The sequence below is a fragment of the Eutrigla gurnardus genome (assembly GCF_963514095.1).
Source record: "Eutrigla gurnardus genome assembly, chromosome: 18".
Classification (NCBI taxonomy): Eukaryota; Metazoa; Chordata; class Actinopteri; order Perciformes; family Triglidae; genus Eutrigla; species Eutrigla gurnardus.
Window position 1 is genome coordinate 3,746,196 of NC_139929.1, and position 212,964 is coordinate 3,959,159.

Here is a 212,964-nt window from a genome sequence, read left to right on the forward strand (position 1 = left end):
TTCACGGCCATGTTGATCTCTGTGACTTTGCATTTCGGCGTGGTTGCGCATGCTGCTGCTGCTGGAGCCAGCTGAGTCGGGGGGGGTTGTTGTTGTTGTTGTTGTTGTTGTTGCTGCTGGAGATGGGGGGGGGGAGGTCAGACAAAGATGGCTGCAGGGGGGAAAAGAACAGCTGGGCGAACCGGGAGACGCCTGCAGCCGAAGAAGGGGGTCTCGGTCTGACTACAGAGTGAGCTTCGTCTGCGAGTGCACACGTGGTCGGGCCACGCTTCCTTCATGGGTGTTCGTCTCCGTTTATTCCATGGTAAAGCACAGTTTTAACCTCTGTTCAGCTGCTGGTTACAGGGAATCAAGGACTCAATAAGTCTCCAGGAGAAGCACTTTCCTTTCTTTTCTTTTTTTTTCTAAAGTGAACATTTTAAGCACAGAATTAACCCAAAAAAAAAGAGGAAACCATCGTCTTGCTGCGACTGAAGGAGAGCGAGTTTGTTAGCATTTAACAAGATTGCTTAATGAGATTGTTCTCGCGCTAGATGGGCTTTTTGTAACAGTGCACACACTCACTTCGTTTAGGCCGGGGATTGGGGAAATAATTGTGTGGAGTGGAAGTCATCTATTTGTGCTCATCGATTAAACATTCTTCCCCGGGGGGGGGGGGGGGTCTTTCAATCAGCAGATTTAATTAACAAGTTTCACGGGACTAACAGGCAGCAGGGGCCTGCAGCTGGGCGAGCGCTCGTGGATTACGTGGTACGGGAGAGCAGAATATGAAGGAAAGGGAAGGTGTGAGAAGCAGACGAGGCCTCGGGCGACAGAGAGGAAAGTTAAAGATGTGGATGCAGTAACATGGGGGGCGGAAATGTGCACAAATGATTGTGGGAGAGTGAATTAGTGCAGCATCAGGAATACTTCGACGTTTCTATAAATACGCTTATTCTCTTGCTGAGACTTTGATTGATTGATTTTATTTGGCTGTAAAAAATCATATATAACTGCTCTTCAATCATTATACATTAGAAAATTAATTCCACTCTCATGTTATGTGAATTCAGTCGTCCCAAGCAACAACGTTTTTACACTATAGTGGATCAAACGAACAAGATATATCTATTCTTTATTCATGTCTTAAATGTCTGCAGAATGCCATGATTTGTTTTCTGTTTCTATGTGTGAAGACTTTGACAGCTAACAAAAAAAAGAAAGAAAAAAAAAAGTATAAGGAAAAAAGGATTCCCAGAAAACCAAAGCAAAAAGTGCCAAGTTGCAGAAGAGGTTGCATGCATTTCCCTAAAATGGTCAACATGTCCTCTAACTCCAGTCCTGACTCCAGCCGCACGTAGACGGCTGAAGGAGAGGCGTGCAGCTACGGACCGATCGATATGTCCTGGTAACAACCACCTGTGCATCATCGCCCCGGACGATCAATACACGAGAGCCTGACGCACAATCAAAGCACACACATGCAAGCTGGAGATGGAACAATTAAGAAACACTGATGCAAGAAGCCAATGTAAGGGAGGAAATAACACCTGGTGTGGATCTCATCCAGCAGAGAGAGCAGGGGAACATTCCAGCTGACAGCCAGGAGGGGAGATAGCAGAGGTCTGCTAGGAAACAGTGTGTCCATCTGCTGATTAAAGTAACCACTTGCATCCAGATGCTTGTGGAGGTGTGATTAAAAAAAAGAAAAGAAAAAAAGTAAACACGCTAGAGGAAGTGGTAAACTTTGTTTTTTGTTATTTTATGTTCACCATAGCTTTCTGCTGGGTTTTTTATTGTCCATTGTATTGTTTTTATTCTCCTTGTCTTTCTGTAATGCATTTTATTTTATTTTAATTCTTCTATTTGTTCACTTTATGACGTGAAGCACTTTGGGTCTGCCTTCTGTATGAAAGCTGCTATACAAATAAAGTTGCCTTGCCTTTTGCATTCAGGTGAAATATTTTCTGTCAAAAGATGAGTGAACCGGACCACAGCCATGAATTGAAAGTGTGTAATTTGTAGTCACCGTGGGAGTTTGGGTATAAATGTGATATAATTATGCAATATTTGATGCTGCATGCATTTTGAAAAAAAATGTATAAAGACCCTTTACGTGACCATCATGCTCCGTATCTCCTTCCTTGCCTCACATGCAAGCGAGTACACATATTTCTCTCCCAAACCCGCTCGCACAGCAGACCGCTCCCCGTCATCCCTGCCAAGGTGGCGGGGAGGTCTCACTTTAATTGCTCGACAGATTGACAGAATAAGGGGAGCCCAGGTGCCGAGGGTCCGGAGTGAGAAAGGTGTAATATGCATTATGTATGCCGACTCCTGCTGCATTATTAAACGTACGCCTCGATTTAAAAGAGCACGGCTTATCGGCAACTAAGTGCAATTTTTCTGTAAAGATATGAAGATAGAGTACGTCCTTTCCCATTAAAATAATCATTTCCTCCAGAATTAAACTGTTTCTTGGGAAGAAGCCGTGCATCTTAATAAAAATGGAGAGTGTGTTGGTTGCCTCTATCTTTTCCTCCCTCTGCTTTCTCTCTGCTCATTAACTCCAAAAGTAGCTCCCTGGTCAAGACCCACGGCTTACTGATAATAATCATACAGCAGCATTGTGATGGTAATTCTCAGGGCAGCGGTGTTTGCCCTTTAATCTTTTCCACAGGAGAAGATCTAAAGAAACACTGATGCACTCGCCAGGTGGAGTACATCGGCTACTTTGCAGAGTGTGTGTGTGAGTGTGTGTGTGTGTGTGTGTGTGTGTGTGTGTGTGTGTGTGTGTGTGTGTGTGTGTGTTAGATTTGTGTGCATTTGAATGAGTTGCTGGAGTTGAAGGTTATCAGTCTTATCAGGTTGCAGGGTTCCCTGTATATAATGACCTATAGTTGGATTCATGCTGCATCTTGGAACTTTTTTTTTTTTAGCATAGAAATTACTTCTTTCATGTCCACATCTTTGATGGAAAAAGGCTTTCCTGAAGCATTTCACTTTCAAATGCCCCCCTTGTTTACAAACACTCTGCATCGCTAACCATCCAGAACAAATTATTTCTAATCACGCTAAATGGTTACCTCCAATACTCATTGCCACTCATGAATGCAAGTCACGAATCCCGCGATGAACATTCTTCTCTCGAGGCCTTCATTCCTCTGCTTGTTAAGTCCTTATCACAGGAGTGAGATAAGTGCAGCCGGGGATACATGAAGGCGATGCGCGGGGGCTCCACACCTTTGTAACGATCGTCTGCAGACGAGATTTCAGACATCGCCTGTGCAGGAGCGTGTAGAGATTTGCATGCTATCTGCGAGTGCCCAGACGAGATTAGAGAAACACAGAGTCCCGTCACGTTTAAACACTCAAACTGTGGCGAGTGAACCAGCGAAGCAATGTAAGGCCCCGCCCACACAGAAACCTTTTTTTGTGTCTAAACGCAGAAGTCTTGCGCATTTGGGCGACCGTCCACGCGGATTTGGTGTTTTCAGAGCCTGAAAATGCACTTTTTTGAAACCAGGTCCCAGGGTGAAAAAGAAAAAAACGGCGCCCCCTTCATTTCGTCTTCGTTTTCATGTAGATGGAAAAAATGCATACGATGATGTCATCCCCCCCACCAATGCAGGATTGGTTCACTCCTCACACATGACCCTTTACCTTAAAATATAAAAAAAAACACAGTAAAGGCAAGGTGGTGTAGTAGGTAGCACTGTCGCCTTACAGCGAGAGGGTACCGGGTTCGGGTTCCCTCTGTTTGCATGTTCTCCCCGTGTAAGCGTGGGTTCTCTCCGGGTTCTCAGGCTTCAGTCCAAAGACATGCAGGATGGGGATAGGTTCATTGATGACTCTAAATTGCTCGTAGGTGTGAATGTGAGCGTGAATGGTTGTCTGTCTGGCGTCCTGTCCAGGGTGTACCCTGCCTTCGCCCAATGTCAGCTGGGATCGTGCCAGCCCCCCCGTGACCCTGAATGCAGGATAAGCGGTAGACGATGGATGGAGAAAGGCAGCATGTGCATAAACGTCAGGGAGTGACAGAGAACAGAGGGTTATTATTGGGCTGCCTTGACATACTGGTGGGTGGAAACAAAGTGGCATGCATCGGTGGAAGAAGAGTGGAACAGACTGAACGACAGTCAAGGCATGTATCCACCCGTGTCTGTAATCAACATCTTTATCCATCATCATTAGCCGCTGCTAAAGAATGCAAGTGCCTATCACATCTGTTTGTCCACCCACAGAAACGCACAAAGCCTCTCATATCCACGAAGAAAAGAAGGAAACAAGCAGGAAGAGGTTTGTGTGAGAAATGGAGCGGTGGCACTTCAGTCATTGAGTTATTTCTGTTCTGTGTGTTTTTCCTCTTCACTCACAAACATGCAAAGAAGCAGATTTTAGAAAGTGTAAAAACACACGGCGTGACTACGTCGGCTTAATTAAACGACGTGCCGCCCGTCGCTCATGCAATAAAGTGAAACTCTCCCTCTGCCTTTCACTCACTTTGACCTATTTATACACGTTCTACCATGCACTCCTTTGTAAAAGAACCCAGACACAAAGCAAGGTAAGCACCTGTTCTGCTGTTGTGCTCACACACACCAGACTCACGCATGTCATTCAGCAATTAATGAAATCCCCAAAGCCATGCATTTATGCGTGGCAAAGAAGCGTGGCTTAAAAACCCTTTAAAATCAGTTTGCATGGTTGATATTAATATTCAGGCTCATAACTGCTTTGAGAGCAGAGATCATGTCTATTTCTAGCTTTGCTCCACTAGCAGCAGGAGTCTAATGATGGTCATGTGTTTGTTGGTGGCTCAGTCTGTCTATCACTTCTGTTCAGAGCAGGATATCTCAAGAATACTGGCCAGATCAGTGTTTCATGTCAGCAGAGAATGCCTTAGACCATTACCAATGTAGGACAAATAAACGACAAATTGTCATATTGGATGTTAATTATTGTTAATTATTGTTGTACAAAAATCCACGGCTCAGGCTGTCTGAGGGCCAGTGGTGAAAAAAAAGTCATGAAAAGATATAGTTTTTCGAAAAAATGCATTAGCCTATAGTTTTTTGAAAAAAATCAGTTTTTTTCTAAAAATTAAAAAAAAGGCATAAAAATCGCTCATATCGCTTGACGCGCCTAGTCTCAGTGTAGTGAGTCCAAAACAGCCATAAAAAGCCATGGTCAACTTTTTCAGGGAAAAAAAAAGTCATACTATAGCATGTCGAAAAAAAAGTGAAAAATCGACAAAATTCATAAAATGTTGTAAAAATGATGTAAAAGTCCTAACATATGCTTCTATAGCGCTTGTCAATCAAAATCTGAGTGTAGTGAGTCCAAAACAGTCATAAAAAGGCTTAGTCATATTCCCCCCCCCCCCCCCCAAAAAAGTCATACTATAGCACGTCGAAAATTCACGAAAAAGTCAGTCAGGATATATTCATAAAAAAATATTTAAAATTGTTAAAGAGTCATAAAAATCGCTCATCTCGCTTGACGTGCCTAGTCTCAGTGTAGTGAGTCCAAAACAGCCATAAAAAGCCATGGTCAACTTTTTCAGGGAAAAAAAAAGTCATACTATAGCATGTCGAAAAAAAAGTGAAAAATCGACAAAATTCATAAAATGTTGTAAAAATGATGTAAAAGTCCTAACATATGCTTCTATATCGCGTGTCAATAAAAATCTGAGTGTAGTGAGTCCAAAACAGTCATAAAAAGTCATGGCAGGCAGGTGGTTGAGTGGTTAGAGTGCATGCCATTTACCCATGTCTGCATATATGCAGCAGCCTCAGGTTCGAATCCCGGCTGGAGATCCTTTGATACATGTCACATCCCCCTCTCTCTCCCATGTTTCCTCTCTATCCACCGCTAAATACAAAGGTGTCTATGCAAGAAAATAATCTCTAAAAAAAAAAGCCTTGATCATATTGTTAAAAAAAGGTCATGCTATAGCATGTCGAAAATTCCCGAAAAAGTCAGTCAGGATATATTCATAAAAAAATATTTAAAATTGTTAAAGAGTCATAAAAATCGCTCATATCGCTTGATGCACCAAGTTTCAGTGTAGTGAGTCCAAAACAGCCATAAAAAGCCATGATCAATTTTTTCAGGAAAAAAAAAAGTCATACTATAGCATGTCGAAAAAAAAGTGAAAAATCGACAAAATTCATAAAATGTTGTAAAAATGATGTAAAAGTCCTAACATATGCTTCTATATCGCGTGTCAATCAAAATCTGAGTGTAGTGAGTGCAAAATAGTTATAAAAAGGCTTAGTCATATTCCCCCCCCCCCCCCAAAAAAGTCATACTATAGCACGTCGAAAATTCACGAAAAAGTCAGTCAGGATATATTCATAAAAAAATATTTAAAATTGTTAAAAAGGCATTCAAATCGCTCATATCGCTTGACGCACCTAGTCTCAGTGTAGTGAGTCCAAAACAGCCATAAAAAGCCATGATCAACTTTTTCAGGGAAAAAAAAAGTCATACTATAGCATGTCGGAAAAAAAGTGAAAAATCGACAAAATTCATAAAATGTTGTAAAAATGATGTAAAAGTCCTAACATATGCTTCTATATCGCGTGTCAATCAAAATCTGAGTGTAGTGAGTGCAAAATAGTTATAAAAAGGCTTATTCATGGCAGGCAGGTGGTTGAGTGGTTAGGGTGCATGCCATTTACCCATGTCTGCATATATGCAGCAGCCTCATGTTCGAATCCCGGCTGGAGATCCTTTGATACATGTCACATCCCCCTCTCTCTCCCATGTGAAAAGTGCGGAGTTCAACAGCAGCACCACGTCACGTCGTAACGGCATTCAGGCAGCTGCGATGACAACTGTCACTGATCTGGGTTCATTTACAGACTGTACTGTCCGTACGTAAACGTCACTCATGTGAGCCCGCTTTTAGTGTATGCTCGACACAGAGACAGCAGGCTACTAGTTTGTAAGCTACCTGGCTCTAGCAGTTCGCGTTAGCGGCTTATAGTCACTCACGTTAAGTTAACGTTAGTAAGCTGGTCAAAATTGATCATACATTTGTTTTTAAACGTCGTCGGACGGAACAACAGATGGCGTTGGCGGGCGTGTTGGATAAAACTACGGACGCACCGTTGACACCTGCAGGGGAAGATGACCACTCGGGTCCCGGCTGTTAACGGAACTATTCACGTTTCGCTGTCTCTGTCTCTCTCTCTCACTGTGTGCGTGATTATAGCTGCGGGAGGGTGTTGTCAGCGCCGCCGCCAGGATTCAATTTCAATGTACGCACAGAAACGGCAAATACAACAACAAATGGAAAAATACTTTTTTAAGACAAAATCTAATGTTTTCAGTATCAGTGAAATCAGTAGTGTATATCATGGTGATAGGCCCCGGTGCAAATAGTTTTTTGTGCCCTCCATCCCCGACCTAAACACAAGCGCACGCTTGTGAGCACTCCACGCACGCACACACACGCTTGGACACGCACGCACAGTACGGTATGATAACTCTGCCGGCCCGGGGAGAGAGACATGCATTGGCTCGGCCCACAGTGCTCAGCAGCAGAGAGGTGACGAGACTAGAGCCGAGCTGTATTGTGTAGTGGAGAGGGGCCAACACACGCTATGCGTAATTGCGCACACACGCGCGATCGTCCTCTTTTTTCCACCTTCAAAAAAAGTCCTCCCAGTGCGTACTGGATTCCGGCTGGCAGCGCCACTGGGTGTTGTTATATATTCACATTGAAATTCTGACATTGATTTGAGCCCCACCGTCGTATGAGTTAGCCCCACCGTAGTTGAACCATTGACTGAAAAAAGAACTGAAGAAACGTAGTCAAAGTCGGCCCACAGATGGCGCTTACACCAAAATAGTGATGTCACAGTCAACCACAGCCACCATGGTGATCTAACAAAACAATTAGCAACAAATAACACATTTCAAATTGGGTTTCATGATCAATCAGCACCATCTGCAACAAAATATTTATTTTTCATCACATATAAACTAAGCATAATGATTAGACGACTATTTTGTTTTGCTCTTGGTCACGACCAAAGCTTTATAAAGAAAACATCTAACAAGCATCTCTTTCTCATATTTTGTTGCAGATGTTGCTGATTGACCGTGAAACCCCATTTGAAATGTGTTATTAATTGTTTTGTTAGATCACTTTGCAGCTTTGTTTACAGTCTCGCCAGGTGGTTGACTTACGATCCAGACGGCAATGCGGCGTCTGTGCATATTTTTGGGGAATTAAATTACTACATTTGCGGCGTCTTTGGTTGAGGCAAAGAACAAGGTGAACAAGGTGAACAAGGTGAACAAGGCGCGTCATTTAAGACACTCAACAAACTCTCCATGCGCTTGCATCACCTTCAAAATAAAATGTTAGCTCACAAAATGACTTTCAATAATAATAAGCTGGTTGATTGCCATGAAATTGAATGAGCACCGACTCCCAAAGGCATGAACTCGATTTTAATGACCCTGCAACCTCTCGAAAGCATCTCAGGACAAACATGTAAATACTTTACTTTTCATGAAGATACAAAGCAACAACACGAGTATGTGTAATACACGGCGCTGCTTCATCTAAATGGATGTAATGAAGATTTAAGCGTCTGCGGATCCGTAGAGCAGCTCCCAGCCTTTGGGGGGATTTGGGCTCATGTGCGGTTCGTTTACAGTGAGAGGTTTATTATTATTGTCTCTGAACGACCGGATGTAATCTAGAGGCACAAGAGCACAGCTGTGCACTATTTACACCCTAATGCATCCTTAATTAAATGTATTCATGTTTCAAATTAAATTAAAGAACAGGAAAGGCAACCGCCATGGAGCCTCAACCTTGTTTGTTTATGATCCAAATACACCGTTAAGCCTTCTGGATTGATTTCAGCTGCATATCCACAGAGGTGGATAACTTAAATTAGCACTATGGCTTACCAGCGGCATGATTATCACAAACTGGAGGTTCCTCTCACATCGTGGTGTACACTCATAAATAGTCATGCACATGCACACACACACACCTGGTGCTTCATCATCATAAGTCTCAGTGGAACGAGGCCGAGTCGACGCCATGGCATCAAGGGAGCAGGTGTCAAAGCCACTGAGGGAAATGAGAGAGCTTCAGATTAAGGCTGATTCTCCTTTCCGTCTCTTCTGCAGGTCTCCTTGATCCATCATCCTTCCTGATTCTTCTTCTTCTTTCTTTCAATTAAATTCTCATCTTTTAGGTTTTACTCCTTCCCACTCCTCTCCACCATCATGCTGTTCCTATACCCTTCTCTAAATCTCCCGATATACTGTTCACTCTGCGTTCCTGTAGCGTTCCTTGCCAGAAACCAGCATCTGAAGCGTCTTCCGTCATCAGCAAGATTAAGACTCAAGAGACCTACAAATCCGTACATGAGCGGCGTAATACTCCTGGACAACATTTCAGCATTTCTTTTATTTACAACACACTGCAGTATAATAGCTGCCCAACCACACCGTTTACAATCCTGCTTGATTTCAACTCACAAATCTCCTGCTTTCATAAAGACCATCAGAACAGCACAGTTGCTTTAAAAAAAAAAAAAGAAAAACACTGTGCATTACATAAAAATCATCACATTTCTTTGTAATTCTAGTAAATCCACATCGAGCACAATGCTTCCACATCAATATATATGACAATCGTCTAAGATGAGTCTTGGCAGGGACCAATACAAATCCTTCCAGCACGAATTTAAGAACGCCCCTTTAAACTTGATGTGTGCATGCACTGGAGAGACACTGATGGTGATGACGCTGAATGGGAGAGGTGAGGAACATCGGTTTAATCCGTAGTGGGCTACTTCCATCAATTTATCGGCCTCAAAGCTTCATCTCGGGTCCAAAAAGCTTCCAAACTGAAAGTCCAGAGTTACTGTACAAGACATATCCACAAGAAGGTCCGCCCCTCATGCTATCAATAAGACTGTGTGCATGTGAGCCTCATCCAGGGGTAATACTGTTGAAGTGGAGTTCCAGAAAAAAAGGTCTGTTTCGATGCAAAAACGTCCTCTTTTGTTTGTATTTATTGCATACCAGAGCGTCTTGCTGCTACCGCGTATCTCCCATGGGACGGGTTTGATCATCTGAACCGCGACCGGCGTACATCTGTCGTCCGCATTCACCAAACGTGCCTCGCTACTAGTTGTAGCACTGTATTTTCCCATTTTGCATTTCCCTGGAGCGCTGTCCCTTCCTCAGCAGCTGAGGATCTTGATGAAGGCCCGTCTGAACTCGATGTTGAAGGTGGTGTAGATAATGGGGTTGAGGGCGCTGTTGACGTAACCCAGCCAGGTGAACGCGCTGTAAAGCCCGGGAGGAATGTAGCAAGTCCTGCAGTGGGTGTTCAGGATGTGAGTCACAAAGAAAGGCAGCCAGCAGATGAGGAACACCCCTGGAGCAGCCAGAGAGCCAGGAGGCACCGAGAGAGAGGATGAAACCACAAAAAAAAAAAACATGAGCATTTGTCCGCTGGAACACAAGCTGCAAACGTTAGCATGTTCGACGAACTAGCTTACTAGCAACAGTAACCAAGCATTACTTCCAAAGTTAGCTAACATTGTGTGATAATTAATGTGCATTGGCTAAATGTGTACATTTTTGGGGGGGTTAAAGGTAATATAAGAAAACATATAGTATTTTAAAATATCACCATGCCCAGCTAACTAACTTCCTACCTTCAGTAACCGTGGGTTACTTCCACAGCTGCAAACGTTAGCGTGCTCGGCTAACAAGCTTACTAGCAACAGTAACCAAGTGTTACTTCCAAAGTTAGCTAATACTTTATGATAATTCATGTGCATCGGCTAAATATGTTAATTTTGGGGGTTACAGGTGACATAAGAAAAAATATACTGCTACTATATCAGAGATTAGAGTAAGTGCAAATATCACCATGCTCAGCTAACGACTGTAACAGCGTGACAGCTCAGTTAGCCAATAATGCACAATAACAAATTTAATTGTTAGCGAACTACATAAATTCCGATGTGGAATTACATGTTAAACTTGAGAGTTTTTTGTGTGCAAGCTAAGAACTGCTGATACATTTCTGTTTACTTTTGTATAAAATCAAAGTATATTTAAAAAGTTACCACTTATTTCTAGGGGTAAATCTGCTGCGGGCGTTGAACTCGTGCTAGAATTTAAAAGCTTGAGTTCGCAAAAACACATTTGGTTCCCAATTAACCTGCACTTTGTGTGGTAATCACATGCAAAGAGCTACGACCTTAAACACATTAAATTCATGCACTTTAATTGGTGGGGGTCAGAGCACACAGTGGTCAGTTGGCTGGAAACACCTCTGATTACATATTTTTGAGGCGTGAGATCTATACTGCGCCAGAGCTAAGTGGACCAGGGTTTTAGCAACCTGGCGGATAATTGGAGCGTGTGGAAGCTAAGTGTCAGGAGCTAAGACCCGAAGCCAGCCAGACATTTATGACATTTGATTTCATGGCTCTGCAAAAAGTGCAGCAAAGGGACACCGAGTGAGAAAGTGTGCTGGAGGCGAGAGACAGGTGACTCGATACATATGGCAGAAAAGAGCCATCAGGAAAATGTTAAGCGGGTGGAAGCGGAATAAGCATTTATCCATAAAACTGCCTGCATAAAGTGTTACCATGACATTTACATTTTCACTCCCTCAGCTCAAACACGTCTGGTACAAGATTATGTTCCCATGCAACTAAAACTGCACGGCCAATTACGTTTCCACGGAAACCTATTTTCTACCAGACAGAATGGTCGCAGTGGTAAACAACATAAACTGCATAGTTGGGTCTTGGCAACAGAACTACTTGGTTAGGTTTAGTAAAAAACATTTGGCTTGGTTTACACGGGACATGAACAACAGTCTCCTGGGTGAAAGTCTTGTGTTTTTGGACCCAGCATCCTCCCTATATGGATTTCTGTGATGTAATCAACAAATCCCTTGAAATGTAATTCACAATGCAGCTTTGTTGTGTGGGAAAATATCATTTTTTATCCGACTTAAGTAAATCTCCACTCACCGAGCACAATGGCCAGCATCTGAGTGGCCTTTTTCTCCCGTGCGTGCATGCTCCTGAATCGTGGATTACTGATCTGGGAATGAGCCATCGATCGCAGCGAAGTGTGCGTTCGTCCGTTGGACAGATCCTTCACCTCGCAGCTCATCCTGACAGCAAGCCGTTCGTTCTGGTTCTTCTCCTCCGCCTCCTCGTCCCCTGGCTCCTGCTCCAGGTCCAGCTCGGTGCGACCGCAGGAGGCGTGGCTGATGCTACAGCAGTTGTGCGTGTCCACCGGGGGCACCGCGTAGCTCTCCACCGGTCCCGTCTTTGGCCGTTTGCGCCACAGGCATCCCGACAACAGATTGGGCTTGGAAGGGACTGAAGGCTCTACGCTCTGCTGACAAACGATGTGATCAAGAAATGACAAATGACACATGATTAAGAGATGCTGCACAATCAGCACACATATTCAATCACATGTATCATATCATGGTATGGTTATCATATTACCATATTTTTATGGTATGTTAAGTCATTAACGTGGCACTAATTCATATGTTTCTTATATATTAACAATATATCATGCAGAATTATCACCCAACTATTCAACACGATGGTTGAGCTGGATATATGGAGGGTTGGTGATGGACAAAATAGAGATAAAAGGACTCAATATTGTAAAAAATACATGGGTCAAAATAAAATATTGTTTGCTTACAACTTAAAAAGGTGATAATATGTCAATTTTGTATTTTCAGCTTATTCTGCTGCCTTTAATTGCCAAAAATAAATAACAATAACATTTTAAATTTAGGGTTGGTAATCTTGAGAAACCAGCAAAGAGTAAGTTTCCCAACCAAAAAATCCAGGCCAGTGTTGCAAACTCTTCTCAATCAAAGTAGCTCATTAGCTCTAAAAGCGTTTAATTAATTGACTGTGGTTTCTAACGAGAATATGAACAAATATAACAAAAATCAGTTTTTTCTTAAAGATTACCAGCCCTTAGCACAGTTCATTGCTCTGCCTTCTTTATTCTCCTACGCTTGTATATCTATTGCATTAATAACGTTCATCTTATCCTGCCTAGATGTCAAGTGGGAAATAAAAGCCTCTTCTCCAGCGAATCAATAAAGTGTGAAGTTAACTCAGCTCAGTTAACATTCAGCATGCATCTGCAAGAACAATATTTAAGTTTTTACAGCCTTGTACCAGCAAAAAAAACTTTGCAAAACACAAAAAATTCAGCAACTCCAATGAGGCGTTTCCCCCTCAGAGCAAAATGGAGCGTCGTTAAAGATTTAATTGTAAAGTGTAAAGAGAATAGCCAGAAACGTCTTCTCTTACTCATCACACATTTTTCCCTCAGGGGAAAATTACGGATCGTTATTACCTCCCGCCTTTGAGCCGTCTGTGTGTTATGCAGGTGCTGCAGTGCGTCACCTACACATTTTTACTGCTGACGTGTGACCAGGTGACGAAAAAGGCAACAAGCCACGCTTCACAATCACAAATCTGAGCTCCTCCTCAGGCAGAACGGAAAAAAAAACTTGTCACAATACGACAACAGGCGATATGAGAGTAAGTCACGCGTCAAACTAAAAAAAACAACAAAAAAAAACAATTCAAGAATGTGACGTTTGTGTTGCATGTCTAAAATAGCACCTACCACTTTAATCCTTATAGGCGACAGGTCTTGCTTTGCCTTGGGAGTCTCCTCTTGCAGACAGGTCTCCTAGGGGTTGAGAGGGAGAGAACATGCTTTCCAGATAAATGCTTATCTTATACCAACAATCTACGGATACAGATTTGATTTTTTCTTCACTTGGAAAGTCATTAATTCATCTCTCTGTACCTCGGAGGATGTTTTTTTTTATTAAACCCCTAAACCGCAGTCTCTTTGATTCTCCCAGACACCGATGTGAATCCTAACTCAATTAAAGCTCACTTCGTATTGACATCCTTCAGTTGACTGAGTCTTATTATGTTGATCGGAAACATGTTTCCATTACAGCTCACTCGGCCTGATCTCCTCCGAGGACTTTTTCCAGGAGATGAGATCACCAAAACCAGGGCTCAAACCACAACCAATCCTCTCTAACCCGCTGTTACAACAGACTGTGAATTAGTGTGCAGTGAAGGGGAAACGATGGCGTGAAACCACGTTACAACGGGAAGCTCCTGCGGTATGACAATGCTGCTCACGTCACAGGATTGAGCTGTACTGCATCTTTTTTTTAATACACCATATTTTTAAAAATAGTAGATACAGATGCACAGAACGTGACCCATCGTTCTTCAAGCCATCGCTTGTATGATAGATGTAACTAGGACAGATACTGATGTGATTAAAGAACTGACAGCTGGTGGAGATTTGATTCTTAAAATAAACACAAAACACTGTTACTGTAGCTCTCTTGGCGACACTCAAGTTGTGTCTTTCTTCCTTCGTTCTTTTTCCCCCTCAAACGCTGATACAGTGATGCATGAATGTAACTTTCCTCCTCATGTAATGATTTTTTTACTGATTTATTAAGCTCAATAGGCCATTTCAATTAAGATATACATTTCATCTTTGACTTGGGGTTGATCTGAGCGGCCTCCATGCACTACAAGATGGTTATATAGAAGATTGAATGGCTTTTCTCTCCTATTAGGGCAAAGTAATGTTCCGGAGATTCTTTCGTCATTTTCCTTCTGGACCCATTTTACCTGCACACATGGAAAGTCGTGCAAAATGAGCGTGAAAAACATATTTTACTTGGCAGTTTTACTGCCTTGCGGACACTAAAAACTGTAATGGAACCAGTTATGAGGCTGTGTAATATCTCTGTGGTTGTTACGTCATTAATAAAAGGTCAAACGTTTCCAATAAGTCAATAAATGTGCCAATATATGAATAGAAATTGTCACAATCTCTTATTTTGTAGTTTCTGTCTCTTGTGTTTGGTGTTATTGATTTCCTGTTTTATTTTGTTACTTCCCGTCGCCTGTACTAACCTCTCCTTTAGTTTCAGGTGGCTTGACTCGCCCGTCTGCACACCTGTCTGCTCACCTGTCTGCTCACCTGTCTGCACACCTGTCTGCTCACCTGTCTGCTCACCTGTCTGCTCACCTGTCTGCACACCTGTCTGCTCACCTGTCTGCACACCTGTCTGCACACCTGTCTGCTCACCTGTCTGCTCACCTGTCTGCTCACCTGTCTGTTCACCTGTGTCTCATTTGCCAATTAGCCCTCTGTGTGTTTAGTCTAAGTATTTCCAGCCTGTTTCCTGGTGTTCCTGCTACTTGTGGATTTTCTCCTGTAACCTGCCTTCATCATTAAATCTTATACCTCCTCACCTGTTTTCTGCAATCGGGTCCTATATCTGTGTTCCAAAAGGTAACACAAATGTCAACAATCATAAATAAATGATGATAAACCATCAAGTCTGCAGCCATCAATGTTAGTAAATCATTAATAAACAATAATGGATGATACCAACCATCTAGTCTGGTGGTAATGTTAATAATCATCATAAAGGATGATAAAGCATTCGGTCAAAGGAAGTACGATAACTACAGTCTCACCACAGACGGCGGGGTCGAGCCCGGCTGCACCTTTCCACTGGCCTGGCCGAAGATGATTCTCTTCCGCCGCATCCTGAGGAAGACGTAGATGCGGATGTAGACCAGCAGGGTGACGATGAAGGGCAGGTAGAAGGAAACCACCGAGGAGTAGATGACAAAGTCGGGGTTGGAGATGGAGCACACCAAGGGGTCATCTGTAAACAAAACATTGTGTATAAGAGGATGATAAAAGAGACAGCAGGCGAAAATTTACAACCGACATGTGACCTCGCCGCTGATCTCTCCGTGACCTCGATGACTTTGACTCGTTCATATTCTGCATACACACTCAATCATACGGCAATGACTGCAGGGTGGAGGCTTTGGCAATAATTGTGCCATTCATTCCGAATGAGAGCCTATTTGACAGAATAATAATAGGGTGTAGACCGATATTTCGATAAAAAAATCCAGAGTTAAATCAATCAAGTGAGCTAATAGTGCTGTAAATTGAAATTTGGAAAAAAAAAAAAAACCCCAAGCAAAACAAACAACACAGGCCACAGCCGTGAAATGCTTATTGCATGTCAGCAGCATGAACAAACCGAAGTGATTTGCCTCTCCCTGGATGTTTCCCCCGATCAATACCACATACCTCCATACACAGAGATGGAAATGAGTACGGACAGATACAATCTATTTCTGGCCACACACACCAAACCACCTTCAGTCTCTTGATTCATATTTGTGTGAGGCCCAGTATTTGTCTATTAGAGCTGCTCTTTAAAAAAAGAAATCTATTCATTTTGAAGGGCGATGAAGGACGCTGGACCTCGTGTGAACCCGGCGGCTCCTCCTTCCAACGCTGATGCGTGGCTGCGTGTACAATAAATGGGATTCCTGCAGCCATTGTTTGGAAATGATTGCAGGTGGACTGATGTTAGAGCTTTACATTGTGCCTGACTCTTAATTGTGTGTGCAGTCATGCATCGGTTCTGCTGGCCATTGAGATTAAAACAACTGCTGGTGAGATCTGTTGCATTTCTCTGTCCATGTTATTGCTCGGCGGTTCATTCTTCATCACACAAGACGCAATCTCATCAACATCCAGAGCGAGCTGTTGTTCAGTTATGCAGAACATGAATAATCCCCCAAAACATCCCTCAGCTACAGTTCACGTCCAGAAAAACAAATTAATTAAAAATAAATACATTTAATAAAAGAAATAAAAACGATTTACTCATCCATTATTTTTTTTATTTTTTTTAAATAATTTTATTGTATTAAATATTGTCCTTTATGACCATTAAATTATTATTATTATTGATTAATATTGTTGTTGTTTTTTAATATAAATGATTATAATCATCTACTACTATTATAATTTTTATCATCATTACTACTATAACTAATACTATTATTTCATATATTCTTTTATTGATCTGATTATCATTATTATTAAGAATGTTTTTGCTGTAATTATCATAATTGTTCTTTTATAATCATCCATCTTTTTTTAAATAAATCTTGATTCTATCTCTCTCTGAATGCGTCATTCTTTTATTTTTTTCTACTTGCGGTGGACTTGTTTAAAGGTTAATTCATTTGGTCAAGTAATTACCGCTACTCAATTTGTCAAAGATAACACATATCGGCTGAAATTAGCTTTGCGTGTGGTTTGTATGCGTTATGACAACGCTATTATTAGCAGGTCCTGCATGCACAGCTTACCTTAACGAGGGTGACGTCAGTCAGAACACGATCTACACCATCTTGAGGTCTCACAGCAAAAATAGCTTTTTTTTTTTTTTATGAATAGTCATGAAGGTTTATTTTCTCTCACATTATTTCAGATTCTAAACGAGAGACTCAACTTTGCGATCATATAAGCATTTCAAGCCAAACGTCCAGCTGCTTGAATGGAACGTTGAAAAAAAGCTCAGTTTTTGAGAATTGGAAGTGTCCACACTTTATTTTATTACCAGTGAATAAATCTGGTTACCTTGTAGTCAATGCATCTATATAGCCTGATATAGTGTAAACTCTCTATTTTTATTAACAAGTGAAAACACATGCAAACAAATGGTCGATAAGTCTTTTTAAATTAGCTGAATTTTTTGGAGATTATTTGGATGCAAGTTCAAGTAATGGTAGCTTTGCAGCAATTTTGCGACAGATGTGTCGATAAATAGTCCTCAGACATTAAGACACAGTTTCTTCCTCCAAATTCGGCCTGAATGATGTGACTTGAACAGTCTTTCATGAGCCAGGTTGCAAATTAAACTTTCTATTTAAAATTTGAACCCTCACATCTGATCATCGCTGGTTATTTTCGCAGCATTAACCAAAACATAGTCACAAAAAACATGTATAGAACATTTTCAAAGTCCGAGTAGGGAAGCCTGTGACAAGTAAATTGCCTGTGAGAGTCTAAAAATTGGAGTTCACCTTTGACTCCCATTTCTTGTCCCACCATTGACCCTAAACCGACTGAATTTTGACCCTGAATCTCGTATCAACACGGAGCCTTGCGCTCTACTTTGCACCCAGCAGAAGTCGAGCTGTCCCCCTGATATGCGTCTACCTGTGGTGTTGAAACCAAACAGCAGTGGACAGGAGACGGTGAAGGCCAGGACCCACACGGTGGCAATCATCATGAAAACTCTCTTCCTGGAGCGTTGGGTGGTGTTGTACAGGACGGGCATCACCACGGCCGTGTACCTGCAGACACACATTAGAGTCCATGCAAAAAGCTGTGTGCACAGGGGGATAGGTGGTGACATTTGAATGAGGACAAAAATGCTGATATGATTCAGTAAAAGGGAATAATTAAGAGTGAGAAACCTGAAAGCCCCTGAAAACAATTGGACTTTAGGGACGACTGAATATACTGGAGCAAGCAAAAAAAATAACAGGCATTTCTTGTATTCAGCAATAAACCAAGTGGAGCTTTGATTTAAGAGTTAATCGGCACACTGTACACCAAGAATGTATAATGAGCCGAGCCAAAGCAGGCTCAGAAGGAGCGGTAATTATGCTGGACCCCGACCCAAAATGGATGTGATGTTATGTTGTTTAGAGCCAGATAACTGCCACCACTGTTTATCCTCATCCGACTAATTACACTGGTTCTTCTTTGGGCAAAACGCAGGGCCGAAACCCCGAAGCACCGACGTTACACTAAAAATACCCTTCTCTCCTGCCACGTTGCTGTCTGGTTGAATAAAAGACCAAATTGTGTACGTGATTTATTGATTAAGGCTCTTCTGTACAAACATTACATCTCGAGGTCATCTTTCTTCTTGGTGTTTTTAGGCCGAATAGTCTGGTTCGACTCCATTTAAGAGGCGACAAATCCTCCCAGCTCTCACAGCAGCGATTGCTTTAAAAATGTATAAATAAACAATGCTGTCGCCGAGGCAACGCGGCTGTGTTGAACGCTATCATTGACACAGAATGCCACGCTTTAAGTAAACAATCAATCACAGAGGCCTCCGAGGGACTTCGTCTATCAGCAGGCATGAAATCGTGTCCAATTAAAGACACACAACATGATGGGGGGAAAAAAAGTTAGAGATTCATCCATCATGAAGCCCTCTGGCTTCTGCATTGTGGGTGTCATGATTCCTTTCAAGGTTTTTTTTTTGGGGGGGGGTGTTAATTCATTTGTAGTAATCTAAACCATTGGCCAACAGGGGGCAGCAGAATCACTTATTTTGTTGTATGGTTGCTATTTACACATCCAGCAGCTACAATACAACGTGATTAATTCGTTGTCTGGTTTTTGGCCACCTGACAAATGTAAGTACAGTAAAAACGATTTTTTGGTTCATCTGTCACTGTATTAAAACAATTTATAATCTAACATTATAGAGTGACATTTGTGTCAATAATCGTAAAGCAAAGGTGACTCCGTGGTGGTGGGAGGGGGGCCCCAAATCAAATCCTGCTGAGGGCCCCCAAAAGGCTTGGCCTGGCCCTGCCTGCTGACCTGACAACACTAGTATTTTAAGAAAGTATCACTAACTAACACAATACATCCCTAAGAAACCAAAATGTGGTCATTTATTCATTCTTCGTAGCCCGGTTGAACTCTTGATGCCTGCAGGTTGTACGTTCAAAGACCGTATAGCGAGCGATTAAATATTAACTGTGACGCAAGAAGAAAAACAAGCCAATCAATAATTAAAACACAAGATGCACGTTTACACTAAAGATTAGAACTCATGCTCGGCTCCACCTGCGTTAATGCAAACAAACGCACAGCAATCACATGTCAACGGACCCGCGTTTAAACCGAGAACATTAAAAACAATATAAAACTATAATCTCATCACTGTCCCTCACACACAGATATAAAGGATGACATCTATCAGGAGGATATGAACAGAATGGGAAATATTATCTTTCTCCGGGGAACATTTTTGAGGTGAGGTGAAGAAAAGGACAACCTCTTGAAATATGGAAATCTCATAAAGGATGACATTTACACGCTTGCACACTCACCTGTCGATGCTGATAGCACACAGGTTGAGGATGCTGGCGGTGCACATCATCACGTCTAGTGTGACGAAGACGTTACAGTAGAGCCGGCTGAAAAGCCAGGCGCCGCCGACCACCTGCACAGGACGGACAGGCAGATTATCAACGCACACGTTTCCCTTTTCTTTTACGTTTAACCCTCCGCACCGTGAAGGGTGACGCACACAGGAAGGAAGAGGAAGAGGGGGAATGCACACATGAAGGTGGTTTCACCGACGTCACGAGGAAGGGTAAAGAAAAACAAGCCACGACCATATTGACCTCGATATATTGGACTTAAGCATTTATGCAAATATGGATATTAATTAGGCTAATTTATGCATGAGTTTGATGTTTATGTCACTTGTTCTCAGACAAGCTGCGAGGGGGTGAATGTGGATTGTGATGATGCGCCATGATTGATGGATGTTTAAGGACCCTCAAGGAAAGTTTCCATTTCCAAAGGACATTGAACCCCTCCCAGCTGAACCAGTAACACTCTAACCCCCCCAGTAGAGTCCTGCTCTGACAAAGAGAAATGGGATGCAGGCTCCTGACTCCTGAATCTCCTCGAGTCCAAAGAATGGAATAAACGCCCACCTACACGGAGAGGCGGCGCACACACATGGGAATATACACACGCACAGAGATGGGAATAGACAGCAATCTCTCAGGTTTCACACATTCACAGACCTACATCTATAATACTAGTGTGGAAACATTCATGACCAAACCTAACGTACCCATTAACACTAATCCCAGTATTAACCCAAAGGCACGCCCATTTATAGTCATTACCATTTCCTTTTCAATGGACTTTACACATAAACAATCTAGTTACTTGACTGTGACTGAAACAGTCTCATAACGTCCTCCAACAAACCATGTGGCTATTCAATTGCATTATGGGATATGTAGGAACCAGCATTTTATTTGGGAAGGAGTGACAAAAACATGCATACTCAATAAAATTAATGTGCATACTAACTAAGTGCGTGCTGTTGATACACATTATAGTGATCCACAATGCATTGCACAAAGCAACGGCGCTTCTCACATCTGCAAGCAATTTAAATTAAATGCAGGAAGAAACGCAGAAAAACCTACAAGATTATAATGTATGCAACTGTTTTAACTGCAAAAATGCAAAAAAGACATTTCGTAATATATATATATATATATATATATTATACAATTAGTTTGCATGGAATTAGGGCACAGCATAGGGGAGATGGTATCTGGTATCCCAATATACATCGTTTTCATCTTTGCAGAGATATTTGATCTTCTTAACACACACACACACACGCACACACACACACACATACACACACACACACACACGCACACACACACACACATACACACACACACACACACACACACACACACACACACACACACACAGTACTTGTTTTTACTCAATCACAGCCTCACACAAAAAGACGTATTGAACAGTGGGTGCACAAGGCCTGATGGAGGTGACGGTGACTCAGTGGGGCTCGCAGACACCTCGCATTGACCCCGTTTGAGCCAAGTGTACCTGATCCATACTTTCACAGCAGTCCAGTTTGATAAATGTCTCGGTAAAAAAGACACAGCGGGAGCAGCGGTTGTTTAGACGCTGGGACAGGAGATCGGAAATGGAGGCGCCGCTGATGAATCAATTAATGTTGCATCAATTAATCGGATGTTTTCTGTCAGATCTGCCGTAATAAAACCTGATAAACTGATTAGATCTTGACCTGAAGGAGGATACGGAGCTGATACGGGGCTGCTGATGCCAAGCGGCATCATTCAGGATGGATTGTGGGAAATCATTGCTCAGTCGCTGATGCCAATACAACCACAAGACATACATCAACCGTACCATCCAGGGGTAAGGTGGCTTGCACATAATAAGCAGTGTGGAGACACTTTTCCTGCCGGGATGCAGCTGCAGAAGCAAACCAGCAACCCTCTGGTCACAACAAGCTAATCCCATATCCTTCAGATTAGAGCTGACGGGGTGAAGAGACTTGAAAGTCTTTGCCTTTGACGAGGTTTTCCTCCTTCAAGTCTTATCCAAGATATCACTGACTTTTACATTGAGGCAAATGAATTCATTTTGTACCTTCATACCATCTTTTAACATCTTATTCCTTATGGGATTGTAAATCTCCCTCTTTGAACGTGAAAGTGGGAAAAAAAATTGGCACACACTCGTACAGCATGACTGCTTGGAAGTGAAACTCATGACTGAATCCCGGCGAGGGTCTCAGCGACCTTAAATCGCCCTTTAATCGTGTTTAATTTGTCAGCTTCTTTCTTTTTATGGTTGACCTGCCGTTGAATCTTCTGCACGCTGTGAGAAACGGTGCTTTCTGCTGACAGTGAGCAAACTCTGGGCAGCAGGGTGGCCGCTTGTTAAATATAACTGGACTCCAAGCAGATGGTTTTAAGACCTCGTGGTTAAACCGCTGCCCTTGAGCAAAAACACTCAGAACCACCAACCCTCTGCTGTACATCAATGTGTAAAGTACTACTGAAGTGTGGATGTAGGAGTTACTGAACAGCACCACGAGGATGGAGGCTGAGAAAATCAACTATAAATAGCAGATTGCATCAGAGGGTTTGATTGAAATGAATGGTTCAAAATGCATTTATCAAGGTCTGAGTCCAAGTTTTCAAATATTCCAAACTGATAAACTTCTTGAGAAAAATACACATCCTTGTTCCATGATGTTAAAAAGGCAACTGTATTTGCAAATCCCAATAAAAAGGTTCAGAAAAACATGTTTTTCTGTTGCTTCTACGTTAATTTGAAACTCAGCCAATCAGCAATAATATTCAATATGTCCTTTAGCAATTAGGCATAATCTACATGAATGGTGAAGCACACTAACCAGCCTTTATCATCATTACTGTCTTCCTAACGCCCCCACATTTGTCGCTGCATAATAAGCTCCAAATGACCCTCATCCTCTCTCTCTCTTCCTCCGTCGCTCCTTTCTTTTGTTTCTCCTGCAACGCATCTGTAATTCAAATCTCTTCCTCCACTTCCCGACTCTTCTTTCCCATCAGAGCTGTAGAGCAGTGGAGCAGTACTTCTGCGGTTGCCAGGGGGGGAAAGGTGGGAAGACTGTGAGGTAGCTCGACTCATTTTTTACAAAATTATTCATGATTTTATATTAAAACGAAAAGTGTTTAGGGAAGAAAGTGAAACATCCAATTACAAATTGGTAATTTAGCACCATGCCATAACCAGTCAGCTTTGTCACATTAAACTATGATAAACTGTATGCACAATGCTGCAAACCTGAGAGGATTGCAGTAACATATTTGCAATAATAAAAGATTGCATGGAAATGAGTAAGCAAACAAGCGTAGAAGATGGAATAATTTGGGGAGTGACTAATGGAAAAGATATTTTTGGATATTGGAAATAGCGATGGAAAAAACTGGGATACATTGTTTATGTTCCAGCTTCTGGACAATTCAACTGCATGAAAAAAAAGAAGATATTGTAACAATAACCACCATTAAATGGTGTTATTTAACATCCACTTTGTAATAAATAAAATGAGGTGACATCAGACAGACACTCCTCCTTGCACGCCGACATGTCGGTAAATAACGACCTCCTCACCTCCAGGTACACCGCCCAGGGCATGACCAGCGAGGCCACCAGCAGGTCGGCGACCGCCAGGCTGACCACCAGGTAGTTGGTGGTGGTCTGCAGGGAACGCTCCCTCAGCACCGCCAGACACACCAGCACGTTCCCAAACACGATGGCCAGGATGAGAAGGGAGTACAGCATGGCGTAGTAGTTCCGGTCGTCCTGCCCCGACGCCTCCGAGCTCTCGTTCCTCTCCGAGTCCCACGCCAGGCGGTCCGTTTCATTCCAGACCCGCTCTTCACTGCTAAACGTCGCCATGGAGACGTCCCGGTGACATGGGAGACCAGATATTTGACAGACCTGCCAGAGGAAAAGAGCACAGGTTTGGTGTTTACCCAACTTCCCTTTGCTTTTGGATTGTCAAATCCAGATGGAACATTCCTCACATCTCAATAGTCAGATTAGAGTGAGGTCAGAGGCCGCGTGGTTGTTGCTCCCATAGCAACAGTCTGACGAACTGATGGATAAAAAGTTGAAAATCATCCCTGCATCCCTCGGTGTATACACTGACAGATGTGTTTTAATGTTCTCACATCTCGACGCCTCCTCCACCATCCAGACAATCAACTCAGCAAATCACGACTATCCCGGCTCCTCACATGAACCCTGCACTTCCTTTCTGTGCCTTGAATACAGTAACTCCAAAGCAGAGCTGGCATACTTTAATGAGGGGCTGGCAGCGTGCCTTTGAGCACCGTCAGCGAGGTTGGCTCATCAGGGAGGGGTAATAAGTCCGTGCTGCCACCCTGAGAGGTTCTGGGCTGGCTCTGGTCCCGGACTCTGCTCCTCGCACTCCATCCATCCTCTCATTCCTTCCCAACCCTCCCCGTCTGGCCTGGATCCAGATACAGCGCTGTGGTGGTGCTCACACCCGTGTCTACATGTTAGACAAACTGATCCACCCCCCCCCCCCCCCCTCTCTCTCTCTTTGTGACAGAAATAGAGAGAAAGACACCAAGAAATAGAGTCATTTTTAGACTTGGCTCAAACCCAGGAGGCTTTTAAAGATTTCCCCCAGATATAATTCCACTCTGTGCCTCCGTGGCTCCAGTAGGCTATCGTCTGATTGTCCACAAGAGGATCTAAGAAGCAAACAAAAAAATAAAAAATACAACCCTCCTCCATCCCAATCACCTTGGAGTCTCCTAATGGGAGTTTATTGCTAAATCAGGTAACAAGGAATGGAAATCTTAAAACCTTTTTTGAATTGCATTGGTTATGCAATACAAGATATTGTAAATCAAGTGCTAATTGAGTTTCCCTCTTCATTCCACTGTCTGTGTGCAGGACTGTGGTCTCATGTGGACCCCGACATTCACATCACATACACGGTGTTGCTGTCTGCTCTGAAGCCATTAGGCAGCGTGTAATGGAAGGGGGAGGAGGGGGTTTTAATAACTGCATTTATTGGAAGACCTAAAGGCAACATTACAACAATATTTACAGCACATTCATTCCGGGATCACTTGGTTATGCAGCCTCAGGCAATCGTTTTTTCTAATTACAAATGTATTATAGTTGCCAAAGAAGCTTAATTCGTGCAAGTAATCGAAAAATCCAATTACATCCAGTGATCGAGAACATTATCTGGATCCACAACCCTGCTTCGAGAAAGATTGAGGTTGAATATAGTCCGGTAATACATGAATATAGTCCAATCCATATACAATCACCTATCAGAGCGCACGCGCAATTAAACAATTAGCAAACAGACGCAGCCGAATTACATTTAAGACACTAACAGGAAATCCACAACAAAAAAAACTTCCAAAGGGCGTTGAATTATGCTTTTATTATTATGTTTTTTTTTTAAATAACCAAGGCAGAATAAGTAAACAGACTCACCTGCTACCGTTTCCCAGTAAAGAATTCATCAGATGCCATCGAGGAAAAGCATCATCCGTGCAGATTTAAAAGTTATCCGGTCATCGTGCCCACCACTGCGAGGCGAGCGGAGGGAGGAGGGGGGAGGAGGGGGGACGCGGGAGGTGCGCTCGGTTCCATTGCGCACAGGCGAATGTGAATGTGGGGAGCGCACAGAAGAAAAAAACACTCGCTTACTACATTTCCTCCAACGCTCTGTGGCTGTGACTAATTTTTTTTTTTTTTTTAAATGATGGTGACCAAGTATTAACCCCCCCCCCCCCTGCGAAAAATGTTTTAATTTTAGAATTAACCATTTTCCCCCTTCGCTGCTTGATTTAAATGAAATGCTGTATGATTATAATGATCATCGAGCCTAGAATCCGGTCCCTGTCCCGTGGCGGTCGTCCTCAGCGTGACCCTGAACCGGTCTGGGTCGAGCTTAGCTGGAGGTGACATTTGAGGAAAAATGAAAAAAACAGTAAAAAACCCGTGGCCTAATAAAAGCAGAGTGTAAATTGGGTCAAGCTGTGTCTGTGCATTTAAGAAAAATATAGGCTGACTGCTCTGGTTCCTATGGGTCCCTCACACAGGAAGGTGGGAATTTGTGTCTTATATCTCCCACAGTGTGCTTCATGTTGCCTCTGTTTTCCTCTGTGAACCAGTTCCACCTCACAAAGAGTCCAGTTTCACTGCAAAAACCAGAGAAAATCAAATAGACCTTTCTGTGGCCCCCTGAGTTATATTTGAATCCATAATTGTTTCTTTAATCATTACATTCATCAGTCATTTGGGAGCCAAATGAAGACCACGTAGCTCACATTTCCAGATATTTCTATATTTAACAAACGGCATCACATGCTCCCGCTGTAGATTTCATTACAGAGCCTCCTATGGAGCGCGTTGTTAAAAAAAAAAAAAGAAGAGGCAGTGAGCAGCAGGAGGTTGATGATCCGATCCGATGTAACCTCAGCGGCTGACAAACAGCCCCTCGCTGATCGTTTTTCAGTCAGTTTTTGTTTTAACTCACGTTAAAGTGTCACGACTGTCCTTGGGAATGTGAGCCATCCTTCTTCTGCAGCAGCAGGCTGGTCAACACGTCCACGTCCACAGCAGAGCTGACTCCCAACACACCCTGGATTTGAAACTTGACAAACCTTGATGACACCCCACAACACACGCTGACATGTGACATTAGAGGAGTGCACATTAAAAAAACATTCCCCGTATGAATCCAGATCTCCCATCTATTAACAACATTCAGGGAAGCAATCTCAGTCCCTTCCACGTGAATGACAGACACAGGACAGCGTTTTCTCCTATGGTTTTCTCCTATAGATTACACATGGGAAAAAAGGTGTTTTTTAAGAGACACACCTGCTGTACAGTCGACGTGATGCAATAGCCCCAATGAGAGACGACAGGATGGGGGCTGAAGGTGATGTGGGACCTGTTTTCTACTACGGAGCATCTATAATAGACCTTGTGAGGATCTGAGGGATCTTGACAGATGCTCACAGAGCGGTAACTCACAGGATTCATACCTGTCTAGACCAGGACCTGTGTGAAGGTCAGGCCTGAGAGGGCACCGCCGCTGCAGGACCGATAAAAGGACAGAGGTGGAAATAATGGCAATAAAAACAGCTTTCGGAGTTGGTTGGAATCCTGCTGCCATCTAGTGGACCAAAGATGAAATTGTTTTAATCTCAAAGTTTGTCCAAGAGCAGGTTATGAGTCTGTATGAGTGTATTAATACTGGAATAATGACTAATTAAAACAGTCTGTATGTAAATAAAAAAAGAAAGATCCAGCAGCATCTACAATAATTACTACAAAACTGTAAGAAAATAAATAAAACTAAATACAGGTGGAGTGGGGATTTGGTTCACACTGCTAAATATATTACAAATATACAAAAACATGTTGAAATTTGTCTATAATTTAATCAACATCAAGCACTTTCACATGAACCAGTCTGTCAACGCATCGATGATCTTCTTGCTCCGCCCTCTCTTCTTGCTCCGCCCACTCGCTGCACCCGCCTTTATAATGTCTCGCCCTGAGAAAAAGAAGCACAGAGAGAAGAGAGCTTCACCTCATTGCTTTGTTTTCCCTCAAACAAACCAAAGCAGCATCTGAGACCGTTTAACAATTAAAAAAACAGCACAAAAATGTGTAATTTGCTCTTCGGATGACGACGGTCACCTTTGACCTTTAACGGCTCACGTGATAATTGGACTACTGGATGTTTCAAGTGTGCATAGAGGTGCATCTGCCGTCACTTTACCGGCTGAATCCCAGCCGACGAGCGACATCCGGGGCTTTGGAGCTCGATGTCGGCGTCGTCTCTGGAATGTGTCCGGCTCCGTAGTCCTCAGGACTTCTCACATCAGACAGCTGAACGTCTCGGCTGGAGAGCATGCTCTTCAGCAGGTCACCACTGAAGCTGAGGGTGCATGAAAGATCACACTTTAGTATCAGGTTAAAAAGCCTGACCTTTTATTTTTCATCCATTATTTTTGACATATACTGTGTGTACGTTAGCTGCCTGCTCAATGCCTGGAAGATAAACCAGACTATTTCCCTGCAGACATACCATTGTTGTCCATTTGAAACAAAAAATGCCACTCAACCAAACTCTGTGTGAAACAATCGCATGAAAAAACACTACACACACAAACACACACTCTGAAGATCACTCTGGTAGGCAGCCTCTGATAAAAACGAGCTGCGAAATTAAACACTTTAAAGCACCATTTCATCGCTGTGAGACACGGGTAAGTATGTCTACTGGGTCATTACACGGATAATAAGGTCAACTCTGGAAGGACGGAATGAAGGAACTTCATTTTAATCCAGTTTTTAAAAGACTTCATCCTTCTGGTAGTGATGGATAACATGTGTCCTAACAGCAGGTTTCTATTTAATGATTCTTTTTGGGAGTATTTTTCCACTCAAAACATGTTTAAATACTATGAAAGATGATTAAGGCCACATGTGAATTTTATTTTTTTTATTAATTTTTTTTTGTTTTTGTTCTGAGCTCAAAGTATATATATATATATATATATATATATATATATATATATATATATATATATGACTGATTTATAGCCCGTCAAAGTTGTTGTTTCAAGAGAGGAACTCCCAGAAACTTGAATTAATCATCTGCCGTCACAAACCTGTTCAGTGGACGTATGGAAAGTTTTAACCATAACTAGACTACAGAGAATAGATTGTTCTCCTAAATCTTGTCACTTCCCACCAGTGTTTTTCTGTCACATTCAAAACAAACACAGCCAAGCCTCAGACTAAACCATCATCGTGCCTAAAGACAACCTATATTAAAATATATTCAAGAAGCTACTTCCCGGATTTAAACGATCAACACCAACATTCACGACTTATTTCCACATTTATATACAACTCATGTGAGTTAGCTATTATTGTAGTGGGTTTATTGACACAGTTTAGAAGTCGCACACCCCTACGCTGATGGTATAACCCGGAGTCATATGATTTCCTGACTCATCTTGAACGCCTCACCGCTGACACACAAGCCCACTGGATGTATAAAGGGAATAAAAACCCGGGTTCCGTTCCGTCTTTTCGCTGATTTTCACCACTAAAAACCGCCACCATGCCGATGCTCTGTGGAGGCGCCTCCGCGCCGCTTGATGCCAACGAAGAAATCCAGAAACTCTGTGACGACGTAAGTAGAAAATCTCAGGTTTACGCTCATTACTTTGTTATTAATGCAGACAGTAAACACGCCGACGTCGCGTCATTGTCCCGCAGGTGAAGGCCAACGCAGAGCAACAAGCGGGGAAGACTTATGATGTTTTCATCGCAAAGAGCTACACGAGTCAGGTGGTGTCCGGGACCAACTACTTCATCAAGGTAACTGTTATTATTATTTTTATTATTAGTAGTATTTAGAAGACAGTAACAAAACTACAAGCTCGCGCAAAGTGGTTAAAAAGACCCACCTTTCAATCTCTCGTCATGTGATACAAATAAACTGCAAGAGGAACAGAAATGCATGCTGGGAAGTGGACAGTTTCTACGTAAGGTGACGTCATGCGTTAAGTTGCCCAAACGATCAGGGACATATCCTTTCATATCACTCTCCTCTACAACAAAAATGTAAACATGCTATGAACAAAATGCTCTAATATCTCATAACTTTGCGTCATTGAATGATCATTTATTTGTCTGAATATGTGAGTAGATTAACATCATCTGCATGTTGGAAATCTAGTGTTGGAAACTGCTGGAAGATCATTTATCTATATAAGCAATAATAAGGGTACTAAAAGTGAAACCTGCTGTATCCGACAGTATCACAGCTCTCTTAGCCTGCAAACCTTTGATGTTAACGCTCTATTCTACAGACGTAGTTCCTAAACCACTTGAAGACACTGTATAAAACATAAGTTATTATGATATTGGACAGTGCAAAGGAGTCTTTTAAGTCGTAGCAACTTGTAATTTTTATTTGAGCCAATGAATATAAGTTGATGTTTTATTCAGTACGAACATAAATTCATAACGCTGCTTCCTTTTCTCCTGGATGTAAAATTAAGTAAACATTTTCTTGAATACCCACAACAGTGACATAGTGGAGCAGTGTTGTGTTCACAGCTCGTTTCTGCTGCCTCCTAGTGGCCGATATCTCCTAAAACTCTACTTTAACTTCCTCACAGGTCCACGTGGGAGGAGACGATCATGTTCACCTCCGTGTTTGGAAAAAACTGCCATGTAATGGAGGAGAACTAGAGCTGAGTAAGATGCAGCATTCCAAGACTCTCCAGGACCCCATTGAGTACTTCTAATGGGATCCTAAACCAGACGAAGCATCAGTGCCTGCATTGTAACCAGCCATGATCAAATTATCTTGGATCATTACATAAAACAATTACACAACATGGAACTATTTTGTACAAGAGTTGAGAATAAATATTTGCATAAATTGCAACAAATCTTCTTGTGATATCAAGTGTTGCTTCTCTTTCTGTGGAACTTTGTGAAATAGCTGCAGGAAAGGGTGTGCATCTTCAGCTGGCAGTCGTGTGTAGGAAAATAAATTAAATACTGCAATCCCTTCTCTATCGGTGCAATGTGAAGCAATATTTTTCAGGGTGGGGTCACTATACCTATTTTTAGGTTTCATACGTGGTGAAAAAAAGTTAAACTGTATCTTAAACAAAAGAACGTGAGCTGTGAAGCTCACCCAACCTTCTACACACAAGAGTGACATGCAGACACCTTTATAAATGCACATTGTGTAAACTAGGCACTCGTTTATGAATCACACCCACGACACTGGAGGTGAACCATGAGATTTATGACTTTATTATTATGGTATGAATATGAAACAAAAAGATTCTATTCAGCCGGACACATTTGGTATCTTTAGACACGCCTCTTTATTGTCACGTGGAGGTCGGGGACGATGCCTGCAGGGTGGCACACCAGGGTGGTGGGTCCCATTAAAAAAAAATATATATATTACACTGCTCAGCTTCAGACACCGGAGGAGCAACGTGGACCAGCTCTTTACCTTTGCAGGTCTGCTGGAGGGGTCATGGGAGTTTGCCAAATCTTCACACATGAAATTATCAAGCTTATCATCTTATGACCGGTCCAACAAGTCTGTGTTGGCAGGATTTGGTCTCTTCCCATCAGCGTTTGGAACCTGACAGTCAACCTTTGCATCCAATCACAACCACACCTTGGACAAAACCACGCTCCACGTAACGGGGGAGAATAAATATGAGATACCAAAATAAGATTTGAAAACCTTCCTTTCTGATGCTTTAAATAATTTAATCTAGAAACAGAAATATTCATTCTACAGTTACTTCCAGCTCAACGACTGAATTTGTTGTTTTAATCAGTTTGTGACATCTTCCAAAAACAACAACCCCTCCATGCTGATGGTGTAACTCATTATTTAGACTCTTATAACCCGTCTCGACTGACACCTCACTGACACAAACCCACAGTTCTGAGAACAAACCACATTGTTTTCTTTCGTCTTCTAATTTTACGACTAATTTAATCTCACAATGGCTTACGTGCCACCCGAGTTTGCGCCATGCGGACCGTGTGTGGCTGGAGGCCTTGCTGAGCCTCAGAGCGCAAACGACGAAATCAAGGAGATCTGCATTATCGTAAGTAGAACAACAAACAATTACTATTATTATACTTTGACTTTTTTTAATCAAAACTATTCACGCACAGCAGCATACACGGCCCATGTTTAGTTTTGACGTTTGACGTCTCGTTGTTTCTCAGCTGAAGGTCCAAGCAGAGAAAAATGCCGGGAAGTCTTACGACATGTTCGAACCCAAGAGCTTCGTGAGTCAGGTTGTGGCTGGGACCAACTACTTCATCAAGGTAATTATTATTTATGAAGCAAAAAGCACAATGGCAAAACTACAGAGTCTTTAAAGTCCTGAAAGATGGACTGGTTGCATTGTTTTATGGATGCATGAAAATAATGTAATGCATGCTGGGAAGTATATGGTAACAAGTTGACCATGTGGAGTTAAGGAGAAATCCGGTCATTTTTTACCCATTTTCGTTGTCCTCGGGGTCATTCCGACTTATTAGAAGCAAAAAAACAACAAAAATTGACTTGACCTAGCCTGAGATGTGTACCTCCCTGCCGGCCTTCCAGAAAAGCTCCAATGCTAACCCAAAGGGGCAAGTTTTATCTGCTTTTTTGGGCCTCAGAAAATAATTCCAAGGCCTATGCAACACAGGTTGGGTCCTTACTAGACACACCAGCGCTCGTTTAGCTCAAATAGTTTGTCGAAACAACATAAATATGTGTTTCTGCATGGGGTTACTCACCTCAAATCACCCTGTAGATATAAGCAGTAGATAGCCGAGCGCCTGTCGTCCCTCCCACTCACCGCAGAACGACTCCCACTTGTGCTGTCAACACAACTAGCCTACTGAGACTGCGCGAGATTTGTTGTCGCTGTAGCAGGTTCAACTGTCACAAAGGCTAAGCAATCTTACTATGTAGTTACACTGTCATATGGACATGACGGCACTGCTCGATAGAAAGAAGTTTGTCACTGTGTACTGGCTTGAAAACAGCTCCAGAGTGAGGACGTCAGACGGGAACTTGCGCGAGACCAGCATCGTTTCGGCTACGGGCTGCTGTTTAGCTGTAAGCAATCGTTGCTATGTTGTAACATAGTCATACATATGGACATAACAGCTTCATAGATTATGGACATGACAACTGCACTGCTCGATTGTTTCTTTATGGATACAAAATCAAAACTACGAGGAAAACATTTTCGTTTCTGCGGTGAGCTTGGAGGGACGAGCGCGCGCTCGGCTATCTACTGCTTACGTCTACAGGGGGATTTGCGTCGGGTAACTATGCAAAAACACATATTTATGTTGTTTCGCCACACTATTTGAGCTAAACGAGCACTGTCGTGTCTCGGAAGGACCCAACCTGTGTTGCATAGGCCTTTGAATTGTTTTCTGAGGCCCAGAAAAGCAGATAAAAATTGCCCCTATGGGTTAGCATTGGAGCTATTCTGGAAGGCTGGAAGGCAGGTAGTGGTACACATCTCGGGCTAGGTCAAGTCAATTTTTGTCGGGTTTTTTGCTTCTAATAAGTCGGGATGACCCTGGGGACAACGAAAATGGGGTCAAAAATGACCGGATTTCTCCTTTAAGGAGATGACCATTAGGACATTTTGTATAAACGCTCTGAAAGTGATAATGACAAACTTACACTGAGCTAATATACGTCTCGTTTCTGCTGCCTCCTAGTGGCCGATATCTCCTAAAAATCTACTTTTACTTTCTCGCAGGTCCACGTGGGAGGATGCGATTATGTTCACCTCCGTGTTTTCAAACCTCTATCATGTAATGGAGAGCTCCACCTGAGTAATATGCAGCATTCCAAGACTCTCCAAGACCCTATTGATTACTTCTAATGGGATCCTAAACCAGACGAAGTATCAGTGACTGCAGGATGCCGTTTCATTGTAAGCAGTCTTCATGAAATTATCTTATTAAATAAAACAATGATAACACACTGTGTCATACTAACAAGCGTGTTAAAATGGAACTAATTTGTACAAGAATAAATATTTGCATAAATTGCAACAAATCTTCTTGTGATATCAAGTGTTGCTTCTCTTTCTGTGGAACTTTGTTTGTGAAATAGCTGCAGGAAAGGGTGTGCATCTTCAGCTGGCAGTCGTGTGTCAGGAAAATAAATTCAATACTGCAATCACTTCTCTATCGGTGCAATGTGAAGCAACATTTTTCAGGGTGGGGTCACTATATCTCTTTTTAGGCTTCATACGTGGTGAAAAAAAGTTAAACTGTATCTTAAACAAAAGAACGTGAGCTGTGAAGCTCACCCAACCTTCTACACACAAGAGTGACATGCAGACACCTTTATAAATGCACATTGTGTAAACTAGGCACTCGTTTATGAATCACACCCACGACACTGGAGGTGAACCATGAGATTTACGACTTTATTATTATGGTATGAATATGAAACAAAAAGATTGTATTCAGCCAGACACATTTGGTATCTTTAGACACGCCTCTTCAGGGTCATGTGGAGGTCGGTGACGATGCCTGCAGGGTGGCAGACCAGGGTGGTGGGTCCCATTTAAAAAAAAAATATATATATTACACTGCTCAGCTTCAGACACCGGAGGAGCAACGTGGACCAGCTCTTTACCTTTGCAGGTCTGCTGGAGGGGTCATGGGAGTTTGGTGCACCTGTGTTCTGTTGACTTGGAGAAGGCTCCTCTTTAACCCCTCAAATCTTCACACATGAAATTATCAAGCTTATCATCTTATGACCGGTCCAACAAGTCTGTGTTGGCAAGATTTAGTCTCTTCCCATCAGCGTTTGGAACTTGACAGTCAACGTTGGATCCAATCACAACCACACCTTGGACAAAACCACGCTCCACATAACGGGGGAGAATAAATATGATGCACCAAAAAAAGATTTGAAAACCTTCCTTTCTGATGCTTTAAATAATTAAAACTAGAAACAAAAATGTACATTCTACAGTTACTTCCAGCTCAACAACTTAATTTGTTGTTTTAATCAGTTTGTGACATCTTCCAAAAACAACAACCCCTCCATGCTGATGGTGTAACTCATTATTTAGACTCTTATAACCCGCCTCGACTGACACCTCACTGACACAAACCCACAGTTCTGAGAACAAACCACATTGTTTTCTTTCGTCTTCTAATTTTTACGACTAATTCAATCTTACAATGGCTTACGTGCCACCCGAGTTTGCGCCATGCGGACCGTGTTGGGTCGGAGGCCTTGCTGAGCCTCAGAGTGCAAACGACGAAATCAAGGAGATCTGCGTTATCGTAAGTAGAACAACAAACAATTACTATTATTATACTTTGACTTTTTTTTATCAAAACTATTCACGCACAGCAGCACACACGGCCCATGTTTGGTTTTGACGTTTGACGTCTCGTTGTTTCTCAGGTGAAGGTCCAAGCAGAGGAAAATGCCGGGAAGTCTTATGACATGTTCGAACCCAAGAGCTTCGTGAGTCAGGTTGTGGCTGGGACCAACTACTTCATCAAGGTAATTATTATTTATGAAGCAAAAAGCACAATGCCAAAACTACAGAGTCTTTAAGTCCCGAAAGATGGACTGGTTGCATTGTTTTATGCATGCATGAAAATAATGTAATGCATGCTGGGAAGTATATGGTAACAAGTTGACCATGTGGAGTTAAGGAGAAATCCGGTCATTTTTGACCCATTTTCGTTGTCCTCTGGGTCATCCCGACTTATTAGAAGCAAAAAAACAACAAAAATTGACTTGACCTAGCCTGAGATGTGTACCTGCCTGCCGGCCTTCCAGAATAGCTCCAATGCTAACCCAAAGGGGCAAGTTTTATCTGCTTTTTTGGGCCTCAGAAAATGATTCCAAGGCATATGCAACACAGGTTGGGTCCTTACGAGACACAACAGCGCTCGTTTAGCTCAAATAGTTTGTCGAAACAACATAAATATGTGTTTCTGCATGGGGTTACTCACCTCAAATCACCCTGTAGATATAAGCAGTAGATAGCCGAGCGCCTGTCGTCCCTCCCACTCACCGCAGAACGACTCCCACTAGTGCTGTCAACACAACTAGCCTACTGAGACTGCGCGAGATTTGTTGTCGCTGTAGCAGGTTCAACTGTCACAAAGGCTAAGCAATCTTACTATGTAGTTGCACTGTCATATGGACATGATGGCACTGCTCGATAGAAAGAAGTTTGTCACTTTGTACTGGCTTGAAAACAGCTCCAGAGTGAGGACGTCAGACGGGAACTTGCGCAAGACTTGCATCGTTTCGGCTCCGGGCTGCTGTTTAGCTTTAAGCAATCGTTGCTATGTTGTAACATAGTCATACATATGGACATAACAGCTTCATAGATTACGGACATGACAACTACACTGCTCGATTGTTTCTTTATGGATACAAAATCAAAACTACGAGGAAAACATTTTTGTTATTGGTTATCTACTGCTAATGTCTACGGGGGGATTTGCGTCGAGTAACTATGCAAAAACACATATTTATGTTGTTTCGCCACACTATTTGAGCTAAACGAGCACTGTCGTGTCTCGGAAGGACCCAACCTGTGTTGCATAGGCCTTTGAATTGTTTTCTGAGGCCCAGAAAAGCAGATAAAAATTGCCCCTATGGGTTAGCATTGGAGCTATTCTGGAAGGCTGGAAGGCAGGTAGTGGTACACATCTCGGGCTAGGTCAAGTCAATTTTTGTCGGGTTTTTTGCTTCTAATAAGTCGGGATGACCCTGGGGACAACGAAAATGGGGTCAAAAATGACCGGATTTCTCCTTTAAGGAGATGACCGTTTGGACATTTTGTAGAAACGCTCTGAAAGTGATAATGACAAACTTACACTGAGTTAATGCTAATATACGTCTCATTTCTGCTGCCTCCTAGTGGCCGATATCTCCTAAAAATCTACTTTTACTTTCTCGCAGGTCCATGTGGGAGGATGCGATTATGTTCACCTCCGTGTTTTCAAACCTCTATCATGTAATGGAGAGCTCCAGCTTATGAATATCCAGCATTCCAAGACTCTCCAAGACCCTATTAATTACTTCTAATGGGATCCTAAACCAGACGAAGCATCAGTGACTGCAGGATGCCGTCTCATTGTAAGCAGTCTTGATGAAATTATCTTATTACATTAAACAATGATAACACACTGCGTCATACTAACAAGCGTGTTAAGATGGAACTAATTTGTACAAGAGTTAAGGATAAATATTTGCATGAATTGCAACAAATCTTCTTGTGATATCAAGTGTTGCTTCTCTTTCTGTGGAACTTTGTGAAATAGCTGCAGGAAAGGGTGTGCATCTTCAGCTGGCAGTCGTGTGTCGGGAAAATAAATTCAGTACTGCAATCCCTTCTCAATATCGGTGCAATGTGAAGCAACATTTTTCAGGGTGGGGTCACTATATCTCTTTTTAGGTTTCATACGTGGTGAAAAAAAGTTAAACTGTATCTTAAACAAAAGTACGTGAGCTGTGAAGCTCACCCAACCTTCTACACACATGTCACGAGTGACATGCAGACACCTTTATAAATGCACATTGTATAAACTAGGCACTCGTTTATGAATCACACCCACGACACTGGAGGTGAACCATGAGATTTACGACTTGATTATTTTGTTATGAATACGAAACAAAAAGATTCTATTCAGCCGGACACATTTGGTATCTTTAGACACGCCTCTTTATTGTCACGTGGAGGTCGGGGACGATGCCTGCAGGGTGGCACACCAGGATATGCTAATAAGTCGACAATGTGGAGTTCAGGAAATGACCATTTAGACATTTTCCACTCATTCTTCAGGTGCAAAACTTATATACGCTCTGAAAGTGATCTGACCGGTTACACTGAGTTAATGTGGGAGGATGCGATTATGTTAACCTCTGTGTTTGGCAAGCATAGTGCTGACTGATATGCAACATTCAAAGACTTCCAAAGACCCTATTGAGTACTTCTAATGGGATCCTATAATCACATTGTCTCAGCTCGTTATGAAAACACTGCTCTATACCGTTCCCATTCCTATCACGATATAACATACTGTGCCATACTATGGGTTACAATGCAAAGATGATGTCAAATTGGAATTTGGTACAAGATGACAAGCAATAAATCAGATGTGTTGTGTTATTGGGTGTTGCTTTTCTTTCTGTGGTACCTGATGTGTGAAATAGCTGCAGGCTAGGGCGTGAATCATCAGCTGGCAATGAAAAAAAAAAAAAGAAAAAGGTTGAACAAAGAAGCAATGAAGACAAACAGACGTCTATTCACAACTGTAAACAGGTAAATGACTGATCAATCATGGACATAGTCCCTTGTAACGTGCAGGTAAAAGTCACTATTATTCATCTTATTGGACCCCTCTGAGCTGCCAGTGTCTTTACAAACTCATGCTGTGCAGTAATTTAAACTCACAACTATTTTTCAAATTTAAGTGAAGATGCAAAAGTTTCTAAAGATACCAAATGCATCAGACTAATTTGGAAAAAATGTGTTTACAATTATGCGTATAATGATATGTAGAGATACTTTTTTTCATTGACATTTCTCTGAAAACGGTAAGCGTAACATCATTGTTGCTTACAAGTGAACTTGCTGTGATTTTATACAACACAAGCTTTCAGTACCAAAAAGTAAAAATCCCAATCCCAAATCCTGATATAAATGTTGAAATTGCACAAAATCACACTGCAGCTGTGCTGAGACACATTGGGTTGAGTGTCAGCAGTATTTCAGTCACATCCCTGTTAGTAACATCTTGTGACTACTGTTCCTCTTTATCAATCACATGCTTGACTTTTGTTCCCACTAACAAATTCAATAAATCATATTTAAGAATTGGCCTTGAAGTCTTTTGTAGCTATCGTAGTTACACGTTACACAGAAAACTCATATTATAAAGGCATTCTTGTGTTCACATATTTAGCCTACAAACACTCTCAAATGACTTATAGGAGGTAATAATGACTTTCATCTTATTTAAGGGGATTTGACTGAAAGTGAACAATAAAAAGGGAAAACATAATACAGACAGTTGGGCATCGCTTAATGCTCATTCACAAGATGCAAACAACATGTAACGTGCTGTGGAAAGAGCTGAATTCATCCAAGGTCCAAGGTGGAATAAGTCAAATCTGATCCATTCTGAAAGCTTGCATGGCTGCTAAAAAACCCTAAAATTGTAAATCCTTACCATGTCACACTATTTATTTAAAAGCATAAACACATAGCCTACAACAATGTTGCTTTAAACTTACTTACTTACTAAACTTACTGTAAGTAACAGTAGATTCTCTTGCACCGCACCCAAGTCATGAATCAAAACTTCGGATTTTAACTGACAATCCCTCCCACAGACTGTGGTTTTTGCTGATGTCCCAAACCGTGTGATAACATCAACTATTTCAGTGGCATTGTGAGGGAGTGTTGAGCCTTTCCAGAGCAAATCATACAGAAATGACACTGTGAGAGCCGTGTGGAGGAGCTCAGAAACTTACCAGGAGACATTGCACTCATTGCAAATATGACAATATTCTGCATTTGATACGGGTCATGTAAACATCATATTCGGTTTGGATATTCTGAAATAGGACTTATTCCGAATGGAGCCTTTTCCAATTAAGACACGGTATAAAAGCCGATATTACGCAGGTTTTAAGAACACTCTTTAGACATGTATGCAGCACTTTTGGAATATGCTTCTCAATTGGGAGTTCTGTGCGTTGTACACAAACCAACTAGCCAACAGTTTGTAAAGCTGGAGTAGTGACACATGGCCCACACTATACACAAGCTAACATTGCAATACAAACACTAAAATTAGTAGTTGCATTTTAATATTATTTATTTACTTAATATCCTATTTGTTTCACAGAGAGTAACCAAAGATCCCACTTTAATGTCTAGGAACAAAATACATTTTTATTCTCATCCGCTCCAAGGTTTGAATAACCTTTGGCTGTGGCTCTCTCTGGTGTTTAAAACAGGAATTACACTAGTCCATCATGGTGTGAAATGGCCCATACTGGGATGATGCCATTAGTTAATTTAATGTTGGATTAAAACTAGCATAACCACGTTAACCTAACCAGCAGATCCCAGGACAGCTTCTACGTACAGTTTCTTCCCGCAGGCTGTCACTATGTTGAACGGATATTTATACCAATACCAACCTGTTGATTTATAAATTCATATTTATTCTAGCACCCTTTGCACTCTACAAATTTGCATGTCAGACTGTTTACAATGTCATCATCCTGTGCTTGTATATATACTTATATTAATATCCGTTCATAGTAGTTGTTTACCTTTATTCAGTTTGTTATCTATGTTTTATTTGTCTATTTCTGTGTTTAGCATAGAGCGACAACAAGCCGGAGTCAAATTGCTCGTATTTGTTTACACTTACTTGGCTAATAAAGCTGATACTGATTCTGACGTAGCATAAACCAGACTTAGCTGGACAAAGCTCAAACTAAGCTAGAGTTAGCTGGCGTCAGCTAGCATTTAGCATACTAGCATTGTAGTAATTTCCCTTTATTAATTGGATAATAGTAGACAGACAGGACGGAGCCATGGTCAACATTTTCCACGTACCTTTCTGTGTGTCTTTCTTCGTCGCCCGGGAATATATCTTGTCAATTTCCGGAAGTTCCTTTCCGAACACGTACTACGCAGCAGCGACGTCCAAACTGTCGCGGCGCGTGCATCAGGACCGTTTGTAAACAATGATGACGTGAGTAAGTGTGCGCACGCAGCCTGGCAACGGAAGGACGGTGGAGTGGAAAAGCTTGGATCAGGGATCATTCTGTCATTGTGCAACACAGGGATGGTTATGGATCATAACGATAATTTATGGTAGTACTGTATTAATCCCTAATCTCTGCTATCATAATGAAACAAGAAAATAAACAAAAGAAGAAAAAAACGGCAATGTAATAAAGTAAACAATAAAATTCAAAATATTTTTTAAATTTTTTATTTGGTTCCCCCAATGTACACTTCATGGCAAAATTTCTTTTCTGGAAATGTATGAGAATTAGCACATATTTAATGTCTCATTTGCATATTTAAACAAACAATTTCAGAAAGCTTGTAATACCAAAAAAAAAAAAAAAATCAATTAATGTTAGTGAGCAGAGGGAGAAGTTTCACGGCGATATCTATTAAAAATTAAAAGGTCTGTGTAAGTTGTTTTCACGGGAATCTGATTAATGAACAACGGTTGTGTTTGTGTTCACTTGAACATCACCTCCAAACTTTCAATGGCTTCTTCCTTACTGTGGTTTCTCCAATCGCTGGGAATTTCACCGCTGGCCACAAATTTTTTTCTATAGTGATTTTCCAGGTCCTTCTCAAATCGACACACAAACCACTTCCAGTATGCCAGCTTTGACACATCGGCGGTTATCTCCCAGCAAGCATACTCAAGGCCAGCGGTTCGATACTTTTTATAGGGAAATAACACTTCTGAATCGTGAGTAGGGTAAAAACGCCTATCACTTGCAACACTTGTTGTGCAGAACTCGATACACAGTTCCACTGAGTTTCTTATGTGCCAACCTTTGACTGCAGCGGATCGATGAAAAGGCACACTGTGGTCCCCATCATGACCTTCCACTGTGTTGGTACAAACAGCTGCACAGAACGGACAAGACACCCAGCAGCAGCTACACAGGTGCTCGATGAGTATTTCATCCGCCTTCATCCTGTATTCCTTTATTTTTTCCAGTGGGAGGCGGCTCACATTCCCAATGACAGTCCTGAGGCCTTTCTCTACCTCGTCTTTAAGAAAGTCTAAATGCTCGATGTCACCGAAGTCTTCACAACAAGTTGTGTCGAATGTTAGCTTGTCTTCTAGCAAACTGGAGAATTCCTCCACCCACATGCCTAGGTAGTCTCTTTTGACTACCTCGTTTTCCACTTCACTTTTCTTTTCTTCATTTTCAGCTTCCTTTTTCTCTCCATTTTCCATTTCCCTTTTCTCTTCCTTTTCCTCTTTTTTGTCTTCCTTTTTGTCTTCCTTTTCCTCTTTTTTGTCTTCCTTTTCCTCTTTTTTGTCTTCCTTTTTGTCTTCCTTTTCCTCTTTTTTGTCTTCCCTTTTCTCTTCCTTTTCCTCTTTTTTGTCTTCCTTTTTCTCTTCCTTTTCTTCTTTGACTTTCTTCGTTGCGGTAAATAAAGCTTGCTCCAGAAGCATATTGATGTCTGCAGCATTTTTATTGAGTACATCAAGCGCTTCAGCTCTGTGTTCTTTGAAGATGTATTCCTGTACTTCATCTCTTATAAAAGTCTCTACTTGGCGCCTTGGGTGTCGAATGTAGTTGATGAAGCCATTAAAGTCCTCTTTCCCTGCGAGTGACCTCAACACGTGTTTCTCCAAGTTCAGTCTGTTCCCACTGAACGGTGGGTAATTGCACTTCATCGTATCTGCGAGATCCTTGGCGGTCTTGTTACAGGCGGCCTCCTCAATGGAACTCTGCAGTTTGTTACAGATCATTTCCCCGAGCACAACAGCAGACGAGTTCCCTTTGCAGAGGCTGATGAAAATGTTACAGAATAGCATTTTCTTGCTTTCCACATAAATGTGGGCATCATTGTTCGATTTGAACTTCTTGTGCGACTCTGAAAGCCATCCCCCTGCTCTGTGAAACACATACAGCAAGAGATCAACTGTAAACTCCTTCTTCAGAGCGTATATTCTCTGGGATTCAAATTCGTAGACCTTTTGTTTGACACTCTGGGCCACTTCTTGCAAGTAAGCTGGACTGTAGCCTCTTGTAGCGACAGGTCTTTCCTTAATTGCCTTAAGGGACTCGATTTCGACAAAGTCAATGAGGGAACTGATCAGTTGCTGTTCTTCATTGTCAAAATAGCCCCTCATTTTGTATCCCATTTTTGTAGTGTTTTCTGAAACGTAATTACAGAATTTGTCTACGGATTTAGAACTTTTTTTCTGTCCCCTTCTGTCCTTTCCTGTGTTGCTAGGATCTCGGTCCTTGGAGAGAGAGATGTAGTGGGTGTAGTGACCGATGTCTGATATTGTCTTGTATCTGCCACTGCTTTTGGATTCAAGTATCAGAGACCATTCAATACCGAGCTCCTGAAGGACAGTTGACTGATCTTCTTCATAGTCCATGTCCGCGATAGGTTTAGTATTCCCAGTGAGCTCATTCACCAAGTCACTCCAAAAATAGTCGAACTGCCTTTTTAGTTCCTCTTCATCTTTCGCCTTGTGCTTTAACTTAAGAGCGAGCTCTTTGCTCTTTTGGATCAGCTTCTTCTCAAACTCCGCCTTCATGTTGTCAACCTTTTTGCAAGCACTCTTCTGCTGAATGACTTCATCCAGTTTTCTTTTAACTCCCTTCACTTGTTCGTCACAAAACTCCTTGATTTTGTTTTCGAATACGCCTCGCCACTGAACCAACATTTCCTTGTCCCTGTCGTCATCAAAATATGACGTCATTTTCTTTTGGATTCCTCCGTAGGTTGGGTTTATTTCGGTTCGAAGGTAACTGAGCTCGACCTTGTCAATTGAGCCATTTTCAATTTTGGTATGAAGCCCGTTCTCAATGTTCAACATCTCACTCCTCAGGGTCCAGGTCCAATTCCCATACTGGACCTCAAGTTTTCTGTACACTGCAATTTCAAGTGTGTTTTTGAAACTGAAGACAAAGTGTTCATTCATCAGGGCATTCCACAGGTCCTCAATTTTGCTTTTGAACTGTGTGAGAGTAATCCCAGCAGACTGTGAGGCTTTAGAGAGGATGATGGTCTTCAGCTCTTGGACACTCTCACTATAACCTGGATTTGGAGGGGCCATAGGCGGACTGCCCTCCCATAGTTGGGCAAAGTATTTTACATCTTTCTGCACGTTGAATGCAATGATGTCACTGAAGCACTCTGCATCGCACTCTTCCTCCTTGGCTGCTAGTTGGGCCATCTTGTCCAGTTTTTCTTGCAGTCGTCTCTTTCCATCCATGGTTTTCTCCGCAGCCGAAATGTCTGTAACATTCTGGTGAACAAACACACAACTTGGAGCCAGTTTGACTTTCTTCATCCTCATGAAAGCCTGAACGACAATCTGCAGCACGTCTTGCATCTCGGCTGGATTCTCCCCAAAGATGTTGATCAGTGTCATGTTTCCCAGACCAACAACAAATGTTGCCAGCTCATTGTCGTGGTGAAGGGTGGCGTCGCCTTCCAACTCAAGAGCACGCAGTCCTTCGGTGTCCACCACCAGAATGTAGTCAAAATTAAAGTCTTTCCTGATCTCCTCTGACACCTTGACCAGCTGCATGAAGGCACCCTTGGTGCACCTGCCAGCACTCACTGCAAACTGTAGTCCAAACATGGCATTCAGCATGGTTGATTTACCACTGCTTTGTACGCCCAACACTGACATGACAAAAAGCCTCTTGTCACCCAGTTTCTTTATGACTTCATCTAAAAGTCTAGAGATCCATGTTAAAGGCACGTGACCTGCATCGCCATCCATCAGCTCCATTGGGTGCCCCAATATCATCAGCTCTGCAGCCAGCTCGGGGTATCTGGACCAGTCGGTCTGCAGACTACTTGGTTGTTTCTGCAGAGATGCGTGGGCTTCATAGATCTGTCCCATTTCTCGAAAGATGTGCTCCAAGCCAAATGTTGCCGACTGCAGTTTTGTGGATATTTGATCAAGCTCAGTTTGCTTCCTTTTCAGCAGATCGGATTTGTCGTGCTTCTTCTTCATATCCAAGACCTCAGCCCACTTTTTATCGTATCTTTGGAGGATTGAAGACAGGTCGTCCGTGGAGAGGGCATCTATTAAGATCTGAGTCCATTTCAGAAAATACGCTTTGTCTGACCACGGCAAAGATGAGAGGCATTCAGTGAACAACTGCATCGGTTTACTACCGGCAGCAGTATGTTGTTTTTGTCGTATTTGCATCAATTCCTGTTGCTTTTGACATTTCTCATTCTCAATGTTTCCTTTTAGGTTATACAGTTCTTTGTTTATTTTGCACCAATCATACCACAGTTGGCCCTGACAAGGGAGAAACTTATCTTTGATCTTCAAGACATCCATCCCATCAAGCAAGCTCACAACTCTCATTGCAGCAGCTTTTCCTTTTTGGCAGACTTTGTCGTCTTCGTCCACTTTGATTCCAGGAACTTTGGCCATGGTTTCAAGCTGGAAGGATGCATGTGGTCTGGACAAAACCTTTCCAATGATTTTTTTCAGTTCTTCAGAAACAACTGACTGACTTCTGTCCTTCAGACCCATTTTGTATTTTCTCTCTCCAATCTCAATGGGATCACAATCATTGTCAGCGATGAGAATAATGTGGGGCTTTGGAGACTTTGAGAGGGCCAAGATAACCTCAGTGCTTCTTCCACCTTTTTCCAGAGTTGGCACGAGTACAACATTGATTGAGGACTTGTCGGTCAGAATGTCGCGCTGTTTTACAATCGACAGAGCGTCTCCATGAAGATTGCAGAAGGCTATGCATTCGGTGAAGGCATCGTTGGGTTTTCCGGCAGGGAAGTACCAGGCGATCTCTGCCACACCGTCCATCAGATGGCGAGACTTGGTGCTACCTTCACAGTTTCTGTCGAAGAAGGTGCTGTGGCGGTTGTTGATCAAAGCATTCATCAGCTGAGATTTGGACAGGGGGAGTGAACCCAGGCGGAGAAATGACACCATGGGTGTCTCTGCTTTGCAGATGGGCATACTCTTCATGGTGACAACGCAGGACTTATCTTTGATCTGAGTAATTTTCCATGTTTTTCTTATTTGTCTGAATGTCCACAGAGGACAGTCGATGTCCATTGTGACCGGGTCAGGAACGAGCAGCGGTAAGGCGTACTGACACTGTGACAGTTTTGTGATCATGTTCTGCTTTAAGAAGCTGTCGGAGCAGTGAAATACGGCCATTTGAACATCCATCGGATGCACGTGACTCTTGAGTTTCACTTGTTCAGAGTCTACCCTGTTGCTAAAAAGAGCATCGAAGTAATCATAACAATCTGCAGGCTCTGATTTGCTCACTTCTTGACTGTCCTGTTTGACAGGAATATATCTGGCGCTGTAGTCTAACATCATCAACCTCTGAAGGAAAGTATAAGCGAGATCTTTTTCAGTGTCATGCTCCTGTTTCACAGGAGGACCGACTTTAAGAAAATCTGCTGGTGTCAACTTGTGTTGACGTTTGTCTTGAAGCTGAAGTCGGCAAAGCAGAGTTTCAATGTCTCTTTGATATTGTTTCTTCTTGTTGATCTCCTCCGACTCCTGCAAATAAGTAAAGTAACATTTGCAGTATGTAGAAAATGATAATGTTGTTTAGTGAGGTATGTCGTAAATGGACTTTCTTACCTGATCCATGTCCATTTCCATATCCACGTCCATATCCATATCTAAGGTATCTGTAGGACAACAATGAACCAGATCAACCAATATATTTTCTTATGTTTTTTGCAAACTTGTATATTGTTAAATTTTTTGGTAATTGTGCACTTCAAGTTTTCATTAAAATGTTACCTTTCTTCTTGGTTGTCGATGATACAGACTTGATTTCGGACTCTCCTCCTGTGTTGTGATCGGTCTTCTCTGAGTGTTCAGGTTCATCCACTGGATCCCACAAAGAAAACATTGTTTTTTTATATAAACTTTACAGTTTGCCTGGTGTACAAAAAAAAATACAGGCAGGGTAAAACAATATTCCCAGTTCCAATCTGCAACTAATTATATACAGTTTTTAGGAAACTCAGTTCTATAATGATTGTTACATGTTACAATGATGATTAAAAAAAGGATCTTACTTTTTCAGATGCTCAGGCTCTTCTACTGCAACATTATGAGAGAGAAAAAATACACGTCTTTTTTTTTAAAAAATCACTCAATTCACTTGCCAACAGTCATTATATTTGCAGATTCTTTGTTTTGAATCCATTGATTTCTGAAAATTATTTCATCAGGGTACTGTCATCCCCCAAAATAATTTTGTTGTTCTTTTTAAGTTGTTTGTTTTCTTTTTGCATATCGGGTTATATTAATTCATATATACTTAACTAGATGTTTGTCAGATGGACGTGTAGTTTATGCGATGTGATTTTAGTTGTGCCATGCAAAGGTTTTAAGTTTAGGGTATTGTTCTGGAGAGGGTGTGGTTTGACTTTTAACCACAGTGGTTAAGGATAGGCTTCGGGTCCAGGTAATGGGTTATGTCACTGAGGGTCCTCACGAGAACACCAAATCCACTAGCATTGCACACATGTTCACAATGCCGCAAAAAGTGGGTATGCACTATATGCATGGGGGGGCCGCACCAAGGGGGGGCACCAAAGCGATGGTAAAAAAAATATTTTTTTGGTATTTTCTATATTAAGCTGCTGCATTTCTAAATCATTTCTGCACTCGCTTAATGTCACAGTGTTGTTAGTGGGAGGGGCAGGGTGCACTACTGTGGCTGATACACTTTAAAATAAACCTTTATTATTCAAAGCCCATACATGATGATGTCTGGGGCACCAAAATTGTCCTGCATACCCCTCTGACACTGGGTAGTTGTGCACCTGCACGTTCATGTATGTGTGAGTGCTTTAAAAAAAAACAAAAAAAACAACATTCTTTTACATTCTTTTACATTCATACAATGGAGAAACATAAGATAGCTTTACTTGTAGTGACGGCATGAGGGAAAAGTTCAAGTAAGAGAGCTAAATGAGTCGTAACAAAGCTAAAAGTGAAAGTCAGAGCGCTCTATTTACATTAAACCAAGTGGCTTAGAGGAAAGCAAAGCAGGAAAAGACTCATCGAGAAACATGACAAAACCAAACTGTGAAGGTCAGCTGCGCATGCAGATTCAAAATTTACACACAGAGAAAAAGAAAATCAGTGCATCGTTTCAACTCACCATGTCTGCTTGTCGCTGTCTGCTCTGTGAAGCTGCGGGCTTTCAGAACGTCTCCTCGTCCTCTGACCTCTTTATACAGTTCACAGCAGCCTGTACAACTCCGGGACTGCCCCTCACTAAGCCCCTCCCACATCAACTCTGCAGCGATGTGATAGGTCAAGCCGACCAATCACAGCAAACCGAGGACCTCAATGCGCACGCATTACTTGTAAATCAGTGACGAAACGAGGGAAAGTGAGCTCGAGTTCCAGTAAATCATGTGACTTAGAGGATCAACGCGTTCACTTGCATGATTCAAATTAAATAATTTATATAACTTACATCATTTATTGACAATGCATAAAATGAAACAAAGTCATGGCTCGGCCAGATGAAATCGAGCTTTGTCCACCAACACAAACGTTCTAAAAAATTAACACTTGGCTCCCACAATAGGTGACATAGAAAACTGTTGGACATGTGTGACACTGCATAGAATGCTGCCAACGTTGTAATGTTGTCAGTCTTTGACAGTTGATTTGTAATAAATAATAATTGTGATATTCTTTTTAAAGGACATCCACTGCCTAAAGATGATAAGACGGCCACATGCACAGCCCGACCGACAGCCAACACTCACCTGTTCTGATACCAAACTGTTCTTCCTCTTTTGTTTATATTGTGTATGGTAATATTATAATATATGTGTGTTTGTGTGTGTGTACATATATGTTGTATTTTATGGTGTTCCAAAAACAATAAACGGGTGACATGACACATTTGGTTCTTATTATTTGTGCAGCTTGTATGAGAAAGTGCTCAAATCAGTGTTGTGACTTGAGTCTTTAAAGGGTTCAGGAGATAATGCGTGACTGACAGTTAATCTTCGTTTAGAACCAGACATCCTGACTGCCAGGCCTCTGATAACATCTAGTCACTTTTAGATAAAGCTTAGGGTTTAAGGGTCAGCAGTGGGGATACTAAAGTCATAAACAGTTCAACACATAAAGCTGTAACCTGAACAAAGAAAACGTTAAGACATGAGGTTATACAAAATTATTATAACAGAAGGTGCATCTAAATTACCTACTCTGCCTTATATGTCTTGGAATAAAATACATTTTTACTCTCATCGCTTCAATTTTGAATAACCTTTAGCTTTGGCTCCCTCTGGTGTTTATAATAGGAATTAGTCCATCATTGTGTGAAATGGCCTGAAATGGGTGACGCTATTGTTTCCCCTTCAGGCGAGCATCACCATGTTATCCTAACCAGCAGATCCCAGGACAGTTTCTAGGAACATTTTCTTCTCGCATGCTGTCTGTTAAGATGAACAAATATTTATAGTGCACCCATACCAACCTGTTAAATTATAAGTTCATATTTATTATTCTAGCATCCTTTGCACTCCATTGCATGTCAGACTGTTTACAATGTCATCATCCTGTGCTTGTATATATACTTATATTAATATCTGTTCATAGTAGTTGTTTACCTTTATTCAGTTTGCTATCCTTGTTTTAGTTGTATTTCTGTGTATGTTTAACATAGAGCGACAACAAGCCGGAGTCAAATTCTTTGTATTTGTTTAATAAAAATTACCTTATGAGCAAAAAATCGGCATACTGCAATTATTCCCTTATCATTTTGGGGTATTTAAAATGACTATCTGTGCATTTACTTCAGAATAAAGGTCCAGTGGACAGTGTGTTGTCATGGATACCGTCGGCCACTGAAGACAGTCTAATATGTTTTCACCTCAATAGCAAATTTCAGTTCTGGATGCTTGTTTATGGCCACATGGCTCCACCTGACACCAGCAGACAGAATACAACTCCCTAATTCAATGTAACATTTACCAAATCTCTGTGCAAGGCTTCCTTTATCCCAGGAAATGGAACAAATAAAGCATGTTTTTTGATATGTACAGGATCTAACGATACCATGAAATTAATTACTCGTAGTGGTATTGCTTGTGGCCACGGCCGTCGCTTGTGAACATTGAGAAACCTGGTCTTTCAGTAGATATGGAGAAGTTCATTTTATTAAGACAGGAGAGGTTTTTGAATCTCAACAGATTTCTTCTCAAGGACTCATGTTGTTTACATCACCTTTGGATGTCTAAATAGTAAGGACACAGTAAGCTTCTAAATAAAATATAGAACAAAAATTCACACTCATGTGGATACAACAACAGATATGTGGAAATGAGATAAAACAGAATACAGAAACACAAAGAATCCTTCAAAAGAAAAATCGTCTTAACATTAACATAATTTCATGGTGGGTGAAATGAAGAGCAATTCACTATTCAAATACAATATCTGTTTTTGTCTCTTATTCCTAAGGATTACATATCGATCGACAACAAGAGCCTCCATGTACGCCTGGCTGAGACGTACATAAGACCCATGAAGACAAACTAGTTACATTGCAACTTGTACTTGAATATCATTCTTTGTTACAAACAGAAGCCTAATAGTTGTGTAGGTGTTTACAGTTTCACACAGTCACAGGCAGGTTATACTGCATTATGCATGTCCTTCATTATGTTTGGCAGCTACAAGAACATGAGCATCTTAACATAATATTCATAACAAGAATACACAAAAATACACATGGGAAACTACTTTTTTGACTTGATTTCTTTTATATTTTTGAGAAATTAATTATATGTGCTGTCGTGCAACTCTTTTGTTTTTAACAAGTCATTTTGAATAAAGTAATCACATTTCTGTGTGCCAGTCTATCTGATTAATGAACAACGGTTGTGTTTGTGTTCACTTGAACATCACCTCCAAACTTTCAATGGCTTCTCCCTTACTGTGGTTTCTCCAATCGCTGGGAATTTCACCATTATTCTGGAATTTTAATCCATAGTGGTTTTCCAGGTCCTTCTCAAATCGACACACAAACCACTTCCAGTATGCCAGTTTCGATGCATCGGCAGTAATGCCCCAGCAAGCATACTTAGGGCCAGCAGTTCGATACTTTTTATAGGGAAAGGACACTTTTGAATCTGGAGTAGGGTAAAAACGTCTATCACTTGCAACCTTTGTCGTGCAGAACTCGATAGCCAGTTCCACTGAGTTTCTTATGTGCCAACCTTCAACAGCAGCGGATCGATGAAAAGGCACACTGTGGTCCCCACCATGATCTGCCACTGTGTTGGTACAAACAGCTGCACAGAACGGACAAGTCACCCAGCAGCAGTTACACAGGTGCTCGATGAGTATTTCATCCGCCTTCATCCTGTATTCCTTTATTTTTTCCAGTGGGAGGCGGCTCACGTTCACGATGACAGTCCTGAGGCCTTTCTCTACCTCATCTTTAAGAAAGTCAAAATGCTCGATGTCACCGAAGTCTTCACAACAAGTTGTGTCGAATGTTAGCTTGTCTTCTAGCAAACTGGAGAATTCCTTCACCCACATGGCTAGGTAGTCTGTTTTGAATACCTTGTTTTCCACTTCACTTTTCTTTTCTTCTTTCTTTTTCTTTTCAGCTTCCTTTTTGTCTCCATTTTCCATTTTCCTTTTCTCTTCCTTTTCCTTTTCCTCTTGGACTTTCTTCGTTGCGGTAAATAAAGCTTTCTCCAGAAGCATATTGATGTCCGCAGCATTTTTATTGAGTACATCAAGCGCTTCAGCTCTGTGTTCTTTGAAGATGTATTTCTGTACTTCCTCTCTTATAAAAGTCTCTACTTGGCGCCTCGGGTGTCGGATGTAGTTGATGAAGCCATTAAAGTCCTCTTTCTCTGCGAGTGACTTTAACACGTGTTTCTCCAAGTTCAGTCTGTTCCCACTGAATGGTGGGTAATTGCACTTCATCATATCGGCGAGATCCTTGGCGGTCTTGTTACAGGCGGCCTCCTCGATGGAACTCTGCAGTTTGTTACAGATCATTTCCCCGAGCACAACAGCAGACGAGTTCCCTTTGCAGAGGCTGATGAAAATGTTGCAGTATAGCATTTTCTTGCTTTCCACATAATTGTGGGCATCATTGTTCGATTTGAACTTCTTGTGCGACTCTGAAAGCCATCCCCCTGCTCTGTGAAACACATACAACAAGAGATCAACCATAAACTCCTTCTTCAGAGCGTATTTCCCCTGTGATTCAAATTCAGAGACCTTTTGTTTGACCATCTGGGCCACTTCTTGCAAGTAAGCTGGACTGTAGCCTCTTGTAGCGACAGGTCTTTTCTTAATTGCCTTAAGGGACTCGATTTCGACAAAGTCAATGAGGGATCTGATCAGTTGCTGTTCTTCCTTTGCAAAATAGCCCTTCCTTTTCCCCATTATTTTTTTACAGAAATTTTTTTTCTGTCCCCTTGTGTCCTTTCCTGTGTTGCTAGGATCTCGGTCCTTGGAGAGAGAGATGTAGTTGGTGTAGTCACCGATGTCTGATATTGTCTTGAATTTACCACTGCATTTGGATTCATCTATCAGAGACCATTCAATACCGAGCTCCCGAAAGACAGTTGACTGATCTTCTTCATAGTTGATGTCCGCGATAGGTTTAGTGTTCCCAGTGAGCTCATACACCCAGTGACTCCAAACATGGTCAAACTGCCTTTTTAGTTCCTCTTCATCTTTCGCCCTGTGCTTTAACTTAAGAGCGAGCTCTTTGCTCTTTTGGATCAGCTTCTTCTCAAAGTCTGCCTTCATGCCATCGACCTTTTTGCAAGCACTCTTCTGCTGAATGACTTCATCCAGTTTTCTTTTAACTACATTCACTTGTTCGTCACGAAACTCCTTGATTTTGCTTTCAAATATGCCTCGCCACTGAACCAACATTTCCTTGTCCCTGTCGTCATCAAAATATGACGTAATTTTCTTTTGGATTCCTCCGTAGGTTGGGTTTATTTCGGTTTGAAGGTAATTGAGCTCGACCTTGTCAAGTGAGCCATTTTCAATTTTGGTATGAAGCCCGTTCTCAATGTTCAACATCTCACTCCTCAGGGTCCAGGTCCAGTTCCCATACTGGACCTCAAGTTTTCTGTACACTGCAATTTCAAGTGTGTTTTTGAAACCAAAGACAAAGTGTTCATTCATCAGGGCATTCCACAGGTCCTCAATTTTGCTTTTGAACTGTGTGAGAGTAATCCCAGCAGACTGTGAGGCTTTAGAGAGGATGATGGTCTTCAGCTCTTGGACACTCTCACTATAACCTGGATTTGGAGGGGCCATAGGCGGACTGCCCTCCCATAGTTGGGCAAAGTATTTTACATCTTTCTGCACGTCAAATGCAATGATGTCACTGAAGCACTCTGCATCACACTCTTCCTCCTTGGCTGCTAGTTGGGCCATCTTGTCCAGTTTTTCTTGCAGTCGTCTCTTTCCATCCATGGTTTTCTCCGCAGCCGAAATGTCTGTAACATTCTGGTGAACAAACACACAACTTGGAGCCAGTTTGATTTTCTTCATCCTCATGAAAGCCTGAACGACAATCTGCAGCACGTCTTGCATCTCGGCTGGGTTCTCCCCAAAGATGTTGATCAGTGTCATGTTTCCCAGACCAACAACAAATGTTGCCAGCTCATTGTCATGGTGAAGGGTGGCGTCGCCTTCCAACTCAAGAGCATGCAGTCCTTCGGTGTCCACCACCAGAATGTAGTCAAAATTAAAGTCTTTCCTGATCTCCTCTGACACCTTGACCAGCTGCATGAAGGCACCCTTGGTGCACCTGCCAGCACTCACTGCAAACTGTAGTCCAAACATGGCATTCAGCATGGTTGATTTACCACTGCTTTGTACGCCCAACACTGACATGACAAAAAGCCTCTTGTCACCCAGTTTCTTTATGACTTCATCTAAAAGTCTAGAGATCCAAGTTAAAGGCACGTGACCTGTATCGCCATCCATCAGCTCCATTGGGTGTCCCGATATCATCAGCTCTGCAGCCAGCTCTGGGTATCTGGACCAGTCGGTCTGCAGACTACTTGGTTGTTTCTGCAGAGATGCGTGGGCTTCATAGATCTGTCCCATTTCTCGAAAGATGTGCTCCAAGCCAAATGTTGCCGACTGCAGTTTTGTTGATATTTGATCAAGCTCAGTTCGCTTCCTTTTCAGCAGATCAGATTTGTTGTGCTTCTTCTTCATATCCAAGACCTCAGCCCACTTTTCATCGTATCTTTGGAGGATTGAAGACAGGTCGTCCGTGGAGAGGGCATCTATTAAGATCTGAGTCCATTTCAGAAAATACGCTTTGTCTGACCACGGCAAAGACGAGATGCATTCAATGAACAACTGCATCGGTTTACTACCGGCAGCAGTGTGTTGTTTTTGGCGTATTTGCATCAATTCCTGTTGCTTTTGACATTTCACCTTCTCAATGTTTCCTTTCAGGTTATACAGTTCTCTGTTTATTCTGCACCAATCATACCACAGTTGGCCCTGGCAAGGGAGAAACTTATCTTTAATCTTCGAGACATCCATCCCATCAAGCAAGCTCACAACTTTCATTGCAGCAGCTTTTCCTTTTTGGCAGACTTTGTCGTCTTCGTCCACTTTGATTCCAGGGACCTTGGCCATGGTTTCAAGTTGGAAAGATGCATGTGGTCTGGACAAAACCTTTCCAATGATTTTTTTCAGTTCTTCAGAAACATCTGACTGGCTTCTGTCCTTCAGACCCATTTTGTATTTTCTCTCTCCAATCTCAATGGCATCACAATCATTGTCAGCGATGAGAATAATGTGGGGCTTTGGAGACTTTGAGAGGGCCAAGATAACCTCAGTACTACTTACACCTTTTTCCAGAGTTGGCACGAGTACAACATTGATTGAGGACTTGTCGGTCAGAATGTCGCGCTGTTTTACAATCGACAGAGCGTCGCCATGAAGATTGCAGAAGGCTATGCAGTTGGTGAAGGCATCGTTGGGTTTTCCGGCAGGGAAGTACCAGGCGATCTCTGCCACACCGTCCATCAGATGGCGAGACTTGGTGCTACCTGCACAGTTTCTGTCGAAGAAGGTGCTGTGGCGGTTGTTGATCAATGCATTCATCAGCTGAGATTTGGACAGGGGGAGTGAACCCAGGCGGAGAAATGACACCATGGGTGTTTCGGCTTTGCAGATGGGCATACTCTTCATGGTGACAACGCTCGACTTATCTTTGATCTGAGTAATTTTCCACGTTTTTCTTATTTGTCTGAATGTCCACAGAGGACAGTCGATGTCCATTGTGACCGGGTCAGGAACGAGCAGCGGTAAGGCGTACTGACACTGTGACAGTTTTGTGATCATGTTCTGCTTTAAGAAGCTGTCGGAGCAGTGAAATACTGCCATTTGAACATCCATCGGATGCACGTGAGTCTTGAGTTTCACTGGTTCAGAGTCTACCCTGTTGCTAAAAAGAGCATTGAAGTAATCATTACAATCTGCAGGCTCTGATTGGCTCACTTCTTGACTGTCCTGTTGGACAGGAATATTTCTGGCGCTGTAGTCTAACATCATCAACCTCTGAAGGAAAGTATTAGGGAGATCTTTTTCAGGGACATGCTCCTGTTTCACAGGAGGACCTACTTTAAGAAAATCTGCTGGTGTCAGCTTGTGTTGACGCTTGTCTTGAAGCTGAAGTCGGCAAAGCAGAGTTTCAATGTCTCTTTGATATTGTTTATTCTCGTCGATCTCTGACTCCTGCAAATAAGTAAAGTAACGTGCAGTATGTAGAAAATGATAATGTCGTTCAGTGAGGTATGTCGTAAATGGACTTTCTTACCTGATCCATGTCCATATCCATGTCCATATCCAAATCTAAGGTATCTGTAGGACAACAATGAACCAGATCAACCAATATATTTTCTTATGTTTTTTGCCCCTTAACTTGTATATTGTAAATTTTTTTGGTAATTGTGCACTTATGTGTGTTACCTTTCTTTGTGGTTGTCGATGATACAGACTTGATTTCGGACTCTCCTCCTGTGTTGTGATCGGTCTTCTCTGAGTGTTCAGGTTCATCCACTGGATCCCACAAAGAAAACATTGTTTTTTTATATAAAATTTACAGTTTGCCTGGTGTACAAAACACAGGCAGGGTAAAACAATATTCCCAGTTCCAATCTGCAACTAATTATAGGCAGTTTTTAGGAAACTCAGTTCTATAATGATTGTTACACGTTACAATGATGATTAAAAAAGGATCTTACTTTTTCAGATGCTCAGACTCTTCTACTGCAGCATTATGAGAGAGAAAAAATAAACATCTTAAAAAAAAAAAATCACTCAATTCACTTGCCAACAGTCATTATATTTGCAGATTCTTTGTATCTGTAACAAAATAATTTTGTTGTTCTTTTTAAGTTGTTTGTTTTCTTTTTGCATATCAGGTTAAATTAATTCATATATACTTAACTAGATGTTTGTCAGATGGACGTGTAGTTTATGTGATGTGAGTTTAGTTGTGCCATGCAAAGGTTTTAAGTTTAGGGTATTGTTCTGGAGAGGGTGTGGTTTGACTTTTAACCACAGTGGGGTCATTCCGTGTCATTTCATCAAATGCCTCCCACCTGACCATCTCAGAATGTCCTGAAAAAATTCAAGTACAAAGACACACTTGTTAATAGGACAAATCCAAAATATTACGTCTCTACTGTCAACAGTTTTCTCATGAAACATCATTGAATGAAGGGTAGTTTAGATGTTTTTTGGCATCATACTCTGAAAAGCTATTGTTAAACGGCATTATCTGGAAAACTATCTCATCTGTGGCCTTCAAAATTTCTAGAGTGTATATCTGTTACTAATAGCCTCCAGACCTGGAATATTGGGGGTGTAGCTCAATGATAACCTAGTATGGTAGGTACTTAAAATGTGGCTTGTTGAAATAAAGTAGTACATTTGAAGAGTGGCTGAGCTCCCATTTTTACAGATAAAAGACTTCTATCACTTCTGCCTCTATCTCTGGTGTTAGCTTAAACATTCTACAAAATATGGTTTCTCTTAGATTATTAGTTTCACAGATATTAAGGCTCAAAAATGGAAGTTAACACATCTTTGCCCAACTTCAGAGTCATATTCCAAAAAACTGACACTAACACATATCAGGTCCAAACTTACTTTTTTTGAAAGATCCTATTCTTGTTAAAATCATATAAAAAAATCAGGAGGATGTTTTGCCTCATTTTGTCGCAGTGATTTTTTAAAATCCTGATATTGGTGGGGTTTTGTGGCTGGTTTTGGTACTGCATGTCCTAACAGCCTACCAGTAAACATCACAGGAGGGCAATTCAAATGTGTTTTGTACCATTTACCAAAGACTTACATGTGCCTAAATGCTACTGATAAATTTAGCCTCACGAAAACATTAAAATGTAGCACAGTTGTAGTTACAGAGGCAATAAGTCCTTGAATGTGAGTTAAACATGGTGAAAGCAGCAAACCATGAACAAACATATCATAATATTGAAGAGTGTACATTTTGTCATGCTTTAAGTATACAAAAAATTACACAACCAAATCAAATAATAATCTTAATTTGAGCATAAAGATTTTATATTAGAGTAGAAAAGTCTCCAAAGTTTGATATTGAATAACAGTTTGTCTCTATGCTCACTGTGAGGGATCACATTTTTCATCTTTTAGATCCAATTCCTTCGTCACCTTCATTAATTTGGCAGTGACTTTACAAATTGTCTAATGTAAATCTCTGCTCATCTTTTTTGATGGCATACATGCACCCAGATTCTGTAGAGGGAACATCAATCCTTGCAATGCTAGCCTGCTGTGCACGTTGCACGTCTTCTCTTCTTGGCCAGTAGAAACTCTTGGCAGGGCCATGTGGGTGCATGAACTGAACCAGTACATCTTCATCTGAAACATCTCTGATACTTCCTATCCACCATTTCTGATCATACACACAACACACATCTCATAGTGAGCATAGAGACAAACTGTTATTCAATATCAAACTTTGGAGACTTTTCTCCTGTAATGTAAAATCTTATGCACAAATTAAGATTATTATTTGATTTGGTTGTGTAATTTATTTACTTAAAATATGACAAAAAGTACAGTCTTCAATATTATGCTATTTTTGTTCATGGTTTAAGACATTAAAAGCTGCTTTCACCATGTTTAACTCACATCTAAGGACTTATTGCCTCTGTAACTACAACTGTGCTACATTTTAATGTTTTAAGGAGGCTAAATTTACCAGTAGCATTTAGTCACATGTAAGTCTTTGGGAAATGGTAAAAAACACAATTGAACTGCCCTGCTGTGATGTTTACTTGTAGGATAATAAGACATGCAGTACCAACTCGGCCACAAAAACCCCACCAATATCAGGATTTTAAAAAATCACTGCGACAAATTGAGGCAAAACACCCTCCAAATGATTTTAACAAGAATATGATCTTTCAAAAAAAGTAGGTTTGGACCTGATACTTGTCAGTTTTTTGGAATATGACTCTGAAGTTGGGCAAAGATGTGTTAACTTCCATTTTTGAGCCTTAATATCTGTGAAACTAATAATCTAAGAGAAACCATATTTTGTAGAATGTTTAAGCTAACACCAGAGATAGAGGCAGAAGTGATAGAAGTCTTTTATCTGCAAAAATGGGAGCTCAGCCACTCTTCAAATATGCTACTTTATTTCAACAAGCCACATTTTAAGTACCTACCATACTAGGTTATCATTGAGCTACACCCCTGATATTTCATGTCTGGAGGCGTTTAGTAACAGATATACACTCTAGAAATTTTGAAGGCCACAGGTGAGATAGTTTTCCAGATATTGCTGTTTAAAAATGGCTTTTCAGAGCATGATGCCAAAAACCGTCTAAACTACCCTTCATTCAATGATGTTTCATGAGAAAACTGTTGACAGTAGAGACGTAATACTTTGGATTTGTCCTTTGTACTTGAATTTTTTCAGGACATTCTGAGATGGTCAGGTGGGAAGATTTTCAAAAATTTGATGAAATGACATGGAATGACCCAGTAGTTAAGGATAGGCTTCGGGTCCAGGTAATGGGTTATGTCACTGAGGATCCTCACGAGAACACCAAATCCACTAGCGTTGCACACATGTTCACAATGCCGCAAAAAGTGGGCATGCACTATATGCGGTGCATAGTGGGGCCGCACAAGCCGGGGCGCCGAAGTGATGGTATAATTTTTTTTTTTCTTCTAGTTGCCGAGTTTGCTTGTGCTATGGCTAGCGCAAGTCAATCGTTCTAGCTAGTATGGCATTAAAAACACTCATACCGACTCCACAGTGCACCCGAGGCAAATCAATTAAAACACTAGACTGTCGATGACTTGCGCTAACCATAGCATAAGCGAACTCAGCAACTAGAAGAACTGAATGAAATTTCTTGAAAACGTCTCCAGACGTCTCGAACACACAGGCTCACTTGGAAAATAATTCTTATGTCCAAAATTCCGAACTATCCCTTTAAGCTGCTGCATTTCTAAATAATTTCTGTTTCTGCACTACAGTGGCTGATATACTTTAAAATAAACCTTTATTATTCAAAGCCCATACATGATGATGTCTGGGGCGCCAAAATTGTCCTGCATACCCCTCTGACACTGGGTAGTTGCGCACCTGCACGTTCATGTATGTGCGAGCACTTTAAAAAACACACACACAAAAAACATCTTTCACATTCATACAATGGAGAAACATAAGATAGCTTGTTAGACCTATCACACGGTCTACCTAGCTGAGAACCTCTGCATGCTCATTACTTGTAAATCAGTGACGGCATGAGGGAAAAGTTCAAGTGAGAGAGCTAAATGAGTCGTAACAAAGCTAAAAGTGAAAGTTAGCTGTAATTAAACCAAGTGGCTTGGAGGAAAGCAAAGCAGCAAAAGACTCATCGAGAAGCATGACAATATCAAACTGTGAAGGTCAGCTGCGCATGCTCAGATATAAAATGTGCACACAGAGAAAAAGAAAATCAGTTTCAACTCACCGTGTCTGCTTGTCGCTGTCTGCTCTGTGAAGCTGCGGGCTTTCAGAACGTCTCCTCCTCCTCCGACCTCTTTATACAGACCACAGCAGCCTGTTGAATACCGGGACTGCCCCTGACTAAGCCCCTCCCACATCAACTCTGCAGCGATGTGATAGGTCAAGCCGACCAATCACAGCAAGCCGAGGACCTCAATGCGCACGCATTGTTTGTAAACCAGTGAAACGAGGGAAAGTGAAAGTAGAGCTCGAGTTCCAGTAAATCATGTGACTTAGAGGATCAACGCGTTCACTTGCATGATTAAAATTAAATCATTTAAATAACTTACATCATTTATTGACAATGCATAAAATGAAACAAAGTCATGGCTCGGCCAGATGAAAACGTAGCTTTGTCCACAAACACAAATGTTCTAAAAAATTAACACTTGGCTCCCACAAAAGGTGACATAGAAAACTGTTGTACATGTGTGACACTGCATAGAATGCTGCCAAAGTTGTAATGTTGTCAGTCTTTGACAGTTGATTTGTAATAAATAATAATTCTGATATTCTTTCTAAAGGACATCCACTGCCTAAAGATGATAAGACGGACACATGCACAGCCCGACCGACAGCCAACACTCACCTGTTCTGATACCAAACAGTTCAACTGTTCTTCCTCTTTTGTTTATATTGTGTATGGTAATATTATAATATATGTGTGTTTGTGTGTGTGTACATATATGTTATATTTTATGGTGTTCCAAAAACAATAAACGTGTGACATGACACATTTGGTTCTTATTATTTGTGCAGCTTGTATGAGAAAGTGCTCAAATCAGTGTTGTGACTTGAGACTTTAAAGGAGTCATCACCTGGAAATCGCAATTTCTCTTGTTAAAACATGCATATCTGTGTTTGACCTCAGTTGAAACTTGCCTGAAAGGCTGGAGTTTGAAAGTGGCGCCGTTTTTTCGCTTCTGCTCTTTTTCCGAACAGGAATAGCACACAAGGGTGTGCATTCCTAAAGCACGAGATTTTGATTCTGCGCCTTCGGTGACGTCACCGTGGCGGCTACTTGCATAAGCCCACCCCTCTTTCACCACCCAACCCCGCCCCGTCCGCTACCTGAAATCGCCGAAGCGCCGCCATTATGTTTTGGAGTCTGCATGCAGGCTCTGTCCTTCCTGCGGCGAATCAACGCGCGCCTCATTACATATTATACAATGCACATCCGGACCAGTCAAAACCTCGCGCGTAATCTCGCGTGATAAAATCGCGGTACGAAAAAGGGTCAGAACAAGCTCAATGTTTTTTTTCTAATAAGTTTTACGAATTGATCCAAAGCGATCCAAGGGGGGCTGGATACGTATAAAACCAGGTGATGACTCCTTTAAAGGGTTCAGGAGATAATGCGTGACTGACAGTTAATCTTCGTTTAGAACCAGACATCCTGACTGCCAGGCCTCTGATAACATCTAGTCACTTTTAGATAAAGCTTAGGGTTTTTAGGTCAGCAGTGGGGATACTAAAGTCATAAACAGTTCAACACATAAAGCTGTAACCTGAACAAAGAAAACGTTAAGACATGAGGTTATACAAAATTCTTATAACAGAAGGTGTATCTAAATTACCTACTCTGCCTTATATGTCCAGGAATAAAATACATTTTTACTCTCATCGCTTCAAGTTTGAATAACCTTTGGCTTTGGCTCCCTCTGGTGTTAATAATAGGAATTAGTCCATCATTGTGTGAAATGGCCTGAAATGGGCGACGCTATTGTTTCCCCTTCAGGCGAGCATCACCATGTTATCCTAACCAGCAGATCCCAGGACAGTTTCTAGGAACATTTTCTTCTCGCATGCTGTCTGTTAAGATGAACAAATATTTATAGTGCACCCATACCAACCTGTTGAATTATAAGTTCATATTTATTATTCTAGCATCCTTTGCACTCCATTGCATGTCAGACTGTTTACAATGTCATCATCCTGTGCTTGTATATATACTTATATTAATATCTGTTCATAGTAGTTGTTAACCTTTATTCAGTTTGCTATCCTTGTTTTAGTTGTATTTCTGTGTATGTTTAGCATAGAGCGCCAACAAGCCAGAGTCAAATTCTTTGTATTTGGGGTATTTAAAATGACTATCTGTGCATTTACTTTAGAATAAAGGTCCAGTGGACAGTGTGTTGTCATGGATACCATTTGCCACTGACGACTGTCTAATATGTTTTCACCTCAATAGCAAATTTCAGTACTGGATGCTTGTTTATGGCCACATGGCTCTGCCTGCCACCGGCAGACAGAATACAACTCCCTAATTCAATGTAACATTTACCAAATCTCTGTGCAAGGCTTCCTTTATCCCAGGAAATGGAACAAATATAGCACGTTTTCTGATATGTACAGGATCTAACGATACCATGAAATTAATTACTCGTAGTGGTATTGCTTGTGGCCACGGCCGTCGCTTGTGAACATTGAGAAACCTGGTCTTTCAGTAGATATGGAGAAGTTCATTTTATTATGACAGGAGAGGTTTTTACATCTCAACAGATTTCTTCTCAACAACTCATGTTGTTTACATCACCTTTGGATATCTAAATAGTAAGGACACAGTAAGCTTCTAAATGAAAAAATAATAATTCACACTCATGTGGATACAACAACAGATTGGTGGAAATGAGATAAAACAGAATACAGAAACACAAAGCATCCTTCAAAAGAAAAATCGTCTTAACAGTAACATCATTTCATGGTGGGTAAAATGAAGAGCAATTCACTATTCAACTAATAATTGTCTCTTATTCCTAAGGATTACATATCGCTCGCCAACAAGAGCCTCCATGTACGCCTGGCTGAGACGTACATAAGACCGATGAAGACAAATTAGTTCCATTGCAACTTGTACTTGAATATCATTCTTTGTTACAAACGGCAGCCTAATAGTTGTGTAGGTGTTTACAGTTTCACAGTCACAGGCAGGTTATACTGCATTATGCATGTCCTTCATTATGTTTTGGCAGCTACAAGAACATGAGCATCTTAACATAGTATTCATAACAAGAATACACAAAAATACACATGGGAAACTACTTTTTTGACTTGATTTCTTTTAGATTTCTGAGAAATTGATTATATGTGCTGTCGTGCAACTCTTGCTTTTAACAAGTCATTTTGAATAAAGTAATCACATTTCTGTGTGCCAGTCTATCTGATTAATGAACAACGGTTGTGTTTGTGTTCACTTGAACATCACCTCCAAACTTTCAATGGCTTCTCCCTTACTGTGCTTTCTCCAATTGCTGGGAATTTTACCATTATTCTGGAATTTTAATCCATAGTGGTTTTCCAGGTCCTTCTTAAATCGACACACAAACCACTTCCAGTATGCCAGTTTCGATGCATCGGCGGTAATCCGCCAGCAAGCATAATAAGGGCCAGCAGTTCGGTACTCTTTATAGGGAATGAGCACTTCTGAATCTCTAGTAGGGTAAAAACACCCATCACTTGCAACACTTGTCGTGCAGAACTCGATAACCAGTTCCACTGTGTTTCTTATGTGCCAACCATTGACTGCAACGGATCGATGAAAAGGCACACTGTGGTCCCCATCATGACCTTCCACTGTGTTGGTACAAACAGCTGCACAGAATGGACAAGTCACCCAGCAGCAGTTACACAGGTGCTCGATGAGTATTTCATCCGCCTTCATCCTGTATTCCTTTATTTTTTCCAGTGGGAGGCGGCTCACGTTCACGATGACAGTCCTGAGGCCTTTCTCTACCTCGTCTTTAAGGAAGTCAAAATGCTCAATGTCACCGAAGTCTTCACAACAAGTTGTGTCGAATGTTAGCTTGTCTTCTAGCAAACTGGAGAATTCCTCCACCCACATGGCTAGGTAGTCTCTTTTGACTACCTCCGTTTCCTTTTCCTCTTGGACTTTCTTCGTTGCAGTAAATAAAGCTTGACTCAGAAGCATATTGATGTCTGCAGCATTTTTATTGAGTACATGAAGTGCTTCAGCTCTGTGTTCTTTGAAGATGTATTTCTGTACTTCATCTCTTATAAAAGTCTCTACTTGGCCCCTTGGGTGTTGGATGTAGTTGATAAAGCCATCAAAGTCCTCTTTCTTTGCGAGTGACCTCAACACGTGTTTCTCCAAGTTCAGTCTGTTGCCACTGAACGGTGGGTAATTGCACTTCATCGTGTCGGTGAGATCCTTGGCGGTCTTGTTACAGGCGGCCTCCTCAATGGAACTCTGCAGTTTGTTACAGATCATTTCCCCGAGCACAACAGCAGACGAGTTCCCTTTGCAGAGGCTGATGAAAATGTTACAGAATAGCATTTTCTTGCTTTCCACATAAATGTGGGCATCATTGTTCGATTTGAACTTCTTGTGCGACTCTGAAAGCCATCCCCCTGCTCTGTGAAACACATACAACAAGAGATCAACTGTAAACTCCTTCTTCAGAGCGTATTTCCCCTGTGATTCAAAATCAGAGACCTTTCGTTTGACCATCTGGGCCACTTCTTGCAAGTAAGCTGGACTGTAGCCTCTTGTAGCGACAGGTCTTTTCTTAATAGCCTTAAGGGACTCGATTTCGACCAATTCAATGAGGGATCTGATCAGTTGCTGTTCTTCATGGTGCAAATAGCCCTTCTTTTGGTATCCTATTTCTGTAGTTTTTCCTGAAAAATAATTACAGAATTTACCTACAGTGCCAGAAATTTTTTTCTGTCCCCTTGTGTCCTTTTCTGTGTTGCTAGGATCTCGGTCCTTGGAGAGAGAGATATAGTTGGTGTAGTCACCGATGTCTGATATTCTCTTGTATCTGCCACTGCTTTTGGATTCATGTATCAGAGACCATTCAATACCGAGCTCCTGAAGGACAGTTGACTGATCTTCTTCATAGTTGAAGTCCGCGATAGGTTTAGTGTTCCCAGTGAGCTCATACACCAAGTCACTCCAAACATGGTCGAACTGCTTTTGTAGTTCCTCTTCATCTTTCGGCTTGTCCTGTAACTGAAGAGCGAGCTCTTTGCTCTTTTGGATCAGCTTCTTCTCAAAGTCTGCCTTCATGTCATCAAGCTTTTTGCAAGCACTCTTCTGCTGAATGACTTCATCCAGTTTTCTTTTAACTACATTCACTTGTTCGTCACGAAACTCCTTGATTTTGTTTTCGAATACGCCTCGCCACTGAACCAACATTTCCTTGTCCCTGTCGTCATCAAAATATGACGTCATTTTCTTTTGGATTCCTCCGTAGGTTGGGTTTATTTCGGTTTGAAGGTAACTGAGCTTGACCTTGTCAAGTGAGCCATTTTCAATTTTGGTATGAAGCCCATTCTCAATGTTTAACATCTCACTCCTCAGGGTCCAGGTCCAGTTCCCATACTGGACCTCAAGTTTTCTGTACACTGCAATTTCAAGTGTGTTTTTGAAACTGAAGACAAAGTGTTCATTCATCAGGGCATTCCACAGGTCCTCGATTTTGCTTTTGAACTGTGTGAGAGTAATCCCAGCAGACTGTGAGGCTTTAGAGAGGATGATGGTCTTCAGCTCTTGGACACTCTCACTATAACCTGGATTTGGAGGGGCCATAGGCGGACTGCCCTCCCATAGTTGGGCAAAGTATTTTACATCTTTCTGCACGTCAAATGCAATGATGTCACTGAAGCACTCTGCATTACATACTTCCTCCTTGGCTGCTAGTTGGGCCATCTTGTCCAGTTTTTCTTGCAGTCGTCTCTTTCCATCCATGTTTTTCTCTGCAGCCGAAATGTCTGTAACATTCTGGTGAACAAACACACAACTTGGAGCCAGTTTGATTTTCTTCATCCTCATGAAAGCCTGAACGACAATCTGCAGCACGTCTTGCATCTCGGCTGGATTCTCCCCAAAGATGTTGATCAGTGTCATGTTTCCCAGACCAACAACAAATGTTGCCAGCTCATTGTCATGGTGAAGAGTGACATTGCCTTCTAACTCGAGAGCACGCAGTCCTTCGGTGTCCACCACCAGAATGTAGTCAAATTTAAAGTCTTTCCTGATCTCCTCTGACACCTTGACCAGCTGCATGAAGGCACCCTTGGTGCACCTGCCAGCACTCACTGCAAACTGTAGTCCAAACATGGCATTCAGCATGGTTGATTTACCACTGCTTTGTACGCCCAACACTGACATGACAAAAAGCCTCTTGTCACCCAGTTTCTTTATGACTTCATCTAAAAGTCTAGAGATCCATGTTAAAGGCACGTGACCTGCATCGCCATCCATCAGCTCCATTGGGTGTCCCGATATCATCAGCTCTGCAGCCAACTCAGGGTATCTGGACCAGTCGGTCTGCAGACTACTTGGTTGTTTCTGCAGAGATGCGTGGGCTTCATAGATCTGTCCCATTTCTCGAAAGATGTGCTCCAAGCCAAATGTTGCCGACTGCAGTTTTGTGGATATTTGATCAAGCTCAGTTTGCTTCCTTTTCAGCAGATCGGATTTGTCGTGCTTCTTCTTCATATCCAAGACCTCAGCCCACTTTTCATTGTATCTTTGGAGGATTGAAGACAGGTCGTCTGTGGAGAGGGCATCTATTAAGATCTGAGTCCATTTCAGAAAATACGCTTTGTCTGACCACGGCAAAGACGAGAGGCATTCAATGAACAACTGCATCGGTTTACTACCGGCAGCAGTGTGTTGTTTTTGTCGTATTTGCATCAATTCCTGTTGCTTTTGACATTTCACCTTCTCAATGTTTCCTTTCAGGTTATACAGGTCTTTGTTTATTTTGCACCAATCATACCACAGCTGGCCCTGACAAGGGAGAAACTTATCTTTGATCTTCGAGACATCCATCCCATCAAGCAAGCTCACAACTCTCATTGCAGCAGCTTTTCCTTTTTGGCAGACTTTGTCGTCTTCGTCCACTTTGATTCCAGGGACCTTGGCCATGGTTTCAAGCTGGAAGGATGCATGTGGTCCGGACAAAACCTTTCCAATGATTTTTTTCAGTTCTTCAGAAACAACTGACTGGCTTCTGTCCTTCAGACCCATTTTGTATTTTCTCTCTCCAATCTCAATGGCATCACAATCATTGTCAGCGATGAGAATAACAAGGGGCTTCGGAGACTTGTAAAGGGCCGAGATAACTGCAGTGCTACTGCCACCTTTTTCCAGAGTTGGCACGAGTACAACATAGATTGAGGACTTGTCGGTCAGAATGTCGCGCTGTTTTACAATCGACAGAGCGTCGCCATGAAGATTGCAGAAGGCTATGCAGTTGGTGAAGGCGTCGTTGGGTTTTCCAGCGGGGAAGTACCAGGCGATCTCTGCCACACCATCCATCAGATGGCGAGACTTGGTGCTACCTGCACAGTTTCTGTGGAAGAAGGTACTGTGGCGGTTGTTGATCAAAGCGTTTAACAGCTGAGATTTGGACAGGGGGAGTGAACCCAGGCGGAGAAATGACACCATGGGTGTCTCGGCTTTGCAGATGGGCATACTCTTCATGGTGACAACGCTGGACTTATCTTTGATCTGAGTAATTTTCCATGTTTTTCTTATTTGTCTGAATGTCCACAGAGGACAGTCGATGTCCATTGTGACCGGGTCAGGAACGAGCAGCGGTAAGGCGTACTGACACTGTGACAGTTTTGTGATCATGTTCTGCTTTAAGAAGCTGTCGGAGCAGTGAAATACTGCCATTTGAACATCCATCGGATGCACGTGACTCTTTTTTGCTTCATCAGAGTCTGCGTTGTTGCTAAAAAGAGCATCGAAGGAATTATAATCTGCAGGCTCTGATTTGCTCACTTCTTGACTGTCCTGTTTGACAGGAATATATCTGGCTCTGTAGTCTAACATCATCAACCTCTGAAGGAAAGTATTAGCGAGATCTTTCTCAGTGTCATGCTCCTGTTTCACAGGAGGACCTACTTTAAGAAAATCTGCTGGTGTCAACTTGTGTTGACGCTTGTCTTGAAGCTGAAGTCGGCAAAGTAGAGTTTCAATGTCTCTTTGATATTGTTTCTTCTTGTCGATCTCTGACTCCTGCAAATAAGTAAAGTAACATGTGCAGTATGTAGAAAATCATAATGTCGTTCAGTGAGGTATGTCGTAAATGGACTTTCTTACCTGATCCATGTCCATTTCCATATCTAAGGTATCTGTAGGACACCAATGAACCAGATCAACCAATATATTTTCTTATGTTTTTTTGCCTTTAACTTGTATATTGTTAAATGTTTAGGTAATTGTGCACTTCAAGTTTTCATTACAATGTTACCTTTCTTCTTGGTTGTCGATGATACAGACTTGATTTCGGACTCTCCTCCTGTGTTGTGATCGGTCTTCTCTGAGTGTTCAGGTTCAATCACTGGATCCCACAAAGAAAACATGTTTTTTATATAAATTGTACAGTAGTTCGCCTGGTTACAGCATTTGAGACCAAAGTATTATTCCCAGTCATAACTAGGCCAAGAAAACAGCACCAACATGCATCACAAAGTAAAGGAATAAAAAAAATACAGGCAGGGTAAAACAATATTCACAGTTCTAATCTTCAGATAATTATAGGCAGTTTTAGGAAACAGTTTTACAATGATGATTATAAAAGGATCTTACTTTCATCTTGATTTCAGATGCTCAGTCTCTTCTACTGCAACATAATGAGAGAAAAAAAATGTGATGAATTTTTAAAATAACACTCGATTAGCTTGCCATACATTCATTATATTTGCTAATTATTGGTGTTGAATTATATTTACTTCTGCAAATTATTTTATCGGACAAACGTCTTTCACATTCATACAATTCAGAGCAGCAAAAGACTTATGGAAAAACATAAGACAAGCTGACACACGGTCTAACAAGCTGAGAACCTCTGCATGCTCATTACTTGTAAATCAGTGACAGCATAAGGAAAAGTATGGGGTCAGTTCAGTCTCATTATTAATCAATGCACAGAGAAGGATTCACAAATGTATTTTGTGATTTATATATAAATGACTCTCTTCTCACAAATAGATTTCAAACACACACAATTGTAAAATAAATCCAAAAATATATGAATAATTTTTTTTGCAATTTTCATAAAAAATATATTTGTATGTTGTTACACGTACAATTCAATTCAATTCTTCATTTATCACAGACACTAGTACAAGGTCCATAGCAAATTGTTCAACTTGAATTTACAAGACACTTTGCATTTGTTTGTGAACTGGTTTGTATTTGTTTGTGGGTTATTGAGAGTCTCCTGGATTCACAAATGCATTTTTTTCAAGAAGGAACTCTCTGTAGCCAATCAGATGCCTCCCTCGTTTTCAGCCAATCACATGACGGCATTCACTGCATGAAAAGTCGGATTTTCGTCCCTGTAAACGCCCGGAACTCTCCCTAATTTTCGGGAGTTAACGACAATTTACAGGCTGCGAACGCCGCGTTCGTCTGTGCCGAAAATTGTCGAAAACGAACCACAGCGAAGGCTCTAATTAGCATATGAATAGCAGCGAAACCGCGCCTGGCCAGAGATGGCTTGAATATCCTCACTCAGGATTGGATGAAACCACTAGTTTTAAACAAGTATAATCGCTCGTGATTGGTTAGCAGATCTGGTCATTATAAATGTAAAGCCAACCCACGTTTGCAGATCTGTCCCTATTGGTCAACCTGATGAGTCATTATAAAAGTAAACCCCACCCCCGTTGGCAGATGTGTTACTATTGGTCACACTGGGTCTTTTAAACAAGAATAATCACTAGTGATTGGTTAGCAGATCTATCACTATATATATATACATATATATATGTATATATATATATATATATATATATATATATATATATATACACACATATATATATACATATATGTTTATATATATATATATATATATATATATATATATATATATATATGTATATTTATACATATATATACACACATATATTTATTTTTATTTATATAAATATGAATGAATTCATTGAGGAAAGGAAAAATTGCCAGGAGGAAGTATTCAAAGAAAGAGCTTTATTGACAACACAACACACAACTGTACAAATTTGCCCACACAACAAACAAATGAACTGGCGACATTCTGTCCGAATTTGGTCAATTTTACAGCCGCCTGCTGTGCGTGGCCCTGTACTTGGGAGTCTTCTCTAATCGCGACTGTAGAGTCGCACAGAGCTCGGTGAGCTCCTGGCTACGAGAGGATGGAGGTCGCACAATCCATCCAGACACCCCGCCAACGACGCCGTCCTCCTCATCAGACATCATGTCTGTGGTGGCGGACTTCCAACGGTCCACCTCATCGCCAGCAAGCACACTCCGTCTCGCTTCCAGCAGCTGTAAAACAATCAATAAAGACAATCAGTACTGCGCGATGCACTGCGCATGGACACAACACATCTATTAATGCACCTGAAAAATAGGTTTAGGTAGGTTTGGTCACATTGACCAAAAACGGATCTAATAAATCTAATAAGTCTTACCCTCTTTCTCCTGGAACGACTCCGAGCTGACCTCTTCACAGCTTCCGCCTGCGATGCGAGATCAGGCTGTGTGTGTCTGAAGCTCCTGCGTACCGTTTCATAGTATGTCTTACAGGCAGCTGGAAAACAATTAAATGAGTGGTATGAATAAGAAAACTTAAGTCACAGTAAAATTAAAACAAGGAAGAAGAAAACAGTAAAAGTTACTTACACACAATGGCGTCACTATCAGCGTCATAGAAATCCTGAATTGCGGACAAAGCTCCGAGCAAGTAAGAGGTCACAGCTTCGTTATGAGGCGAGGTTCGTCTGTGAAAACAAAATGAACAGTTAAGATCGGTATCTACTGTTAACGCATCTATTTCCTTATACAGCAGAATGAAAGCATATTCTTTAAATCGTACCCTTGCTCCGGTTCGTAGCGCCTACAATTCGTCTCCGAGTTGTGAAGACGGCGTACTGCTTCCTGTAAAAGACCAACAACATACACTTAACAAAGCAACTTAACGTTACACTGGTTCCTCTCTCTTGTTCTTTTACAAGGCTACTATATGCTCCTTTTAGCTTGGACTATTAGCTTTTAAGCTACTTTTAGCTTGGGCTTGCTTTGCTAATTTTAGCTTAGCTAGCAGTCACCGAACATATTCTTACCGCAATCATCCTGAGAGTCTCCAGCAGTCCTGGATATAAGAATTATAACATTTAAACCACATTTTCTTAAGTGAAGCCTCTCAGAGCAGCATCCCTCCTGCCGGTGAACGTGAACGTCTCCGCATCGTTCCCCCCACTGAATGAGGCCCCCGGTGTCTGCATCCGTCCGACAACGGTGCACGGCGTTATTAATCACCGTTAGTAAATATATAACCACGGTTTAACATAAGCACTATATTATTAGTTAACGTCGGTAAAAACGGCACATTTTCCGCTTCGCTTGCGCTCGCTAACCTCTATAGTAAATTACCGTCAGTAGGCTAGCCGGCTAGCAGGACCTTCAATTCGTAACGTTAACGTACAATGCCAACAACAATAAAGTAACGTTCATTATCAATACGATTTGAAAGTCAGCTGGAAACATAACAATCATGTTACAGTATACTTACATGTGTACGCGGTTTGTGTCGGGCTCCTCGCCAGAATCACCGCAGTCGTCCGCCATTATCCAAAACTTGTGAAGTCAGACGAGCCGCAATGCATTTTGGGAAGTTGAGTAGATTTAGCAAGGTCCGCTGTATACTCTGAAATTCTTGCCAATGCAGTATACATCCGGGCATTTCTCGCGTACACAAATTCACATACTATTGTATGTGAACGCACTACGTACTTTACGTCACAATTAAGTACGAGTAGGACGTTAGTATGGCATTTCTAACACAGCCGAGATCTATGATCTATGAACCCATCCTTGACCCTCTAGCAGAACTACAACCAGCCATTATAAAGCAGTTTATATTTGTTAATGTTGTGTCAAAAGGTACTGCATTTAAACATGTTATTGCGCAAGTTTCCTGGCTTCATCCCTATCCGGACAGACATTTTTATGGAAAGCCAATAGAAGTTTGGAGCTTGCAGGGAACAGACACGTCATACCCAGCATAATTTCTGCCTGTTGAGCGCATTGCTGGGAGATGTGTGGTTAACACATCCACTGTGCATTTAAGCACAGAAAGGGTCACTGTAGTCATGCCACTATGCACAGTGGTTGAGCTCTAGGAGACTGTGATGTTGTTTGCATGAATGTACATTTTACCTTTGTGGCAAAGCCTGATTAAAAGTAATTGTTGAAGCAAATTGTTTTGTGTATCTTTGAATGAAGATGAAATGAAGTTATATCTTTGAATGAAGATGAAATGAAGTTAACACCTTTCAGAAAAATGTCGCCTGGGGGAAAACTCCCCCTGCTACCCTGATTTGCATTTGTATAGCTCACAGCATTCTCATTTACATGTTAAAGCCTCCCCTAGGATTACGGGGAGGGGGGTCATGGGGGGACAACTGCCAAGCAAGGCCCACGTCAATTCCCGGCAATTTACGTCAGTTTTCGGTGTTTCCTGCAAATTGCCGTTTGCAGTCGTAAACCTGAACTTCCACGGGAATTTACAGGGCCGCTAACTGACGAAAATCCCACTTTTCATGCAGTGATTCCCACGAGGGGTACCTCACCATGGCCAGAGCACAGCTTTTTCTCTGCGCATCGTGCGTTGCTTTACGGTAAAAGAAATAAGAACAAAAAGTATTTTAAAAAAGTGATTTTATTCTCTCTCTAGCCAACGTTAGCTTGTTTGTAGCTAGCTAAATCCATTAGCTAGCTAACGTTAGCTAGCTCTTATAGTCAGCACTTTGAAACCAATGTAGTAAGCAATTTACTTATTAGTTATTATGGTTTGCTTGTAACTTATTTTTGCATGCATTAACAACAGGTAAGCTTTAGCAAGCAAATGACTGATACGGTTATGTTTTCTGATGTTAGTAGGATCATATTATGCTAGCTAAGTTACCTTATGATCCGTTGTCTAAAAGCATTATATGGCTTACTAGTTAGCTAACGCAAATGCGCAAAATGCGCAGAAAAAGCTGTGCTCTGGCCATGGTGAGGTACCCCTCGTGGGAATGCCGTCATGTGATTGGCTGAAAACGAGGGAGGCATCTGATTGGCTACAGAGAGTTCCTTCTTGAAAAAAATGCATTTGTGAATCCAGGAGAGTCTCAATAACCCACAAACAAATACAAACCAGTTCACAAACAAATGCAAACAAGTTCACAAATGAAAAGCGTCTTGTAAATTCAAGTTGAACAGTTTGTATATAAATGTAACAACATACAAATATATTTTTGATGAAAATTGCAAACAAAAATAATTTATATATTTTGGGATTTATTTTACATTTGTGTGTGTTTGAAATCTATTTGTGAGAAGAGAGTCATTTATATATAAATCACAAAATACATTTGTGAATCCTTCTCTGTGCATTCATTAATAATGAGACTGAACTGACCCCATAGAAAAGGTTCAAGTAAGAGCGCTAAATGAGTCGTACCAAAGCTAAAAGTGAAAGTAGGAGAGCTCTATTTCCTTTAAACCAAGTGACTTAGACGAAAGCAAACGAGCCTTAAAAGGTCACACTCAAACACCACCAACCGCATCCTGTCAACACTGAACACAAGTTATTTGCAGAGCTGCAGCTGTTTCCCCCCCACAAAGGCAAAATAGGCTTTCCTTTTGCATGTCGGGTTATATGAATTAATATACGCTTAACTGGATCTCTGTTGGCAACTTGACAGTTGCAGGATGATGCATATCGTTTGTATAAGGGTCTTCATACCCCCCAACGAATTAGACCACCTGAACCTATTTTGCTAAATAAAAATCAATCAATCAATCAATCAATCAATCAATCAATCAATCAACCAATCAACCAATCAATCAATCAATCAATCAATCAATCAATCAATCGCTTTTCATAAAAGATTGTGTCAAACATTCAATGACAACAAATTCAAGGTCCTCACAGCTTCAAAAGAAGTGGAATGAAGGTTAAGAATTTTAACTGCGGTGGTTCAGGATCTAGGTTCGGGTCTAGATCATGTGTTTAGTCAACGAGGGTCCTCACGAGTGCAGACAGACAAACTATCGTGTGCATAAGAGACAGAGCAGGAAAGAACTCATCGAGAAGCATGATAATATCAAACTGTGAAGGTCAGCTACGCATGCTCAGATTTAAAATTTACACACAGAGAAAAAAAAAATCTGTTTCAACTCACCATGTCTGCTTTTCGCTGTCTGCTCTGTGAAGCTGCGGGCTTTCAGGAAGTTTCCTCGTCCTCCGACCTCTTTATACAGATCACAGCAGATAGGTCAAGCCGACCAATCACAACAAGCCGAGGACCTCAATGGGCGCAAATCAGTGACGAAACGAGGGAAGGTGAAAGTAAGAGGGTGCAGTCGAATAGTAAAAAAATTCCTATCCCTATTCCCTATTCCTTGACCTTTGGAGAAAACGTCACGGGGTTAAGGAAAGGCGATAGGAGAACTCAAAAGGATTTAGGAAAAGACGACCGCGTTGCTCAGAGAATCCGACCGGACTTCCACTAAGCTACGTCATTATAATGCTGCTGATGATTGCTCTCGCAAAGAATTGTGGATCAGCGTGATCTCCTTTCCTTTCGCATAGGAAGGTCTGTTGCATCCTATGCTAAAGGAGCTCTGAAAGGAAGCATTGGAGTTCCTTTCCTTTGCATTTAGAGAATCCGAACGGCTCTTATCATGGCGGCCACTTGTTTACTTCCGGGTCACTTCTTCAGTTAGGAACCTTCCTAAGCAAAATAGACTATTCTGCGCAGCCTAAGAGAGCTTGAGTTCCAGTAAACCACGTGACTTAGAGGAAACCAGGTCAACGCGTTCACTTGCAGAGCTTCAGCAGTTTTTTCCCCCACAAAGGCATAAAGGAGCCTGAGACAGGAAGAGGTTTGTTCTTTGATTCAGTCTCAAGCTTTCAGTTTCAATTAAAACTGCTTCAGATGAAGTAAAACCAGAAGTTTGAGATTAAATCAATGAATTAGTCTTTTATTGCAGGGACCTACAGTATGCTCATAATTTACTAAGTGCTACAGTACGAACACCACAGAAAGGGACGTTAGGCCGATGATTCTGGGTTTTTAAAGCCTTTTCCTAGATATTAGATTTATTTTTGTTAAACTCTAGCACTTTACAAAACCACAATGTGGTTTTCGTCATGGATCAGAATCAGAATACTTGATTAACCCCTCAGGAAGGTGTAGAGCTGCAGCTGCTCCATGAGAGTCGGGAACGAAAGAAAGAATCATGTGCTCATGAATAGATAAAGGGCCTATAGACACATTTAATGTTGGGTTAAAACAAGCATAAACACATTAACCTAACCAGCAGATCCCAGGACAGTTTCTACGTAGTTTCTAGGAACAGTTTCTTCCCGCAGGCTGTCACTATGATGAACGAATAATATTTATACCTATACCAATCTGTTGAATTATAAATTCATATTTATTCTAGCACCCTTTCCACTCTACAAAATTGCATGTCAGACTGTTTACAGTGTCGTTGTTTTCATACTTATATTAATATCCGTTCATAGTAGTTGTTTACCTTTATTCAGTTTGTTATCCTTGTTTTATTTGTCTATTTCTGTGTCTATTTCTATGTTTAGCATAGAGAGACAATAAGCCGGAGTCAAATTCCTTGTATTTGTTTACACTTACTTGGATAATAAAGCTGATACTGATTCTGACGTAGCATAAACCAGACTTAGCTGGACAAAGCCTAAACTAGGCTAGAGTTAGCTGGCGTCAGCTAGCCTTTAGCATACTAGCATTGTAGTAATTTCCCTTTATTAATTGGATAATAGTAGACAGACAGGACAGAGCCATGTACAACATTTTCCACATATCTTTCCGTGTATCTCTCCCCCATATCTCGTCAATCCCCGGAAGTTTCTTTCCGAACACACTACGCAGCCGCGCGTCCAAACCGCCGCGTCGCGTGCATCAGGACCGTTTGTAAACAATGGTGACGTACGTTAGTGTGCGCACGCAGCCTGGAAACGGTAGAATGGCGGAGTGCAAAAGCTTGAAACGGGGATCATTAGTTCTGTCATTGTGCAACACAGGGAGGGTTATGGTTGTACTGTATTAATCCCTAATCTCTGTCATTACAATGAAACAAGAATATGTACAAAAGAAGAATGAAACAGCAATGTTATAAAATACACAATACAATTCAAAATATTTTTTTATTTATATTTGTATTTGCCCTCCATGTACATGTCCATTCCCTGTTATGTGCACGTTATTTGGTGTTGCTGCTGTACTTTAGGTACCCTTGTTGATTAGTTACTACTTTACTCAGACGAGGACCTAACACTTGTTTCTACTTTTTCACTCTTACTTTATCGGCAAAGATATGTTGTGGTTTCTTTCTTTTAAAAAATCTACTCATTTTAAATAGCTTTGGACGAAAGCATCTGCTAAATGCCCCAAATGTTAATGTTTCATGGCGATATCTATTACAAATGACCTTATTAGCAACAAATAGGCAAACAGCAATTATTCCCTTATAATTTTGGGGTATTTAAAATGACTATGAGGTACATCTGTATGTTTACTTCAGAATAAAGGTCCAGTGGACAGTGTGTTGTCATGGAGCTCACTAGCAAATATCAGTTCTGGATGCTTGTTTATGGCCACATGGCTCCACCTGCCACCGGCAGACAGAATACAACTCCCTAATTCAATGTAACATTTACCAAATCTCTGTGCAAGGCTTCCTTTATCCCAGGAAATGGAACAAATATAGCACGTTTTCTGATATGTACAGGATCTAACGATACCATGAAATTAATTCCTCATAGTGGTATTGCTTGTAGCCATGGCCGTCGCTTGTGAACATTGAGAAACCTGGTCTTTCAGTAGATATGGAGAAGTTCATTTTATTACAACAGGAGAGGTTTTTGCATCTCAACAGATTTCTTCTCAACAACTCATGTTGTTTACATCACCTTTGGATATCTAAATAGTAAGGACAAAGTAAGCTTCTAAATAAAAAAAGAATAATTCACACTCATGTGGATACAACAACAGATATGTGAAAATGAGATAAAACAGAATACAGAAACACAAAGCATCCTTCAAAAGAAATGTTGAAAATAGTCTTAACATTAACATAATTTCATGGTGGGTGAAATGAAGAGCAATTCACTATTCAAATACAATATCTGTTTTTGTCTCTTATTCCTAAGGATTACATATCGATCGACAACAAGAGCCTCCATGTACGCCTGGCTGAGACGTACATAAGACCGATGAAGACAAATTAGTTACATTGCAACTTGTACTTGAATATCATTCTTTGTTACAAACAGAAGCCTAATAGTTGTGTCGGTGTTAACAGTTTCACACAATCACAGGCAGGTTATACTGCATTATGCATGTCCTTCATTATGTTTGGCAGCTACAAGCACATGAGCATCTTAACATAATATTCAAAACAAGAATACACAAAAATACACATGGGAAACTACTTTTTTGACTTGATTTCTTTTAGATTTTTTAGAAATTAATTATACGTGCTGTCGTGCAACTCTTTTGTTTTTAACAAGTCATTTTGAATAAAGTAATCACATTTCTGTGTGCCGGTCTATCTGATTAATGAACAACGGTTGTGTTTGTGTTCACTTGAACATCACCTCCAAACTTTCAATGGCTTCTCCCTTACTGTGGTTTCTCCAATCGCTGGGAATGTCACCATTATTCTGGAATTTTAATCCATAGTGGTTTTCCAGGTCCTTCTCAAATCGACACACAAACCACTTCCAGTATGCCAGTTTCGATGCATCGGCGGTAATCCCCCAGCGAGCAAAATTAGGGCCAGCAGTTCGGTACTCTTTATAGGGAATGAGCACTTCTGAATCTCCAGTAGGGTAAAAACTCCCATCACTTGCAACACTTGTCGTACAGAACTCGATAGCCAGTTCCACTGAGTTTTTTACGTGCATACCATTGACTGCAACGGATCGATGAAAAGGCACACTGTGGTCCCCATCATGATCTGCCACTGTGTTGGTACAAACAGCTGCACAGAACGGACAAGTCACCCAGCAGCAGCTACACAGGTGCTCGATGAGTATTTCATCCGCCTTCATCCTGTATTCCTTTATTTTTTCCAGTGGGAGGCGGCTCACGTTCACGATGACAGTCCTGAGGCCTTTCTCTACCTCGTCTTTAAGAAAGTCAAAATGCTCGATGTCACCGAAGTCTGCACAACAAGTTGTGTCGAATGTTAGCTTGTCTTCTAGCAAACTGGAGAATTCCTCCACCCACATGCCTAGGTAGTCTCTTTTGACTACCTCCGTTTCCTTTTCCTCTTGGACTTTCTTCGTTGCGGTAAATAAAGCTTGACTCAGAAGCATATTGATGTCCGCAGCATTTTTATTGAGTACATCAAGCGCTTCAGCTCTGTGTTCTTTGAAGACGTATTGCTGTACCTCCTCTCTTATAAAAGTCTCTACTTGGCCCCTTGGGTGTCGGATGTAGTTGATGAAGCCATGAAAGTCCTCTTTCTCTGCGAGTGACCTCAACACGTGTTTCTCCAAGTTCAGTCTGTTCCCACTGAACGGTGGGTAATTGCACTGCATCGTATCCGCGAGATCCTTGGCGGTCTTGTTACAGGCGGCCTCCTCGATGGAACTCTGCAGTTTGTCACAGATCATTTCCCCGAGCACAACAGCAGACGAGTTCCCTTTGCAGAGGCTGATGAAAATGTTACAGAATAGCATTTTCTTGCTTTCCACATAAATGTGGGCATCATTGTTCGATTTGAACTTTTTGTGCGACTCTGAAAGCCATCCCCCTGCTCTGTGAAACACATACAGCAAGAGATCAACTGTAAACTCCTTCTTCAGAGCGTATTTCCCCTGTGATTCAAAATCAGAGACCTTTCGTTTGACCATCTGGGCCACTTCTTGCAAGTAAGCTGGACTGTAGCCTCTTGTGGCGACAGGTCTTTTCTTAATTGCCTTAAGGGACTCGATTTCGACAAAGTCAATGAGGGATCTGATCAGTTGCTGTTCTTCATAGTCAAAATAGCCCTTCATTTGGTATCCGATTTTTGTAGTAGTTTCTGAAACATAATTACGGACTTTATCTACAGTGCTAGAACTTTTTTTCTGTCCCCTTGTGTCCTTTCCTGTGTTGCTAGGATCTCGGTCCTTGGAGAGAGAGATATAGTGGGTGTAGTCACCGATGTCTGATATTCTCTTGTATCTGCCACTGCTTTTGGATTCATGTATCAGAGACCATTCAATACCGAGCTCCTGAAGGACAGTTGACTGATCTTCTTCATAGTTGATGTCCGCGATAGGTTTAGTGTTCCCAGTGAGCTCATACACCCAGCGACTCCAAACATGGTTGAACTGCTTTTTAAGTTCCTCTTCATCTTTCGCCTTGTCCTGTAACTGAAGAGCGAGCTCTTTGCTCTTTTGGATCAGCTTCTTCTCAAAGTCTGCCTTCATGTCATCAAGCTTTTTGCAAGCACTCTTCTGCTGAATGACTTCATCCAGTTTTCTTTTAACTCTCTTCACTTGTTCAGCCAGAAACTCCTTGATTTTGCTTTCAAATACGCCTCGCCACTGAACCAACATTTCCTTGTCCCTGTCGTCATCAAAATATGACGTCATTTTCTTTTGGATTCCTCCGTAGGTTGGGTTTATTTCGGTTTGAAGGTAACTCAGCTCGACCTTGTTAATTGAGCCATTTTCAATTTTGGTATGAAGCCCGTTCTCAATGTTCAACATCTCACTCCTCAGGGTCCAGGTCCAGTTCCCATACTGGACCTCAAGTTTTCTGTACACTGCAATTTCAAGTGTGTTTTTGAAACTGAAGACAAAGTGTTCATTCATCAGGGCATTCCACAGGTCCTCAATTTTGCTTTTGAACTGTGTGAGAGTAATCCCAGCAGACTGTGAGGCTTTAGAGAGGATGATGGTCTTCAGCTCTTGGACACTCTCACTATAACCTGGATTTGGAGGGGCCATAGGCGGACTGCCCTCCCATAGTTGGGCAAAGTATTTTACATCTTTCTGCACGTCAAATGCAATGACGTCACTGAAGCACTCTGCATCACATACTTCCTCCTTGGCTGCTAGTTGGGCCATCTTGTCCAGTTTTTCTTGCAGTCGTCTCTTTCCATCCATGTTTTTCTCTGCAGCCGAAATGTCTGTAACATTCTGGTGAACAAACACACAACTTGGAGCCAGTTTGATTTTCTTCATCCTCATGAAAGCCTGAACGACAATCTGCAGCACGTCTTGCATCTCAGCTGGGTTCTCCCCAAAGATGTTGATCAGTGTCATGTTTCCCAGACCAACAACAAATGTTGCCAGCTCATTGTCGTGGTGAAGAGTGACATTGCCTTCTAACTCGAGAGCACGCAGTCCTTCGGTGTCCACAACCAGAATGTAGTCAAAATTAAAGTCTTTCCTGATCTCCTCTGACACCTTGACCAGCTGCATGAAGGCACCCTTGGTGCACCTGCCAGCACTCACTGCAAACTGTAGTCCAAACATGGCATTCAGCATGGTTGATTTACCACTGCTTTGTACGCCCAACACTGACATGACAAAAAGCCTCTTGTCACCCAGTTTCTTTATGACTTCATCTAAAAGTTTGGAGATCCATGTTAAAGGCACGTGACCTGCATCGCCATCCATCAGCTCCATTGGGTGTCCCGATATCATCAGCTCTGCAGCCAGCTCGGGGTATCTGGACCAGTCGCTCTGCAGACTACTTGGTTGTTTCTCCAAAGATGCGTGGGCTTCATAGATCTGTCCCATTTCTCGAAAGATGTGCTCCAAGCCAAATGTTGCCGACTGCAGTTTTGTGGATATTTGATCAAGCTCAGTTTGCTTCCTTTTCAGAAGATCGGATTTGTCGTGCTTCTTCTTCATATCCAAGACCTCAGCCCACTTTTCATCGTATCTTTGGAGGATTGAAGACAGGTCGTCTGTAGAGAGGGCATCTATTAAGATCTGAGTCCATTTCAGAAAATATGCTTTGTCTGACCACGGCAAGGACGAGAGGCATTCAGTGAACAACTGCATCGGTTTACTACCGGCAGCAGTGTGTTGTTTTTGGCGTATTTGCATCAATTCCTGTTGCTTTTGACATTTCACCTTCTCAATGTTTCCTTTCAGGTTATACAGTTCTTTGTTTATTCTGCACCAATCATACCACAGTTGGCCCTGACAAGGGAGAAACTTATCTTTGATCTTCGAGACATCCATCCCATCAAGCAAGCTCACAACTCTCATTGCAGCAGCTTTTCCTTTTTGGCAGACTTTGTCGTCTTCGTCCACTTTGATTCCAGGAACTTTAGCCATGGTTTCAAGCTGGAAGGATGCATGTGGTCCAGACAAAACCTTTCCAATGATTTTTTTCAGTTCTTCAGAAACATCTGACTGACTTCTGTCCTTCAGACCCATCTTATATTTCCCCTCTTTCATCTGAGTGGCACCACAATCATTGTCAGCGATGAGAATAACAAGGGGCTTCGGAGACTTGTAAAGGGCCGAGATAACTGCAGTGCTACTGCCACCTTTTTCCAGAGTTGGCACGAGTACAACATTGATTGAGGACTTGTCGGTCAGAATGTCGCGCTGTTTTACAATCGACAGAGCGTCGCCATGAAGATTGCAGAAGGCTATGCAGTTGGTGAAGGCGTCGTTGGGTTTTCCGGCAGGGAAGTACCAGGCGATCTCTGCCACACCGTCCATCAGATGGCGAGACTTGGTGCTACCTGCACAGTTTCTGTGGAAGAAGGTGCTGTGGCGGTCGTTGATCAATGCATTCATCAGCTGAGATTTGGACAGGGGGAGTGAACCCAGGCGGAGAAATGACACCATGGGTGTCTCGGCTTTGCAGATGGGCATACTCTTCATGGTGACAACGCTGGACTTATCTTTGATCTGAGTAATTTTCCACGTTTTTCTTATTTGTCTGAATGTCCACAGAGGACAGTCGATGTCCATTGTGACCGGGTCAGGAACGAGCAGCGGTAAGGCGTACTGACACTGTGACAGTTTTGTGATTGTGTTCTGCTTTAAGAAGCTGTCGGAGCAGTGAAATACGGCCATTTGAACATCCATCGGATGCACGTGACTCTTGAGTTTCGCTTCATCCGAGTCTGCGTTGTTGCTAAAAAGAGCATCGAATTCATCATCAAACTCTTCAGCAGACTCTGATATGCTCACTTCGTCTTGTTTGACAGGAATATATCTGGCTCTGTAGTCTAACATCATCAACCTCTGAAGGAAAGTATTAGCGAGATCTTTCTCAGTGTCATGCTCCTGTTTCACAGGAGGACCGACTCTAAGAAAATCTGCTGGTGTCAACTTGTGTTGACGTTTGTCTTGAAGCTGAAGTCGGCAAAGTAGAGTTTCAATGTCTCTTTGATATTGTTTCTTCTTGTTGATCTCCTCCGACTCCTGCAAATAAATAAAGTAACATGTACAGTATGTTAAAAATGATAATGTCATTCAGTGGGGTATGAAGTAGAGTTGGGCCGTTTTCTAGTTTCACCGGTCCGGTTCGGTGTACAGGGCTAAACCGGTTGAATTGGCATTTGTCTTTATGATACGTTCTGGAAAATGAAAAACCCTTGCCACAACACTAAATCCAAATTGTATTGCAATAGTAATAAGCAGCAATAATGACATGTTATTAACATAATATTGTGTTTATTTATAAACGGACTAACGGAGCCGCCGTGAGTTTCTGAGGCGGCTGGTGTGCAAAGTGTGGTAGCCATACTCCCGGGCGAGCCAAGGCCGGCATGACAGACATCAAATTTCAGTCGAGGTCGGAGACGCACACGGCGTACTTTGTGTTTGTTTTCTTACTTAGGCGACGTGCGGCCGGATCATTTAACAAACTGAGAACGTTAATCCAAAGAAGAATAAAAGCTGGTAGTTGCTCGTACGAGGCTGCCGTTCCATGCATCAACCTGTATGATGCACAGCAAATTCGCTTGCGAGTCATGTAAATATGCGAGACCTGCAAAGGTTCACCTGTCATAGTTGTTTTGAAGCCTTGAGCTAATCAGATTTAAAGAGAGACTCCGTTGCAACGTAGCAAAGTTCTTTATAAACGGTACGATCGCGGCATATTTTTGACTCTCCGTGATTATGGCAGAATCTTCTGCATAAAAAGGCCAAATATTTAACTCAGGAGGGGCTGCTGTGGCAAGTGCGGCATCTAGTGGTTAAGGTCGGTAATGCGGTCTGGTCCGGTGTTTGGCTGAATATCATACCGGTTTCAAAATGTTTAAACCGGCCCAAGCCTAGCACAAAGTAAATAGACTTCCTTACCTGATACATATCCACGTCCATATCCACGTCCATATCCATATCTAAGGTATCTGTAGGACAACAATGAACCAGATCAACCAATATATTTTCTGATGTTTTTTGCAAACTTGTATATTGTTAAATTTTTTGGTAATTGTGCACTTCAAGTTTTCATTAAAATGTTACCTTTCTTCTTGGTTGTCGATGATACAGACTTGATTTCGGACTCTCCTCCTGTGTTGTGATCAGTTTTTTCAGAGTGTTCAGGTTCAATCACTGGATCCCACAAAGAAAACTTTTTTTTTTAATATAAATTGTACAGTAGTTCGCCTGGTTACAGCATTTGAGACCAAAGTATTATTCCCAGCCATAACTAAGCCAAGAAAACAGCACCAACATGCATCACAAAGTAAAGGAATTAAAAAATACAGGCAGGGTAAAACAATATTCCCAGTTCTAATCTTCAGATAATTATAGGCAGTTTTAGGAAACAGTTTTACAATGATGATTATAAAAGGATCTTACTTTCATCTTGATTTCAGATGCTCAGTCTTTTCTACTGCAACATAATGAGAGAAAAAAATGTGATGAGTTTTTAAAATAACACTCGATTAGCTTGCCATAAATTCATTATATTTCTGTTGAATTATATTTATTTCTGCAAATTATATTATCAGGGAAGCAGGGTTTTACTCAAAACCTATTTAGACATTTTCCTTTTTGCATGTCGGGTTATATGTAGTTGATGTGATTGTAGGTGTGCAAAGGTTTTAAGTTAAGGGTATTGTTCTGGAGAGTGTGCTGTTTGAATTTTTACCACGGTGGTTAAGGATAGGCTTCAGGTTTAGGTAATGGGTTACGTCAACAATGGTCCTCACGAGTACAGAAAGACAAACGTCTTTCACATTCATACAATTCAGAGCAGCAAAAGACTTATGGAATACCATAAGACAAGGTGACACATGGTCTGGAGCTCTATTTACATTAAACCAAGTGACATAGAGGAAAGCAATGAGCCTTAAAAGGTCACACTCAAACATCATCAACCGCATCCTGTAAACACTGAACACGAGTTACTTGCAGAGCTTCAGCTGCTGGATTTTATGTTGCCCCCCCCCCCCTCCACAAAGGCAAACTAGGCTTTCCTTTTACATCTGGGGTTATATTAATTTATATATGCTTTACTGGATCTCTGCTGGTTGTCATTATGTTATGTGATTTGATATTGGTTGTGCTGTGCCTTTAACCCTCGTGTTGTCCTGGGGTCACCCCAAATGAAATCTTTTGCTGTCAAAATAGGTTTTTTGTTCATCAAATGGTCTGAAAATAATGGTTTTTTTTTCGATACTATGCTCTTCATGATTAAAATAAATTAGAAATAATTTGATTGAAATATGGTTGTTTTATTGAATTGAATAACTTCTGTTGTCCTCTGGGGTCAAAAAGACCACCTCCAAAAAGAGGCACCTCCTCTTCACTCACTCTCCACTCCTGTCTTCCTCTCCTCTTCCTCCCTTCTTCTCCTCCTCATTCACTCTCCACTCCTGTCATCCTCTCCTCTTCCTCCTTCTCCTCCTCACTCACTCTCCACTCCTGTCGTCCTCTCCTCTTCCTCCCTTCTTCTCCTCCTCACTCACTCCCCACTCCTGTCTTCCTCTCCTCTAAACTCCTCCTCCTCACTCCCCACTCCTGTCTTCCTCTCCTCTTCCTCCCTACTTGTCCTCTAAACTCTGCTTCACTCGCTCTCCAATGCTGTCTTTCTCTCTTCTCCTCTCCCCTCCTCCTCATTTCTGTTCTCCTCACCTACTACCGCCCCTTCGTCATCCTCGCTTTCATCCTCATCACTCCTGCGTCCGTAAATCACCACCACCATCGTCCACTCTTATTCGCTTTTTGGCTTTCACAAATCGGTCCATTTCGCTCTGTCCACAATCGCTAACTAGCCGCTATGCATCAACCACCGCTAACATGAACGTCAAATTCAGCCTGCCGTCTGCGTGCAAACCAGCCAATCAAATTGCACGACACAGGAAAGAAAAAAAAAACAATCACCATAGGAACGTTAAAAACAATATTTCTTCAGATGATTGATTGTTAATGTCTCAGTGTCTTAATTTGTTCTATATTTGTTATAGTTTTTAATCCATAAATATTTTGAGGGGAGGGGGGGCAAAAGGGGGGGGCGCAGCCTTTGACAGGAGGGTCTTGAGACCCTGCTTGTGTTATTGCGTTTGAATGAAGTTGGCATTAAAGGTGTAACACAGAATTGGGTGAAGTTTCCACTTTATATTCTTTAAATAACAGTCAAACCAGACTGGGTCAATTTTGACCCCAGAGGACAACAGGTGTGATTATGTGCTGCCATTAAAAAAAATTCAAATTATTCAAAAACAGCATCCTCCCTAAACTTTGACATATAGCACTCTGTGATAAGTCAAATAGTAAAAATAATATTTACACACAATAATTAATTGTTTCATTTTATTTTAAGTTAAAAACAGGGCATACTTTTATGTAAACAAGGTATATTGGCCCTAAATTCCAAAACGAAGGGAAAAATTTGTGGTAATGGGTTGGACTGAAGTAATACTAAAGGTTTCACACAGAATTGATTGACAATTAATACTATATGCTTTAAATAACAGTCAAAACCAGGTGGACAAAAGGTGCATGGCAATCGGGAGGACAACACGAGGGTTAAGAGACTTGACAGTTGCAGGATGATGCATATCATTTGTATAAGGGGTTGTGTGCATAAGAGTCAGAGCAGTAAAAGACTCATCGAGAAGCATGACAATATCAAACTGTGAAGGTCAGCTGCGCATGCTCAGATTTAAAACGTGCACACAGAAAAAGAAAATCAGTTTCAACTCACCGTGTCTGCTTGTCGCTGTCTGCTCTGTGAAGCTGCGGGCTTCCAGAACGTCTCCTCGTCCTCCGACCTCTTTATACAGACCACAGCAGTCTGTTGAATACCGGGACTGCCCCTCACTAAGCCCCTCCCACATCAGCTCTGCAGCGATGTGGATAGGTCAAGCCGGCCAATCACAGCAAGCCGAGGACCTCAATGCGCGCGCATTGCTTGTAAATCAGTGACGAAACGAGGGAAAGTGAAAGTAAAGAGCTCGAGTTCCAGTAAACCACGTGACTTAGAGAAAACCAGGTCAACGCGTTCACTTGCAGAGCTTCAGCAGTTTGTTTCCCCACACAGAGGCATAAAGGAGCCTGAGACAGGAAGAGGTTTGGTTTTTAGAGCCTTTTCCTAAAAATATGAGATTTATTTTTGTTGAACTCTAGCACTTTACAAAAACACAATGTGGTTGGATAAGAATCAGAATACTTGATTAACCCCTCAGGAAGGTGTAGAGCTGCAGCTGCTCCATGAGAGTCAGGAACGAAAGAAAGAATCATGTGCTCATGAATAGATAAAGGGCCTGTAGATGTGAAGTCCTTTACACATAAGTAAAGTCAAATTAGTATAAAAGTATCAACCAAATTGACCAAAATGTGTAGTTTCACTTTTTTCGACATAATGAGCAGACATGAGACCCACAGGGCCGCTGTAAAGGAAGCTGTAATAATTAATAAATTGGCTGTTCATCACGTTTTATTCTCACCTACAAACAACTGGCTATGAAGCTAGAAGCACAAGTAGCACGACATGAATTTAACTTTAATGAGCTGTATGTATCCGATCCTGCCGATCATTTCAGAAGTGAACACATTGTTCAGAGGTCTATTGAGTGATTTATCATCCTCTCGCATTCAATTGTACCTCGCTGGCCTCTGGTCCACTGCCTCCTCTCTCACCCTGCTCTTTCTATCGTGGCAATAAAGATTAAAAAATATGTGGAAAGCAACATTTTGAGATAGAATTAGGAATACACTAGTAGTAGTGAAATTGTTGTAGAATTTAACCTCAAATAAAATGTCTCCTCACCTGCTGTGAAGACCCCCCCCTGTTCATTCCTGCTGCTGCTGGCCTCTGGTCCACTTCCTCCTCCCTGACCTGCTCTTTCTATTATATAACGATTTTAAAAATATGTGCTAAACAATAGTGAGTACAAGTTCTGTGCAGAAATTAAGGAGGAGTGGGTTTATGTCTAGGTAGTAGAGTAGCCATAGATTGTAGTCGAGTATTGTTACGTTAGAATAATATTGCTCAAGTAAAAGTAAAAAGTATTTTGCAGTAAAACAACTCTTAAAGAGTACAATTTATTCAAAAAGTTACTCAAGGAAATGTAAAGGAGTAAATGTAACTAGTAACTGTCTACCACCTCTGCACCTAGCAAGCATTCAACATAGCTAACAGCTAACAATTGTTAACTAGCTTAACAGCTAGCCTTGATATATTGACATGTATTAATTAGTCATCGTTTAGCTAAACATTATCTACATGCAACAGCAATACTCAACTTACATGGTTTGTTTGGAACAAACACAGTAAAGTTTTTTTGCCTCTTGGCTGCTGGTTTGCTGAAAATGGTGAACAAGAATCTGAGTGATTGAAATCACAACACGACAGCGGTGTTTGCCGCCTGGCTCCGCCTGCTCATGATGCGTTCAAAGGCGGCTCAGACAAACGCGTTTCCACTTGTTAAGGGCACAGATATGGGAAGTGGTCGTCCGCTATGCCCATGGATCCTGGTTATGCTATGCCACCAGGGTAAGTCGTTAAACATAGGCCAGTTGGTTTTATGCGTCCCACATAATAAAAAACCCAAGTAGTGTATAGAGTTATAAAGGTTGATTATTAATGTGGTTTATGTCCTGCTGCCTCCCCTGTACATTTTGTCACTGCCCTGTTGTTCAGTGCCCTGGAGGAGGAGAGTGCATACCTCTGAGATTACAGAATGAGTGGGGAGTGTCCCGATCTTGGAAGTACACCAACACCAACTGAAGGCCTGTTTATGTTCTGAAGTCCTGTTTATGTTATGCAGAGAAGGAGGAATGTGAAAGCTTTATTTAGAGCAGGGATATCTGAAAGCAACAGGAAATTATGTCATGTGTTGCTTTTCCTCTTTGATCTTCACATTAACAGATTTCTGAACCTCAATACATGTTGCAGTTTTTAATTACATGGACAATGAACGCCTAAAAGACACCTGGAGATTGTTTAAAGCGTGTGTGAGATTGACTAAACCCTGTCTGGATGAGGTTGGTGCCCTGCTTAGATGTGCATCCTGTGGAATCAACACACTTATGATCTTTGAATTGTGTTATATAGAATTGGGGAAAGATTCAAGGTGGAACAAAAGGATAGACGCTCCACCCACATGAGCCACCTGGCAGATGTATCCAGGGCTGGGTTGCTTCGTAGGCTATTAAAGCTGAAACACCGGAGACGCCTACAAGCAGACAGTTGACTCCTCCGTTCACTTCAACGCACACGATGGAAACGATCTGTTTGGGAGGATGGAGCAACATGTCGGACGCCACTGAGGAGACTCAGAAGATCTGTGATGAGGTGAGCTTCATTCTTCGTTTCTTCCGGTCAGCATCTTCGGTCCGTGCGGTGCATGCATCACATTTTACTTCATTCATATGCAGCTGAAGCGCCAGGTGGAGGAACAGGCCAACAATAAGTATGCAGACTTCAAAGCAGTTAAATACAAGAAACAGACAGTGAATGGATACAAGTTCCTCATCAAGGTAACGGATATTTGTAAGAAAAAATATACAGGTTGAATTAATATTATATTATTATATTCAACCTATATTATATATATATATATATATATATATATATATATCTTTCTGTGAACTTTGAGGGAATGTTAATGACTTCAGAGTAAATAACACAGCCCTTTGTCACCGCAACGCTCAGTCAATTCTCCATCAGAACTCGACAAACCAGGTCGCTTCTAAAGACAGACGTTGTCTTGGCTGAAAGAAACGGATACAAATTAATTTTAAGAAAGTTTTGGTTCGATCCCCGGCTCCTCCTAGCTGAGTGCCTGGTGTCCCTGAGCAAGACACCTAACCGTAATTGCTCCTGACAAGCTGGCTGTCGCCCTGCGTGGTTGACTCCGCCGTCGGTGTGTGAATGTGTGAGTGAATGGGTGAGTGAATGGGTGAATGTCAGTCATTGCTGTAAAGCACTTTGGACAAAAGCGCTTTATAAATGAGGCCATTTACCTTCTCACATTGTGAGTTCAGATTACACAAACCAGGATTTACTACACCTACTCGGTTACAGAACCGGTGTCTCGGAGGAGGAAGAATATGCTTGCATTCTTCCGAGATTAAGAAAAGACACATGACAGAGTTGGTCAGCTGACAGGACAGAAAGACAGAAACATATGGGTTAATTAACATATAGCTGCTACAAGATGCAATTTAAGGTAAAAAAAAAAATGAAAGCCTCAGCTGTGTGTTTGTATAATACTCAGGTTCAATTTATAATATTGTGCTCTCCGGTTGAAGCTAGTGTTATGTCAACTTCATGGGTAAAGACCCATTAGAACATCCCTGAAGGCAGAAGATCCTCACTGTTCAGCAACACAAGACATGGCTCGGCCAGATGAAAACGTAGCTTTGTCCACCAACACAAATGTTCTAAAACACTTGGCTCCCACAATAGGTGACATAGAAAACTGTTGTACATGTGTGACACTGCATAAAATGCTGACAACGTTGTAAAGTTGTCAGTCTTTGACAGTTGATTTGTAATAAATAATAATTGTGATATTCTTTCTAAAGGACATCCACTGCCTAAAGATGATAAGACAGCCACATGCACAGCCCGACCGATAGCCAACACTCACCTGTTCTGATACCAAACTGTTCTTCCTCTTTTGTTTATATTGTGTATGGTAATATTATAATATATGTGTGTTTGTGTACATACAGTACTCTGCCTTATATGTCCAGGAATAAAATACATTTTTACTCTCATCACTTCAAGTTTGAATAACCTTTGGCTTTGGCTCCCTCTGGTGTTAATAATAGGAATTAGTCCATCATTGTGTGAAATGGCCTGAAATGGGTGATACTATTGTTTCCCCTTCAGGCGAGCATCACCATGTTATCCTAACCAGCAGATCCCAGGACAGTCTCTAGGAACATTTTCTTCTCGCATGCTGTCTGTTAAGATGAACAAATATTTATAGTGCACCCATACCAACCTGTTGAATTGTAAGTTCATATTTATTATTCTAGCATCCTTTGCACTCCATTGCATGTCAGACTGTTTACAATGTCATCGTCCTGTGCTTGTATATATACTTATATTAATATCTGTTCATAGTAGTTGTTTACCTTTATTCAGTTTGCTATCCTTGTTTTAGTTGTATTTCTGTGTATGTTTAACATAGAGCGACAACAATCCGGAGTCAAATTCTTTGTATTTGTTTCATAAAAATCACCTTATGAGCAAAAAATCGGCATACTGCAATTATTCCCTTATAATTTTGGGGTATTTAAAATGACTATCTGTGCATTTACTTCAGAATAAAGGTCCAGTGGACAGTGTGTTGTCATGGATACCGTCGGCCACTGAAGACAGTCTTATATGTTTCCACCTCGCTAGCAAATTTCAGTACTGGATGCTTGTTTATGGCCACATGGCTCTGCCTGACACCAGCAGACAGAATACAACTCCCTAATTCAATGTAACATTTACCAAATCTCTGTGCAAGGCTTCCTTTATCCCAGGAAATGGAACAAATATAGCACAAGTATTCCGATGTGTTCAGGATCTAACGATACCATGAAATTAATTCCTCATAGTGGTATTGCTTGTGGCCACGGCCGTCGTTTGTGAACATTAAGAAACCTGGTCTTTCAGTAGATATGGAGAAGTTCATTTTATTATGACAGGAGAGGTTTTAGCATCTCAACAGATTTCTTCTCAACAACTCATGTTGTTAACATCACCTTTGGATGTCTAAATAGTAAGGACACAGTAAGCTTCTAAATGAAATAAGAATAATTCACACTCATGTGGATACAACAACAGATTGGTGAAAATGAGATAAAACAGAATACAGAAACACAAAGAATCCTTCAAAAGAAAAATCGTCTTAACATTAACATAATTTCACGGCAGGTGAAATGAAGAGCAATTCACTATTCAAATACAATATCTGTTTTTTTCTCTTATTCATAAGGATTACATATCGATCGACAACAAGAGCCTCCACGTACGCCTGGCTGAGACGTACATAAGACCGATGAAGACAAATTAGTTCCATTGCAACTTGTACTTGAATATCATTCTTTGTTACAAACAGAAGCCTAATAGTTGTGTAGGTGTTTACAGTTTCACACAGTCACAGGCAGGTTATACTGCATTATGCATGTCCTTCATTATGTTTTGGCAGCTACAAGCACATGAGCATCTTAACATAATATTCATAACAAGAATACACAAAAATACACATGGGAAACTACTTTTTTGACTTGATTTCTTTTAGATTTCTGAGAAATTGATTATATGTGCTGTCGTGCAACTCTTTTGTTTTTAACAAGTCATTTTGAATAAAGTAATCACATTTCTGTGTGCCAGTCTATCTGATTAATGAACAACGGTTGTGTTTGTGTTCACTTGAACATCACCTCCAAACTTTCAATGGCTTCTTCCTTACTGTGCTTTCTCCAATCGCTGGGAATTTCACCATTATTTTGGAATTTTTTTCCATAGTGGTTTTCCAGGTCCTTCTCAAATCGACACACAAACCACTTCCAGTATGCCAGTTTCGATGCATCGGCAAAAATGCCCCAGCAAGCATACTTAGGGCCAGCAGTTCGATACTTTTTAAAGGGAAAGAACACTTCTGAATCTGCAATAGGGTAAAAAACCCAATCACTTGCAACACTTGTTGTGCAGAACTTGATAAACAGTTCCACTGTGTTTTTTACGTACCAACCATTGACTGCAGCAGATCGATGAAAAGGCACACTGTGGTCCCCATCATGATCTGCCACTGTGTTGGTACAAACAGCTGCACAGAACGGACAAGTCACCCAGCAGCAGTTACACAGGTGCTCGATGAGTATTTCATCCGCCTTCATCCTGTATTCCTTTATTTTTTCCAGTGGGAGGCGGCTCACGTTCACGATGACAGTCCTGAGGCCTTTCTCTACCTCGTCTTTAAGAAAGTCAAAATGCTCGATGTCACCGAAGTCTTCACAACAAGTTGTGTCGAATGTTAGCTTGTCTTCTAGGAAACTGGAGAATTCCTCCACCCACATGCCTAGGTAGTCTGTTTTGACTACCTCCGTTTCCTTTTCCTCTTGGACTTTCTTCGTTGCGGTAAATAAAGCTTGCTCCAGAAGCTTTTTGATGTCCACAGCATTTTTATCGAGTACGTCAAGCGCTTCAGCTCTGTGTTCTTTGAAGATGTATTTCTGTACTTCATCTCTTATAAAAGTCTCTACTTGGCCCCTTGGGTGTCGGATGTAGTTGATAAAGTCTTTAAAGTCCTCTTTCTCTGCGAGTGACCTCAACACGTGTTTCTCCAAGTTCAGTCTGTTCCCACTGAACGGTGGGTGATTGCACTGCATCGTATCTGCAAGATCCTTGGCGGTCTTGTTACAGGCGGCCTCCTCGATGGAACTCTGCAGTTTGTTACAGATCATTTCCCCGAGCACAACAGCAGACGAGTTCCCTTTGCAGAGGCTGATGAAAATGTTACAGAATAGCATTTTCTTGCTTTCCACATAAATGTGGGCATCATTGTTCGATTTGAACTTTTTGTGCGACTCTGAAAGCCATCCCCCTGCTCTGTGAAACACATACAACAAGAGATCAACTGTAAACTCCTTCTTCAGAGCGTATTTCCCCTGTGATTCAAAATCAGAGACCTTTCGTTTGACCATCTGGGCCACTTCTTGCAAGTAAGCTGGACTGTAGCCTCTTGTAGCGACAGGTCTTTTCTTAATTGCCTTAAGGGACTCGATTTCGACAAAGTCAATGAGGGATCTGATCAGTTGCTGTTCTTCATAGTCAAAATAGCCCTTCCAGTGGTATCCGATTTTTGTAGTTTTTTCTGAAACGTAATTACAGACTTTATCTACAGTGCTAGAACTTTTTTTCTGTCCCCTTCTGTCCTTTCCTGTGTTGCTAGGATCTCGGTCCTTGGAGAGAGAGATATAGTGGGTGTAGTCACCGATGTCTGATATTCTCTTGTATCTGCCACTGCTTTTGGATTCATGTATCAGAGACCATTCAATACCGAGCTCCTGAAGGACAGTTGACTGATCTTCTTCATAGTTGATGTCTGCGATAGGTTTAGTTTTCCCAGTGAGCTCATACACCCAGTGACTCCAAACATGGTTGAACTGCTTTTTAAGTTCCTCTTCATCTTTCGCCTTGTCCTGTAACTGAAGAGCGAGCTCTTTGCTCTTTTGGATCAGCTTCTTCTCAAAGTCTGCCTTCATGTCATCAAGCTTTTTGCAAGCACTCTTCTGCTGAATGACTTCATCCAGTTTTCTTTTAACTCTCTTCACTTGTTCAGCCAGAAACTCCTTGATTTTGTTTTCGAATACGCCTCGCCACTGAACCAACATTTCCTTGTCCCTGTCGTCATCAAAATATGACGTCATTTTCTTTTGGATTCCTCCGTAGGTTGGGTTTATTTCGGTTTGAAGGTAACTGAGCTCGACCTTGTCAATTGAGCCATTTTCAATTTTGGTATGAAGCCCGTTCTCAATGTTCAACATCTCACTCCTCAGGGTCCAGGTCCAGTTCCCATACTGGACCTCAAGTTTTCTGTACACTGCAATTTCAAGTGTGTTTTTGAAACTGAAGACAAAGTGTTCATTCATCAGGGCATTCCACAGGTCCTCAATTTTGCTTTTGAACTGTGTGAGAGTAATCCCAGCAGACTGTGAGGCTTTAGAGAGGATGATGGTCTTCAGCTCTTGGACACTCTCACTATAACCTGGATTTGGAGGGGCCATAGGCGGACTGCCCTCCCATAATTGGGCAAAGTATTTTACATCTTTCTGCACGTCAAATGCAATGATGTCACTGAAGCACTCTGCATCACATACTTCCTCCTTGGCTGCTAGTTGGGCCATCTTGTCCAGTTTTTCTTGCAGTCGTCTCTTTCCATCCATGTTTTTCTCCGCAGCCGAAATGTCTGTAACATTCTGGTGAACAAACACACAACTTGGAGCCAGTTTGATTTTCTTCATCCTCATGAAAGCCTGAACGACAATCTGCAGCACGTCTTGCATCTCGGCTGGGTTCTCCCCAAAGATGTTGATCAGTGTCATGTTTCCCAGACCAACAACAAATGTTGCCAGCTCATTGTCGTGGTGAAGAGTGACATTGCCTTCTAACTCGAGAGCACGCAGTCCTTCGGTGTCCACCACCAGAATGTAGTCAAAATTAAAGTCTTTCCTGATCTCCTCTGACACCTTGACCAGCTGCATGAAGGCACCCTTGGTGCACCTGCCAGCACTCACTGCAAACTGTAGTCCAAACATGGCATTCAGCATGGTTGATTTACCACTGCTTTGTACGCCCAACACTGACATGACAAAAAGCCTCTTGTCACCCAGTTTCTTTATAACTTCATCTAAAAGTTTGGAGATCCATGTTAAAGGCACGTGACCTGCATCGCCATCCATCAGCTCCATTGGGTGTCCCGATATCATCAGCTCTGCAGCCAGCTCTGGGTATCTGGACCAGTCGGTCTGCAGACTACTTGGTTGTTTCTCCAAAAATGCGTGGGCTTCATAGATCTGTCCCATTTCTCGAAAGATGTGCTCCAAGCCAAATGTTGCCGACTGCAGTTTTGTGGATATTTGATCAAGCTCAGTTTGCTTCCTTTTGAGCAGATTGGATTTGTCGTGCTTCTTCTTCATATCCAAGACCTCAGCCCACTTTTCATCATATCTTTGGAGGATTGAAGACAGGTCGTCCGTGGAGAGGGCATCTATTAAGATCTGAGTCCATTTCAGAAAATATGCTTTGTCTGACCATGGCAAAGACGAGAGGCATTCAGTGAACAACTGCATCGGTTTACTACCGGCAGCAGTGTGTTGTTTTTGTCGTATTTGCATCAATTCCTGTTGCTTTTGACATTTCACCTTCTCAATGTTTCCTTTCAGGTTATACAGTTCTTTGTTTATTTTGCACCAATCATACCACAGTTGGCCCTGGCAAGGGAGAAACTTATCTTTGATCTTCGAGACATCCATCCCATCAAGCAAGCTCACAACTCTCATTGCAGCAGCTTTTCCTTTTTGGCAGACTTTGTCGTCTTCGTCCACTTTGATTCCAGGGACCTTGGCCATGGTTTCAAGCTGGAAGGATGCATGTGGTCTGGACAAAACCTTTCCAATGATTTTTTTCAGTTCTTCAGAAACATCTGACTGACTTCTGTCCTTCAGACCCATCTTATATTTCCCCTCTTTCATCTGAGTGGCACCACAATCATTGTCAGCGATGAGAATAACAAGGGGCTTCGGAGACTTGTAAAGGGCCGAGATAATTGCAGTGCTACTGCCACCTTTTTCCAGAGTTGGCACGAGTACAACATTGATTGAGGACTTGTCGGTCAGAATGTTGCGCTGTTTTACAATCGACAGAGCGTCGCCATGAAGATTGCAGAAGGCTATGCAGTTGGTGAAGGCGTCGTTGGGTTTTCCGGCAGGGAAGTACCAGGCGATCTCTGCCACACCGTCCATCAGATGGCGAGACTTGGTGCTACCTGCACAGTTTCTGTGGAAGAAGGTGCTGTGGCGGTCGTTGATCAAAGCATTCATCAGCTGAGATTTGGACAGGGGGAGTGAACCCAGGCGGAGAAATGACACCATGGGTGTCTCGGCTTTGCAGATGGGCATACTCTTCATGGTGACAACGCTGGACTTATCTTTGATCTGAGTAATTTTCCATGTTTTTCTTATTTGTCTGAATGTCCACAGAGGACAGTCGATGTCCATTGTGACCGGGTCAGGAACGAGCAGCGGTAAGGCGTACTGACACTGTGACAGTTTTGTGATCATGTTCTGCTTTAAGAAGCTGTCGGAGCAGTGAAATACTGCCATTTGAACATCCATCGGATGCACGTGACTCTTGAGTTTCGCTTCATCAGAGTTTGCGTTGTTGCTAAAAAGAGCATCGAATTCATCATCAAACTCTTCAGCAGACTCTGATATGCTCACTTCGTCTTGTTTGACAGGAATATATCTGGCTCTGTAGTCTAACATCATCAACCTCTGAAGGAAAGTATTAGCAAGATATTTCTCAGTGTCATGCTCCTGTTTCACAGGAGGACCTACTTTAAGAAAATCTGCTGGTGTCAACTTGTGTTGACGTTTGTCTTGAAGCTGAAGTCGGCAAAGTAGAGTTTCAATGTCTCTCTGATATTGTTTCTTCTTGTTGATCTCCTCCGACTCCTGCAAATAAGTAAAGTAACATGTACAGTATGTTAAAAATGATAATGTCATTCAGTGGGGTATGAAGTAGAGTTGGGCCGTTTTCTAGTTTCACCGGTCCGGTTCGGTGTACAGGGCTAAACCGGTTGAATTGGCATTTGTCTTTATGATACGTTCTGGAAAATGAAAAACCCTTGCCACAACACTAAATCCAAATTGTATTGCAATAGTAATAAGCAGCAATAATGACAAGTTATTAACATAATATTGTGTCTATTTATAAACGGACTAACGGAGCCGCCGTGAGTTTCTGAGGCGGCTGGTGTGCAAAGTGTGGTAGCCATACTCCCGGGCGAGCCAAGGCCGGCATGACAGACATCAAATTTCAGTCGAGGTCGGAGACGCACACGGCGTACTTTGTGTTGGTTTTCTTATGTAGGCGACGTGCGGCCAGATCATTTAACAAACTGAGAACGTTAATCCAAAGAAGATTAAAAGCTGGTAGTTGCTCGTACGAGGCTGCCGTTCCATGCATCGACATGTATGATGCACAGCAAATTCGCTTGCGAGTCGTGTAAATATGCGAGACCCGCAAAGGTTCACCTGTCATAGTTGTTTTGAAGCCTTGAGCTAATCAGATTTAAAGAGAGACTCCGTTGCAACGTTACGCCGCAAAGCAAAGTTCTTTATAAACGGTACGATTGCGGCATATTTTTGACTCTCCGTGATTATGGCAGAATCTTCTGTGTAGAAAGGCCAAATATTTCACTCAGGAGGGGCTGCTGTGGCAAGTGGTTAAGGTCGGTAATGCGGTCTGGTCCGGTGTTTGGCTGAATATCATACCGGTTTCAAAATGTTTAAACCGGCCCAAGCCTAGCACAAAGTAAATGGACTTCCTTACCTGATACATATCCACGTCCATATCCACGTCCATATCCATATCTAAGGTATCTGTAGGACAACAATGAACCAGATCAACCAATATGTTTTCTGATGTTTTTTGCAAAATTGTATATTGTTACATTTTTTGGTAATTGTGCACTTCAAGTTTCCATTAAAATGTTACCTTTCTTCTTGGTTGTCGATGAGACAGACTTGATTTCGGACTCTCCTCCTGTGTTGTGATCAGTTTTCTCAGAGTGTTCAGGTTCAATCACTGGATCCCACAAAGAAAACATTTTTTTTATATAAATTGTACAGTAGTTTGCCTGGTTACAGCATTTGAGACCAAAGTATTATTCCCAGTCATAACTAGGCCAAGAAAACAGCACCAACATGCATCACAAAGTAAAGGAATTAAAAAATACAGGCAGGGTAAAACAATATTCCCAGTTCTAATCTTCAGATAATTATAGGCAGTTTTAGGAAACAGTTTTACAATGATGATTATAAAAGGATCTTACTTTCATCTTGATTTCAGATGCTCAGTCTCTTCTACTGCAACATAATGAGAGAAAAAAATGTGATGAGTTTTTAAAATAACACTCGATTAGCTTGCCATAAATTCATTATATTTCTGTTGAATTATATTTATTTCTGCAAATTATATTATCAGGGAAGCAGGGTTTTACTCAAAACCTATTTCGACATTTTCCTTTTTGCATGTCGGGTTATATGTAGTTGATGTGATTGTAGGTGTGCAAAGGTTTTAAGTTAAGGGTATTGTTCTGGAGAGTGTGCTGTTTGAATTTTTACCACGGTGGTTAAGGATAGGCTTCAGGTTTAGGTAATGGGTTACGTCAACAATGGTCCTCACGAGTACAGAAAGACAAACGTCTTTCACATTCATACAATTCAGAGCAGCAAAAGACTTATGGAATACCATAAGACAAGGTGACACATGGTCTGGAGCTCTATTTACATTAAACCAAGTGACATAGAGGAAAGCAATGAGCCTTAAAAGGTCACACTCAAACATCATCAACCGCATCCTGTCAACACTGAACACAAGTTACTTGCAGAGCTTCAGCTGCTGGATTTTATGTTGCCCCTCCACAAAGGCAAACTAGGCTTTCCTTTTACATCTGGGGTTATATTAATTTATATATGCTTTACTGGATCTCTGCTGGTTGTCATTATGTTATGTGATTTGATATTGGTTGTGCTGTGCCTTTAACCCTCGTGTTGTCCTGGGGTCACCCCAAATGAAATCTTTTGCTGTCAAAATAGGTTTTTTGTTCATCAAATGGTCTGAAAATAATGGGTTTTTTTTCGATACTATGCTCTTCATGATTAAAATAAATTAGAAATAATTTGATTGAAATATGGTTGTTTTATTGAATTGAATAACTTCTGTTGTCCTCTGGGGTCAAAAAGACCCCGAAGCACAAAGTAGTGCAATGGGGCAAATTGTCACACCATACTGCTTTCCAACAGATGAACACACCCCCTCCTCATGGTACACACACACACACACGTACACATGCACATGCGCGCACACACACAAACACACGCACACGCACGCACAGAGAGGCACCTCCTCTTCACTCACTCTCCACTCCTGTCTTCCTCTCCTCTTCCTCCCTTCTTCTCCTCCTCACTCACTCTCCACTCCTGTCTTCCTCTCCTCTTCCTCCCTTCTTCTCCTCCTCACTCACTCCCCACTCCTGTCTTCCTCTCCTCTTCCTCCCTACTTGTCCTCTAAACTCTGCTTCACTCGCTCTCCAATGCTGTCTTTCTCTCTTCTCCTCTCCCCTCCTCCTCATTTCTGTTCTCCTCACCTACTACCGCCCCTTCGTCATCCTCGCTTTCATCCTCATCCTCCAAGTCCGTCATCACTCCTGCGTCCGTAAATCACCACCACCATCGTCCACTCTTATTTGCTTTTTGGCTTTCACAAATCGGTCCATTTCGCTCTGTTGACACAATCGCTAACTAGCCGCTATGCATGAACCACCGCTAACGTGAACGTCAAATTCAGCCTGCTGTCTGCGTGCAAACTAGCCAATCAAATCGCACGACACAGGAAAGAAAAAAAAAACAATCACCATAGGAACGTTATAAACAATATTTCTTCAGATGATTGATTGTTAATGTCTCAGTGTCTTAATTTGTTCTATATTTGTTATAGTTTTTAATCCATAAATATTTTGAGGGGAGGGGGGGCAAAAGGGGGGGGCGCAGCCTTTGACAGGAGGGTCTTGAGACCCTGCTTGTGTTATTGCGTTTGAATGAAGTTGGCATTAAAGGTGTAACACAGAATTGGGTGAAGTTTCCACTTTATATTCTTTAAATAACAGTCAAACCAGACTGGGTCAATTTTGACCCCAGAGGACAACAGGTGTGATTATGTGCTGCCATTAAAAAAAATTCAAATTATTCAAAAACAGCATCCTCCCTAAACTTTGACATATAGCACTCTGTGATAAGTCAAATAGTAAAAATAATATTTACACACAATAATTAATTGTTTCATTTTATTTTAAGTTAAAAACAGGGCATACTTTTATGTAAACAAGGTATATTGGCCCTAAATTCCAAAACGAAGGGAAAAATTTGTGGTAATGGGTTGGACTGAAGTAATACTAAAGGTGTCACACAGAATTGATTGACAATTAATACTATATGCTTTAAATAACAGTCAAAACCAGGTGGACAAAAGGTGCATGGCAATCGGGAGGACAACACGAGGGTTAAGAGACTTGACAGTTGCAGGATGATGCATATCATTTGTATAAGGGGTTGTGTGCATAAGAGTCAGAGCAGTAAAAGACTCATCGAGAAGCATGACAATATCAAACTGTGAAGGTCAGCTGCGCATGCTCCGATTTAAAACGTGCACACAGAAAAAGAAAATCAGTTTCAACTCACCGTGTCTGCTTGTCGCTGTCTGCTCTGTGAAGCTGCGGGCTTTCAGAACGTCTCCTCGTCCTCCGACCTCTTTATACAGACCACAGCAGCCTGTTGAATACCGGGACTGCCCCTCACTAAGCCCCTCCCACATCAGCTCTGCAGCGATGTGGATAGGTCAAGCCGGCCAATCACAGCAAGCCGAGGACCTCAATGCGCGCGCATTGCTTGTAAATCAGTGACGAAACGAGGGAAAGTGAAAGTAAAGAGCTCGAGTTCCAGTAAACCACGTGACTTAGAGAAAACCAGGTCAACGCGTTCACTTGCAGAGCTTCAGCAGTTTGTTTCCCCACACAGAGGCATAAAGGAGCCTGAGACAGGAAGAGGTTTGGTTTTTAGAGCCTTTTCCTAAAAATATGAGATTTATTTTTGTTGAACTCTAGCACTTTACAAAAACACAATGTGGTTGGATAAGAATCAGAATACTTGATTAACCCCTCAGGAAGGTGTAGAGCTGCAGCTGCTCCATGAGAGTCAGGAACGAAAGAAAGAATCATGTGCTCATGAATAGATAAAGGGCCTGTAGATGTGAAGTCCTTTACACATAAGTAAAGTCAAATTAGTATAAAAGTATCAACCAAATTGACCAAAATGTTTAGTTTAACTTTTTTCGACATAATGAGCAGACATGAGACCCACAGGGCCGCTGTGAAGGAAGCTGTAATAATTAATAAATTGGCTGTTCATCACGTTTTATTCTCACCTACAAACAACTGGCTATGAAGCTAGAAGCACAAGTAGCACGACATGAATTTAACTTTAATGAGCTGTATGTATCCGATCCTGCCGATCATTTCAGAAGTGAACACATTGTTCAGAGGTCTATTGAGTGATTTATCATCCTCTCGCATTCAATTGTACCTCGCTGGCCTCTGGTTCACTGCCTCCTCTCTCACCCTGCTCTTTCTATCGTGGCAATAAAGATTAAAAAATATGTGGAAAGCAACATTTTGTAATACAATTAGGAATACACTAGTAGTAGTGAAATTGTTGTAGAATTTAACCTCAAATAAAATGTCTCCTCACCTGCTGTGAAGACCCCCCCCTGTTCATTCCTGCTGCTGCTGGCCTCTGGTCCACTTCCTCCTCCCTGACCTGCTCTTTCTATTATATAACGATTTTAAAAATATGTGCAAAACAATAGTGAGTACAAGTTCTGTGCAGAAATTAAGGAGGAGTGGGTTTACGTCTAGGTAGTAGAGTAGCCATAGATTGTAGTCGAGTATTGTTACGTTAGAATAATATTGCTCAAGTAAAAGTAAAAAGTATTTTGCAGTAAAACAACTCTTAAAGAGTACAATTTATCCAAAAAGTTACTCAAGGAAATGTAAAGGAGTAAATGTAACTAGTAACTGTCTACCACCTCTGCACCTAGCAAGCATTCAACATAGCTAACAGCTAACAATTGTTAACTAGCTTAACAGCTAGCCTTGATATATTGACATGTATTAATTAGTCATCGTTTAGCTAAACATTATCTACATGCAACAGCAATACTCAACTTACATGGTTTGTTTGGAACAAACACAGTAAAGTTTTTTGCCTCTTGGCTGCTGGTTTGCTGAAAATGGTGAACAAGAATCTGAGTGATTGAAATCACAACACGACAGCGGTGTTTGCCGCCTGGCTCCGCCTACTCATGATGCGTTCAAAGGCGGCTCAGTAAAACGCGATTCCACATGTTCAGGGCACAGATATGGGAAGTGCGGTGGACACGTCTCCGTCGTACCCCGCGTCCGCTATGCCCATGTTTCCTGGTTATGCTATGCCACCAGGGTAAGTCGTTAAACATAGGCCAGTTGGTTTTATGCGTCCCACATAATAAAAAACCCAAGTAGTGTATAGAGTTATAAAGGTTGATTATTAATGTGGTTTATGTCCTGCTGCCTCCCCTGTACATTTTGTTCAGTGCCCTGTTGTTCAGTGCCCTGGAGGAGGAGAGTGCATACCTCTGAGATTACAGAATGAGTGGGGAGTGTCCCGATCTTGGAAGTACAACAACACCAACTGAAGGCCTGTTTATGTTCTGAAGTCCTGTTTATGTTGAAGGAGGAATGTGAAAGCTTTATTTAGAGCAGGGATATCTGAAAGCAACAGGAAATGATGTCTTGTGTTGCTTTTCCTGTTTGATGTTCACATTAACAGATTTCTGAACCTCAATACATGTTGCAGTTTTTAATTACATGGACAATGAACGCCTAAAAGACACCTGGAGATTGTTTAAAGCGTGTGTGAGATTGACTAAACCCTGTCTGGATGAGATTGCTGCCCTGCTTAGATGTGCATCCTGTGGAATCAACACACTTATGATCTTTGAATTGTGTTATATAGAATTGGGGAAAGATTCAAGGTGGAACAAAAGGATAGACGCTCCACCCACATGAGCCACCTGGCAGATGTATCCAGGGGTGGGTTGCTTCGTAGGCTATTAAAGCTGAAACACCGGAGACGCCTACAAGCAGACAGTTGACTCCTCCGTTCACTTCAACGCACACGATGGAAACGATCTGTTTGGGAGGATGGAGCAACATGTCGGACGCCACTGAGGAGACTCAGAAGATCTGTGATGAGGTGAGCTTCATTCTTCATTTCTTCCGGTCTGCATCTTCGGTCCGTGCGGTGCATGCATCACATTTTACTTCATTCATATGCAGCTGAAGCGCCAGGTGGAGGAACAGGCCAACAATAAGTATGCAGACTTCAAAGCAGTTAAATACAAGAAACAGACAGTGAATGGATACAAGTTCCTCATCAAGGTAAAGGATATTTGTAAGAAAAAATATACAGGTTGAATTAATATTATATTATTATATTCAACCTATATTATATATATATATATATATATATATATATATATATATATATATATATATATATATATATAATATAGGTTGAATATAATAATATGATATTAATTCTTTCTGTGAACTTTGAGGGAATGTCACCGCAACGCTCAGTCAATTCTCCATCAGAGTTAGACAAACAAGGTCGCTTCTAAAGACAGACGTTGTCTTGGCTGAAAGAAACGGATACAAATGAATTTTAAGAAAGTTGCTGGTTCGATCCCCGGCTCCTCCTAGCTGAGTGCCTGGTGTCCCTGAGCAAGACACCTCACCGTAATTGCTCCTGACGAGCTGGCTGTCGCCCTGCGTGGTTGACTCCGCCGTCGGTGTGTGAATGTGTGAGTGAATGGGTGAATGTCAGTCATTGCTGTAAAGCACTTTGGACAAAAGCGCTTTATAAATGAGGCCATTTACCTTCTCACATTGTGAGTTCAGATTACACAAACCAGGATTTACTACACCTACTCGGTTACAGAACCGGTGTCTCGGAGGAGGAAGAATATGCTTGCATTCTTCCGAGATTAAGAAAAGACACATGACAGAGTTGGTCAGCTGACAGGACAGAAAGACAGAAACATATGGGTTAATTAACATATAGCTGCTGCAAGATGCAATTTAAGGTAAAAAATGAAAGCCTCACCTGTGTGTTTGTATAATACTCAGGTTCAATTTATAATATTGTGCTCTCCGGTTGAAGCTAGTGTTATGTCAACTTCATGGGTAAAGACCCATTAGAACATCCCTGAAGGTAGAAGATCCTCACTGTTCAGCAACACAAGACATGGCTCGGCCAGATGAAAACGTAGCTTTGTCCACCAACACAAATGTTCTAAAACACTTGGCTCCCACAATAGGTGACATAGAAAACTGTTGTACATGTGTGACACTGCATAAAATGCTGCCAACGTTGTAATGTTGTCAGTCTTTGACAGTTGATTTGTAATAAATAATAATTGTGATATTCTTTTTAAAGGACATCCACTGCCTAAAGATGATAAGACGGCCACATGCACAGCCCGACCGACAGCCAACACTCACCTGTTCTGATACCAAACTGTTCTTCCTCTTTTGTTTATATTGTGTATGGTAATATTATAATATATGTGTGTGTGTGTACATACAGTACTCTGCCTTATATGTCCAGGAATAAAATACATTTTTACTCTCATCACTTCAAGTTTGAATAACCTTTGGCTTTGGCTCCCTCTGGTGTTAATAATAGGAATTAGTCCATCATTGTGTGAAATGGCCTGAAATGGGTGACGCTATTGTTTCCCCTTCAGGCGAGCATCACCACGTTATCCTAACCAGCAGATCCCAGGACAGTCTCTAGGAACATTTTCTTCTCGCATGCTGTCTGTTAAGATGAACAAATATTTATAGTGTACCCATACCAACCTGTTGAATTGTAAGTTCATATTTATTATTCTAGCATCCTTTGCACTCCATTGCATGTCAGACTGTTTACAATGTCATCGTCCTGTGCTTGTATATATACTTATATTAATATCTGTTCATAGTAGTTGTTTACCTTTATTCAGTTTGCTATCCTTGTTTTAGTTGTATTTCTGTGTATGTTTAACATAGAGCGACAACAATCCGGAATCAAATTCTTTGTATTTGTTTCATAAAAATCACCTTATGAGCAAAAAATCGGCATACTGCAATTATTCCCTTATAATTTTGGGGTATTTAAAATGACTATCTGTGCATTTACTTCAGAATAAAGGTCCAGTGGACAGTGTGTTGTCATGGATACCGTCGGCCACTGAAGACAGTCTTATATGTTTTCACCTCGCTAGCAAATTTCAGTACTGGATGCTTGTTTATGGCCACATGGCTCCGCCTGCCACCGGCAGACAGAATACAACTCCCTAATTCAATGTAACATTTACCAAATCTCTGTGCAAGGCTTCCTTTATCCCAGGAAATGGAACAAATATAGCACGTTTTCTGATATGTACAGGATCTAACGATACCATGAAATTAATTCCTCATAGTGGTATTGCTTGTGGCCATGGCCGTCGCTTGTGAACATTGAGAAACCTGGTCTTTCAGTAGATATGGAGAAGTTCATTTTATTAAGACAGGAGAGGTTTTTGCATCTCAACAGATTTCTTCTCAACAACTCATGTTGTTTACATCACCTTTGGATATCTAAATAGTAAGGACACAGTAAGCTTCTAAATAAAAAAAGAATAATTCACACTCATGTGGATACAACAACAGATATGTGGAAATGAGATAAAACAGAATACAGAAACACAAAGAATCCTTCAAAAGAAAAATCGTCTTAACATTAACATAATTTCATGGTGGGTGAAATGAAGAGCAATTCACTATTCAAATACAATATCTGTTTTTGTCTCTTATTCCTAAGGATTACATATCGATCGACAACAAGAGCCTCTACGTACGCCTGGCTGAGACGTACATAAGACCCATGAAGACAAATTAGTTACATTGCAACTTGTACTTGAATATCATCCTTTGTTACAAACAGAAGCCTAATACTTGTGTAGGTGTTTACAGTTTCACACAGTCACAGGCAGGTTATACTGCATTATGCATGTCCTTCATTATGTTTTGGCAGCTACAAGCACATGAGCATCTTAACATAATATTCAAAACAAGAATACACAAAAATACACATGGGAAACTACTTTTTTGACTTGATTTCTTTTAGATTTTTTAGAAATTAATTATACGTGCTGTCGTGCAACTCTTTTGTTTTTAACAAGTCATTTTGAATAAAGTAATCACATTTCTGTGTGCCGGTCTATCTGATTAATGAACAACGGTTGTGTTTGTGTTCACTTGAACATCACCTCCAAACTTTCAATGGCTTCTCCCTTACTGTGGTTTCTCCAATCGCTGGGAATGTCACCATTATTCTGGAATTTTAATCCATAGTGGTTTTCCAGGTCCTTCTCAAATCGACACACAAACCACTTCCAGTATGCCAGTTTCGATGCATCGGCGGTAATCCCCCAGCGAGCAAAATTAGGGCCAGCAGTTCGGTACTCTTTATAGGGAATGAGCACTTCTGAATCTCCAGGGTAAAAACTCCCATCACTTGCAACACTTGTCGTACAGAACTCGATAGCCAGTTCCACTGAGTTTTTTACGTGCATACCATTGACTGCAACGGATCGATGAAAAGGCACACTGTGGTCCCCATCATGATCTGCCACTGTGTTGGTACAAACAGCTGCACAGAACGGACAAGTCACCCAGCAGCAGCTACACAGGTGCTCGATGAGTATTTCATCCGCCTTCATCCTGTATTCCTTTATTTTTTCCAGTGGGAGGCGGCTCACGTTCACGATGACAGTCCTGAGGCCTTTCTCTACCTCGTCTTTAAGAAAGTCAAAATGCTCGATGTCACCGAAGTCTGCACAACAAGTTGTGTCGAATGTTAGCTTGTCTTCTAGCAAACTGGAGAATTCCTCCACCCACATGCCTAGGTAGTCTCTTTTGACTACCTCCGTTTCCTTTTCCTCTTGGACTTTCTTCGTTGCGGTAAATAAAGCTTGACACAGAAGCATATTGATGTCCGCAGCATTTTTATTGAGTACATCAAGCGCTTCAGCTCTGTGTTCTTTGAAGACGTATTGCTGTACCTCCTCTCTTATAAAAGTCTCTACTTGGCCCCTTGGGTGTCGGATGTAGTTGATGAAGCCATGAAAGTCCTCTTTCTCTGCGAGTGACCTCAACACGTGTTTCTCCAAGTTCAGTCTGTTCCCACTGAACGGTGGGTAATTGCACTGCATCGTATCTGCGAGATCCTTGGCGGTCTTGTTACAGGCGGCCTCCTCGATGGAACTCTGCAGTTTGTCACAGATCATTTCCCCGAGCACAACAGCAGACGAGTTCCCTTTGCAGAGGCTGATGAAAATGTTACAGAATAGCATTTTCTTGCTTTCCACATAAATGTGGGCATCATTGTTCGATTTGAACTTTTTGTGCGACTCTGAAAGCCATCCCCCTGCTCTGTGAAACACATACAGCAAGAGATCAACTGTAAACTCCTTCTTCAGAGCGTATTTCCCCTGTGATTCAAAATCAGAGACCTTTCGTTTGACCATCTGGGCCACTTCTTGCAAGTAAGCTGGACTGTAGCCTCTTGTGGCGACAGGTCTTTTCTTAATTGCCTTAAGGGACTCGATTTCGACAAAGTCAATGAGGGATCTGATCAGTTGCTGTTCTTCATAGTCAAAATAGCCCTTCATTTGGTATCCGATTTTTGTAGTAGTTTCTGAAACATAATTACAGACTTTATCTACAGTGCTAGAACTTTTTTTCTGTCCCCTTGTGTCCTTTCCTGTGTTGCTAGGATCTCGGTCCTTGGAGAGAGAGATATAGTGGGTGTAGTCACCGATGTCTGATATTCTCTTGTATCTGCCACTGCTTTTGGATTCATGTATCAGAGACCATTCAATACCGAGCTCCTGAAGGACAGTTGACTGATCTTCTTCATAGTTGATGTCCGCGATAGGTTTAGTGTTCCCAGTGAGCTCATACACCCAGTGACTCCAAACATGGTTGAACTGCTTTTTAAGTTCCTCTTCATCTTTCGCCTTGTCCTGTAACTGAAGAGCGAGCTCTTTGCTCTTTTGGATCAGCTTCTTCTCAAAGTCTGCCTTCATGTCATCAAGCTTTTTGCAAGCACTCTTCTGCTGAATGACTTCATCCAGTTTTCTTTTAACTCTCTTCACTTGTTCAGCCAGAAACTCCTTGATTTTGCTTTCAAATACGCCTCGCCACTGAACCAACATTTCCTTGTCCCTGTCGTCATCAAAATATGACGTCATTTTCTTTTGGATTCCTCCGTAGGTTGGGTTTATTTCGGTTTGAAGGTAACTCAGCTCGACCTTGTCAATTGAGCCATTTTCAATTTTGGTATGAAGCCCGTTCTCAATGTTCAACATCTCACTCCTCAGGGTCCAGGTCCAGTTCCCATACTGGACCTCAAGTTTTCTGTACACTGCAATTTCAAGTGTGTTTTTGAAACTGAAGACAAAGTGTTCATTCATCAGGGCATTCCACAGGTCCTCAATTTTGCTTTTGAACTGTGTGAGAGTAATCCCAGCAGACTGTGAGGCTTTAGAGAGGATGATGGTCTTCAGCTCTTGGACACTCTCACTATAACCTGGATTTGGAGGGGCCATAGGCGGACTGCCCTCCCATAGTTGGGCAAAGTATTTTACATCTTTCTGCACGTCAAATGCAATGACGTCACTGAAGCACTCTGCATCACATACTTCCTCCTTGGCTGCTAGTTGGGCCATCTTGTCCAGTTTTTCTTGCAGTCGTCTCTTTCCATCCATGTTTTTCTCCGCAGCCGAAATGTCTGTAACATTCTGGTGAACAAACACACAACTTGGAGCCAGTTTGATTTTCTTCATCCTCATGAAAGCCTGAACGACAATCTGCAGCACGTCTTGCATCTCGGCTGGGTTCTCCCCAAAGATGTTGATCAGTGTCATGTTTCCCAGACCAACAACAAATGTTGCCAGCTCATTGTCGTGGTGAAGAGTGACATTGCCTTCTAACTCGAGAGCACGCAGTCCTTCGGTGTCCACCACCAGAATGTAGTCAAAATTAAAGTCTTTCCTGATCTCCTCTGACACCTTGACCAGCTGCATGAAGGCACCCTTGGTGCACCTGCCAGCACTCACTGCAAACTGTAGTCCAAACATGGCATTCAGCATGGTTGATTTACCACTGCTTTGTACGCCCAACACTGACATGACAAAAAGCCTCTTGTCACCCAGTTTCTTTATGACTTCATCTAAAAGTCTAGAGATCCATGTTAAAGGCACGTGACCTGCATCGCCATCCATCAGCTCCATTGGGTGTCCCGATATCATCAGCTCTGCAGCCAGCTCTGGGTATCTGGACCAGTCGGTCTGCAGACTACTTGGTTGTTTCTCCAAAGATGCGTGGGCTTCATAGATCTGTCCCATTTCTCGAAAGATGTGCTCCAAGCCAAATGTTGCCGACTGCAGTTTTGTGGATATTTGATCAAGCTCAGTTTGCTTCCTTTTCAGCAGATTGGATTTGTCGTGCTTCTTCTTCATATCCAAGACCTCAGCCCACTTTTCATCGTATCTTTGGAGGATTGAAGACAGGTCGTCCGTGGAGAGGGCATCTATTAAGATCTGAGTCCATTTCAGAAAATATGCTTTGTCTGACCATGGCAAAGACGAGAGGCATTCAGTGAACAACTGCATCGGTTTACTACCGGCAGCAGTGTGTTGTTTTTGTCGTATTTGCATCAATTCCTGTTGCTTTTGACATTTCACCTTCTCAATGTTTCCTTTCAGGTTATACAGTTCTTTGTTTATTTTGCACCAATCATACCACAGTTGGCCCTGGCAAGGGAGAAACTTATCTTTGATCTTCGAGACATCCATCCCATCAAGCAAGCTCACAACTCTCATTGCAGCAGCTTTTCCTTTTTGGCAGACCTTGTCGTCTTCGTCCACTTTGATTCCAGGGACCTTGGCCATGGTTTCAAGCTGGAAGGATGCATGTGGTCCGGACAAAACCTTTCCAATGATTTTTTTCAGTTCTTCAGAAACATCTGACTGACTTCTGTCCTTCAGACCCATCTTATATTTCCCCTCTTTCATCTGAGTGGCACCACAATCATTGTCAGCGATGAGAATAACAAGGGGCTTCGGAGACTTGTAAAGGGCCGAGATAATTGCAGTGCTACTGCCACCTTTTTCCAGAGTTGGCACGAGTACAACATTGATTGAGGACTTGTCGGTCAGAATGTCGCGCTGTTTTACAATCGACAGAGCGTTGCCATGAAGATTGCAGAAGGCTATGCAGTTGGTGAAGGCGTCGTTGGGTTTTCCGGCAGGGAAGTACCAGGCGATCTCTGCCACACCGTCCATCAGATGGCGAGACTTGGTGCTACCTGCACAGTTTCTGTGGAAGAAGGTGCTGTGGCGGTCGTTGATCAAAGCATTCATCAGCTGAGATTTGGACAGGGGGAGTGAACCCAGGCGGAGAAATGACACCATGGGTGTCTCGGCTTTGCAGATGGGCATACTCTTCATGGTGACAACGCTGGACTTATCTTTGATCTGAGTAATTTTCCATGTTTTTCTTATTTGTCTGAATGTCCACAGAGGACAGTCGATGTCCATTGTGACCGGGTCAGGAACGAGCAGCGGTAAGGCGTACTGACACTGTGACAGTTTTGTGATCATGTTCTGCTTTAAGAAGCTGTCGGAGCAGTGAAATACTGCCATTTGAACATCCATCGGATGCACGTGACTCTTGAGTTTCGCGTCATCAGAGTTTGCGTTGTTGCTAAAAAGAGCATCGAATTCATCATCAAACTCTTCAGCAGACTCTGATATGCTCACTTCGTCTTGTTTGACAGGAATATATCTGGCTCTGTAGTCTAACATCATCAATCTCTGAAGGAAAGTATTAGCAAGATATTTCTCAGTGTCATGCTCCTGTTTCACAGGAGGACCGACTCTAAGAAAATCTGCTGGTGTCAAACGTTTGTCTTGAAGCTGAAGTCGGCAAAGTAGAGTTTCAATGTCTCTTTGATATTGTTTCTTCTTGTTGATCTCCTCCGACTCCTGCAAATAAGTAAAGTAACATGTACAGTATGTTAAAAAATGATATTGTCATTCAGTGGGATATGAAGTAGAGTTGGGCTGTTTCACCGGTCCGGTTCGCTGTACAGGGTTGAATTGGCATTTGTCTTTATGATACGTTCTGGAAAATGAAAAACCCTTGCCACAACACTAAATCCAAATTGTATTGCAATAGTAATAAGCAGCAATAATGACAAGTTATTAACATAATATTGTGTTTATTTATAAACGGACTAACGGAGCCGCCGTGAGTTTCTGAGGTGGCTGGTGTGCAAAGTGTGGTAGCCATACTCCCGGGCGAGCCAAGGCCGGCATGACAGACATCAAATATTTTTGACTCTCCGTAATTATGGCAGAATCTTCTGCATAAAAAGGCCAAATGTTTCACTCAGGAGGGGCTGCTGTGACAAGTGCATCTAGTGGTTAAGGTCGGTAATGCGGTCTGGTCCGGTGTTTGGCTGAATATCATACCGGTTTCAAAATGTTTAAACCGGCCCAAGCCTAGCACAAAGTAAATGGACTTCCTTACCTGATACATATCCACGTCCATATCCACGTCCATATCCATATCTAAGGTATCTGTAGGACAACAATGAACCAGATCAACCAATATATTTTCTGATGTTTTTTGCAAACTTGTATATTGTTAATTTTTTTGGTAATTGTGCACTTCAAGTTTTCATTAAAATGTTACCTTTCTTCTTGGTTGTCGATGATACAGACTTGATTTCGGACTCTCCTCCTGTGTTGTGATCAGTTTTCTCAGAGGGTTCAGGTTCAATCACTGGATCCCACAAAGAAAACATTTTTTTAATATAAATTGTACAATAGTTCGCCTGGTTACAGCATTTGAGACCAAAGTATTATTCCCAGTCATAACTAAGCCAAGAAAACAGCACCAACATGCATCACAAAGTAAAGGAATTAAAAAATACAGGCAGGGTAAAACAATATTCCCCGTTCTAATCTTCAGCTAATTATAGGCAGTTTTAGGAAACACAGTTCTACAATGATGATTATAAAAGGATCTTACTTTCATCTTGATTTCAGATGCTCAGTCTCTTCTACTGCAACCTAATGAGAGAAAAAAATGTGATGAGTTTTTAAAATAACACTCGATTAGCTTGCCATAAATTAATTATATTTGTGTTGAATTATATTTATTTCTGCAAATTATATTATCAGGGAAGCAGGGTTTTACTAAAAACCTATTTAGACATTTTCCTTTTTGCATGTCGGGTTATATGTAGTTGATGTGATTGTAGGTGTGCAAAGGTTTTAAGTTAAGGGTATTGTTCTGGAGAGTGTGCTGTTTGAATTTTTACCACGGTGGTTAAGGATAGGCTTCAGGTTTAGGTAATAGGTTATGTCAACAATGGTCCTCACGAGTACAGAAAGACGAACGTCTTTCACATTCATACAAATCAGAGCAGCAAAAGACTTATGGAATACCATAAGACAAGGTGACACATGGTCTGGAGCTCTATTTACATTAAACCAAGTGACGTAGAGGAAAGCAATGAGCCTTAAAAGGTCACACTCAAACATCATCAACCGCATCCTGTCAACATTGAACACAAGTTACTTGCACAGCTGGATCTTATGTTGCCCCCCCCCCCACAAAGGCAAAATAGGCTTTCCTTTTACATGTGGGGTTATATGAATTTATATACACTTCACTGGATCTCTGCTGGTTGTCATTATGTTATGTGATTTGATATTGGTTGTGCTGTGCCTTTAACCCTCGTGTTGTCCTGGGGTCACCCCAAATGAAATCTTTTGCTGTCAAAATAGGTTTTTTGTTCATCAAATGGTCTGAAAATAATGGGGTTTTTTCGATACTATGCTCTTCATTATTAAAATAAATTAGAAATAATTTGATTGAAATATGGTTGTTTTATTGAATTGAATAACTTCTGTTGTCCTCTGGGGTCAAAAAGACCCCGAAGCACAAAGTAGTGCAATGGGGCAAATTGTCACATCATACTGCTTTCCAACAGATGAACACACCCCCTCCTCATGGCACACACACACACACACGTACACATGCGCGCGCACACAAACAAACACACACACACACACGCACGCACGCACGCACGCACACACACACACACACACAGAGAGGCACCTCCTCCTCACTCACTCTCCACTCCTGTCTTCCTCCCTTCTTCTCCTCCTCACTCACTCTCCACTGTCTTCCTCTCCTCTAAACTCCTCCTCCTCACTCTCCACTCCTGTCTTCCTTTCCTCTTCCTCCCTTCTTCTCCTCCTCCTCACTCACTCCCCACTCCTGTCTTCGTCGCCTCCTCCTCCTTTCTGTTCTCCTCACCTACTACCGCCCCTTCGTCATCTTCGCTTTCATCCTCATCCTCCAAGTCCGTCATCACTCCTGTGTCCGTAAAACACCACCACCATCGTCCACTCTTATTCGCTTTTTGACTTTCATAAATCGGTCCATTTCGCTCTGTTGACACAATCGCTAACTAGCCGCTATGCATCAACCACCGCTAACGTGAACGTCAAATTCAGCCTGCCGTCTGCGTGCAAACCAGCCAATCAAATCGCACGTCACAGGAAAAAAAACAAAAAAACAATCACCATAGGAACGTTATAAACAATATTCCTTCAGATGATTGATTGTTAATGTCTCAGTGTCTTAATTTGTTCTATATTTGTTATAGTTTTTAATCCATAAATATTTCGAGGGGAGGGGGGGGGCGCAGCCTTTGACAGGAGGGTCTTGAGACCCTGCTTGTGTTATTGCGTTGGAATGAAGTTGGCATTAAAGGTGTAACACAGAATTGGGTGAAGTTTCCACTTTATATTCTTTAAATAACAGTCAAACCAGACCGGGTCAATTTTGACCCCAGAGGACAACAGGTGCATGGCAATCGGGAGGACAACACGAGGGTTAAGAGACTTGACAGTTGCAGGATGATGCATATCATTTGTATAAGGGGTTGTGTGCATAAGAGTCAGAGCAGTAAAAGACTCATCGAGAAGCATGACAATACCAAACTGTGAAGGTCAGCTGCGCATGCTCAGATTTAAAACGTGCACACAGAAAAAGAAAATCAGTTTTACTCACCGTGTCTGCTTGTTGCTGTCTGCTCTGTGAAGCTGCGGGCTTCCAGAACGTCTCCTCGTCCTCCGACCTCTTTATACAGACCACAGCAGTCTGTTGAATACCGGGACTGCCCCTCACTAAGCCCCTCCCACATCAGCTCTGCAGCGATGTGGATAGGTCAAGCCGGCCAATCACAGCAAGCCGAGGACCTCAATGCGCGCGCATTGCTTGTAAATCAGTGACGAAACGATGGAAAGTGAAAGTAAAGAGCTCGAGTTCCAGTAAACCACGTGACTTAGAGAAAACCAGGTCAACGCGTTCACTTGCAGAGCTTCAGCAGTTTGTTTCCCCACACAGAGCCTGAGACAGGAAGAGGTTTGTTCTTTGTTTCAGTCTTTCAGTTTCAATTAAAACTGCTTCACATGAAAGTAAAACCAGAAGCTTGAGATTAAATCAATGAATTAGTCTTTTATTGCAGCGACCTACAGTATGCTCATAATTAAGTGCTACAGTACGAGCACTACAGAAAGGGATGTTAGGCCGATGATTCTGGGTTTTTAGAGCCTTTTCCTAAAAATATGAGATTTATTTTTGTTGAACTCTAGCACTTTACAAAAACACAATGTGGTTTTCGTCATGGATCAGAATCAGAATACTTGATTAACCCCCCAGGAAAGTGTAGAGCTGCAGCTGCTCCATGAGAGTCAGGAACGAAAGAAAGAATCATGTGCTCATGAATAGATAAAGGGCCTGTAGATGTGAAGTCCTTTACACATAAGTAAAGTCAAATTAGTATAAAAGTATCAACCAAATTGACCAAAATGTGTAGTTTAACTTTTTTCGACATAATGAGCAGACATGAGACCCACAGGGCCGCTGTGAAGGAAGCTGTAATAATGAATAAATTGGCTGTTCATCACTTTTTATTCTCACCTACAAACAACTGGCTATGAAGCTAGAAGCACATGTAGCACGACATTAATTTAACTTTAATGAGCTGTATGTATCCGATCCTGCCGATCATTTCAGAAGTGAGGGGGACACATTGTTCAGAGGTCTATTGAGTGATTTATCATCCTCTCGCATTCAATTGTACCTCATAGCTGTGGAAATTAATCGCAAAAGTCATTTTTATGCTATTTTTTTTCAGTTAGTTATATTCTCTTCTCATCTGTGACCCTGCATGATCATCCTTGCTGGCCTCTGGTCCACTGTCTCCTCTCTCACCCTGCTCTTTCTATCGTGGCAATAAAGATGAAAAAATATGTGGAAAGCAACATTTTGAGATAGAATTAGGAATACACTAGTAGTAGTGAAATTGTTGTAGAATTTAACCTCAAATAAAATGTCCCCTCACCTGCTGTGAAGACCCCCCCCTGTTCATTCCTGCTGCTGCTGGCCTCTGGTCCACTTCCTCCTCCCTGACCTGCTCTTTCTATTATATAACGACTTTAAAAATATGTGCAAAACAATAGTGAGTACAAGTTCTGTGCAGAAATTAAGGAGGAGTGGGTTTATGTCTAGGTAGTAGAGTAGCCATAGATTGTAGTCAAGTATTGTTACGTTAGAATAATATTGCTCAAGTAAAAGTAAAAAGTATTTTGCAGTAAAACAACTCTTAAGGAGTACAATTTATCCAAAAAGTTACTCAAGTAAATGTAAAGGAGTAACTGTCTACCACCTCTGCACCTAGCAAGCATTCAACATAGCTAACAGCTAACAATTGTTAACTAGCTTAACAGCTAGCCTTGATATATTGACATGTATTAATTAGTCATCGTTTAGCTAAACATTATCTACATGCGACAGCAATACTCAACTTACATGGTTTGTTTGGAACAAACACAGTAAAGTTTTTTTGCCTCTTGGCTGCTGGTTTGCTGAAAATGGTGAACAAGAATCTGAGTGATTGAAATCACAACACGACAGCGGTGTTTGCCGCCTGGCTCCGCCTACTCATGATGCGTTCAAAGGCGGCTCAGTAAAACGCGATTCCACATGTTCAGGGCACAGATATGGGAAGTGCGGTGGACACGTCTCCGTCGTACCCCGCGTCCGCTATGCCCATGGATCCTGGTTATGCTATGCCACCAGGGTAAGTCGTTAAACATAGGCCAGTTGGTTTTATGCGTCCCACATAATAAAAAACCCAAGTAGTGTATAGAGTTATAAAGGTTGATTATTAATGTGGTTTATGTCCTGCTGCCTCCCCTGTACATTTTGTTCAGTGCCCTGTTGTTCAGTGCCCTGGAGGAGGAGAGTGCATACCTCTGAGATTACAGAATGAGTGGGGAGTGTCCCGATCTTGGAAGTACAACAACACCAACTGAAGGCCTGTTTATGTTCTGAAGTCCTGTTTATGTTGAAGGAGGAATGTGAAAGCTTTATTTAGAGCAGGGATATCTGAAAGCAACAGGAAATGATGTCTTGTGTTGCTTTTCCTGTTTGATGTTCACATTAACAGATTTCTGAACCTCAATACATGTTGCAGTTTTTAATTACATGGACAATGAACGCCTAAAAGACACCTGGAGATTGTTTAAAGCGTGTGTGAGATTGACTAAACCCTGTCTGGATGAGATTGCTGCCCTGCTTAGATGTGCATCCTGTGGAATCAACACACTTATGATCTTTGAATTGTGTTATATAGAATTGGGGAAAGATTCAAGGTGGAACAAAAGGATAGACGCTCCACCCACATGAGCCACCTGGCAGATGTATCCAGGGGTGGGTTGCTTCGTAGGCTATTAAAGCTGAAACACCGGAGACGCCTACAAGCAGACAGTTGACTCCTCCGTTCACTTCAACGCACACGATGGAAACGATCTGTTTGGGAGGATGGAGCAACATGTCGGACGCCACTGAGGAGACTCAGAAGATCTGTGATGAGGTGAGCTTCATTCTTCATTTCTTCCGGTCTGCATCTTCGGTCCGTGCGGTGCATGCATCACATTTTACTTCATTCATATGCAGCTGAAGCGCCAGGTGGAGGAACAGGCCAACAATAAGTATGCAGACTTCAAAGCAGTTAAATACAAGAAACAGACAGTGAATGGATACAAGTTCCTCATCAAGGTAAAGGATATTTGTAAGAAAAAATATACAGGTTGAATTAATATTATATTATTATATTCAACCTATATTATATATATATATATATATATATATATATATATATATATATATATATATATATATAATATAGGTTGAATATAATAATATGATATTAATTCTTTCTGTGAACTTTGAGGGAATGTCACCGCAACGCTCAGTCAATTCTCCATCAGAGTTAGACAAACAAGGTCGCTTCTAAAGACAGACGTTGTCTTGGCTGAAAGAAACGGATACAAATGAATTTTAAGAAAGTTGCTGGTTCGATCCCCGGCTCCTCCTAGCTGAGTGCCTGGTGTCCCTGAGCAAGACACCTCACCGTAATTGCTCCTGACGAGCTGGCTGTCGCCCTGCGTGGTTGACTCCGCCGTCGGTGTGTGAATGTGTGAGTGAATGGGTGAATGTCAGTCATTGCTGTAAAGCACTTTGGACAAAAGCGCTTTATAAATGAGGCCATTTACCTTCTCACATTGTGAGTTCAGATTACACAAACCAGGATTTACTACACCTACTCGGTTACAGAACCGGTGTCTCGGAGGAGGAAGAATATGCTTGCATTCTTCCGAGATTAAGAAAAGACACATGACAGAGTTGGTCAGCTGACAGGACAGAAAGACAGAAACATATGGGTTAATTAACATATAGCTGCTGCAAGATGCAATTTAAGGTAAAAAATGAAAGCCTCACCTGTGTGTTTGTATAATACTCAGGTTCAATTTATAATATTGTGCTCTCCGGTTGAAGCTAGTGTTATGTCAACTTCATGGGTAAAGACCCATTAGAACATCCCTGAAGGTAGAAGATCCTCACTGTTCAGCAACACAAGACATGGCTCGGCCAGATGAAAACGTAGCTTTGTCCACCAACACAAATGTTCTAAAACACTTGGCTCCCACAATAGGTGACATAGAAAACTGTTGTACATGTGTGACACTGCATAAAATGCTGCCAACGTTGTAATGTTGTCAGTCTTTGACAGTTGATTTGTAATAAATAATAATTGTGATATTCTTTTTAAAGGACATCCACTGCCTAAAGATGATAAGACGGCCACATGCACAGCCCGACCGACAGCCAACACTCACCTGTTCTGATACTAAACTGTTCTTCCTCTTTTGTTTATATTGTGTATGGTAATATTATAATATGTGTGTGTGTGTGTACATACAGTACTCTGCCTTATATGTCCAGGAATAAAATACATTTTTACTCTCATCACTTCAAGTTTGAATAACCTTTGGCTTTGGCTCCCTCTGGTGTTAATAATAGGAATTAGTCCATCATTGTGTGAAATGGCCTGAAATGGGTGATGCTATTGTTTCCCCTTCAGGCGAGCATCACCATGTTATCCTAACCAGCAGATCCCAGGACAGTTTCTAGGAACATTTTCTTCTCGCATGCTGTCTGTTAAGATGAACAAATATTTATAGTGCACCCATACCAACCTGTTGAATTGTAAGTTCATATTTATTATTCTAGCATCCTTTGCACTCCATTGCATGTCAGACTGTTTACAATGTCATCGTCCTGTGCTTGTATATATACTTATATTAATATCTGTTCATAGTAGTTGTTTACCTTTATTCAGTTTGCTATCCTTGTTTTAGTTGTATTTCTGTGTATGTTTAACATAGAGCGACAACAATCCGGAGTCAAATTCTTTGTATTTGTTTCATAAAAATCACCTTATGAGCAAAAAATCGGCATACTGCAATTATTCCCTTATCATTTTGGGGTATTTAAAATGACTATCTGTGCATTTACTTCAGAATAAAGGTCCAGTGGACAGTGTGTTGTCATGGATACCGTCGGCCACTGAAGACAGTCTTATATGTTTTCACCTCAATAGCAAATTTCAGTACTGGATGCTTGTTTATGGCCACATGGCTCCACCTGCCACCGGCAGACAGAATACAACTCCCTAATTCAATGTAACATTTACCAAATCTCTGTGCAAGGCTTCCTTTATCCCAGGAAATGGAACAAATATAGCACGTTTTCTGATATGTACAGGATCTAACGATACCATGAAATTAATTACTCGTAGTGGTATTGCTTGTGGCCACGGCCGTCGCTTGTGAACATTGAGAAACCTGGTCTTTCAGTAGATATGGAGAAGTTCATTTTATTATGACAGGAGAGGTTTTTGCATCTCAACAGATTTCTTCTCAACAACTCATGTTGTTTACATCACCTTTGGATATCTAAATAGTAAGGACACAGTAAGCTTCTAAATGAAAAAATAATAATTCACACTCATGTGGATACAACAACAGATTGGTGAAAATGAGATAAAACAGAATACAGAAACACAAAGAATCCTTCAAAAGAAATGTTGAAAATCATCTAAACATTAACATAATTTCACGGCAGGTGAAATGAAGAGCAATTCACTATTCAAATACAATATCTGTTTTTGTCTCTTATTCCTAAGGATTACATATTGATCGACAACAAGAGCCTCCATGTACGCCTGGCTGAGACGTACATAAGACCGATGAAGACAAATTAGTTACATTGCAACTTGTACTTGAATATCATTCTTTGTTACAAACAGAAGCCTAATAGTTGTGTAGGTGTTTACAGTTTCACAGTCACAGGCAGGTTATACTGCATTATGCATGTCCTTCATTATGTTTTGGCAGCTACAAGCACATGAGCATCTTAACATAGTATTCATAACAAGAATACACAAAAATACACAAGGAAACTACTTTTTTGACTTGATTTCTTTTAGATTTTTGAGAAATTAATTATACGTGCTGTCGTGCAACTCTTTTGTTTTTAACAAGTCATTTTTAATAAAGTAATCAGATTTCTGTGTGCCAGTCTATCTGATTAATGAACAACGGTTGTGTTTGTGTTCACTTGAACATCACCTCCAAACTTTCAATGGCTTCTCCCTTACTGTGGTTTCTCCAATCGCTGGGAATGTCACCATTATTCTGGAATTTTAATCCATAGTGGTTTTCTAGGTCCTTCTCAAATCGACACACAAACCACTTCCAGTATGCCAGTTTCGATGCATCGGCGGTAATCCCCCAGCAAGCAAAATTAGGGCCAGCAGTTCGGTACTCTTTATAGGGAATGAGCACTTCTGAATCTTGAGTAGGGTAAAAACACCCATCACTTGCAACACTTGTCGTGCAGAACTCGATACACAGTTCCACTGAGTTTTTTACGTGCACACCATTGACTGCAACGGATCGATGAAAAGGCACACTGTGGTCCCCATCATGATCTGCCACTGTGTTGGTACAAACAGCTGCACAGAATGGACAAGTCACCCAGCAGCAGTTACACAGGTGCTCGATGAGTATTTCATCCGCCTTCATCCTGTATTCCTTTATTTTTTCCAGTGGGAGGCGGCTCACATTCCCAATGATAGTCCTGAGGCCTTTCTCTACCTCGTCTTTAAGAAAGTCAAAATGCTCGATGTCACCAAAGTCTTGACAACAAGTTGTGTCGAATGTTAGCTTGTCTTCTAGCAAACAGGAGAATTCCTCCACCCACATGCCTAGGTAGTCTCTTTTGACTACCTCTGTTTCCTTTTCCTCTTGGACTTTCTTCGTTGCAGTAAATAAAGCTTGACTCAGAAGCATATTGATGTCCGCAGCATTTTTATTGAGTACATCAAGCGCTTCAGCTCTGTGTTCTTCGAAGACGTATTGCTGTACCTCCTCTCTTATAAAAGTCTCTACTTGGCCCCTTGGGTGTCGGATGTAGTTGATGAAGCCATGAAAGTCCTCTTTCTCTGCGAGTGACCTCAACACGTGTTTCTCCAAGTTCAGTCTGTTCCCACTGAACGGTGGGTAATTGCACTGCATCGTATCTGCGAGATCCTTGGCGGTCTTGTTACAGGCGGCCTCCTCAATGGAACTCTGCAGTTTGTTACAGATCATTTCCCCGAGCACAACAGCAGACGAGTTCCCTTTGCAGAGGCTGATGAAAATGCTACAGAATAGCATTTTCTTGCTTTCCACATAAATGTGGGCATCATTGTTCGATTTGAACTTCTTGTGCGACTCTGAAAGCCATCCCCCTGCTCTGTGAAACACATACAACAAGAGATCAACTGTAAACTCCTTCTTCAGAGCGTATTTCCCCTGTGATTCAAAATCAGAGACCTTTCGTTTGACCATCTGGGCCACTTCTTGCAAGTAAGTTGGACTGTAGCCTCTTGTGGCGACAGGTCTTTTCTTAATTGCCTTAAGGGACTCGATTTCGACAAAGTCAATGAGGGATCTGATCAGTTGCTGTTCTTCATAGTCAAAATAGCCCTTCATTTGGTATCCGATTTTTGTGGTAGTTTCTGAAACATAATTACGGACTTTATCTACAGTGCTAGAACTTTTTTTCTGTCCCCTTGTGTCCTTTCCTGTGTTGCTAGGATCTCGGTCCTTGGAGAGAGAGATATAGTGGGTGTAGTCACCGATGTCTGATATTCTCTTGTATCTGCCACTGCTTTTGGATTCATGTATCAGAGACCATTCAATACCGAGCTCCTGAAGGACAGTTGACTGATCTTCTTCATAGTTGATGTCCGCGATAGGTTTAGTGTTCCCAGTGAGCTCATACACCCAGCGACTCCAAACATGGTTGAACTGCTTTTTAAGTTCCTCTTCATCTTTCGCCTTGTCCTGTAACTGAAGAGCGAGCTCTTTGCTCTTTTGGATCAGCTTCTTCTCAAACTCTGCCTTCATGTCATCAAGCTTTTTGCAAGCACTCTTCTGCTGAATGACTTCATCCAGTTTTCTTTTAACTCTCTTCACTTGTTCAGCCAGAAACTCCTTGATTTTGCTTTCAAATACGCCTCGCCACTGAACCAACATTTCCTTGTCCCTGTCGTCATCAAAATATGACGTCATTTTCTTTTGGATTCCTCCGTAGGTTGGGTTTATTTCGGTTTGAAGGTAACTCAGCTCGACCTTGTCAATTGAGCCATTTTCAATTTTGGTATGAAGCCCGTTCTCAATGTTCAACATCTCACTCCTCAGGGTCCAGGTCCAGTTCCCATACTGGACCTCAAGTTTTCTGTACACTGCAATTTCAAGTGTGTTTTTGAAACTGAAGACAAAGTGTTCATTCATCAGGGCATTCCACAGGTCCTCAATTTTGCTTTTGAACTGTGTGAGAGTAATCCCAGCAGACTGTGAGGCTTTAGAGAGGATGATGGTCTTCAGCTCTTGGACACTCTCACTATAACCTGGATTTGGGGGGGCCATAGGCGGACTGCCCTCCCATAGTTGGGCAAAGTATTTTACATCTTTCTGCACGTCAAATGCAATGACGTCACTGAAGCACTCTGCATCACATACTTCCTCCTTGGCTGCTAGTTGGGCCATCTTGTCCAGTTTTTCTTGCAGTCGTCTCTTTCCATCCATGTTTTTCTCTGCAGCCGAAATGTCTGTAACATTCTGGTGAACAAACACACAACTTGGAGCTAGTTTGATTTTCTTCATCCTCATGAAAGCCTGAACGACAATCTGCAGCACGTCTTGCATCTCGGCTGGATTCTCCCCAAAGATGTTGATCAGTGTCATGTTTCCCAGACCAACAACAAATGTTGCCAGCTCATTGTCGTGGTGAAGAGTGACATTGCCTTCTAACTCGAGAGCACGCAGTCCTTCGGTGTCCACCACCAGAATGTAGTCAAAATTAAAGTCTTTCCTGATCTCCTCTGACACCTTGACCAGCTGCATGAAGGCACCCTTGGTGCACCTGCCAGCACTCACTGCAAACTGTAGTCCAAACATGGCATTCAGCATGGTTGATTTACCACTGCTTTGTACGCCCAACACTGACATGACAAAAAGCCTCTTGTCACCCAGTTTCTTTATGACTTCATCTAAAAGTTTGGAGATCCATGTTAAAGGCACGTGACCTGCATCACCATCCATCAGCTCCATTGGGTGTCCCGATATCATCAGCTCTGCAGCCAGCTCTGGGTATCTGGACCAGTCACTCTGCAGACTACTTGGTTGTTTCTCCAAAGATGCGTGGGCTTCATAGATCTGTCCCATTTCTCGAAAGATGTGCTCCAAGCCAAATGTTGCCGACTGCAGTTTTGTGGATATTTGATCAAGCTCAGTTTGCTTCCTTTTCAGAAGATCGGATTTGTCGTGCTTCTTCTTCATATCCAAGACCTCAGCCCACTTTTCATCGTATCTTTGGAGGATTGAAGACAGGTCGTCTGTGGAGAGGGCATCTATTAAGATCTGAGTCCATTTCAGAAAATACGCTTTGTCTGACCACGGCAAAGACGAGAGGCATTCAGTGAACAACTGCATCGGTTTACTACCGGCAGCAGTGTGTTGTTTTTGGCGTATTTGCATCAATTCCTGTTGCTTTTGACATTTCACCTTCTCAATGTTTCCTTTCAGGTTATACAGTTCTTTGTTTATTGTGCACCAATCATACCACAGTTGGCCCTGACAAGGGAGAAACTTATCTTTGATCTTCGAGACATCCATCCCATCAAGCAAGCTCACAACTCTCATTGCAGCAGCTTTTCCTTTTTGGCAGACTTTGTCGTCTTCGTCCACTTTGATTCCAGGAACTTTAGCCATGGTTTCAAGCTGGAAGGATGCATGTGGTCCGGACAAAACCTTTCCAATGATTTTTTTCAGTTCTTCAGAAACATCTGACTGACTTCTGTCCTTCAGACCCATCTTATATTTCCCCTCTTTCATCTGAGTGGCACCACAATCATTGTCAGCGATGAGAATAACAAGGGGCTTCGGAGACTTGTAAAGGGCCGAGATAATTGCAGTGCTACTGCCACCTTTTTCCAGAGTTGGCACGAGTACAACATTGATTGAGGACTTGTCGGTCAGAATGTCGCGCTGTTTTACAATCGACAGAGCGTCGCCATGAAGATTGCAGAAGGCTATGCAGTTGGTGAAGGCGTCGTTGGGTTTTCCGGCAGGGAAGTACCAGGCGATCTCTGCCACACCGTCCATCAGATGGCGAGACTTGGTGCTACCTGCACAGTTTCTGTGGAAGAAGGTGCTGTGGCGGTCGTTGATCAATGCATTCATCAGCTGAGATTTGGACAGGGGGAGTGAACCCAGGCGGAGAAATGACACCATGGGTGTCTCGGCTTTGCAGATGGGCATACTCTTCATGGTGACAACGCTGGACTTATCTTTGATCTGAGTAATTTTCCACGTTTTTCTTATTTGTCTGAATGTCCACAGAGGACAGTCGATGTCCATTGTGACCGGGTCAGGAACGAGCAGCGGTAAGGCGTACTGACACTGTGACAGTTTTGTGATTGTGTTCTGCTTTAAGAAGCTGTCGGAGCAGTGAAATACGGCCATTTGAACATCCATCGGATGCACGTGACTCTTGAGTTTCGCTTCATCCGAGTCTGCGTTGTTGCTAAAAAGAGCATCGAATTCATCATCAAACTCTTCAGCAGACTCTGATATGCTCACTTCGTCTTGTTTGACAGGAATATATCTGGCTCTGTAGTCTAACATCATCAACCTCTGAAGGAAAGTATTAGCGAGATCTTTCTCAGTGTCATGCTCCTGTTTCACAGGAGGACCGACTCTAAGAAAATCTGCTGGTGTCAACTTGTGTTGACGTTTGTCTTGAAGCTGAAGTCGGCAAAGTAGAGTTTCAATGTCTCTTTGATATTGTTTCTTCTTGTTGATCTCCTCCGACTCCTGCAAATAAATAAAGTAACATGTACAGTATGTTAAAAATGATAATGTCATTCAGTGGGGTATGAAGTAGAGTTGGGCCGTTTTCTAGTTTCACCGGTCCGGTTCGGTGTACAGGGCTAAACCGGTTGAATTGGCATTTGTCTTTATGATACGTTCTGGAAAATGAAAAACCCTTGCCACAACACTAAATCCAAATTGTATTGCAATAGTAATAAGCAGCAATAATGACATGTTATTAACATAATATTGTGTTTATTTATAAACGGACTAACGGAGCCGCCGTGAGTTTCTGAGGCGGCTGGTGTGCAAAGTGTGGTAGCCATACTCCCGGGCGAGCCAAGGCCGGCATGACAGACATCAAATTTCAGTCGAGGTCGGAGACGCACACGGCGTACTTTGTGTTTGTTTTCTTACTTAGGCGACGTGCGGCCGGATCATTTAACAAACTGAGAACGTTAATCCAAAGAAGAATAAAAGCTGGTAGTTGCTCGTACGAGGCTGCCGTTCCATGCATCAACCTGTATGATGCACAGCAAATTTGCTTGCAAGTCATGTAAATATGCGAGACCCGCAAAGGTTCACCTGTCATAGTTGTTTTGAAGCCTTGAGCTAATCAGATTTAAAGAGAGACTCCGTTGCGACGTAGCAAAGTTCTTTATAAACGGTACGATCGCGGCATATTTTTGACTCTCCGTGATTATGGCAGAATCTTCTGCATAAAAAGGCCAAATATTTAACTCAGGAGGGGCTGCTGTGGCAAGTGCGGCATCTAGTGGTTAAGGTCGGTAATGCGGTCTGGTCCGGTGTTTGGCTGAATATCATACCGGTTTCAAAATGTTTAAACCGGCCCAAGCCTAGCACAAAGTAAATAGACTTCCTTACCTGATACATATCCACGTCCATATCCACGTCCATATCCATATCTAAGGTATCTGTAGGACAACAATGAACCAGATCAACCAATATATTTTCTGATGTTTTTTGCAAACTTGTATATTGTTAAATTTTTTGGTAATTGTGCACTTCAAGTTTTCATTAAAATGTTACCTTTCTTCTTGGTTGTCGATGAGACAGACTTGATTTCGGACTCTCCTCCTGTGTTGTGATCAGTTTTCTCAGAGGGTTCAGGTTCAGTCACTGGATCCCACAAAGAAAACTTTTTTTTTTAATATAAATTGTACAGTAGTTCGCCTGGTTACAGCATTTGAGACCAAAGTATTATTCCCAGCCATAACTAAGCCAAGAAAACAGCACCAACATGCATCACAAAGTAAAGGAATTAAAAAATACAGGCAGGGTAAAACAATATTCCCAGTTCTAATCTTCAGCTAATTATAGGCAGTTTTAGGAAACACAGTTCTACAATGATGATTATAAAAGGATCTTACTTTCATCTTGATTTCAGATGCTCAGTCTCTTCTACTGCAACATAATGAGAGAAAAAAATGTGATGAGTTTTTAAAATAACACTCGATTAGCTTGCCATTAATTCATTATATTTGTGTTGAATTATATTTATTTCTGCAAATTATATTATCAGGGAAGCAGGGTTTTACTAAAAACCTATTTAGACATTTTCCTTTTTGCATGTCGGGTTATATGTAGTTGATGTGATGTGATTGTAGGTGTGCAAAGGTTTTAAGTTAAGGGTATTGTTCTGGAGAGTGTGCTGTTTGAATTTTTACCACGGTGGTTAAGGATAGGCTTCAGGTCTAGGTAATGGGTTATGTCAACAATGGTCCTCACGAGTACAGAAAGACAAACGTCTTTCACATTCATACAAATCAGAGCAGCAAAAGACTTTGCATAACATAAGACAAGGTGACACATGGTCTGGAGCTCTATTTACATTAAACCAAGTGACGTAGAGGAAAGCAATGAGCCTTAAAAGGTCACACTCAAACATCATCAACCGCATCCTGTCAACACTGAACACGAGTTACTTGCAGAGCTTCAGCTGCTGGATTTTATGTTGCCCCCCCACAAAGGCAAAATAGGCTTTCCTTTTACATCTGGGGTTATATGAATTTATATACACTTCACTGGATCTCTGCTGGTTGTCATTATGTTATGTGATTTGATATTGGTTGTGCTGTGCCTTTAACCGTCGTGTTGTCCTGGGGTCACCCCAAATTAAATCTTTTGCTGTCAAAATAGGTTTTTTGTTCATCAAATGGTCTGAAAATAATGGGTTTTTTTTTCGATACTATGCTCTTCATGATTAAAATAAATTAGAAATAATTTGATTGAAATATGGGTGTTTTATTGAAGGACAGGGCTCGGTTCTCATCGAAGTTTGCCTTCACTGAGACCCATGCTCTGGTGTCCTATTACCCCAAAAAACAGAAAAATGTTCTTCTGATGAGCACTCGGCTTCGGGATACTGCTTTTTTGATTAGTTTCTTTTGTTTCAGGTTACCAGTATGCAGCGGCGGCACCAGAAAATTATTATTGGGGGGGCAATGAGGGGGTCTGATTGTTTATAGGAGGTGCTAGTGAATTCTGACACCAACAAATAATACTATAATAGATGTACTGTTCCCGTGGCCGTGCTGATACACTACATATTGTCGAATGCATGTTACTAAACGTTTATCATAAAACAAACACAAGCATATTTAACTACTTTTAATGAAATGAAGTGCCAAACAACAAGCACAAAAACAATACAAATCCACCACAGAGAACATCTGTGGGTTTACAAGAGTGTAACTGAGAATTGTAGCACAGTGTATAGTTGTATACAGTATACTCTTACAACTGTCTCTGAACTCACTAAATATGTTTTCTCTCTCCTTCTGTTCTCCTCTCCTTCACTTTCCACTCCTGTCTTCCTCTCCTCTAAACTCCTCCTCCTCACTCTCCACTCCTGTCTTCCTCTCCTCTTCCTCTCCTCTAAACTCCTCCTCCTCACTCTCCACCCCTGTCTTCCTCTCATCTTCCTCCCTTCTTCTCCTCCTCACTCACTCCCCACACCTGTCTTCCTCTTCCTCCATTCTTCTCCTCCTCACTCACTCCCCACTCCTGTCTTCCTCTTCCTCCCTTCTTCTCCTCCTCACTCACTCTCCACTCCTGTCTTCCTCTCCTCTAAACTCCTCCTCCTCACTCTCCACTCCTGTCTTCCTCTCCTCTAAACTCCTCCTCCTCAATCTCCACCCCTGTCTTCCTCTCATCTTCCTCCCTTCTTCTCCTCCTCACTCACTCCCCACACCTGTCTTCCTCTTCCTCCATTCTTCTCCTCCTCACTCACTCCCCACTCCTGTCTTCCTCTTCCTCCCTTCTTCTCCTCCTCACTCACTCCCCACTCCTGTCTTCCTCTCCTCTAAACTCCTCCTCCTCACTCTCCACCCCTGTCTTCCTCTCATCTTCCTCCCTTCTTCTCCTCCTCACTCACTCCCCACTCCTGTCTTCCTCTCCTCTTCCTCCCTTCTTGTCCTCTAAACTCTGCTTCACTCGCTCTCCAATGCTGTCTTTCTCTCTTCTCCTCTGCCCTCCTCCTCCTTTCTGTTCTCCTCACCTACTACCACCCCTTCGTCATCCTCGCTTTCATCCTCATCCTCCGAGTCCGTCATCACTCCTGCGTCCGTAAATCACCACCACCATCGTCCACTCTTATTCGCTTTTTGGCTTTCACAAATCGGTCCATTTCGCTCTGTCCACAATCGCTAACTAGCCGCTATGCATCAACCACCGCTAACGTGAACGTCAAATTCAGCCTACCGTCTGCGTGCAAACCAGCCAATCAAATCGCACGACACAGGAAAAAAAAAAAAAAACAATCACCATAGGAACGTTATAAACAATATTTCTTCAGATGATTGATTGTTAATGTCTCAGTGTCTTAATTTGTTCTATATTTGTTATAGTTTTTAATCCATAAATATTTTGAGGGGAGGGGGGGCAAAAGGGGGGGGCGCAGCCTTTGACAGGAGGGTCTTGAGACCCTGCTTGTGTTATTGCGTTTGAATGAAGTTGGCATTAAAGGTGTAACACAGAATTGGGTGAAGTTTCCACTTTATATTCTTTAAATAACAGTCAAACCAGACCGGGTCAATTTTGACCCCAGAGGACAACAGGTGTGATTATGTGCTGCCATTAAAAAAAATTCAAATTATTCAAAAACAGCATCCTCCCTAAACTTTGACATATAGCACTCTGTGATAAGTCAAATAGTAAAAATAATATTTACACACAATAATTAATTGTTTCATTTTATTTTAAGTTAAAAACAGGGCATACTTTTATGTAAACAAGGTATATTGGCCCTAAATTCCAAAACGAAGGGAAAAATTTGTGGTAATGGGTTGGACTGAAGTAATACTAAAGGTGTCACACAGAATTGATTGACAATTAATACTATATGCTTTAAATAACAGTCAAAACCAGGTGGACAAAAGGTGCATGGCAATCGGGAGGACAACACGAGGGTTAAGAGACTTGACAGTTGCAGGATGATGCATATCATTTGTATAAGGGGTTGTGTGCATAAGAGTCAGAGCAGTAAAAGACTCATCGAGAAGCATGACAATATCAAACTGTGAAGGTCAGCTGCGCATGCTCAGATTTAAAACGTGCACACAGAAAAAGAAAATCAGTTTCAACTCACCGTGTCTGCTTGTCGCTGTCTGCTCTGTGAAGCTGCGGGCTTTCAGGAAGTTTCCTCGTCCTCCGACCTCTTTATACAGACCACAGCAGTCTGTTGAATACCGGGACTGCCCCTCACTAAGCCCCTCCCACATCAGCTCTGCAGCGATGTGGATAGGTCAAGCCGGCCAATCACAGCAAGCCGAGGACCTCAATGCGCGCGCATTGCTTGTAAATCAGTGACGAAACGAGGGAAAGTGAAAGTAAAGAGCTCGAGTTCCAGTAAACCACGTGACTTAGAGAAAACCAGGTCAACGCGTTCACTTGCAGAGCTTAAGCAGTTTGTTTCCCCACACAAAGGCATAAAGGAGCCTGAGACAGGAAGAGGTTTGGTTTTTAGAGCCTTTTCCTAAAAATATGAGATTTATTTTTGTTGAACTCTAGCACTTTACAAAAACACAATGTGGTTGGATAAGAATCAGAATACTTGATTAACCCCTCAGGAAGGTGTAGAGCTGCAGCTGCTCCATGAGAGTCAGGAACGAAAGAAAGAATCATGTGCTCATGAATAGATAAAGGGCCTGTAGATGTGAAGTCCTTTACACATAAGTAAAGTCAAATTAGTATAAAAGTATCAACCAAATTGACCAAAATGTGTAGTTTCACTTTTTTCACATAATGAGCAGACATCAGACCCACAGGGCCGCTGTAAAGGAAGCTGTAATAATTAATAAATTGGCTGTTCATCACGTTTTATTCTCACCTACAAACAACTGGCTATGAAGCTAGAAGCACAAGTAGCACGACATGAATTTAACTTTAATGAGCTGTATGTATCCGATCCTGCCGATCATTTCAGAAGTGAACACATTGTTCAGAGGTCTATTGAGTGATTTATCATCCTCTCGCATTCAATTGTACCTCGCTGGCCTCTGGTCCACTGCCTCCTCTCTCACCCTGCTCTTTCTATCGTGGCAATAAAGATTAAAAAATATGTGGAAAGCAACATTTTGAGATAGAATTAGGAATACACTAGTAGTAGTGAAATTGTTGTAGAATTTAACCTCAAATAAAATGTCTCCTCACCTGCTGTGAAGACCCCCCCCTGTTCATTCCTGCTGCTGCTGGCCTCTGGTCCACTTCCTCCTCCCTGACCTGCTCTTTCTATTATATAACGATTTTAAAAATATGTGCTAAACAATAGTGAGTACAAGTTCTGTGCAGAAATTAAGGAGGAGTGGGTTTATGTCTAGGTAGTAGAGTAGCCATAGATTGTAGTCGAGTATTGTTACGTTAGAATAATATTGCTCAAGTAAAAGTAAAAAGTATTTTGCAGTAAAACAACTCTTAAAGAGTACAATTTATTCAAAAAGTTACTCAAGTAAATGTAAAGGAGTAAATGTAACTAGTAACTGTCTACCACCTCTGCACCTAGCAAGCATTCAACATAGCTAACAGCTAACAATTATTAACTAGCTTAACAGCTAGCCTTGATATATTGACATGTATTAATTAGTCATCGTTTAGCTAAACATTATCTACATGCAACAGCAATACTCAACTTACATGGTTTGTTTGGAACAAACACAGTAAAGTTTTTTGCCTCTTGGCTGCTGGTTTGCTGAAAATGGTGAACAAGAATCTGAGTGATTGAAATCACAACACGACAGCGGTGTTTGCCGCCTGGCTCCGCCTGCTCATGATGCGTTCAAAGGCGGCTCAGAAAAACGCGTTTCCACATGTTAAGGGCACAGATATTGGAAGTGGTCATACCCCGCGTCCGCTATGGATCCTGGTTATGCTATGCCACCAGGGTAAGTCGTTAAACATAGGCCAGTTGGTTTTATGCGTCCCACATAATAAAAAACCCAAGTAGTGTATAGAGTTATAAAGGTTGATTATTAATGTGGTTTATGTCCTGCTGCCTCCCCTGTACATTTTGTCACTGCCCTGTTGTTCAGTGCCCTGGAGGAGGAGAGTGCATACCTCTGAGATTACAGAATGAGTGGGGAGTGTCCCGATCTTGGAAGTACACCAACACCAACTGAAGGCCTGTTTATGTTCTGAAGTCCTGTTTATGTTCTGCAGAGAAGGAGGAATGTGAAAGCTTTATTTAGAGCAGGGATATCTGAAAGCAACAGGAAATTATGTCTTGTGTTGCTTTTCCTCTTTGATGTTCACATTAACAGATTTCTGAAGCTCCACTCATGTTGGAGTTTTTAATTACATGGACAATGAACGCCTAAAGGACACCTGGAGATTGTTTAAAGCGTGTGGGAGATTGACTAGACCCTGTCTGGATGAGATTGGTGCCCTGCTTAGATGTGCATCCTGTGGAATCAAGACAGTTATGATCTTTGAATTTTGTTATATAGCATTGGGGAAGGATTCAAAGTGGAACAAAAGGATAGACGCTCCACCCACATGAGCCACCTGGCAGATGTATCCAGGGGTGGGTTGCTTCGTAGGCTATTAAAGCTGAAACACCGGAGACGCCGACAAGCAGACAGTTGACTCCTCGGTTCACTTCAACGCACACGATGGAAACGATCTGTTTGGGAGGATGGAGCAACATGTCGGACGCCACTGAGGAGACTCAGAAGATTTGTGATGAGGTGAGCTTCATTCTTTGTTTCTTCCGGTCTGCATCTTCGGTCCGTGCGGTGCATGCATCACATTTTACTTCATTCATATGCAGCTGAAGCGCCAGGTGGAGGAACAGGCCAACAATAAGTATGCAGACTTCAAAGCAGTTAAATACAAGAAACAGACGGTGAATGGATACAAGTTCCTCATCAAGGTAACGGATATTTGTAAGAAAAAATATACAGGTTGAACTAATAATAATTGTGACATCCAGTCCACATCCATATATTGAATCTAACATTTTCCTGCAGGTTCATGTCGGAGGAGAGGACTACGTTCACCTGAGTGTGTTCGAGGCAGTCAGAGACGAGCCGGGTCTACACCTGCGAGGTGTTCACCTGAACAAAACCGTAGATGACCTCCTCTGAACCCGTTTCAACCGTGGGACACCTACAGGCTGCATAGAAACGGCTGTTATTCTATATCTCACATGTCTCACACTGTGTATAACAGTATACGCTGTTTCATGAAAAGAACCACGATTAAAACAAAGCTTTTCCTTTCCGTCTTCGTAATCAGGCTGCAGGCGTGTCGTATCAGCTTCCAGGCATTGTGAAGAAAACGGGTTGAGCAAAGACATGTTCCCACAGACACAACATATCTTATTTCTCAGAGCGGCTAAATGGCCCCTTTTAATAATCAGGTTCCCGATTGATTTATGATCCAGCAGAGCCTCAACACCCACTTTTAAAAGTGGCTGCCAGGCTGGCAAGCAGGCATCTGCTTTTGGATGCCAAAACTCAAAAGATGGTTGCCATGGTCACCTAATACTTTGAGTAATTTTATATATATATATATATATATATATATATATATATATATATATATATATATATATACAGTGGTGTGAAAAAGTATTTGCCCCCTTCCTGCTTTCTTCTTTTTTTGCATGTTTGTCACACTTAAATGTTTCAGATCATCAAACAAATTTTAATATAAGGCCAGGACAACACAATTAAACACGAAATGCAGTTTTTAAATGAAGGTTTCTTTTATTAAGGGGGGAAAAAATCCAAATGTACATTGCCCTATGTGAAAAAGTATTTGCCCCCTAAACCTAATAACTGGTTTGGCGTTTGCGATAACTTGCAATGAGTCTTTGACAGCGCTGTGGAGGAATTTTGGCCCACTCCTCTTTGCACAGTCGTTGTAATTCAACCTTATTGGAGGGTTTTCGAGCATGAACCGCCTTTTTGAGGTCATGCCACAGCATCTTAATAGGATTCAGGTCAGGACTTTGACTAGGCCACTCCAAAGTCTTGATTTTGTTCTTCTTCAGCCATTCAGAGGTGGACTTGCTGGTGTGTTTTGGATCATTATCCTGCTGCAGAACCCAAGTTCGCTTCAGCTTGAGGTCTCGAACAGATGGACAGACATTCTCCTTCAGGATTAGTTGGTAGACAGCAGAATTCATGGCTCCATTTATCACAGCAAGTCTTCCAGGCCCTGAAGCAGCAAAACAGCCCCAGACCATCACACTACCACCACCATATTTTACTGTTGGTATGATGTTCTTTTTCTGAAAAGCGGTGTTACTTTTACGCCAGATGTATTGGGACACACACCTTCCATAAAGTTCAGCTTTTGTCTCGTCAGTCCACAAAGTATTCTCCCAAAAGTGTTGGGGATCAGCAAGATGTTTCCTGGCAAACATGAGACGAGCTTTAATATTTTTTTGGCTCAGCAGTGGTTTTCGTCTTGGAACTCGTCCATGTAGGCCATTTTTGCCCAGTGTCTTTCTTATGGTAGAGTCATGAACATTGACCTTAATTGATGCAAGCGAGGCCTGCAGTTCTTTTGATGTTGTTCTGGGGTCTTTTGTGACCTCTTGGATGAGTCGTCGCTGCACTCTTGGCGTCATTTTGGTTGGCCGGCCACTCCTGGGAAGGCTCATCACGGTGTTATGTATTCACCATTTGTGGATTATGGCTCTCACTGTGGTTCTCTTGAGTCTCAAAGCTTTAGAAATGGCTTTATAACCTTTTCCAGACTGATAGATCTCAATTGCTTTCTTTCTCATTTGTTCCTGAATTTCTTTGGTTTTCACCATGATGTCTTGCTATTGAGGAGCTTCACTTTGTCAGGCAGGTCCTATTTAAGTGAATTCTTGATTGGGAAGTGGTGTGGCAGTAATCAGGCCTGGGTTTGGCTAGAGAAATTGAACTCAGGTGTGATAAACCTTAGTTAAGTTATGTTTTAACTGGAGGGGCAAATACTTTTTCACACAGGGCCATGTAGGTTTGGAATTTTTTCTCCCTTTATAATACAAACCTTCATTTAAAAACTGCATTTTGTGTTTACTTGAGTTAAAATTTGTTTGATGATCTGAAACATTTAAGTGTGACAAACATGCAAAAAAAGAAGAAAGCAGGAAGGGGGCAAATACTTTTTCACACCACTGTATATATATATATATATATATATATATATATATATATATATATATATATATATATATATATATCACTAATCCAACTAAATTCTAAGGTGCACCCCAAAATCTATATTTTTTCATATTTGGATTGTGATTTTGTATTCTTTATGTCCAAAGCAAAGTCTACTAATTAGGTGCCAATTTCTCAAACTAGTGGATAAGATAAGATACAAGATAAAGTAAGATACTCCTTTATTAGTCCCACCCCGAGACTATCATTGAAATTAGTGCATGATCAGATTTGGCATCTGCCCCGTTTGTCATTTGATGTGAATCTTTGTCTGAAACCATCTTGCTGTGTCATTGTGGGAATCTTTCCGTGAACTTTGAGGGAATGTTGATGACTTCAGAGTTAATAACACAGACAGCCCTTTGTCACCCCGACGCTCAGTCAATTCTCCATCAGAGCTCGACAAACAAGGTCGTTTCTAAAGACAGCAGTGTCTTGGCTGGAAGAAACGGATATAAATTCATTTTAAAAAAGGTAAATAAATCTCTGTAAGTTCACAGAAACTTTAACACAGACACAGATTGTTGACCTTCTCACATTGTGAGTTCAGATTACACAAACCAGGATTTACAACACCTACTCGGTTACAGGACCGGTGTCTCGGAGGAAGAAGAATATGCTCGCATTCTTCCGGGATTAAGAAACGACACGACAGAAATTAAAAATATGGCTGCTGCATTTTTTACAAGACAAAAAAAGTTTGAAATGTTGCAGCTGACTATTAAAATCATTAACAAACCAACATCAAGTGGAGGAAAGGATCAAATCGAATTCAGAGCAAATCCACTACAGGAATCAGATCGTAGACGGAGAAAACGTCCTCATCAAGATAATATTTTATTGTGGTAAAAAAAAAAATATGAAAGCCTCAGCTGTGATTGTGTAATACGCAGGTTGTATTTATAATGTTGTGCCCTCCGGTTGAATCTAGTGTCATTAAAACATCCCTGGAGGTAGAAGATCCTCACTGTTCAGCAACACAAGATCCAGGTTCATATATATTTTTTCAGATATCCAATCTTTTTCCCAGCAGGTTCATATTGGAGGAGCCGACCTCATTCACCCAAGTGTCAAAGACGACGGCCTTACTGTGAGTTCAGACTAAACCAGGACACGTTTTCTCACCGTCTGTAACTTGACAGGTGTGTTGGAGGAGGAAAAACATGCGATACATTCCTCAGAGATTAAAACACGAGTAAGGAGCCAACACTAACAAGTGTTGTCTGTCAACGCTCATGAATAAAGTGAAAAAACAAAAGGAGGCTTAACAATGAAAGCTCTGTGAGGCTGTCCTTAGGCACCGTGGGGCTCACATTGGCTGGGATTCACAGTCTAGGATCCACGACTCTCCGAACACGATTTGATGTTGAGGCATTTAAATCCGTACAGCAAGTGGATTAAACTGCATCACTCCACTGCATGTAGAAAAGGCAGCTCCTCAAGAGACTCATGATTTAAAATCACAGACAACACGTCACTTGAAAACATTTGATTGTATTTTTTTAAAAAAAACTTCTTTTTTTTGTACAATGTTTCTCAGAAGCACACAGATGACTGTTTTACAGCTTTGGTAATGAGATGTGACGACGGAATATACGTGTTGGAGAAGAGGTCAGAGTGGTCTGGATGATCTGCAGTCTGGTCTCAGCAGTGGGGGGGTCACAGTCTGGGCTCCAGTCAGGATTCAAACCTCGAATGAAGCGGGTCCCCATCTTCAGACAGAGTACTTCACCTTCGGAGGCGTGTAGTGGATTCTGCACCTTTCGCTGAAAACCTGCAGCAAATCAGGGACGAGCAACAGATAAGATAAAGCCGGAGCATGCAGGTGTGATTGCAGAACATTGGTGAAAATAGTGAAGCACACCTTCAGACTTCGGTCGTTGACGACTTCCTCAACATTCAGCTCTGATTGCATGAGCTTTAGCTGGAGACAAGGAAGGGAAAAGGCATTTCTGTCACCACCGTTGCACAATGGAGGAGAAAAGAATTTTGTTTGTGGTGCTTTGAAATAAAGACTTTCTGTTTTTAAAATGTTTTGATCTTGTGTCATTGCATCTGAAGGATTGGTCATAGAAATTATGCATTAATGAGTTTTTTTTATGAATGTGAAGTCTGCACATTTCGATTTTTGTAAATTAACATCTTTTTTTAATTTAATGGAACAATATGGTAGTGCCTCTGCAGCCCAGCAGATGGCGCCCTGAGGCCCACCGGTTGGCCATGCCCAGTGGTTGAGAAAATGGCTATTTTAGGCAACAATGTCCCTCAGGATAACACAGAGCTCATTAAAACCACTTTCTACTGGAGAAAAGGTCCGTATGAAATCTGTCTACAGTGAGTAAAGGCCGATTATGCTGAGTCATATGATTTCTGTCATTAAATAAAAATGAATATAAAATGGTAAAATGTCTTTTTGTGTGTGGTTTGGGTGCCTAATCCTGAGGATGAGTGTGTTTCAGTGACTCTTCCGGCTGCAGGACGGCTCACATCTCACAGCTCTGTGGTGTTAGAAGCCATCTAGTGTTACAAACGGGAACCTACTTTGGTCTGCTCCTTCCTGAGCTCTTTAATGAGTGCCAGGTTGCCGCTGTCTTTTGCTCTTTGTCCACGCAGCTGTGCCACCTCCTCAGATGTTTGGGCTATACAGGCCTTGATAGCTTTGTCTCTGGTCAGATGGGCCTCCATCATCTGTGGACAAGCACGGCAATTATCGGAACTGCTAACAGCACGATAGGAACTTTGACACGGACGTATTCTTTTTGGTCATGACCGTCACTCACAGATTCATAGAGTTGTTTGCATGTTTGCGTGGCGTCCACTTTGCCTGAGAAGGAGACTGTGGGCACGGTGGTGTTCAGGGCGTGGACGATGCGGTCGTCAATGGTGCGCATGACCTTCAGGACCTCCTGAGAAAAGAGACGGTTCAATCAACACATCTGTGCGCAGTATCAGAATACCAGCGCATTACATTTTCAGGGGAGTGTTATTCAGTACACGGAAACAGTGGGAAATTTGACTCTCTGAGCGGTGCAAAGGTTATAAAATATCTTAAATAGGCATAACCTTTGCACAACCATAGGTGATACAACTGCACCTTTTTCAAAGTCAAATTCAAGCACTTTTTCACGCATTTCAAGGTGCATTTCCATGCTTTTCCAGCACCTTCCAGCTGTGGTAAACTCCATATTTGTATCAATCCAATGGTCAGTATTCAGTCTACTTATTCTGTCACTTGTTCATCACATTAAATGAGATGTTATTGTCCTCTAAACAACCAACATGATGTTTGGAGACAGCTTTTTACAGAAGGACCACAAATGAAAGGAGAACTAATTCCACTAACAGATCCACAGAAATATAATCACCAACTATTTTCATCATAAAAAGTCATTTTTCATAAAGAAATGTCAGAAAATGCTTTGGTTCAATGGTTCAAGCACATAAACAATTTATACTGTATTCATATCTTTGCAGAGTTGTGGAGATGAAGAGATGATAGTATGCTAATCCATTGGAATTCACAATTTTTACACCATCCTTTAATAAAATGCATCTTGAATGAAAGTTAGACAGTCTAGTCGGAATGGAAGCAAGTTTGAGGCGTTTTAAACCCTCGAAGACACTTAAAGACTCAAACAGGTTGTCCGGTTTAGTTAATCTGGAGACCCGTGACAGTGATTCAAAAATCCAAAACAACATGCTGCCTGTCTTCAGTCCTGCTGATCCCGACTGTGGACACCAGTGATCATGAGGGTCACTCCGTCGCTGGTTCAACGTAAACACGGGGAATAAACAACATGGCGCCTGGACCTTCGAGAGGTTAGGACTCGGGTCGCTGCCGAACCGTGACTCGGCGAAATCCGTCGTTCGAGTTACCTGAAACATTGAAAAGTCCTCACAGTTTAAAGTTCCACCGGGCGCCGCCATGTTTGGACTGTAAGGACCTCCTCTGTGGACACGGGGGGGTGGGACTGTTCAAGATATTGCCTGAATTAAACCCGCAATATGTAACCGACCGAGTATTTTTTTTTTTCTTTTAATAGATTTACATCTAATAGATGCTGGTCTAATTATATTTTTAATTTGGGGAAATGGCCCAATTTATATTTATATAGTTATGTTTCATGTTCAAGTACTTCTTTGTAAAACATGAAGTAAAAATGTTTGATGAAAATGCTCTATCTGTTGCATTTATTGACACAAAGGTGCCTATTTTTTTTGTATACCTTTTATTATTATTTCTTGTAGGTTTAACTTGCTTGAGTCAACTTGAGATGTTTAATTGGAATTTGAGAGAGGGTTTTCACAAATATATGCTGTTTTCCTCTTAAAGTGTAACAGATTAATGCATCTCCACAGATCATCTTAATTTTGTAGTTTGAAACAAGATTAAGATTTAACTCCAGTCAATGAGTGTACGTACTAATCGAGGAGGGGAACATTAACGAAAGAACTGTATTTTTTTTACATTTTTGATCAGGCATACAACACAGGCTCCTACGATTATGAGACGGGGGTCCTGTTCGGCAGTTGGCGAGAGCCGATGGTGAAAGGAAGCGCAGTGAGTTGACTTTCAGCCCACAGCTGACCGGAGACCAGGTGTTACGACCCAGTTTAATGGCGTGATTGACACCCTGGACCTTTTAAACATGAGTTTCGTCAGATCTCGCTTTTCCAACTTTATCGGTTCGTATTCTTAACTTTAATCCGCGCGTTGCTTTTGCTTTTAACTGACCGGAATGTCTCTTCAACTACTCGGTGTTTGTTTATTTGTTACTTAATGATTAGCTGTAGCATAGCTAGTTTAATATAATATAATATGCATTGCCATGTGTTCTTTGAATGTCATACCGAGGTTGGATTAAATGTGTTGAGAAAATGCGTAGTTCGTGTTCATGTTTAGCTAATCGCCCCATAAAAAAAGCCTTACTTTAATACGTTGACCTAGCAAACCTTTTATTGTGTAGTTTTTTTGACACACCTTCATCGTATTGTAAAAGTGGGCTGTGCCTTTTATGATGGTCCCTTCATATTTTAATTTATCGTGTATGTAACAATGAGTTGTGATATTTTGTCTGTTGATTAGTAAATTTACAAACAAATGTGACATTTCTCAGTTCCAGTCCCTCAGTTGTGATGACATGCTGCTTTTATTTATCTTATGCGATAGTAAACTGAATTGTTTGTTGGGTTAATTCAGGAAGTCACCTTAGGGAACTGACATTTTTATATACTGAATGATTGAGAAAAATAATACTAGTTTTAGCCCTTGTTAAGATTCCACCTAGATCCAACACACTCATGTTGTTTTTGTTTTTTTTAATATCTCATCAGGTCAGAGGGGCCGAACGGTCACTGAAGCATGGAGCCACAGAGGGATGTGCAATAAACCACAGGAGGTCAAAGAACCTCTTCCACCTGCAACTCCAGCAAAAGGTACAATTAGATTCTTAATTTAAAATATTGTCAAAAATTCTTCAAATAGTAAAAGTTATATTTCTCACACCAAGATGAAGATGAAACCTCCCCATATTGATTGCCCTGGGGATTTTAAACATCACAGGTCTCTTGTTGCCATAGCGACTGTGTGAAAGTTATCTTTTGTCCCAGAGGGAGGAGGGACACAGGAAGCGGGGTTACAATCAGGGGTGATGGAGCTAACAACTGGGGCTTGTGAAACTGAACTACTCTGCATTTTTTCCCCTAGATTTGTGGACTTAAACTCTTGTTTGTTTGTTTGTTCCCGTCTAAAGCATGCTTTCTTTCTTCCAGCACCTCGGGCCGGGTTCAGACTCCCAGGCTACAGACCCTCAAATATGGACAAGAAGTTTCTGGTCTGGTCGGGACGCTTTAAGGCAGCAGACCAGATACCAGAGCTTGTGTCGTGAGTAGCGTCTTCCTGTTTATGCCAGAACCTCCCATTACACTTGCATCCGATTAGCTTTATGCGTGATTTAGTTAAGATACATCACAAGAACAGAGCTAACAATCTGGATGACCAGCCGTAGGTAGCTGCTATTCCAAGACGACTGAAGTTCAAACAAGGCGTCTGTTTTTGGCTGGAGGTAATTACTGCTGCTCCTAAAATCAGGGTGGAGATCATATGTGATCTGCTGCAGTGATAAGACCCGACTGTCACGCAAACAAACTGCAGACCTCCCACCTCCTGCACTCGCAATGAACAGAAATGTTTAAATTATGCTGTAATTAATGTTGACATAAGAGAGAGGAAGCATGGGTAGCTAGCGGCTATAGTCGATGCATTGTATGAAAGAAGACGTTTAAAACAGCACATTGTTTTTTTTGATTAGGATATTGTTTTTGAATGCATTCAAACATCTGGCTACACTGACATTTGTTTGTGCACCTGCCTGTGCCACAGGTTCGAGATGATTGATGCAGCCAGAAACAAAGTCAGGGTGAAAGCCTGCTATGTGATGATGGCGACCACAATAGTGGCCTGTCTGGTGACGGTGTTCCTGGGCAAACGGGTGAGTGACAATAGATGGTGATTGCATGCATTGTGTTTCTCCAGCATTTGTCCTTGTGAAAAAAATCTAAATGTTACAGATTTCATGGCAAATACACATTGTGGGGTGAATATTTAACGCTTTCGGTCTTATGTTGTCGCAGGCTGCAGGTAGACATGAGTCCCTAACGGGTCAAAACATGGAGAAGAAAGCTAGATGGAGGGAGGAACTGCAAAGAGAGAAGGAAGCTGCTGTGGTCCTGTCTGAGAAGGCCCAGTGATGGAAGACGAGTCCCTGCACAGTCCTCGCCCCTAATACTGGACCAGGAGTGTCCCCCCTTCTTGCTGTATTTGTCCCAACCTCAGAGCTCTCTACCTCCATCCTAGAGTGTCAAAAAGATAGCAGTTGGTACTTAATAGATTTGAAACTTGAAGGTTGACCTTTAACACACTTATGGATTATTCGCTAATTTTTGAAAGCCAATGAAATTGGATTTCAGTGACTATATTGAGGAATAATCTGGCACTCGTTTTTGAGGAAACGGCACAAACAATTATTGGAGTCGGGATTTGTTTGTATCGAAGTGGAAACATGAGCATGACTTAACCCGATACTGTGATAGAGGGTTTAGTTTGTTTATAATGAACTCTTGGCATTTACTACACAGCAAAGTAATTATTCTTAGACAATAAATCAGGTGAACAAATATCACTATCAATGCTTCTAGTAAACTTTCAACACCTCTAAAGCCACCCAACATGGATACTATATTTTTTAATTTAGCAGGTCAGTCCTTAAGGGTTTCAAACTGTCTTCTGTTCTCCATAAGAGAATGTTTAGAGTGGATCAGGCAAGATGGTTTGTTGTGTCCTGGTAGGCTGGTTTGTTCATGACTGTTTTTTCATAACACCAAAAAAACATACATTTAATAAAGTATTGTTTCTCGAGAATTCCCTCCATCTGATAAAATTATGTTATGTTTATTTATAAACTGCAACTCTGAAGCCAAAGTTCTTACATTTCACTATTTATGGATCAAATAAATAAGTGAGAAAATAATCGGCCATTAAAAGAATGAAAATAAGACCAACAGACGTACTACATTTCTTCAGCTGTATGGCAGAAATTTGATCAAATAAAATGCTTCCCACAAACATTAACCCTGTACACAAACTGCAATGAAACCGATTCACTCGCAATGTGGTTCATGAAACAGCTTTTATGCAAATGGCATAACAGGGGACAGTTGCACAAACTCAATACAACAAACAAGTAATTAACAAGTAGAGCTGGTCATCTCCTGGAGAGATAAAAGTAAGCAATGTTAAGAGGACTTGGTAAACAGTTTGCTAACTAAGATGAACACCAGTGTATTCAAGTTTTTAATCTGGATTTTTTGTTGAAATTATCTGGAAGTAGAATAGAATATTCCTGTAGAATAAAGTTTATGGCACCATCAGCAACATGGCAGATGCTAACCCCAACTAAAAACAGTTTAAAAAACAAACAGCTGTAGACCCAATAGCTGATATATGCCTCGATTTGACATGATCCAATTGGAAAATACTACCTGAACATGTGTTGTCATTTTCCCAAAAGACTTGATTTACTTTTTTGATTGATTGTAATTAGTGTGCTAACAGTTCCAGTCCACAATCTGATTTGAATCCCTTTGTGGGAAGGGTAAACAGTGAAGTACATAGTAATCCTTGTCAAACCAGAAGGGGGGGGGAGGATTCAGACCACACCACTCTACACCTCGCTTCCTGAGGAGGGAAGAGCCATGTTATCAATCGATTAAATAGTTAATGCAAAAACTATGGTATATTCTCAAAGAGCAGGCATCAGTCCTGAACTAAAGTGCTGCAAATGAAATGAAATTATGGTAAGATAATAAAAATTCCCGCTGGACTGCTGCTGGACAGATTCCAGGGTTAAATAGTCTGTTTTGTCTCGTCCAAGTCTGTCAAGTTGTCTCAGTGCGAGGGAAGACTCCAATTCCCATGGTTCCATGGGGTTATTCACGTCACACCAGAGGCAGTCAAAACTCTTCAGGATGAAGCCAATGCGGGTGGATAGTCCCATTACCGGATAAAGGAATGCATGATATGAGATCCAGGAGGGAATGCAAGCAGCCTGGTTCGTCACTGACAAGCTCCACCCCTCAGCAACACAGTCAAGTTCCTAATTTGTCCATCTGTGGTAACGTATCCAATGGCCGGAGAGAGGAGATGAATGAAATTCAACCTTCATTTTTGAGTTGTTTAAGTGCCTTTAGTAGAGGTCAGTTGAGTCCTTGGGTTCGGGACTGGCCACGTGGCCCCAGTGTGGGCAGTTCAGTCCAAAGACCACAGTCAAACGTGGTCAACGTCTCACGGTCAGTCCAGTGTTAAGGTTAGATCATTCTTCTCACTGTGGCTGTGTGTGTGTGTGTTTGGAGGAGGGCAGGGATAAAAATCAAGTCCATGTTTGTCTGTCTTGTGAGTCATTAATGCTTCTATCAGACAAGCAATGCAGTCCTACAAACTCCCACTTCATCAGACGGGGGTCGCCAATCCTACGGGAACACAGAAGTGCTTTTCATCTGGGAGCTGAGGAAATCCAGAAAAGTAGGGGGTGGTGTTACGGGAGCAAACTGCTAGTAGGAGACCCCAGGGCCTGAGCAGGTCGGTGGGGTTCAGGCGCAGAGGTGAGCTCAGCGCAAGACAGAATGATGCGTGAAACCTTCACAAACTGGCTGACAAGACTGCAGAACTTGACCCACGTTTGACGTATGCACACACGTGCTCCTGTAATGTTACATTTTTCATAATCATGATAATGATTAAATCAATCTCTCTGACGATGAGGAGGAAAGGAGGAAGGGAGCCGAGGGTTGTCGCAACCCTTGATCATGGCAGTGGACAGAGAGTGAGAGACGTGAGCAGAGGTGCGGATGAAGGTGGAGCACATGGGGAGGGCGGATTTCGCATTATAGCTGGAAGCCTTCCATCGGGGCCTCGCACTGCTGGAAGAGGAACTGCTGCTGCTGCAGGTCGACAGCTGGAGCCAGAGACGGGTCCTCGTCTTCAGTGTTAAAGTAGCGCTCGATCAGGTCGAAGGCTTTCTGGTAGATTTCCTGGTTCTCGTGTCCCTGCAGGAACTCCAATTTGTCCAGACCTGAGAAGAAGTGAGGTAGTGCTGGGTCAATTAACTGCCAGCAATTCAAATAGTTGATAAAACAGTGCATTGATTGGGTTAAAAAACACTTGTTCTACTGATATCATATCTATAAATTGAACATTTCTTACTAGTGTCACCTTGGCCTCTGGGAAACATTTACTTGTTTTCATAATCAGTCAAGTGAGAAAAGAATTGGCTAATAATTAATGAAGATGTCAACTGTGTGCGTGTGCACTAACCATAGGCCTCTTCAATGAGTGCACAGTAAGGGTTGATGCCTCCTCCCCTCTTGGCCTCCAGTTCTCCCAGTCGCAGGATGTTCTCCAGGCCATTTAGAGCCACCTGAACTATTTTGGAGTCCATAAGTGTGAGCAGGTCACACAGAGGTTTTATACAGCCGAGATCCACAAGATGCCTGCAGGGGGCAGTAGACACGCAGATACAGGGTCAAACTTGTCTTACTCATGAAGCAAATCATTGTCTTGGCTCAACAAAGGACACAAAGCATGATTGGTAAACCACTGCATTGAAAGATTATACCAGCTGAATGGTTAGGGTGTCTCCCTATTTCCTTAAAAGTGCCTTGTGTAGTTGAAAATATTAGCTCATTTCCTAGATCACAATTTCACCCATCATTTTGCAAAGCCTGCTGTATATAGTTTTATGGGTTTTTAAAATAAATCAGTCTTAAAATACAAACTTAAAGCCTTAAGGCCACCTTAAAATTAACTAACTTTTGGAAGCCAATGAAAGAAAATATTTGAATGAGAATTAATTGTGATCAGAAAAGTCAAACGCATCATATTGTTTATTTATCTGTAGTGTGAGTTAGTTACTAGCTCTTCAAATATCATCCATTTGAATGGAACAAACCACAGTTCAATGCATGTGAGACCATAGACACATTGGTGCATGTATACTCCATCAGTGGTCTTACCTAATTTGCTCTGCAGAGCCCCCCGAGGTGGCATTGGTAATGGCCCAGGCTGCCTCCTTCCTTGTGCGAAACTCTGCTACCTGCAGGATATTGATGAGAGGAGGCAGCAGGCCCGCATCGATCACCATCTAAAGAAAAAAATTACAGACTTGATTAGTTGATGAAATGCTCATGTCAACTTTGCAACCTACACGTTTGAAGAACACACACCTGTATTTGTGCTCGGTTCCCTGCGGTGATGTTGGAGATCGTCCAGCAGGCTTCCTTCTTGATGGACTCCTTGGGGCTACTCAGGAGGTGAAGTAGGGACTGCAGCGCTGAGCAGTTCAAAATCACCTGGGCAATCACATAAATGAAACGCAAAGTCAGAAAACCGTCTCCAAGAAGTAGCATGGTGTGTGTGTGTGTGGTGCGGTTACCTGTGTCTGCAGATCATCTCCAGTGACTATGTTCCCAACGGCTCGCAGTGCAGGCGATACTACCTTATAATCAGAGTGCCTGGAACCAAACAGAATTGTAATGTATGATCAGATGTTGTTTTGCAACAATGTATGGTTCTTTTGGAACACGGAAATACTGTATAATGTGTCCTCTCCTGACTGTTGCAGTTTGCCACAGCTAGTAATAGCTTAGTCATACTGAAATACTCTCTGGAAACATTCATTACACACCCAGATCTGGATTGTCAGACCCAATATAGTGGGGACTGTCCGAGTGAGAGTGCTCTTGTCCAACAATAGATATCCAAGTTTTCTAATCTTTGAGAATTCTAAGTACACATCCGTTTAAAGCCTTACATCAGTAACTCCACCAGCCGGCGACACACTCCTGAGTCAATAACTGCTTGTATTTTGTCATTTGGGCCATCGGATAGGTAGGAGAGTGCCCAGCATGCATCAGCCAGGATGTCCGTGTCATTGACGAAAAGCAGCCAAGACAGCACACTGAGACACGGGGACACCTGGATAAAAATAAAAAAAGAGAATATGTTTGCATTAAGTCTATGGCCTGTGACCTTGAAAAGTGAGATATGATGGACTAGCAATGTGAGAGGTGTGCTGTTGCCATAGCAATATATTTATCTTGGCAAATTACCTTAGTGAAGTCTGGAGGTGGGTTCTTTCCTCGGCACAGGTTTGAGAGCGCCCACACTGCATTCCTCATCATGGTTAGACGATTCTGTTTAGCCAATAACCTGGCAAAGGAGCAAGTTTTTACCGAGGATACAGGATCGAAGTTATTCTTCATTTTCTAGTGTAATAACAAGGTTCAGGTGAAGACAAATAAACACTGAGGTTCTACTTACTGCACCAGGGAAGGCAGAATGTTGCAGTCTATGACAAAGTCTCTGCATTCTGTGCTATCTCCAGCTATGTTTCCCAAGGCCCACACTGCCTGAGGGGCAAAGCAAAAAACAAACAGTTCAGTCAATAAGCTACATTAAAATGAATGCTAGATGACAGGATAGTTTTATCCAACCATGCAGGTTAAATAAATGTGTTTTTATTTATATTAGAAGGATATAACGGAAAAATAGAATAAGAGAAGTTTAAGTGACTGTCAATGAGAAGTGATCACAAGAATACACACTGGTATGTCTGAACCCTCTCTACCTGTTCCTGTACGTCTTCAAAATCCGAGCTGAGCATCTCTATGAAAATGGGCACAGCTCCTGCCTGGATTACCACCCGAGTCTGGTGGGATGTTCCTGACGCAATGTTGGTCAACACCCAGGCAGCCTCAAACTGAAACAATAGTCAAAATATATTATATTCATAACAAATTGATCACTTGGTTTGGATTTGAACTTCTTAATATGTTAAATGTTTTCCACCTGCATAATAAACAAAACACAGTATTTGACATCTTGTCAATGCAGAAAGAAACAAACAAGGGGTGAAATAAAGCAGCTTGTACACTGGCACTGACACATACTGAGCAAATGTACCTGCAATGTGCAGTTTTCTCTCCTCTTAAGGAACTCAACAAAGCGCTCCACCACACCTGAAGTGGCAATGACTTCATCGATGGGTGGGTTGGGTTCTGTGTGAGATTAAGTAGAGGTTGATACAGCAATACAACAATACTTATCATAGCAATATCTCTATATCAACAAATGACTCAAGTATTAAACATTTTATCATACATGAATGTTGCTTTCATAGTCAAAATTAAATGTAGTAGTTTTACTGATTTACAGTTTTTAAATCATGTATGCATAAAAGAATATGATCTCCCATGTTGAAGGTATTAAATTGCCACAGTCTTGTAAAAATCCAAAGTATTCATAAGGAATTATGGCCATCAGGGCACCCTTACCTTTAGAAAGGAGCTTCCTAAAGCGCTGAGTGCCTATGAGCTGATGCTCAGGAGTACTGGAGAAGATCATTTGAGTCATGTCTTCAGAGATGACCGCACCCTGTACGGCAAAGATGGACATTTGATAAAACACAAACGAAAGGCTGTCATACAACATACGTGCAGTGAATGACGGTATCTCATGTAGATTGACAGCTGGATTATTTTTTTTGTTTCTCTTCTTACCGAGAGTGGGTCCATGTTGTTAGCCTGGGACTCCAGGTAGCCACTATCGGCCATCCCATCGTCCTCCGGGAGCCCGTCATCCTCCACTGTGGCAACATTCCTCCTCTTAAAGAGCTACGACATAATAGGATTTAAATATATTATTTTTGTCTTTGTAAGTATTTTTCTCTTCACCATTACACTGCTAGGAACACAGCATGGGTTCAAGATTACAACCTGACATTAGCAACACTGGCAGGACATCATTTCACTCATTATAAATCATCAGTAAGGTTGCCCAAGTTCAATCTAGCTGGAGGGCAATACTACCGCCACAATAATGCATATTAAAACATCCCCTGCTGAGGAGGTTTAAATGTCTTCACGCAGTTTGCTCACCTGTTCGTCCTTCTTCTGTTTGCGAAGCTGTAGGCCTTCCTCTTCCCTCCTTCTTCTCATTTCATCTGTGTTGAGGGACTTGTTTTTGTAGCTCTTGAGTCGTGCATTGTCCTTTCCTTGACTCATTGTTTAGCCTAGAGAGATGCAGAAATATGTAACATAAACAGATTTAGAGAATTAGTAGGGTTTTTTAAGTTCACAATCTGGAACTGAATATTGTACTGATAGATGGCAAAACATGTTTGAACCACCAATTGTATAACTTTGTATGTAGGTAGGTAGGTAGGTAGGTAGGTAGGTATGTATGTATATCTCGAGCCAAATTATTATTGGAGTAACCCTCCAGTTTTCTACACAATCACTAACTAATAAAGAAAACTACCGTATGGAAACATCAACTCTAGTTTAGACAGTTGAAATAGGACATCGTCCTCACAGCAAAGTGTCCCTACAAATTGGGGCATCTAAGGATACAAGCTAGCTAGCTTGTTAGCTCTATGCGTCTTTACACTGCGTGATTAATAAGTAAACCAAACACATAATTCTCCAATCTTCGGTGCGCTGCTTCCCCTTTTCGACACATAAAACCAGCAAACGCACAAGACAACATTAAAGTATTAGAGCACACAGTGTACACACAAGAGGGCTTACACTTCCGTCGGTTGGCTAATGTCATAGCCGTTGTTAGCACAAGCCCTACTGCCGAAAGCTAGCTGGCTAGCAGCGGCTAGCTGAAGTAGCTAACGTTAGCTCTGGAGTGTAACGTTAGCTCGTGCGACAGCCCAATGTTTTCCGACTGTCGTCGAGCGAAGACTTGATTTAGCTTCGCATTACGACGCGCTATCGTACATATACACACAAATACACGTAATTATTGTTGACTGACCTGTCAAATTGGGGCTCTGTAATCCCTTTATTATTCGCTAGGCCACCGTCTGTACAGCCGTCGCCGGTATGATACTGCGCATGCGTGATGTCAAACGTCTCTCTCTCTCCCCCCCCTCCCCCTCCTGAACAATTCCCCCGCACTTATTTACACTCCGCCCCTCCCACGCGACGCTTCCACTTAGTAAACAGCGTCCACCTTTACAATAAAACACGCTGCAGGCTTTCTTTACATGTTTAAAAGAATGGATTTATTTAGACACACGCACAGCACGCAACATTACACGACTTGTGTGCGTGTGTGGTGTGTGTGTGCGTGTGTGTGTGTGCGCGAGGGATATCTTTCCTACTTTACAAACAAAAAGTAGGACAAAAGCAAAACTTCAAGGAGTGTGGGGGTGGGCTTCCGGCGGCCCCTCAGTTGTATGCATGGGGCAGGCCGACGGCAGTGCAGGTGTTGTGAAAGTTGCACGCACCTTTCAACAACAACAGGGTTTTTGAAGTGCAACAGAACAGACACGCGCTCTGGCGCCAGCGGTCATCAGGCGGAGGTGTGGCTCGTCTTCTGACAGATAAACCCAGTAAACAACATCACACGCGCGCAGGCACGAGCCATACATAATAATAGTAACAACAATAACAATAATAATACTCATAATAATCATAATAATAAAGTTATTATTCTCTCCATGACATTCCACCCTTCTTTATCATCATCGTAGGCCAAACTTCACAACAGACACATAATAGAGATATTATTTCAAGTAAGGAAATAATTTAATAATAATAGTGTTATTATTGATAATCATCTCATCTTCTCCGTTTTCACATCGCATCATGATTTCATAATGACCTATGCTATAGGGAGAGATTTATCGATCAATCAATATATTTTGTTTCAATCGTCCCACAGGTTATGTCTCTGTTTGTTTATATTGTATATATTATAGTCCCTGTTTGTTTATTGTTGTATGTGTATGTACAATGTGTGCACCTTATTCACCAAGACAAATTCCTCATTGGTGTGAAATCCTTCTTGGTAATATCATGTGCAATATAACGTGCTATATAACATGTGTATCATTATTATTATTATTATTATTAGGCTATTACTAGGCTACTGCTACTCTTATTATTATCATGTATCAGTTTTATTTCTGCATACTTTAAATTAGGACACTTAAATTCACTCATAGGTGACCTTTGCTGACAAGCAGGGTCAAAATGTATTAACTCTGTCTGACCCTTCACAGCAGGTGCACTATCTTCATGGCACAGTGTTTGTCTTGTTTTACAACCAACTGGTACTATTGTTTATATTTTCTGATCGTTTTCCAGGTGGGTCATAATAATGCCTCGCGACAAACCAAAACAACCTGACGCACGTGTTTCTGAGATGAAACAAAACCATTCAAACTCGCACATCAAGAGGGTTTTTTTTTTATTTTTCTCTCCCCAGACACCTGCCATCGATGTGTCTCCAGCCTTTTGGGTCGAAACATTTGTTGCACTTTAAAGAAACCCACGTCTACAAATATGAGATGCTGCAACACACGCGCAAAAAAAACAACAACACACCTTTCTCCAAGAATGACAACGACGCAAAGACAGATCCGGGCCCGGAGCTCGCTCCTCTCTGAGGGGGGCTTCTTCGATATGTGGCACGACTACATGAACCTGGGCGGAGTGCTGGAGAGGCTCTACGACAAGCGCGAGCGGAGCCACGCCGGGGATCCCGGGAAGGAAGCGGCGCCCTGGAGCCACGTCCAAACGCGCTGGGAGAAGTGTCCAAACTCCGCGGAGACGAGCTCCGTGGGCAGCCTGTCGGACTCCAGCTGCAGCGGGGGGACCTCCTCGGACTGCTGCCGCTTCTGCAAGCAGAACGGAGAGTCTGCGAGGGTGTACCGGTCGCACCGGCTGAAATACGACGACGGGAAAGTCGCCTGCCCCATCCTCCGGAACTACGTGTGTCCCACCTGCGGAGCCACCGGGGACCACGCGCACACACGCCGCTACTGCCCGCAGGCGCAGCGGTAAGAGGCTGCGAGGATGCTGCCGCCGGGCTCCCGGTTCTAAGGAGCCGCAGACGGACACCGAAAAGACTGTAAATAATTAACAACAACGTAAAACAAGTTTTGGCTGCGTGTTCGTGATTAGACTGTTGTAAGGTTCCCACATAGTTTGAAGTGAAAATGTTTCATGTTTTATTGTTTTTGCATTCATGTGGGTTTACTGTCATTCTGCTCTGCTGTGGTGAGCCTGCATAGTTAGTCACCGCCAATAAAAAAAATAAATAAATATGGGGAAAGTCAGAAATGCTTTGTTGTGAAATTATTTTTCATGTTGAAATCGGGAAACTGATGGATTACAAATAATCTATATATTCTAATGTAAATGTGCAAATGCAGGATGTAGCTTTGGTAATTTCAGAGATAAATGAAGAGATAACTTTTCTCATAGCAAAAAACAGCATTTCATAACTTCATTCATAATTAAGAGCCAACTGCTGCTTTCGATGGTGATAAACTGCTTTTTAAACACCAGAGGTGTCAAAAGTATGTGTTCTAGAAGTACAGATACTTGTTCAAAAACTGCTTTACTCAAATAAAAGTGAAAAAAGTAGATATTAGTCATAAAAGCATTAAAACTAAAGTAACGAGCCTGTTAAACCACCAGTTGTACAGCCATGTGAGGAGTAGAAAGTTCAGATATTTGTTTTAAAGTGTAGGGAGTAAAAGTTGTCAGAAAAACAAATACTCAGGTCAACCTTGTGACGATTCATGGTTTGTTTTTTTCATAGAAGAGCAGCAGCGTGGTCTCAGCTGCAGCCACAAACAGATGTGATTGGGCGACAAAGATGTCTTATGAATACTGGGACAAAGTCCAGCTTTCATAAATGTTTATAATTCAGTTATTATCTTTTCACTCACACATTCGGTCCATTCTTTGAAATCTCAAAGGACACAGAGGAAGTCTGCAAACACATGGTACACGTGCAGAGGGGCCATAAAAGCCTCGCTGTTACAAAACCGGCTGCCCTTAACAAAGTAAAAGCCCGTCCTCGACAGACATCTTAGGCACATTAGACGGCATGTCCAAAGCCTTTTTATCCAACAGATTTTAAGAAAGAAGCACAGAATGTCTAATGTGTGTTTTTAATTCACAAAGATCTTTTTTTTTCAACAACTTTCCCACAAACAACATTAGCCTTGGGGTTCCCCTAACGCTGGCACTGCTCTTCTTCATCATCACCATTGTGTTCACTGGTCTGTCAAGTTTTCACGCCCTATTGTATGCAGTATTTTTGTGATATAATATTTCATACAACCAATGAGCCGGCAGATTATATTTTTGTCAATTGTGTTTACAGCCTTTTGTCAACTTTCAGCTTTTTGTTGTTTTAAAGAAGAGGACGTGGTTAGTTGATAGATGATATCATGTTTTTAAATCTAACCATTTTCATGGGAAAATAAGAGAGATAAAACCTCAGCAGCACACCGTCATCCACCGTCACAGCGCCCCAAGAGGAGAGCCGCTGGTACTGCAGGTAAATCCACCCTCTGGATCTTCTCTTGTGTAAGTAAAACAGATGAGCAGGCGTTACCTGTGACATATTTACCTAAACTCCCCTTGATCACCTGGCTCCTCCTTCAGTGTTTGACGTTACATCACTCACATCTTCCCCTTTTTCTCCCGACCAGCGTGTAAGAACCACGGCATTCATTCTGGGGGTCGAATGGGGGTAAGAATGCATTTCATAATAATTACGGGGGGAAGTTATTCCTTTATTACTCACTGCACTGTGGCAGAAATGTATACAAGATAAGAGGTGCACGTGATGGTCATAAACCTGGCTCTTACACAACTAGCAATTCTATAAGGTGTGCAGTCCCCCCCTCCTCTGCACAGTTGGTTCTTCAGCTCACAAAGAGAGAGGCAAAGAAAAAGGTACGTCTTCTTTGACTTTTATTGTGTATTTATCACGTTGGGAGCCTTTTTGTTTCGCTACCAACGCTTGAATAACCCAGAGGAAGCTTGGAGCGCGGCAGCAGCAGCACATGGATATTTCTGAAGTTACACAAGTTGTTTTGAAACTTGTTTTTGTTCATTTCAGTCCTTGAAATTAGATTTTTTTTTTAATGTAAATTTCTTGACACTTAAAGTGTTTTTTTATGATGACGACTGTCAAAAAATGTGCGAGAATTATATAACTTGCTGTAATGTTTGTGATGTAATGTTTACTGTCTATTGTTTAACTTCTGCTAAGAGTTTATAGTTTACTTTGTATATTTAGTTATGTAAGCTGCTGGAAATCCAATTTCCTTGCGGGAGTCATCCCAAAGGGATCAATAAAAAGAAGTCTAAGTCTAATTGTCCGAACGGCCTTTGCATAAGGAGACTAGTTATTATCACTTGTCAAGGTCAGAGGTCAAGTTCAAAAAGCAGGTTATCATTATGTAGTTGAAAGGGATCCCATATCTTCCTCACAGACACGCATCTCTTTGCTCATTTGGTATAAAACACTGCGATGGTCCGAATGAGCTTTATGTTATGAGTTTTAACCATTTCTTTTTGAATCATTTTCACCACAGGAAACCACGATGGCAAAACATAATCCGGGACGTCTTGCTGCCATACTGCTGTCTGTCATCGTCTATGTCATAAGTCTAGTGTTCAACGGGCTGTCTGTCGTTGGAATTGGTAAGGCAAACTTTTGTTAACATTTAACTTTTCAGATTGTTGAGAAATCCCAAATATTAGTTTAACAAATTCCTTTCTTTTCTCACCGATTATTTGCATTTTGCTCCCTATAGGTCCGTTTGATACCACAACTGGAAATGTGTCCGCAGTGTTTGACACCCAGATCACACCTTCGGGATGGACCTTTAGCATCTGGAGCGTCATCTACACCTGGCTAACAGCTATGGTGATCTACATCGTCACAGGAATTTGCAGAAAGTAGGGGCCAACTTTTTATTCCTTCTCTTATTTGAAACTCGGACGACTATAGAAAGCCCAGATAGCAATCTGTGTCTTTGTGATTCAGTTATTGTGGGAAAAATAGGAAGTATCCATCACTAATCCGTGGACATTTCCTCCGACTATCAGACTGAGAGATCAACTGTGGTTCTTTATGTTTCTTGTAGGAATGGTTACGGCTACGTTTACTGCAGCCCTGCAGTGTTACCTTATGGATTCTTCATTAGCTGGTGCTGCAATCTGTGTTTCAATATCGGCTGGCTGGTCGTTTGGGATAAAGGGTAAGCGTCTCCAATCACTCGTTTGTTAATTAAGCAACATCATTTTAACTAAATTTGAACTCATAATCACGTCTTTTTCTTTATTTAAAGATTAATGTGGCTCGCACTGCTATTACTCTGCATGGTCATCGGCACAAACTACTACATGATATGCTTCACATGCCATGGACTTCATGTTTACGGAGCCTGGCTTAGGAAATACCACAACACAGAACTGTGGCTCCTCCGTGTGCTGGTAAGTGTGACATGTGTTTTAATCTTTCATACGCCTGGTTTTCAGAGTCCGTTTTGTTCACAAGCAGCTAAAATAACGTGGTTTAAGTGTATAATGAGTGAAGCACTGGTATGTGAAATTAAAACAACTCTTTAATACCACTTTTGCAGGTCCAGAATGGTGTGATGATATACACAACGTGGACCACCATTGCAACGTTAATCAACCTGTGCATTGTACTGACTTATAATGCAAGTATGGATCCGACGGACGCTGCGACCATCTCGTACTCTATTTTGGCCGGCGTGCTGCTTGTGTGGTAATTGATCTTCACGTGGAAAGTGCTTATTGGAGAAGGAATCATCAATGAGATTCTGTAGCGAATGTGCTTTTGCTTGCGTGTCACTCAGGTTTGTGATGGAAAACTTTGTCCTTGACAAACACGTGCGGTACATCCTCATCTCATACCCGGTTGTGATCTGGGCGCTTTGTGGAAACCTGGACAAGAATTATGATCCCGAATCCCCCAACCGTAACGGCATCTTCATTGGTAAGACACTGAAGAAACATATTTACAATAAAGCAAATTTGATTAAAGCACATTTTAAACTGTAAGAGGAAATGCTAAGAATGCTAACTTTGTACCCAACTGTACAAAAAAGCATCTGATCACAAAGAGCATGCTTGATAAAATGTACTAACTACATTTTCTTCTCTTAGTTGTGCTGCTGGCGTTGGCCTCTGTGCTGTTCGTCATTCGGATTGTTTTGGTGATTTGGAGACACATCACTCAGCCGCTCTACACAGACGTCAACCCCGAAGCCATGGAACCGATGGAGATTGCTAAGAAGCAGAAAAAGTTGTTTCAATAAGCATTTTTACGATACAACACACTGACACTTGATGCCATGTATAATATATATAAAAAATGTGCCATTATTTAGCATTACTTTGTTTATAATCATAGAACAAATGTTTTATATTGAAAATGTGAATAAATGTTGTAAAATTCTGATTGCATGGATTCAAAAAGCACTCAGTTGCACAGTTTGCATAACTAATTAAATTAAGAATATTCTTTTCAACTTTGGCTGACTGATCTTTGAACATTTTATTACTCTTTCTTACATATTTATTGCTTACACAACACATTAGGCTCTGATAAGGAAACTACAACATTACACAAGTTATGAAACTGGGGGTGTGTGGCTCTTTTATCATAATGTGTCAGATAAACACAATAATATCACACTTCAAGTAGATATAGGTTGCTACTCCAAAAGCCAAACATAATGAACATTATAAAATGTCATTAGAATGAATTATTATTCTGTATTGTCTTTAGGCTTAATATATTTTTTTCAAAATATAAGTGACACAGTCATAGACGTCATGTAATGGCTGGATAACTCATCAAGGGTGATGGTACACATGAAATCAATCAGGGTAAGATTTAACCATGACTAACCTGTAGGGGGCAGCACCGTGAACCATCAACCGTAGGTTCAGTCTGCAGGAAGATAAGATGTAGAAGAAGAAGAGATTTCGTTGGTATTATTCCCTGAGTAAGGTCTGTTAGGCAGCATTGTCTTTGTCATTGGTCTTCGTACACCAGCAAAACACGTTATACACTAATAAATAGTTACGTTTAAGTTGTAATTTTACTTTACAAGTCCATGTTTTAGTTTGAAAGCACATACAGCGTTATTGCGTCCGCTAAATTAACGATAGTGCTGCCTGAGAGGCCAAACTCAGGGCAACAGTTGATCCACGCCTCTCATAGTGCGCGGGTTATATACAAATTGTCAACAGCGCCATTGTTTTGCTAAAGCTAGCTTTGTTATCAAATGGGCGACACGGCGGCATAGCTGGCGTACCAGCTTTTTACATCATTATATTAGTCGGTCCTCACTTTGATTTTAAGAGAACTTGTTCAAATAAATGCATTCCTGGGGGGCGAACCGAGTAAGCGCTGCAATTTAAACAAAACGTATGGCTACCGTTAGCTAAGTTACCGTTAGCATAAGTTACGTTTTGCTGTTGGAAACAGACCTCTGACGTCGCCGTTAAAATATAGACATAGCTGGCGTCAGCTAACACAAATGGAGACATCGTATCCCACCTTGGTGAGTTCAGGCCTTTTTGTGTTTCTGTTACGCTGTTGAGGAGATGGGGAGGACAGACGTGTAACGGCAACGGAGCGGAGGCGGATGTACACTCCGTTGCTGCCACTTCGCAGAGTATAAATAATGTTGTGGCGTTGAGTTACTTCCGAATGTATGTGCTGAAGATTGTAGTTAATGTTCAGGGTTTAAAAAAATATTTGTCCAGCCTATGTAACTTATTTATAAGAACAACGAGCGTTGCATTACATATTCGTACATTGTTTTAACTTGGTGCACCTCATAAACTGAATGTGGTATTCAAGTCATGGTTAGCAACATCTGTTTTTCACGATATACAAAGTAAGCACACTGCAGTAGTCGACGGTAACTTCATCTAACCACTTTCCCTACATCATCTTGTTTGTTGACAGAGGAGGCCAAAGAGGAAACTCTGCTACCTTACAAACAAGGAAAGGTACGTGTCAAAAGTATTCATGTGCTTATTTTTTTTTCTTCTCAAAGCCAGAAACGAGAGCTTTAACTTTTCACATCTGCAGTAGTTGCATGCTAAGTTATGCACATTTAATATATCATAGTTTTATGTTTTTGATTATTATTATTATTGGTGTAGTTAAATTTTTTCGTACCTACATGAATTCCAGTGTGTTATTATTGTTATTGTATTATTCTTATTCTTATATTCATTAAATTTCCTGGGTGTAATCTCATTAATCATCACCATTTGTGCTCACGTTGTTCTATGTCTTTGTCAGACATTGGCCTTTTGGGAGTTTTAAATATTACATTTTGTGTGCATGCAGATTTAATGGAGTTTCTCAGTAGTTGAATAGGAATTGTTAGTCTTTCAGCTGTCATATTAACCTGACCTTATGTTTTCAGTCCATCTAAACAATGCACAGGACCGCTGACATTGGGAGATGTTGAGAAGATGTTTGATGACATGGGTGAGTTGAATGTGTATCTGTTTTTGCTTCACTATTTACCTATTTGTTTTGTATTTTCATATAAAATCAATCTATATTTAACCATTCTTTTCAGATTCCCCCTCACCTGATAATAAGGACCCATTATCCCAATCTCCTCTGCTCCAGACCTTTGAGACTCGGACATCACAGTGTGAAAGAGGGGCTTCACCAGTCCCACAGAAAGGTCACCAAACAACACAACCTCAAAAACGCCAAATGGTAATGTAAAGTTTATCACTACAATTACTTCTGATATTACAAATATATTACAAAGGTAAAATATATTCAATATCTAAGAGGCAGTTGATGCATCTTTTGAGTGTAGCAGGTGCTTAGTTTTGTCACAGATGGGTAGATGTCCACTGCTGTTATTTTTTCACATGGGAGATGGCTGATGAGCCTTTAGTTATGCAACTTAATTTTTCCGTAATGCTGCAGCTTAATAATAATAATACATTTTGTTTGTAGTACACTTTTCATTCAATGAATCTCAGCCATTCTATCTGTTCATGGACTTTGTGTACTTTTCTTGAATTAAACAAGCTTTGATTTCCTTTCGTGTGTTGAGCCTTTAAATGTCTAATTTTTTATATATGTGTAACTCTTTAGGGTCCGAAGAAAGATGCACTGCATCCTGCAACAACGTCATCCAGTCCTAAATTAGCAATTGGTAAGAGACTTGAACTTCTATGACTGAAAAAAAACATAGTCTTCTAAATTCACACATTAAATATTCAGACACTTGTCCTTTGCACTTTTACTTTTTGGAAATGTAGAAAATTGTGTTAGAAATGTTCTTGCTAAAGGGTGCTTCTTGCTGCTGTTGCAGATTTGGACATCCCATTCAAAGCACATATGCCAGTGAAGACATCCAGCCCCATTGGAGAAAATATGGGTGTTGAAGAGCTGGACAATGAAAAAGACCAAGTTGTTTCCCCAATTCTCTTTGCCTGTGAAGGTGAGGATGAAGGAAATGAAGAGGCAAAGACGGAGCCTCTGCTCATCCAGAATCCTGTGTGCAATGGACAAGTCACAGAGGGGTAAGTAATTATTAATACATTTCATGTAGGAGTTTGTATAAGTGTTGGATTTTTGTTTCCACATATAGGCTCTCTAACACTGAGACCCAATATATTTTCCCTCATTAATCTACAGAACACTGCTTTCAATAATTGTGCTTTCCTCTAGATGTGATGACTCTGAGTTGGAGTGTCCTCCAAGCAAGATTGTTTTTAACAAACCCAAGATGTCAAGTCACAAAACCAAGGAGGATGGACCACAGTAAGGGCCTTTTTTCATTCTCAACGTAATGATTTATTTGCTGTAAGCACCCCAACGTTCCATCAGTACCTGATGGAGTTTTTCATTTAACTGAAAAACATAATTCAGTCATTAATGTGTTTTTTTTTTCTTGTTGTTTTTATCCCAGTCAAAAAAATGCAGACCAACCTGTGTCGGCAGTGAGACAGGAGCCGGAGCTCGTGACTCCGAAGACAAAATCTGAAAATGTCCACAGGCAGCAATCGGTCAAGTCTACGTGTCGGGGAAAAGACATGACTGCTTTTCTGAAGATGCTTCGAGATGTTGGACAGCCCAAACCTACATGGTTAGTTGAGCTAAGAGTACACAGTAATCATTTGTTGCTATGGTGCCTTCCTATTGAAAGGTGGGAACAACCAAAACATGTTTACAAAGTGATGTCTCTCAAACTTCAACACTAAAAAAACTAATAATCTGTTTATTTGTTGTTGTTTTTTAAGTTCTAGGAAGTCTCTGTCACCAGTGAAAGTACCATCTCCTCCTCCTCCTGAACCAGACGATAATTTCCATATTCTAGAGGATGATGCACCTCTTTGGTTTTCCATCCCAAGTAAAGCTACCACCAGTAAGAAACAGAAACAGAGCAGAAGTTCCACATCTGACAAAGACAGCTCAACAGACAAGGGCAAGAAGGATAGCCCACAAGAGACTGCACAAGAACAGCAGGAATCTGAACAGACAATAAGCAAACTGGGAACTCAGCCTGTCAATGAGGAAATGAAGAAGACGAAATGGAAAGAGAAGACAAATAAGGTGATTGAGCCTGGAAATAATGCTGAATTTTCCAGTCCAGAGGATCTCCCTGCAGGCGGCTTAATGGGAGAAGAGAAACCAAACAAGAAGAAAAAAACACGAAGGAAGGTGCCATCTATAGAAAGTGACAAGGAAGAGGAGCGAGCGGAAGACGAAGCCATCCCCACTCCGAAAACGGAAACGAAAGCTCAGAAGTCTTCTGGCATTAAGAGGCCGAAGCCTTTAAAAGATGGGAATGAAAAGACCAAGATAAGCAGGGTGAAGCCATTCAAGGGGGGCAGAAAAGGGGCACAAGCGTGTGATGCAGTAAAGCAGACGGTGGATGTTGAGGCTGGCAAGGAACAAAGTCAGAGCAGGGGGGAGCCTGCAGATGCTGAAGACCTGGGTTCTCTTCCAGGTAAGGATACTAGTTATTGTCATGGATCAATTTAAATGTCTCTAAATGTATGTGCTGCTCCCATAGCCCCCAAATATTAACAGATTATAGTAACTTGTTTTCTATTTGTGAATAGAAAACATGCCAATATTTAAAGTTACTGATATTAAGATAGAAAATGAGTTGGTATATATTTGACAATATGGTTTTAAAATATATAAATATAACCTTTATTTGCCCCCACAGACAAAGAAATTGTGAATTCTGAGACACAAACAGAAAAGGATTTAGCCGTTGAAGAGGACAAACCCAACAAACTACCGGTTGTGTCTGAAGGGAGTTCATCTGAAGACGGTAAGATTTTACGGAAAAGGAAAAGCAAGCAGCCTGGACAGTGGTGGTTGGGCCATCAGATTAAGGAAGAAATGAATTCTACAGACAACGAGCCTATACTAAAGAAGTCAAAGCTGTACAGCCAAGAGCCCATCGCAGCAGTACCTTCACCTGTAAAGGCCAAGAAGGGCAAGGTTACAGACAACCTGCCGTCACCCAAGAAGTCAAAGCAGGACTGCCAAGAGCCCAGCGCAGCAGGACCTTCACCTGTAAAGACCAAGAAGGGCAAGGTTACAGACAACCTGCCGTCACCCAAGAAGTCAAAGCAGAGAAGCCAAGAGCCCAGCGCAGCAGGACCTTCACCTGTAAAGACCAAGGACAGAGTTTTAAAGAAAAGAAATCAGACACAAGCTGCACTATCATCCAGGCAGAACACAAATAAGACTGAAGGAAAGAAAACCAAAGGGAACAAAACCAAACGCACACGAGCAGACCCAGGACCAGACGAAGTATGTGACGTGATCAAGGCAGATCAATTTGAAGAGCAGGAGCAGCAGGATGTCCCAGACCAGGACCAGGATTTACAGTCTAGTCCTTTGGATCTCTCAAACAGAGACCACAGCCCCAACTCAGGTAAGATCACAGGGAACCAACAAACTGTAACTTACTAAGATGTAATGTTTTACAGGGGAGCAGGTATTTCAAAGGGTCTCTATCTCTAATGAAACTTTGTATGTCACACCAGCGGCCGTCTCTCCCAGAGGACATGAGGAGCAGCTCAGGGCAGCAGAATCGGCGAGACGGAGGAGGAAACCACCCGGGAACTGGTGGAAGGTTGATGACATGTGTGAGGACGTGGAGAGCATCTCTTTGCAGCAGCAGGAACCCACATCTCAAAAGGGAAGAAAAAAGCTGTTTAATAAGAGAAGAACTCGACTTGGGACTCCTACAAATGGCAACGTGGCGGTCTCATCAACACCCCTAGGGGGAGCTCCCGCATCTCTTCTGGGAGTGAAGCCGCTTTCAGCTCCAAAGACCGTGAAACGTTCTCTGGCCACATTTAAAGACATTTTCACTTCAGTCACAGAGACCCCGGCAGTGGTCGGCAGGAGAGCAGCAGGACGGAGGAGCAGACGGAAAATCACTAGCCGTCCTGCTGAGGAAGACGCTGTCCGTACCACATTCAGTAAGACTAATGGAGAGATTCTCAGTATGGAAGCTTATGAACCGGAGGGCACACAGAACAGCCCTCCCAGCCATGAGACCTCACAGGATGGCAAGTGTCAGTCAGAGGACAGGTAAGCAAAAGTAAAAGTTACTCTGAACAGCTCTCTGATTTTTTTTCTTTCTTTAATACATTTTTATTCATCTATATTTTGGCAGGTTAAATATCCTCAGAAGTGGTCCGTCCTCCATGATTGATCTGGAACAGCATGAGGAGAATGACAACTTGAGTATGTTATTATAATATTACAAATTATGTATATCCTCTATAATTTGACCAGATGTTGTATTTACTCCACTAACATCTTTTAATAAGTGTTTTCCCCCCAATGTCTTTTTTTAATTTGATGGTTTAACAACTTATTTTAAGTGAAAGAGTAATGAGCACCACTCCCTACTCCTATTAACAATATCCATTTGTCTAGTTTATGACGGGAGAACGCTATTATTGTTAATGAATTGTCAAGAATGAGAAGTGATGATGCTTGTACGATTGCAGGCTTCGACGCTGGCTTTTCTTCGTACTTTTCATCAGAAAACAAAACATGACCATACATAACCATAAAGATGCATGCAGCCCAATGCATGCAATCAAAGAACGTGGTTGTAACTCACCAGTGGAAAGCCTAAATATAACGGTCATTGTAGACGCAGTAGGGAGAAATGCTTGACTCATGTCCCCAGCGTCGTTTTTAAATCATTTTAATTTCTTCTCTTATCTTGACTTTGTTCCAGGTCCGATGCCACCCAACGTCCACAGCGCCCTCTCCGTATCAGATCTGTGTGCCCCTCCTCTCAAACCGCTGGTCCTGCAGCGAAAGGATAAGGCCAACCTGAGAGAGTGGTTTAAGAGTCTCTGGTCCATCCCCGCCAACAGTAAGAGAATACGACAGTCTGATTTTAAAAAGCTGCTGTGATTAATCATTTTTAGAGGTATTTGCAGTGGATTTATAGAAACACGTATAAGAAACGTTAATGATCTGGAATTTGAATGATCCGGTTGTTTATTCCCCTGGTGTTTGCATTGTTTATGCAGCTGATTGGCTTAAAAGTTACTTCAAGAAACATGTTGCAAACTAATCTTAATTCCACTCAGTGCATTAAAATTATTATTAATACCTATAATTAATAACTCACTTTAAGGATTCTACATAATTTCCTATCTGCATTTCAACGTTTAATCGGTGTTTGTGTTTGTTTTGTATTATCATCAAACGATTCTTATGAAAGTGTATAAAACATAGACCTAAATCCCTTTCTATCTGTGTGTTGTTGTTGCAGAAGGTGCTGAGGTCTCTCCAGACCAGTTTGACTGGTACTTCTATCAAGGCAGAGCCATTGGCTTCCTGTTGGATCTGCACTGTGACTCCTTCTGTAATGGGAAAATGCTGTTGGGCTCCTACATGAAGAAGCCTCTGTGGGTGGATCACAGCGCCACGACAGTCAGTACACTTGTTCTCCCGTGATTGTTTTCTACTCCTGTGTTGTTTCACATAATCACATTGTCTCTCTCTCCTCTTGTACATCAAATATCACTGTAATAATGTCCCTCATTGTTTTGATTTTACAGGTTTTTAACTTGTTAACAAGCTCTTTGAGCGTAACCATTGACGGCAAAGAAACCCGCTACAATCCTGGACAATCCTTTATGGTGCCATGTGGTAAGAATAAGATTTATATATGAAGTTATCTTTATTATATTTATATCCTCTGAGTGGTATTTGTACAGATTTGAGATGTATAACTTAAAGTCTTACTGCTCTGTTCACTCAGGACATGCTTACAACATCCAAAACGTCACTGCACAGCCCGCCGTTCTGTACTTCACCAGGATATTAGCAGAAAGTTCAGATTGAAGATAACCAGCCGCATGTTTCTTAGAAGTGACCAAACAACCTGAATATGTAAACATTTAAAAAAAAAAGACTGGATGTGTGACATTATTTCTGTATTTAAACTGAATGACTTTTTTTTGTATTGGAATTTAAGATGTAAATAGTGTAACTTTGGTTAGCTTTGAATGAACTGATTTGATTATTTTCTTGCAATGATTACATTCTGTTAAGACAAGTAAAATGATTTGTAAATAAGGTTTTGTGCTTGTTTTATTTGGTTATTTCCTATGATTGTGCATTGTGATCCAGCCTCTGAGGGGCAGTGTACAGCTGTAGTCCAGTGCAACAACTACAATTGATGCAACACCAAGTCTGAAACGTCTTTTTACAACCAAGTATACAGTGCGGAAAGTGTATCCTTAAACCCAAGGAAATACAGGGTAGTAGTACTATGGTGTGAAAGAGGTAAAGCAATTTTTAACGACTTTATTTCCTGTTTAATCTCTATATATATGTATCATTTCACAAGATGATTATATATTATACTTTTTCATACTGTAAAATACATGCAGTGGGGTAAAAAGCACAGTATTTCCCTGTGAACTGTAGTGGAGTAGAAGTGCAAAGTAGCTACTATTATAGTACTAGTACAACTACTAGTAATACATGGCTGAAAATGGAAAAAACGTGTATTGGTTATAGGGTGTCTACATTAGTTTGTTTGAAATGCTGTTCTGAAGCTATTTCCAGAATATCCACAGACTTCTCTGTTCCGTAATCAAAACAATATTCTTATCCCTTGTAGGAATTGGGGTTTTTATTGTGAAGTAAAGAAAAATCTTTGAGGATTTGGGGTTTTAAACCACCTTTTTTTGATGGTTACCTCTGCTATGTGATCCCAATATCCTCTTGTGTGAGACGCTCAAACACTACTAGACACAAGAAACCTTGGGCGTACTCTTGTGATATTTGAATTAACCCCAACACATTACACAGTTGTTTAGCTCACAGAGGCGACGTGGTTCTTATGTAATGACGGTCCTTCTATTTAAAATGCTCAGTCTATTTCTGCAGGCCATGAAGTGGCCATCAGACGCCCCAAACGAGCCACTCAAATTAAACTAATCGACATTCCTGACTTGTATACAAACCAAAGGAAGCAAGCGTCCTCGCCGAAGTCGAGTCAACAGCCTGCCAGTTTGATAATCCATCACTTTTGAATGTCTAGTTTCAGCTGGCGGTCTGACTCCGGATCTCCTTCAGGGCAGCGGGTGCTGCTTCCGCCACCAGAGTACACACTGGGACGGCCTCCCGTGGTCTTTAATTATGAACCAGCATCTGTGACTAAATATGCTGCCTGTAACATAGCATTTGTGTGGCGGGGATCTAGTGGATTTAGTGTTCAGAGTGAGCGTTTTATGATATTAAAGGTGTTTATGTTTTTGGGGGATGCTTGATGCATGACTCCTGGTGAGTGAGTTATCTGTGGCCCCTTTACTGTTGCAGGGCTGTAAAAAAAACTGTTTTGGAGCTAAATGCTAACATCCTCACCATGACGATAAACACGGTGCTTTTTTTTTCTATTTCATGATATTTGTCAAAGAAAAGAAAGAAAAATATAAGCTAATAGTCGACTATAATGTGAATTTCAATTACAAACTGGTCATTTCCACAGTAATTTTAATTAGCTCTGTACATGTGCTAAATACTAGTGCTAAATCCCCACTAAAGCTAGCGTACTAGCATAACGTTAACTCGCAATGGCAAAGCTAACGTGCAGATGTTAGGCAGGTATGTTCGCCATCTTTGATTAGGTCGCTAATCATTGCTAATACACATTTAACCCTAAACAGGAAGGTTAGCACTATAAGTGTTGACCTCAAGGTGGTGCTGAAGGAAAAGCAAGAACAGACCAACAAAATAAATGTATTCATTTAAAAAAAAAAGACTAATTAGCTCTGTACATGTAGTGCTAAATCTCCTGCTAACGCTAGCGTACTAGCTATGCTCATGTTAGGCAGGTATGTTCACCTTCTTTGTTTAGCACGCTAACATTTCCTTATACACACTAAACCTTAAACACTAACTTTCAACCTCAAGGTGACACAAAAGGTCAAGAGGGTTAATCTTTTCAGGAACAAGTGTGTATCAGCGCCACATTGCGAATCATCGAGTAGTTGTTGAGATATTTCAGCGTGGTGGACCAAGCAGCTTAAACTCCCCCCAATAATCAGCCATATCATATTAAGTGAAATAAAGGGGCTTCATATTAGTGTTTGCAACCAAACTTGAAACCAAAATGCAGAATCCCAACCTCGGATAAGTTTAAGTGGGGAGACAGCCACTGAATAATTTATTCATGAGAGTCTGCTTCATGGAGCTTAATCTCAGCTCTCACCAACAAAACGCACCTTCTTACTCACCGCTTTCCCACATAATTCATCGGATTTAAGTGAATTTGACACAGTAATGACCCATTTAACCACCGGAGCCACCGCCACTGTAAAATACCATTACATGCGGCGATAATAGTTTTACTCTCCAGAGATATCTTGATGTAAGGTTACAGAGTCGTGAATGAAGCGCTCTGATGGAACCGGTGTGCATATTTTGACATATTTCCCATCCGCTAATATTTAGCCTCTTTAACTCAGCAAATATTTACATTTCAGAACAGCAAATCTGACTCACTGCATTGTAAGCCCGGAAAAAGCAGGAAGAAACAGTCTCAGACGGGGAACCCTGGCAGCTGGAGAACGCATTCAATAATCAGAGACGGAGTATATTAATTACACGGTATTTAACATCATGCAGCTTTGGCATGCCATGACTTCATTTGTCCCCACAAAGGCTATAGAAGTTTTCTGCAATTAGTCTCAGTCTCTTGTTCTTGGAACAGTCTAAGCTTTGAGTATGATTTCCTTCCTTTGTTCGGGTCGGCTCTGAACATTTGTTTAGGGGTCGACGGGCACAAGGGGCAAGAATAATAAACTGTCTTACAGTGGAGGTGTTGCATGTTGCTCCATGAATCTAACGATCTAGGAATTCTTTCAGGTTGAGGCAAATAACAGGAAATATATTTTTCCTCACAAAGACACATTTATAAAAAAATGTTGATGCAAATTCTACACCCGGATTCAAATAGCAGACAGAGCTGCGTAACCCAGAGTAAACTCTGCTGTTGCTTTAGCTTACATCCATGGTTACACCCTTGTTGACAGAAGATACTGCGAGAATTTAATTGGTTAATCGTACTGAAGAAGACGTTCTCGTAAACAGCCGATGCTCAAGTCGGTAAGACGATACCAGATATACACAGACCGTTACAGACTATTTATGTGTTGTAATATTGTTGACGTGAGTTTGTTTAGCATTTAAACATCTCTAACGTGTTGCAGATGTAGGTTTGTGTTTGGAGCAGGCGGTTGAGTTTTCTCAACAGAACAGCTTGTGAGACGACAGGATGATTATATTTTATATTATTTTACATTATTTGTAGTTTCACCTGTTCTGGAGGAAAGAGGCAAAATTAGCAACAAAGACATAACCAAAATTAATGAACATCACGTAACCTTCAAATAAGTTTTCTGTCTGTGTAGTTTTTTTAATGTCCAATTAGAAAGGAGGAACAGTTCCAGATTCGCAAGACCAGAAGTTCCAGAAGACAGTTATGCTTGTGAATTCTACAGAACCCTAATTTCTGACAAAACGATGCAAACTTTTCTCAAACAATATGCAAATTAATTGAATTATTCAAAGACTGAAAATGAAAGGAACTCATTATTTGATACTGTGAAAATTCATGTTTGACTTAAATATAACATTAAAGAAGCTACATAAACCTTGTGCAAAAATAGCTCCATTTATTTTAAATGAAACTCCAGTTACTGTCAAAATGTAAACGTCATGTCTCAGGTGCAGCATTAACCTGTATCTATATGGAGAGATCATCCTGATACACTGATCTCTACATTGACATCGATGTTGACATTTCACCCCGATGACCTCCACCTGTCACCCAATCCCACCGCGCCCACCCACCATCTCCCCCGTTAATTGAGTCCTGCTGGTCCTCTGATCCTTCGTTGAACTTATGATCACACAACAGAAGGAGGGACTCAAAGGAAAAAGCACACAGGAATGATGAACGTTGGACCCGGGTTTCTTTTGAGAATGAAAGAAAAATGAATTACACAAGTTATTGTAGTGCAAATGTTCAGCGTTGCAGTCTTGATGAGTCTTCTGGGAGTTTAAAGCCGCCTTTGAATCTAAAATTCCAATTATCTTTCTGACAGCTGCTTGAACCAGGCATGTTCCTTTTCCAACTTAATACGCTTGTTAAGAATTGTTGCTTGAAAGGAAATCAATGAGGTGCCTGTGGGCTTCCTGGGCTCTGAAAGTTAGGAGGGGGGAATATAAATACAGATATAATGCCTATGCATTATATTGGAATTCAAAGAATGGTTATAATTGCTATTTCTCTCGAATAGTTTTCCTACGTGTCATAGCCTTCAAATAAAAAAAAAAGCAGGTCTGTAGCATTTCTGAAATTATGCCAAGATCAAATTACATTACTGATAAATAAAAGATCAACCCCAACCCTTACCCAAAACCTTAACACAACCCTAACCCAACCCTTAACCCAACCCTAAACACAACCCTAACCCAACCCTTAACCCAACCCTAAACACAACCCTAACCAACCCTAACCCAACCCTAAACACAACCCTAACCCAACCCTAACCCAACCCTAACCCCAACCCTAAACACAACCCTAACCCAACCCTAACGCCAATGTTGACCTTTTTGCTTATATCTCATGAACACAGGGTCGTAGAGACTCTGGAGAGGGTGGCATCGTACCTAATGAACAACCCAGTCTTTAGCCCGCGTCTGTAAGACTTACCGTTCCGGAGATACAGCCAACCGTAATGCCAATTTTGACATTTTTGCTTATATCTCATGAACACAGGGTGATAGAGACTCTGGAGTGGGTGGTGTCCTGACACATCCAAACATGCCAGTCCTTAGCCCTCGTCTCTACAACTTACCGTTCTAGAGATAGAGCCAAAATAAAAAAAGGAATTAACCCTAACCCCAACCCTAACCCCAATTTTCTTGAAAATTGGCTGTTGATTTCCATTAGCTCAGGTAACCTTACGACCTCGCACTGTGACTGTGTTGTGTTTCCGCCAGAACAACCTTAAATCTCTGTCTGGACTTTTCTGTTTTGGTGACTGCCAGGAGGATATAGCCTCCCACAAAAAATATTTAAATCTCCAGATTTGAGAGGGACAGCTTCAGAGCTTTAGTCACAGAGAAATGGAAGCAAAGAGAAAGCGAAAACAGCTGAATTGGTGACCAAAAACCGTCTGATGGGGTGTCTAATGGTTTAGAAAAAGACGGGGAGTCTGGAGTGTCTATTTCTTAGACTTGATTTAATCAAAGCGACATGTAGCCTTGACCTGTCAGGTTCACTTTAGCCTCAGAGCATTGTTGTGAGTCATCTTGCTCACATTCAGTGTTCCTCTTTGCTATCGTGAGCCAGGAAAGCATTAATACCCCAAAGTCATCTTTTTAAAAGTTACGTTTCTCCTTCATGCTGTTAGACCTGTAAAGAAGTAATACTTGGTGACCGAAGTTGACAAAAACTACTACTAATTTGTCCCTGAAAATGCATTTAGAAACACTTTGATGTCATCAAACATACATATACTCTATAATGCAATCTGATATATCTCTGCAACGATTTTAATTGAGTTTAACTGTAGGTGTTGATTCAATGGCCATGCCAATTTCTAAATTCTGAATCTGTCTTGCCATTAATTTTCAAAATTTGACTCTATTATAAGCTGCTCGGCTATTTTCTGTGAGTAAAACTTCTGTGGAATACAACATTTGTGTTGCTTTTCTTAAAAATGAAAGCACACAAAGGTCAAAGACTGAGATCGGAGAGAGAGATGTTCTGCTCCACCGAATGAAAAGCTTTTTCTATTTCAGTTCCTATTGATGCAAAAGAACATTCCATGGACCAACCGTCCGCCTTTCAATTAGCCCTGCTTTTCAATCTCATTTATGAGCCACATCCAAGGTTAAATTATTATTATTATGCTTTGAGTGGAAAGGGCCACAGGTCAGACTGGAACCTGGGACGCTCAGTAAGGACTCAGCCTGAGTATCATTGAGTTACAGAGTTGCACTAGATGAAATGTTATTTAAATACCATTAACATCATATAATCATACATTTTAGGTGCCCATACATACCGGTAGTACCTTGTTGACATGTGCTGATGTTCTAGAAAGCAGTTTTTTTTTTAAATATTGGCATTTGACATAAAACAATAACATAATTCTGCCATTGAACTTCCTCTGGTGTCGATGGATGGATGGATGGATGGATGGATGGATGGATGGATGGATAGATAGATAGATAGATAGATAGATAGATAGATAGATAGATAGATAGATAGATAGATAGATAGATAGATAGATAGATCAGGGTCATAAAGTGCGGTTGTCTTTTCATGAATAATTTCTAGAGAGAAACATATGATCACCAGCCTTATACCATAATCAAATCCTTTTTTTTTTAATTAATTGAAAAAAAAAAATCTCCCAGCCTCCTCAGCTCCCCTCAGTGTGTCTACAGATGTTCTTGATAGGAAAAGCTGAGGACATCATAGTCACCGCCGGGTCTATTTCTGGCCATAATCAAAGTGAGGCGGCCGGCGCCCCGCGGAGGGATGTTGTCGTCAGGAGGCCCACTCACTCCGCCGCACTCACAGAGCCACCAATTAGTGTAAAAGCTCGGAGGATCTTCCCTCTATTTCACCTTTCAGCACTGGATATAATGTTGTTGAAACGCAGCCAGCATCTGAAATCAATCTGATGTACTAAATGAATCTATGGCTGCTGCTGAGTCAGCAATCCTGATTCAGAAGCACATTTCTTTTTTTATATAGGCCTATAATGATTTGTGTTGCTGAAGAGCAGACCACATCTTTTAGTGGTTTATGAAGGAGACCGAGAGGTTAAATTAAATACACATTTAAGGTGGACTGGTGTGAAGTTGTCGGCTGTGTGTCTGAGACTGAGGGAAGGAGAGTGAGGCGTGCGTCACGGGGAGTATGACGTCAGCAGTGATGCTGCAGCTGTGAATGTGGCACAATAAATGCTACACACAACCAAATTACTCGTGTCTTCAGACAGTCGATGATTAAATACACAATTGGATTTGCACATTACCGTTCTCGATCATCAATCTTATGATCGTGGAGGTTTTCTTCAGTTTTCTTTATTTTTTTCATGATATAACGTTTCAACGTATTCCCTGTTTTTCTCTCAGGCCTTCATTCTTTATCTACAACCTCCAGTGAAGGACATCAGCTTTTTGCCTTCAGTTGTCAGTTGACAGTCGGTCGATGAAGCAGAGGAGACGCTTTGATTTGGACTTACAGAAACACCTGCGTTTTAGAAAGCTGAAAACGCAACAAATTGATTAAAAATATGAGTAACAAACTGATAAAACACTGTTTTTCAAACTGTGTTTCTTTATCAAACAATGTGGAAGTTTTCATCTAAAATGATGTTTACTTCAAATACTTCTGCCATTGATTCTGCTGTCTGTGTAGTTTACTTTATTATTTACTTTTTTTTAATCTCCGATAAGAAAGGAGGAACAGTTCCAGATAGTTACGGCGGAAATTGTGTTGTTTATGTGACATGTGTGACATTTTCAAAATTAGACTTGGAGACAGCAGTTTGGATATTCAGTCTAATTTCCTGGTAGACATCATCACCATTCCAGACACAGTATAATATTTTGTGGCACCTCAAAGCATGTTTCCTGCTTCAGAAGGTCATTCAACTTTCTTGTAATCTGCAGTTCCGTAACTGTTTGCAAAGTTGCCATGGCATTCATTTGGACACACGTTTCTTTGTCATTCCCTCTCCTTTCAGCTCCGTTTTTGGTCTCCACCAACTCCTGGGGGAAATATGTGATTTCTAGCTGCTACATGCTCCACTCTCCTCCCTGGATAGTCTCTAATTTTGTCTGTCTGCAATTTGGTGCCAGGCAGGTCAGGTTCTTTGAGTTTATTTTTTTTTTGCCGCCTGCTGCTGGGACCGATGAGATCGATGAGTCTCCTGAGACCGACACACACACACACACACACACACACACACACACAAACAACAATAAAATACTGGGCTCGTAAAACCAAATCAACGAGACGAAAAGACGCTAAAACACTTAGAGTACAGTTAAGGGGAATTGTTGCAATAACTCTCCGTGGGCTGGTCACCACGAGCAACACCGTCCACATTACATGTAGGCATTTAATCTTTTTATGTAACAATATTGATTGTGTGAAGTTTAAGTTTATGGGGCACAAAACGAATGAGGGAGGTTTCAGTGAAAGACTGCTGTAAATTCTGTCAGAAATGTATTTTGTATTTATTGCCTAAACAGGTTCTGAACTGCACGACCTTGCATGAAAATTCCCATTTTAGTAGATTTTGCATGAGGATACCTTGGATTAAATGAAATCCCTGTAACTGCAATTAAGCAATATGGAATTATAGGGTTCTTTGTAGAACCTGTACATTCCCATCAAATTTGATTTTCACCCTGTAAAAAAAAAAAATAATAAATAAAACTGCCAACATATACAGCTGTAAATTCAGTTGAGTGCACATCTTCTTTTCTGCCCACAATCCAAGTGACAGGTAGCTCGGGCAATCTGCTGCTGTCATGGTGTGTGTGTGTTTGTGTGTGTGTGTGTGTGTGTACGGCAGATGGTGATGGTGATGGTGATAATGGGTGTAGAGTGGTCGCCGTGTGCTAATTCGACAGCCTGGTCCGTGACTGTCTGCACAAGGATAAATGTCTTTAAACCCAAGTATATCTCCATGTGCTCTGGTGGTCGGCGGACACCTGTTGTGTAAGCAAGCCAGGTTGTAAGAAGTAAATTCATCTCACCGTCTTCTCGGTGCTGAGCAGGAAGTGTACATGAGTTTTCTATCACTTCTGGTCGCGTTGGTGGACAGCGGTTTCATTCAGAGCCGACAACAAAAGGCCGGGCGAGTTAATATTCTGTCCGACTGTGTGGGCGAAACGGAACTAGATGAAGGATGGAGGAGAGGGAGGCGGTGTCATAAATTACAAAAGGTATGTATGTATTCACATGGAATCATAAAAGGTGCACACATATCTCATGTGTAATTTCGACTGTAAAGGCTGGGCATGCTTATGCTTGTTATTCAGATGCCGTCGCCGTGGCGATGGGGCCTTAAATGAAATCCAGAGCCGGATGGACTGACACCTCTGAATTCAATTAAATTAATCTGCTTTGCCGAGGGTTTTTTGGAAAGTTAAAGGTCTGTTGGATCGAAAGCAGGAAGTGGAAGTCGTGCCTTAGAGTCATTTAAATCGAGTCACAGTAAAATATATATATTAAAACACTCAATTGAAGATAATGAATAAAGGTTGTGACACATGTGGAGAGGAAAAGACCTGTTTGTGTGGACGTGCAGGTCCAGGTGGAGGTTTTTAAGAAACGGTCCGTTCTCTGGCACTGAAACATTATTGATCCAGGATGTAATCAGTCTCATAGAATTGGTGTGAAGGTGAAAAACGAGGATCGGAGCACCAAACAGTGGGGATACTGATGTCAGACCACCACTGGCAGTTTGACATTTACCAATAAAACAACATTCTTCTACAATTTTAATGATTTAACTTCACTTGTCAACCTGCTCTGAACTTTTCATACAAGTGTTTACACGGTAAAAACATAATGGCAAGTGCCCTAATTAAGAAATCGATTTTTAAATATAGATTTTCTCTGCTGGAGTTGGAGAGATGAGGGGAGATGTGCTGCTCTCTAGTTGGAATAATTTAGAGGCGAGTTTATTCGTTGGGATCAGATGAACCCATTAATCCAGTCTTCTCTAATTAACCTTAACATTAACATGCTGTCGACGTCTTAATCAACAGCCTTGCAGACACAAATCCAATAACACTTGACTGGCCTTAATATGGTGAAATCTTGACGTTATGAACATGTATTTATTCATGCAATTAGTTCACTTTTGCTTTTGGATGCAGCAAACAGACTCAGCTGAATACATTTCAAATTTATGTATAGCAATGTGTTATTTTGGAAAAAAGTTTAAGGACTTTTTAAGCACAAATATTCGCTGGATTCAACTTCTCAAATGTGACTTTTTCTTTTTGAGAATGAAAATAAGACGCCTTGCACTTTCTAATCAAGAAAGTAAGCAATGATTAAGTTATTTGTAGTGTTTGGCCTGTTTTAAATATGAATCTCACATTTTTTAAATGTGAAATATGACATTTTGCAAATTATGTTAAATGTGAAATAGGGATTGTTATATTTAATATCTGAAATATATAAAAGAACATGCGAAAATAAAGTGTTTGCCATGTTTGCCTTTATGTGAAAGGATGTCCCACATGTCATTATATTTCTAGTCTGAAAAGTAGAACTTGCATAAACAATATAATGTTCAAAGATAATCAATAAGTTTGATAAAGTACATATTTACCTATATATCACTAAATTAACCACATGGAAAATGGTGCATCCCTAGTCTTATGTGTAAATAAAGTTGCAGATCTACAAAAACACACACAATAATGATGTTGTTTATGTATATTTTAATACAACCAATGCATAAAAATCTCTCTCCTTCTGTCTTTATAACTTAGTTGAACTCTGTAGACCTTCAATAACTCATTATACTTCAACACGTTGAAAGGAAAGCATGACTAAGCCCTTTAAACACACTGCCTCGTTGCGGTGTGGCCTCTCCCAGCATGCACCGGGGCGAGGAACCATGCTGGACACGTTGCTGGTGTACGTCGGCTTTAGTTTGATATTTATCCTGCATGGTAATTGATTGTAAATAGATTTTTTTTTTCCTTTTGAAATCAGTGAGCTACTGCAGGCGAGGTTCATTTTCAGTTCAGAGACTACAAAACGCATCTCTCTGTAAATCCACGGAGCCTTTAGCTCGCACCAGCTGTCTGCGGCTCCACATGCCCGCAGTCGAAACTGTGACTGTGTCTTTTATTTATTTATTTACGTATTTATTTATTTATTAATTGTTTGTTTTCCCTGCGGTGGCCTCCCAGCAGTGATGTAACCACACCAGACAATCCCATACGAGCATATTATCATCTCTGCTCGGAACAGAAAAAAATGATGGAATATCGATGGACTGAATATATATATATATATATGTACACATATATATATATATATATATGTACATACATACATTGGAGGTAATTCCCTCCGCTGGGTTTTGCCACTGAAGAGGCAGCGAAACAATCATGTCCCGTCTTCACATTTCTTTAAGCTGCACAATAATGCCTCCACTTATTCTCCCACAATGCTTTGTGTTTCTGTGACTGGAAGCCGTCGCTCCATGAACAAATCGCTTCATGTGGATGATTCGCTTCCGGAGGCTGTTGCGTGACTGACGATCGGGCTGCCAAGAGCCGGAGAAAAAACACCCACATCAGACCATCTTATCTCTTATTTCAACTTGTCTAGAAGGGAAATGACCTCCTGACCCCGACCCACAGTCACATCCAGCAGGATTATGTCTTCAGCCATGCCACCGAGGCACAATGGTGCTTTCAGCTAAATGCTAACCATAGCATTAATACATTACGTTGTCCATTATTTTTGTATTTTTTTTGTATATTTTGTATTTTTCTCTATCCTCTTTGCTGCTGCACATTTCCACTAATAAAGGTTTATCTCACTTTATCTTATAGCATGCAAAGAGATACCCACACTGACAATGCTAAGCTGCTCAGCTCGTGAGCGTGCTAGCATTCGCTAATTAGCACTATAACACAAAGTACAGCAAAGTGGATGGGAACGTCTTAAATTTAGCTGGTATTCGACCTGATGGTGTGAAAGTGATCATAATTAATCCAAAAGGGGGGCACGGATGTGTGACCTCATTTAAATAAGATCAAGAGAAGTTCTTCAGTGAACTCAAACAGACCAACGCTGACGGATGGAGATGGTCTCAAAATGTCAATACGGCGTCTCGGGTGGCTCAACCCAGGAAAACGTCACGGCGTGGATCTAGATTTATCGCTTCAGTCCAAAAAGCCTCTCTATTTTCTGAACCCCCCCCCCATCAACTCTCTGGTTGCCCGCTGCTCCTCGACAGCTCCGTTGACTCCCCGCTGTTTAAAAAAATGTTGCCCAGCGGTGGAGTTGACCCACAGCGAGCGAGTGTCACAATTCATATCAATACTTGAGAGATTGTTACTGTGAGATATTCACTTCATTTCTCACACCTGGACATAAAAGAAATCGGTGTAATTCTGCCAGTATTTCATTATGTGCTAAAGGGTTATGAGGGTGATTGGGACCATGAAAAGCTGCTTTAGCAGATGTGATATTACCAGCCTTTACGGAGCTCCGTCGGTCAAACAAAGACTTTCAGCACATCGACTCTTCTTCTATTCAGCGGAGTACCGAGGTTTAGAAATGGACCAATTTTCCTTTTGATTGCAGCTCCTCAGGTGTCCTTGCACGGTGTTCTGTACGGATCCACGAGCATGAACGCCTATCGAATACGCCGATAATAGATTATTATCAGGTCATTCAAAGAAAAAAAGCAGTACGTAAAATGAAAACATAAATGCAACCACGATGTGCTGAATTTTACTACAGACGAAAAATTCAAACGTAAACACATAAATCCATGGATTGAGACTCAGCCAGTTTGCAATTCAACAGCGTTCTCTACACAGGTCAGGAATGTGACATAAACACACTTGTTTGCCCTTTTGAAACCGATGCCAATCAAAAAGGCCACAGACCAGTTGAGCCCGATACTCATACCACCTGGACAAACACCTGATTGTTTAAATGTCGACTCAGCAATCAGGAGACGAGCACTAAGTAAAGACCAGGTGAGGACCTGTTTACAACAACAATGGAAGCCAACATCGCAGCCAAACGTGGAATTCATGCTTTTGTTGCTCCTCTTCTACTTCCTCCTCCACCTTTTTCCCTTCTTCTACTTCCTTCTCTTTTCTCTCCTCTTCTCCTTCCTCCTCCTCCTTTCTCTCCTCTTCTACTTCCTCCTCTTTTCTCTCTTCTTCCGCTTATACTTCCTCCTCTTTTCTCTCCTCTTCTACTTCCTCCTCTTTTCTCTCTTCTTCTACTTCCTCCTCTTTTCTCTCCTCTTCTACTTCCTCCTCCACCTTTTTCCTTCTTCTACTTCCTCCTCTTTTCTCTCTTCTTCTCCTTCCTCAGCCTCCCCCTTTCTCTCCTCTTCTACTTCCTCTTCCTTTCTCTCCTGTTGTGGAAAAATGAATCTGCCCAATAAAGATCAACAACCAGGATCTGCTTTTTCTCCGAGGTTTATTCCACTAAGTATTCTCATCTGCAGAGGAGGATCACCCCTGCCTTCTGAAGCAAAGGTTCAGACTCAGCAGGAACGACCCTGAGTCCAACAACAGTCTCCCTTTTAAGGAGGAGGAACCAAAGGACGGATCATGTCCTATCTTACAAAGACAAGATGTACAGGCAAGGTCAAGATTTACAGAACACAGGCGTCATAGTCCTGAAAGTATCTTATGTCAATGTGGCACTCATGTTCATATCATCTACAAACAGACATTCATTTTCGTCATAGCACAACAGTCAGATGAGGAGATGCGGATGGCGTCAGCCTGACAAATATTCTGATTATAAAGTACAAACATCCAAAATTCCCATTACACTCCTCTTCTGCTTCCTCCTCTTTTCTCTCTTCTTCTACTTCTACTTCCTCCTCTTTTCTCTCTTCTTCTATTCCTCCTCTTTTCTCTCCTCTTCTACTTCCTCCTCTTTTCTCTCTTCTTCTCCTTCTTCCTCCCCCTTTCTCTCCTCTTCTATTTCCTCTTCCTTTCTCTCCTCTTCTACTTCCTCCTCTTTTCTCTCCTCTTCTACTTCCTCCTCTTTTCTCTCCTCTTCTACTTCCTCCTCTTTTCTCTCTTCTTCTACTTCCTCCTCTTTTCTCTCCTCTTCTACTTCCTCCTTTTTTCTCTCTTCTTCTCCTTCTTCCTCCCCCTTTCCCTCCTCTTCTATTTCCTCTTCCTTTCTCTCCTCTTCTACTTCCTCCTCTTTTCTCTCCTCTTCTACTTCCTCCTCCTCCTTTTCTCTCCTCCTTTACTTCCTCCTTTCTCTCCTCTTCTACTTCCTCCTCTTTTCTCTCTTCTTCTACTTCCTCCTACTTTCTCTCCTCTTCTACTTCCTTCTCCTTTCTCTCCTCTTCTACGTCCTTCTCCTTTCTCTCCTCTTCTACTTCCTTCTCCTTTCTATCCTCCTTTACTTGCTCCTTTCTCTCCTCTTCTACTTCCTCCTCCACCTTTTTCTCCTTGACTTCCTCCTCCTCCTTTCTCTCCTCTTCTACTTCCTCCTCCTCCTTGACTTCCTCCTCCACCTTTTTCTCCTTGACTTCCTCCTCCTCCTTTCTCTCCTCTTCTCCTTCCTCTCACTCCCTGCCTCCATGCTAGTAAAGAAGTGAACTCATGAGTTTCCCTGATGTCCACTGGTGGTGCTGAAGCTGAGACTGATTGCTGTTGATTCAGTGTGTAAGTGCCTTCAGGTGTGTTTAGCATTTTGATTACAAGTGATTCCCCAATGATTGCAGGCAGAGGTGGGAAGTAACAAAGTACAAATACTAAGTCAATAAGTAGAGTTGTCAGCTATCTGTACTTTACTTGAGTATTGATTTTTCTGCCCATTTTTTACTTGTACTCCCTATACATTTTAAAACACATATGTGTACTTTCTACTCCTGACATGTTCAAAACAGGCTCGTTACTTTAGTTTTAATGCATTTGAGGGGAATTATCGATAATATTATAGTAGAAATGTATTTTATTTACTTACTCTGAGTACATTTCAGAGCCCTTTTCACTTTTACTTGAGTAAAGAAGTTGAATGAGTACGTCTTTTTGAAGTATCTGTACTACTACTTGAGTAGAGAATATCTGTACTTTTTACACATCTGATTGCAGGAAATTTCATCCTTGAATGTGCATCTAATGTCATTTTTATTTCTTTTTTGCAAGGCATGTGTTGCAGAATCACGAACAAATACAAAGCAGAAAACGTATTTGTACTTTTGCTGCCACAGACACATAAGTTAAGGTTTTGATGCTTTTGTCTGAGTGTTAACTTCCATAGTGGAGGCATGTAATGTAATTAAGATCTAAATTCCAGAATTAAAAAGGAGTATGCTTTAATCAAAGACCATGCAGAAGAGTTGGATGTAAGGATCAAATATGAGACTTTCACACAGGAGACCAGTGGTTGTGTCCCCTGTGAAACCAACAACTTAGAATGCTATTTATGAGCTATTTAACCCAAACCATGATCTTTTCTCATGTAGACACAATATTTTTTAGTTTGCCTGAATCTAACTTGTGTCCTCTGGTGGCTATGAAGCTTCATGAGCATTGCTAATATTTTTTTCTCCCCCGCACCACATTTTTTCTCCAGACATCGTGAAACCGCCGGTGCTCCAATTACGTTTGGAGGTCAGGGCCATTTAACACTCCAGAAACACAACGATCACATCGGAGGGAAACGAAGGCGAGGGGGAAATGGCGTTTTCTTCTGCCCAACTAATTTCCTCCTGCGGGATGTGTGAGCGAGGAGCGGCTCTCTGTCGAGGACAGACTCAGCAGTAACTGATGGGTTTCAGTGGTTTCAGGATACAGTGACTCTGACTTTGGTGCATTCACTTCACTCCCTCGACGTAGACATCATTTTCAAATCACTCCACCGAGTGACGGATACTTTTCATCTTATCGGGACAGTCGTCGGGTATTTAAGAGCACTTACTAGTGATGTCAGCTGCACCTCAGCGATAAAAAATACCCATAAAGCTCATCTTTTCTTCCCTCACGCCTCAGCAGCCTGATGCTTTCACGCTTGCCAAGTACAGTCTGAGAGTAAACAACCGGGCGAAAGGATGCTCCGTGTTTGTCCTTGAGGAGACGTCTCCGTCATCCCATCATTCAGGCTCAGATCGCTTATCACGTCAGTGCGGATGGCGTTGTCACGTTATCCGTCACACCGAGTCATCTCTATTTGTTCAGATCCTTTAGTTCAATAAGAGTTAAACAGGAAAGAAAACAGAATGAGAGCAGCATCTTTTTTAAAACGGTGTATTTTAAAAATATGGAAACAGACTCTCCCTTTTATGTATTTTGAGTGTAAATGATTTGCCAATTAAACGAGGTTAGATGAATTTGACTGATAGCATAATTTTGTTTTCAAACTGTATCTGAGATAAATATAATGCAGAAATAACGCATCTCAGAATTGTACTTAAAGGCAGAGTAGATAATTCGAAGACTAACCCAAAAAGTCCCGCCCCCTTTCATTCAGACTGCTGTTCAAAGCCCCGCCCCCTTTCATTTCAAAGCCCCGCCCCCCCAGAAAGCCAAACAAGTGCTTGATATCGGCAGAGCGCAATCAGGAAATCAGCATTGACAGACCGTCAAATTATTTTCTCCAGCCCGACTTCTTTTGATTGGACAGTTTTTAAAACATTTTTTTATGTCAGAGTATTTAATTTATTCATTGCCATCGGTACGTTACGACAGAAAGTGTTTCTGAATAGAATCACCTACTCAACCTTTAAGTACAATATACAATACGGCAGCTGAGGGCAGGCTCCTCCAAATCGGCCACCGCGGAGGAAGTAAAGTTGGCCGTCAATGTGGTCGTTTCACCGCGCTGTACCTTCATCATGATAGAGTACCTCTCCGCTGCAGAAGAGAGCTTATCCAAAGTCTCCAGACTACATGCTGAACGCTGGATTCAAAGCGGTTTTGCTACTCAAACATGCACCCCCATTACTGAAATCCATCAACTCAACAAAAGCTAAGATATGAAATCCACATACAGCAGGGAGGGAAAAAAAGCCTTTTTAATGTAATGTATTCCCCTCACAGACATCTTAGCCTGTGCACCACCAGGCTGTTCGTTTTGGCCGCGAGCATCACCCGAGGGCCGGCCCCGGAGCGAGTGCTTTAATTGCGTAAGAGTGCAGGAAGTGTCTCTTCAGTTTTACCCACTGATTGCAGCAGCTCAGATAAAAAAAACCAAAAAAAAAACCCTCATTGATTCAACAATTTGGCCCAAAAAGTCTGGAGTATTTCTCTGATCTTCGGGCTGCGAGCCTCCACATGATTTGTATTCCCTCTTCTTTTCTGTCCTGAAATGCGACTGACAGTTGTTTACAATCAGTCGTCACACAGAGAAGCATGCTTGATTTATTTCGAAAGATCTTTAAACAGCAGGATTTTCTTCCCTGATGCATATTTGAATCTCATCTATCGCTGCCTTCCGTTGTGTCTCTGCTGAACAACATTAATGAAAAGCAGGCTGCATACTTGATTATTTATTGTCCACAGATAACAAAGGGATTTATCAAGGTTCAACTTTATTGTCTATTATACAATACAGAGCTGCAAAATACCACATGTTGACACACACACACACACACACACACACACACACACACACACACACACACACACACACACACACATACACACACACACACAAATATGTACATATGTTTCTAATGTAAAATGTATGTGCGTTGCCAAAAAGGCGCAGGTGTGGAGCCTCACTTCCAATTTCCTCTCTGTCTATTCACTCTGACCCGGCTTGGTTGGCCAACGTCCTGCCTGCACATGTGTTCGAATCTCAAGCTGACAATGGCACACAAACACACACACACACACACACACACACACACACACACACACACACACACACACACACACACACACACACACACACTAATGCTCTCACCTTCACCCTGGGTTAAGGCTTTTATTCTGTATTAATGGAGGCAGAGAAGCGGTGCACATTGTGAGGACATAATAACAGACTTCACAATGATGACGGACGCATTGCTACTAACAAATTGTCCTGCTTTTTTTGTTGTTGTTTTGTATGAAACACAAATACGTGAAATGTGGATCCGCTTTGAATAGCAAAATAAAAAAAAAAACCCTGACACATTTATTGTTTTGCATTACATTTGGTTTATTATATCACACATTAACATGGATGACAGTACCTGGCAGGCAAAGAAGAGATATGCAGCACAAAGACAAGGTTTAATATTTGAAGAAGTTCGCTGATAATCATCAAAATTGAAAGAGATGGAATTGAGATTATCATGCAAAGGATTTACATAAATCCCACTGGCTCTAACTTTCTAGTAGACCCGGCTAGACTCTTTAAAACCTGGTTCCATATGCAACCATTGCAGGTTCAGGTCTGCCCCCCCCCCAAAAAAAATGAATAAATACAAAACACATGGGCTTCTTTATGAGCTTTGAAAAGTAATTTTAGCTCACGCAAAGAGTTAAAAACATAATGATACTAATTAAAGCAGCAATATACGGGATTTGGGGGGATTTCTACTGTCTCAACAGGGCGATGGCTGAGCCGGCGGCTAGCAGCTAACAGTGCTACTGGTGCCAGCCCCAGCAGTACAAAAGGGCTGACAGAGCTAACGGTGTTAGGGTTAAGATAGTGTCCTGTTTAAAAACAAAAATAATGTTCTTATTCTGACCCAAATCATGATCTTTTACTCATTTTTACCAATTATTTTTTGTTGCTTTAACCTAAACGTACAAGAACAAAAAAGCACCACTAGCAGTTAAAACTCTATAACATTAATTAATTACAGAAATATAAACTTTTTGGTTATTCTAAAAATAATAACCTTACTGTGGACTGGCTGCTTGCTAAGTTACATTTTGTTTTTGTATTTTTATAAATACAGAGGATTTGCATCAAGATTATTAAAGGGCAAGATAAATGTCTAAATTTAAGTGTGCTCATGCCGAGAGCAGCTTCTGCTACTTGTAAATAATATGGTATTAAAGTTCGTTAATTCATCATTTTCATCCACATTCTGACACAGCTGCTCCACATGAACTCAGCAGCGAATATTCTTGATTTTATTAAGATAGAAATCCGTCGTGGGGGTCCTTGAGTTTTCCATCATTGTCTGTCTCCATCTAAAGGTCAAATAAAAATGCAATCATTTCAATTTTTAATGCGACTTGAGAAATTGTCTCTTTCATCACAAAAGGCTTATCTTTATATGAAAGGATGATGTTGTCAAATAGACATTTAACAGCAATCTATATACAGGAACTCACAAGATTATTTGATTCATATATTATATTATTTCTCCACATGTACATTGTGTACTTTATACATTTCACTTGTTACCTTCCATGAACACGCTAAAGGAAACAATCTTACTTTATAATAACATACAGGGTGCACAGATACATGGGAATAAAACATATTATAGGAAATAATACTTGGACCATGAACCGAGGCCACACACTATATATATATATTTAGAGGTGGATCAGCAGGGATGCTGACAGCGTTTATGAGCGTGGGACTGATGCTGAAGGAGATGGAGGAGGATGGTGCTGATGCTGATGTGATGCAGGGGACGGATTCATTGTGACAGATTGAAGATCATCTTCCATCCCTTCTTTCTGACCCAATAAAGTAACAAATACCTTTCTCAACTTTTCTTTCACAGTTGAACAAAAACGGCGGGATGTACGTCTTGTCTTCGTTGATGCCTGATATGGATTGGCGTGGCATCTCGTTCGTTGATTACACCTTTCTCATCTTTATGCAGTAGCAGTTTCAAGAGGATGCACCAGTGCAATTTGGGTAATGGACTTTTTATTATGCAAAGCGAGCATCTGTTTTTGCAGAGGCCGCTACGTGTTTCTGACTCCTTGCCTCACAAATCACGGAGCTTTATTCCCCCCAACTCCCACATTATGGTAAAGAGCTGCTGGACGCCCTCTTACTGTCATTGTTATCCACGTTTCTGACTTCACATCTCCCAGCTGTCCAATTGATGAACTCAGGATGGGTTTTTTTTTTTTTTTTTTGGAATATCTAATTTGTTTGATTGTTTCGTTTATCCAAAGATTTCTCACAGGAGCCGCGGTGATAAATGTTGCCAGAAGAGCTTGGAAATATCAGGACACCATTGCACTACTGGAATTATTGAAAGTGATTATAAATGCTTACAATTTATAACTGAGGATACTGAGGTCATGTTTTTTTATATTCTTTGTACAAAATTGCAGATGCATTTCATATTACTTCATATTGTATTTATTTCCACCTGTTTCTGTTTAATTATTTAAATGATAAAGTATTAAAAAAAGCTAATTTAAAGTGGAAACAGACTTACTAAAATGAGTAAACGTCCAAGAAGAAAAACAAATGAATAAATTCCTTATTGACATCCTGTTAAAAAATATCTTAATTTTTAAAAACTTGACAAAAGTGCTGCAGGGATGATGAATGTTTTTGATGAATCGCATCGCATTAACAGGAGAGAAATAATCTCTGTGGCAAACCGACGTTTCTGATACTGATGTTTTGTTCATTTGTTTTCACAAATGAAAAACACTTTTAGGATTTCTGAAGCGTGAAGCCAATTGCCAGGAGTAAAAAAAAAAAATGAGCTAAACAACGGCGTGAATGCATGAATGAGTCTAAACGGGGCTGTGAAGGCAGACTCGGCGGCGTGAAAATAATGTTTTTTAGTCATGTTTAGCAACTTGTTCACAAATCTCTTCTTCAAGATGTAAAAGTTTCAGAAGTCATGAGGATTATTACCTCTGTGTGAAAAGACTGACCCCAACTTCAACAATGTGTTTTATTAATTCCATCCGGGCTTTCAGTTTATTTGAACATCATCCATTCAGCTATAAATGACACAAGCTTGTCTGGTGTTTTATGGATACATCGGATCTTTGTTGTCGAGGTCGATCTGTTAACAGGGTTTCCTCATTATGTCCTTTCACCAGAGGGAAGTGGGGCAGGAAGATAATTTTGCAGTAAATTATGCATTTTGTGCCCCAAAATTTTGAATCACAAGTCAGTCACCTAAACCAAGTCAAGCTTCCTGCATCACCTGTCACTCAATGAGTTGGCCACGCCCCCCAAGGCTATATAGGTTGGCCCTTCAGGCATGTGGCTTCCTTGTTGTCTCCATGAACACCAGCAAGAACAAAGGAAGCACATGGATGTGAGTTTTTGGACATTTTCCATTGAATAATATGGATATCCTTATCCTCTGTTTAGACTAAATCATCTGCAAATCATCCGTCAAATAAAAGAGTGAAAAGCAACCTGGATCCTGTGTTAAAATACACCACATCAGATGTTCCCTGATCCACACAGTTCTTCAATAGATCTTGTAACGGTGTTTGTGTGTAATTTGGATGCTTGCTCCGTTGAGCTCCCCCTGTACTTACCTTGGTTGAGGCAGAGAAGGTAAAATCCCGTTGTCTGGGAGGCTGCAGCCTGTTTGAATTGGTTTTCTTTGAATTTTTCTTTCTTTGAGTTTTCCATTAAAGTTTTTGTTATTAAATGTCACCACTCCTGCTCATCAACCTCTTTCTTTAACATCACTTGTTGAAGATTTCCAGCTTAGCTGCTCATTATTTGGGATGACGGCACTGCATTGATTATTTTATATCGTAGAAACAAAATGTTAAAATCTTTCCAGCTCGTTTCAAGCATCTAACCGAAAACACACTGACTTTGAGACTTGAGACTTGTCCGAAATAACTCACTACTCACTAAATGGTGAACTCACTATTTAGTCCACTATATAGTGAGTTTGACATGTTGTAGTGCTGTCCGAATGTATAGTAAGAACACTTGTATTCCCTAAACACTGGACTCAAAATATCCCACAATTCATCTTTAAAGCTATGGTCTACGTTATTATTGAGCCTTCCGGAGCAATGGCTCCCATTTATTTCAAATCGTAGACTATATAACTTTAAGTAGTGTACAACTACCGATCAATAACGGAGCAGAATTTTTAAAAAATGAGAGTATTGTACTGAATAAAAGTATATTGTGCATCATTGTGTATAATTACAAATTCCCTGGCAGTCTCGGCCTGTAGCCTAACTAAGAGCCGGTTCAGAGCAAATCTGAGCCAGCCCTACCTACAAGCATTACTTCAAAGCTGTCTTTTTCTGCACCACCTACTACTTATAATGAAACATGCATTTTATTTTTGCATAATTTCGATTTTTTTTTACTATGTTTTACTACAAGGAAACTGGATACACAACATTTCACACCGTTCCCCTTTGACCACATTATACCTGATAACCAACCGCCTCCCGGGACACGCGGCGTGGGTAGGCGGGGTGGGAGGAGGGGAAGGGGGGGTCCAGTCGGACGCACGCAGCTCTCCTGCTGGAGGAGCGCGCAGACAGAAGAGCGCAGACCGATGGAGCGGCAGCAGCTCTGTCTGACCTCACACACACGAACACGGCGACGCTGCTTTCTTGTTTTTTGCGCGCATATCGAGGAGTCTTAAACCAGAAAACTCCCCAACACCGACGGACAGGATGGGTTCTTCACAGCTGCTCTGTCTGCTGCTGCTCTACGGACATCTGACCAAAGTAAGCGGGCTTTTCCTTCACTTTGACTGATGTTGCTCCTTTTATTTATTATTTATTAATGTGGCGAAGGGTCGGTTAAAGTTGGTGGTTTTAATAGACATAAAAGGGACTTCTAACAGTGAGACACAGCTTTGTTGCAGCCACATTTATGAGTTTGGGAATCCTGATTGTTTTATGACATGACATATTTTGCCTGCTGCAAAATCGATCATGCATATCTATTTATGCAGATTAAACCATGTCAGAGTTCACCCCCTATAGTGATGCATGTTATCCTATTTTAACCCTTTCACGCTTGATTCTGTGATCACATTTCATGATGATGTGAATTTAGAAACATATTTAATAATCAGAATTAAATGCACATTGCCATTCAATACCAGATAATTCATATCTGAAGTAAATCCCTTTTTATATGATAGTTTGACTTCCTGTGGTCTTCTAGTTGGTGAATAAAGAAACAGAATTTAATTTAATTCAAACGCTTGTAAAGCAGTATCTAATGAGAGCATCTAACCAATGTGATGCTCCATTACTCACAAGCTTGCCTCCCTTTCTTATAGACCGCAGCAAAACTGAACTAAATTCTCCATCAGTTTAAATTATTGGTAAAATCTTACCACATGGTGATAAATCACCTTTCAGTGCTTCGCTGCAAAGGGATTTCGTGTGGTTGCAGGTTTTGTACGCATCTTGGCAAATAATCAGACAATCTTTTTAAAGACTTAACAAGTTTAAAGTGACATCACCTGTCAGGTGGCATGATGAGCAAACCCGGTGGCAACCACCAAAGATGCCTCAGGACTTTTTTTTGGTCTTTTCATTAAGGCTCGTTAAAACCCATCTGCAGTCACTTCTTGTTTTCCGGAGGTGCTTTTATCTCCACTAAGAAACGTCGGAGCTGCTCTGCTGCGACTCCTTGCAGGGATTTTTAGCTTTGCATCTGATCTCTGACAGGTGTCAGGGGGATCTGGTGTGACAGCTGATGCTCGTTGCAACTTCAGGAGTAGCCCAATGAGACAGAAGATTGGAATATTCTAAGGAGCTTAAACATTTCTGTGGTTGGTTTGAAGAATGGACGATACACACCCGAGGGTCTGTGTGAACATATCTTCCCTTCCCCACCAACTCTCTCTGTCTGGCCCAACCAGGTGGGAGGGCTTTAAAAGATCAACCAGATAGGCCACGTCATGTGTTGACATATTTGAGTTGCTCTCATAGGCACCAGTGTAGGAAAAACCTTCTGCTCCTGGTGTGCTGCTTCCCTGTGCTCTTCACGGGTTCCCGGCTGCTTTACAATAACATCATCTGACATGTTTCGTCAATACGTCTGGTGAGGAAATGTGATGTCGGAGGGGAGCGCAGAAAATCCCATAAGTGGTCAAAAAGTGCACGTTATCCAGTATCTGTTTAACACAGAGGAGAGGATGTTATTCACATTTGAAGGGATGCATTTTTTCTTTTTAGAAATATGATTATTCACTTTTTTGTTCTGCGATTGGATTTGCCTGTTTTTGCGTTGAAATGATTCCCTTCTGTGTGTGTTTCCCTGGAAAGTATAGTTTAAATCTTAATTTTGAAATCGTGTCCACTTCACACATGATGCAGATGTTGCTCTCCGGGGAAGTCGGGGATAAACACTAGTGTGGCCACACACAGACGTGTGCTTCTCCCTTCTTTTCCTTGTTTTATTCGATCGTTATCGTGAACTCAAACAAAGCGGGGCACGGCCGGGCCAATCGAAATGACAACAATCACTTAAAACTCCCCTCGAGATGAGCTCTGTGCTAACAAACTATCAAAGCTGGCAGGTATTTATGTGATGTTTGGCTCACGGAGTGTGTGTGTGTGTGTGTCTTGCCAAGGCTTGGCAGAGGTCCACTTATCATCTGCATAGTCTGGGGTTTGACATTTGGATCCATTACTCCACACTACTGTCTAAAGAATAGATATCAGCACCTGTAACTGGCAGGTATTTTGCATTTTGAGCTCAAGCCTAAATCACGAGGACAGGGACTCTTCTTCAACCCGTCATCATATTCTCTCAACTGCGCTGATTATTTTATTATCGTTGTTTCCCCTCTCTTGTGTATTCTGGCTCCGTTCACAACACACAGGCTTAGTATATATGAACCAATAAACTATCTCCATGCGACCAAGAGAGCTTGATCCCAGCAGCCTACAGTACAAGTCCGTGCACACATTCCAGTGCCATGTCTACTTCCTCCCCCCTGATGAGCGACTCTTATACTGTTTATGCAGCATTACTAGTTTTTTGGGAAACCTTTCAGGTTTGTTGCCACATGGTTTTGCGTTTCCCAACATATCAAATTAAACTGTAAATCTGGGTTGCAGCCTGTGCCTTCATTTTAAGATTCCCACTAGAAACACAAGCAGCATTTTTAGACCTTTCCCACGGCAGACATGTCGTCATAGGAAACCTACAGGTGTAATGCTTATTAATAATTAATATAATATGAACTGTGGCAGCATATTCATTGTGAACGTGAGTCAGCACCCACAATAGTAGGAAGCCATCGTTCATTTTATTATTTACACCTGCTCTTTTCCCAGTGTGACAAAATCTGCTGCTGTTCTTGGCCACTAGGGGGCAGCGGAACAAGCCGACAGTTGACATGGCTAGCATGTTAGCAAATGAGTGCCTCGTTTCACATTCAGTAGACGAAGGGAAAACATTAGCATTTATTTGGAGACGTGTTTCTCGCCGCCTCAGAAAGTAAGTTCAACATTCACTCAACTTTTAATCTGGTTTTTGTTTTTATCGTGAGGGAAGTCTATTTAGTAGCTAACTCAGTAGCTAGTAGCTAACTCAGTAGCTAGTTGCTAACGTTGTCTTGATATTAGCATGTAGCACGCAGCTGGTTTATCACAGCATTTTGGGCTCAAAACAGCTGCCCACTATTTAAAAGTGCTGCAGGAATTGCACTTGCTGTGCCTAAGAAATGTTAAAGTTTTGTTCTCCCAACTCGTATTTCGAAGCTTTTACGTGCCTTTAGCTCAGTGATGGCCAAGCGAAGGTCATGTGACTGGCGTAGTTTGTTTATAGCTTTTCACTTCCGGAAATAGTATTCAGAAATCATGAACACGTGAAAATGATCTCCCTGAACAAAACCACAGTTTATTTTCTGGAATAATCCAAAATCCAATGTAAAAATCCTGCCTGCTCTCCGTTGTTACGCTGACTAAAGCTTTGGCCTTGAAAATACATCATCTCTGCAGAACTCTATGAGAGAACACACTTATTCTGTCAAGGCCTATTAACAGTGTGACATTTAAATTAGCTTAACTCCGAAAATAAACAATAGAGATCTTAAAAATGACACCTTACACAGTGCCTGTCGAGATGAGGTGATCATTTTAAAGTGCAAATTTTCAATCAATCAAATTACCCCAAAAAACCTTGAGCTCGCGTGGCACCTGGAGCTTTTTGTCCTCCATTATATTATCATTTTGTCATTCTGGAACAAAAATTGTGTTGAGAGTTGAGTGACATTTAGTGCTTAATGGTGGCACACAGTCCAATTTCCAATTTTTAATATCATGAATAATTTAAATGAAGTAGCTCTGCTTGATATCAGGAGTACAGAGCTGATGTTAAATCATGTTCCACAGAGTTCACTGTGAAATTAAGTATTAGCTCCCTCTCTGAGGGGCCTTTTGGACTTGAATCCTCTCTTGAGCATCGCTCGACAATCACTTTCACGCTCATCAAAAATAAGGTTACCAAAGGGTCTGACCAACATGAACCCCCCTCCTCCGTCCACGTTGCACCGGTCATGTCGGCAGATTGATCTCCTGCCTCTAGTGCTCCTTGTATTACTTTCAGGATGTTGGATTCACCGGCTGCAGGCGAAGACTCCTGCGAGCGAGGTTCTGAGGATTGTGAAAATGTCAAGACGACCTCGGAGAGTGAGCGAGCCGATGGCTGAGGCTCGGAAACGTTGTGTGGAGACGTGATAACGCGGAGTTATATGACAGAGTTTGTAAATGTGTGTCATGCTGTTGGTTTTTCCTATTTCCTGTGAATGTAAGTGAAGGTAACTGTTGCCCTTGATGCAGCGGATGCCTTGATTGTGCTGCTCATGTTATTTTCTACATTTCTATACATATATACAGTCCTGCACATTGTGGGCGTAAACCTTGTTTTCTGCATCTTTGATTTGATCAGATGTTCACCTGAGTCACTCATTGATGTTTTCTTTTTTAACAAAGACCGGGTTGGTAAGGGTGCTGGAAATCCTTGAAAACACTTGCATTTTAGTGTGGTGTTTTCAAGGTTAGAAAAGTCCTTGGATTTAAAATAAAGTGCTTGAAACTCCTTAAAATGTATGTTCTATGTGATGACTTATATAATATAACACAGAGAAAAGAAGATCTCCATATTTGGGGGACAGAAAACAGTGTGGTTCACGGTGTAATAGATGGCGTATTAGACCGAGTGGTAGACGACGGCGTGGCAGATGGTGTGATGGTAGACGGCGTGGTAGACGGCATGGTAGAAGGTAGACGGCATGTTAGACGGCGTGGAAGATGGTAGACGGCGTGTTAGACAGCATGTTAGAAGGTAGACGGCGTGGTAGACGACGTGGAAGATGGTAGACGCCGTGGTAGACAGCATGGTAGAAGGTAGACGGCGTGGCGTAGACAGTGTGGTAGTGTGGTTGATGGCGTGGTAGACGGTGTGGTAGACGGCGTGGTAGACGGTGTGGTGGTAGATGGCGTGGTAAGAGGCGTGATAGACAGTGTGGTAGTGTGGTTGATGGCGTGGTAGACGGTGTGGTAGACGGCGTGGTCGACGGCGTGGAGACAGTGTTGTAGACGGCTCTCTGTTGTAAACCCCATCAAAGCGTACCTCTGCTACATTGAGCCGTGGTGCGACCGTGCATATGCTCAACGGAGGAGCATTAAGAACAACAGCGCTGCTGCTCTCAGAAGTGTTGTTTCACTTTAATGACTGTTTCACTCAAACTAGACATGTCCGAGGTGAGCTGTGAGCCACAGATTGCTGTTCTGGGAGCTGAACTCGGGACTGAACGGGCTAAAACAAGACAAATAAGGACCAATTAGCAGCACACAAGATGACTTCGATTCATATATTACGTGCTTTTATTTTGGCTGCAGCGCTCTTCTCGCCGTGACCTTTACCGCCTCGATTCTTGTACGTAGCTTTGGGAGTTCACGGGTACACTCCCCCTTCATCTCCACTGACCTTCTCAGGCTCCTCGCCGCTCCTCTTACTCCTTTTCACTGACCCGCCGGCTCTCCGCCGGCGGCTGTCAGCCCGCATTTCTCAGCCTCCTGTTGACACAGATGAACAATCGCTGTCGATTACTTAGTGGCTCCCTTCTCCACGTCCCAATCCATTTCCATCAGGGTTTCTTATTTTCCAGGCAAGAGGGATTTCAGGCATGGAGAACATCTCTGTGTTGTAAAAGCACGTTCTAATAGGAAAACCTGGCATGAAAGGCCACGGCTGCAGGAATGCGATAAAGGGAGATGCTAACTAAAATATTTACATGCACATATTCACTGGAATGCAACCTGTGTGCCGGCCTCGACCTCGCTAAATACGGGTGGGTTATTTTTCCACACCTCCATAGCACGTTTCGATTCCTGGCACCTAAATGTCCTCTCTCGGCCTCTTCGCAGGTTTCGTCGGTGCAGATGTGTGACGTGGTGAACGAGATCGAGCTGGAGAGAGAGCGCTGTGAGAATACCACCTTTGGGAACGTCACTTCAGGTAATTAAAAATGTGAAAAAAGCACATTTTCTTCTTTGTTTCAAGTGTGCAGGTTATTTAAACAAGGTGTGAAGCGTGGCTGTTTGAGCACTACTAGAAGGCAGAAATACAGAGCAGAGGCATACCTGGATTATAGTGACTTTATCAGACTAATCTTACAATCATAATAATCCCTAATAATTCAGCCTGTAGCAGAGGATTTCAACCTGTGCCTCCCCCGGGGATGTGTGCAGGGAGAGACCTCTCAGATATGCTAAAAGTCGATTTAAATCCCTACTGCATGAACATTTCTCATCATTCTGGAGGCATAAGTCTGAACACGGACATGATACACATATTTTTGGATTCACACTTACAGAGGATGTCGTTTTCCGTGATGTCCGTCACAAAGAAACGCCCACAAATCCACTTAATCGAGCAATACATTGTAGAATTACACAATAAATGTGCACAGAAAATGTGTTTCCCATCATGCACTGGGTGTTGCAGTGGACAGAGAGGCTCTAAAAGCTGACGTCATGACGTCAAAGCGATCACAAATCTAACCAGGATGCAACTGTGCAGCGATTGCCCGGTGATGGATTCTGGCGTACGACCTGGCTCTTCTCAAACCTTTTCACATCTGTAAAAGGTGGAGCATTGCATTATGGGGCCTGAATGGAGGTCTAATCAGCCGCAATGTGCCATTAAAGCCAGCGAGGGAAGCGACTATTTCCTGATGGACGTGACATTATACGGTTAAAGCGTATAAATAACCTTGAATGAAGTTACGAAGAGGGTTTTAGGTCATGAAAGTATTTTTAATGACATCGCTGTCTTGTCGTGATTGAAGTCCGACCTCTAAACTGTAAACAGGCATCGTTAATGCAGAACATCTCTGCGTTAAGTGAATATACAGAAATGGCGTGCGTGGAAACGACTCTCCTCCTTATCTCTTCAATGACCCTCATTTCTCCACTTCCCTATCTGCTTCCCCGACAGGAAGGAAGCTGCTCTCACAGGTCACATCCCTAATAAATGAGGTCGCAGAGAAACAAAAGTCAAGTATGAAATACGGAGATTGTCCCGCAATTCCTTTGCTTCCAGAACGGGAATGAGAATGAATATTTCTTGACAGTTTGTGTATTCTGGAGTCCAGCGCTACACACACACACACACACACACACACACACACACACACACACACACACACACACACACACACACACACAGACTTAAAGATGTCCTGACAGAAATGCTTTCTGGCTGCGCTTTCCTTTGATTTTTCAACCTCAGAAATCAATCTCGGTCTCAAAAATGTTTTCGTCGTTGTAAACTTTAATTTCAAATATAGAAAACATATCAAAGACATGATAACAATAAACTGAAAAACGTGTGTGTGGTTGTAAATCCTAGAGTTTATGTCTGAGGAGACAACACAACCAGTGATAATGGTGGTGCAGGTTCTTCTGGGCTATTTTATTTTTTCATTTATTTATTGATTTGGTGGAAATACATAAGTCACCAGTGCAATATATTTAGGAGTTTCATACGACTAACTATGGATTTGGATTTAAAGCGGATGAATGTAAGCCTGAGAGATTTATTAAATATTTAAAGAATTGTATTTGACGGATAAACTCAGAATTTTGTCCCACATTCGTAACATAAACAAAGATTTATTCTAACCTCTCTGTCTCTGAATGTCATGTAAGCACACGTGCACACAAGCATGTGTGTGAGTGATGCCATGTTAATGGTGTCGTCTCCTGGCAGGTTGCCAAGGCATGTGGGATATCATCGCCTGTTGGCCGTCGGCCAGAGTCGGAGAGGTGGTGACGATAAGCTGCCCCAATTACTTCAGCTACTTCAGCAACGAGCACAAAGGTAAACACGCTTTCCTTCACTTTCTGTTCAACACGCATAAGAAGCATGTTTCTCTCTCGTGTTTCGTTTATAGACTCAGCTTGAGCAAGAATATGACAATATTCTTCATGTAAATGTCTGTAATTAAATTGTTTTTACTTTTGAGGCACACAAAACTGGACCCTGTGCTGTTATTGTGTTATTAGCTCAGGGCTGGTCAACACATTTTGATATGAAGCGTATTTGCATACAATCAAGCCTTTGGGTAAATCCTGATTCTAATGTGTTGTTTGAAATGGACATTTTAAAGTCATCAAACTGGTGTTTTTTTCCCCATCGCCTCCTGTGGACATCAGGAAATGAATAGAAACTGTACAGAAAGCCTCGAGCGAAGGATATTAATTCATAAAGAGCATCGTTTAATCATCGGTATAATCTGGAGAACACTGTGCATTTGTGTTGAATCAGATCAAATAGTGAGAAGAACAGCCCGGCACATTCCACGTCTCTACAAACGTTTACCATATCAACTCATCACTTAAAAAAAAAAAGATATATCTCACATAGGTATTGTGAGTTTTCCCCAAACCCAAGATAACAGCTAATCCAGGTTCCCGTAAACAGTATGTAGCATTTACCTGAGCCAGATTCCAGTCAGGGTCTAAGAAAACAAGGAGGAATCCAGCTTCAACCTTTTTAATTTGGAGGCACAGACGGCGAGGAGGAGCGATGACTCACTGACCTCAGATCTGCTTCTGAAGACCAAACACTAAAACGATTGTTTCCTTGAATCACCCTTTGTCTCTCTAGCGGCTTTATTTTCTCCCTGCCCCATTTTAAGATCACCAATAATATTTAATAAATGCCAGAGCTGAATGTTCCTCTCAAATAGCTGAACTATCAAAACTGCAGCAATCTGATTTATACTTATTTGTCTTGTTCATTCCAACACAACAGCGTCCGTCCTCGACTAAAGCCTTTGTTAATGAAAGCATATATTTGTATAAATGTTGATTGCTTTCTTCTGTACTTACATTTTATAGGATGAGGCATCCTTCAAAACACGTGGGCCAATTTAAGAGCCAGACTTATATACTTAAATAAATTCCTATCTGATCCATTTTTCTTGAAGATGTGACTGGCCTTCCTCCGATCAACACAACGTTTTTAGAAAATTGTCGTAAGTGTCACTTTCACGGGAAAGTGACCAATGTCCTGTTCTTGTTCTCACCTGATTGGCATTTAGGTGGTTTATGTCAGGAACAGTGTTGCTGTAGATCTTCCCTTCTACAATATTGCATTTTAGTGTGTGTGTGTATCAGGGCTGGACTGGGACCAAAAATCGGCCCGGGCATTTTTTTAGCCGAGACCGGCCCACCAGGTATCGATGGAAAGACAATGAAGCCTATGAATGAAAACAATTTTTTTTGTGACAATGCTTGTACACTGTCGGGCATCGCCCCTCGGCTGTAATTGGTCCAGCCCAGAATCAATCATGACTAAGGGGCCGATCTACCAGTTTTGTGTACCAATAGCAGTGTTTCCCACAGGATTCTATCGTGGGGGGCTTGTGATCTTGTAGGGGGGTCCGGGGGCATGCCCCCCCTGGGGAAAATTTTTAATAGATTTAATTTTAATGCATCAATTTGGTGAATTTTGAGAACCAAAATATGACATCAATTACTGACCAACTGCTGGTACTAATACAAAATGTTGACATACTAAATGGGGTTGAGGAGTTTAAGCATTCAAGAAAAGATGAAAAGAAAAATTACTAAAACACAGTGCTGAGCCTTCCAGGGTTCCCCAATTAGTTTTCACTGAGGGCCAAATTATGTCCAGGTTGGTTGTAGTAGCAGATAGTAGTAGTAGTCATAGCCTGTGTTGAGGGACAGATAAAAATGTAGGCTTGAAAGAAAATAAGTCCAATATCAATGATTTATTTATTTGAATGCCCCTGGAGAATATTTTGATCAACAACAAAAAACAACAGCACTTCAGCAAGTGGGGCACAAGAGGAAAACAATATTGTATAACAGTAGCGTTAATGGTTTTTGTTTGCAGCATCTTGCTTTTGTCTTGTAATTTGCAGACGGTCCCTGCGCACTCGCCCGGCTGTCACTGCGCATATAGATCAATGTTCTCCGTTCAGCTCAGAGGACAGCTGATTTTTGTAAAAAATCTGTGTTTTGGTGCTTGTAGCTCGTAGTCTTTGATATTACGGTGGGAAAGAGGCATCATTTGTGTTTGAAAACGTTTCACTTCAGATGTATTGATCCCGAATCTGTGAATATATTTTCAACTTTACCGACTCTTTATTTCACCTTATGGCAGGTTATTAGTAAGTCACTGGGTCCGCATGGGCTGGATTTGCTCTTGCGGGCCGGATTTGGCCCGCGGGCCGCTAATTGGGGATGGCTGCTTTATACTATTAGTTTATTATGACTATTATTATTATTAATATAAGTGGGTGACTATTCCTCAGCCTTCCTTGGTGCTTTGGTTTTGACATACGCGCACGCACTGTCAAACTCGCGCAGCTAAGGGGGGTCGGCGGGGGGGACGCCTTGCCATGGCGACGGGGGAAAACAGAACGTTGATGAACCAAACCAGCCGCGAGGATTTCCCCTTATAATAAGCGCTGCTGCCCTCCTGTTTAGGCCTATTATTAGAGCCGCTAGTTAAGTCCATTCAATGTGTGGGAAACACTGAATATGTATCATGACTAATACCAAATAACACGAATACCATTAGTTAAAAAAAAAAAAAAAAAAAAAAAAAGGCTCGGCCCAAAATCACCATCGGCCCTTCGGGCAAATGCCCGGTATGCCCGATGGCCAGTCCAGCCCTGGTGTGTATATATATATATATATATATATACATATATACACCAATTAGAGGAAGTTCTAGCAACAGCAATCCAATACTAGGCCAGAACTTCCTATAATCTGATCAGAAGCCCAAACCGCACTTTCATCAAATGAAGCTGTTTTTTTGTTGTTTTAATGAGGCTGAATCCACAATAAGACTGGGAACTTGACTTGAATTCGATATCCGGTTTGTTTCTTTTTTTTGGCGATGCAATCAGACCTTTTCCCCTCCTCATCTCTGCTGATGAATATCTATTTCAACGCAGCTATTTCCCTCCAGCTTCTTCCCTCCTCGATGACTATAATACAGCTACTCATGACTAATGGAGATGGGGCTGATGGGTTTTTTCTTTGTCACTACAATTTATATTTTCCTCCTCGTTTCACTTTAATTTCTTAAAAATGAAGATTCGGTGTAAATCTTTTGTGTACCCTGGAATGTCCCTGAACCCGAGCTGCTGTCGCATATTTAACTTTTCACATTTAGTTGGTGTGGGGGGGAAAAAAAAGCAAATCCATCAACTCTCGAAGAGTCGGTAGAATTTGACTCTCCGAAGCAGATGGATGTAAGCCTGAGCCATTTGTGCATCCTAACATAACCCCCCCCCCCCCCCCCCCCCCCCCATTGGGAGTGTTGCTGCACTCAAACAGGAATTAGCATCTCAAAGAGTCAACCTGGAAATTAGACTCACGGGGAAATGTGACACTTCAAAGTTGGAGGATGCACTTTAAACCCCACGTGCACCGATAGCAGCATGGATTAGTTAAGAGCTGATGGCAAAAACCTGAAAGAAAATCATGCTTTGAATGGATTTGTGAGATGAAAATAAACCAGTATCGCTGTTAAATATAAAATGAAAATGGCCAACAGGATCTCCGCCTTTCTCTTTAATATGTCGCTTCTTGCATGAAGTTCTGTTTTGTACATTTCAGTATCAACACATCATCATTATTATATTTATATCTCAGTATAACAAGCAATCTCAGCTTAATGAAACCTATTTCTTCATGAAGTGGAGACACATTTTCATCTAATGGGCAACTCAATGTTCCCTCCCATCGGCGTTGAAGCACTTTGTTGTTTGATTCCTCTTAACCCCAAGAATGAACACATAAAATGCCTTTTATTTCCTTCTTTACTGAAAAGATGGATGACAACTGTCTAGACTGCCATATATCATTGACTTACATAATGTGTAGAGTGGATACTCCCACGACATGTTTGTTTATTTTGTATCTTTGGTAAGATTTGGAGTTCTGACAGTGATTAATGGTCTGGGCGGTGAGTTACATTTGCATTTATAGTGCAATGTGCGATGAGCGATGATGGTTTGTATAGAATCTAAGCAAATCCACATTTTTTAAATCCTTTTCTTGCTAAATCATGGAAAAGTAATAGTAAGTAATAATTAGCTTTTCATTCAATCTAAGGTTCAGTAAAACATAACATAATAAAATGATAATATAATAATAAATGACAGTTAAAACCATTAAAACCATCTTTTAGCTCACTAGTGAGCCTACAAAGCTAACATGCTAACACACTTTTACAATCACATGTATTTTCTTTCCTTCCATTCACTGAGAGTGTATGACATTTATTTCTTCCAGACTTAAAACTCAGCAAACGTGATTTTAAAGTTGCATTTCTGATTACAAAGGGAGAATCCGGTACACAATCAAATGCATGGAATTTGTCAAATAGATACGTTTTCATGTGCATCCAGGAAGAAAATCAACTATTGATTATTTCTGGGCCGTTTTACAACTAAAGTGGAGGCTTTCCTCGGCGGTCCCACTTAGTGATAGATTGCTATATGCAGACATCACGGCGATCAATCAGGTATTGTGAGAGCAGACTATGGCTGAATGTGACATACGCTTTCCGCTTTACCGCCACAACAACTTTTTGTGTTCCAACTTTAATATTCGAAGCAACTGAAAGACAAAGAAGTTTCTGTATTTTTTTTTTAAACGTCTTCATTAAAGCTGAACAATGGAAAACGGGGCTCAGTGGAGGTTTGATTAACTGCTCTGAAGGTGGCTCTGCAAACACCTCAGGACTTTACCTTTTAAACTCCAGGCAAATATAATGAGAAGAAAACAGCTTGACAAACACTCTGGAGATATAAACAGACTGCAGGTCAGATAACGCGCTCCGAATATAACAACTAAAATACTAAATTGTAACTCGTTTCAGTTAGTTTAACTCCTTTTGTTGGTTTCTTTCTGACCCTTGTGACTCTTCCCAGTCTTGGTCTGAGTTTTTGAAGGTCTCGTCTAGACAAAGAGGACTCTCAGGTAACTAAGTTTTCAGTTTCCTGAGGATTGTCTAAATTATTTAACATCATTATTGTCATAGAAAACAAAGGAACATTCCCAACCATGACATCATCCTCACCAATATGTTTTTATTATTATATCAAGACAAAGAAGAGGTGATAAGTGATACGTTTGATAAGTGCCGTATATGGATTCCATATTTTTATGCATATGTTATGCATTGAGGGACTCGCACAGGTCTGGTCTTGTCTCATGACGTGGTCTTAGTTTTGAGCTGGTCTTGGTCTACAATACTGACTTTTATCCTTTTTAATTTAGTTAAGAGGACACCCAAAGTCTTGTCTTTACAAAAATTAAGTAAATTCACTCCTTGTTTTGAATGACAAGTCGCGTTTATTTTTTCATTATCTTTTTTATTTTTTACAGATTTACTACTTGCAGGTAGATCAAGTAGAAGCTGACATATATCGGCACCAGACAATATTATGGACTGATTTCACGCTATTAGTGTCCGTGTTTGTTACCATGTAAGAAAAGAACAAAAAGTTTTGAGGTCAGTTTGTTAAATACGGAAAGTGTTCAGGCTCTACTCTTACAGACTGGAAGTTCCTTAAACGTGCATTCTTTCTAATAACGCGTGAATCCAAAGCTGTGAAAGGATGGTCATGTGTAAACGTCGTTACAATAATCTGCCTGTGGAACGGCCTTGAGTTCAGGTGAAGTGCCGTTCTGCAATGCAGCAGCAAATCTGTAGAAAAGCCTGAAGCTTCCGCACCAGAATACAAACGATGACTTCAAAATCCACTTCAGTCGGTGTTTTCATTCAGGATCTGGACTCGGGGCCCTGCCTTCCGTCAGTAGATAGTGTGTATGTGTGTGTGTGTGTGTGTGTGTGGGCCAAACCTACACATCCATGAAAGTGGATAATAAAGGAACGGCTAGTGGAGAAAATAAAAAGGGAAGATGAGGGGAGGAATTCACAAACATCCCAGCATGCCATTTGAACACAGCCACAGCAGCGACCGCATGAAAACATGACATTTCATCCCCATGACCTTTCCCTGACTGAGCAGCGTCTTCCACACACCGACCTCCCGCCGGCTTCCCTCCACATCTCAGCGCCTGCACATAACATTTGATCCTAATTTGGTACTTTTCGGTCACATCGGGTTTAAGGTCTCCCGGGTTAAGCTGTTTTTCACGAACCCCCTGATCCCCCACACAAATAACGAATTACCTCTCTCGGACCGGTTTGCCGACAATTGAGTAGAAAAAAAGGTCTTTGGTAGAGAAATGGCAGGTTATTTCTCATGCATGGGTGAAGATATGATCTTATAGAAATGCATTAGAGAGATACCTTTTTTGAATCGAACAGGAAACAAACCCAGAAGCTACTCAGCTCGTCCTCGTTATCCCTTTCTGCAGGCTGATGCACAAGTCGGTAATGGATCGCATTAGCAGGAGAGAGTCATACAGCGGTTTGATGTTTTTGTCTGTGTTTTTTTTGCCGTGACCCAACCAACCAGCTTATGAGGTCATTGACAATATCGCAGTGTGTCTCGCAGCAGTTCACGTCTGTAAGGAGGTCGAAAGAGGAGGAAAATCTCTCTTGAGTTACTTCTTCATGTCGTCTCCGTCCGCAGGCAACCTCTCCAAAACCTGCACGGCGGACGGCTGGACCGAGATGCATCCCATCGACATCGCCATGAACTGCGGATACAATCTCAACAGCACCAGCGATGACGTGAGTGAACACACATGAGGAAGCGGCCCGGCAACACACGATGCATACGCCATTGTGAGTCACAGCGGGGACGCCGCCTGGAGAAACCCGGTGGGCGGGGAACACGGAGTTAGAACATCTTCTCTCCGTGGGTGGGAGTTGTTGGAGGGGCTATCAGGGAAAACTGCTGCTGATTTATTGATTTCAGGCTCCCGTGTTTGCCTTTCACTATGAATTGCCACAGCAAAACACACAGGTGTTTGTAGCGTACGTCCAGGATTTGGAAAGTATAATTTTATTGTTAAACTATTGTTGGAATAAACGGCAGATTTTTAGAAAGAGGGAAGTTTGCTCATTTGAGTTATAGAGCCACATGAAAACATCGATGATGACTTTTGTGTTGAGTATGGAGCCGCTATCTGGCAATTAGCTTAACTTAGCTTAGCCCAGCTTGACTGTATTCAAAGCTCAAAATATGTTCAACAGAAACTGTAAAGCTCACTAATCAAGAATCCTTGAATATCTGATGACAAACAGAAATGTAAGATGGCAATTTTAGCATCAAGTAAACTTGTGAGTTGCAGCAACATTAGCATTCCTGCGGAGCCGCGTTTCTTGCCATCTGATAAATGTGCGGAGTCGGGTTGATAATCTCAGCTACTGTGGGAGTAATTATAAAAGTATTGATTATAGCCACTCAAGACGAAGAGAGTGATAGTGAACATTTTTTTGAAGTATCTCTTTAAGATCTCATATAAAGATTTCACGTAATATTCTGACTCTTAAATGAGTGCACCATTAACGTCCTTCATTGTTTGCTGAAGGAGCAGGCCGACGTCTCTGGAGTCAGTTTGTGATTCCTGCCTGTGATATGTGCATTATGAGTCATTACATGTAATCCGTGTTGCCCTCAGAGCTACAAATCCATACATCAAATCATTTAGTTTCGGTGCAGAGAGAGCCGATCTGGTCTGCATCGCGGGGGGAAGAGTGGATGTACGCTACAGGTGGTAAAAGCTCCCCGAGTCACCGAGGCGGCCTCATCAGTATGCCACACAGGAAGTCAGCAGGGACCCGGGCTGCTGGAGTACACTAAAAGGGATTCGATGTCCGTCTATCTGCATACTTCAGTTTGCCACGAGCTCTTAAACTCATCACATCGAGTAGGAGACATAAAGAGCCATGGCAGCAACATGGCTATTCTGAAAGGCTCCACATTATTCCAGCGTGTTAGAAGAAAAGGTCCATCTGCATCGTACAGACTCCACACTGAGAGAACATCGATGTGTGGGCCGCAGTTCACTCATTTGTACATCATTCCTGGCCTCACTTTAATTAAATCCCACATTTAGATGTATTTGTGCACATGAGATGGTAATTTGTAGCTTCCCTTTTTAATTAAAGGGTTAATTGGTTTTGGTTAATTCATGCTTTGGAGATAAGTGTATAAACAGTGCTTCCTGCCCCATAATGCACAGCAGATCTGCTGGTTTTTGTTCAACCAGCATCAAAAAATCACATTCATGAAACATGTCGCTCTGCTCATAACCTCGGTCTTCCACCGCCGACATGTCTGGAGCTCTAAAACTTTAATTAGTTACAGCCAACAGGTAGATGTTTGGGTTCAAAAGTGTCCGTGAGTCATGACGGGGGACCGCTCTGGGATTAAAGGGGGGGGTGCAGGGATTTGAAAGTCTCCAATGCACCCACCTATATCATCGCCTTCTCTCTGATCCCACCTCGTCCCCCGAGCTGAAGACACATCAAGTGAGCCTGTAAAGGAAATGACCAAAATTGCGTTTGGCAGTGACCTGGCCGCTCGCTGGCACACCTGAAAGAGGAGGAACTAAAAAGCCTCTGCAGGTGGATGCATGCTGCCTTCAGACGGCAAAGAGTTTCCAGTGTAAAGGAACGACCTTCAGTGTAGAACTAAGAAACAGACCAAACGTTTCGGGGATCCTGCGGAGCGTTTACCTCAGAGAAAACTAATTGTTGTCTGGGAATGGAAAGTATTTTTAAACTTTAGTTTTGAACCTATCACATCATGTTGCTCACCACATCCACACCTCCACCTGTTCATCATTTCAAAGGTGAAGCTCCTAACAAGAAAGTTGCATAAAATTCAACCAGCAACTTTGTCATACATAAAACATAAACACAAACTCCATTTTTGGGGGGTATGTGACTATGTTTTTTCTTCTTCAGGGCAAGTTTTTCTGGCAGGTGAAGATCGGCTACACCATCGGTCACAGTGTTTCCCTCATATCTCTGACCACAGCTATTGTCATCCTCTGCATCTTCAGGTAGGACGTTTATTTTGTTGCTCAAGAATTCACACTATTTTATCATAAACCTTCCCAAAATGCTTCGGAGGATATAAAGCATAACTTGCTTACTAATTTTTTCTGTTTTAGCATATAATGTGTGTGCATTTTTGGCATATTACCAGCATTAAAATGAAATGCCAAATAATCTTTTAGCATTTCCTATTTGCATTTTTCTCATGGATGTCCAGAAAACTGTAACTGGATCACTTACACTGAAGAAGAGTTTGAGACTTTCCTCTATAAAAGACTTCCGTTACATTCAAGTATACTGGAGTTTTGGTGTTTGGTGTCTGTGGCAACATTTCCACGTTTAAAGTCGCATCATATCTAAAAAAAAAAAAAAAAAAATGTGTATCAAAGCTGCTCAGTGTTCAGATTCGACTTGAGTTAAGAGAATTTTAAAGGGTTTGAAATGGCACCGAACACAGTATGTAGAGAAAGTTTTGTTTGTTTGTAATTCCTGATAGATAAACCTGCTTCTTTGTGTCATTTGTTTAGAAGAAGGATAGATTAGAGAAAAAGAAGAAAACCCAGTCAGGACGCTGCAGGGAGAGCATTAGTACGAGCAATTCACCATAAAGAGCACTGGCGCTGACGTTGTGCCTGCTGGGCGTTTGGACAACATGACATATTTATACATTTTAGCGTGGCACATCAAACACTTTGAACTGGGATTTGGTTTTATCTGATCCGTGGCAGCTCCGAGGCTTACGTTAAACTGAAAGTCATACAAAACCCGATGATTCTTTCATGCATCTTCGATCTTCTGATGGCACGTGTCTGCAGCGATTTGGAGATTAAAGTATAGCGAGACGAAAGAGATGTTTGATATTTCACAAGTCCGGAGTTGATTGTAAGCTCCTCAAAGAGTCTGGGGCAAGTGGGAGGATGATACGAGGAGATTCAAAGGAGCATTCATGTCTTAATAGTAATGGATGGTCAACATTTGTGCACATTAGGGGTGGGTTAAAATATCGATACGACAATATATCGCGATACTTTTCCGCCCAATACAATATTGATTTTTCAACTCCAAAGATCGATTAAAAATCCTGTTTTGAATGAAACAGTTTTGACCCAATTTGTCCTCTGATCAAATCATCTGATGTACATATACAGGTACTTGTTTTCATCTTTATTTATATCGCAATATCATGATACGTATCGTCACCAAAGTATCGTGATACATATCGTATCGTGAAGTTCTTGCCAAATCTCACCCCTAGTGCACATATTTATTCTTTTGTTCTAATGTGATGCCACAAGTATCATTCTTCCATCCAATCAGCCGTTCTCTACTATACACCCATCTCTGAAGAGAGGGAGGTGAAACAGGAAATTGCTTTTCTTTTTACCGGGTAGCATTCTTCATATCCTACGACGCCGTGTGAGTTTTTACTGATCAGAGCTCCTTTTCATGTTTTTCCACAAAGGCCTGCTCTAGGTGTGAAAGTGTCTCCACCAGACTTGTGTTTTAGCCTGGAGGCAGGCCAAGGTCAGGAAAGAAAAGAAAATACGTGCGAAAGTGTGAAATGAAGGCACCCAACAGGGTTGAGTCAGCGTGGGAGTTATGACTGAGCGGAGGGAGGTGGAGGGATGCTGTGGAGCGTAGAGTGGGTTCTTAATGAGCGTTGGTTTGACGTGGAGGGTCACACCTGTTTCTGAAAGACGCTATTGATTGTAGGTAGGGAGCAATAAAAAAACACGATTGCCACAATTTCTTGCAAAAGAATGAAGCTGTGCTTTCCAGCTTAACACGGAAGCCTCTGTATTGAAGCATTTATTAGTCTTTATGAAACATGAAGCGTTAATGGAAGCCTTTTGATTTTAACAAAATACACAACTTCCAAAAAAGTTTATTGTGATTTTACTAAATAATGAGTATCATGATCAGATTTGATTATAATTGAGGATACGTTAATTGCATAATGTCCCGTAATGTAATGCATACATATATTAATGTGTCTGAATAATTAAACGAGAATAAATAAACATTTGTTGGAGTTTCGGCAGTGCTGCCTATAAAAGGAAGAGGAAGGAGTGATTAGATCTCACATTTCCCCCAAAATACAAACAAACAGATTATTTGTGTATATTTCATCTCTTTCCACTGGGATTTCATTCAGACACTAAAATGCTGTGAATAACTGAAATTGTACAGAAATGTTCACGTCTCAGAAGAAAACAATTTAGAAAGCTTGCATATAGTCATTTTTAACAGCTGTGACAGAATGATAACAAGCTTCCCTGGCTGTGAGATGAGGTTAAATTCAAGTTTACAATTCCTGAGGGCCTTTTTTTTAAATTATTTTTTAAGTAATCAGGCGTGTGCTGCATCACAACTCCGAGAACAAACGTAAACAAACGAGCTGATGCTTAATTGCAGCCTTGACACTCTCCCGTCATTTAATCAAGTATGCAAATTCAAAAAAATTACGAAAAAATGCTCGATGGATTCAAAATGTTTGTGATTTGTCATTTTTATGGTCTTTATGGCTGTGAAGGACCGTTTGTTGGGTTCTAAAGCAGATCCACCCACACGGCGATAAAAGGATCTAACGAGGTCAATTACAAGGGGAGTCGCTCTGTGATCTGCTGTCATGTTAAGCCATTAACTCCCAGAACGCTGGATTATTGGCCTCCTTATCGAATCTCTTGATCTGTCTCTGTGTGCAGGAAGCTCCACTGCACCAGGAACTACATCCACATGCATCTGTTCGTGTCCTTCATCCTGAAGGCCATCGCCGTGTTCGTCAAGGACGTCGTCCTCTACGACGTCGGCGAGGTGGACAACTGCTCCTCGGGCTCCGTGAGTTAATTGGGGTGTTTTTCAGATGAACGACTCTGAAGGAGTCAAAGAAGGTGAAGGTGTCACCGCTAGGCTAATTGTCCACGTTACACCGCCGCTAATGAGAGATCTCCTCACACGGAGATGAAAGCAGTGAACTCGAGGGCAAAATCAGGGATGTAGTGTCATTTCATCAGAGATTTACAGTAAAACAGCTTCGGGCTTAATTCTCAATATCCTTTTTGATGATAAATGAGTCCAGTGAGGTATTGCGTTGCCTCGGGATATGAAATAGAATCGCTATATGATTCACTCTCATTGCTGGCGCATCAGTAGATCTTCTGTTGCATTATGAATTGTTTATTAGAGTCAGCGAGCCTAGATTACCAACCTCAGACCTCCACGGGGCCGTAAAGTTCCCCGGCATACTGCACTTTAATTTAGTCTGGGAGTACGCATCGACAGACATAACAAAGGTTCAATTTATTACCTAATCTAGCCTCCTTGTCAAAATCCAGTTTTAATAATAACTATTCATAAAATATGTGCTTTTTTTTGTTTTAATGATCAAAACATGGAAATAGGAAGATGTTTTCTTAATAGGGTTTTTTTTTGTCCCCGTGGGCCTCATTATATCCAGCCATGCCGATCACATTCATATTTCAAGTGTGTTTGTCACAAAAACAACACAATTAAATGTGAGTCAGAACTCAAATACGACTAATATGCATTAAACAGTAGCTGAGGACGCCGGGCTCACAAGCCGTTATGCTTGGACGTCTATCAAACCACAATGTTTGGACGCCGCCACAAACCCACAGAGGCCCGCGAGGCCACGGTGACGCCTGCCCAACGTGAGGTTTATGTTTCACTACACGAGGCGGGCCCTCTGAGTGTGTTTATTAGCGAGCTCTCTGGATGCATCCATCGTGTTAATGGAAGCGTCGGGTTGGACGGGAGCCGGGGTCGGCCGGGAAAAAAGACATTTCAGAGACGGGTTTGGTGCTACGGCGCTCATCACGACCCCAGCATTACTTCCATTACAACCGCTTTGTGTGTAGGTGTGTGTTTGTGTGTGTGAGTGTGTGTGTGTGTTTGTGTGTAGGTGTGTGTGTGTAGGTGTTCTACATTCCTGGTTCATTAACCTTCTTCTACAGTTGGATGTTTGCCATTGTGACCCATTAGATTAATTCATGATATAATTGCTGTGGAGAGGCTGATAACGAATGCATTATTTAAGGTGTGTGTGTGTGTGTGTGTGTGTGTGTGTGTGTGTGTGTGTGTGTGTGTGTGTGTGTGTGTGTGTGTGTGTGTGTGTGTGTGTGTGTGTGTGTGTGTGTGTGTGTGTGTGTGTGTGTGTGTGTGTGTGTGTGTGTGTGTGTGTGTGTGTTGCTACTGATGGTAGGTTTTAGATTTGCACATATTAGAACCAGCAGAAAGGGTTCAGACGGCCCGTCTGCCAATGTAGGAATCAATTTATATAGACGACCGAATCCTCGTCGGCTTCACCGCCAGCTGCTTTAATGAGCTCTCTGGAAGTGTACCTCCATGCAGACAGCACTTACAGTATAATGAGAGTTTTAGGTTGAGGTTTTTTATGAATTAATACATTTCACCAAGGTAATTGGGACCCATAATGTAAATCATTGCACCTGGTTAAAAGTGATTATTGATGCATTTTAATAGGAACAGAGGATTGTGTCTGAAAACGAAATATTCCAACTCTATCGGCAACAGTGTAGATAGATAGATAGATAGATAGATAGATAGATAGATAGATAGATAGATAGATAGATAGATAGATAGATAGATAGATAGATAGATAGATAGATAGATAGTACAGACGTATTAAAAGTAAAATGATTCATAAGATTTGGATTTATTACCTGTCTTATTAGCATTTTTTATGATTTTGATAATTAAAGTTAGCTATAAACTGCTGGATAGGAATAAATTCATATCGTAATGGCGATTACTGCTGGTTATTTTTTGAATTATTATTATTTTTTATTTATTTATGTGAATCCTTGAACCCACTAAGAGAAACAAATAAGTTTTGTACCCAAAAAAATCTAAAAATCTAAAAATGTGACCGTTTGGGCCCAGTGATTGAGAATACCTGCAGTAAACTCTGGACGAGAAGCAGTTTGACGTCCTCGTCTTCACTCTTCATCGGTGATTAATGATGCCGATGCATCCGTGAGCGGTACGACTCCTGTGCAGGCGCTCAGACACCACTCCTCCCTGCTCATTCATCATTCTTCTCAGGAGTTCAGGTGAAGAAGGGAGAGGTGTGGCATTTTCAGTGCTGGTGTTTGCTTCAGTCCATTCGCCCTCTTCCCAATTCGTCTGGTGAAGTGGTCCACAGCAGAATCCACTCTCATGGCTTCTTGGAGCGGCCACAGTATTGATTCTTCTTATCTCAGCGATCCCAAAAACAGCTTGTATGTGGCTCATGGAGTGCGTATCAGCCTGTGAAGGAGCGACACACTGCTACACGTCAGCCCACCCAAAACCCACACATTTGGATGATGAACCTTTTTTGTACGCATCCCTGTGCAACGAGTTCAATAGCAGCCTCGCCGCTCGGCAAACTCGATTTTGAATGAACTCGCCCATCCTGATGGAAGTTTTGTGCTTTTGTGCTGCGAATCAACCCGATTGTGTTATCCTGCATGGCTGTTTCAGCCGTTCCACTCTTTGTCTTCTTGCTCGCTGAAATATCTGCACTTTGATGGCTTTGCTAAAACACAGTTTGATATGTTTAAATTACTAAATGATTATGTTTTAATATGTCACCATTGGCTGTACATGGTTCAATCATACTTTATAGATTAGTTACCAGCCAGGCTTTTGAGTCAATTTGATATAATTTAAGTCTGCAGTAAATGTTAACAGGTTCTTCCTGTAAAAAGAACATTTTCATCGTTGCTAAAAGACCGATTAAATGTCAAAACCTAGGTTAAGTATTGAGTAGCCATTAAGTATAAACTTTTTTATTAAGGATTTATAATTAAATTCTTGAATAAATGATTTTGATTGATTGTATCACCGTCGAACCCACTTCAATACATTTAATAGGTTCAAATAAATATGGATATGATACTGACATCATATCCATTATTCTTCTTAATTGATTGCCTCACCGTTGGACATATGTTGAGGTAATACTAGCTGACTGTGTGACGTGTGCTTCTGTCTGGTTGCCAGGTTGGCTGCAAAGTGGTGATCGTGTTCTTCCAGTACTGCATAATGGCCAGTTTCTTCTGGCTGCTGGTGGAAGGCCTTTACCTCCACGCCTTGTTGGCCGTCTCCTTCTTCTCCGAGAGGAAGTACTTCTGGGCGTACATTCTGATCGGCTGGGGTGAGGACGCCCTCAAGTATTTATTTATACGTCCACGCTGGCCTGGGGTCAGCTGGGATGCAATAATAATAACTGTACACTTTTACATTCACCTAGGAGGTCCGGCGATTTTCATCACAGCTTGGAGCATCGCTAAAGCCTACTATAATGATGTGGGGTAAGACAAACCCCAGGGGACTGCTGGAGTCCAGTGTAGAATCTGGATCAGATTTCATGGTATGAATGTGTTTTATTCTTCACCAGGTGCTGGGATATCATCGAGAACACCGACGTGTTCTGGTGGATCATTAAAACACCTATTTTGGCTTCAATCCTGGTACGTTTAGACACACTTTTCTATCACTCAAATTCCATCACATCAATATTTGTGCACCTTGAGCTGTTGACGCCAGACAGTAAATACAACCAAACATCCGAGTCCGTTCTCATCAGTCCACTTCAGACTTACCTGTCCGTGTAATTTATCCGACTGCTTGTTGAACGCGACCTCAAAGTTCTCGTTTCACTTTGGAAGATTGGAAGTTTAAATCGCCATCGATTTGTCTTCCTCGCCCGTCATCATTCACTTCATCTACAGAGGATTGGCGTTTTTAAATGCGCTGCAGGAACGAAGGATGACATTTTATTTTGCACATCCGAGTTTTATCACAACGTCGGTGCATTAGATACGGAGCTAGAGGGGATTAGCTTAGCTTCAGGGGAAGTTTACCTTTTCTGTTTGTGTGCAGATTAAACAAAGAGAACGTGTTATTTACTGAGCTTTAATGGTAATATAGGTGTATTGAATCGTGCTGCCTTCTGGCAAGCTGCAAAAGCAATGGTTCAATTTGCTCTCTTGCCAGTTATTTGGAGGAACAACGGCACTTAGCTGTGATATAATCACAACCTGTCACTAATTTGATAATACGATCATCACGTTTCAGAATAGACACGTTCAAATACATATTGTTTTATTAATATAGAGTAATATTCAAGATGAAATGCTGGAAATTAGTCCGTTTTTTGGTGGGGATATGTGTTGCATGGCGAAGACGTTGCTCAACTTTCTCCGGTTCCTCTCTCGTGTGTCAAAACCAGCATCAGATAGTTACTTTAAGGTAGTGGTTAGTTTATCTAGGCAACATTGTCCAACCTCGTCTTCACGGAGCGCTGCAGACGTGAAAGCCCAAAGGTTGAACTACGATACAAACTCGCTCTCCTGGGCCTCCATCCACAGATTGATCCACTTATCTAAGAACAACGACAGTGATCTGTATCGACAGTACGTGACACATGAGACACTTTCACAGAGGTGCGAAAAGGAAGGTTAAAACTCCAGAAGCCACTGCTTCGTGTTCTCACCTGCAGACAGATTTCACATTTTCTCATTCCACCAAAATACACCAGAGTTAGAAGATGACATCACGGGATGCAGGAAATCTTTTTTTTTTTACCGATGTGTGCTGATGTCGGTGTTGACACAGCAGGTTCAGTTGTTCTTTCACATCAGGATCAGGATCAGCATGGCTGTCAGACCTTCCTCTGCAGCAGGACTGACTGATGTTTGTGCAAACGCGTCGGCTTTTTTCGTGCCGACGGATTCGCATCCTCGTCGGATTAAACAGACCCACAGCAGAGCAGAGGAGTTGAAAGTTAAGCTACAGAAGAAAACAGTATTTCAAAGCAAAATGGCTGACTGAGAGTCTTACTGCATTATATTCTATTGTAATTTCATAATTGTCATCATCCCACGCCTGGATTTTGTTTCTTTGGTCCGTAAAAATTCACCAGAATGCAGGAAATTGAGTGAGTGAGTCATGATGTGGAGCGTTAGTTATGAAATCTCAAACACCCAAATCCATTCATTCAGACACTGAAAACTTGAGGAAACCAACGTGTATTTTTCCTATGCAGGTGGAGGATTCATATTTCATGAAGCACTAAACCATCTATTGTAACGTGCTCTCCTAATATCTCCACAGATGAACTTCATTCTGTTCATCTGCATCATACGAATACTTCGCCAGAAGATCAACTGCCCAGATATCGGACGCAACGAGTCCAACCAGTACTCGTGAGTCTCATTCAACACCTTAATCTAACCTCTAATGCTTTCAGTTTCTACTCTTCATTCGCTTGGATGAAATGAAATATGACAGTTTCTGTCTTGGGCTGAATTCGGTCCACTTTATTCTCTCTGCGAATCCTTTCTGTGGCTCCTTTTAACTCAAAGCGATGCAGGGATGACAAATCCTTTTTCGCCTTCAGAGGAGACGCCTTCGCCAGCCTTAGCATGCGGGCCTCAGAACGGCGGCCTTCCCCTGGCAGCTGCTTTGCAAAGAGATATAGAGCTCTAAGTGTCCCCCCCCTCCCCCCTGGATGGAGAGCATCTCATAAGCCAGACATAATGCATGAGCCCACTGACACTTTTAATGGTGTTTTTTTTCCCTCCCCTCATCTCTGGTCCTCAGAGGTGAAATGTTAAAATGAAAAAGTACTCTGGAGTTGCATTTCATTATTGGCACACGCAGAGACAGATTGGAGAAAAAAAAAAACGTTTTCCACCGGAGGGAGACATCAGTTTTTTTCCTGCTTTGTCGTTTCAGGAGGCTGGCCAAGTCCACGCTGCTGTTGATTCCTCTGTTTGGGATCAATTTCATCGTCTTTGCGTTCATCCCGGAGCAGGTGAAGACGGAGCTGCGGCTGGTGTTCGACTTGATCCTGGGCTCGTTTCAGGTATGACGTCCGTTTTTTAAACTTCTACATTGTCATTTTCTTTTCTTTTTTACAGTGAGGATTCTGTATTTGATGCCTTTTAGTGAAGGTCATCCAACACCGAGGCATATTTTTCTTGAATTTCTAAATCGACCTTGATTCAAGGCCCAAAGTAATGGTTTGGCTTCCTGTCGGCTCTTTATTTATTTAATTTTATAGTGTCATATCACAACAGAAGTTGTCAGGAAACTACGCAAATAGAGCAACTCATGATTTAGATTTCCTATGTTATTTCTGTCTGTTATTTGTACTTATTTGTTTGTGCATTATGAGCTTTTGTGTTTTAAAATACAACACAGCTTCTTTGTATTTTCCACATTACGATTTAAAGTTCATGAACACACCGAAGTGGGAAGAACAACTTCCGGACTCGGGGAATGGGATTGTTCGAGGAGCATGTGAATGCACCATTATCTCCGCTCCGCGAGCGCCAATGAAGTTTTCTTGATTGCTTCTCCGTTTTCCGACTGTCGGCGTGTTTTCGGGCCGGCGCAGACCTGCAGGTTTCTAATCCACACTCACTCCCTTTTTCCAAAATTGTTTGGTTTCCTCGCTGCTGGACAACTTCCTGCAGCTGACGCTCCGTTATCAAGGGTTTTTTCTTGGCAGGCAGTCTTTTCTTGCAAACATCTCTAGTAGACCGATGGATCACTTTTATTCCAACAACACAGAGAGAAGGTCAAACAGATGCAACATCTCACATGTGCATCTTTATTTAACACACACACACACACACACACACACACACACACACACACACACACACACACACACACACACACACACACACACACACACAGTGCTGATAAATTGTGAAATGTTGTCATTGAGTTTGGTTCTAGTTTTCTTCTAATTTAAAACAAAACAAATTATTTTGGAAGTTTTGTTAAACATTCATAAATGATTCCCTTGGCCCTACACTATTTAACCCATATCCCAACATATTTAAACTAATAAAACTACTGAAACTTCTATATGAGAAACAGTCATCAGAGCAAAATGTTTAGTAGTTTAACTTTTTTCCTTCTCAAAATGTGATTAGCTATGCAATAAATGTCTCTGTATCTCCTCCTGATAGTGTGTCATACTTCGACAATTCGACCCCGTGGCAAATATTTATTGATTCTATTTGACAAATTAAAACAAAAACCGAAGTCATGAGGAACAAATTCATTGACAAAATCTTGACCTCTGGGGGTCTGCAGATGGATGGATGAGGGTTAAATAGATCATTGCTGTGCATTATATCACGTTTTCTTTTTTAGGTGGTAAAATACGTGTGTGTATATACATAATATATAATATATTTAATAAATTGTGTGTGTTCAGGAATGCTTGGGGAAGTAATACCGACAAATACTTAAATATACTTTCGATGCTGCCCAACCTTGTTTCAGCAGCGTTGCCGTTTTAAACCCCCGGTGTTATTTTCAGTTTAGACGTCACATGTTGATGGAATGATGGCGAAACGCAGCCAGACGACGCAGCTGCATAAAAGCTCATTCCTTCCTCATCGTTCTTCTTCCTCATGATTACTGGGAACTAACGGCCGTACGTCGTGTGCATAGTTTTCCCATGTATGTCTCATGAACGCCACACGGTCACAAAGAGAGATAAGTGTGATTTCAACACCTCATCTGTGTTTTTCTTTCCATTTAGGGCTTTGTGGTCGCCGTCCTTTATTGCTTCCTCAACGGAGAGGTAGGTCCCCCCCCCCATACACACACACAGTGATGTAAACACTGTTTGTATAAACACACGGTTTTAAGGATTTCCATGCAGAGATAACCCCGTGTCGATTCTCAGAAAATGCAGCTCGTCCGTGGATTTTCCGCGGCTCCCTCGGTGCCCCAATTATATTCACACACAGTCCTGAACGGTGGA

The 212,964-nt window shown here is 41.5% G+C and overlaps 19 protein-coding genes and 3 long non-coding RNA genes across 38 annotated transcripts in view; 11 read left to right on the top strand and 11 right to left on the bottom strand.

Annotated features, from left to right (window-relative positions):
- Positions 1–9,417: 9,417 nt before the first annotated feature.
- Positions 9,418–25,794, bottom strand: drd3 (dopamine receptor D3). 3 transcript variants are annotated; one of them, XM_084034329.1, is made up of 9 exons: positions 25,570–25,794; positions 24,111–24,640; positions 23,695–24,024; positions 20,052–20,164; positions 18,130–18,266; positions 15,567–15,760; positions 13,666–13,731; positions 12,021–12,396; positions 9,418–10,402 (listed from the first exon to the last, which is right to left on the bottom strand). In XM_084034329.1, exons 3-9 carry the CDS (start codon positions 23,980–23,982, stop codon positions 10,206–10,208), a joined length of 1,371 nt encoding a protein of 456 aa, XP_083890455.1. In that variant the 5' UTR covers positions 23,983–24,024; positions 24,111–24,640; positions 25,570–25,794; the 3' UTR covers positions 9,418–10,205. The 3 variants fall into 3 exon arrangements, with proteins under 3 accessions (XP_083890455.1, XP_083890456.1, XP_083890454.1); XM_084034330.1 differs by lacking the exon at positions 24,111–24,640 and having other exon boundaries at positions 12,021–12,393; XM_084034328.1 differs by lacking the exon at positions 24,111–24,640.
- A 134-nt stretch (positions 25,795–25,928) lies between these two features.
- On the bottom strand, positions 25,929–49,457 carry LOC311029252 (interferon-induced very large GTPase 1-like). Of its 2 annotated transcripts, XM_084034305.1 has the most exons (10): positions 48,459–49,457; positions 47,603–48,417; positions 46,509–46,533; positions 46,228–46,317; positions 46,063–46,112; positions 40,305–45,978; positions 37,867–37,908; positions 27,875–28,033; positions 26,618–27,646; positions 25,929–26,279 (listed from the first exon to the last, which is right to left on the bottom strand). In XM_084034305.1, coding segments are annotated over exons 3-6 (5,175 nt in total). In that variant the 5' UTR covers positions 46,510–46,533; positions 47,603–48,417; positions 48,459–49,457; the 3' UTR covers positions 25,929–26,279; positions 26,618–27,646; positions 27,875–28,033; positions 37,867–37,908; positions 40,305–40,944. The 2 variants fall into 2 exon arrangements, with proteins under 2 accessions (XP_083890431.1, XP_083890432.1); XM_084034306.1 differs by having other exon boundaries at positions 40,305–45,957; positions 47,603–49,457.
- Positions 29,137–30,580, top strand: LOC311029264 (cystatin-B-like). Its single transcript, XM_084034333.1, has 3 exons — positions 29,137–29,299; positions 29,386–29,487; positions 30,294–30,580. The coding sequence occupies exons 1-3, from the start codon at positions 29,228–29,230 to the stop codon at positions 30,420–30,422; spliced, it is 303 nt and encodes a 100-aa protein (XP_083890459.1). The 5' UTR covers positions 29,137–29,227; the 3' UTR covers positions 30,423–30,580.
- Positions 31,567–33,736, top strand: LOC311029262 (cystatin-B-like). The gene is made up of 3 exons (XM_084034331.1): positions 31,567–31,763; positions 31,888–31,989; positions 33,435–33,736. The coding sequence occupies exons 1-3, from the start codon at positions 31,659–31,661 to the stop codon at positions 33,558–33,560; spliced, it is 333 nt and encodes a 110-aa protein (XP_083890457.1). The 5' UTR covers positions 31,567–31,658; the 3' UTR covers positions 33,561–33,736.
- On the top strand, positions 33,872–37,838 carry LOC311029263 (cystatin-B-like). Its single transcript, XM_084034332.1, has 3 exons — positions 33,872–34,983; positions 35,108–35,209; positions 36,629–37,838. The coding sequence occupies exons 1-3, from the start codon at positions 34,879–34,881 to the stop codon at positions 36,752–36,754; spliced, it is 333 nt and encodes a 110-aa protein (XP_083890458.1). The 5' UTR covers positions 33,872–34,878; the 3' UTR covers positions 36,755–37,838.
- A 140-nt stretch (positions 49,458–49,597) lies between the features above and the next one.
- Positions 49,598–59,553, bottom strand: LOC311029253 (interferon-induced very large GTPase 1-like). The gene is made up of 5 exons (XM_084034307.1): positions 59,499–59,553; positions 55,725–55,749; positions 55,450–55,539; positions 55,298–55,341; positions 49,598–55,215 (listed from the first exon to the last, which is right to left on the bottom strand). Coding segments are annotated over exons 2-5 (4,989 nt in total). The 5' UTR covers positions 55,726–55,749; positions 59,499–59,553; the 3' UTR covers positions 49,598–50,361.
- Positions 59,554–61,987: 2,434 nt separating this feature from the next.
- On the bottom strand, positions 61,988–76,265 carry LOC311029260 (interferon-induced very large GTPase 1-like). Its single transcript, XM_084034327.1, has 5 exons — positions 73,733–76,265; positions 68,103–68,136; positions 67,765–67,854; positions 67,614–67,645; positions 61,988–67,529 (listed from the first exon to the last, which is right to left on the bottom strand). Coding segments are annotated over exons 2-5 (4,926 nt in total). The 5' UTR covers positions 68,104–68,136; positions 73,733–76,265; the 3' UTR covers positions 61,988–62,726.
- A 146-nt stretch (positions 76,266–76,411) lies between these two features.
- On the bottom strand, positions 76,412–85,832 carry LOC311029254 (interferon-induced very large GTPase 1-like). Of its 6 annotated transcripts, none has more exons than XM_084034312.1 (5): positions 85,718–85,832; positions 83,368–83,401; positions 83,029–83,118; positions 82,879–82,913; positions 76,412–81,978 (listed from the first exon to the last, which is right to left on the bottom strand). In XM_084034312.1, coding segments are annotated over exons 2-5 (4,932 nt in total). In that variant the 5' UTR covers positions 83,369–83,401; positions 85,718–85,832; the 3' UTR covers positions 76,412–77,172. The 6 variants fall into 6 exon arrangements, with proteins under 6 accessions (XP_083890438.1, XP_083890437.1, XP_083890436.1 ...); XM_084034311.1 differs by having other exon boundaries at positions 76,412–81,981; XM_084034310.1 differs by having other exon boundaries at positions 82,864–82,913.
- A 4,080-nt stretch (positions 85,833–89,912) lies between these two features.
- LOC311029256 (interferon-induced very large GTPase 1-like) lies at positions 89,913–100,064 on the bottom strand. 5 transcript variants are annotated; one of them, XM_084034319.1, is made up of 5 exons: positions 99,985–100,064; positions 97,578–97,611; positions 97,241–97,330; positions 97,091–97,125; positions 89,913–96,192 (listed from the first exon to the last, which is right to left on the bottom strand). In XM_084034319.1, coding segments are annotated over exons 2-5 (4,932 nt in total). In that variant the 5' UTR covers positions 97,579–97,611; positions 99,985–100,064; the 3' UTR covers positions 89,913–91,386. The 5 variants fall into 5 exon arrangements, with proteins under 5 accessions (XP_083890445.1, XP_083890444.1, XP_083890443.1 ...); XM_084034318.1 differs by having other exon boundaries at positions 89,913–96,195; XM_084034317.1 differs by having other exon boundaries at positions 89,913–96,183; positions 97,076–97,125.
- Positions 100,065–100,195: 131 nt separating this feature from the next.
- LOC311029265 lies at positions 100,196–104,784 on the top strand. 2 transcript variants are annotated; one of them, XR_014598862.1, is made up of 4 exons: positions 100,196–100,349; positions 102,355–102,594; positions 102,678–102,779; positions 103,840–104,784. It is a non-coding gene; the product is annotated as an uncharacterized lncRNA (long non-coding RNA). The 2 variants fall into 2 exon arrangements; XR_014598863.1 differs by lacking the exon at positions 100,196–100,349 and having other exon boundaries at positions 101,339–102,594.
- A 144-nt stretch (positions 104,785–104,928) lies between these two features.
- Positions 104,929–113,673, bottom strand: LOC311029258 (interferon-induced very large GTPase 1-like). 2 transcript variants are annotated; one of them, XM_084034324.1, is made up of 5 exons: positions 113,583–113,673; positions 111,528–111,568; positions 111,189–111,278; positions 111,039–111,073; positions 104,929–110,476 (listed from the first exon to the last, which is right to left on the bottom strand). In XM_084034324.1, coding segments are annotated over exons 2-5 (4,923 nt in total). In that variant the 5' UTR covers positions 111,529–111,568; positions 113,583–113,673; the 3' UTR covers positions 104,929–105,679. The 2 variants fall into 2 exon arrangements, with proteins under 2 accessions (XP_083890450.1, XP_083890449.1); XM_084034323.1 differs by having other exon boundaries at positions 111,024–111,073.
- Positions 113,674–115,750: 2,077 nt separating this feature from the next.
- Positions 115,751–118,636, top strand: LOC311029266. The gene is made up of 3 exons (XR_014598864.1): positions 115,751–116,451; positions 116,535–116,636; positions 117,693–118,636. It is a non-coding gene; the product is annotated as an uncharacterized lncRNA (long non-coding RNA).
- Positions 118,637–118,781: 145 nt separating this feature from the next.
- LOC311029257 (interferon-induced very large GTPase 1-like) lies at positions 118,782–129,045 on the bottom strand. Of its 3 annotated transcripts, none has more exons than XM_084034322.1 (5): positions 128,952–129,045; positions 125,734–125,767; positions 125,393–125,482; positions 125,243–125,277; positions 118,782–124,345 (listed from the first exon to the last, which is right to left on the bottom strand). In XM_084034322.1, coding segments are annotated over exons 2-5 (4,935 nt in total). In that variant the 5' UTR covers positions 125,735–125,767; positions 128,952–129,045; the 3' UTR covers positions 118,782–119,536. The 3 variants fall into 3 exon arrangements, with proteins under 3 accessions (XP_083890448.1, XP_083890446.1, XP_083890447.1); XM_084034320.1 differs by having other exon boundaries at positions 125,228–125,277; positions 128,952–129,044; XM_084034321.1 differs by having other exon boundaries at positions 125,228–125,277; positions 125,734–125,764; positions 128,952–128,969.
- Positions 129,046–131,303: 2,258 nt separating this feature from the next.
- Positions 131,304–132,079, top strand: LOC311028696 (cystatin-A-like). Its single transcript, XM_084033406.1, has 3 exons — positions 131,304–131,544; positions 131,628–131,729; positions 131,827–132,079. The coding sequence occupies exons 1-3, from the start codon at positions 131,470–131,472 to the stop codon at positions 131,941–131,943; spliced, it is 294 nt and encodes a 97-aa protein (XP_083889532.1). The 5' UTR covers positions 131,304–131,469; the 3' UTR covers positions 131,944–132,079.
- Positions 132,080–135,493: 3,414 nt separating this feature from the next.
- On the bottom strand, positions 135,494–137,972 carry mix23 (mitochondrial matrix import factor 23). The gene is made up of 5 exons (XM_084033400.1): positions 137,896–137,972; positions 136,800–136,925; positions 136,561–136,707; positions 135,884–135,943; positions 135,494–135,793 (listed from the first exon to the last, which is right to left on the bottom strand). Exons 1-5 carry the CDS (start codon positions 137,944–137,946, stop codon positions 135,734–135,736), a joined length of 444 nt encoding a protein of 147 aa, XP_083889526.1. The 5' UTR covers positions 137,947–137,972; the 3' UTR covers positions 135,494–135,733.
- Positions 137,973–138,547: 575 nt separating this feature from the next.
- Positions 138,548–142,433, top strand: fam162a (family with sequence similarity 162 member A). Its single transcript, XM_084034357.1, has 5 exons — positions 138,548–138,705; positions 139,354–139,455; positions 139,792–139,903; positions 140,402–140,510; positions 140,653–142,433. Exons 1-5 carry the CDS (start codon positions 138,669–138,671, stop codon positions 140,767–140,769), a joined length of 477 nt encoding a protein of 158 aa, XP_083890483.1. The 5' UTR covers positions 138,548–138,668; the 3' UTR covers positions 140,770–142,433.
- kpna1 (karyopherin alpha 1 (importin alpha 5)) lies at positions 141,689–148,515 on the bottom strand. The gene is made up of 14 exons (XM_084034354.1): positions 148,397–148,515; positions 147,511–147,644; positions 147,133–147,246; positions 146,908–147,007; positions 146,537–146,631; positions 146,202–146,333; positions 145,895–145,983; positions 145,684–145,783; positions 145,386–145,549; positions 145,008–145,086; positions 144,799–144,924; positions 144,589–144,716; positions 143,891–144,066; positions 141,689–143,648 (listed from the first exon to the last, which is right to left on the bottom strand). The coding sequence occupies exons 2-14, from the start codon at positions 147,634–147,636 to the stop codon at positions 143,461–143,463; spliced, it is 1,617 nt and encodes a 538-aa protein (XP_083890480.1). The 5' UTR covers positions 147,637–147,644; positions 148,397–148,515; the 3' UTR covers positions 141,689–143,460.
- nanos2 (nanos homolog 2) lies at positions 147,150–150,711 on the top strand. Its single transcript, XM_084034356.1, has 2 exons — positions 147,150–147,286; positions 149,855–150,711. Exon 2 carries the CDS (start codon positions 149,932–149,934, stop codon positions 150,430–150,432), a length of 501 nt encoding a protein of 166 aa, XP_083890482.1. The 5' UTR covers positions 147,150–147,286; positions 149,855–149,931; the 3' UTR covers positions 150,433–150,711.
- A 2,123-nt stretch (positions 150,712–152,834) lies between these two features.
- LOC311028643 (uncharacterized protein) lies at positions 152,835–154,779 on the top strand. Its single transcript, XM_084033335.1, has 7 exons — positions 152,835–153,096; positions 153,210–153,354; positions 153,543–153,656; positions 153,747–153,891; positions 154,041–154,189; positions 154,281–154,420; positions 154,591–154,779. Exons 1-7 carry the CDS (start codon positions 152,997–152,999, stop codon positions 154,740–154,742), a joined length of 945 nt encoding a protein of 314 aa, XP_083889461.1. The 5' UTR covers positions 152,835–152,996; the 3' UTR covers positions 154,743–154,779.
- Positions 154,506–156,274, bottom strand: LOC311028644. The gene is made up of 3 exons (XR_014598745.1): positions 155,993–156,274; positions 155,339–155,380; positions 154,506–154,669 (listed from the first exon to the last, which is right to left on the bottom strand). It is a non-coding gene; the product is annotated as an uncharacterized lncRNA (long non-coding RNA).
- Positions 155,676–163,058, top strand: LOC311028642 (uncharacterized protein). The gene is made up of 16 exons (XM_084033334.1): positions 155,676–155,996; positions 156,407–156,450; positions 156,876–156,940; positions 157,035–157,180; positions 157,571–157,631; positions 157,791–158,001; positions 158,150–158,242; positions 158,391–158,567; positions 158,722–159,431; positions 159,657–160,376; positions 160,489–161,041; positions 161,127–161,197; positions 161,703–161,843; positions 162,249–162,409; positions 162,538–162,628; positions 162,741–163,058. Exons 1-16 carry the CDS (start codon positions 155,973–155,975, stop codon positions 162,821–162,823), a joined length of 3,351 nt encoding a protein of 1,116 aa, XP_083889460.1. The 5' UTR covers positions 155,676–155,972; the 3' UTR covers positions 162,824–163,058.
- A 27,982-nt stretch (positions 163,059–191,040) lies between these two features.
- vipr1b (vasoactive intestinal peptide receptor 1b) overlaps positions 191,041–212,964 on the top strand; it is a 24,399-nt gene continuing 2,475 nt past the window's right edge. The window contains exons 1-11 of the mRNA XM_084033622.1: positions 191,041–191,126; positions 192,882–192,992; positions 199,768–199,868; positions 202,053–202,150; positions 204,851–204,983; positions 208,173–208,326; positions 208,423–208,483; positions 208,570–208,642; positions 210,288–210,379; positions 210,912–211,041; positions 212,740–212,781. Of these exons, the coding sequence (XP_083889748.1) occupies positions 191,051–191,126; positions 192,882–192,992; positions 199,768–199,868; positions 202,053–202,150; positions 204,851–204,983; positions 208,173–208,326; positions 208,423–208,483; positions 208,570–208,642; positions 210,288–210,379; positions 210,912–211,041; positions 212,740–212,781 (1,071 nt within the window). The 5' untranslated portion in view covers positions 191,041–191,050. The remainder of the gene's footprint in view (positions 191,127–192,881; positions 192,993–199,767; positions 199,869–202,052; positions 202,151–204,850; positions 204,984–208,172; positions 208,327–208,422; positions 208,484–208,569; positions 208,643–210,287; positions 210,380–210,911; positions 211,042–212,739; positions 212,782–212,964) is intronic.

Bases quoted from the DNA above. Each gene is read 5' to 3' on its own strand.
- LOC311029257 (XM_084034320.1), bottom strand. The intron at 125,278-125,392 runs GTAACATTTTAA...GTTGTCCTACAG, and splicing joins ATCGACAACCAAGAAGAAAG to ATACCTTAGATATGGATATG. The intron at 124,346-125,227 runs GTAAGGAAGTCT...ATTTATTTGCAG, and splicing joins TGGACGTGGATATGTATCAG to GAGTCGGAGGAGATCAACAA.
- mix23 (XM_084033400.1), bottom strand. From the start codon at position 137,946: ATGGCGGCGCCCGGTGGAACTTTAAACTGTGAGGACTTTTCAATGTTT. The intron at 136,926-137,895 runs GTAACTCGAACG...CTCTTTTCTCAG, and splicing joins AGGACTTTTCAATGTTTCAG to GAGGTCCTGAAGGTCATGCG. The intron at 136,708-136,799 runs GTGAGTGACGGT...GCTTGTCCACAG, and splicing joins GCAAACAACTCTATGAATCT to ATGATGGAGGCCCATCTGAC.
- LOC311029260 (XM_084034327.1), bottom strand. The intron at 67,646-67,764 runs GTAACATTGTAA...GGTGTCCTACAG, and splicing joins ATCGACAACCAAGAAGAAAG to ATACCTTAGATATGGAAATG. The intron at 67,530-67,613 runs GTAAGAAAGTCC...ACTTATTTGCAG, and splicing joins TGGAAATGGACATGGATCAG to GAGTCAGAGATCGACAAGAA.
- LOC311029262 (XM_084034331.1), top strand. From the start codon at position 31,659: ATGGCTTACGTGCCACCCGAGTTTGCGCCATGCGGACCGTGTGTGGCT. The intron at 31,764-31,887 runs GTAAGTAGAACA...GTTGTTTCTCAG, and splicing joins TCAAGGAGATCTGCATTATC to CTGAAGGTCCAAGCAGAGAA. The intron at 31,990-33,434 runs GTAATTATTATT...ACTTTCTCGCAG, and splicing joins GGACCAACTACTTCATCAAG to GTCCACGTGGGAGGATGCGA.
- LOC311029253 (XM_084034307.1), bottom strand. The intron at 55,342-55,449 runs GTAACACACATA...GTTGTCCTACAG, and splicing joins ATCGACAACCACAAAGAAAG to ATACCTTAGATTTGGATATG. The intron at 55,216-55,297 runs GTAAGAAAGTCC...ACTTATTTGCAG, and splicing joins TGGATATGGACATGGATCAG to GAGTCAGAGATCGACGAGAA.
- LOC311029254 (XM_084034308.1), bottom strand. The intron at 82,914-83,028 runs GTAACATTTTAA...GTTGTCCTACAG, and splicing joins ATCGACAACCAAGAAGAAAG to ATACCTTAGATATGGATATG. The intron at 81,982-82,863 runs GTAAGGAAGTCT...ATTTATTTGCAG, and splicing joins TGGACGTGGATATGTATCAG to GAGTCGGAGGAGATCAACAA.
- nanos2 (XM_084034356.1), top strand. From the start codon at position 149,932: ATGAGATGCTGCAACACACGCGCAAAAAAAACAACAACACACCTTTCT.
- LOC311029252 (XM_084034305.1), bottom strand. The intron at 46,113-46,227 runs GTAACATTTTAA...GTTGTCCTACAG, and splicing joins ATCGACAACCAAGAAGAAAG to ATACCTTAGATATGGATATG. The intron at 45,979-46,062 runs GTAAGAAAGTCC...ACTTATTTGCAG, and splicing joins TGGAAATGGACATGGATCAG to GAGTCGGAGGAGATCAACAA.
- LOC311028696 (XM_084033406.1), top strand. From the start codon at position 131,470: ATGGAAACGATCTGTTTGGGAGGATGGAGCAACATGTCGGACGCCACT. The intron at 131,545-131,627 runs GTGAGCTTCATT...ATTCATATGCAG, and splicing joins CTCAGAAGATTTGTGATGAG to CTGAAGCGCCAGGTGGAGGA. The intron at 131,730-131,826 runs GTAACGGATATT...ATTTTCCTGCAG, and splicing joins GATACAAGTTCCTCATCAAG to GTTCATGTCGGAGGAGAGGA.
- LOC311029258 (XM_084034323.1), bottom strand. The intron at 111,074-111,188 runs GTAACATTTTAA...GTTGTCCTACAG, and splicing joins ATCGACAACCAAGAAGAAAG to ATACCTTAGATATGGATATG. The intron at 110,477-111,023 runs GTAAGGAAGTCC...ACTTATTTGCAG, and splicing joins TGGACGTGGATATGTATCAG to GAGTCGGAGGAGATCAACAA.
- LOC311028642 (XM_084033334.1), top strand. From the start codon at position 155,973: ATGGAGACATCGTATCCCACCTTG. The intron at 157,632-157,790 runs GTAAGAGACTTG...CTGCTGTTGCAG, and splicing joins CAGTCCTAAATTAGCAATTG to ATTTGGACATCCCATTCAAA. The intron at 162,410-162,537 runs GTCAGTACACTT...TTGATTTTACAG, and splicing joins TGGATCACAGCGCCACGACA to GTTTTTAACTTGTTAACAAG.
- LOC311028643 (XM_084033335.1), top strand. From the start codon at position 152,997: ATGGCAAAACATAATCCGGGACGTCTTGCTGCCATACTGCTGTCTGTC. The intron at 153,097-153,209 runs GTAAGGCAAACT...TGCTCCCTATAG, and splicing joins GCTGTCTGTCGTTGGAATTG to GTCCGTTTGATACCACAACT. The intron at 153,355-153,542 runs GTAGGGGCCAAC...TGTTTCTTGTAG, and splicing joins GTCACAGGAATTTGCAGAAA to GAATGGTTACGGCTACGTTT.
- LOC311029263 (XM_084034332.1), top strand. From the start codon at position 34,879: ATGGCTTACGTGCCACCCGAGTTTGCGCCATGCGGACCGTGTTGGGTC. The intron at 34,984-35,107 runs GTAAGTAGAACA...GTTGTTTCTCAG, and splicing joins TCAAGGAGATCTGCGTTATC to GTGAAGGTCCAAGCAGAGGA. The intron at 35,210-36,628 runs GTAATTATTATT...ACTTTCTCGCAG, and splicing joins GGACCAACTACTTCATCAAG to GTCCATGTGGGAGGATGCGA.
- kpna1 (XM_084034354.1), bottom strand. From the start codon at position 147,636: ATGAGTCAAGGAAAGGACAATGCACGACTCAAGAGCTACAAAAACAAG. The intron at 147,008-147,132 runs GTAAGAAGAGAA...TTTGCCGTACAG, and splicing joins ACAACATGGACCCACTCTCG to GGTGCGGTCATCTCTGAAGA. The intron at 144,925-145,007 runs GTAACCGCACCA...GTGATTGCCCAG, and splicing joins GAGATGATCTGCAGACACAG to GTGATTTTGAACTGCTCAGC.
- LOC311029256 (XM_084034315.1), bottom strand. The intron at 97,126-97,240 runs GTAACATTTTAA...GTTGTCCTACAG, and splicing joins ATCGACAACCAAGAAGAAAG to ATACCTTAGATATGGATATG. The intron at 96,196-97,075 runs GTAAGGAAGTCC...ACTTATTTGCAG, and splicing joins TGGACGTGGATATGTATCAG to GAGTCGGAGGAGATCAACAA.
- LOC311029264 (XM_084034333.1), top strand. From the start codon at position 29,228: ATGCCGATGCTCTGTGGAGGCGCCTCCGCGCCGCTTGATGCCAACGAA. The intron at 29,300-29,385 runs GTAAGTAGAAAA...ATTGTCCCGCAG, and splicing joins TCCAGAAACTCTGTGACGAC to GTGAAGGCCAACGCAGAGCA. The intron at 29,488-30,293 runs GTAACTGTTATT...ACTTCCTCACAG, and splicing joins GGACCAACTACTTCATCAAG to GTCCACGTGGGAGGAGACGA.
- drd3 (XM_084034328.1), bottom strand. From the start codon at position 23,982: ATGGCGACGTTTAGCAGTGAAGAGCGGGTCTGGAATGAAACGGACCGC. The intron at 20,165-23,694 runs GTGAGGAGGTCG...CGTCCTGTGCAG, and splicing joins CCTGGGCGGTGTACCTGGAG to GTGGTCGGCGGCGCCTGGCT. The intron at 10,403-12,020 runs GTGAGTGGAGAT...TGGCTGCTCCAG, and splicing joins GATGCTGGCCATTGTGCTCG to GGGTGTTCCTCATCTGCTGG.
- fam162a (XM_084034357.1), top strand. From the start codon at position 138,669: ATGAGTTTCGTCAGATCTCGCTTTTCCAACTTTATCG. The intron at 139,456-139,791 runs GTACAATTAGAT...TCTTTCTTCCAG, and splicing joins ACCTGCAACTCCAGCAAAAG to CACCTCGGGCCGGGTTCAGA. The intron at 140,511-140,652 runs GTGAGTGACAAT...ATGTTGTCGCAG, and splicing joins CGGTGTTCCTGGGCAAACGG to GCTGCAGGTAGACATGAGTC.